General features: G+C 38.5%; 2 protein-coding genes and 2 pseudogenes across 2 annotated transcripts; 1 reads left to right on the top strand and 3 right to left on the bottom strand.

Moving 5' to 3' along the window:
• Positions 1–61,091: 61,091 nt before the first annotated feature.
• LOC143689254 (U6 spliceosomal RNA) lies at positions 61,092–61,185 on the bottom strand (annotated as a pseudogene).
• A 47,773-nt stretch (positions 61,186–108,958) lies between these two features.
• On the bottom strand, positions 108,959–109,771 carry LOC143686757 (ret finger protein-like 4B). Its single transcript, XM_077163304.1, has one exon. The coding sequence runs from the start codon at positions 109,769–109,771 to the stop codon at positions 108,959–108,961; it is 813 nt and encodes a 270-aa protein (XP_077019419.1).
• An 11,329-nt stretch (positions 109,772–121,100) lies between these two features.
• Positions 121,101–121,918, bottom strand: LOC143686755 (ret finger protein-like 4B). The gene has a single exon (XM_077163303.1). It carries the CDS (start codon positions 121,911–121,913, stop codon positions 121,101–121,103), a length of 813 nt encoding a protein of 270 aa, XP_077019418.1. The 5' UTR covers positions 121,914–121,918.
• Positions 121,919–126,508: 4,590 nt separating this feature from the next.
• On the top strand, positions 126,509–245,252 carry LOC143686754 (crk-like protein pseudogene; annotated as a pseudogene).
• The last annotated feature ends 43,106 nt before the right edge of the window (positions 245,253–288,358 follow it).

Genomic DNA, 288,358 nt, shown 5'->3' with positions numbered 1-288,358 from the left:
CTCCTTGTCAGACAATATGCTTGTCACAATTTAATGCATTCAGTTCTCATTTTTTTCCTTTAGAAATATCAAATTTATTTCAATATCTAGTTTCATTTTGAAATTAATTAGTCCCATTGGACTTTTTTTGTAACTTCAAATTCCTATAAAATGTGGGGGAAATTAAAGAGGTATTAAAGACTGACAATGAAAAAATTTATTGGACCATTCATTTATAAAAGCCATATTTAATGCTAAATATTCCAGTTATACTACTTATTGATAAATATCCTTTTGCTTTTTAGTTCTAAATATAACATTCTCATTTTAACATAATTTATCTGTTTTCACCACAATTACTATTATACCCAAGAAAATTTTTCCAACCTTTTCTTACCACTTATGAAGATTGACTTAGCCCCTCATCTGAAGAGTTACTTAAAAGAAACTTAAAATTCTAATTTTCACCTTAAAACTGATCAAAAAGTACAGGACATCACTACCACATGAGTTAAACAAAAAATGGAATAAAAAAACAAGGTAATAGCTATATAATAAGCAAACTACCTGATAAGAATTTTAACTATTTCACAATTCTGCTTAGCACAAGCAAAAATAAACAGCTCCAAGGTACTACAATGCTGAGCATCTGTACTACAAGCTTTAAATTATAATTGCATTCTCTTCAATATGCCATCTCTAAGAAAATGGCTGTGCTCATAAACAAAGCATTATTGTATACAGCAGATGGTATTCTACCAGTCAAAGCAAGATAACTCTATAAAGCTAGGTTTAAAAATGCAAAATGTCTGATAATTATATTATCAGCATAAAGGCTGAATATCAGAAAAACTATACAGTAGATAAAAGTATTAATCAATTAATACTATTTTGCTTTGTGTCATGGTTAGGGACAGGTGTCAACTTGACCAAGTTGTGGTACCTGTTTATCTGATTGGGCAAGCGCTGGCCTGTCTGTTGCAATGAGGACATTTCATAGGATTAGGTCATGATCACGTCAGCTGCATCCACAGCTGATTCCATTTGTAATCGGCCAAAGGGGAGTGTCTTCTGCAATTAGTGATGCTAAATGCAGTCATGGGAAGCCTTTTAAGGAGGACTCAGAGGAGACAGGTTTCATTCCTGCTTTGGCTGGTGAGCCTCTCCTGTGGAGTTCATCCAGGCCATCCATTGGAGTCATTGGCTTCGCAGCTTGCCCTGTGGATTTTGGACTCTGCATTCCTACGGTCACGTGAGACACTTTCATAAATGTTATATTTGCAAGTGTTCCCTGTTGATTCTGTTTCTCTAGAGAACCCTAACTAATACACTTTGACAAAGCCAGAAATGATTATATTCTAAGAAACAAGCAATAAGAACAAAAGATGTGATGAATATATTGTATCTTTTTAAAACCCAAGCACACTTTTCATCCTAGCAAGGATAATTCTGACTTTGTCGAGAATAAGACCCCAATTTAAGCTATTGTTTAAATAGAGTTCACAATCTAAAGTCATTTTTCTCTCCATAGGATATTTGTATTTCAGTAGATAGGCTGCAAAATGGCAAATAACTAAGTCAGTTGTAAAGATTTTGTAGCTTACTAAATGCTTATTTTCCCAGTAACAGTCACAGATACCAACAAACTTCTATATCCAAGCCTGAAAGTTACTCTAGTGCTGAGATCATAACTAACATGATTCTCTCATACCTCAGGCTGCGTTTACTATATAAAATTTGTCATAAAATCCAAAGAAGAAATCTCAAGGATTCCTTCCAAAGCTGCGTGATTTTCCAAACGATTTCCTCTGGTTTCGGAGCCTGTTCTTTTTTTCAACCCTTTTGTAGTTGTTTGGTCTTTGCAATGTTTTGACGTTTTTGTTTCTTCTGCTGCTCTTTTTCTGGGACTCAATTGTCCTGGCCAAGTCCTAGGAAGGATGGCACTTGCTGGAGCCACCAACAAAGGGCCAAATTACCATTTTAAGGAGGCCACGTGGGCGCTCCCAGCTGCTCCACACACACCAGCCGCAGCCTTTATACCCCACATCTGTGTAAGGGGCCCAGGAAAACTTCAGCCTCTGTCGTGGTCTCTTGACTTTGTTCCGGGATTATTAGAGAGCCAATCCCAATTTCGGATGACTCTTGGTTGTCTTCTTCTTTAGTTCGACTATTACACCATCTGAGAGGAGGTTTACATTCTTCCGTGAGCCTCAGTTTCCCTCCCAATGCCAGCGCCTGGTTTTCAGCATCAAATATAACTCTCGACTGTCCACTGGGGTCCACCGCGCCGGCTCTGGGGCCAGACCCGAGTGGTGCCAGAAGCTGCGGCTGGTGGCATTTTATTTCACCTTTCCCTGTCTTCCTAAAGTTTATCCCTACTCACCCTCCCTTCCCCTGACGGGACTGCTGCCCTCTGGGGGCCACGTTCTCCCCAGATCCTCAGCCTTCGTAAGCGTGGGTCTCCGGATAGGCGCGGGGTATTCTCGGAGAGGCTCCCGGGTTAACCTGCTCTGTCTGGCCGTGTGCCCTGGACACCGGGCCCACCTCGCTGGAGAAATCATGCCAGTGGCTCCACCACAGCCTCCCTACGTTGTGCCCGGGCAGAGGCACAGACCTCCCCCCGCATTTCTCTTTGATGAGAGTTACCTACCGTAAATGTTAGAACTTGGCACCTGAGTCTCTGTCAGTCCATTGAGAAAGTATGTAATGGCTGGAGCATGAGAACTCTTTCCAGTTTTGTCAAGAGTGCAGGTGTTGGTGAAGTACTTTTCTTGAGGAGGCCAGGGGTTGGGGATTGGGTTGGGTCCCCCACAAAAGGTCCCAATCCCCGGCCCTATGGTGTGAACCCATTTGCGAACAGGACCTCTGAAGATGTTATTTGTTGAGATGTGCCCAAATTGAATGAGAGTAGGCCTTAATCCCATATGGTTGGGATCCTTTTAAGCAAAGGAAATTGGGTGCTCAGAAAGGAGATGCAGTTGGAAAAGCAATGAAGCTGGAAATCATCAGAACCCAGAAGTGAAAGGAGAGGATGCTGGCAAGTTAGTGCCACGTGACAGAAAAGATATCCCGTGTCACTTATAATCTATATATTGAGTCTTAATCAGAGACATGTTAGTCCTGGTTTCCATTCTTTTAATGGATGGTTGACATTGAGCTGCCTATATGCTGAGTATCTGAGGATACTAAACCTCAGAGTTTGGCATGTAGTAGATACTTTATACTATTACAAACTCTAATAAAACCACAGTATAGATTAGCAACCTTACTGTAGGACTCACAAGTCTTCAGTATATTCTTAACCTCATTGAACAAATTAGACCCTTTATTTTGTGCTGCTCTTCTGTAACAAACAGAAAAGGTTTTCTTACTGTCTGAAACTTTCATGACATTTATTTTTAAGTTAGAATCCACGAACAATTTCAGTTACTTTTAATAGAGGTTTTGCTGTTAGCATAGTTGTGTTTAAGTCTAGGGAAACCAGCCTGGAAATAAATTTGAAATTTTCCTTCAGAATAATAAAATCCTCAAAATCTGAACTTCTCTTGTGAATGTAGACACAGATTTAATTTGGAAAAGTTTAACTATTTAACTATTGCTCTTGGTGTAGATTTTATATGTCTTTCAATTTCAGGGAATAGAGGCAAGCATTTCTGCAGCTCTGCTTAGACCTGTTTTCCAAGGATGAGATGAGCACTGTCACTTCTTTTTTAGAGCAAAGAGGTTTTTTTCTAATAGGAGAAGGCTGCCCAATGTAGAGGCCGCAGCTAGTGAGCTGTGATCTGATCGTGCTTAAGAAATGAGTCCATTTGGACCTGAAACCTTAGAATCGATGCTGGAGTGACGTTTGGAAGAAGTCTCTATCCTGGTTTGTGCTCCTCTCTCTGCTTAGACTACTTCCCTGGTTTTCTCCAGGGCCAATAAAATTGTGCCCTATCCTACTCCTAGCTCTTGTTTCTTTAACTTTTGTATTTATTAATAAAAATTCAAATATTTTATTTGAGCAGGTTTTGTAACCAACACAGGAGAAGATTTATCCTCTCACTGACTTTCCTCATGAAAGGCTTTAATTCTTTTCTTCTTAATAATATTTCTTCTCCAAATTTCAATATGAATCTCACCTGGAACATATTGAAGAGATTTCCATATTCAAGCAGTTTAATGTTTATCTTGCTCTTGTTTTTTTTTATGTATTTCTGGAAGGAAATGTTTGAGGAGGGATCATAATTTACAAAACTAATTGGTATTGAATGTTGTTTTTATGATCATTTAACAAGCTTTGTAGTTTTGTAACATATTGCATGTTGACATAAAAAGATTAAATACAAATCTTCAGATGCTGCTCTTAGGACCTCCCATCATTTTCAGGTTCCAGAGGCTCTCCTAGATAGAGAGGGGATTTGGGGCTGGGTGGGATGTAGAGGAGACCTTATCCAGGGGCTTGGGCTTTTCTTGAGGCAGCCTAAGAGATTATTTTGGCTTTTGATGCTTGGCCCTATCTTGGTTCTGCATAAAAAATAGGTCCAAATTTAGTAGGGACCAAACTTATTAAGAGACTGTTTTGAATCCTGTAGGATGGTGGGGATTTGCAATGCATCCTTAGAAACTACATCAATATAGTTTAACTTCAAAGAAAAACTCTGCACCTATTAAGCAAAAACTCCCTTCTTGGCTCCCCCCCCCCCCCCCACCACCAAAAGTGAGTTCCTGTTACACGGGAAAGAAGTAAAAATATCTCGAGGTATAACATATTCTACATCTATGTAGAGACTCACATACCTGCTGCTATCCTACAGGTGTCTGCAGGGAGACAGAGATTATACAGGTGGTGTTCTGCCTTTGATGACTTTTAATGACCTCTCTTTGATGATTATGCTCAACTTTGTGTTGCATTTTATATGTAGGATATTTTCCATTTTCAATTAACTTCCTCAAGTCACACTAACTTATTAACTCTAATTAAATAGCTATTTTCACTAGAAAAATGATACTTTTCCACATAGGAGGTTGGCCTTTTAAGCTGTTGTTAGTTCAAATGCAGTTACGGTAATTTGGTCTTTACAGAAGGGAAGAAATAAAGAGCTTACTTTTACTATCAGAGAAGTTCAGAGGGCGTGGCTTCCTCTATAATTTTACTGTCTGCTACAATCTTTTATTTGCTTTCTCCTCTAGCTACTTAGAGGAAAATTAAGTGTGCAGCCTGTGAAGCTGGAGAAGATATCTCTGGGCATTGAAAGGGTTGCAAAGACTTCTGCAACTTCCACAACAACTCCTGACACCAGCAGCAAATATTGCAGTAACTCAATTCCATTCAATTCTGACTACCTGGAGTTAGGCGAGATGCCACAGGTTCAGAGCAATCCTCTCTAAGATTGCCTTTCAGGTACCAGGTATAAGTTCAGGGACACAGGCCACCTGCTCTTCTGACCAACTGACAAATTCAAGGGTTCATATCAACTTCTCAGGCTTGATAACTTGTTACATGACCCAGAGCTCACTAAAAGCACTATACTTATGATCATAGTTTTATTATATTAAGAGGATACAAATAAAAAAAGCCTGAAGAGACCCATGGGGGAGGGCTGGGAGGGTCTGCAAGGCAAGCTTCTGTGTCCTTTCCACATGAAGTCAAAACACTCCCAGTTCAGCCATGTTATGAATCATGGAAGCACTCTTGAGCTTCAAGTGTCCTGAGTTTATATGGGGTTCCATTATGAGGCATGATTGGTGAAATCAGCATCCATATCAATATCCAGAGATGGGGGAGGTGGGTGGATATGGACTGATATGACTCAAAGCCCCAACCCCCTGCTCACTTGGTTGGTCCTTTTGGGGTGACAGCCCCCACCATGAGACTGTCAACATTTGAACTATCTGATGTGGTCCTGGGCTCACCGTGTATCACGAAACACTCTTCTCACAGGAAATTCCAAAGAGGTTACTACCCCAGAAACCCCAGGAACTGAGGACAAAGACCAGCCAAGTTTTTCATTATGCTATAGGTATGAACCTTGGTGGATGGTTTCTATTTATCAGAGATTTCTATACATCACAGAATCTAAATCTGTGCCTTCTTCTAAGACTGGGAAAATCAGTCCTGTTTCCGTAGAGCCATTCTCCTCTCATTATTGGCGGAGGAAAATTGTTAGTAGATAACTTTCTGGATAATTCATAATTGGTGTTTTATATTTCTCATAAACCTGTTGATATTCTATCTTCTCTTCTTTTAGCATCTGTTCTCACTGTGGTAGGAAACTCAGGCCACAGTTACCTTACTAGGAAAAAAAGGCACATGAGAAAACTGCCTATTAAAATATCACTACTTTGAGTAGCACACATGGGATTTACTGGTATGCATGATGATGAAAGAATCAGTCACTTCTTGTGATGGAAATACTTGCCATACATTTATTTTATCAATAGAGAGTTTATGAAACACAGGTCATGAGTTCATAAAGAAGTTCTTCAGTATACTTACATATTAATTCCTGCATAAAGTGAGGCAAAAGTCTGGATGTCTGAGATGGCCCATGAGTTGGAGTTGAGTGCAGAGAGTTGAAGAAAACATGAAGAACTCAGCAGCACAGGTGCCTCAATGTTATGAGGACATAACATTGCAGGGGTCTCCTGCAACAGAATGCCTGGCCTCTGCATGTCATCAGATGGCAATGTCAACTCATCCTTGATCTGTAGCTGGGCTCCAAACCACTGTGGGCTGGAGCATTTGGGCACAGCAGCCCAGGGAATGTGATAGTGCATAAACTTCCCTGTTGGGTGATTCCCTGCTGGGAGAGTCTGAAAAGCCATCCTTCCTATTAGGACGGCTAGGGAGATGTGTGTGGCTACCTCAGCTGTGAGCTGCCTGAACATACTGAGTTTTAAAAATTAGTTAAATCTTTATCTTTAGGGTCTAAGAGGAGTCCCTTGCAAGGATGAGAACAGTTACCATATTAGAGATCTAGTCTTGCCTGGCTTTGTATCTGAGGGAATAAGACTGATTTTTGTAATACGTTAATTTTTTTTGAAAATTTGTCCTCTTTTACTTTGGAAATTTCTGCTTCACCTAGGCTTATTTTCTCATCTTAAATTCAGCTAGCGCTAGATAACAATGAGAAGTGATAGTGACTTGGCACCCATTTCATGGTATCACGTCATTACTTGAGTGGGACTCTAGAATTTTGGACATAGGTTTTAATCAAATAAGAAACACATTTTATCATTTCATACTGTCATCACTGTCACCCATGCCAGGAAACTTGAGGCCATCCAAGATTCCTCCTTCTTCCCCACAACTGACCACAATTCAACTGGTCACCAGGTTGTGTGATTTCAACCTTCTTATCCCTCTCTCCAGAGCTCATTGCCAAGGTGTCACTTTGACCTTGCTCTGTTCTGTAACTTGTTTCTGTTTGGTGTTCTTGTGAGTCCTCCAAGCAGCCAACAGGATGCTCTTTCTAAAACACAGTGGGACTGCTATTACCTTGCTTAAAATTCTTAAATGATTCTGAATATCTAAAAATTAAGACCCAAATCCCCTTGCTTGTCTGTAAGGTCTTTAGGCTCTTGCTTTTCTGCAACCTCATAGACATCACTTCTTCTTCTCTTGCCTGAACTTTCTCTGGCAATACTGATGTGCTCTATGCAGTTTTGTACCAAGATTTTTAAAATTAAGAGATGTTTAGAAAAAAAATGTTTATCAATCATTCTGAAGGAAAATAATTCTGTGTGTAGTAAACAGTCCTTATTTCATTAACTAGAAGAATATCAGTGAGATCATTGGAACTCGTAGGTACAGAAATTTTAAAATGGTGCTATTAGAAAAGTAGGAACACATTCACAGCTGTTCTAGTTTGCTAGCTGCCAGAATGCAAAATACCAAAAACGGAATGGCTTTTAAAAAGGGGAATTTAATAAATTGCTAGTTTACAGTTCTAAGGTCAAGAAAATGTCCCCATTAAAACAAGTCTATAGAAATGTCCAATCAAAGGCATCCAGGGACAGATACCGTGGTTCAAGAAGGCTGATGAAGTTCATGGTTTCTCCCTCAAGTGAGAAGGCACATGGCGAACACAGTCAGAGTTTTTCTCTCATCCGGAAAGGCACATGGAGAACACAGCATCATCTGCTAGCTTTCTCTCCTGGCTTCCTGTTCCACGAAGCTCCCTGGGAGACATTTTCCTTCTTTATCTCCAAAGGTCGCTGGCTGGTGGACTCTGCTTCTCGTGGCTATGTCGTTCTTCTCTGCTCTCTCTAAATCTCCCATTCTCCAAAATGTTTCCTTTTTTATAGGACTCCAGTAAACCAATCAAGACTCACCCAAATGGGTGGAGACATATCGTCCCCTAATCCAGTTTAACAATCACTCTTCACTAAATCACATCATCCAGGGAGATGATCTGATTACAGTTTCAAACATACAGTATTGAATAGGGATTATTCTACATTTATGAAATGGGATTTTGATTAAAACATGGCTTTTCTAGGGGACATACATCCTTTCAAACCAGCACAACAGCTTGCTCACTTTTGATTCTGGAAGGCTGAGAACTTCAGTGTGATATTACTTAGGCTGTGTGCAGCAATGTGGGCTGTAGTTTATTACTTTATTATAGCATGCTTTATTCTCCCATTCTCATCAAAAGGCCTTTCCTTTCTCACTGTATTTCCATATTTGTTATCTGATCTATCCTACCTTATAATAATGACTGTTTTTAATATTGTCTATGTTCTTTATTGGAATGTCAGTTCCATGAACTCAGGGGCTTTAATCCCAACTGATTGCACAGAGGTACAGAGACACACTCAGTAAAAATTTGTTGAATCAATCATATGATGATGTTAATTCCATTTGGTAGGTCTATTAGTGGTATTCTAGTTTTAAAATTATTTACATGCTAATACAGAAAACTTGAAAAAGAAAGAAAGCAAACTTCAACTCCACAACCCAGAGATAGTTATAGTTAACATTTGGGTTTATTTTCTTCTATATTTACTTTTAGTTGCACACTATCTGTAATTGAGTTGGAATCATGGCTATAGATACATTTTTTAACATTATACCATGAACATTTTTGCCATGTCTTAATATTTTTTTTCTGAATCTATTTCTCAAAATAGAATCATTAGAACAAGGGGTCTGACACATTCGGATTTGTATAACATTAAGAACAAATTGCTTTAGAGACAGGTTTTTATACAATTTTCACTTTCACTAACAGAGTAGAGGTGTTTGGTTTTAATGCATTCTGCTACCATTGAATATTTAATAATATTATTAGTTAAAATTATGCCATATCATATTACAGCTCATCACAAGATGAGAAATTATTTCTATTTCTTTTGCTATTAATGAAGATGGCCATTTTTTAAAGTTTTGTATTCGTTTATAGTTATTTTTCTGTGAAATGACTGTTTACTGGCCTTCATCCATGCTTCCATTCCAGTTTTGATACTTTTCTTATTTAATGGAAAAGACAAACTATCAAAGCTATTATTAACCATCTCTAGCTTATTATAATCATTTTTAGATTGTCTGTCTTTGAGTTTTTACTTATGATTATTTTGTTGCAATGTATTACATTTCTCAATATTATGCATATTTGTCACTTATTACATTTCTTCATGCTTGTAAAACATTTCACATTCACAGAAAAAAATTTCCTTTTATTTTTTAAATTTGATTTATGCCGAGGGGGATTTAACTTTTTACCCCTCTGGAAATTATTTTGTTATTTTGTATGAAGCAAAATTTTTAATTTAACTTTTTCTATTAATTCTTGGTCAAGTCTCATGCCTGTAAATCACCATTAATTATTAAAAAGCAAACGCATTGTCCCTCTCTATCCTGTCAATGAATGATGTAAATATTGATGATAATACCTGATATTCAAATGGAACTTCTGAAAGCAGTGAGCCTGATGGGAGAAAAGAGCAGAAACTAGCAATTTATTTTTCCCATGGGGGGTGGAAGTAGGGTAAATTCATTGGTTCAGTTGATTTTTCTAACTCTCATTTCAATGTCTGAATTAAAAAGGATGGCAGAAGTTTTCATTCGTTTGTTACCCTAACTATTAGATCATGGTCAATGTGAATCATCTCAGACTGAGGGGGAAAAAAAGCATGGCTGTGGTTCCTTAGTTATCTCTAGGGAGATGGAAGTGCCAAATCATTACTTTGGCTTGTTTTCATATCATTGACTAAATTCTAGAGAATTGTTTAAAAACAACTTTACCCAATACTTGGCTAGAGAGTGGATCTGTTTTCCAGATTGTTTCATGATTCACTCCATACCCCATTGGGAAGAAGAGTTGAGTGCAAAGATTTCATGTCTGCCTTACTAGAAAGGATGGGAGAGTTAACTTAAAGAAAGCTAAATTTTAGGCATGTTGTCTTAGGATTGTGGCAACAGTTTTTGAATTTGCTCTAAGGGAGACCTTCTGAAATATGAATATCTGAATAGAAGCCAAAATATATCTTGCTACATATGCTCTTCAGATAATATTCACTGACTCAGTAAATATTTGTTGTTGCGGGAACTCCTTTTAAAATCTAATGGACGGGGGCAGGCCATGGTGGCTCAGCAGGCAGAATTCTCACCTGCCATGCCAGAGACCCGGGTTCAATTCCCAGTACCTGCCCATGCAAAAAAAAAAAAAAAATCTAATGGACAGGTGGTTCCGTGATAGAATGCTCACCTTCCATGTGGGAGACCCAGGTTCGATTCCCGGATCATGCACCTCCCCCCCCCAAAAAAAAAATTTAATGGAGAGAGGATTGTGGAAGATGGTAGAGTAAGAAGCTCCAGGAATCGTCTCTCCCCCAAAACAACTATTGAGCTGACAGGAATTGTCTGAATCAACTATTTTGAAACTTCAGAGTCTAGCGGAACACCACACTAGAGTGAGAGGAAGAGGCTGGTAAAGTACAATAAATACCAGTTAGTTGCACCTTCCTTGCAGTAGTTAACATCTCCCTTCCCCTAGCCTTGTGGCTGGCAGCAATGGAAGCAAAATTAGGGCTCCTAGTGCATCTGGCTGGTGTCAGGGTAGGACATGAACGAGTCCTCCAAACTTCAGGTGTGTGTGTTCTGATTGTTGACCACCACTTCTGATCAGCTGCTTCAGGTTTCTGGGGCAGGCTCTGAGGTTGGCCATTGTTCCAACTCCCTGGGATAAAGGTGGCAGATGAATCTTAAACACAGTGTGCATCTTTGTCTTGTCTTTCCAGATCTTGGAGAGCTGTCAGCATTTCATGATTGCATATGATGTTAGCAGTGGGGTTTTACTTATATGTCCTTTGAAATAGGAATTTCCTCCTATTCTTACTTCTCTATGTTGTTGTTTTTAATTGAGAAAGGGTGCTGGAATTTGTCAAATGCTTTTTTCTGCATCATTTGAGAAATACAGGGTCTCTTTGTGTTTTCTGAGCCTGCCTGGAGCAGCAGGCCCTGCTACTTTTCCCGGGCTTGTGCTTGCTAGAGGCCTTATGAAGTCTCACAGACTTGAATGATGCCCTAACCCAGCTAACAGACATATATAGAATTCTCTACCCCAACATAGCAGAATATACATTCTTCTCAACTGCCTGTGGATAATTCTTCAGGATAAATAACATGGTAAGTCACAAAACAAGTCTCAATAAATAAAATATTGAAATCATACAATGCATCTTTTCTGACTACAATGGAATGAAGCTATAAATCAATAACAGGGAGAAATGGAAAAGTTGTAGAGGGAGAAATGGAAAGTTTACAAACATGTAGAAATTAAGCAATTTACTCTTAACCTATAGGATAAAGAAGAAATAAAAAGGAAAATTAGGAAATATCTTGAGATAAATGAAAATGAAAACACATTATACTTAAACTTGTGTGATGTAGCAAAGGCAGGGCTGAGAGGGAAATTTATAGCTCTGCATGCTTATAACAAAAAAGAAGAAAGATCTCTGATCAGCGACCTTACCTGAGAACTAGAGAATCTAGAAAAAGAAAAACAAAGTAAACCCAAAGCAAGCAGAAGGAAGGAAATAGCAAAGATTAGAGTGGATATGAGAGAATTAAAAATAAAGCAATAGAGAGTATCAGTAAGAGCTGGTTCTTTTAAAAGATCCACATACTCCACAAACCTTAAGCTATACAGACAAAGGAAAAAAGAGAGAGGACACAAATAATTAAAATCAGAAATGAAAAGGGATAAAATCAACAATGAAAAGGATATTATCAACAACTGTACACCAACAAATCAGATAACCTAGATGAAATGGATAAATTCTTAGAAACACACAAACAGCCTGTATTGACTCGAGAAGGAGTAGAAGATTGCAACAAACAAATAAATAGTAAAGAGGCTGAATCAATATTCAAAACCTCCCAACAAAGAAAAGCCCAAGACCAGATGGCTTCACAGGGGAAATTTACCAAACATTCTAAGAAGAATTAACATGTATCCTGCCCAAAAATTTTCAAAAACTTGAAGAGGATGGAATATTAACTCATTCTATGAGGCCAATATCACCCTTATACTAAAGCCAGGAAAGATGTAATAAGAAAAGAAACTACAGACTAATATGAATATAGATGAAAAAAATCCTCAATTAAATACTAGCAAACAGCACATGAAAAGAATTATATACCATGTTCAAGTGGAGGAGGACTCACACTTCCTGATCTTAGCACTTACAAAGCCTTAGTAATGAAAAGAGCAGGTATGGGCACAGCGACAGATGTGTAGACCAAGGGAACCAAATTGAAAGATCAGAAATGAACCTTCATGTTTATGGCCGAGTGCACTCATTTAGGAAATAATAGTCTCTTCAACAAATGGTATTTGAAAAACTGAATCTCCATTTGCAAATGTATTAGTGAGGGTTCTCTAGATAAACAGAATCATCAGGAGATATCTTTAAATATAAAAAAATTATAAACATGTTTCACACAAGCATGGGAATGTAAGAGTCCAAAATCTGTAGGGCAGGCTGTGAGCTGGCAGCTCCAGTGAAGGTCCTCAATGAATTCTCAGGAGAGGCTGGCTGGCTGAAGCAAGAAGAGTGATTGTCTCTTCTGAATCCTCCTTAAAATCCTTCTGGTGATTAGATTAAGCATCACTTATTGCAGAAGACACTCCCCTTAGCTGAACCTGATCATGATAAAAGAAGGGGTATCCTTACACAAAAATCAACTCAAAAGAGATCAAAAGCTTAAATATAAGAGCCAAAAAATATACATTTCCTAGAAGGAAACATAGGAAAGCATCTTTAAGACCTTGCGTTAGGTAATGATTTTGTAGGCTTTACACCTAAATCACAAGCAACAAAAGAAACTATAAGTAAATGATACGTCATCAAAATTAAGAAAAAAAATTGTTTATCAAAAGCCTTCATCATAGTGAAAAGACAACCTATGCAATGGGAGAATATATTTAGAAACCACATCTCTGATAAGGGTTTGATATCCAGAATAATGAAATCTTACAATTCAAACAACAAAAATGTAGACAACTCAAAATATGGGCAAAAGACCTGAATAGATATTTCTTTAAAGATATGCAAATGGCCAAAAAGCAAATGAAAAGATACTGAACATCATTAGCTATTAGGGAAATGCATATCAAAACCATAAATAATACCATTTCATACCCACTAAGTGGCTCTTTTTAAAAAGATGGAAAATCACAAGTGCTGGGGATGATGTGGAGAGATAGAAACACTTGTTCATTGTTAGTGGGAAGGTAAAATGGTTCAGCCACTTTTAGCAGTTGCTCAGAAAGTTAAGTATAGAATTACTATATGACCTGGAAATCCCACTTATAGGTATATACTCCAAAGAACTGAAGACAGGGACTGGAATATGTATTTGCACACTGATGTTCCTAGAGGCATTATTTACAATTACCAAAAGATAAAGCAATCAAGTGTGGTGGGTTTGAAGCTGCATGTACTCCAGAGAAACATGTTCTTAAATGTACTCCATACCTGTGGGAGTGAAACCATTGTAAGTAGGACCTTTTGATGACATTGCTTCAGTTAAGATGTGGCCCACCTCTATCAGACTTGGGTTTTTTCTTTTTCAGGTGCATGGTCCAAGAATTGATCCCCAGAATTGTTTTTATACTATTTACTGGAGTCCTTTATAAGTAGAGTAATATTTAGATAGACAGAGAGAAAGTCACAAGAGACAAGAAGCTTGTGGTGGTTTGGAGCTACTGAGCACTCCAGAAAAGGCCATGTTCTTTTAATCTGTTCCTGGGGGTACAGATCTTTTGTTAGCAAGATGTTTCGGCTAGGTTATTCCAATAGAAATGTGATCCACCCCATTCAAGGTGTGTCTAAATCCTTTTCACTGGAGTCTTTTATGAGAAGATAAGGGACAGAAAAAGAGGAGAGAGCTTAGATAGAAAAAGCCCTGGAGAATCCAAGAGAGAACCCACAAGACACAGAGAGGAAGCCACTGAAACCAGAAGCTGAAAACCATAAAACCGGGGAATGAAGGACCAGCAGACACTGGGGATGTGCCTTCCCATATGACAAAGGTGTCCCATATGCCAGGAGTCTGGCTTCAGATTCAAGGTTTCATCTGTTTATGCCTTAATTGGGACATTTTCATGGCCTTGGAATTGTGAATCGGAAGTTTCATAAGTCCCCATTGTAAAAGCCAATCGATTTCTGGTGTACTGCATTTCTGCAGTTTTAACGAACTGAAGCAAAGCTGAAATTGAATGGAACCTTGTAGAGAAGGGATAGACCAGGAGACACCACGATGTGCCTTGCCATGTGCTAAACTGAGGACTAAGAATTGCTCCAGTATCTTACTCATCCTATCTTAACAATTGGCTGTGCTTTGAAGTGTTTATTAATCTTTCTGGGTCTTACTGATTGATTATATGCTTTATATAAGCTCTGATCGTGCCTTGTACATTTATTGCATTACTTTCAACTCCAGAAAAGTATACTTTTGTTTTCCACAAGGACTTGTGTCTTAGTTGGCCAGGGCTACTATCACAGATACTGTAAAGCTGGTTGGCTTAATTGACAGAAATCAAATGTCTCATAGTTTAGGAGGCTGAAAGCACAAAATTGAGGGCACAACAAGCCATGCTTTCTCCCGAAGTCTACAGCATTTTGGTGCTGGCTTGCTGCAGTCCTTGGGGTTCCTTGGCCTGCAGCTCTTCCCCTGGCATGTGACGATCACTGTCTCTGGCTTCTACTATGGCTTCTATTGATTGTCTGCATCTGAATTTCCTTTGCTTACAAAGACTTCAGTCACATGGATAAAAACGCTCCTGATTCAATTTGAACTCATCTAAATAGCATCCTTAAAGGTCCTATTCACAAATGATAATACTAATAATAACACCTTCAAGGGTCCTATTCACAAAGGGATTCACGCCCTCCAGGGGACTTTCGTGGGGATGTGATTCAATCCCCAACAACTTGGTTTCATTAAATAATGATACATTTTTTAAAAATCAACAAATCTTACTGTCAATTCTCTTCTTTCTAAAATTTGGGAGAGGGGAATTTACTGAGAAGTCCAAAAATCAGCTGAGCATTTCTGGGTAACTAAGTACTGAACAGCATTTATGAAGTTGGGTGAGCATGCCTAGTGCTGGTGACATGAGACCAGCAGGTTACAGGCTAGCAGAGACTGCCGCCAATGTGGTGGGTACTGGACCTGGATAGAGAGGCCTGCAGGAGGGATTGTCTCTGTCTCAGCATCTCAGAGGGGTCAATATTCCTCTAAAATTTTTGCCAGCTTCTCTGATTTTTTATTGGGGAAGTAGCACACTAAATCCTGCCAATTAGGCTGTTGTTTTCAAGTGTTCATCAATTAATTTATTAGAAGTTGAAGTACAGAGAGTAAGCCACTCTAAAATTATTTGCTCAAGTAAAAAGTCTTTGAGGTTAGAGATTAGAGATTATAGCTTCTGTTTTATGTTTGGTCCTCTTTTTGAGCACTAAAGAAGAGCCACTTGATAGTCTGATAAAATTTCCTTGTTTGTAATCCAGTGGATGCTTGCTGCACTATTCCATTGAAGAATCCAAGATACATTACATATAAACTCAGGAAAATCATTCTTCCTTCCTCTAAAAAGAGGAAGGAAGGAATATTTTATTCAATATACAGTTGATGGAGGCAGGTAAATTTGTAGAATTAGTTTACATAGTTTTAAAATTTAAAGGGAAATGGAAAGTCACGCACATCATGGGAATTTGAGCATTTTCACTATTCTTTTGTCCTTGAATTATACTGCAGATTTTAGCTCGCACCTCTATTTCTGCACCCAACACCAATTGCTGTGAGCACGGCGCCTTTCTATTCAAATGCATTCAGTGCTGGAAATAATCGAGGGCAGTGAAATAACTGGCATATTGACTTCTGGAGAAGATGGTAGCTTAGTAAGGTGCGCGGGTCTTAGTTCCTCCTCCAGAACAACTACTAAAGAACTAGAAACAGTACAGAACAGCTCCCAGAGCCACGACAGAGATCAGACACACTGCATACCCCATTCCAGAACAGCTGGACTGGCTAAGAGACTCTGTTGCGGTGAGGTCCCCGAGAGGTGCACGCTTCCCCAGGCCGAGGCAGCTGGTGGCCAGAGCCCCTCCCTCCCTCCTTCCCGGACCAGCTGGGAGCTTTGGATCGGGTTCCCCAAGCCGTGGCAACTGGAGCCCCTTCCACACACGCGGCTTCCCGGGCCGGCTGGAAACCTTGGATCAACGGTTCCCCAAGCCGTGGCGGCCCTCCCACATGCGGCTTCCCGGGTTGGCTGGGAGATTTGGAGTGGCGGTTCCCCAAGCCGCAGCAGCTGGCGACCCTCCCCCACGCGCGGCTTCCCAGGCCGGCTGGTAGCCTCGGAACAGTGGTCCCCCAAGCCGCGGTTTCTGGTGACTGCAGCCCCTTCCACACACGTGGCTTCCCGGGCTGGCTGGGAGCATCGGAACAGTGGTTCCCCAAGCTGCGGTGGCTGGCGACCCTCACCCACAGGTGACTTCCTGGAGGGAAAGGAAAGAGTCTCCAACAGTAGTAGAGACTGAGCCCAACCTAACACCAATGGTGGCATTAAGGAACAACTTCTGACTACTAAAAATAGGCCCTCAGCTCAGGCAAAACTGATCAAGGGGGAAGTCGCCGATTGGGCTAACTGAAAAAGAGGAAAGGGGGCGAAACAGAGCCTTCTGCGGCTGTTTCTATGGAGGCTTCGTTGCCTCTGGGCTCAGCGCTGGGATTACATAGGTTATAACTGCCCCAAACGCAGAAACAGGCTGCTTTTAGGGCTCTCTACCACCTGAACCTTCCCTGAGGGAGGGGTGAAACGCAACTCAGGTGGAATCCCTCTCTCAAGGAATTCAGATCCCAGGACTTCACAATTTCAAGCCATTAAAACCAACCTACTAACCTTTCCTCTGTCTCCACCACACACCCAGCAGCGAGAGTCTTCCAAAGTTAAAGGAGCCACAACATCTTCTGCTGGTGGGACCCGCAGACAGACAAGCACCACATACCGGGCAGGATAAGACAAACAGAGCCAAGAGACTTCACAGGAAAGTCTTTCAACCTGCTGGGTCCCACACTCAGGGAAATCTGATTGAATGTCCAGATGCCAGCAAAAAATAACAAATCACACCAGGAAAATTGAAGCTATGGCCCAGTCAAAGGAACAAACCAATAGCTCAAATGAGATACAGGAGCTGAGACAACTAATTCTGAATATACGAACAGAAATGGGAAACCTCTTCAAAAACCAAACCAATAAATTGAGGGAGGACATGAAGAAGGCATGGGATGAACAAAAAGAAGAAATGGAAAGTCTGAAAAAACAAATCACAGAACTTATGGGATTGAAAAACGCAGTAGAAGAGATGAAAAAAACAATGGAAACCTACAATGGTAGATTTAAAGAGACAGAGGATAGAATTAGTGAACTGGAGGAAGGAACATCTGAAATCCAAAAAGAAACAGAAACTATAGGGAAAAGAATGGAAAAATTTGAGCAGGGGCTCAGGGAATTGAATGATAATATGAAGTGCACAAATATACGTGTTGTGGGTGTCTCAGAAGGAGAAGAGAAGGGAAAAGGAGGAGAAAAACTAATGGAAGAAATTATCACTGAAAATTTCCCAACTCTTATGAAAGACCTAAAATTACAGATCCAAGAAGTGCAGCGCACCCCAAAGAGAATAGACCCAAATAGGCCTTCTCCAAGACACTTACTAGTTAGAATGTCAGAGGTCAAAGAGAAAGAGAGGATCTTGAAAGCAGCAAGAGAAAAACAATCCATCACATACAAGGGAAACCCAATAAGACTATGTGTAGATTTCTCAACAGAAACCATGGAAGCTAGAAGACAATGGGACGATATATTTAAAATACTAAAAGAGAAAAACTGCCAACCAAGACTTCTATATCCAGCAAAATTGTCCTTCAAAAATGAGGGAGAAATTAAAACATTTTCAGACAAAAAGTCACTGAGAGAATTTGTGACCAAGAGACCAGCTCTGCAAGAAATACTAAAGGGAGCACTAGAGTCAGATACGAAAAGACAGAAGAGAGAGGTATGGAGAAGAGTGTAGAAAGAAGGAAAGTCAGATATGATATATATAATACAAAAGGTAAAATGGTAGAGGAAAGTATTACCCAAACAGTAATAACACTAAATGTTAATGGACTGAATTCCCCAATCAAAAGACATAGACTGGCAGAATGGATTAAAAAAGCAGGATCCTTCTATATGCTGTCTACAGGAAACACATTTTAGACCCAAAGATAAACATAGGTTGAAAGTGAAAGGTTGGGAACAGATATTCCATGCAAATAACAACCAGAAAAGAGCAAGAGTAGCTATACTAATATCCAACAAATTAGACTTCAAATGTAAAACAGTTAAAAGAGACAAAGAAGGACACTATATACTAATAAAAGGAACAATTAAACAAGAAGACATAACAATCATAAATATTTATTCACCGAACCAGAATGCCCCAAAATACGTGAAGAATACACTGCAAACACTGAAAAGGGAAAGAGACACATATACCGTAATAGTTGGAGACTTCAATTCCCCACTCTCATCAATGGACAGAACATCTAGACAGAGGATCAATAAAGAAAGAGAGAATCTGAATATTACTATAAATGAGCTAGACTGAACAGACATTTATAGAACATTACATCCCACAACAGCAGGATACACCTTTTTCTCAAGTGCTCATGGATCATTCTCAAAGATAGACCATATGCTGGGTCACAAAGCAAGTCTTAACGAATTTAAAAAGATTGAAATCATACACAACACTTTCTCGGATCATAAAGGAATGAAGTTGGAAATCAATAATAGGCGGAGTGCCAGAAAATTCACAAATACGTGGAGGCTCAACAACACACTCTTAAACAACGAGTGGGTCAAGGAAGAAATTACAAGAGAAATTAGTAAATATCTGGAGGTGAAAGAAAATGAAAACACAACATATCAAAACCTATGGGATGCATTAAAGGCAGTGCTAAGAGGGAAATTTATTGCCCTAAATGCCTATATCAAAAAAGAAGAAAGGGCAAAAATTCAGGAATTAACTGTCCACTTGGAAGAACTGGAGAAAGAACAGAAAACTAACCCCAAAGCAAGCAAGAGGAAAAAAATAACAAAGATTAGAGCAGAAATAAATGAAATTGAGAACATGAGAACAATAGAGAAAATCAATAAGACCAGATGTTGGTTCTATGAGAAAATCAATAAGATTGATGGGCCTTAGCAAGATTGACATAAAGAAGAAGAGAGAGGACGCAAATAAATAAGATCAGAAATGGAAGAGGAGACATAACCACTGACACCGCAGAAATGAAGGAGGTAATAACAGGATACTATGAACAACTTTACACTAATAAATATAACAATGTAGATGAAATGGAAAAGTTCCTAGAAAAGCATGAACAACTTACTTTGACTCAAAGAAATAGATGACCTCAACAAACCAATCACAGGTAAAGAAATTGAATCAGTCAGTCAAAAGCTTCCCAAAAAGAAAAGTCCAGGACCAGACGGCTTCACATGTGAATTCTACCAAACATTCCAGAAAGAATTAGTACCAACCCTGCTCAAACTTTTCAAAAAAATCAAAGTGGAGGGAAAGCTATCTAATGCATTCTATGAAGCTAACATCACCCTCATACCAAAACCAGGCAAAGATATTACAAAAAAAGAAAACTACAGACCAACTCTCTAATGAATATAGATGCAAAAATCCTCAACAAAATTCTAACAAATCAAATCCAGCAACACATTAAAAGAAGTATACATCATGACCAAGTAGGATTCATCCGAGGTATGCAAGGATGGTTCAACATAAGAAAATCAATTAATGTAATACACCATATCAAAAAATCAAAGCAGAAAAATCACATAATCATCTCAATTGATGCAGAGAAGGCATTTGACAAGACTCAACATCCTCTCCTGTTGAAAACACTTCAAAGGATAGGAATACAAGGGAACTTCCTTAAAATGATAGAGGGAATATATGAAAAACCCACAGCTAATATCATCCTCAATGGGGAAAAATTGAAAACTCACCTCCTAAGATCAGGAACAAGACAAGGATGTCCACTCTCACCACTATTATTCAACATCATGTTGGAGGTTCTAGCCAGAGCAATTAGACCAGAAAAAGAAATACAAGGCATCAAAATTGGAAAGGAAGAAGTAAAACTATCACTGTTTGCAGATGATATGATACTATACGTCGAAAACCCGGAAAAATCCACAACAAAACTACTAGAGCTAATAAATGAGTACAGCAAAGTAGCAGGTTACAAGATCAACATTCAAAAATCTGTAGCATTTCTATACACTAGCAATGAACAAGCGGAGGGGGAAATCAAGAAACGAATCCCATTTACAATTGCAACTAAAAGAATAAAATACCTAGGAATAAATTTAACTAAAGAGACAAAAAACCTATATAAAGAAAACTACAAAAAACTGCTAAAAGAAATCACAGAAGACCTAAACAGATGGAAGGGCATACCGTGTTCATGGATTGGAAGACTAAATATAGTTAAGATGTCAATCCTACCTAAATTGATTTACAGATTCAATGCAATACCAATCAAAATCCCAACAACTTATTTTTCAGAAATAGAAAAACCAATAAGCAAATTTATCTGGAAGGGCAGGGTGCCCCGAATTGCTAAAAACATCTTGAGGAAAAAAAACGAAGCTGGAGGTCTTGCACTGCCTGACTTTAAGGCATATTATGAAGCCACAGTGGTCAAAACAGCATGGTATTGGCATAAAGATAGATATATCGACCAATGGAATCGAATAGAGTGCTCAAATATAGACCCTCTCATCTATGGACATTTGATCTTTGATAAGGCAGTCAAGCCAATTCACCTGGGACAGAACAGTCTCTTCAATAAATGGTGCCTAGAGAACTGGATATCCATATACAAAGGAATGAAAGAGGACCCGTATCTCACACCCTATACAAAAGTTAATTCAAAATGGATCAAAGATCTAAACATTAGGCCTAAGACCATAAAACAGTTAGAGGAAAATGTAGGGAGATATCTTATGAAACTTACAATTGGAAGCGGTTTTATGGACCTTAAACCTAAAGCAAGAGCACTGAAGAAGGAAATAAATAAATGGGAGCTCCTCACAATTAAACACTTTTGTGCATCAAAGAACTTCATCAAGAAAGTAGAAAGACAGCCTACACAATGGGAATCAATATTTGGAAACGACATATCAGATAAAGGTCTAGTATCCAGAATTTATAAAGAGATTGTTCAACTCAACAACAACAAAAAGACAGCCAACCCAATTACAAAATGGGAAAAAGACTTGAACAGACACCTCTCAGAAGAAGAAATACAAATGGACAAAAGGCACATGAAGAGATGCTCATTGTCCCTGGCCATTAGAGAAATGCAAATCAAAACCACAATGAGATATCATCTCACACCCACCAGAATGGCCATTATCAACAAAACAGAAAATGACAAGTGCTGGAGAGGATGAGGAGAAAGAGGCACACTTATCCACTGTTGGTGGGAATGTCAAATGGTGCAACCACTGTGGAAGGCAGTTTGGCGGTTCCTCAAAAAACTGAATATAGGATTGCCAACGACCCAGCAACACCATTGCTAGGTATCTACTCAAAGGACTTAAGGGCAAAGACACAAACGGACATTTGCACACCAATGTTTATAGCAGCATTATTTACAATTGCAAAGAGATGGAAACAGCCAAAATGTCCATCAACAGACGAGTGGCTAAACAAACTGTGGTATATACATACGATGGAATATTATGCAGCTTTAAGACAGAATAAACTTATGAAGCATGTAATAACATGGATGGACCTAGAGAACATTATGCTGAGTGAGACTAGCCAAAAACTAAAGGACAAATACTGTATGGTCCCACTGATATGAAATGACATTAGAGAATAAACTTGGATTATGTCATTGGTAACAGAGACCATCAGGAGTTAGAAACAGGGTAAGATAATGGGTAATTGGAGCTGAAGGGATACAGACTATGCAACAGGACTAGATACAAAAACTTGAAAATTGACAGCACAATGCTACCTAATTGTAATGTAATTATGTTAAAACACTGAATGAAGCTGCATCTGAGCTATAGTTTTTTTTGTTTGTTTGATTGTTTGTTATTTATATATATTTTTTGTATTTTTTATTTTTATTTTTTCTGTATATTATCATTTTATTTCTTTTTCTGTTGTCTTGCTATTTCTTTTTCTAAGTTGATGCAAATGTATTAAGAAATGATGATCATACATCTATGTGATGATATTAAGAATTACTGATTGCATATGTAGAATGGAATGATTTCTAAATGTTGTTAGTTAATTTTTTTTAATTAATAAAAAAAATAACTGGCATATTAGTAAAATTAATGTTGGATCTTGTAATTTACATGAGTGGATTCCTATGTGTATGTGTGTGTATTTCCTGGATAAAAAGATATTGACCTTTAATAATTTTGACTTCGTAGGTTTTGCTATTAAATCATAAGATGTCTTGCTTGTACTTACTATATACACTTTCCTCTTAGATTTTGATAATAGCATAGTTATTGCCATGGTTGATTTTTTAGTTTTAAGAATCAGAAAACCTATAATATTGTGACAGTGGAGGCCATGTTAATCTAGTTATTACCATCCATTTATATGTCTATATTTCTCTTAATGGCGTGATGACAATCTAAATTACATGGCGAAAAGGACTTCTGCAAGATAGTTAAATTCCAGACAGGTGACTCAAAGTTTCTTCCTTTACTGTCTTTGATGAAAGACATTCAATAGTCTCCCTTGTTTTTTCTATGCTCTAGTACCTCTAATGCTGAAATTAAGGCCTTCTTTTATCTAGCTAATATCGTCCCTTCCTTGGCAAAATTTAAGATCACAATTCTCCCATAAAACAAGTTTTTCACTTTCTTAGCAGCATTTTTAAAAGAATGGCATGTTATCTCCAAAATATAACACTCTCAGATGCTGGATTAGCTTAAAAGTTTGTTTTGGGGATCTTTATAAACTTAATTTCATGTTTGTGATTCATATTTTGTCATCCTTGTGGAATTTTTAGAGGGGAACTATAGGATTATAAATTATTCTAATAAATCTGCATTCTGGTTTAGGGGTCAAAAAGGACATTGTTTTGAGAATATGTAAATAGTGTCTTTTAAGCATATGAATATATATGCACATATACATTCATGTGTAAATTACATAGGGATATATATAAATATATATATATATATTTTCCTAGTATTATGCCAAATATGTATATGTATATATATAGTATAACATAATACTATATACATATATGGTATTAAATACCAAGAAAATCCTTTTTATCTCTGTAATAAACCCTCACTTACAAAACTGTAAATGGAAGATTTCTGTACACTACTAGATATGATCTTCATTAACAAACCAGTCATGAAATCCTTGGATAAATTTAAGAAACAGCCAAGCAAGATATACTAACCTACTTTTCTTTTACTGAAGAAAAAAAAATCCTGTTCCACAAACCAAGAGCCTCAATAAGCCACAGCTACGCCGTGTGCAGATGCCACAGAAACATGAGAATGCTACGAAGCCAGGCCCTTCCATGAGATGACTGTCCTGGGGTAATGTACCATCTTGGTGTCAAGTATATATGCACAAATCTATAGACTTTGGTGCTCCATCTTAGCAATCAGAAAGGAAATCATAAAGGCTTTTCGTAAATGAAGATGAAAGTGAACATTTTCAATCATAAATCAAAGTAAACAACAGGAATGGAAGTAGCTTTTGAATTTTGTAGTATATTATTCATATACAAATTGCAGGGAATGATAACTTAAAATTAAAGGGAACAATTCTTTGCAGCTAATGGTGTATGTTACCCAGGAAAAATTTACACATTTATCAACAGGGACAACTTTTGCTCTTTCATGAGTTGTTTTTACTTGGTTAAGTTGTTCTGACAGCTTGAATAACTGGTTCAAGCTTAGCTTTGTGAAGGGAATGCATATTCATGAAATGGGCCCTTGTCAGGACATCATTCTGGGCTACAAAAGGAATTTCTATTACCAGGCTTTGAAGTTTTATCAAAATTCACACAATGCTGAAGTTTCATATATTATTTTTTATCATCTGAAAACATAAGCTAAATATTTGTTTCCATAAGCCTTGATGTGAAGCCAAATTCAAAGTACAAAGTCTAGTCCCTGACTTCTCAAGAATGATCATGTTAAATACATAGGATGGATGCATGTAGAACAAGGAGGGGCAAAGGATAATATAATAATCACTACTATTTATTGAGCATTTATTATGTGTTGGTTATTTTATATCAACTATCTCAACTTGTCTATCCTATGAGTGGAAAGTCTGACTTTCATTTTACAAGTGAGATAAATACATTGTTCAAGGTTGCACAAGACCTTTGACTCCAAAGTGGAGTGTTTCAAGTGCTCTAGACATGTCATAGTATCCCTCTGACTCCTTATTTATAGATGAGGAAACTCTATAAATATGCTCTGTGCATTTACTTAAATTATCTACTGTCCAGCATGAGAAAGTGTGGGACCTGGACTTCCACAGCTCTCTCTGCCTCATGTTTGTGTGCTCCCTCCTCTAAAAGAGCCTGTTCTCCAGGCTCAGAAATAAGGAGGGTACATTGCTTATCCTAAAACAGCTTTCCAGATAAAAGGGGGAAATTAATCAGACCTGCTGTAACTGCAGTATAGGCAGCATGCTGTATTCCTTCCTTTGAATTACCTCGACATTTGTGTCATTGTATATACCTGATTTATTGTGAATATTTGCTTACAGAGTCTCTCTTCTAAATCAGACTCTTTTAAAGCCAGGTTTGTATCTTACAACAATAACAATTGTATAGTAGGTGTGAAACAGTTTGGCAGATTGAGCAGACTTTGGTTTTAGATGGTCAAAACTGCCCCACTAAAGCAAATTCTTATTGCTGAAAATCATTATCAGATTCCATACTCTTAAATTATTAAATTCTGTGTAGTGTCTGCATGGTAGGGCAATACACAAACAAATTGGTTGACTAAATGCATGAATAATCCAATCCCCAACAGTATACAAGGCGTTTGCTATCATTTAAACCTTTCACTGTCTTTCTATTTGTTTGTTGGTTGTTTGTTTTTGAAGAAATAAGTCTGAGGGCTAATTATGTTAAGATATAGGTGGTAAATTGAATCATGTACCCTAATTTAGACATAATCCATGTCCCTGTGGGTGGGAACCCATTGTAAATAAACCTTTTATAGATCTTATTTTTCGTTAAGGTGGTAAACTGAATCAGAACAGGTCTTAACCTGGATTACTGGAAACCTTACAAGGAGAAGGTCACAGGGAGAAGTAGGAAATTAACAGGAACCCAAAAGAGAAAGGAGAAGACATCACCATGTGATGGGAAAGTCAAGGAGCTCAAAGGATTGCTGACAGCCAGCACCAGAGTGAAACAGTCTTCAGGGAGAAAGCAAGCCTTGCTCATACCTAGATTTTGGGTTTCCCCTAACCTCAAAGCCTTGCTTGAACCAATAAATCCTTGTTTCTTAAACTAATCCATTGTATAGTATTTGTGACAGCAACACAGAAAAACTAAGACAATATTCAAAAATATAATTCTGATGAAAATAAAACATTGAATCTGAACAGAAATGAAGACTTTGGAGATGGATTTAGTAGGAGTAACAGAGGGGTGTGACATTCATTTTGGGTTAAGCACTATTCTGTCCTGAAATTAAAATCATGGCTTGGCACCATCCTCAACAGTTTGTAAAGAAAAGAATTACAGTTTACAAATGAGAAAAAGCCATGTGTTCCTGATTAAGCGATGCCTGATGATGACGCATACGGAGAATCTGGAAGAACTAGAGTGAAGAATCCTGGAGGTCAGATTGATGGGGTCAGGGATGGATCTTCAGTATATGGGAACTGCAGTTTAGGCTGAGTGATGATTAGGTTCTCAAAGACCCATCATATGCCTCCTGCTCCTCACTCTACCCAGACAAGAGCCACATGAGGGTATCTACTTAAAGGATAGTGTGCTGTGCCAAAACAGAGGTCCAGGGTTTTCCTTGTACCTAGTGTAAGGATGCTCTATGGTCAGCTTGCCTTTCCCATGCCTCATTTCCTACTTGTGAAACCAAAAGTTTATGAGATATTCTCTATTATCTCTTCTAGCTCTATGATTTAAAACTCTCCATTATTGATAAAACTCTCCAAATCTAATGTTGTCCATTAGCGCATTCTCCAGGAACTCTTCAAGGCCTCTGGAAGAAGAATTCTTGTGCATAGGATTGAAGTTAGCTACAACCTAGTTATCCAAAGTTACCCAGCCATGAAGTACTTGAAGAATTAGGAAATTGTGGATTCCATATTTATTCCGATTGTGGAATGTGAGTAAATTCATCCTTTTTTTTCTGAAAATAGTTATAATTTAGATAAATCTCATTGTATTTTGGCAAAAATTTTACATGAAGAAGTAATATCTTTATAGAAAATGAAAAACTTGGCTGGTCTTTGTCTCCAGTATGGAATCAACTTCTGAATCTTTGGAATTTCCTGTGAAATTCCTGTGACCAAATGTCTTTCATTCCTTGTGGTGGCTTAGGACCACACCTGTAGATGCAGGTGTGTCCAGCCATACCTACAGCCTTGGAGTGGGGGCTGCCCATGCCAGAAAGATCAACCAAGTGATTAGGGGATTGGAGCTTCGAGCCACATGATATCAGCCCATATCAGCTACAGATTGAATTCAATCACGTGGACATTGATTTTATCAATCATGTCTATATAATGAAATCCTATATGAACTTGAGACACTCAAAATCCTGATAAGTTTCCATGGTTGATAATGACATGACTGGGCCTGGAGTTGATCCGTGCTGACTCTATGAGGAGAAGACATGGAAGTTTAGCATTTGAGACTCCCCCAGGCTTTACCCTATGCATCCCTTCTTTGGGCTTCTTCTTATTTGCTTCCTTTCACTATAATAAAGCTATAATTGTAAGTCAATCTAACAAATTTGCAATTGGTGTCAGAAGCTGTTGACAGAAGTCATAGAAATTTTAACAAAAGCATGGATAATATATTTATTCAGAATGAAACCAATTTTAAATATCCCTATTACTTTAAATTTTAGGCTGATATTTTCCAATTAATAGCCATTATTTTTAGGAAATAAATATTGGCCTCCAACTAGTTATTTGGTATGTATTCCTCATTTATATTTCACCCCTTAATATGTAAATCCATTAATATAGAAGTTAGAAGGTCCATTACATACCAAAAATGTCATTCAAAGTCATTCTTTATTAGATTTCAGATAACTCATTGAGTTGAGTCATTTGTCCACTGGAATGAGTCATTTACTGTGTGATCATGAAATTCTCTGGCTTTTAACTAGGTCATCATACTTACCCCTTTCAATTAGTTTGAGAAATTTTCCTTTTTATTTCTCTGAGTAGACTGGACTGAAACATTGCTATCGTGTTAACAACTGAAGAATAACAATTTGGCTGAATTTAAGCAACATATTAATATATTACACAGATGGGATGTTTTTATAAAAGCATAACAAGGAGATCATGTGATAATGAGAAAGAAAGTATGCAGGGAGATATATTGCTCTAATAATGATGGAAAGTCATTCAACTATTTGGCACCAGAAATGCTTACCAAGTATTTTCCTCCAGTGCATCACCCAAAGCAAATGGTAAAAGTAATGAGAAATAAAGCAGAAAGAAAGTAAAAGCTCTGGCAGTGAGCTCTCTTCTAAATTAGAACTTCAATTAAACTATGATATTTGAATTCTCACAGTTGCTGCAACTATAACTGCTTTAGCTTAATGGTTCAGCTGAGAGGATAAGCCTTTACTCTTTGTGGTTACTTTTTCATCTATCTTGTCCTCAACTCAAGGACCTGATTTCCATCTGGAATTCTACTTGGAGCTTGAACTGACTAAAAAAAAAATGACATTATTTGGTGCTTTTCTCCCCTTTTTTTCATTAATCAAGGAATATTTATTACATGGGCACAGGTCATGTGCCACTGAGCTACATACCGTATACAGAAATAAGTCTGCTCTAACAGTTCTAAAAATTAATTTAGATTGAACAGATATATGCATTTAACGAAGAAATTGCATTATCCACACATGATACGGTAATTCTGAACCTGATAGGAAGGAGCCTTGCTGCCTCTGGATTGGGACCTGAGCAACTTCTGAAACAGGAGAAACTTCTGCAGTAGAAAACTGTGACAGGGGGAGCTAACAGTAAAAGATTATTCCATTCCTGGGAGAACCACAGAGAAATAGACATGTGCCAGAGAGAGTAAATGGCCAGGGCAGATGGGGACTCTAGTTGGTTTGGAAGACACAAGCCGGCACACACATAAAAAGTAAAAGCAATATCAATAATAACATCATCAACAACAACTAGAGTGATAAGAAATGCTTACTGAGAACTTACCATTTACAAACATTTAATTAACTGAACCTTGTTTTACAGTGGAACAAAGCTGCGAACTCTTAATAACTTGCATGAAATAATGCAAAAAGGTGATTGGAGAAAATTTACAAGGGAGGCAATGGATCTACATAAGTGGCTTTTTGAAAGTCTTCTGTATGGACTTAAGTGGAGCTACTCTGCATCAGAGAGGTCATAGAAGAGTGTGACAGCATTCCAACAATAATTAAAGTTTTAAAAAAATGAGTTACAAGAGTATGAAGTAAGTGCATTTAGGAAATAGGAGAGAGTTTATCAAATGACTGACCATATAGAATAAAGGGGAATAAATAGCTTTAAGTAATCCTTATGTTCACGTGGGCTCATGAGATGTTATAAACTAGAAAGGGCTTCTTAGGTCATCTAATTCACACTTTCATAGCCAGAAAATTTAAAGCCTAGGAGAAAATGAAATTAGTTCTGAATAAGGAAATGCAGTCGAGCCGGAAAGCACTTTAATGAGCAGATATGGACTGGAAACCTGGATCTGCTATTTATCATTTGTTCAAGTTGGCAGCACTTGGACAAGTTATCTTAGTTATTTTAGCACACCCATCTAAGAAGGTACAGTAGTTGTAAAGTGTAAGGATGTGCTAAACCCATGAGGACACCCATGATTAGTAAGCCTTAGCTCTTATGTAGATCACCATTAATGCAAGCTTGGGAAAGCAAACTAGAATCTGAGCTGATGCCTCATCTAGGAGCAAGCTACCCCAGCAACAGAACTAAATGCAACTTTGAGTTTCAGAAGACCTTTGAACCAGAGTGATATCATGGTAGAATCAGTTATTATGTACTAACTTCCCTTGGAGAACTTATTGTTCAATCACAGTCACTTATGTTAAGTGAAAAAAGAAAACCAACCTGAGACTAAGGTTATCTGAAAAAAAGAAATCAATAAGAAGTTTCTCTTTCCAAAGTCATGGCATCCAGTTATTTGTGGGGTTCTCCTTTATACTCAATTTGTGACAGCCAATTTGCCATTATTTCCTTTAAATTTCAGTTAACAAATGTTGAGGGATTCCAATTTCCGGGGCTATTCACCCTTAGTTGTAGAATCCATCTCCCAACAGTCAGCCCGAGTTTCATGCACCACTAAGCAGATTCATGGAGTTGCAATGCAATCTTTTAGTCTTTTTAGAATATATAATAGAGTACCGTCTCAGAAGCAGTAAGAGGAAATCAGGCAAAGATTTGACTCCTGTTCCTTGTAGGGATAAAACAGAAGAAAGGTGCACATAATTCAGAGGCCCTTACTGTATTTTATAAATTCCAAAGAGATGGGAAAGCATTTCTGAATTTAAATAGTTGAAAACTATTAGAAGTAAGGAAATTCCATACATTGGTTGTAGCATTTAACGCAGCTCCAGAGTTTGGGCCTGCAAGATTGGATTTTTTTTTTCAGTTCCAGTAGGTCTTTACTTATTCATTGTATTATCCCAGGGAAAAGAGGGGAAGGGGAAAGTGTCAGCAAGTGTTACAAAATGACAGTAGAAGGGAAAGTACCCAATATGAAATCAAGCATCAAAAAAAAAAACACACACACACACATATCCCAGTGATAGGGTCACTAAAGCCCAAGGGGGCTCAGTCTCCTGCAGTTTAGGAATGAGAGGAAGGGAATAGGAAAAGAACAGGTACATGCTTTCCTACCCTCCCTTCTTACCCATAAATTCAAGATTCAACACAAAGCTTTGGTTTCTAGCACTAAACATGGAGCTACGTTCTTCTGTTCTCCTATTAAATAATTTTGTGGCCACTTTGAAATAAGTTTCTTGCACCAGCATAAAAAGTTCCTGAGTGACTTGGATATACATTCATTTTTCCTTTCTGGATCTCTCATCTCACTTTCTACATGGAAACACCCCAGCCCTGTTTCTTTCTATCCTAGGATTGATGATTAAGTAGGTTTGGTGAAAACAAATACAAAAGTGTTAATCTTTAGGTATGAATCACATCAAGGGATGTGATTAACTCGGTGGGAGTTGAGAATGAGGGATAGAGTGCTCTTATGTTCTTTAGGTTTTTTGCAAAAGTTCTTAAACAGTTGTGGAGATACCCTCCAAAATAAATTGGTTTGGGGAGGGGGAGCTGGTTTAGGGAGGGGGAGGTGGAGAGGGGTAATAGGGTAAGTTTTTAGGCAGAAGATCTAGTTCAAAATAAGAAACAGGGGAACATAGAAGAAAGGATGATTCAAGATCCCCACTTAAAAGAGGGATCCCCACTTAAAAGAAGCATCCCCTAGCATGTTTCAGATTTTTTTTGGCCTGAAGTAGAATCTTCTGTCAAGGATGCTTTGGCTATTTTTCTTTCAACATAAAAAAAATAAGTTTTTAAACAATAAAAAACCCAAAAGAACATGAAGAAAAACCAACACATTAAATTTACACAAATTAGGCCACCTAGCAATCATCGTATCAGTGACTCATGAGGTTCTACAAAACCCAGACAAATACAATGATTATAGGGAGAGAAGCATTTTGGGGAAACAAGAACCCAGAATCAGGCACACATCACCCAATGTGCTCTATTGTATTTGCCCTATTTCAACACAGTGACGTAGGTTTGCAGTGATTCCACAGCATGTCAACGAAACCCTTTTTCTCCTTTAGCTACTATGACAGTACAATCACTACTGTAGCAGAGTAGGACATTGGCTCCTGTTGCCACAAAGAAGCCTTCACTTATGGTCTTTCTCAAAGCAAGCAGGAAAAGTCCGGAATTTTGAAAGGTTAAGGATTTCAGTCTTTGCTTCATATATACATCCTTGGACGCACCCACACAACCACATCCATTGTGCATGGCAGGCCTAGTCTAAACCAGTGAAGGATGGATCTAACATACCAAACAAGTCCTGTGCCCTAGGATTAAGAGGCTGGAACAGTAATCCCTTATTGTGTATATATAGATACTATTCACCTAACCTTGGCTTCTTCTCTTGACTTTTAAACTGGCCCAGTCTCTCCTTATCTCTTTCTACCATTTTCCCATTTAAACTAATTTCCAGTCTTCCAGTAGATCAAATTATGGGGCAATCCAATTAAAACCTAGTCTCCCATGAAAGGGAGGGATTTTAAGAGCACACTATGGCAGAAAACCAGTCCTAATTGTCAAAAATGAAGTAGTTCAAATAGTTGTTCTTTGTAATGATAAAGCAACAACAATAAAAAAGCATTCCTGCTGTGCAGACCTGGAGCTGCTGCCAGACTTATTCTTGAGATTGCTTGTGTACCTGAGAACATAGTACAGGAATGAGGGCTTAGATTAAAATATACAAAAATATAAAACCAGAATATTTATGTTAAAAAAACAAAGTTAAAATGCACAAGATACATCATTAACACACAGCTAGTTCAGCTGGCATCCTGGAGAAAGTATAACCCAAGGTACAGTTATCCAAGGGAGCAAATAAATAAAATCATATTGACCAAGAATGGGGCAGGAGTGAACTTAGGAGCAGTACGTCTTCAGCTCTCCCATCAATCACCCCTTTTGTCTATCTTCACAATCTGCTTAGGACAGCACCTTGTCCCAAACATGGGTTATAAGGAGACAAGACATGGAAAAACCTTGCCCTACCCCTGTGTGGTTCCCCTCCCACAGAATGTAGTGGCTCATGGGTTGGGTCCATCAATCTGCTCTCATATATAATCTTTTCATTCTGGCATGAGAAATTTGTAGAAATCCTCTTTTCAAGGAAAACAACTTCCCTATCTAAGCCACTGTTAAAAAAAGTAGAAATTCTAGGGGTATTTCCTGCAGGCTCTAGGAGTATTTCTCCTGGAAACTTTCACTTGTATTTGGGTAGAGCATGGTTAGAGTTCCTTTGCCTCACCCCTTTCCTCCACCAAGATGGAAGAGGGGGTGATGCTATGGACCCCAGCCTAAAATACATGACAGTGCCAGCTTCCCCCTACTGACCCTACCCCACTTTCTCCACATTGCAGATTGATGCCTGCTCCTTGGGACTTCCTGATGGCATAAGGATTGCCCCCATGCAATATGGCTCAATTCTGGGCCTCTGGGAGCAGGGCAGGGCTATGGATCTCTTCTTCCTCTGGAAAGTAGGAGGGCTCTCCCTGTGAGCTGGGGCCTGCTACACTTTCAGTGGTCAGGAGGCCACCATCTGGCTGATGCTCTGACAAGTGGTACTTCTTGGGGTGTGATGACAGCTTGCATTCCTTGGCATGATGGCCTATACCTCCTTTTGTAGTACCGGTCTCCTTTTAATCTGCACTTCTGCATGTGCTTCCCCTTTGGTGGCCTCTCACTTCCCACCAGGTCCAGTGACTTGATAGATTCCAAGCCCTTGGCAGACTTCTTAAAGGTGAACTCCACTGCCTCACCCACCTTCAGGCTCTGGAAAGCCTTCCATATGCACTTTACTCTAATGCACAATGACGTCCTCTGGGAGGTCGAGCGCCACTCTGGTGTGGGAGGTCGTGGACTGGAAACTAAACCCCATCTGCGTGATAAACCAATTACAGATGCCAGCACCTGTGCAGCAGCTGCGGGTGTCTGCCCTCCCTGGCCTCCCTGGCCTCCCCTGGCCTCCCCCGGCCTCCTTGGCCTCCCTGGCTCTGGTGCCATCTCTGCCGCCTTGTTCTCAGCCACCTGCAAACTGCTGGTTGAACACGGAGCCCATGGGCGTCACCTGAGCCTACGACCCCGGGCCCCTGGTCCAGGGGCTGTTGGCCTCAGAAAAGTCCGGAGACAAAGGCATGGATGGATTTTTTAACAGCTTCTTATGTTCTTATTTAAGTTTTCGGTGATGTCCTAAAGAGACAGTTATTTCATATCTGTGATCTGTTGGCATTCTTAATTAAATATGGAAAAAGTTATAACCACATCCAGGAATCTATAGAAGACTAAACTTCTTCTCATTTTAGTTGCTGGAGGGTTCATCCTTTCTGTGACTTGTCTCTGTGTTTCACCAAACTCTTTAGAGAGGCTGGCTTTAGGACTCTTGGGTATCTAACCCTGGTATTCATGTGGAAGGGATTATAGACTCTCTGCCTTAAAAGGATTGGGAAAGTTGCACATATCTTACTCTTGATTCTTCTCTATGATCTACCTGTCAGAGTGTCCTGTCAAAATGCCTGCAGTAACAGGGCACCAATTGCTTCCCAAACTTTCATTTCTTTGAACTATGCTAACTCAGAAATACTTATTTTCTTAAGCCAAAATCTGTCTCCTCATAGCTATTGATTTTTATGGGAAGAATCCATAGCACATTTTAAAATTATAACTATTTTTCCAATTTATAAAAGAAGTATTTTTTCATTATAGAAACTTTGGAGAATACAAAAAAGAAAGTGGAAATCACCTGTATTTCTACCCTGCAGTAGAAGGGTACAACAGTGACTAGTCAATGTCAGCATCTAGTATGTTTTCCCATGTGTGCTCATAAACACACTCGAGTGAAAAATTGGAATAGAACTCTGGCTTTATGCACTGCTCTCAGAGCTACAGTCTTGCACTGTGAACATTTTCCGACATCATTAAAGATTTTTTAAAAGTATGGCTTGTATTCCCAGTGCCTGCCCATGCAGAAAAAAAAAGTATGGCTTGTACAGTCTTCATAATGGTCCAAGATTTTAGTAGGCTATACTTTGTTGGTTACTTAGTTCAAATGCATATATAAAATGTGGGATTTCTTCCAAATATCTGAAGAGAATATGTATGTATTGCCTGAATCTTCTCAAAGTTGAACGTATCTCATCCTCCCCCATCCCCTCAATTGTTTCTCCACTAATGTGGTTCCTCTGCTTTGACCATTGCCAAAGGGAAATTTGCACTGGACCATGTAAACAGGCAAAGATGACTTTATTCAAATGCAATAAAGAAGAAACCAGAGGGCTCAGAGGCTGAGAGAGAGAGAGAGAGAGAGAGAGAGCAAGAGAGTCTAGAAGGCTATTACAATAGAGAAGAGGGAGTGGGCTCAACCGCCCTGAAGCAGAGGGCAGTAGAGTTTTTTTTCCAAATGCAATTTTATTGAGATATATTCAGATAGCATATAGTCATACAAAGTTTACAATCAAGGTTTTGCAGTATATCATCATATAGTGGGCATTCAGCACCTCAATCAATTTTTGAACATTTTTATTACTCAAAAAATACATATAAGGATAAAAATAAAAATGAAAAAAACACCCAAAATATCTCATAGTCCTTATCCCCCGCCCCCATTATTTATTTATTTTCTGCCATTTTTTTTTAGTAAATACCCAGTATCAATACATTGGGAGAAGGGAATATCAGCCACAAGAGTTTCTTTTCTTTTTTGGCAGTAGAGTTTTTAGGGACTGGGATGAGCTAATGGAAAAGGACTGCTTTGTGGTAGTTGGGATGTGTCTGGGGGGTGTGGGTGTCAGTCGAGCAATGGGGTGTGTGGATGTGGCGTTATCTCTTGGGCTTAAATTGTCCAGGCAGGGGCAGCAGTTCCTGTCTGGATTCTGCAGGGGCCAAGGTGGGGGAGATGGAGGGCCTGGAGACTAGAAGGAGCCTGTCTAAATTTCAGTCGCACTAAGGAGAATTTCAGGCTGTCTTGGGCAGTAACACAATAGGTGGGTGATTTCTAAAGTACACTGGTTTCTGGGACCATCGGCAAAGTTCTACGTTGCCACTGTCTGATTCTCTTTTCCCTGAATTTAATTGTATTTGTTTGTACCTCTCTTTAAGATTGCCATCCATAGCAGAAGACAATATTTTAGCTTATATCTGAGAATTTCAGAGAAAATCAGGAATGTATTTTCCTATATTTGATGAGTTCCTTCTATAGTCTAATAATAAAATCTAATATGTGATCACTTTTTCATTGACTAATGCTGGCTAATGCTAGTTTTAAAATTAATCAGAACTCCGTTTTAGTTTACATCATCTTGCACAACATCTTGAAAATAGGTCCTTGATAAATGCTAATTAGTAATAAGAATAAAGTCCCCAAACTATTCCTCTTCATCCTACACTTACATAAATTGGAACTTGTACTGGAAAAGACCTTGTTTCCTTTTATATTTAAAGTTTGCGGAGTTTTCCAAGGGTCATTTAGAACACAACTCTGATCGGCAACATATGACCTTTCTCTCAAGCTTCAGGTTGCTTGTAAAGTTGACATTTCCTTCTCTATTGTTCTCTATCCTCTTAATAAAATGTTGAGCAGTACAGAACTGAAGACCTAGGATTCCACACTCTTCTAGAAATCTCTTTAGTAGTTTGAAGTCAATCCATTCATTACGGCTTTTGACCAATTATTAATCTACCCAGTTGTCCCAGCATCCAGCTCACATGTCTCCAACTGGTCCTGGTGAGATGAATTTCATAAAACCTTCTCCATTGTGCTTGCTGCATTTGTGAGACTCTGAAACTCTGTCAAAGGATGAGTTACCAATTTGTTCTTGGTAAAACCATCATGATTTAAAACCTTCATGATTTAAAATATCATGTGCTCAATGACATTCTTGGAATAATCTATTTTAGTTTCTCTTCAGACACTCGAATCAAATTCATTTCAAATTGCCCACTTTCAAACTCTTCAGACCACAGTATTTAAGAGTAAATTTGGGGGTAGAAGTAAATAATCTTTAAGATCTTTTTTGATTCTATTCTATTTTTGCAAATGGTGTTTGGTATCATAGTTGCTAAATAAATGAAAATATGTGTTGTGCTGGTCATGAGGCAGAAATAAAACTGAACTGCACTATGATTTGGAAAACATTAGTGAAATTACACACTTTTCCTTTAAAAATGGATACATGGTTTCTTTAAACCTGTTTATTGATTCATCAAAGCAATTGCTTGAAATGGAAAAAACACATGAATTTCTGCATAACAATTAATAAAGTAAAAATCCTATGTTGGTCATCAAGATAAAAATGAAAGAAAAACCTTTGTATTTTTCAATATTTTGTCTGATGAAAATAACTCATTTTGTATTTAGAAAAGAACAGATTTCATTAGGTTGAGGCTTGAGCAGCAATTTTTTTCACATATAAGACCATAATTTGTGAGCAACATTGTTCAGTAAAAGGATCTTTCATTGGAGAACTCTTCATGCTAATTTGAAGCTGTATGTATCCCAGAAAAACCATGTCTTAATCTTAAAGATGATACTAAACATTTTACCAAATATGTATCTGACCAATTAGAGTCTAAATATAATTAGTATTTTCAGCCTCCTCTCAAGGAAAGAATTTATAAAAATTTAATGTGACCAATCCATTCTGAATATATATCCTTACAAGGGAGAAATTTAAATAAATTTAAATTTAATACTCCATTCTGATTATATATTTCATTTTATTGTACATTTAATTCTCTTTCTCCTTAAGACCTTTAAATAATTTTTTATTTATATCATCAATGTATATTTAGATTTTCTGACATTATTTACTAATTTGGTCGCTGTTTATTTCTTCTTGAAAATAGATTTTAGCTGCATCTGTTGGGGGAACTCTTATATTTTGCTGTCTGCCTAGACTGGCCTTCATGGGAGGACAGCCTTGCCTGGAGAGGTGAAGCATGAAGGACTGTTATCTGCAGGAGAAGAGGGACCCTGCTCAGCATCAGAGATTTTGAGATCTGCCTTGTACTTATTTCTGTGAATGGCTCTCTTCCTCCTTCAGACTAGATCTTCCCCCAGCCCTGTGCCTCCCTGTCCCTGAAAAGTGCGTAGTTATATCTTCTAATGCATCCAATTTTCCTCTTCTCTCTTAGGGAACTGGGTCTTTCCTAGTTCCTGTCCCAATACTTGACCAAAAACAATTTTAGCTAAAACACATATACATTCTTTACAGCTGGAAGGAGAGGAGCCATTTTAAAGTTTTCTTTGTGATATTAACTTGGATTTGTTTATTCATTCTGAGATGTTTATGTAGTGCAGAGTGGGGACAGAGGCAAGGGAAAAACGTGTATATAGAATTCTGGCACTCAGGGCCAGAAAAACTGAGTGTTAGAGCCTCAGTAGAAGGGAAAGAGATACAGGAATGATCAAGGGCTCTGAAGTCATTGCTTAACTGGTTTCAAGTCACTGTTTTAGGAGAATAGTCTAGTGGGGCAAATGAGGGCCAACTTTGTTCAATTTCCAGTTTCCCTTAGGGTATAACATAAGTGGAAAACAAGTAGATGTGATAGAGTTATGTGATTTGAAAAATGACAGTAGCACTAAAATAATTCTCCTGAATTTTTTGAGAAAACTCAGTCCTTTGTTACTAAATAAGACTTGGGAAAATATGAAGAGCTATAGAGGTCTCTTTTGCTGCAATTTCTGGAAGGCTACCAAGGTAGAAAATTTTCCAGATTTGATTGCAATTTAAGCTCTAAAGAAGGACATTTTACAAAATTTGGTTTAGGGCATAGGGACTTAAAGTACTATGCAGAATCTCCAGGTTTTTCTCTTCATGTGAGTATTTGTGTGAGTGTGTACCAATAAAAAGCATGGATTCTTTTTAGTCATCGATTTATATGGCAATTGAATGAAATTCTATCTGGCAGTCTATTCAAAATAAAAACGTGTAGTGAAAATTCACTCTCTTTGAAGTCAACCATCCAAAGGCTGTTTCTTGACTTTGAATATAAATGATCTCAATGCAAATTTTATAGCTTCATTTTGTCTGCAGCCAATACTTTGCTTTAAAAACCTTATTTTTCTTAGTTTTGTTTTACCTTAAAATATTTTAAGATGCCTCATGAGAATATTCAGTAATTGTATTTTTTAATTTGTGACAATAAAAAATAAATCTGTAACAATAATTACTAAGCCACTGCAGACTGATTGTGATTTTATACACTCATTATTAGATTTAGCAGGAATGCCACATAGTATGGAAACAAATAAAGCTCCCCATTTCTCCAGTGAAGACACTTAGATTCATCAAGGTTGAAGAGGTTTTTTGGTGTCATGCAGTTAGTTACCTGTAGACCTTCATCTACAATCCATTGCTTTTTTTTTTCATTCATTTTTTTAATGGTTTTTTTTATTAATTAAAAAAAGAATTAACAAAACAATTAGAAATCATTCCATTCTACATGTACAATCAGTAATTCTTAATAACATCACATAATCGCATATTCATCATTTCTTAGTACATTTGCATCGATTTAGAAAAAGAAATAAAAAGACAACAGAATGAGAATTAAAACAATAATAGAAAGAAAAAAAAACTATACCTCACATGCAGCTTCATTCAGTGTTTTAACATAATTGCATTACAATTGGGTAGTATTGTGCTGTCCATTTCTGAGTTTTTATATCCAGTCCCATTGTACGGTCTGTATCCCTTCAGCTCCAATTACCCCTTCTCTTTTTTTTTTTTTTTTAATTAATGGAAAAAAAGAAATTAACCCAACATTTAGAAATCATACCATTCTACATTTGCAATCAGTAATTCTTAACATCATCACATAGATGCATGATCATTTCTTAGTACATTTGCATCGGTTTAGAAGAACTAGCAACATAACCGAAAAAGATATAGAATGTTGATATAGAGAAAAAAATAAAAGTAATAATAGTAAAATCAAAACAAAACAAAACAAAACAAAACAAAAACCTATAGCTCAGATGCAGCTTCATTCAGTGTTTTAACATGATTACTTTACAATTAGGTATTATTGTGCTGTCCATTTTTGAGTTTTTGTATCTAGTTCTGTTACATCCTCTGTATCCCTTCAACTCCAATTGGCCATTATCTTACCCTGTTTCTACCTCCTGCTGGACTCTGTTACCAATGACATATTCCAAATTTATTCTCGAATGTCTGTTCACATCAGTGGGACAATACAGTATTTGTCCTTTAGTTTTTGACTAGACTCACTCAGCATAATGTTCTCTAGGTCCATCCACGTTATTACATGCTTCATAAGTTTATCCTGTCTTAAAGCTGCATAATATTCCATCGTATGTATATACCACAGTTTGTTTAGCCACTCTTATGTTGATGGAGATTTCGGCTGTTTCCATCTCTTTGCAATTGTAAATAACGCTGCTATAAACATTGGTGTGCAAATGTCCGTTTGTGTCTTTGCCCTTAAGTCCTTTGAGTAGATTCCCAGCAACGGTATTGCTGGGTTGTATGGCAATTCTATATTCAGCTTTTTGAGGAACCGCCAAACTGCCTTCCACAGTGGTTGCACCATTTGACATTCCCACCAACAGTGGATAAGTGTGCCTCTTTCTCCGCATCCTCTCCAGCACTTGTCATTTTCTGTTTTGTTGATAATGGCCATTCTGGTGGGTGTGAGATGATATCTCATTGTGGTTTTGATTTGCATTTCTCTAATGGCCAGGGACATTGAGCATCTCTTCATGTGCCTTTTGGCCATTTGTATTTCTTCTTCTGAGAGGTGTCTGTTCAAGTCTTTTTCCCATTTTGTAATTGGGTTGGCTGTCTTTTTGTTGTTGAGATGAACAATCTCTTTATAAATTCTGGATACTAGACCTTTATCTGATATATCATTTCCAAATATTGTCTCCCATTGTGTAGGCTGTCTTTCTACTTTCTTTTTTTTTTTTTTTCTTAGTACATTTGCATCGGTTTAGAGGAACTAGCAACACAACAGAAAAAGATATAAAATGTTAATATAAAGAAAAGAAATAAAAGTAGTAGTAATAGTAAAAAACAACAACAACAAACAAACCAACAAGCAAACAAAAACAAAAAAAACCCTATAGCTCAGATGCAGCTTCATTCAGTATTTTAACATGATTACTTTACAATTAGGTATTATTGTGCTGTCCATTTTTGAGTTTTTGTATCTAGTCCTGTTGCACAGTCTGTATCCCTTCAGCTTCAATTACCCATTGTCTTACCCTGTTTCTAACTCCTGCTGAACTCTGTTACCAATGACATATTTCAAGTTTATTCTCGAATGTCTGTTCACATCAGTGGGACCATACAGTATTTGTCCTTTAGTTTTTGGCTGGATTCACTCAGCATAATATTCTCTAGGTCCATCCATGTTATTACATGGTTCATAAGTTTATCTTGTCTTAAAGCTGCATAATATTCCATCGTATGTATATACCACAGTTTGTTTAGCCACTCTTCTGTTGATGGAGATTTTGGCTGTTTCCATCTCTTTGCAATTGCAAACAACGCTGCTATAAACATTGGTGTGCAAATGTCCGTTTGTGTCTTTGCCCTTAAGTCCTTTGAGTAGATACCTAGCAATGGTATTGCTGGGTCGTATGGCAATTCTATATTCAGCTTTTTGAGGAACCGCCAAACTGTCTTCCACAGTGGTTGCACCCTTTGACATTCCCACCAACAGTGGATAAGTGTGCCTCTTTCTCCGCATCCTCTCCAGCACTTGTCATTTTCTGTTTTGTTGATAATGGCCATTCTGGTGGGTGTGAGATGATATCTCATTGTGGTTTTGATTTGCATTTCTCTAATGGCCAGGGACATTGAGCATCTCTTCATGTGCCTCTTGGCCATCCGTATTTCTTCTTCTGGTAGGTGTCTGTTTAAGTCTTTTTCCCATTTTGTAATTGGGTTGGCTGTCTTTTTGTTGTTGAGTTGAATAATCTCTTTATAAATTCTGGATACTAGACCTTTATCTGATATGTCGTTTCCAAATATTGTCTCCCATTGTGTAGGCTGTCTTTCTACTTTCTTGATGAAGTTCTCTGATGCACAAAAGTGTTTAATTTTGAGGAGCTCCCATTTATTTATTTCCTTCTTCAGTGTTCTTGCTTTAGGTTTAAGGTCCATAAAACCACCTCCAGTTGTAAGATCCATAAGATATCTCCCAACATTTTCCTCTATCTGTTTTATGGTCTTAGACCTAATGTTTAGATCTTTGATCCATTTTGAGTTAACTTTTGTATAGGGTGTGAGAGATGGGTCTTTTTTCATTCTTTTGCATATGGATATCCAGTTCTCTAGGCACCATTTATTGAAGAGACTGCTCAGTCCCAGGTGAGTTGGCTTGACTGCCTTATCAAAGATCAAATGTCCATAGATGAGAGGGTCTATATCTGAGCACTCTATTCGATTCCATTGGTCGATATATCTATCTTTATGCCAATACCATGCTGTTTTGACCACTGTGGCTTCATAGTATGCCTTAAAGTCAGGCAGCGCGAGACCTCCAGCTTCGTTTTTTTTCCTCAAGATGTTTTTAGCAATTCGGGGCACCCTGCCCTTCCAGATAAATTTGCTTATTGGTTTTTCTATTTCTGAAAAATAAGTTGTTGGGATTTTGATTGGTATTGCATTGAATCTGTAAATCAATTTAGGTAGGATTGACATCTTAACTATATTTAGTCTTCCAATCCATGAACACGGTATGCCCTTCCATCTATTTAGGTCTTCTGTGATTTCTTTTAACAGTTTTTTGTAGTTTTCTTTATATAGGTTTTTTGTCTCTTTGGTTAAATTTATTCCTAGGTATTTTATTCTTTTAGTTGCGATTGTAAATGGGATTCGTTTCTTGATTTCCCCCTCAGCTTGCTCATTACTAGTGTATAGAAAAGCTACAGATTTTTGAATGTTGATCTTGTAGCCTGCTACTTTGCTGTACTCATTTATTAGCTCTAGTAATTTTGTTGTGGATTTTTCTGGGTTTTCTACATATAGTATCATATCGTCTGCAAACAGTGATAGTTTTACTTCTTCCTTTCCTATTTTGATGCCTTGTATTTCTTTTTCTTGCCTAATTGCTCTGGCTAGAACTTCCAACACAGTGTTGAATAATAGTGGTGATAGTGGACATCCTTGTCTTGTTCCTGATCTTAGGGGGAAAGTTTTCAATTTTTCCCCATTGAGGATGATATTAGCTGTGGGTTTTTCATATATTCCCTCTATCATTTTAAGGAAGTTCCCTTATATTCCTATCCTTTGAAGTGTTTTCAACAGGAAAGGATGTTGAATCTTGTCAAATGCCTTCTCTGCATCAATTGAGATGATCATGTGATTTTTCTGCTTTGATTTGTTGATATGGTGTATTACATTAATTGATTTTCTTATGTTGAACCATCCTTGCATACCTGGGACGAATCCTATTTGGTCATGATGTATAATTCTTTTAATGTGTTGTTGGATACGATTTGCTAGAATTTTATTGAGGATTTTTGCATCTATATTCATTAGAGAGATTGGTCTGTAGTTTTCTTTTTTTGTAATATCTTTGCCTGGTTTTGGTATGAGGGTGATGTTGGCTTCATAGAATGAATTAGGTAGTTTTCCCTCCACTTCGATTTTTTTGAAGAGTTTGAGGAGAATTGGTACTAATTCTTTCTGGAACGTTTGGTAGAATTCACATGTGAAGCCATCTGGTCCTGGACTTTTCTTTTTAGGAAGCTTTTGAATGACTAATTCAATTTCTTTACTTGTGATTGGTTTGTTGAGGTCATCTATGTCTTCTTGAGTCAAAGTTGGTTGTTCATGTCTTTCCAGGAACCTGTCCATTTCATCTAAATTGTTGTATTTATTAGCATAAAGTTGTTCATAGTATCCTGTTATTACCTCCTTTATTTCTGTGAGGCCAGTAGTTATGTCTCCTCTTCCATTTCTGATCTTATTTATTTGCATCCTCTCTCTTCTTCTTTTTGTCAATCTTGATAAGGGCCCATCAATCTTATTGATTTTCTCATAGAACCAACTTCTGGTCTTATTGATTTTTTCTATTGTTTTCAATTTCATTTATTTCTGCTCTGATCTTTGTTATTTCTTTCCTTTTGCTTGCTTTGGGATTAGTTTGCTGTTCTTTCTCCAGTTCTTCCAAGTGAACAGTTAATTCCTGCATTTTTACCTTTTCTTCTTTTCTGATATAGGCATTTAGGGCAATAAATTTCCTTCTTAGCACTGCCTTTGCTGCATCCCATAAGTTTTGATATGTTGTGTTTTCATTTTCATTTGCCTCGAGGTATTTACTAATTTCTCTTGCAATTTCTTCTTTGACCCACTCGTTGTTTAAGAGTGTGTTGTTGAGCCTCCACGTATTTGTGAATTTTCTGGCATTCCGCCTATTATTGATTTCCAACTTCATTCCTTTATGATCCGAGAAAGTGTTGTGTATGATTTCAATCTTTTTAAATTTGTTAAGACTTGCTTTGTGACCCAGCATATGGTCTATCTTTGAGAATGATCCATGAGCACTTGAAAAAAAGGTGTATCCTGCTGTTGTGGGATGTAATGTCCTATAAATGTCTGTTAAGTCTAGCTCCTTTATAGTAATATTCAGATTCTCTATTTCTTTATTGATCCTCTGTCTAGATGTTCTGTCCATTGATGAGAGTGGGGAATTAAAGTCTCCAACTATTATGGTATTTGTGTCTATTTCCCTTTTCAGTGTTTGCAGTGTATTCCTCACGTATTTTGGGGCATTCTGGTTCGGTGCGTAAATATTTATGATTGTTATGTCTTCTTGTTTAATTGTTCCTTTTATTAGTATATAGTGTCCTTCTTTGTCTCTTTTAACTGTTTTACATTTGAAGTCTAACTTGTTGGATATTAGTATAGCCACTCCTGCTATTTTCTGGTTGTTATTTGCATGAAATATCTTTTCCCAACCTTTCACTTTCAACCTATGTTTATCTTTGGGTCTAAGATGTGTTTCCTGTAGACAGCATATAGAAGGATCCTGTTTTTTAATCCATTCTGCCAGTCTATGTCTTTTGATTGGGGAATTCAGTCCATTAACATTTAGTGTTATTACTGTTTGGATAATATTTTCCTCTACCATTTTGCCTTTTGTATTATATATATCATATCTGACTTTCCTTCTTTCTACACTCTTCTCCATACCTCTCTCTTCTGTCTTTTTGGTTCTGACTCTAGTGTTCCCTTTAGTATTTCTTGCAGAGCTGGTCTCTTGGTCACAAATTCTCTCAGTGACTTTTTGTCTGAGAATGTTTTAATTTCTCCCTCATTTTTGAAGGACAATTTTGCTGGATATAGGAGTCTTGGTTGGCAGTTTTTCTCTTTTAGTAATTTAAATATATCATCCCACTGTCTTCTAGCTTCCATGGTTTCTGCTGAGAAATCTACACATAGTCTTATTGGGTTTCCCTTGTATGTGATGGATTGTTTTTCTCTTGCTGCTTTCAAGATCCTCTATTTCTCTTTGACCTCTGACATTCTAACTAGTAAGTGTCTTGGAGAATGCCTATTTGGGTCCAATCTCTTTGGGGTGCGCTGCACTTCTTGGATCTGTAATTTTAGGTCTTTCATAAGAGTTGGGAAATTTTCAGTGAAAATTTCTTCCATTAGTTTTTCTCCTCCTTTTCCCTTCTCTTCTCCTTCTGGGACACCCACAACACGTCTATTTGTGTGCTTCATATTGTCCTTGAATTCCCTGATACCCTATTCAAATTTTTCCATTCTTTTCCCGATAGTTTCTGTTTGTTTTTGGAATTCAGATGTTCCATCCTCCAAATCACTAATTCTATCTTCTGTCTCTTTGAATCTATCATTGTAGGTATCCATTGTTTTTTCTATCTTTTCTACTTTGTCCTTCACTTCCATAAATTCTGTGATTTGTTTTTTCAGTTTTTCTATTTCTTCTTTATGTTCAGCCCATGTCTTCTTCATGTCCTCCCTCAATTTATCGATTTCGTTTTTGAAGAGGTTTTCCATTTCTGTTTGTATATTCAGCGTTAGTTGTCTCAGCTCCTGTATCTCATTTGAACTATTGGTTTGTTCCTTTGACTGGGCCATATTTTCAATTATTTGAGCGTGATCCGTTATCTTCTGTTGGCGTCTGTGCATTTAGACAGATTTCCCTGGGTATTGGATCCAAAAGTTTGGAAGATTTTTCTGTCAAATCTCTGGGTTCTGTTTTTTTTATCCTGCCCAGTAGGTGGCGCTCGTGGCACATGTTTGTCTGCGGGTCCCACCAGTAAAAGGTGCTGTGGGACCTTTAACTTTGGAAAACTCTCGCCGTCCAGGAGGTTCGCTAGCCAAAGCGGCTTGAGCCGGCCCGGGGTCCGAACGCGGGGAGGGTTGCTGGCCGTCGCAGCCCGGGAAAGCGCCCGTCCGAAATTCCTAGTCGGCCCGGGGCGACAAGCGTGGCGGGAGGGTGGCAGCGGCAACGGCCCGCCCGGGAGAGTGCACATTCCTGGGGAGTCATGGGTTTGGAAGGGGCCTCCCCCACCCGTCACCGTTCTTCGTGGCCTGGGGATTTCCGATCCAATTCTCTCAGTTGGTCCGGGGGGCTGCGTGTGGTGTGGGCGCCAGCCACCGCGGTTTCAGGGGACCGCCTCTCCATTTCTCCCAGCCGGCCCGGGAAGGGGGAAGGGAGTGACTCCGGCCGCTTGCTGCCCCGCCTGGTGAAGCCCGCGCGCCTCAGCGATCTCACCCGAGCGGCTTCTCTCAGCCAGCCAGCCGTTCCAGGATGGGGTACGCTGTCTTTTTTATCTCTGTTGTGGCTTTGGGAGCTGTTCTGTGTCGTTTCCACTCCCCTAGTAGCTGTCCTGGAGAAGAAACTAAGATCCGCGTGTCTTACTAAGCCGCCATCTTCTCCGGAAGTCAATCCATTACTTTTTCATCCTACTTTATCAGCAGTGAGCAATTTAAAATGATAAATAATAAATTGGAGATTTTGCTTTTCATGTAAACTGTCTCAGTTTACTAAGGCTGCAGTAACAAAGCTCCCCATGCTGAGTGATATAAAACAAAGGAATTCATTGTCTCACAACTCTGGAGTCCAGACGGCCAAAGTCTTCCTTGCTTCTTCCATGTGCTGATGCTTTGCCTGCAACCATTGAACTTTAATTCTCAGTCATCTTATGGCCAGGTCCCTTGTGTCTGTCTTCTGGATCTGCTCTCCCCTTCTATAAAAGACACCAGTCATATTGGAACAGGGCCCACCCTAACCTAGATCATCCTGATCTTAACAAATAACATCTTTAAAGACCTTGTTTGCAAATAACGTCAACTTCACAGGACCAGGGTTTAGGACTGGAACGTGTCTTTTTGGGGGACACAGTTCAATCCATGTAATCTTCTGACAAGAAATCGTCATAACAGTATTTCTTCTTTGTTTAACTAGAGAAGATATAGAAGAATTTAATATATTCTATGTTCTTAGGGTTCTCATGGAGCTGTTAGACTCTTTTTTTTTAAAGAACCCCTTTGTAAATGGTTTGGGCATCCCATTAGGTTAGTGTACCTCTGGTTTGGATTTTGAGAGCCAGGGAAGTTGTGCTAACTTGCTCAATCACTCCTGGCCAGTATTCCCAGCTTGCTCTTGATAGATTTATTTAATCCTGAGTTAATTACATTGGAAATTTAATCTAACCTTATGAGGGTGTGTAGTGTGTAAGCGTGCATGTAAGCATGCAGTAGATTTCTCCAACCTGTAGCCCATCTGAAACCCTGGAGTGGCCCCTGATAAGTCTCCCAATCATCTTCTAATTCATAGACTAACTGGCACTATAAATTATAAATTGGCTAGGAAGCTTGAAAATGTTTCCCAAACTGAAGCAGGAAAATTATAACCATTCTGTCCCCCCCAAAATAATAAAACTGCCAACTGCAAACTACAATGAACTGGACAGTATTCTTTTGCTTCTTGAGAAGCATTCTTGGGCAGGCCGCGGTGGCTCAGCAGGGGCAGAGTTCTTGCCTGCCATGCCGGAGACCCGGATTCGTTTCCCGGTGCCTGCCCATGCAAAAAAAAAGCGTTCGTTTTCTGAAAATAGGTCATAAATTGAGCATTTTCCTTCCCTTGTGGTTACTAATGTGCTAGATGGAAAATCACTTTAATCAAAATCAGAAGTTCTGCAATCTAGTCTCTGCTCTGTTCTAGTTAATTCTGTGGCCTTTGGGAAAGTGAATTACTTTTCTAGCCCACGTATTGTTATTTTTAAAATCTGAATTGAAATACATGATTGACAATATTTCTTCCAGCATAATGTTGAAAGGATTGTGGGGTTTTTTTTGGTGAACCTAAGGGAAAACATAAGTTGGTGTTTTTATATATTCATCCATTATTCATTCATTGATTTGTTTATTGATCGTACTATTTTTGAATGAATTCAGTGTGCAAGCTGCTATATTAGAATCTGAACAAAGTATTTTTTTCCTCTTGGGAGAGTCTCCATTCACCCTTCCATCCTTCTATCCACCTATCCATCTGTCGTTTGTCAATGAATGTTTGTTAATCAATTGTGCAAGCACATTTAGAAGTTTATGGATTTTCTGGTCAGGTAGTATTTCTAGAAGTATCTGAACTGTTTGGTAAAAATAGGTTTAAGTATCTCACATACCACTTAGAGGAAGAATAAAGTTTCAAATATAATATAATATTATTTAAATCATTTGAATTTTAATTAAATGGGTAATTATAATGTTGTCATAGTTGCCTAACTAATGGGATATGGAGAATTTCAATGTGATATCAGTTATAATTCTGTACCCTAAACTGAAACATAGAATCAACAGTCACGTAAATGTGTACAAATAAATTATAGATACCATAGAAAGAAATGGTATCTATACCATTTCTATAAGAAATGGCTGAGCAAAACCCTTTCTATAAGAACTTTTTCTTCCTTCAACCTATCGACAGCTACCATAATCAGACATAATAAATAAGCCTCACATTATGGTAAAAATAAAGGAAGTAGAGGGTAATTTTCACCATGATACTCAGCAGATTCATCTTTTAAATTGCCACACAGCACTAAGTTTCCTCAGCTGTGACTTCCGAGACAAAATGTCTGAGAATCCCCCCACCTTGAGGCTCAGCTATCCTATAGGCAAATCTGATGTGTATCTGATACTTCATGCAGAATGATTTTCAGGCTTGGGATGCAAACAGAAGAGGATTTGTGAAATCTTGTTTCTGACCTTTAAAACAAAAGGTTGTGGCATACATAAAATGTAACCACATGTTATAGTTTACTTCCCAGCATTTCTCTATGTGCAAATGGATTTTGAAAAAGGAATCCCCTCCCCTTTGTGTATTTTAATCAAGAGGAATTAAAATTGGGCTTCCAAACATTTTCACTGTGAATAGCCTTCAGCTACTGTGGTGACTTTTTGATGCTTTGACTTCTCCGTCATGCTTGCTAATTCTAAAATGTAATGAGCTCATTGACATTTATTTCATATCCTGAGCTCTTTGTGAGGAGTTATTTCTTATTTCACTGAGGGGTAAATTAGAGCACAAAATACTGTTGCAGAAAACCAGCTAGGAAAAGAGAAGAACCAGAAAACAGAAAAACAGCATTTTTTTGCGTGTGAGTTATAAACAAATACACTCTGTGCAGTTTTAACTGTGTGTACATTTGGTGGGGCTAACACAGGACAAAAACAACAACCTTATTTTTGAGAAAGTTGCTTTTTTTTTATCGGAACTTCAAAGAACATAGTATCTTCATTCATTCAACCAACACTTGTAATATGAGGGTTATTTTTGGGAAAGGCACATTTCATTGGAGATTAAAGAGTGAATACTTTCATTCATTTGACCAACATTTGAGATGTGAGGGCTATGTCCTAGCCATATGAGAGGCGCCTGGTACAAGTCAGAGGCCCCCCGGGCTGTGCATGGGTCTTCCGGTGTAGGAGCGGGTAGCTGTGCTGACCAGATCTGTGGGGTTCGGGGAAGAGAGCCCATGGGTACAATAGACATGACCAATTTTTCTGGAGGGGTTCGGGATTCTATATAAGAGGCTACTGTTGGGTAGTTTTTGAAGATGAGCATGTATTTCTTAGGGTAGGATGATTAGAAGAAAGTTGCAAGTCCTCTGATGTGGCTAGATTGTAGGGAGCCAAAGGGAGCGGGTGGTGGGGATAACAGAGAAGAGGGTAGGTTGAGGCGGGCCCCTGTCCTAGTTTACCAGGGCTGCATGACAAAGTTCCACAGACTGCATGCCTTAAATAACAAGAACGTATTATCTCACAGTTCTGGAGGTTAAAAAGCCAAAACCATGGCATGGACAGACCGTGCTTTCTCTGAAGCCTGTAGGGTTCTGGTAAAGACTTGCCAACAACCCGTGATGCTCCTTGGCTGCTGCATGATTCTGCCGACAAGGCACTGCCACCTCTCTTTCTCTGTCGTTCCAACAGTTTGCTACCTTTCCGTCCCAATTTCCTCCTCTCATGAGGACACTAAGCATACTGGATTAGGGGCCAACCTAATCCAGCTTGATATCATTTTATCTAATAACATCTTCAAAGATTCTATTTTGAAATGAGTTTCCATGCACAAGATGGGGATGGGGACTTGAACATGTCTTTTCGGGGGACAAAATTCAACCCATAATAGTCTCCCATGCCACATGAGCTGCTCCCATTGGATTCTGCTGGTAGTGGAGAGCCAAGAAGGACTTTAACCAGGAGAGAGAAAATAAATCAAAATCAAAACAAAACGGACTTGCTTTTCTCTAAGATCCTGAGAGCAGTGCCTGAGGTGGGGTGGGGTGGAGGCGGGGTAGGGGGTGAAGGCATGCAAGAGACTGACCATTAGATCAGAGATGATGTGAGATGAATGGAAGCAGAGATGCACAAAAAAGGGTGTAGAGTCATATGGATGTGAGGGAAAGGAGGGGCTCTTAAGTTTCTTACTTTTGTGTCTGGGTGGATAACAGGGAAGCAGGAAGAAGAGAAGAATTCTCTTAGTTTGCCAGGGCTGCTGTAACAAATTCCATAGAATGGTTGGCATACAAGGAGGTGGATGGAGGGAGTGGGAACTTACTATCTCACAGTTTGGGTGGCTAGAAGCCAAAAATCAAAGTATCAGCAGGGCCATGCTTCCTCTGAAATCTGTAGGGCTCTGGTAGGGGTTTGTTGGCAATCCATCTTGATCTCCTCATCTGTCCATGGCTGTTTATTTCCTTGTATCACTGCCTCAATCTTCCTCCTGTATCCAGATTTCCTCTGCTTCTAAGAACTTCAGTCATACTGGACTAAGGCCCACTCTTATTCAGAGTAGGCTCATCTTAATAGGCTCTTCGAAGATATTGTTTACAAATCTTTGGGCAGGACACGATTTAATCATAACAAGGATGTTTTGGAGTTTGGGGAAAATTTGAGGTATCTTTGGTACATGAATTAGATGAATATCAGGCATGGGGGATGTTTTAGTTTCTTAGTCTGCTCAAAGCAGTTAGCATGAAATGCATGAGCTTTTAACAATGGGAATTTATGAGCTGACAAGCTTACAGTGTTGAGGTCATGAAAATGTCCAAATCAAGGCATCACCAAGGTGATGCTTTCTTTCTAAAGACTGGCAGTTGGTGATCCCTGGCTCCTTTGCCACATGGCAAGGCATATGATGGGATCTGCTGGTCTCTCCCTTCTCTTCTGGGTTCCATTGAAACTTCTTGCTTCTGTCTCTCTCTGTATTCATCCCATTTATAAAGGACGCTAGTAAGAGGATTAAGACTCACCCTTGGGCCATGCCTTAACTGCACTAACCTCAGCAAAAAGCCCTACTTGCAACAGGTTTGCATCCACATGAATGGATTAGCCTTAAGAATGGTTTTTCTGGAGTACATACAGTTCTAAACCACTACAGGAAACATGATAGATGTCTAAGTGAAAGGTAGAGATTTCATGTTTTGTGTGTGTGTGAGACACCAGAGTTTCAAAGAGAAAAAGACTTCATTGCCAAGTGCAAAACAAGGAGATCAGAAAGCCTATGGGCCTTAAATCTGTCTTCCCAAACTGGAAAGACCTTTAGTGTTTTATAGTATTCCAACAAAGGCTGGCAAGCTCAGGGTAATGAGCAAGGTGGATTGAGATGACAAAGTTAGACATAGTCTAACTGCTGAGCATATGCAGATTGTACCTGAAGTCTAAGGTTCAGTTTACTGTACACGTCAGGCAGGCCAACTCTGGTCAGAACTGGCTTGGTGTAGCAAGAGAGCTAAGAAAGTGTGGTAGTAAGTGTTGGGCTGGCTCGTGTTACTTATAACATTATGAAGCTACATGAAGGAGTACCAGACTTCAGGGGCTCCTGCAAGAGTAACTGACTTCAGGGTAGCAAAACAAGAGAAGAGGCTACAAGCAGGCCTAGTCAGGAGTTTGCTTGTTATTGTCCAGTTACAAGGTAAAGATTATGCAGTTACAAAATATAGCCTCGGCATCAAAGAAACAAGGCATCTGGTTTACATTTCAGTGAGTTACAATAGTTACAGATAAAGGCTTCTGGCTACTTTAAAAGGTTCACTACACTAAGGCTATAGTTCAGTGAACTGTAATAGTTATTGCTTTTTATTTTGGACTATATTGCAATCTATCAGAAGTTTAAGTGCCTAAAATACAATTCAGTGGGCTAAAACACATTTGTCAATTTTTTGGTTCCATATGTGTGTGATTTGCACTTATGCTTCCTTACTCTTAGATATACTTTCTGCTTCTTAACCCATATCCTTTCATGGGAACCAAAAGAGTGAATGAGATTGCTCAAGGAGATCAAGGGAAGAGAGAACTGGGCTAAAGATAGGACCTTGGGGGACATCCGAATTTAAGAGATAAACAAAAGAAAATCATGTAGAAAAGAAGTCTGATGCAGAGTGTTCAGACAGAGAGACAAGAGTAAGATCTTTAAAAAGGGGGTTAGCATTATCAGACACCACCACAATATCAAGTAAAATGCTGACGCAAGCAAGTTCACTGAATCTGCCATGCAAGAGTTCACAGACAACTGGTGCCAGGAATATTCAATGAAGTGGGACAAGAGGAAGTTTGGCTGCAGGGGTCTGAAGAATGGATGCGAACGAAAGTGCTACATGTAGAGGCTGCTTTCCTTTTGAAAATGCAATTAGATTCTTATTTTTCAGATGCTATCATTAGAATCAAAATCTAATCATAGGAGAAGTAAAAGCAATATGTTAAATTTAACACAATTATAGACAGAGAGAAATACACTTTCCAGAACACCACACACTTGAGAAGTAGAGGCAATTATAAATTCTAATGTCCCTGTGAGCTTTCCCTCATAATTACAGTAATAGAGTAGCTGGTATGTGGAGATTTAATTCTCACTAGTTGGTTGTGATGTGGGGAGAGCACATTTCCCAACACTCAGCAGACCTGGTGTGTGGCACTGGGACACAAACTGCACATGCTGGAGACCAGCTGTTCTGGTTGTACAGAGGAAGGCCAAGTTTGTTCACTGGGGTTTTCTTCTCTTTGTAAAAAAAAAAAGATTTTGAATTAGAATAAAAGAATATTCTGGATTTTCATAAAAGAATATGTTTTCACTAGTGGTTTTTTGTTTATTGATGCTGAATTGAAACATAACTTTACCTTTGTTATATATTTTTAGTTTTATTTTCTTTTTATTTTGCCTTGTATGATTCCTTTTGCTATTACTATTATTATTATTTGGTTCAATATTTATGCTAGAGATATCAGCCTTGTGTAGCAAATACCAAGTTGACTTAGATATACTCCCGCTCTGAAGGCACTCCCGTGTTAGCTGTGCTGTTGGAAGCAGAGACATGGCAATTGTGTAATAACGTAATATGTAAAATGGCTATAAAGGCAGAATTTATGTGAATGATGTCAATGTGAACATTGCTAGCATGCACCCTTCTTTTCTAAGCTTTACTGGGATTATGGCATTTAATGCAATACTCAGGGAACCACCCTCCCTTTAATGAGGACTGGCTGAGGCTCTGAGGGGGCGGGGACCTGTCCAAGGTCTGGACAGGTGTCTGGGTGAGGCCAAGTCCAGGTCTGCGTCCCTGTCTCTGAAGCTTGCCCTCTTCACCACTGTGTAAAGCTTCCCCATTGCAAAGGCTCTGGGGCTCACCCAGGGCTCTAGATAGTGGCATTTGGGCATCTTGAAGGGCAGTTTTGGAGGCTAGCTGTCAGCACTCCCATCTGCCAGCCACAAAAGATGAGGGTGGCAGAGGAACGGCTGCTGGCTCCCGCCTCCTTCCTACTTCCTGTGCGGCTGCTCCAGAGGGGGAGGCCGTGTCTGGGGGCCCTCCCATCATGTGATGTCCAAGGGTATCTAAGAATGTCACAGCTAGAGACGAATGAGAAGGGTGCTCCAGACAAAAGGAACAGAATGCTCACGTTTGGAGTGATAAAAGGTCATGAGCAAGGCTGGTTCCAGGGTGAGTTCCTTAGCCCCACAGCGTGCAGAGGGCAGGCTGCGAGCTGTGGGGCTGGATCTGTGCAAGTCAGCGTCACCAAAGAAATGGCAAAGCACCAGTCTGGGGTCATGTTTCGGCCTCCCATAGAAAAAGGGAGCACCTGGGAGGAAAAAGCAGGAAGGATAAAGAAGATAAAATGCAGTACAAGACCGGAATATCATCAAGTCTGGTCTCAGTGGTTCTGTAACGCTCTGCCTACCTCCTGCTGTGTTTATTAGCTCACCTACAAATGTGCTTCTACCTGTCTAGTGGGAACTGAGCCCCCACTGAGCAGATCTTCACAGGTGCTGCAGCATGGGAGGCAGGGGGTACACTTACCCTAGAGAGAGGAGACAGGAAAGGAGAAAATGTGATTGCAGCATTCAATTGTGATCATAATAGTATGGGATGATTACTTTGAAAAATTAAATCTTACTGTTTTGAAACATATTCGCCAAGACAGCCATGTTGTAATATACCATGGGTTGCACTTGGGTTTCAGTGAAAATGGACTTAGCCAACAGGCACCGCTGTGGATTGGTTCATGGAGGGGACTCAAGGGGCGAGATTCTGCCCACAGCACAGCCCTTTTCAGGCGCCCAGACATTTAGGACCAATTAAGAACCTCAGGTTCCCTGAAGTCTTGTTTTTGACCTGCTCAAGAGGCCTTCCCTGAATGGCATCTGCTGGCGGATTTAGTAAATAAAGGACCAACACCAGAATAGGTGCCCTGCCTGGACTCCAGCGCTTGCCCCTCCACTGAGGTGCTTGGCATTGCTTGGACAGCTAGACACAGGGTCGAGGTGGGTCTAGCCTTGGGCCAGTCATTTGTGGACATTTGGGAGACTTTTTCATTCCACCCCGTGAAAGAGAGGAAATTTGAAACTAAGTATTCACTTTCCTGCCTGAGAAGAGTGGGGCTATTGTTTGGGGAAGTGGGGAGGGAATGATACTCAAAAGGAAATTGAAAGACCTGGTTTCTGAGGCATCCTCAGCTCCATATGGCTCTCCCCTCCTTCATCCGCGCCTCAGTTTCCTCTTGGTGTCTTTAAAGTGAGGCCGAGGGTGCAGCAGGGTCTGCTTTGGGGCAGACTTGCCGGGAGTGAAGGGGTTGGGGGAAGAGAATTTTCCCCATAACCGCTTGCCCACCACATAGACTGAGGGGAATTAACCTCCCAAGGCCCTAAAACCAGCGCATGTATACCTGCGAGGGTGGGTGTGCGGGTGTTGAGGTTTAGCTGGGATGAAGACTTGAATAATTTTCAGTTCTCTTCTCTCCTGTGCCTTTTCCCTTTTCTTTCTCTATAAAGACTAACTGACCTGCAAGATAACTTCTATTTAAAAAGTTAGTTTTTCTAGATTATAAAAGTAGTACTTGCTCTTTGTAAAAAAAAAAAAAAAAAAGAGGGGGCGTATTATAGAGAAGTGCACATTTTTAGCTTTTATCCTTATGTCTGCCTGTGTGTGCATGGACGTCTGCTGTGTGTGTCTGCCTGTGTGTGCATGGATTTCTGCTGTGTGTGTGTACACGTGTCTGCTGTGTGTGTGCATGTGTGTCTTCCCTGTGTGTGCATGTGTGTCTGCTGTGTGTGCACATGTGTGTCTGATGTGTGTACACGCGTCCTCTGTGTGTGCATGTGTGTCTGCTGTGTGTACACATGTGTCTGCTGTGTGTGCACATGTGTGTGTGTGGTGTGCACATGTGTGTCTGCGGTGTGTACATGTGTGTCTGCTGTGTGTGCATGTGTGCTGTGTGTACCTGTATGTCTGCTATGTGTGCATGTGTGTCTGCTGTGTGTGTACATGTGTGTCTGCTGTGTGTGTATGTGTGTCTGCTGTGTGTGCATGTATGTCTGCTGTGTGTGTGTACACGTGTGTCTGCTGTGTGTGTGCATGTGCATCTCTCCCTACTTCCAATATTAACTTTCTATGAACACCTCCAAGCGCTCAAGGCATTAAAATCCATAAAACAACTGATTTCTGATCCTGAGGATTGATGTAAACAAGCCCTTCAGAGGAGAGAGCCTCTGTCCTGAGTGATGTAATCCATGAGCATGAGAGGGGATGCAATCCATTTCCCGAAGATCTGTGAACCTGGCCGGCAGCTGCTCCAAGGTGCCACATGCACAAGCTTGACAGAACAGTTATTAAGTTATCCCACATCTTCCTGAAGAACTTTACTTATGTGGAAACATTTTAACTGTTGTTGGAGATGTGCACATAAGAATCACCACACAAAACAAAATAAAAGGGAAGGAAAAAGCCCATTGCCATCTGGGCAGTGAAGGCCGGTCCCTGCCTGCGCTGTTCTCTGCCCTGGGCGTCTCCTGCATTCTCAGCACAGCCCCAGCATTCTCAGGGGACTGGACTTCCCTCCTAGCTCGGCCCTTCCATAGGTCTTTCCCTACTGAGCAGATCCATTCCTGTGGAGTCCCTGGGGCCCCTTCCCCAGGGACTGCTGAAGAGCCGGACAGGCCTCAGCAGAGCAGGATGAGGCCCCGGGGAGGGATGGGGCTCAGTGAGGGTGAATGAATGAAGGAACATCTTTTTCCCATTAATAGTGAAGGCCCCATGGGTTTCACATCCAGCTGGACAAATAGCAACAGAAGTTGGCCTCAAGCTGTGGCTGCACAGCCTCCGGGAGTCTGGAAAAGCACCCAGTTGGGAGGACGGGATTGGGAATCAACCAAGGTGGACTCAGGTGCCTCCAAGAGGTGCCCTCCAAATAACCCATCTCTGGTCTTGGCAAAGGTAGTTCCAATTCCTGTCCTGAAAGGGCCCCAAAACTGCAAGATGGAAAATACTTGTATTTTAGGGGCATGGGAGTCATTGTGGAGACGTCTCTTAGATTCTTTCTGGAAGACAAGGTCTGTGCAGCTGGATGGTGGGGCATGGACACAGCATGGGAAGGAGGCTACACAGCAGAACGGGCCAGGGAAAGGGTGGCAGGAGAGGTTGGAGGGCTCAAAGACTGAGGCCAGAAGCACAGGCCAGGGGGGCAAGTGGGGTCTCAGAGAGAGTCCCAAGGACTAGGTCCAGAAGGGTATGGGGTGGGGGCTTCTGGAGGTGGGGTGCCGGGAGTGGATCTGGGGGGTGAAGTGGGGTCTAGAAGGACCGGGGTTGGAATCCCCACAGCTGGGGGCCTTGCAGTGAGAGCAACTGTGGTGATTTGAAGCTGTAGGTGCCCTAGGAAAAGCTGTTCTTAAATTTACTCTGTCCCTGTGTGTGTGCCAATTGTAAGCAGGGCCTTTTTTTTTTTTTTGCATGGGCAGGCACTGTGAATCGAACACTGGTCTCCAGCACGGCAGGCAAGAACTCTGCCACTGAGCCGCCATCACACCGCCCAGCAAGGCCTTTGGCTGAAGCTACTTTGGTTGAGTTAGGAAAGTGTGGCCCCACTCAGTAGGATGGGACTTCATCCTATTACTGGAGTCCTTTAGAAGCAGAGTGAAATTCAGACAGACAGACAGAGCCACAGGAAGTAAAAAGCTTAAGTCCACAAAACACAGAAGAGAACATTGATGCCAGAAGATGCCACCATGTGCCTTGCCATGTGACAAGCTAAGGACCCAATATCCTTGGCTGCCAGCCCCAAAACATCCCAGACTTCTGGGAGAAAGCATCACCCTGATGGCACCTTGATTTGGACTCTCTTTTGCCTTCAAAATCATATGTAAATAAATTCCTATCAGTTGGCCAATCCATTCCATGGTATTTTCTTGAGCAGCCTGGGAAGCTAAATCAATGTGGGAGGGTCCCTGAGCTGCAGGAGCCATGTGGAATCTGATTCTCAGGTTGGCTGAGTGATGGAGCACACAGGCATGGGAGCTCCTTAAATAAAAAGATGTCCCAACTTGCCAATCACCCTGTGCTTGCCTTTGCAGAAGCCAGGGCAGACGAAAAAATGCCTAGGTTTCAACCTTCTGTGATGGTGTGTTTTGACCCTGCAGTGGCTTCCTTGGCCTTTGTGCTGGGATGACTCTGTTGTGGACCTCAGAAAAGCCAAGTTCGTTAATCCTCATTCAATATTGCTGGGTGGGAACTTTTTGATTGTTTCCATGGAGATGTGACCCACCCAGTTGTGGGTGGTGACTTTTGATTTGATGATTTCTATGGAGATGTGTCTCCATCTCAACCCATTCAAGGTGGAGTTACTTATTGGAGCCCCTTAAGAGAGAACCACTTTGGAAAAAGCTTCAGAGCCACCAGAACTGACAGAGCCACCAAAACAGAAAGAGCTCAGGGGAAACTGTTGAGGATTCCTGGAGAGAAAGCTAGTAGATGCCGCCATGCACCTCTCCAGTTGAGAAAGAAACCCTGAACAGCATCAGCCTTCTTGAACCAAGGTATCTTTTTCTGGATGCTTTCCTTCTCCTGTTGTGTTTGACTCTTATTCGGGGTGATTATTAAGATTTCAATGGTTTAATTCAAGAGGAAAGTTCTTTCTGTATCAATTTAAAAGTTTCAGGTTTTGAGGAAAACGAATGGTTCCATGGTATTAGGGCATATACAACTATACGTGTTTATGTTTATAGGTAATCTGATATAACTTAAAAATTTTCCTTTATAGAGTCTAGCTACACCAAATAACAATGTCTGATGTTTAAGCAATGTGCCATGTGTCCTATCCAACAATTAGATATAGTCACAATGAGTTTTTAGTGATTTTAATTGAAAATAATAGCTCTATTAAATAGTATATATTCTGCCAAAGTGAACTCAAGAGAAACATAAAATATTATGTAGGATTTTAAGGCAACATTGTAAAGATTCGTGAATCAAGTGTTCAATATGGTCATGAGGAATTCTATTTTGAGATGAAATCAATTGAAAGAAAGTAGAGATGTTATTTTATTTTTGACTGACGATCTAATAACTTATAAAATTGTTCTAATGTGATTCTCTTTGAGTCTTACATTTCTTTTTTTTTTTTTTTTTTTAAAGGAAAGACAGAGAGAAGGAAGGAAGGATAGAAGGAAGGAAGGGAAACATTTTTAAACATTTTCTTGTTTTATTGTATTCTGTTTCTCCGTTTTTGTTACATGGGCTGGGGCCGGGAATCGAACCGAGGTCCTCCGGCATAGCAGGCAAGCACTTTGCCCGCTGAGCCACCGCGGCCCGCCCTGAGTCTTACATTTCTGAACAAATTATTTCATCTTTCTTCTATACTCCCTGCACTACTGATTGAAATTCAGCTCAAATTAGCTTAGTGAAAGTGACAGCTTATTGCTCTAATGTCTTGAAAAAGACAAGGGCAAATTTGGTCTCAAGCACAGTTGAGTCCAGGTCTCTGCCTCTTTTCCTTCTATTTTGGTCCTGTTTGTCTCTATTTGGCTTTATTTTCAGGATGCCTCTTTTAATTTGGGTAAGGTGCACAACAGTAGCCCTAGATGCCCATTTTCTTTAGAGCTCAGCCCCTGGAAAATGAACATAACTCATTCTTATTTAGCAGCCATAGTAATACAAAGGTCCCCAGTTGGCCTTGCTTGGGTCATTTGTTCCCCCTGGAAGAAACAGTGTGTTAAGAGAGACCAAGCCCTCCATCAGGCATTAGTCATCTTTTTGGGTAGAGGGAGAGGCTGATGACTGATGTCTCCATCATACATGTGTTGAGGACGGGGTTCGGTTGTCCCAATATTAGAGGATATTTGGCAGGCCAATAGCTACATCTTCCACAAGCCCATAGCACATTGCTGACTCTTCTGTTGTAGCGCCAATACTATATAAACCCATGCTACAATAATTTGTTTGCTTGGTGTGTGCCAAGTAAACCTGAGTTATGTGCACTTCACTTAGAAGCAGACACCAGATTATGCTCATCTTTGTATCTCCATGACTTATTACATTATGGTGCATGCCAGTGGCACTCAATAATTTATATGCTGAATAAGGCAATAGAGTAATTGATGAAAGGGTATGTTGTGTGTGGGGAAGCATATCCCTCAAGCTAATTGTTTTGTTGACTTGCTTTAATTCCTCCTTGTAAATTTATAATATTCCCAGCTATGGAAGGAAAACTAGCTAATTAAGAACCTGGGGTTAAATTCAAGCAATGGTGCTATGTGCTGATACAATTTTTCAAGCTAAATATACTCAATAGACACTTTTCCCTTTCTAGAATTTATTTTGGTGCTACCCAAATACAATTTAAAGCAGGTGGTGTCATCTTTAACATTTGGAACAGAGTGTCTTTAATGCTAGTTGCACTTGTTTAGATCTTTGGACTAGCATATGGCACTGGATATATGTAATCTGCTGTAAATAAGGAACCTACCTAATGATTAGTGTATTACATGCAGTAGTGCACTGGTGGTTCTGGCTTAATTATATTTGCTCTGTTCCTTTAGTGCTGTATGTTTGGTTATAAAAGCTTCTGGAAATAAGGACAGAATTAGCATCAACACATTAACATCAACATGTACTAATCTTTTTCCCTTTATATGTTTCCAGGGACTTGAGGTTTAACAGACAAAGAGAAATCCAAGGAGTACCTTCAAGAAACTCAAGAATTTGAATACTCAATGAGAATCTATGGCTTATCCACAGTTTCTGGAATTCTGAGTTAGTTGGGTTGCATTTGAACATGAAAAATAACTTTGTGCATATAGAGCAGGCAGCATAAGAAAGACCTTGCTAGAGGTCTTAAAATCAGCAAAATTCTGGTGCTTCTTTCCGCAATCCATATTTTTCACTGTCCTCTGAATTTGGAGGATGTTTCTATTTATCTTGTTGTGATTTATAGTCTATTTGCTTAGAAGGACTTCATGAAATGAATAAACTGAGCAGAGAGTGGTTAAATAAAGTACCTATGTGTCCCATCGCAAAAAAGCAGTAAGAATAGAATTAAAAATTTTAACTTTCTGACTTCTAAGTCCAAGCTCTTCTCAATATGCTGCTGAATCTCTTTAGTTGTGATACCCTGAAAAACCCTTAGAGTCATTTAGGGGGAAAATTACAACTTTATGACTAAGCACTGGTTGCAATTTTCCTTTTTTTTTTTTTAATTAGAGAAGTTGTGAATTTGAAAAATTAAGAATTTGTGTGCCATCCTTATGCAGGGGCCACGCCAATCTTTTTGTGTGTTCTGATTTTAGTGTGTGTGCTGCTGAAGTAAGCACCAGTTATCGACTTTGAAAACATTCATTTTATTCACTCACAGATATTTATTCTCTGATGCTTACCTAGAAATGGCTGGCACTGAGTCCAGACTCAAACACACGTGACCCTGCTCAGATGGAGCAGATAGTCCAACGCTATGGGACAATCAATAAACAAAAACCCAACTTTAATAACTATGTAATACAAATACATGGCAAGTACTATGAAGAAAAACAGTAGAATGAGTGTTTTGAGAGGTAACAGAAGGTCCTCAATATTTAAAACCATTCTATGCTGAGTTAAATTAGTTTGTAGACTATTCAAATATATATTTACATAATGCAAATTTACATAAATTTACATAATGTAAAATTTTAACTCTCTATTCCGAGAAAATTTAAATTCAGTGTAAGTGGCAGGACAGCTTCATGACAGCCGACCTGATAGGGGAAGAAAGGCTTGGGATGTCTGAGGGCACTGCTTGGGTGATGGCAAGCTCAATTGTTTATACTATTGCTCACCATCTTTTTTTCCATTATATTTTTGATAGCACAAATTGCTTCTTAGGGTCATAACATGAAACGGATGCTTTTACATGCAGTTACATTTACATTTTACTAGGGTTACTGATGTATTGTTAGATTGAGTAATTGTTGCCTCTTTGCTTCTCAGAGACACTGACTGGCTTATGAAAGAGGTTCTATTTACATTTTCCTGAATCTGCTGTCTTGAATGTTTGTACACATAACTGAAATCTCCTTTGGAAACTTGCTGTTAAGCACGACTGAGGAGAGTAAGTTTGAAAGCTTGTCTGGAGGTTCTAAACAGAGCAAATATCTACCAAGGAAAGCTTTCCTCCTTTACAGAGACAGTAGGTTTGTGAAGGACTCAAGTAAAAACGTGAAGGAAGAAGAGGTCACTGCAGGTCAGGTGAGCTGAGAATCTCAACACCCTGAGTGTTTAGGTGTGATACTAAAAAACCCTCGTAATTAAATGAGATTTCAGAAAACCGGATGGAGGGAGGGGATGGTTTATTTATGGTAACAGAACTATAGCTATATCCATACATCAGAGAGAATAAAATTTGCTGAAGTTTACTTTTGAGAAGTATATATAGTGAGAGGTAGATAGGTAGATCTACCTAGATAGGCAGAGAGTTCAATAGATAGATAGGTGAGTAGGTAGGTAGATAGAGAATTATCTGATCAGTAACTTGTACATAGTATTATATAAGTGCTAGTTTTGGTTATTATTCTCAATAAAATACTTTTTGTCATTTTCTCCTCATTAATTCAAGTCATTTGAGGATGATAATTAGCACATTTTTAGCATAAAAATGGATGTTAAAATGGTATTTTTTCTTGGATACTCAAAGATATTGCTTCAAGACAGACATTTGGCCATATCTCTGGGATGATGTAACGAAATTCTGATTCGCTCTAAATTTTGGGAAAGTTCAAAGATGACAGGATATTCCAAAAACATCCTTCGTACCTTTGATTTGCTATTAAGTCTGGTAATAAAAGAATAAGAGAATGATTGAATTCCAGATCATAGTTTATTCCCTTATAATATAATATATATATATATCTTGAAAAAATATTTTAAAGAGAGGAACTAATGGCCTTAAGCGTGACAGTCATTCTGATGCTGTTTTTCCTTTTTATTTATTCCTCTTTTTCTATTGCATAACTGCAATTTGCTACTTTGCTTCTTCCAACTTCTTAACTAGATTTCACCTCTAAACCATCCCAGCTGTGGGCTACCACGCTTTTATTAACCTTGTTACTCTCCTTCCTGCCAGACCTCCAGACCACTGCGCGAATTTGGGAACCTAACATTTTGCACAGCCCACAGGAATATACTTTTCTGCTATTAGAGATAAATTATTTATATTTTTATATTTGGTACTTACTTTCGATTTAAATGAATTATAAGAAGTGTATTCAGGTGTTTGTACAATGCCAGAATCAGTGTGATCTGACCTGCCTGAAATTAGCTTGAGGATTAATCTACTGTTATTAATAATCATATTATTTCATTATAAATATTTGACGGCAGTGGCATTTAGGATTCACATGAGTACTATATAATTTGTAAGATAAATATTTTAAAATAATAACCACTTCCCCCCCCGTCGATTAAAGAGACCTGCTTTGTTTTTGTTTTAGCATTCTAAGGATTATTTCAGAATTTCCTGGCAAAGAAGGCATTGTCGTGGGAACATAGAAATGTTGGATAACTCAGGCAAGCATTTTAATCAATATTCTGCCATTTGACTCCAAGTTAATTGCTCTTTCTACTGTGTATCTGCCTTCTCAGGTTCCTTATTTTCTCAGAATACTATGGACCATATTTTATCATATTTATAAACCCAAGTCAAGGAACATATCTTAAACACAGTAGCTAACTTTACATAATAATTATTTAAAATTTTAAATTATTTGTACTTCATCATTGAATTATTAATGCACATTTAAAATTATGGTTATTTAAAAAGTAAGTTTTATTTAAAAATCATATGTGGAGTAATTTCTTACTTAATAAATTAATGGATGGGTAATGATCATTGTCAAATGAAAATGACAAATGACTAATTGATTAGAGATTCATGTTTGAAGTGATACCAGGCTCTGACTTTCAGACTGGGAACCCCCAAGTTCTTGGCTATGTCACATTCCTTGGATAGAATTTGATTTTAATAATGTTGAGTCTGGTGTGAGAAAAGGAGGGTGTGTGTATTAGAAGGATATGATAAGGGTGATAGGATTCTTATCACCATATTTTCATTTGATTTCCTTGGTTCAATGCTGGGAATCACCTTTGCAATAGTTTATGGATCACTTTTTGTTTTAAAAAATCTTATTTCTTTTCAGCAGAGCTGCAACAGACTAAAAAAACAAAAGTAAATATTTCCCATGGTGAAATGATCAGAGCAGGGACATATTAACATCTGTAATGTGAAAACGCCACATTGAAAGGCCTATGGGCAACGAGAACTTGATAGTATATACTTCTCTGTTGTTCAAAGTAGGGAAAAAATGGAACCTAAGGTATATATTCTCACTCCTTTTGTGCCTTAGTTTGTCAGGGCTGCCGTGATACACCGTGAACCGGTTTATTTAAGCAACAGGAATGTACTGTCTCCAGTTATGGAGGCTGGAAACTCAACGCTGAGGACGGGCCGGGCTTGGTTTCCCCTGGAGTCCACGGCCTCGGGAACTCGTCCATCTCTTTCTCCTTGGACTGCTCCTCTAGCTTCAGCTGACTTCCAGCTTCTTTTGACTATCGGTATCAGAATTTCCGGTGCCTTCTAGGGACTCTGCTCACACGGATCAAATTTAGCTTCCTGGAAATCCTTCAAAGATAGGATCTTCGAAGACATTCACTAATGAGTGTGCACCTAACAATCTCATCTTCAGAGCTCCTGTTTACAAGTGGGTTCACACCCGCCAGGATGGTGATGAAGATTAAAAACACCTGTGTGTATGTGGAGGGGCGGGGCACGATTCAGTCCCCAGACCTTTGGGATGGGTTCATTACCTCTTCCCTGCCCCAGGTTCCAGGCATTTGCTTCAGGAGGCGGATCCTGTACCTGGGCATCCCGCCAGGACTGTGGGACCCGGATGCCTCTGTGTGGTCTGCTCGTCTTTGACGTGGAGGTTTGGAGCAGGGCCCATGTGCTGAGTCCCTTTGGCTGCCTTATGCTCTTGAGGCTAATGTGATGCTGGTAAGGAAAAGAGAATGTTCACCTGTGTGAATTAATCTTACTGCTGGATTTTCCCTTGGTTTCAAATATCGTAGGCATCCTTTTCCGCAAAGTGGCAATAAGCGAAAATGACAATTCAGGAGAGGGAAAGAGAACATGATAAAGGACTGAGCTGTGAGCCATGCGTTCTCTCAGAGCATTTGTGAGCTGGTGGGTGTGTGAGGCTCTGTGCCTCGGAGGAGCTGGGGGAGATGTGAGTGAGAAAGAAAACCCCATGAGGCATCTCACCCTCAAAGAGAGGAGATAAGACATTTGCAGCTGCAATGGTTAGAAAATGAGGTAGAGAAGACACGATTTGATGCTAATGTGGATTATGTGCTACACAGGTGTGGGCACACACATTCAGCATGCACACCCGCATATGCGCACACTTGCACACACGTGCATATATATGCATGCACACCCACACATGCACACATGTATGCTTAAAATTGGAGAGCAAAGCAGCCTGGAGTAATAACGAGAATTCAAACTTTACTGAACACTGCCTACAACTCTTCTAAAGACTTTTTGTACACAACTCATTTAATCTCTATAATAATTCTTAGAGTTCTGTTGCCATCCCCATGAGAAAAATGAGGCACCCAAGGCTAGGTTATTACATGGCAGAACATGCTCATGCTTTGGGCCTCTCTGACTTCTGCTGGAAAGTAGAGGATACTCTGCTTGTAAATGGCTCATGGAATTAAATTAAATTAGATTAGACTCACTCCAATAGTCTGGTTTATGATTAACTCAAAGTCAACTAATTTCTAACTACCTTAACTACTTCTGCAAAATTCCCTTTTCTGTGGAAGGTAACACAATCATGGCCATAATAGCTGTTTCCCTAAGAAACAGACCAGGGCATCTTTGGGTAGGAAATTGCCACTAAATTCTGCTTATTACACTCTCCAACTTCTGTATTTCTGCTTCACTGACTCAATTCATCAACTAGCATGTATATGTCTATATTCTCTTGAAATATTTGTTATTTTTTATTGGAAGATATCAGCTTTTTCTCAACAGAATTTCAGATATACCAGCACCCTAACATGCAATTTATGAAATCCTTTTAGGTTTCTCAATAGTTTTAAATTAAATTCTACATAATGCATATTTTTGTGTACTGCTTTAAACAATCAAATACTGCTTTCACACCTACTGATTAATTGCAGTTTTATCATGTATATATATATATATTATACCTCACACAAATGAGTAGAGAAAATTTGAGAGTAATATTTATCAAATCCTTTCGAATTCAGATATACTGATATACACTTTACTAAATTTTAAAGGCATTAGCAAGATATATAATATTTTTTCTTCAGCTCACAATATATTAGGAATAGCATAGAAAGTATCATTCATAAGCCAATGTATTACTAAATATTTAAAGAATGAACTGCACTGATATTTAGCAATTCAATTTTCATTTCTTTAGTTATGTACATAATATATTGACTTCAGTGGGAACACAAATGTAGTTTATTCAGTTGTCAGTAAAAACTATTTTAATAAGTATAAATGGTTGAGTTTTTAAGAAAGCTTCAGCTGGAATTATACAACTGCCTTGGTTACCCAATGAATTAGCCTTTTGTAATATCTTGAATTGCAAGAAAAAAAGTTAGTATCAGGCAAGAAAGTAGGGTAGAATGTTTGCAATATGCTGCCTAGAATTGCTCCAGAAATAAACTATACTGCTATGTGTAGCCAATTGGGGAAATTTTTAATTTTCCATCTCCTGTATTGAGACTTTTTAACCCTTCAAGATGAGAGATGTTTATGAAACCTTCAGATTGTACAAATTCCATCACAACATTTCTTGACAACATGGCTCTTGGCCATTCTATTTCAGCTATTACCTTCAGTTTGTGACAAATTTCCTCCAAACTTTTCTTTTTTGCAACATCTTCATTGTGTTCAAAAACTTTACCTTCAGGAATTCCCTTCAAAATACAAGTATGTTTTCTTACCCACATGTTTTAAATCTTAAAATTTACCTGCTTTATATAATGAGACACATGCTTCATTCTGGAATGGAGAGATATTTCCTGATATAAGCAAGCAATGAGTAGAGCATCACCTGTGTAAAAGAATGCTGGGAACCCAAGAGATTTACCACTCTCAGTACTTGCCACCAACATTTCTTGAGCATTCATTAAAGACCAGCCACCATGCTAAGGAATTTGCCTACATTTTGCCACTTTAACACTCTTTGCAATTGCATAGGGACATTAGTATTTTCTTCCCTACTTTACAGGCTAAGGTGGTAGCTGTCAGTTTTCTGGAGCTGCCATCACAAGTACCACACATTGGATTGGCTTAAACAAGAGGAATCCGTGGCTCATGGTTTTGAAGCTAGAAGACTTGCTTATTCTGGGGATCAGTGGTCTTCTGATGTTGCCTTGCGAGAAACCTGGAGATTCCTTGGCTTGTATCTTTGCTTCTGTCGCTTGGTGATTCCCTCTCTTTTCTCTCTGACTTCTGGTCCCCTTTTATAAGATATCCAGTCATCTAGATTAAGACCCAACCTGATTCAGTTGGACCACAATAGGCCCTACTTGCAAGGGGTTCTCATCCAGGGGAAAGCAGGGGAAGACCTAGAACTTGTTTTTTCTGGGGGGCATAATTTAATCCACCACAGTAGATTAGACCTGGATCTGGGATTCAAACTTGAATCTGCACGAGCATGCAGCCTGAGTTTTTAACCAATGTTAAATCAGTCTGCCTATATCAGTCATCCATTCTGACCATGAGCAGCAATATCTTGATGTCAAATTTTCCTTCTATAGAGACCTGCGGAGTGGCCCCAGGCATCAGTCTTGAATAGGATCAGTCCCTTCCAGGAGTGTATATTCCAGGGACTGTAAGCTGAAGACTCCTTCCATAGTGAGGCAAAAAGGAAAATTAAATATGAACTATTGGCCCCTCGGTGGGGACTACTGTATCTTTCTCCTTAAAAGCAGCTAAAATTTCCAGAGAAATATGTTAGCAATTATAGAATACCCAAGGTATTTTAATTTTGGCTTTTCAGATTGCAGTTCTCACTGGCATCTGCCCCTACTAAATCCCTCAGGGAGGTTTTTATTCAATTCTGCATTTACTCTTTGGCTTATTGAACTCCATGGAAACTGACTTTCCACTAAATGCCAGTGCCTGCTGACTTTCAGGCTGTAAGCCCTTGCTTCTCTGACTTTGCTTTGTTTGCATTTCCTATTTCTGACCCTTTCTCTGCTTTGGTCTTGGCTAGTGTATTTGCCCCTTGGCTTCAGTCGCACAGCTGCAGCATGGAAAGTCCCGGTGACTGGCAGCTTCCATAGAGAGGCAGCGTTTTCATTGTACAATGGCCCAGTGGGGAGCTGCAGTTGGCAACCAAAAAAGAAGCTGTGGATTTCAATATAGTGGAATTTTCTTCAAAAGATCCTTGGGCACCTTTGTGAGATCTCTGTATCTGAATAGGGACTGCCATGGCTCCTTACTCTGCGTGGGTGTGCAGGTGTGTGCTTTACACTTGAGTCGGAATGAAAGTCAAGAGGTCAGTTTTCAAAATCTCGTGGCTTTCTTCTCTTTTACAATGTAAATAGAAGAAGTAGATGTAGTAGCCTTGCTTAAATCCATTTATTTTCTTGTTTAAAATAAGGGTGCTTCATTCACTATGAAATTAGTGCACACTTGTCACAGACATTTTGTAAAATACAGAAAATAAGGACATAAACAAACAATTAGTAGACAAAGTCCCAGCACTCAGAGAATGGTCATGCTAATATTTGGTTCAATTTCCATTCCATATTTGCTGATCTGGAGGTCATTATCTTTCTTAGGTTATATTTCTTCAAGTGTACCTCCACTAGAGGGCACATATGAAAACCAGATGGAAACTCACTGTTCTTTTGGGTATTGCTCTTCCAGTGGCATCAAGAGAAGCACAGAATTTGTACCACTTCGTAGAATGTATCTTTGGTTTTGAAGTTAATTGAAAGGATTGACAAACTATTTGTTTTATTCATACTTCTATTAAGGTTCTCCCCATTAATCCTTTGCAAATTAAAATGCCCCAATATGCAGTACCAAAGTGCTATCTTTTAATGTCATCTGATTTTAAATTTCATGCGCATTTATTTCATTTCAAGAGGCTGGAAAAGATTAGGATGGCTTTTGGCTAAACTGTCCAATTGGTGAATTATGTTTTTGATTCATTCCTCTCAAGCTTCCCCAGCCTTCCTGTCTGCTGAAAATCCAATCTCCGATCTTTCTCAGACACACTTTGTATCTTTTTACATATGTACATACACACATATACACACACATAAATGCATAGGTGTAGATAGAAATATAGATACAAATATAGATAAATATGTATGCATGTGGGTGTGTTTGTGTGTCTCTAGAAAGAATTTATTAATTCTGGTTCTTAGTCCAAAGGAGTGCTGTTTGAAGCTAAAGAGTGGGGATACTCAGGACCAACCCAGAAAGCATGCTAGTGACATCGCCAAATCAGCCCACATGGACAACCGCCTACTCCTTTCTCTGTATAGCTGCTCTGATATGGAAAACTTAGCAAAGTAATGAAACCAGCTGTGCAATCTGGTCAGCGCATGATTCCCTTAGGTTTTGAAAATATGGAACTAAAAATGAGCTCCTGTTGATGCCTGCATGTGCACACACTTTCAAAGGCACAACCTAATGATTTTCCTGAATTGCTCCAGAGTAATCTGGTTCAGGTTAGACTAAGCACCCAGTGAGATGATGCTGTTGTTTGGTCTGTAGTGGCTGTTGGTTTGACAGGGAAGGGCAGTTGCTGGACAAAGATTGGCAAAGAAAGGAGAGCTGTAGAGCAGGTATCAAAATGGGCCCCTGTGTTGATTGAATTATCAGCCCTGTTTGGACATGTTCTTGGTTGCGGTGTGCATTCTGGTGGGTATGGACCCATTGCAGATAGGATCACTTGAAGATGTTACTTCAGTAAAGGTGTGGTCCTACTAAATCAAGATGTACTTTAACCTGGATTACTGGAATCCCTTATAAGCAGAAGTCAGTGGAATCCAGAAGAGAATGGAGAATTTACTGCTCTGTGCATTGCCATGTGACAGAAAAGTCAAGGATCCCCAAAGATTGCCAGCAACTAGCCCTAAATCCACAGTTTTGGGGAAAAAAGCATCTCCTTGCTATCATCTCAGTTCAGATGTCTCTTGGTCTCAAAACCGTGAACCAATAAATTCCCCTTGTTTAAGCCAATCCATTCTATGGTATTTATTCTAGGGGTTGGAAACTAAGATTGGCACTTCTCTAAAAATGCATCATGCTTTAGTGGATGTGCAGATGCCATTATAATTGACCATCATGTGTTACTTTTTGGTTAAACCATTGGGAATCTAGAAATGTGTTCTTATGACTGGCCTGGAAGTTGTTGTCTATTTATCAAATTTTATCTTTTTATTATAGCTTAAAAATATAAAAATGGACCTTATAACTCCAATTTGAACCTTTCTTCCCTTCTTTTCTCAAACATTTTAAGATTTGATTCTCCATTTTCATAGTCCTAAATGAATTAATTTTGCTCCTATTACTTCAGGGAAATATACTTCAGGAAAAACTGTGGTCCAATTTGTCATCATAGAAATAAATGAATTTATATTTATAATACTTATAGTTGTTGCAAAACAGCTACTCAATCATTATTTTTATTTCTTATTTCCTATGATTTATATAAAGAAACTTGTGAAAAGAACAAACAGCTTATTATGTTGCCTGAAGAATAGAAAAACCATATTTTTATAAAAATAGGTAATTCTCATGCTTTTTAAAAAATACTGGGAAGAGGGAAGAAGTTTGTATGCACAATTCATGTTGTTTACATAGAAGAAAGTTGGTATCTGGTATCGTTGACGATATAGAGGTTGACTTGGGCATTCTAAATGGTAAACCACTGAACATGGCCAAATAATGCCAAAAGAAAAGGCATGAAAAACTGATTTTCTACAGATGTGATAGAATGTTGCTGAGTTTTGAAGTTCAGGTATAAGATGAAATATCAATAATTATCTACATTTCTGTTTGTATTCAAAGATGGCTGAAAATAATACAAATTATTGCTTCACCTATTCACATATTTACTTCTGTCATCTTGTATTTTTCTGGTTTCTATCCCCAGATAATTTCTCTTACCAAAATTAAATGATTTCCTCATTGTTTTGCTCTCTGGAGCACCTGATCTCTAGTTGCTTTTGTGGATCCATTAAATTTTTCTTAAATTCTTGTGCTATATCATATCTCTTAAGATACATGCAGATTGTATCCATTTTCATAAAATTTGTTCAGAATAATAAGAGTGAAATATTCTAAAATGGATTCTTTTTATCATTTGAATGAATGCACAGTCTGAGCTCTATAATATAGAAATTTGATACCATAAATTGTGATGCAAAAGAAGAAAAACGATAAAAGAATGGTTGGTTTGTGTTGTCTGCTCTGTTACTTTTAGATTTTATGACTCTGAAAGAAGAGGTCATTTCTGGTGTCCTCTTTACTTTACAGGCTGCTCCAAAAATAGCTCTTCACCCTGTCTATAAGTGCTATACAAAACGAAGGGGAGATGCTAATTCCATTCCATACTTCTCATGTTTCCATCATGCCCAGAAACCTAGAACAGAAATATTGGAGCACTTGACACAATGAAAACGGGATAATTTGGATGACGGTAGGTTGATACGATGTCAAAGGACAATCATGACCTCTTAGTTCAATTATTTGTTCATGTAATCAATGAATATTTGCCTGTTCTGGTCATGTGCCAGCACTTTTATTGGATGATAACCAAGGCAAACAAGATCTGGCCTCATGGAGTTTGCAATCTAGTAGAGGAGACAGATGAATAGAAGGCAAATACGTACTATATATGTATTAGTCAGGGTTCTTCAGAGAGAAAGAACTGACAAACAGACAGATTATATATATACCATGAGGATTATCTGGTCCAAATTCCATGAGGCAGAGTGCAAGCTGGGAATTTGACGGTGAAGTTGAATTCCCCAGAAGAAGCTGGCTGGATGAAAGTGAGTTGGAAATTCTTCCTTCTGATTGCAGAAATCATCCATTCTCTTTTTAAGGCCTTCAACTGATTGTATGAGCCTTTTCTCATCGCTGAAGGCAATCTCCTTGGTTGATTGTAATCAAGCAGTAGATGCAATCAACTGACTAATTATTTAAATCCATGAAATATCTTCACAGTAACAAACAGGCCAGTACTTGCTTGACTAAACAGTCGGATACCATAATCCAGCCAAGTAGACGTGTGAAATTAGCCATCACAATATACATAATAAACCTAGAGTACTATTTATTCTATTAATAAAAATATAGAAAATCAGGGGCAGTCTGACAAGGTGACATTTTATGTACTGAAAGTCAGCCGTCCATGAGGAGTTGCTAAATCATTGTGTACAGTTAAGTTATTTTCTTACTTTACTTCTTTTTAGTAACAGATACTAATGCCCACTCCATCCTTGAACAATCCCTTTGGTTTCCCTAATATCACCTTCTTGTAGCTTTCTCTCAGTCTCCTTTACAAGCTTGCCGTTCTCTTCTTGTTCCTTAAACTCCTGTGTGCCCCATCCCTCTTTTTCTCTCTTGCTAAAATGTTACATGCTTTCACAGCTCATATATAAGCTGCACACTGATGGCTATCATATGCATGTCTTTAGACCTAATATCAGTCCTGAGACCCAAGCCAGTGTATTCACACTTTAATGCTCATAAGCATTTCAAAGATTCTCTCCCAAACTGAGCTTATCACCAACCCTGAATCAGCATCTCTATGTACATCTTCCCATCTTTTCTTTTGTGGTGTAATGGTGGTCCCAACTTCCTTGCAACCCAGATCTGAAACCTGGGAATGATTTTCGACAGTCCTTTATGCCCCCATATTAAATTGCCTATTGATTATGTTTGATTTCACCTCTGATCTTTCAAGTCTTTACCCTCACTATAATTTAGATCAAGTCCTTGTCAAGTCTTCTAGATTTCCACAATAACCTCTTGTCTCAGGCCATATTCTGATAGGAAATAGAAACCACATGCAAACTGGGCATTCTGATGACTGTTTAGTAAAGGGACTGTGTTTTAATTTCCTAGGCTGCTCAAAGTAAATGTCATGGAATGGGTTGAGTTAAATGATGGGAATCTATTCACTCATGGTTTTGAGGCTGGGAAAATGTCCAAATGGAGGCATCAGTGAAGCGATTCTTTCTCTCTGCAAACTGTGGCATTGTGTGGCTGGCTGCTGGGAGATCCTTGGTTCTTAGCTTTTTCATCACATGGTAATGCAGTGTCTTCCGCTTTCTCCTCTGGGTTCCAGTGTGTGCAGCTAAGTTATTTTCTTCACTTCTGTGGGTCCATTGACTTCAAGCTTTTTGCTCTCCCCTGGCTTTCTCTTTCTCTATCTGACTAGGACTCTAGTATTCCAGATTAAAGACCAGCATGACTCAGTTGGGCCACACCTTAACTGAAGTAACGTCTCGAAGAGATCTAGTTTACAATGAGTCAGCACCCACCAGGATGCAGACCAAGATCAAGAACATGTCCAAACCTGGGTATACAATTCAGTCCACCAGAGGGGTCCTTTATCCCAACCCATCTTGAGCCCTCTTGTCTGCAAATCTCTAATGGCCTCTGTGTACATTAAACTATTTCATTCCCATTGCATCTCCAAGTGCCTCTTCTGGCATGCCTCTCTTCTTGTTTCTTTATCAACCCCCCAGTCATCTCTTCTCTGGGAAACTCTCCCTGGTCCTCAAAGCAGGTTTTGGCGCCCAATCTTTCCCTTAGCTCTTTTCACACAAAATTGCAATTTCTTTTTTATCTGGTTCCTTTGTTAGAGTTTTGAAATTGTTGAGGGCAGAAGCTATGTCTTAAATTTCCGTGTCCAAGGTCAGGAACATGAGTAAGTATTTAATAACCATATTTATACTTTATTACAAAATTTAAGGCCTCTTAAAAGATCTAAAATATTATAATGAACACTTATGTACCCACTACTCCAGTAAAGAAATAAACAGAAGCCCTCCATGAGTCCTCCTGGTTGTGCACACTTTCTGCCATCACGGTAACTATAATGAAATTGATATTTTTCAGTTCCATATATTTATTTAAATTTCTAATAAGGATGACATATATACCCAAATAATATATAACCTTGTTTTCATGTTTCAAAATTTTATGAAATGTTATCACACTGTATTTAATAATGGATGATACTTTGATTGTATGTATGAATAAATGCAAAAAGCCTGCCTCAATGACTAGACCAGGAAGAATTCTGCGATGATCCTCAGTGACCCATGCCCTTGCGTAATCTCCTGCCCTTGAGGGTGGCTGAGATGGGCTGTCACTCCAGTGGTATTTATTTAGTAGGGCAAAGGTGAAGAGATTTTTCACGTTTAATTAAGATTACTAACCAGTTGACTCTGAGCTAGTCAAAAAGGTGATCGTCTTGGGTAGGCCTGACCTAACCCAACAAGACCTTTAAAGGTGACAAAAACAGCAGTTGGCCTGGGAGGAGCAAACATCCATGTTGTGAACTCCCTGTGGAGGGTGACAGCTGCCAGGCACTGAGGGACTCCATCCTACAAGTACAAGGTGCTGAATTCTGCCAACAACCAGAGTAAGCTTATAAGAGGACCCTGAACTCCAGACAGGAGCTCAGCCTATTCCTGGTGAGACCCTGAGCAGATGGTCCAGCTAAGCTGTGCCCAAACTCTTGACCCACAAGGTTTGAGCAAATAAGTGGGCAGTGTCTTAAGCCATGAAATTTGAGTTGATCAGTTATTTAGCATCATAAAATTGGATATATACACTTACTTTTTTAGTTACTTTAGGAATACCTAAATTAAGTTTTAGGCTGATACTAAAAGCCTTCTAGGGATATTTTGACCTAAAGAGAAGGGGAGTTATTTCTTTTAAAAATTGATAGCCCTGAAGTCTGAATAATATTAGAATTATAATGGCTAGCATTTATTTTTAATATGCTTTACTAATATATTATTCATAGCATTGTAATTAAAACCTTTGTGGTAGATTGACTCATGTCCCCCACAAACACATGCAAGTATTAAACCCTGGGCCTGTGGGTGTGAGCTCATTTGTAAAGAGGATCTTTGATGATTTAATTTGGATAGGCCAGATTGAATCAGAGTGAGCCTTAATCCATATGACCGGAGCCCTTGTGGACTGAGAAGATACGGACATGGTAGAAGCAGCCAAAGGGAAACAGATGGCCATGCGAGAGGTAGAGATTGAGTTATGGATTGCCAGCCAGCCACCACCAGAATGCTTTGCACTTCAGAGAACACATGGCCCTACCACCCTGATTTTGGACTTCTAGACTCAAACGTTGTGAGACAAGAAATTCCTGTTGTTCAAGCCAACCAGTCTGTGGTGTTTGTCAGAGCAGCTCAGTCAAACTAAGACTGATATTACTGTACTCATTTAATAAAACCATATTCCATATACATCCAGGGCTGTGTCCTATGCCAATGATTGGAAGAAATGTAGAAGCAATTCATCCCAATGTAGAACACAAGCCCAGTGAGTCCTAAATTGAGCAAGTGTCCTGCTTTGAGTATGGGGAGCCAAAACCTGCTGGAGCAGAGTAGGATTCCTTAAAGGAGGCGTCTCTTCTCACATGGAACAAAAGCACAGTGTGTATTTAGAGCAAGCATCTCACCAACATCAACCAGTGGACAAACCTTGACTTCAGTCTTCTTTTACTTTAATTAAATTTAAATTATTACATCCATTCCTGGTGGCTAAAACCGAGTGTTGAAAAAATCGAGAGGTTATTGAAGAAGGCCAAAACATGCGAACTTGTTGCTTTGTCTTCTTAGGCAATTGATGACAAAGGGCAAAAACTAGGACTCAGAGAATGTGGTGTACATGTGTGTGTGTGTGTGTGTGTGTGCTTCTCTGTGGAGTGAAACAGAGAACTCCCAGAGACTCCCCAGGGGCCAGCTGCCACACTGAAGAGCAAAGGAAGGTGATGTCAAAAGTTCCTCTCTGTACATTGAAAATGTTGAGAGCGCTCCCAAACTCATGTGGAACAAGCTGAAATGAAAGACATTCAGAGCTGTGACCAGCAGTCCAAAGAACTTCTTGTTCCTCCTTTCTCTTTGACAATTCTTAGTTTTGCCCATTTCTGCCTACTTGATTCTGGCTCTTGAATTCATCCTGATACCTGTGTGAACTATTTTTGGTTTGTGTCACCTTCGTTTTCCATTTCCTACCCCTCTTCACCTCTGACACCATTTTCACTGTTCTGACTTGATTCATATGAGATACCTGATTTCCACCTCTAGATGTTCTCTGCTTTCCTCTTCTCCTTCTTCCAAAATCTCTAGCTGATTAGTAAGAGATGGGATGTCAGACCATCATAACACTCAAATGAAATCTGTGGTTTGTATGCATCACTCTTATTAGGAAATTACTTAGAATTCCCTCCCTTGCATGCGAAAACTGAGGTTGGGAAACTGGAGACTTTTTGAACTGAACAGCTGGGATTGTTCTCCAGGCCCCAGACCCTAAGACAGGGATTCTCAACTGGGAGTGATTTTGCAAACCTTCCCAAGGGCCATTTTTCACAAGTGGAGAAGGTGGTACATTAGGGCATCTAATGGGTATAGGCCAGAGATGCTGCTCAATATTCTACAGTTCACAGGAAAGCCACCACCACAAACAATTACCCAGCTAAAAAATGTCAGTAGTGTCAAGGCTGTGGACCCTGGTTGAGGGGTACTTTTATTTTCTGACTTCCTGGTGTGTCCTCCCAGGGAATCCCACAATTCTAGGTTGTTACTTAGCATAGGTAACCCTCATACTCTAGAAATAACCATTTTGATAACCTTTCTACATATGATTTTATTTTAATACCAAATCAACTGTGGGGTATCCAGATAGTTATTATTTCTACCTTAAAAATTAAAGTAAAAATATTAAGTAGTCAAGAAGATTTATTCTAGATTAAAGCAAATTATCTGGATTTATCAAACAGTGATTCTTGCAGTGCACCCACTGAGTTTCTTTCTCAAGTTTGTCATTCATACTTAAAGAACGATAGAAGTCTCAAAAATGTCTTCATAAGATGGGGAATGGCTAACAATGAAATGTCTGGGATTTTAGATTGGTAGAACTGGGAGATGCCTGTGGATCTGGCTTAAGTGAGTTGAAAGAGCTCATTGTCCATTTGAGCTATTCAATTTCCCAGAGAAAATGAGGATGAAAGCAGAGTTAGGGAAGCCTTCTGTTAGGGTTCTCTAGAGAAGCAGAATCAACAGAGAACACTCACAAATATAAAATTTATAAAGTGTCTCAAATAACTGTGGGAACGCAGAACGCAAAATCCTCAGGGCAGGCTGTGAAGTCAATGATTCCTATGGAGGGTCTGGATGAACTCCACAGGAGAGGCTCACTGGCCGAAGCAGGAAGAGAGCCTGTCTCTTCTGAATACTCCTTAAAAGGCTTCCAGTGATTAGATTAAGCATCACTCTTGCAGAAGACATTTCCCTTGGCTGATTACAAATGGAATCAGCTGTGGATGCAGCTGATGTGATCATGATTTAATTCTATGAAATGTCCTCATCGTAACAGACAGGCCAGCACTTGCCCAACCAGACAAACAGGTACCACCACTTGGCCAAGTTGACACACAAACCTGACCATGACAGTTCACGCCTTGTCAACTTGGCAGCTATACATATCACCTTAAACCATACCTAATTTCTAAATAAAATACAATAAAAAATGCATTTTTCTTACACTTAACAATGTTCAGCTGTCCTGTATATAACTGGAAACACATTAAATCTCTCCAGAATAGGGTGTAAGTTCTTGAGTAATATTCATTCTTAAACTTTAAATCTTACAACTTAAATAGTATAACATGAACAAAACAGCATTACAGTCCTCGTTTCTGTAACTGATCATGTGGTTGAAGTTCATATTTATCACTACCTTCTTCCACTACCCATTCCATGTTCCCTTTCCCCTCAGCAAGCACTTCAGCTGGCCGTGGTTCTTTGCCTGGTGGGGTGACCCAAACCTTCATTCCTGAAGTTTCAGAGCCATTGTTAGTCCTGCCTGGATTGGGTTGTTGCTGTTTTCCATTGATTTTAATCAAAGGGCATGGTAGTACTAAAAGACACCCTAGGGGATCTCCTATATTCCATGAAAACTCTTGTTTACCTCCATTGTGTGGTTGCAGTCCTAATTCCCCCTGATAGTCAGGGTCAATCATCCCAGCCAATAATGTAATCCTCTTCTTGGCTTGTTAATCCAGGGGCATGAGTAGTCCAAAGTGGCCAGGTGGCAGTCTTAGATTCCAGTTCAATGGAATCATTATTGTTTTTCCTGATGGAAGCACTCCCCCTTTTGGAACTAAAATCTATAAACCAGCAGAGCTAAGGTCACAGGAACAGGAAGCAAAAATTTTCCTAGTGGATCACTATGGGTAATAGTGAGGGGTACCACACCCATTTCCACCCCTTGGTTCTTGTATCCATGGATCCTGGCTATGGGAGAAACAGCACCATACAGTGGATGCTGATTCAGAGCATATACAGCTTCCTGGAGAACATTACTCCAGCCTTTCAAGGTATTGCCACCTAGTTGGCACTGTAATTGAGTTTTCAAAAGGTCATTCATCGTTCTATCAATCCAGCTGCTTCTGGATGATGGGGAACATGGTAAGACCAGAGAATTCCATAAGCACGTGCCCATTCCCACACTTCATTTGCTGTGAAGTGTGTTCCTTGATCAGAAGCAATGCTGTGTGGAATACCACGATGATGGATAAGGAATTCTGTAAGCCTATGGATGGTAGTTTTGGCAGAAGCATTGTGTACAGGGAAAGCAAACCCATACCCAGAGTGTGTCTATTCCAATTAGAACAAATCGCTGCAACTTCTGTGAAGGGAGCAGTCCAATGTAATCAACTTGCCACTATGTAGCCAGCTGGTCACCTTGGGGAACGGTGCCATATTAGGGGCTGAATATGGGTCTTTGCTGCTAGAGGATTGGGCACTCAGCAGTGACTGTAGCCAAGTCAGCTGTGGTGAGTGAAGTCCATGTTGCTGAGCCCAAGCATAACCTCCATCCTTACCACCATGACTACTTTATTCATGAACCCATTGGGCAATGACAGGAGTTGCTGGGGAAAGAGCCTGACTGGTATCCATAGAATGGGTTATCTTACTCACTTGATTATTAAAACCTTCTTCTGCTAAAGTCCCCCTCTGGTGTGCATTCACATGGGACACAAATATGTTCATGTTTTTAGCCTACACATAAAGGTCTATCCACATACTTCTTCCCTAGACCTCTTTGTCACCAATTTTCCAATTATGGTCTTTCCAAGTCCCTGACCATCCAACCAAACCATTAGCAACAGTCCATAGTCAGTATACAAACACACCTTGGCCAGTTTTCCTTCCAAGCAAAATGAACAACCAGGTGCACTGCTCAAAGTTCTGCCCACTGGGAGGATTTCCCCTCACCACTGTCCTTCAAGGACACCCCAGAAAAGGGTTGTAGTGCTGCAGCTGCCCACTTTCAAGTGGTACCTGCATATTGTGCTGAACCATCTGTAAATCAGGTCTGAGTTTTCTCTTGTTCAATCAATTCACTGTAAGGAATTCCCCAAGAGTCCATAGGTCTGGTCTGGGAAAGAGAAGGTAATGTGGCAGGAGCGGAGACCATGGGCATTTGGGCCACTTCCTCATGCAACTTACTTGTGCCTTCAGGACCTGCTATGGCCCTATCTCATATATACCATTTCCATATTACAATAGAATGCTGCTGCACATGCCCAACTTTATGGCTTGGTGGGTCAGATAACACCCAGCTTATGTTAGGCAACTCAGGTCTCATGGTAAATTGGTGGCCCATGGTTAAGCATTCAGTCTCTACTAAGGCCCAGTAGCAGGCCAAAAGCTGTTTCTCAAAAGGAGAGTAGGTATCTGTAGCAGATGCCAAGGCTTTGCTCCAAAATCCTAAGGTCTGCATTGTGATTCTCCTATAGGGGTCTGCCAAAGGCTCCAGACAGCATCTCTATTTGCCACTGACACTTCCAGCACCATTGGATCTGCTGGATCATATGACCCAAGTGGCAGAGCACCTTGTTCAGCAGCCTGGACCTGTCACAGAGCCTCCTCTTGTTCAGGTCCCCACTCAAAATTAGCAGCTTTACTGGTCACTTGATAAATGGACCGGAGTAGCACACCCAAATGAGTAATATGTTGTTGCCAAAATCCAAAGAGACCAACTAGGCATTGTGCCTCTTTTTTGGTTGTAGGAGGGGCCAGATGCAGCAACTTATCCTTCACCTTGAAGGGATATCTTGACATGCCCCCCACCATTGGACACCTAGAAATTTCACTGATGTGGAAAGTCCCTGTATTTTTGTTGATTTATCTCCCATCCTCTGACACGCAAATGCCTTACCAATAAACCTAGAGTAGTTGTTACTTCTTGTTCACTAGGTCCAATCAACATGATATTATCAATATAATGGACCAGTGTGATGTCTTGTGGGAGGGAGAAACAATCAAGATCTCTGTGGACAAGATTATGACATAAGGCTGGAAAGTTGATATACCCCTGAAGTAGGACAGTAAAAGTATATTGCTGACATTGCTCGCTGAAAGCAAACTGTTTCTGGTGGTCCTTACTAACAGCTATTGAGAAAAAAGCATTTGCCAGATCAATAGCTGCATGCCAGGTACCAGGGGCTGTATTGATTTGCTCAAGCAATGATACCACATCTAGAACAGCAGCTGCAATTGGACTTACCACCTGGTTGAACTAAGGATAATCCACTGTCATCCTCCGAGACCCATCTGTCTTCTGCACAAGCCAAATAGAAGACTTGAGTGGGGATGTGGTAGAAATCACCACCCCTGCATCTGTCAAGTTCTTAAAATTAGCAGTAATCTCTGCAATCCCTCTAGGAATCTGGTATTGCTTCTGATTTACTATTTTGCTAGGTAGAGGCAATTTCAATGGCTTCTACTTGGTCTTTCCCACCATAATAGCCCTCACTTCATGAGTTAGAGAGCCAATGTGGGGATTCTGCCAGTTGCTCAATATGTCTATTCCAGTTATACATTCTAGAACTGGGGAAATAACTACAGAATGGGTCCAAGGACCCACTGGACCCACTGTGAGATGGACCTGAGCTAAAACCCCATTGATCACTTGGCCTCCATAAGCCCCCACTCTGACTGGTGGACCGGAGTGACATTTTGGGTCCCCTGGAATTAATGTTACTTCTGAACCAGTGTCTAATAATCCCTGAAATATCTGATCATTTCCTTTTCCCCAGTGCACAGGTACCCTGGTAAAAGGCTGTCAGTCTCCTTGGGGAAGGCTTGGAGTAAGATTAACATATAAATTTGTGGCAGCCCCTTCATTCAAGGGGCTCTGGGTCTGTAAACTCTCTCAAGTCTGGAAATTGATTAAGGGGCCATGACTGTGTGTTTTTTGTAATTCAGGTTAGACTTCTGTTCACTTGACTTAGAACTCTTTTGTTTATACAGCTTGAACAAGGATTTAGTAGACTGCCCAACTATTGTATTTCTAGGTACCCCATGATTTACTAGCCAATGCCACAAATCTCTGTGAGTCAGATTATTTTGACTCCTGCTTTGAGTTTGCTGTCTATTATAATAGCCATGTCTACCCTGTCTTTGGTGATTAAGTGCTGCCACCTGGCTTCTGCCAACTCAGGATCTGGTCATCCCCATTGTGTTTAAGGATTCCAGCTCAGTGACAGCCGTTACTATTGTAATATCTGACCTCCAGAGAAATACAACTACAGAGCTCTTCAGGGATGATGGTGCTAGTCTCACAAATTTATTTCTCACTGTTCTGGTAAAAGATGCATCCTCTGGACATTCCTGGGGTGTAAGAGCAGTTTTTGCATGATAAATCCACTCTAACATGCCAATCTCTCTAAGCCTCTGGTTCCCCTCATGTACATTATACCAGGGCAGTTCTGGCATTTCAACCTCAGGTAATGTCGACCATCTTTTGATCCATGTTTCAACCAACCATCGAAACAAACTGTTAATACCTTTTCTAACCCCTCAGGCTATAACATTGAATGCAGAATCTTTGCTTAGTGGGCCCATATCAATAAATTCAGCCTGATATAGCCTTATATTCCTCCCACCATTATCCCACACCCTTAAAATCCTTTGCCACACATATTACCTTGATTTCTGTCTATATAAATTGGAAAACTCACACAGTTCTTTTGGAGTATAATTTACCTCCTCATGTGTGATACTTTATACCTCACCTTTAGGGGCCTGTTGGGACTTTAGTCTAGTTATAGGTCTGGAAGAAATGAGGGGTGGTGGGGGTGGATCATGAAAAGAATTAGAAATATCTTCCAAGCCATTTGTTTTAGGGCATTCATTTGCAGTTTCATCTGGTGAAACCAGATTAATCACTGAAAGGATTAAGGCTAATCCTTTCAGGAGGAGGTTGGATGGCCAACTCCTCAAGGCAGGCTGGAGGTGGGGCAGCTATGTCCTCAGGGAAGACTATTACGGGGTTATCTAGAGAAGACTCAACATGGTCTAGGGTTTCAACCTCATCCCCAACATCACTATCAATCCATATGCACCATCCCATTTTTCAGGGTCCCACTCCTCTCCAATCAATGCCCTCACTTTAATGGCAGACACCATGCAACATTGAGATTTCAGTTTATGTTGTAGAGTTTCTCCTCTAACAATAAGATTCTAAGTCTGATTTTCAGAGATCTCAAGTGTATGGTGTTCCTTTGGGATACTCATAGAAACTTCTACATCTGTCAAACGGTGCTTAAGCTTCTCGTTAGAAGCCTAAAGTCCATCCCCTTCACTCCTTAATGTATCCAGTGTATCTAACAACAACAAGCCAACATCTCTATACCTCTTGTTTCCACAAAACTCCATTAAGCTTTCAAAAATATTATCCCCCAGAGCTTGGCTTCATACAAGCGAAGCATTAGGAGAATCGAATGGTGATATTTCAACTATCTCTTTTGCCAACTCACTCCATGGATTGGGAGTGTTATTCTGATTATGGGAATCAGAGTCCTCAGCACCTCTGAGTCCAGTCACAGTAGAAAACCTTTCATAAAAAAATACTTTTAAAATTCTGTTTCTTAAGAACCGCTCCTGGCACCAAGTTGTATTAGTTAGGGTTCTCTAGAGAAACAGAATCAACAGGAAACACTCGCAAATATAAAATTCATAAAAGTGTCTCACTTAACCTTGGAAACACAGAGTCCAAAATCTGCAGGGCAGGCTGTGAAGTTGACAATTCCAATGGAGGGTCTGGACAAACTCCACAGGAGAGGCTCACTGGTTGAAGCAGGAAGAAAAGCCTGTCTCTTCTGAATCCTCTAAAAGTCTTCCAGTGACTGCATTAAGCATCGCTCGTTGCAGAAGACAGTCCCCTTGGCTGATTACAAGTAGAATCAGCTGTGGATGCAGCTGATGTGATCATGATTTAATTCTATGAAATGTCCTCATCGCAACAGACAAGCCAGCACTTGCCCAACCAGACAAACAGGTACTACCACTTGGCCAAGTTGACACATGAACCTGACCTTGACATCTTCCCGTTTTCACCATATACCTACTCTTTTTTTTTGTTCTATTAATGCCTTGTGGCATTTTTAAAGAAAGAAAGCCAGATTTTGAAATGAAGAAGGTGTCCTGAGAAGACAAACCACATAATCCAGCAACCTTGAACTCTAGTGACTTGTTCCAGCTTTTGATTGTGCTGGGCAGTGCAGATGGGGAGAAGAGACTCTGCTTCCACTAGGGTAACAGTTTCACAGCAGTTCTTCCAGCCACAGGAGTTCCTGGCAGTCGGTGTGGAAAATTGGTTGAAAGTCATGATAACATCCTTCCCACGAGCCAAAAATAACTGGACCTAAGGCCACCTTTGTTGTGGTCATTGGGGACTTCAGATTCCTAAGGTTGTCTAAGAAAATGAAAATATATTAATTACTCCTATTAGTGCAAATTAATTCTCAATTATAGCCTTGTAGTTTTGGTACTTGGAGTGCCGTAAGATGCATATTGGCAATTCAGTTGCCAGTGTCCTGTGATCTGAGGGGCTCTGGAAAGGTCTTCTGGCTCTGCCCTGCCCCATTCCCAACCTACCACTATACCACAAAACAGAATGGGTTATGGAGTTATGGTACTAGGTATTCAATAAAATATTTATCACTAGAGCACCCAGTTAAATATATGGGTCAGATAAATCATACTCTGCAACACAGCTGAGTTCTTTAGTTTATTGGAAAGAAAATATCCCAGTACATATATGTTTTAGTACATGACAGGGGAAGGTGAAGCAATTTCTTCCCATGCTCAGGGCATGTTTTAGGGAGGAAGGGTTTTGTAGGCTGGGGGTGGCTCGTGAGCACCCTGAATGCTATACCTGCTTACTGTCCAAGTCAGGAGCCACGTACAACAGCTGTGCTTCTTGCACGCAAGATGTATGACTGTCCAAGTTGAGATGTGCTGCCAGTGTAAATGACACTCTGGACTTCCAAGAAGATGTCTGAAAATAAAAACTTAGGTTATCTCATCAACAATTTTTATATTGATTACACATTGAAATGATAAGATTTTAGATATATTGGGTTAGATAACTATATGTAATTAAGTTTAATTTCACTCGATTCTTTTAACTTTCTCTAATGAGGCTATTAGAAAATTAGAAAGGGCATTCACGGCTTACCATAGTATTTCCACTGGGCAGCACCGCCTCCAAATGTTGGAAGCTAGTTTTGTCTCCCTAAAAAACTCTCTTTTCAAAAGTTTGCTTTAAGAAGTTGATATTTAGAGTGTTATTTCTAATTACACTACAAAGGTAAATTTTGTTTTTACCACTGAGCTGTGCCAGAACCCGGATGAGAAGTTTTGTTTATTTATCAATCCTAAGGGAATACAGGTGGTTGCAGAACTAAAGGCTCTGTGTGATGGGCACTAACTCATTTCTTTGAAAATAGACTGTGATAAGAAACAAACTTGCATTTTGTGAATGTCACTATTGTGAAAGTCAAAACAAATAAGCACATTAAAATGTAGATGACTATTAGGGTCTCTTTAAGTTTAAAACACTGTGAAGTACTTTGCTGCAAGACCACTCATATCCTCTGCAAGCTGTTAAGTAACTTAACTAGAGGAGATTTTCCCTGTTTGCTGAATGTGTTACAATTCACTGTCAGATGGTTTGCTGGATTGAGACTCTTGTTTACCCCAGAAAAGCCATGTTCTTTAACATGATTCAGTGTTGCTGGGTGGGATCTTCTGATTAAGTTGTTTCCATAGTGATGTGACCCACCCAATTATGGATGGGATCTTTTGATTAGATGGTTTTCATGGAGATGTGACCCCACCCATTCAAGTGGGGTTTCTTCCCTCTAAGAGTGAGCCATTTTGGAAACAGCAGACAGAGCCCACATAGCCAGAGACCATTGGAGATGCAGAAGGAAAATGTTCCCGGGGAAGCCTTATGAAATGAGAGGCCTGGAGAGAGAGCTAGCAAACATCACTGTGCATCTTCCCAGGTGATAGAGGTTCTCCAGACCCTTCAACCTTTCTTGAACCAAGGTATCTTTATCTGGATGCCTTAGTTTGGATATTTTTATAACCTTAGAACAGTTAGCTTGCAACTTAATAAATTTCCTTTTTAAAAGCTGTTCCATTTCTGGTGTATTGCATTCTGGCAACCTTAGCAAACTAAAACAGATGGCATTTGGCATCTGTAGGTTTTTTTTTTAGGAAGACTATCCAACCTTAATTTTTCTTTTATTCAACAGCTTAATATGTTTTATTATTGACCTCATTAATTTAAGAGCTTCCTTTTTTATTTTGATTTAGAATGTCTTAGCAAATTGATATTATCCTATTCACATGGTAATGCATTTTCTTTATAATAAATGAATAATTCCCTAAGTAGTTTCAATAATGAATGCACATTTATATATATTAATTTCACATTTTTGAACTATATCCTTTTTTTCCCTTTCATCTTTTGTACTACATAAAGCACTATGCTCCTAACCCATTGTTAAGGAATAGTCATGCAGTCAAAGCTGGAAAACAGTACCTGATCTGGCCTATTTTATATTTCAGCAAATCTAAAAATCATTCTATTAATATAACAATCTCAAATCACACAGCCTGATCCATCTAAAAAAGGTTTTGTTTTGTTACCTACATGTGAACAAAAGATGGGAGAAGGTTGTTCTCTCTGCTGAGTCTCTCTCATTGTATGTACTATAATTATATTCCAAGTAGAATGTTTGCATTTAATATGGCAATGCAAAAATATAAGAAAATGCAAAAACACTATTTGACTTAGGACAATTTTCAGACATTGAGCCATTCTACCTAAAGCTTGGGAGATATTTACTAAAATTATGTTGTTATTTCTGAGTAGTGGTGTTTTTTATTTTCTTGGGCATATATGTGTTACTTTTTCTTTCATAACTAACATGGATGCCTATGCAAAACTCAAACAATAGCAGAAACAGATCTATAAAATATGTCATATTATTTAATTAACTTGGAAAAATAAGACAAACTCTAGATGATTCAAAGATTGAAGCATTAAGTTGGAGCTACAACCGCTTAAGGAGAAATAGTGCTTTTAATGCCACTTTAGGCTGAGGAGAGAGCCTAAGCATGACCCAAAATCCAAAAGCTTTAAAGAAAAAGAATAAATTCCATGACATGAAAACGTAAAGTATCTGAATGGTAAACATAATAAAGAAAGCCCAAAGTATCAGCTATATACTTTGAAATAGTATTTCTAACACATTATAACTGAATGTTTAGTTTTTAATGCACCCTGAGTTCTAAACAAATCAGTAAAGCCAAACAGCCAAGTGGCATAGGGTCTATTCATTTAACTTACAGAAAAAGATACACAAATGGCCATTAAAAAATTTTGAACTACCTTGGAGCATTTAAAATTTTAAAGTCTTAGAATTTCAAAAGGTATAGGGGACAGTTAGTCTGTTGGATTTCTAGAAAGAATTTGTCACAGTTCTTCACTGATGAAGGAGAGATTTCATATATAAATCCTCCTTTTCCTTTAAGACATATTCATGAATACAGAAGTTGATATATCCTCTTGATAATGAATGTGTATAATTTTAAATCAGACTGATGTCTTTTCCTCCTTTTATTTTTTTACTTTTTTATTTTTTCATGAGCAGGCACCGGAAATCAAACCCAAGTCTCCGGCATGATAGGCGAGAACTCTGCCTATTGAGTCACTGTAGACCGCCCCTCTCCTTTTATTGTTTAAACTATTTTGAACTACAAACTGTTTCTTACAATGATATAAATATTTTTTGTTGTATTGGTGATGGCAAATTATACAGAGGTTGTCATCACAGGCATTGGCTATGAATCCATTAGTCAGTAACTATGTAAATAACTCAGGAGTTATGGTTTATATTTATTGAAAGCTTTATGCTTTGTTTACTTCAGTAAGCATGGAAATGGATGTACACAGACCTTTCACATTTAGGGTAATAAAAGCCATATTTCTGGAGAATGTCCTAGTGAAAAGTAAACATAATCAGAACAAGCAGAAACAGACCAAAGAGAGAATAACTATCTAATTTGTTTCATTTAAATGTAGATTCAATGATTCATTTTCAGAGCAAATCTTGGCATGATTCCATTAACTCCACTGGAATTGAGAAAGCTCTATTTGGCTTCCTCCTACTTTGATAAAAACATAATTATGCAAAAAGCTTTTATCTCTACTAGTAACCACTTGTCTATTTTTTTTTTAAGTTTCTAAATATTTTATTTTTTTATTTTTTTTTATTAACGGAAAGAAACAAAAAAAGAAAGAAAAAAAAAAGAAAGAAGTTAACACAACATTTAGAAATCATACCGTTCTACATATGCACTCAGTAATTCTTAACATCATCACATAGATGCATGATCATCATTTCTTAGTACATTTGCATCGGTTTAGAGGAACTAGCAACACAACAGAAAAAGATATAAAATGTTAATATAGAGAAAAGAAATAAAAGGACGGACCTAGAGAATATTATGCTGAGTGAGTCCAGCCAAAAACTAAAGGACAAATACTGTATGGTCCCACTGATGTGAACGGACATTCAAGAATAAACTTGAAATATGTCATTGGTAACAGAGTCCAGCAGGAGTTAGAAACAGGGTAAGATAATGGGAAGGGATACAGACTGTGCAACAGGACTAGATACAAAAACTCAAAAATGGACAGCACAATAATACCTAATTGTAAAGTAATCATGTTAAAACACTGAATGAAGCTGCATCTGAGCTATAGGGTTTTTTTGCTGTTGTTTTTTACTTGTCTATTTTTAACAAAACATTTCCAACCACATAGTACACACTCGTACAATATCTAGTAAACATGTATATGAGAATGCACTGTATGTAGAGAACTCTGTAATTTAGTCATTATTTCTTATGTTGCAGAAGTTCCACTATGTGAAATATGACTCACTAGTTTGCATCCACGATACCAAAGGAATGAAGCCTTCACTTCTTTGTTGATGTCTGATTTGCTGCCTCCTGGGTGAAGGAGGAGTGCTCTGTGGCTGTGGAAACCAGGGTTGGATAAGATCCTGGAAAGAAGGACCCAGTGAGGGTTCTCCTAGTTTGTCAGGCTGTTATGGCAAATACCACAAAATGGGTTGGTTGAAAGAACAGAAATTTATTGTCTTACAGGTTTTGGAGGCTGGAAGTCCAAAATCAAGTTTTCTGAAGGCTGTGCTTTCTCCTGGAGTTTGTATTGTTGGGGTCCTGAATTGCAGCAGTGCTTGGGGTTCCTTTGCTTGCATCCTTGCCTCCTAACATAGGGCCATCTCTCTGCTATGTCTGCTCTTCCATTTTCCAGCTTTTTTTCCTGTGTGGCTTTCTCTGACTGTGCCCAAATTTCTTCTGCTTAATAGCAACTCCAAAAATACGGATTATGACCCACCTGGATACATTTAGGTCATACCTTAACTGAAAATAACGTCTTCGAAAGCTCCTATTTATGAACGGGTTCACACCCACAAGAACATAGATGAAGATTAAGAATATGTCTTAGGGCGGGTCATGGTGGCTCAGCAGGTAAGAGTGCTTGCCTGCCATGTCCAAGGACCCGGGTTCAATTCCCGGTGCCTGCCCATGTTAAAAAAAAAAAAAAAGTCTTAGTTGGATTTATATTTTGACTAGTGCATTTCCTAATATAACTTATGTAGACAGCTTAATTGAACACAATAAGTACATGGAACCTTGAGTAGGACATGAGATTTTGTTGGTTTGACCAGAGTGATGCCCTGATAAATCCCAGTGTGATTTGAACAGTGAATAAAAAAGTATTTGCAAAGTCCCCTTTGGGGAATGGTGAGAACGGGGGAAAATTCAACTTCCCCAGGTTGAATTCTTGATATTCTCACAAGCAATGGGGACAATCAAAGCTATAAGCTGAGCCCTAAGTCTTGGGGTTTGTTCATATGAAACTTAACCCTACAAAGGGTAGGTCAAGCCTACTTAAAATTAGGCCTAAGAATCACCCCCAAGAGAAGCTCTTTTATTGCTCAGATGTGGCCTCTCTCTCCAGCCAACACAACAAGCAAATTTACCACCCACCCCCCGCTTACGTGTGACATGACTCCCAGGGGTGTGGACCTTCCTGGCAGCGTGGGACAGAAATCCTAGAATGAGCTGAGACTCAGCATCAAGGGATTGAGAAAACCTTCTCTACCAAAAGGGGGAAGAGTGAAATGAGACAAAGTGTCAATGGCTGAGAGATTCCAAACAGAGTCGAGAGGTTATCCTGGAGGTTATTCTTACACATTAAGTGGAAATCACCTTGTTATTCAAGATGTAATGGAGAGGCTGGAGGGAACTGCCTGAAAATGTAGAGCTGTGTTCCAGTAGCCATGTTTCTTGAAGATGATTATGTAATGATATAGCTTTCACAATGTGACTGTGTGATTGTGAAAACCTTGTGCGTGATGCTCCTTTTATCTACCTTGTCAACAGATGAGTAGAACATATAGAATAAAAATAAATAATAGGGGGAACAAATGTTAAAATAAATTTAGTTTGAAATGCTAATGATCAATGAAAGGGAAGGGTAAGGGGTATGGTATGTATAAATTTTTTTCTGTTTTCTTTTTATTTCTTTTTCTGAATAGATGCAAATGTTCCAAGAAATGATTATGATGATGAATATGAAACTATGTGATGATATTGTGAATTACTGATTATACATGTAGAACGGAATGATCAAAATAAGAATGTTTGCGTTTGGTGTTTTGGGGGAGTTAAAAAATAAAATTAAAAAAATTAAAAAAATAAAATAAAATATCTTTGTTGGTGTGCATGATTCAGCTTAGCACAGGGATTTTGCCTGGAGTCAGCCAGAGGCAACACAGGCCACCAGGGGAGGAAGGGTCTCAGGATGCAAAGAATAGTCCTTCATGGGCAAGAGCAGTAGTTAGGTTCCAGGAGATTTGTGACACCACTGTCTTGAGAAAAGATAAATTCAGGTTGAGGATGACAGTCTTGTCTAGAAACAGAATGCATAGAAATGAAGGAAAGGAACGTCTCTTACTTATTGTGTGTTGACCAAGGGCTGGCTATTGCACCTCCAGTTTCTCTAACTTCAGCTACCTTTCCACATAGTATGTAACATGCTTTGTTGCTTATATTTTATGCTTTGTTATTATGTTATATGCTTTGTTGTATATGTATATGTATGTATATTTGTATATACATTTGTATGTGCATATGTACATTTGTTGAATATGCCTTTTTATTATATGCTTTGTCCTTTATGATTGATTAGTTGCTTTTAATTTTATTTTCATCAGAGTCCATCCTTGTCATTCCCCCAATATGATTTGGCTCTTAAAACTACTGTCAAATGTACTTTTATGTAAATTTTGATATCCTGTGGCTACAAATTAACTTGAAATGGAGTAGTGTATGAACTGATACTCTCACTTCCATCATCACAGTCCATGCATACTTCTGCATTTTCCAGATTTTGTAAAAATTTACAAGTAACTTTTGGGGCAAGTTTATGGAGATTGAGCTTTGTTCCTTATTCGTGTGCCCCTGTGTCAATGATCATTTCTTAGTTCCATGCCATAATAAGCAGAAATGAGAGCACCTACAATCAGACATAATCTACATCAGCCCATGTAATTAATAACTTTGACAATGAATAGTCTTCTTTAGTTATAGAAATACCAAAGTGAGAACAACTTGCCCTGATGAGTATCTCATGTGGCTGGAGATGCTTGGAGTGTGTAACAGGAGGTCCCATAGCAGGATTTATCCGAAGGTCAGTACCATATCCTTTCTGTGTTAGGGAAGATGGCAAACACATCATGATCATAAAACCCAGGCCGTGACGAATGGCTTAAGGACTGGGGAATGTTTCACTCTGGAGAAGGAAAGACTTAGAGGTAAGAAAGGAAGAATATAGATCTATTCTAGTATTTGATTAATCACAGTCTGTTTACCTCCAATTACAGGGAGGTAGTTTTATCTTCTACATTGAATCATTTCTAACACTTAAAATGTTAAAATGCCCAATAATGGAGTCAGCTGCCTGGGGTGGAAGTGTTTCTCATCATGTGTATTCAAGAAGAGGTAGGTTCTAAGGCTGCTGTAAAAGAGGAATCAGACTCTGAGCATCTCCAAGTCTAAAACTCTTGTTTTATAATTTGGTGAAGAGCTGGTGCTCATGGAGACTTTTCCCGATCAAGTGGCCCAGAGAATAATCCCTTGTTAGGTGGTGGCAACTCCAAAAGCAGCCACTGGACTGTGGCTCGTTTTATCCTCACTTGATACGGATTTATCAAAGGAAGTCCTTCTCTGTTATTTCTCATTGTCCCTTGCCAATTGGTGCCAACCTATTACTGATCCAAGTGTGGGCTCTGATATGCAGTAGAAGGTGGCTGGGGGAGATAATTTATGGTGAAAATGTGCTTATATTACTTTAAAAGTTCTAATTGTTAAAATAAATTTCACAGACACACCAATCTTGTGACATGCTCACAGTTCCCCGAAAATTCCTTCATTGATGCTACTTTTAGAAGGCCTGCTGGTCTTAGCTATTCTTCCCAGTCCATGTACCACCCCCCTCTCCATCCCATCTCTGTCCTCAAACTGTGTTAATCATATTGGGTACAGACTTAGGTATTATTATATACCAACTCCGTTTTTCCACATTGGCCCATTGTAGCATTTCCTCATTCCTTTTGCCATGTTCTTCAAAAAAAATTGGGGAAAATGAAAAGACACTGTCAATAAAATGTGCCCATTGATCTATTGCTGGTTCCTCTTTTGCCAAAGTTTTGATCATCAAGCTAAGCAGATCTCTTGCCATTCCAAATCATTCTATTTTATTTCCTCAAAAAATGTTTCCACCTTGGGAGCTTTGCTTGCTTTGTTTTTTCGTCTTGATGTCAAATATTAGAACATAGAATGTAAACATGCATTTCTCCAAACTCATGCTGATTTTTGATAAAAGGTATTGTTTTATGTCATTAGTGTAGTAGAAACACATAAATTTTGAATGTATCTACTTTATGAAATGCAAAGCAAAAAGCAATGTGACAATTTCTGTAATCACTTAACCAAAACATTGCCGAGAAAATATTCCACCCACTAAAATTATAACAAAGACATTTTGATGGAAAACATAATACTTTGAAAGAAACTTGACAAGATTTTGTGATAGAAAAATACATTCAACTGTGAACTTCATTAATGGATTTGTTTCATCTCATCAATGAAAGAAATCCTATGAGTTGTTTTACCTCCTACTTTAGGTTATTTACATTTATATTGAATTAAAATGTTAAAAATTTTAAAAGTCAATGCAGTTTTTAGAAATGTCTTATTTCTTTGTACTAAAATTAAGATAACTATGTATAAGAAAATGCAAAACATAGGCTCCAACCACAATTTCTATATGGAAACAAGATTTATTGACGTATCGTTTCCTTTCTCAATTGGAGTTACAAAGAGAATTAAGCACTAATGTCTGAAGGCATCCTTTGTATAAAATGGATTAATTTCTTGTCGATGTGTCACTCTTTGGAGAATTAAGAAAATAGTCACTCAAATAATTTTCATATATATATATATACATACACTTTATTTACCATGATTGTATTAGTATCTTGTAGTAATGATTGCATTTAGTAGAATATGGGGACAGAATAGTTATTCTTCAAGTAAAAAAAAGTGTTTTTATAGTAGTAGTTTGGAGACCTAAAGCAAGCACTACTTTTTAAAATTGATCTTGAACAGTAGAAGTAAGAGTGTAAGAGAGAGTAATTCAAGAAGTCTCTTTACACGGCTTAGGATAGGTAATGAGTGGGGCTGAAAGTGGTTTTACATATTTGTAATTAAAAGCACAGGTTTTGAAAGCGAACCACAAAATCTCTCTGCCAATTACTGCTTCTATGAGCCTCAATTCTTCATTAGGTGATACTGCCTACCTCACATGCATTTTGTGATGACTAAATGAGAATGTTTGCAGAATGCTTAGGCAGCAGATAGTTTATAAATGGCAGCTATCTGCAGGAAACGAAATCATAAATTATAAAAATCTCCCTATAGATCTTCAAATGCTGACTTTTATTCTTCCATTCTTGTGCTTTTATTTGACTGTCAGATGTAGGGTGATCTCCCAATAAAGCTGTTAGACTTCTGCACATTTTGTCAATTGCATTTCAGAGCAATGATGATATGTGAGAGATCCTTAGCATATTAAGTTGTTGAAGTTTCATAGTTGTAGGATATTTAGCTTAGGAGAATTAAGACACCTTCTGATAAGTAAGTTCCATGTTGAATAATGAAATGCATACGTATTCAATACATTACTAAATATTGGTTGATTCATTTGGAGCACCCAATTGTGATAAACACCACGTGTGTGTGCTTGTGTGTGTTTGGGTGTATGTTTGGGTCTCTGTGGGTCTGTGTATTATGTGTGTGTCTGTATTTGTGAGCATGTGTCTGAGTGTGTGTGTGTGTGTGTGTGGTAGTTTGAAGCTGTTACATATCCCAGAAAAGGCCACATTCTTTTAATCCATTTTGTGGGTGTAGACCTATTGTGGTTGGGGCCTTTTGATTAGGTTATTTCGATTGAGATGTGACCTACCTCATTCAAGGTGGGTCTTAATCCTCTTACTAGGGTCCTTTATGAGAGGATAAAAGACAGAAGCTAAGAGATGAAATAGAAACTCCCGGAGTTTAGAGAAAAAGCCACAGATGGAGAAGCCTGAAACTGAAGCAAAGAAACCCGGGAGAGAAGAACCAGCAGGTGTTTCCATGTGCCTTGCTTGCTGACAGAGGAGCCCAAATTTGGGGTAAACAGTCTTTAAAGATGGTATTATCCTGTTAATGTCTTAATTGGGACATTTTCATGGTCTTAGAAGTGTAAATTTGTAAACTAATAAATCCGGTTCATTTCTGGTACATTGCATTTCATCAGCTTTAACAAACCAAAACTCTGTGATGGATGTCTCTGTGTGTGTTTGTAGGTATGTTAGTCTGTGTGTGTCTGTGTGTGATGTGTGTGTCTTTGCATGTGATATTGAGTGTATGTGTCTGTGTATGTCTCTGTGTGTATGTGTGTATGATGTGTGTGTCTCAGTGTGTGCTTGTATGTGTGTGTTATGGTTGTGGGTCTCAATGTGTGCTTGTGTGTCTATCTATGTGTGTGATGTTTGTGTGTCTGTGTGTCTGTTATGTGGGTGTGTCTGTGTGTGTGAGTGTGTAATGGGTGTATCTGTGTGTTTGTGTGTTTTATATGTGTGTCAGTGTGTGTGATGGATGTGTGTCTCACTGTGTGTTTGTGTGTGTGCATGACTATGTTATGGGTGTGTCTCAGTGTGTTTGTGTGGTGTGTGGTGAGGATTTGATGGGTGTCTCAGTGTGTTTCTCCATGTGTGATATGTGTGTATCTCAGATGTTTGTGTCTTTGTGTGTGTGAAAGTGTGTGCTAGTTGTATGCCTCAGTGTGTGTGTGTGTGTGTGTGTGTGCATGATGGGGGTGGGTCACAGCATGTGTTTGTGTGTCTGTGTGTGAAGTTTTGATGGGTGTGTCTCAGTGTGTGTCTCTGTGTGTGATGGGTGTGTGTCTCAGTGAGCTTGTGTGTGTGGGTGTATGATGGGTGTGTGCCAGTGTGTTTGTGTCTATGTGTGATATGTGTTACCTCAGCATGTTTGTGTGTATGTGTGTGTGCTGGGTGTATGTCTCCATGTGTGTATGAGTGTGTGCTGGGTGTATGTCTCCATGTGTGTATGAGTGTGTGCTGGGTATAGGTCTCCATGTGTGTATGAGTGTGTGCTGGGTGTAGGTCTCCATGTGTGTATGAGTGTGTGCTGGGTGTATGTCTCCATGTGTGTATGAGTGTGTGCTGGGTGTAGGTCTCCATGTGTGTATGAGTGTGTGCTGGGTGTATGTCTCCATGTGTGTATGAGTGTGTGCTGGGTGTATGTTTCCATGTGTGTATGAGTGTGTGCTAGGTGTAGGTCTCCATGTGTGTATGAGTGTGTGCTGAGTGTATGTCTCCATGTGTGTATGAGTGTGTGCTGGGTGTGTGTGTATGAGTGTGTGCTGGGTATAGGTCTCCATGTGTGTATGAGTGTGTGCTGGGTGTAGGTCTCCATGTGTGTATGAGTGTGTGCTGGGTGTATGTCTCCATGTGTGTATGAGTGTGTGCTGGGTGTAGGTCTCCATGTGTGTATGAGTGTGTGCTGGGTGTATGTCTCCATGTGTGTATGAGTGTGTGCTGGGTGTAGGTCTCCATGTGTGTATGAGTGTGTGCTGGGTGTATGTCTCCATGTGTGTATGAGTGTGTGCTGGGTGTATGTTTCCATGTGTGTATGAGTGTGTGCTAGGTGTAGGTCTCCATGTGTGTATGAGTGTGTGCTGAGTGTATGTCTCCATGTGTGTATGAGTGTGTGCTGGGTGTGTGTGTATGAGTGTGTGCTGGGTATAGGTCTCCATGTGTGTATGAGTGTGTGCTGGGTGTAGGTCTCCATGTGTGTATGAGTGTGTGCTGGGTGTATGTCTCCATGTGTGTATGAGTGTGTGCTGGGTGTAGGTCTCCATGTGTGTATGAGTGTGTGCTGGGTGTATGTCTCCATGTGTGTATGAGTGTGTGCTGGGTATAGGTCTCCATGTGTGTATGAGTGTGTGCTGGGTATAGGTCTCCATGTGTGTATGTGTGTGTGCTGGGTGTAGGTCTCAGCATGTGTTTGATTGTTTGTTGGTCTGTATACACACGGCATGGCTTTTGCCTTTCATTGTTCCACATCTTCTAGTAAAACTTGATGTCTAGCCACAAACACCACACTCCATGAGGGCTTGGGATCAGTGCCAGTTAGTGCACATATCACACACATATGCATGCATAAGAGAGATGCCCCTTAAAGCGTTCATGTATGTGCTAGCTGAATGGTAAATTATCTTGGGATAAGGCTTGTGTCTGGTAAGAACTAGGTTTTAATTAGCCATGTTGCTTTTGGCCAGCTTAAAATTCCTTGAATGCATGGTGGACCTACGAAAACTTTTGGCCCATTGATGAAAGCTAAGAATTATCTGTGAAAAATGACATGGTCTCTGTCTGGCATCCACTTTGACGCACACTGTGATGGATTGATGGATGGTCCTTCCCCCTGGAAGGCTATGGCACTAAGCAATGATTAGGGGTTCGGAGGGGCTTTGGAGGTACAGCATAGGGTATCAGCAAGTTCTGGTGCTGTCTGTGCAGTTGTACAGCTGAGTCTTTATGGGGCAGGCATGTGCTGGGAGGGTCAGAAGCAGACAAGCTGGGGGTCTCTAGACTGCCTGTGTAAGTTCACACGATGCCTACAATAATCACCTGCTCTATAGGCCAGTAATACCTATTTTCCTAATCAGACACACAGGGGAAAAAAGCACAAAATGAATTGTTTTGTAATGAATTATTTTGTATAAATGAAGCCTCTAGCATTTTACTATGGTGGTAGATTTGTAGAAGATTTGGGGTTTCTAGATGTTATAGGATATTCAGAAACATGTTTCAAAACAATTAGCAGCCTTTCTCTATACATTTAGGCTGGCCATAATAATTTAACTTTGAGGGTACTTTTAAAAGTATCAGAAAATGACCATACTTTTCATTTGCCAGAAGATTCCTTCCAGAGCCTTCAAAGATTCTGAAAGGTGATTTCTGTAGCTTGTTTTACTATTCAAATTGAATTCATTTCTGCCAACTTTTTTCTTTTCCCTGGATTTTTAAAAAGTCATTTTTGGAATATTCCAAAGTACAATAATAAAAGCCTGAAGTCCCATGGTGTAATTGGTTTTCAGTCCATTATGTGTGAAACACTGACCAAAAGGATATCGTTAACTTTGTGTCTGCTCATTCAAGAATAATTCTGTTGCAAACGTGAGTAGTTGGTGCTTTATCTTTTGGATGATGGACTTCAGGAAAGTAAGACTTTTACCCTTCGGTTCATACTACTCTTTTAGGCATATTTTAGGGTTATTTAAAAATATGAACTGTTTTTTAAAAGTATTTTGTGAGAAATGAATGTTTTAATATAGACTTTCTCAAATAGAAAATTTGAAATTTCTAAATTTAGTGTCCCAGGTTGGTAAATATTTCTCTACTGTGTAAATCACCGTTTAGTAAAACTTTTATAATGGTTGCAGGCGCTTTACACATTCTGGATTTTTTTTGTTTTGTTATGTTTTCATTCTCCTGAACAACCACCGAATCAGGAAGATTTCCAGAAATGCTTTTGAGGGGCTTGAAACTTTGCTGTATCTGTTAAGTGGCAAGAAAAAAATGGCTTATGATGCTGATCAATCATTTTTTGTCTATTTTTTGTGTGACTAAAATAGTTCATCTTTTTGAAATGCACTGTCAACCTTTACAGAAAACTCATATATAAACATTTCTAGAGACTTCCTGGAAGATGGTGGCTTAGTAAGACGCGCGGATCTTAGTTTCTTCTCCAGGACACCTACTAGGGGAGTAGAAACGATACAGAAAGCGCCCAAAGCCACAACAGAGATAAAAAAGACGGCGTACCCCATCCTGGAACGGCTGGCTGGCTGAGAGAAGCAGCTCGGGTGAGATCGCGGAGGCGCGCGGGCCTTACCGGGCGGGGTGGCAAGCGGCCGGAGTTACTCCCTTCCCCCTTCCCGGGCCGGCTGGGAGAATTGGAGAGGTGGTCCCCTGAAACCAAGGTGACTGGCGCCCACACCACGCGCAGCCCCCGGACCAACTGAGAGAATTGGATCGGAAACCCCCAGGCCGCGGAGAACGGTGACCCCGTGACTCCCGGGGAACGTGCACTCTCTCGGGCGGGCCGCTGCCGCTGGCGCCCTCCCACCACGCTTGTTGCCCAGGGCCGACTAGGAAATTCGGACGGGCTCTTTCCCTGGCTGCAGCGACCAGCAACCCTCCCTGCGTTCGGACACCCTCCCTGCGTTCGGACCGCGGGCCGGCTCAAGCCGCTTCGGCTAGCGAACCCCCAGGACGGCGAGAGTTTTCCAAAGTTTAAGGTCCCACAGCACCTTTTACTGGTGGGACCCGCAGACAAACGTGTGCCACGAGCGCCACCTACTGGGCAGGATAAGAAAAACAGAACCCAGAGATTTCACAGAAAAATATTACAACCTTGCTGGGTCCAACACCAAGAGAAATCTGAATAAATGCCCAGACGCCAGCAGCAGAAGATAACTGTCCACGCTCAAAAGATTGAGAATATGGCTCAGTCAAAGGAACAAACCAATAGCTCAAATGAGACACAAGAGCTGAGACAACTAATGCTGAATATACGAACAGAAATGGAAAACCTCTTCAAAAATGAAATCGATAAATTGAGGGAGGACATGAAGAGGACATGGGCTGAACATAAAGAAGAAATAGAAAAACTGAAAAAACAAATCGCAGAACTTATGGAAGTGAAGGATAAAGTAGCAAACATAGAAAAAATAATGGATAGCTACAATGATAGATTTAAAGAGACAGAAGATAGAATTAGTGATTTGGAGGATGGAACATCTGAATTCCAAAAAGAAACAGAAACTATAGGGAAAAGAATGGAAAAATTTGAACAGGGTATCAGGGAACTCAAGGACAATATGAACCGCACAAATATACGTGTTGTGGGTGTCCCAGAAGGAGAAGAGAAGGGAAAAGGAGGAGAAAAACTAATGGAAGAAATTATCACTGAAAATTTCCCAACTCTTATGAAAGACCTAAAATTACAGATCCAAGAAGTGCAGCGCACCCCAAAGAGATTAGACCCAAATAGGCGTTCTCCAAGACACTTACTAGTTAGAATGTCAGAGGTCAAAGAGAAAGAGAAGATCTTGAAAGCAGCAAGAGAAAAACAATCCATTACATACAAGGGAAACCCAATAAGACTTTGTGTAGATTTCTCAGCAGAAACCATGGAAGCTAGAAGACAGTGGGATGATATATTTAAAATACTAAAAGAGAAAAACTGCCAACCAAGACTCCTATATCCAGCAAAATTATCCTTCAAAAATGAGGGAGAAATTAAAACATTCTCAGACAAAAAGTCACTGAAAGAATTTGTGACCAAGAGACCAGCTCTGCAAGAAATACTAAAGGGAGCACTAGAGTGCTCCCTTTAGTATTTAGAGACTAGAGTCAGATATAAAAAGACAGAAGAGAGAGATATGGAAAAGAGTGTAGAAAGAAGGAAAATCAGATATGATATCTATAATACAAAAGGCAAAATGTTAGAGGAAAATATTATCCAAACAGTAATAACACTAAATGTCAATGGACTGAATTCCCCAATCAAAAGACATAGATTGGCAGAATGGATTAAAAAACAGGATCCTTCGATATGCTGTCTACAGGAAACACATCTTAGACCCAAAGATAAACATAGGTTGAAAGTGAAAGGTTGGGAAAAGATATTTCATGCAAATAACAACCAGAAAAGAGCAGGAGTGGCTATACTAATATCCAACAAATTAGACTTCAAATGTAAAACAGTTAAAAGAGACAAAGAAGGACACTATATACTAATAAAAGGAACAATTAAACAAGAAGACATAACAATCATAAATATTTACGCACCGAATCAGAATGCCCCAAAATACGTGAGGAATATACTGCAAACACTGAAAAGGGAAATAGACTCATATACCATAATAGTTGGAGACTTCAACTCACCACTCTCATCAAGGGACAGAACATCTAGACAGAGGATCAACAAAGAAATAGAGAATCTGAATATTACTATAAATGAACTAGACTTAATAGACATTTATAGGACATTACATCCCACAACAGCAGGATACACCTTTTTCTCAAGTGCTCATGGATCATTCTCAAAGATAGACCATATGCTGGGTCACAAAGCAAGTCTCAACAAATTTAAAAAGATTGAAATCTTACACAACACTTTCTCGGACCATAAAGGAATGATGTTAGAAATCAATAATAGGCAGAGTGCCAGAAAATTCACAAATACGTGGAGGCTCAACAACACACTCCTAAACAACGACTGGGTCAAAGAAGAAATTGCAAGAGAAATTAGCAAATACCTCGAGGCGAATGAAAATGAAAACACAACATATCAAAACTTATGGGACGCAGCAAAGGCAGTGCTAAGAGGGAAATTTATTGCTCTAAATGCCTATATCAGAAAAGAAGAAAAGGCAAAAATTCAGGAATTAACTACCCATTTGGAAGAACTGGAGAAAGAACAGCAAGCTAACCCCAAAGCAAGCAAAAGGAAAGAAATAACAAAGATTAGAGCACAAATAAATGAAATTGAAAACATGAAAACAATAGAGAAAATCAATAAGGCCAGAAGTTGGTTCTATGAGAAAATCAATAAGATTGATGGGCCCTTAGCAAGATTGACAAAAAGAAGAAGAGAGAGGATGCAAATAAATAAGATCAGAAATGGAAGAGGAGACATAACTACTGACCTCACAGAAATAAAGGAGGTAATAACAGGATACTATGAACAACTTTACGCTAATAAACATTTCTAAAGAATTATTAAGTATGATAAATTGTTGCTTTCAAGAGATCATTCATTTGAATACACTTTGAATAATTATACACATTGCTATACTTTCAGCCCTGCCACAAAAATTCTATATTGGAGAGAGTAAAAGCAAAATAGCATTTGTCAACATTTCACATTCAAATCTAATTAATCAGCAATTGTTAAAAAATAGATAAAAACGAAGCTTTGTATCAACAACTTGGTTGCATCTGTGTGAGCTCATTAAAATTAAGAAACTTAATGAGCTTGGATAAGAACCAAATTTTGGAAACGTTAGCTCACAATATGATCATTGAAAATCGTGATGCTCTTTCTTTTGTGTATTGGAGGCAAGTGGAGAAAAAAGGAGCTATCTGTTTTGACTCTAAAACCAATGTATATTTGTAATTGAGTGTTGGGAGGAAATGCTACCTTGAAATAGTTCATGTGGAAGGCTGAAGAAAGAAACTGGGAGGACATTTATGTATGCCAGGCATGAGTGCTGCAAGTATTTTTAAAAAGATTAGGAGAGGGCACAAGTGGTTTTTACACAAGCATCTCCATTTGTCAGTTCATTAAGCAATATATTTAAGAAGCCAAAGTTAATTTTTTCAAGGGAAGGTGCAATCCCAACGCATTCTGCTCCAAGAAAATACTTGCGGAAGCAACTTCTCTAGTTGCCTCAAGCCCTCATCTCTTTCCTGCTGCATGGTCTAATATCCACCCCATATAACTCAGTGTGTACTGAAGTCTACCCATAGGACTGAATTTGGGCATGCTCACCTCTGTTTCTTTCCTTGTAACACTGCACATTACTGTGATCACTCAGTTTATGATCCCCTGATTCAGCAACTATGCTCCTGAATATATTATAGAATGAGCATTTCACAGGCCAGACAAGATGCATATTTTTTGTATATGTTTCTGGGTTGGTCAGCAGAAGGCAATTTCAAATGTACCCTTGTTTTGACTTTTTTTGTGGCACAGGGCCAGGTTTTAGTGTTCTTTTCATATACACTGTTTGGGTATCTCAACATCTTACGGAATCATTAAATAAATAGATAATATTAACTAGGTGGCTTAAAACAACAGAAATCCATTTTATCACAGGTCCAGAGGCCAGAAGTCTTAAATCAAGTAGGCAGCAGGGCTGTGCTCTCCTGGGGCTCTACGGAAGGAAACTTCCTGATCTCTGTTGGCTCCTGATGTCTGCCCTCTCCTTGACTGGTGGTTGCATCACTCTAGCAGCAGCTTCTTACAGGGACACTTATTATTGGACTTAGGAATCACCCATACAATCCAGGATTCTCTCCTCACTCCACAATCCTTTATTTTATCTGCAAAGACCTATTTTCCAAAGCAGGTCACATTCACAGGTTCTGTAGTTAGGACACAGATGCATCTGTGGGAAGGGCACTGTTCTAGTTTGCTAGCTGCCAGAATGCAATGCACCAGACACAGATTGGCTTTTAATAAAAGGGAATTTTTTTTGTAAGCTCTTCAGAGGAAAGGCAGCTAACTTTCCACTGAGGTTCTTTCTTACGTGGGAAGGCACAGGATGGTCTCTGCTGGCCTTTTCTCCAGGCCTCTGGGTTCCAAAATCTTTCCCCAGGGTGATTTCTTTCTACATCTCCAAAGGCCTGGGCTGAGCTGCAAGTGCTGAGATGAGGAATGCCAAGCTGCTTGGGCTATGTTACCTTGCGGTCTCTCATTTAAGCACCAGCCAATTAAATCAATCATCATTTATTGCTGCAGGCACGCCTCCTAGCCAACTGCAGATGTAATTAGCAACAGATGAGGTTCCCATGCCATTGGCTCATGCCCACAGCAACAGAACTAGGTGCCTTCACCTGGCCAAGTTGACAACTGCATCTAACTACCACAGGCACCATTCAGCCTACTCCAGGTGTGATGGATACATTAGACTTAAAGTCAGAGGGTGCTGAGTATTAATGAATCACTGACCGAAGCTAAGAATTATCTATTAAAATTGGCATTAACTCTATTTTGATGTCAGGTCTAATGAACGCTGTAGTTTATAGTCTTGTGTCCCTTATGGCCAGAAAAATGACAACAACAAGTAATATAAACAATGAGGAAGATAAAATGCAAAAAGCGTTCACACAGGCAACTTAGTGCTTTGGAGATGCAGGAGAAAGGATGGAGTTTAAATGAGAGGCAGGGGAAGAATCAGACCAAGAAGTCCTTTGCCGAGGAATTGTAGATGGTGTTTTGTTGGTGGTGAGACACAGGGGAAGGGTGTGGACAGATTTGTGTTTGGGGCATGGGGGCTGGTAGATGAGGAAGCAAAGTTTGCACGAGGCAGAGACTCCTGTTAAGATGCTTGCAGGAGGGTGCTCTGGCGGCTTGAACTAAGGTCATGGCAGTGGGTCTGGACAGGACCTCTGATGTGGTCACATACAGTGGCAGAAAATAATGAATGGGGAAAAAGGTCTGCTCTTCTCATACCAGATTTTCGTGCTGGTCTCATTCTGCCCACTTCATGCTCCAATCCCACTGGCCTCATCCACTTCCAGAGTGACACTGTCTTTAAACACTTCCCACTCCACAAAGCTTCAGGCTTTATTTTTATAAGATTTGTTGTATAACTTGCCTTTTATTTATGCCTAGTTTATATTCCCATTTCCTGTGTGTGTGCTTAGGTCTCTGCAGCTGCATGGCAGTCAGAACCTTGTTTGTATTTCTATCTAGTACTGACAAAGTTTAGGGCACAATTCTTCACTCTCCCCAAACAAGCCATCTTCTCTAACATATTCCCATTTCTTTCTCACTTTCTCATTATATAGCACCATTTCCCCTGAGTTGTTTGGCGGTGTGTCTTGGTCTTCGTTTCCTGTTTCCTATTTCAGCACACTTTGTTTATCCCACCTCTAAAACAACCCTGGTCCAAGCCACCAGTATTTATTATCTGGACTACCGTTTCTGTTCTGTTGCTTCTTCTGCTTGCAGCCAACAAACATCTCTCCAATCCACTTGCCGCTTGTCGATCATGGGCTGATTTTTTAAAAACATAAGTGGGATTATGTTACTTCCCTATACTGTATTTCATTTTTACTAGAAGTTGCACTCTCTGTTTTGGCTTGTACATCCCTGTATGGTTTTTTATCCCAGTATACATGCGACTTTATCTTGCATTTATCTTTCATTTGCTTTTTACACTTGATCCATGGTTTTTTATTTCCTTAAATGATAAGCACACTCTCTCTGCTCTCTGGGCCTTCAAGATTCATGCTGCTTGTTGGATTTTCCTTAGCTAATTTATTTCCATTCATCCTGTCTCAGCCTTAATGTAATCTTCTCTAGAAATCGCATCAGGTCAGTTAGCTCCTCTTTTTTTCCTCCTCTATCTTGGTGCCCTGTTCATTTTATCTAATGCATATGCATAATTTTTTAATTAATTGTTTTATTTGTTTGACTTACGACTCCCCACTGGTTACTTGAAAACAAGATGTCAGGTGTTTTTATTCACCAGATATCACAGCTTCTAGACCCAGGATTTACAACATAGTAAGTGCTCATTCAACGTGTGTTGAGTAAATACATGACTAAACATGAGTGAGCAATATTCTTGGTATTTAATGGATTACTCCTCTTAGTTATATTGAATTAAGTATTTCTAAAGAGAGACAGATGAGAACACTATTACATGTCTCTGCTTTTTAAGTGATACGTTTATCAGTCAATAATTTATACTCTGTCTCTTCCCAAGGTTTTCAGGTGGTTATCTCCTATAAATTGTGATACTATGTGCATATTCTTAGGGCATGTTTTCATTAGAATAAAAAGATTCTAAGTACAGTTTTACACTGGTAAACCCAAACTGTTTCTAAAACAAAAGTATTGAACTCATGTGAAATCCTAATGAGTACTGATCTAAAACTTATCATTGATTCCGCAGAGCAAAAACAAATTGAAATGTCTTAGGACAAATTTGTTATCCCACGCAAAAGAAATAGAATAATTACTGGAGCATATACTTGGGAATTGTGGTTCATTTAAGGTTAGCTGAATATCAGAGCTGTGATACATAGAAGACCTGAGAGTGGGATGTTCTTTCCTTAAGTGCGACAGTACAGCCAGTCATTCCATAAAATAAAAAGTTTTTAATGATTTAATTGTAAGTAAATGTAACATTCCATGTAATAAAAGCAAGAAATTCAAAAGTAACCTCGAGAAACATTGTTGCTATTTCCACATTGAACAGATAGTTTGGTCGATATGAAATACAAATCAAAACTCTGAAGCATGAGGTTGAGGTCCTTATGCATCCCAGTGAAAATGTGTAGAAGTTTTTATACTAAAAAGTGCATCTAGGGGGCAGGCAGGGACCCGGTCCTCAGAACAGTTACTTCCCTTTTGACGTAAGGAACTTTAGAAACTTTGGCGCATTTTGCCATTACGTCACAATGCAATGGAAACTGAAAGTGAGCTGAGGTGGGTCTTTAGAGGATCTAGGGGCACAGTCTTGCTCTTTTCTCTGTAGGTTATCCAGAGCTCAGGAATCAAACAATTCCCTGGTCATGTTCTGGACATTTTCAGTTGAGTTCCTGAGGGTCAGAAGTCTTGAACTCTACCTCTCAGGGTCTCTGCTCTTCTCAGTAATGAGCTTGATCAGATGTGGTGACTTTAAAGGCCTGGGAAGGAGACTCTGCCCCCAATGAATGCATAATCTCAGTCCGAAGGAATGTGCCGCATAAACCTAATCAAGTAAACCTCTTCAAACCAATTTGTTGTAGCACCTGATGGTGCCATTAAATCACACTCAAAACTTAATAATGTAGCTTTGTCTTTGAGTTATAGTAGCAAACTTGAATGTGAATGAATTCTCTAATTGTAGAAGCCAACATTAAAAGATGTAAAGTTTTACCATGCAGATACAGAAAGACACTGTTCATCCCTAATGGAACCAGAGCTGATAGAACCATCGTTTGGGAGGGTTGGGTGGTGGATGGTAGAATCTAGGCGGATACAGGGGACTGATATGTAGGCAGGTTGTGGTTAGGCACATGGCACATTGGGGTCTTGGTATGAGGGTGTGGAATAAGTGGGAGAGAGGTCCAGGCACAGGGAGGGCAGGGCACAGGTGTGACCTTGCCCAGGGGGAGAGGCCCAGAGGGCCAGGGGTGCAGATGAACAAATGTGTATGGCCAGGGCACAGTTCTCAGGACTGTGACATGGAGATCAAAGGTGGGTGATAGCTAACGGGTGTGGCCCAGATAAGGGTGGGTGATAGCTAACCGGTGTGGAAGGGGTGGAGGCAGATGGGTGTAGGGTTACATATAAGGGTGGCTGTGTAGCAGAGATACACAGGTGACACATGACAGGTGTGGAAGCAGGGCGCTTGCATCTGGGGTAGGGGCAAGGGAGAGCAAATATATGCAGTAGGGATTGGGTGGATATGTCAAGAACTTGATGCATGGATGTCTGTGTGACAGGTGGGGATGATATAGGTGTACTCGTGCATGGGTCCTAGGGGAGGGGTCCTGTGAGGAGGGTCTAGGAAATCAAGCCCTGGTGTGTGCTGTGCATGGAATATCTTAAATTTTTGTGTCAACTTGGCTAGTTTATGGTGAAAACCTAATAGGCCCAGTCAGGGCAAGGTGCATTTGTGACTTTCCCAGGTGGAGGGGTATAGGGGATCAGGTGAACAAGTGTGTATGGCTGGGAAACAGGTCTCAGGATTGGGCACAAGCCATCATGATGGTCCCTTCCTGTGGTTATACTTGGAGGACAGAGGAACATCTTAATGTCTTGTGTCAACTTGGCTAGTTTATGGTACAAACCTATTTTCACAAGGAAGCGCTGGCCGGAATGATACCATGAGGCATGTGTGAGAAAAAGTTAAGAAAGGGCATTTCAGAGCTGAGTGGTTCAAATGACATACTGCTGTTATCTCTCATGACATCATGTGTTGACAGGCCTGTCCTCAATGGGCCCTGATCAGCTAGATCTTGAAGGTCTGGGATGGCCTCACCCAGACGTCTGGAGTCACATCAGTTTCAGAGGGTTTTATCTAGCTTTGTGGCCCATTTTGTTTAGCCAGTAAGATTAAATGGTTTCACACAGTGATCATAGGGTCCCAGCAGCAGCCAGAGGTGAGTGCTTTGCAAGCCTTCCTTGAGTTCTGTTTGTAAACATGGCCACGTGGTGAGAGCCACGTGTTCAGATCAGAATCTGTCATTGGGGAGGCAGTCCCCTCGTCTCGACGAGCATGGCAGCAAATTCACAATGTGAAATGGAATGTTTCTAGGCACAGGAGAAATTTATGGGCATATTTGCAATCTACCAGTGCACGTAAGAGTTTAGGTAGTCAAGAGTTGAGTTCCAGGTCGCAACCACAGTCAGTCATCTCCTGGGAAATCCATCATGATGGACTCTTCCCATGGTTATAGTTGGAGCACAGAGGAACATCTTAATGTCTTGTGTCAACTTGGCTAGTTTATGGTGCAAACCTTCTTCTCAAGGCAGCCCTGGCCTGACTGTTACCATGAGGCATGTGTGAGAAAAAGTCAAGAAAGGGCTTGGGAAGTTTGAGGAATGACATGTGGCATTTAATAACAGGGTTTTTGGGCCCGAATGCAGCATTCTGTGTGGTAAGGTTGCGGAGATAGAGGATGACCACGTGGACAGAGGGCAGCCCCTATGCCAAGCTCTGTCTCCTTTTCTTTTCATCATATTTACTTCTGCTCACTCCAAATCCATCTCCAGCCTTACCAATCCATGTGAGCGTTCGCTGGCAAAGGCCCTCGTATTTTTAAGCACATTCAGGACCGTCCATTTTCTGCCATGTCTGAGGAGCCACAGGTGTCCTTTGTTGACCACTCATTCTGATTGCGGTTGATTGGATCACAGGCCCCAACAAAACCCTAATCTTCTTCTTAATCCACATTCCTGTGGGTGTGAATTCATCAAAAATAGGAGATTTGGAAGATGTTCTTTTAGTTTGGGCGTGTCAACTGAATCAGGATGAGCTTCAATCCCGATTCCTGGAGATTTAACAAAAAGATGTCAGAGAAAGTCACAGGGAAGATGTGGAAATAGGAAGTCCATGGAAAGTGGGAGAGCAGACACTAGAAGTGAGAGATGGCCGTGGGATGTGAGAACATGCAAGCAACCTCTGGGGTTGCAGCTGGCCGAAACAGTGTGCTATGGGTGATGGGAGAAAGCCTTGTCTCTGGAGACCTGGTTGTTAGGCATTTTGGCTCAGAAGCAATGAGATGATAAATTGCCTTTGAGCTTAGTAGTGTGCGATATTTGTGATAGCAGAAGTGGTAACCTCGGACACTCTTGAAATTATTGTTTGGGAACATGGCACCACATGTCCCCCAGACAAAATCACACTGGAATGTCTTAGTGCAAATTTGCTTTCACAGTCATAAGGAATACCACAACTCCTGGAACATGTCCTTCGGAAGTGTGGTTCGTTTAGGGTGAGCTGAATTTTAGAGCTGTGATACACTGAAGACCTGAGAGTTAGACGTTCGTTCATTTAGTTCAACAGTCCAGCCAGTCATTTCATAATATAAACAAAGTTTTATTGATTCCATTGCAATAAAAGTAACATTCCATCTATCAACAGCAAGAAATTCACAAGCAACCTCGAGAAACATTGTCGCTGTTTGCATACTCAACAGATCATTTGGTCCATAATGTCATAGAAATCAAAACTCCACAACTGATTGGCTGAAGCTTCAGGTTGAGGCCCTTGGGTATCCCAGTTACAATGTGTAGGGGACTTTATACCAAATGTTGCGTCTAGGGGGCAGGCCAGGGGCCCAGTCCGGAGAAGAGTCACTACCCTCTTGATGCAAGGAACTTCAGAATCTTTAGTGCCTGTTGCCAAGACGGAACCTTGACATTCTCTGTCTGTGTCTCCGGGGTCTGAGATTCTCACGGGCAGAGGCTCAAGGGGGCACCGCGGTCACATTCTCCAGGCTGCTCAGGACAGAAGAAAGGTCGCAAAGGCACCCCAGAGGAGAGCTGACTATGTGTACAGATGAGGGCATCATTTGGAACATCAAAAAACTTGATTTCTTCCATCTCCACATCGAGGAAAATTCCCACGCGATCAAGGTCCGAGCTTGCAGCAATTCTGGAGTGTGGGAAGAAGCTAGGGTAGATCGCATTTCCCTTCAGGCTGATGACCCAGAAGCCAAGCTCGCAGGATAAACTGCTCTTCTCCTTCCTGCTGACGGACTCCTTGCAGACACCTAGAGCCCACTCCTTGCCCTTCCCCACTTCGACCTCCCAGTAATGGCGGCCAGAGGAGAAGCGGGGTGTGCCCAGGACACAGGCCACGTGGGTGAATCTGTCAGGATCTTCCATCGGGGGGTGGCAGACCTTCCCACACTGGACGCTCCTTAGGTCATCGGAGAGGACGAGGGCGGAGTTGGCCGTGGCGGCGTCCAGGGTCATGGGCTCTTTGAACTTCAGGATGGTATCACTTACGTGCAGACTTTGCTCCAGGAGGGGGCCGTGTTGCAGGATGAGGAGAGTCAAGGCTCGAATTTGCCACTCTTCCAAGGGAGGTCTCTCATTGACTTCTCGACACAGGGGGCAGACCAAGGCAGAACCCTCCCTTTCTTTCATCCACTTTTCAATGCAAGGGAAACAGAAGGTGTGGGCACAGGAGAGAGAAATGGGATGGGAGAAAAAATCCAGACAAACAGGACACGTGGCCTCCTGTTGTAGACTTGTGGCCATTGTTCGTGGAGGTTGCTCTTGAGCAGCAGACAGAACTGAGCTGGAACTGTCCTTTCTTAGCTTCTGGAAGCAGTCAGAAGTCTTTGGCTCTTCACTAAGCGAAGTGGGCTAGTCTGGACACGAGCAGGCCTGGTCACAACTGCGGAGAGCCCAGATTCTCTCTGTGCAAGGTGAGCTGATGTGGGTCAATCTAGGATCGCAGAGCACAGTCCCGCTCTTTCCTCTGTAGGTTTTCCACCGCTCAGGGATCAAAGAATTCCCTCGTCCAGCTGGAAACTTACAGTTGAGTTCCTGAAGGTCAGAAGTCTGGACCTGTACCTCTCAGTGTCTCTGCTCTTCTCAGCAATGAGCTGGATCTGATGTGGTGGCATTTTTAAAGGCCTGGGAAGCAGACTCCACCCCCAAGGAATGCATAATCTCAGCCCCAGGGTACATGCCATGTAAATCACATCAAGGAAAGCTCATCAACCCACTCCTTTGTTGCACCTGATGGTGCCCTTAAAGCACACTGAGAACTTCATAATAGAGGTTTCTCCTTGAGTTCCAGCAGCAAAGTGGAATGTGAATGATTTCTCTAATTTTAGAAGTCAACGTAAAAAGATGGAAAGTTTTACCATGCAAATAGAGAAAGACGCTGTTGATCCATAATGGATCCTTGGCTGACGAAATCACTGATTGGGAGGGTTGGGTGGCCGTTGTTGGGATCTGGGGGGATATAGGGGGCTGTTGCATAGGCAGGATGTGGGGTTTATGGTATGAGCATAGGGGTCGGTGGCTGAGATGTCCAGGCCCAGTGAGGGCAGGGTATACTTGTGACTTTCCCAGGTGGGGGGGTTATATGGGGTCAAGTGAGTGAACGTGTATGCCTGGGGCACAGGTCTCAGGATTGTGACATGGACTTCCATGGTGGATGATATCACATGAGTGTGGCTGTGGTGTGGGTGTGAGGTTTGTGACAGGGGTACATATAGGGGTGGCTTAGTAGCAGAGATACACATGTGAGCGCCTGCCTGGTGCCTGGTGTGGAAGCAGGGAGGGCGCTTGTTTCTGGGCCTGGGCACAGGTATGCAGCTGGGCTTGGGGTGATGGTTCAAGCGGATGATGGATGGATGCCTGGTGCCAGGCGGGGATGATGTGGCTGTGCCCATGCATGGGTCTGAGGGGTGGGGTCCTGTTGAGGAGGATGTAGGAAGTCAAGCCCTGGCGTGTGCCTGTGCTGAGCTCTGGGGCATTCGGCTGCCTTGGCACTTGCATGGGCAGGGTGAGGTGTGACCCGGGAACAAAGTTGATGGCCCTCATCCTGGATGCATAGGAAAGCACCTACAGGAACTAGAGAGTGGGATTGCTATGTCAGAGGGCTGGGAACAGGACCAAGGGGATTCTGAGGGACTGGTGAGACTGTGCACATGCCTCGTTGTAGTGGATCGGGCTGGGACTGGCAAATGGGTGCACGTGGAGTGGAGCCAAGGTGGGGTGGGGTGTCGGGGATGGGTCGAGGAGCGCGGTTTGGGTGGCGGGTGATGGGGCACATGTACCTAGTGTGTGGGGGCAGTCAAAGGTCTGGAACCCAAGGAGCAAGGGTAGGGCATCCAAGGAAAAGCAACGTGGCTTACTTCCTAGGCGCTATCTCCCTGGGCAGACACTGCAGACGGCTCTGGCTGTCAGATTGGAAAGAGGTAAGTTAGGCTGTGGGCACTAGCTCCATGGTTCTCTGAGTCTCAGTGGTTCAGCTTTTGCCACCACAGCTTCCATATGGGGTGTCAACGTCCCTCCCAGGTCCCTTACATCCTGGACTCATCCTCTCAGTGGCCTTCCTGTCCCTTCTCTAGCTGTTCTTCAGGGCATGGGTGACCTCAACCAATCCTATTCTGCGATCTTCCAGGAACTCTCTCATCGGTATTATTTTTAACCAAATTTGAATTGATTCAGTCTAATGATCAGCTTAAAATGCGTAGATATTTGTCTCAAAATGTTTTGGCACCTATGAAACGCTATGGATCTTGTTGCTTGAGGGCGCTGCACGGAAAACAACTTTTAAAAATTGCATACATGCTTTGCATCAATTGGGCATCATCTGGTAGTCAAGTGAAGATTTATCCCACGTTTAAATCCGTGATTCTCTTTCAGGCCATATTCCCGAACTTCACCTGCCCCTCCAGCTGCGCTCTTGGGGTCTGCATCGTCAAGAACTCATTTTGGTGACTGCCTCTGCTTTTAGAATCTTGGCAGAAACTGTTACTTGCAGTTGCTCTCTTAGCATTGTTCTTCTCAGTGTTTCTCTAGTTTCTGAACTTCTTTGGGAACTGTCCATTCCGTTAAAAGCAAGTGAGTACAGTTGGAGGATCTGCGCTTTGATGGTATGATTCTGAGGGGCACACAGCTTACCTTTTGGGACTAATCTGTCAGTGATTTCGTGATGCCCTGATGACACGAATGAAGTTTCCTGCTCCCTCTATGTAGTCACGTTGCTGTGTAGCTGAGGCAGTGTGCAGTGCGTGAAGCCAGAAGAACCTGTTCTGAAACCTCATCACTTCACGGGAGCGGGAACCCATTGTAAGAAGGATGTTTCGATGAGGGCACTTCAGGGACTTCAGGGAACTTGTGATCACCTCAGCCAGGTTGCATCTTAATCCTATTGCTAGGGTCATTTAGAAGCAGTATGAAATTCAGCGAGATCTACAGAGCATGTCACAGATGGAGGGCCAGAATTTGAAATCGACAGAAGCCATCAGAGAAGGGAGAGCACAATCATTGTCACCAAGAGCCTTGCCATGTGAGAAAGGATCGCTTGCCACCAGCACCAGGATGCCAGTCTTCAGGACAAAACTGTGGCCTTGATGAGGGCTTGACGTGGATTTCTTTCATCTCAAAACCATGAGCTAATACATCCCAACCATCGCAACGTGCAGTCTTCGTCAGCAGCCGAGGAATGTCAACTGTGCGATAGCATTTCAGAGCTGAGTGATTCAAATGACAAACCGCTATTATCTCTCATGACATCATGTGTTGACAGGCCTGTCCTCAATGGGTCTTGCTCAGCTAGAGCTGGAAGGTCTGGGATGGCCTCACCCAGACATCTGGAGTCACGTCAGTTTCGGAGGGTTTTATCTAGCTATGTGGACCATTGTGTTTAGCCAGCAAGATTAAACAGTTTCACACAGTGATCATAGGGTCCTAGCAGCAGCCAAAGGTGAGTGCTTTGCAAACCTTGCTTGTGTTCTGTTTGTGAACATGGCCACATGGTAAGAGCCACGTGTTCAGATCAGAATCTGTCATTGGAGAGGCAGTCCCCTCATCTCGATGAGCATGGCAGCAAAGTCACGATGTGAAATGGAATGTTTCCAGGCACAGGAGAAATTTATGGGCATATTTGCAATCTACCAGTGCACGTAAGAGTTTAGGTAGTCCAAGAATTGAGTTCCAGGTTGCAACCACAGTCAGTCATCTCCTGGGAAATCCATCATGATGGACTCTTCCCGTGGTTATAGTTGGAGCACAGAGGAACATCTTAATGTCTTGTGTCAACTTGGCTAGTTTATGGTGCAAACGTTCTTCTCAAGGGAGCCCTGGCCTGACTGTTACCATGAGGCATGTGTGAGAAAAAGTCAAGAAAGGGCTTGGGAAGTTTGAGGAATGACATGTGGTGTTTAATAACAGGGTTTTTGGGCCCAAATGCAGCATTCTGTGTGGTAAGGTTGTGGAGATAGAGGATGACCACATGGGCAGAGGGCAGCCCCTATGCCAAGCTCTGTCTCCTTTTCTTTTCATCTTATTTACTTCTGCTCAGTCCAAATCCATCTCTAGCCTTACCAATCCATGGGAGCGTTCGCTGGCAAAGGCCCTCATATTTTTAAGCACATTCAGGACCGTCCATTTTCTGCCATGTCTGAGGAACCACAGGTGTCCTTTGTTTACCACTCATTCTGATTGCGGTTGATTGGATCACAGGCCCCAACAAAACCCTAATCTGTTGCTTCCTGTTTGAACGGAGCTCGAAGGATATTAAGGAATGATGAGAAAGAAAGAAAGGAAGAAGGAGAGAAAGAAAGACACAGACGGGCTCAGGGGGTCTGAAGCTTCAGTTTACTTCAGACAGACTTTAGACAATTTTATTCTTAACCAGATCGTGGTTATATACCACAGGATGACAATGGGCATGCATGCATTTCCTGAGGGAACAAAGTTCTTATCTTTCAGTGTTCTTCCTTCGTACTTAAAATAACCATTTGGCCTAAACAAACATTCTCTTCCTCCTAGACTGTCTTACATAAATCAGATAACATAAAGCAGCTTACTGCCTCCACCACCCTAATGCCATCTACTCCCAAGTAGTTCCACAGGTCTTATGTTAATCCTATCTCCTAAATTTCCCCCTTTTTATTTTATAAGTCGAGGTGACCACGCCTGTCTTAGGTTGCCCTTAGGCTCTGAAGGGTCTTACCCATCATTGGCTGCCAGTCAAGCTCTCTGACTTTGATTCAGGAGGGAGCCAAGAGTTTTCACAAGAATCACATTGTTAGGGTGGTTATAAGCAGAGGTGACCGTGCCTGTCTTAGGTTGCCCTTAGGCTCTGAAGGGTCTTAGCCATCATTGGCTGCCAGTCAAGCTCTCTGACTTTGATTATCTGTTGTTAAATACAGCTGAGGAGGAAATGAAGTATAAACAGCCCCAAACCTAAGATTATTTAGCTCTTGGGTAAGTGATTGTGTAATATCACCTCCCTAGGCTACATGTAAATTATTCTGAGATAATTCTAATACCCCTTTTTTGTAATTCTAAGATATCAGGACTTAGATCTGAAAGCTTAAAAGATGCCTTTTCCCTTTTCCCATTCAATTTCAGACAGGCCATATGTTAAAAGAGGGTAATACAAAAACTGCTCTCATTCCTTTTACACTTTAAACTTTGTAAAAAATTTAAATTATACATTTGATCTCCAATATGAACCAATATCATTTCTATATCATTTAGTCTATTATTAATTTGCTCATCGATGAGATTGTCTATGCCACAGTTCACTGGTGTTTTTCTAACAATGCTGCATCTGTATAGTTTGTTGCAATGCAGTTCCAGCGACTGCAGCCACTGTGATGCTTCCAATAATTCCAATGGCAGCTGCAATAATGAGTCCAATTAGTCTCTTAGTCCTTTTTAGATGTTCTTTTGCCAAATGGATCAGGACTTGTGTTTCTGGAGAGGATTGCCAGGATCTTGACATCTGTACCAGCAGCCAAATACCTCTTCTTCTCCTTGCTGCTAATATCATCTCATTTTTCTGCAATATAAATGCTTGGAGACAAGTGAATAGAGAATAATTCTTATAATTAAAAGTTTGATTTCCTGTATGTGTATAGTGGTTATGGTGGCTATTTAGAGAGAAGTTATAGTTACTAGAATATGCTGTAAAGATTGGTCCCAGTCCTAAGAAAAATTTCCCATAAATTTCTCTGACTAATGTATTTATCATCCCAAATTTTGGCACAAATCATCCTGTATGTAATAACTCTGGTTTAACTTGCCTATCCATATAGTCTCAGTTATCTTCAACCCCACAGGGGAATCTTATAATTCCATAGGAATCATTAATTATGATAACTGCTCGATCCATATGACATGACTGCCATCCATTCCAACTTTCTTTCCCATCTATCAGGCTAGTATCCTTTGTATCCGTAGAGTTATGCATACAGGTCTTTCTAAAAATGGAAGAATTAAATTTGACACCAGTTTTCTTCTTACTGGACCTGGGAATCCTAAACTTGTATTCAGATTATTTTGGTAAAGTTGGATTGGCCCATGTTAGGGTTCACAGATAAACCTGATAAGTATAAATATGTCCCTGTCCTTCATCAATTAAAATTATATGTCCTATGATATACATTACCCATTTAGTTATTTTTGTCCGGGTTGACATGTCTGGGTTTTATTCTCTTTGAGGGAATCCAAACCAAGTTTCCATCATCTGCAATGACAAGAGCAAATCCCCTACCCCACACTTTTACCATTCCTGGTTTCCATAAATCATCTTTAACAACTTTCCAATAGATTGGCTACAGCTGCAGTTCTGTTTGGGTTGTATCATTTTTCTTTCCCAAATTACTAAAATAGTGTTCTGCAGGAGTCTGTGATGAATTATCATAAATGTTTAAAAAATTTAAAGTAAACAGTGGTTTTGTTAATTGATCTTTTGGTGTACATATTTTCATAACATCATCCTGATCATCATCTCCCCCTTTTTGTTTCAAGAGCATAGACTTTAGTGTCTGGTTTGCTCACGTAATAATTCCTTTCCTTGAGGGATTATGTGGAATTCCTGTGATATGAGTAATATTAAAAGTAGTACAAAATTTATGAAATTGTTTTCCTGTATAAGCAGGACCATTGTCCATTTAATAGATTGGGGGCACTCTATAACAGGAAAAGCATTAAGTAAATGTGATTTAACATGGCAGAAATGCTCTCTAGATTGTGTGGTAGCCCAGATGAAATGAGAACAAGTGTCTATGATAACATGTACATATTGCATTTTACCAAAATGTGAAATGTGAGTAACATCCATTTGCCATAATTCATTTGCTTTTTGACCTCGAGGATTAACCCCTGATGCAAATGGGAGTGCATTTAAGGGTCCACAGGTTGGACAAGTCCTAACAATGTCCTGAGCTTGCTGTTTAGATAAAGATGGAAATTTCTTTCCCTGCCCTTTGCTATTGATGTCAATTTGTGAAGTGTTGTGGGATCTTGAATTAAACTCACAAGACTATCTGCTTGCTGATTTTGTAATGACAAAGGACCCTGAAGATTGGTATGAGCTCTTATATGCATGATAAAAAGAGGATTAATTTCACTTCTGACTAATGTTTGTAAATATAAAAATATTCAGGAGAGTTCATCTCTTTCAAACAAAGAAGCTGTCTCAATGTGAGTAACTGGCAAACATATTCAGAATCAGAAACAATATTAAGAGATTGTGGAAAATTTTATAAAACTTGAATTACAGCTGCTAATTCAGTACGCTGGGCTGAGGTATAAGGCGTTTTCCAACTTTTTTTCCACTGGGGTGACATATTCCCATTAATATTATTATCAGTAAAGACAGTAATAGCTAGCAGGGAAGCTAGAACTATTTTAGGCAAAATCCATTGCATTCATTTTTAAAAATTGTAAAAGTTTTGATATAGCAAATGATTATTCATTTGTTCTTTTAAATTATTTAATGCTATTTGCCAAGAGGTATTGAAAATATATAGACTCTTCCATTGTGAGATCACACACTATGCGATTAGGATTATGACTTCTTAATTGATAATATTTTGGTGACTTGGCTATTAAAGAAATAATCTTTTGCAAATATGTGTTTAAACATTTTTGTCAATTGTTTGGTAAAAAAAATCCATTTTAAAACACCGTCTTGCTAAAATAGGCCTGTGGGAGATTGCAAGGTAAAGAAAATAATAAAATCAACAGGCTTTTTTAGATCTACTTGAACAAGCTGTCCTTTTTGAATGCATTGTTCAATTAATTGTAACTCTCATTCAGCTGCAGCTGTTAACTGCCTTTTGCTTAATAAATTGGAACTCCTTGTAAAATATCAAACAAGTTTTGTAACATATAATTAGGAATCCCTAAGGTGGCAGGTAGCAAAAATGAAAGCAGAGTGTCAATAGTGACGTGTACCCATAGTAAATGACCAGATTTTTAAAATTGAATTCATTGGATTGATTTAAAAGGAATGCAGGAATGTGGATTCTTTATAATTGGTTGTGCGTTTTTGCTAATTTTAAATTTATTACATGCAGTTTTTATGGTATTTTCTCACAATAGTGGCCAAATTTCGATTTGCTTACATGACCGGGCACAGTTGGGTCCTCTGGGAACTGGCTAGGGACCAAGAGGAGCTTCCTGAGACCTAGATATCTTTATTAAAGTACACCTCCTTCTGGGGGGATAGCCAGTCCTCCCAGCTAGAATGTACATTTTAATTATTCCTTACCAAGGTCATGCGATAGCAACATCAGTTGCATGTAATGGCAACATCAGGTGAAAAAAAGACTCCACAAGTATATTTTTTCCTTGCATTCAGCCCTCAAATCTGATCAGCTCCCAAAATAAGCCATGGTTATTTTAGGATAAATTTAGTTTATACATATGTAGTTTATATAAAGACTGGACAAAGCCTTAAGATATTTTGGCTTAAAGGAATATAGTATTTATATGATTTGAATATGGTTTATCCAGTAATAGATTCATTTATAGTAATAGTATTTAGATTAATAGATTAAGCCACCTGGTTTAGGGCAAGAAAAGAAGCAGTTTTTGCCAGTATAATGATACCCAGGAGAAAATCAGTATTTTTTATACAGATAACAACAGGATAAAAGTTAACATAAGTTATTTTGATAAAACACAGACTCTTTGCTTTTTAACTAATTACTTAGAATTTTTTTTTATATCTTTTCATTAGAACAGGCTAAGAGTCCAAGAAAACATTGTCATTTTAGACTCATTAAATCTTTCTTGATTTTAACCATAATTTCGATTTTTACAAACCCTCAGCACTTATTATATTAGTTTAGGCTTGTCATTTAGTAACAGTTATTCATTTTAGGATACAACTATTCTGTTTTCCTATTAATAAAAATACATCTTTCATATTTTTCATACTTAAATCATTACTTTGAACAAATATTTTACTACATATAATTACCATCAAAATTAAATTTGTTAGAATAATGTTGAATACTTAAAATACTTTAATTAATGTTTCAAATATGCATTAAATATCAATATATAGTTTTTAACAAGAATTTTTCATTTTAAAGTTCTTAAAATATATTTCTTTTTAAAATATGAGTAGGAGCTAAACTCATGGCCAGTTTCCAAGTTGCTGTTTGTAAAAGGAGATGGGGTTACTATTCCCGTTCTTGGCCACAAGGTTTTATCTGTAGCATAGGTATAAATTCAGTAGAATAATTATTTAGATTAAACCAAGGTAACTTAACAGAACACTTTGAGTCAGAACTACAATCCTGAATTGCATACCCCTTAGGGGACCGATCTATTATAATTCTACAGGAACCATTAATTAGTACTGACTTTTGTTTGACATGGCATTGTTCCTATTGAATATTTTCTGACTCAGGTGTATATGAATTTTTATATAAAAGTAGCTCATATTGATGTAAAATTTTTATAATTATGCATCCCAACTTAAGTTATTTATTTGCTTTCCTTTTCCCTTGCCTCAGGTTTACACTTTTGTGTTTCTATTTTGAAGTTTTTTTTTTTTTTTTAAGAACTAGCTTCTTTTTTGAAGAAGCTTTTTTAACCTCTTTTTCCCAACTAGAGTTACCTTGTCCCTGGCTATTATTTCCTGGCTGTGTCATCTTTATGCTATTAACTATTTCCCTTTACTATTTTCTTCCTAACAACAAGAACACAGTTTCTTTATTTTTCCTAAACTCTCTTCTGTTATTGCCCGATGTGGCCTCACTGTGTTGTCATGGAAAACTGTTTTCAATTCAGAATTTTATTCACTCCTTTTCCCTCAATGTCTTCCATCTCACTATGGGGAGTCTGCTTTAGACTCTTCTCTGCTTTATCCACAAAGTCTTTTTCCTTTAAAATACAAAATAACTCAAACTTTATTAGAACCTTATTTTAGTAATGACACCCTGATGATGTTTTCAACACATAAACATACAAACATACATACATACATACTCCATACTTCTCCAGCCACTTATTATGATTACCCGTTACCCTGATGATCCAAGGAAAATGCTTACTTTACCAATATGACTCGAGTCCTCTTCTATCGGCTGGACACACGTGCCTCTAATGAGACTTTTCCTTGGTTCCTTAATATTGATTTGGAATCTTCTTCTTCGAGCCCCACGTTGGGCACCAGATGTTGCTTTCTATTGAAACGGAGCTCGAAGGATATTAATGAATGATGAGGAACAAAAAGAAAGGAAGAAAGAAAGAAAGACACAGATGGGCTCAGAGGGTCTGAAGCTTGAGTTTACTTCAGACAGACTTCAGACAATTTTATTCTTAACCAGATCCTGGTTATACACCACAGGATGACAATGGGCATGCATGCATTTCCTGAGGGAAGAAAGTTCATATCTTTCAGTGTTCTTCCTTCATACTTAAAATAACCATTTGGCCTAAACAAACATTCTCTTCCTCCTAGACTGTCTTACATAAATCAGATAACATAAAGCAGCTTACTGCCTCCACCACCCTAATGCCATCTACTCCCAAGTAGTTCCGCAGGTCTTATGTTAATCCTATCTCCTACACTAATCTTCCTCTTAATCCACATTCCTGTGGGTGTGAATTCATCAAAAATAGGAGATTTGGAAGATGTTCTTTTAGTTTGGGCGTGTCAACTGAATCAGGATGAGCTTCAATCCCGATTCCTGGAGATTTAACAAAAAGATGTCAGAGAAAGTCACAGGGAAGATGTGGAAATAGGAAGTCCATGGAAAGTGGGAGAGCAGACACTAGAAGTGAGAGATGGCCGTGGGAAGTGAGAACATGCAAGCAACCTCTGGGGTTGCAGCTGACTGAAAGAGTGTGCTATGGGTGATGGGAGCAAACCTTGTCTCTGGAGACCTGGTTGTTAGGCATTTTGGCTCAGAAGCAATGAGATGATAAATTGCCTTTGAGCTTAGTAATGTGCGATATTTGTGATAGCAGAAGTGGTAACCTCGGACACTCTTGAAATTATTGTTTGGGAACATGGCACCACATGTCCCCCAGCAAAATCACACTGAAATGTCTTAGTGCAAATTTGCTTTCACAGTCATAAGGAATACCACAATTCCTGGAACATGTCCTTCGGAAGTGTGGTTCGTTTAGAGTGAGCTGAATTTTAGAGCTGGATATACTGAAGACCTGAGAGTTAGACGTTCGTTCATTTAATTCAACAGTCCAGCCAGTCATTTCATAATATAAACAAAGTTTTATTGATTCCATTGCAATGAAAGTAACATTCCATCTATCAACAGCAAGAAATTCACAAGCAACCTCGAGAAACATTGTCGCTGTTTGCATACTCAACAGATCATTTGGTCCATAATGTCATAGAAATCAAAACTCCACAACTGATTGGCTGAAGCTTCAGGTTGAGGCCCTTGGGCATCCCAGTTACAATGTGTAGGGGACTTTATACCAAATGTTGCGTCTAGGGGGCAGGCGAGGGACCCAGTCCGGAGAAGAGTCACTACCCTCTTGATGCAAGGAACTTCAGAATCTTTAGTGCCTGTTGCCAAGACGGAACCTTGACATTCTCTGTCTGTGTCTCCGGGGTCTGAGATTCTCACGGGCAGAGGCTCAAGGGGGCACCGCGGTCACATTCTCCAGGCTGCTCAGGACAGAAGAAAGGTCGCAAAGGCACCCCAGAGGAGAGCTGACTATGTGTACAGATGAGGGCATCATTTGGAACATCAAAAAACTTGATTTCTTCCATCTCCACATCGAGGAAAATTCCCACGCGATCAAGGTCCGAACTTGCAGCAATTCTGGAGTGTGAGAAGAAGCTAGGGTAGATCGCATTTCCCTTCAGGCTGATGACCCAGAAGCCAAGCTCGCAGGATAAACTGCTCTTCTCCTTCCTGCTGACGGACTCCTTGCAGACACCTAGAGCCCACTCCTTGCCCTTCCCCACTTCGACCTCCCAGTAATGGCGGCCAGAGGAGAAGCGGGGTGTGCCCAGGACACAGGCCACGTGGGTGAATCTGTCAGGACCTTCCATCGGGGGGTGGCAGACCTTCCCACACTGGACGCTCCTTAGGTCATCGGAGAGGACGAGGGCGGAGTTGGCCATGGCGGCGTCCAGGGTCATGGGCTCTTTGAACTTCAGGATGGCGTCACTTACGTGCAGACTTTGCTCCAGGAGGGGGCCGTGTTGCAGGATGAGGAGAGTCAAGGCTCGAATTTGCCACTCTTCCAAGGGAGGTCTCTCATTGACTTCTCGACACAGGGGGCAGACCAAGGCAGAACCCTCCCTTTCTTTCATCCACTTTTCAATGCAAGGGAAACAGAAGGTGTGGGCACAGGAGAGAGAAATGGGATGGGAGAAAAAATCCAGACAAACAGGACACGTGGCCTCCTGTTGTAGACTTGTGGCCATTGTTCGTGGAGGTTGCTCTCGAGCAGCAGACAGAACTGAGCTGGAACTGTCCTTTCTTAGCTTCTGGAAGCAGTCAGAAGTCTTTGGCTCTTCACTAAGCGAAGTGGGCTAGTCTGGACACGAGCAGGCCTGGTCACAACTGCGGAGAGCCCAGATTCTCTTTGTGCAAGGTGATCTGATGTGGGTCATTCTAGGATCTCAGAGCACAGTCCCACTCTTTCCTCTGTAGGTTTTCCATCGCTCAGGGATCAAAGAATTCCCTCGTTCAGCTGGAAACTTACAGTTGAGTTCCTGAAGGTCAGAAGTCTGGACCTGTACCTCTCAGGGTCTCTGCTCTTCTCAGCAATGATCTGGATCTGATGTGGTGGCATTTTTAAAGGTCTGGGAAGCAGACTCCACCCCCAAGGAATGCATAATCTCAGCCCCAGGGTACATGCCATGTAAATCACATCAAGGAAAGCTCATCAACCCACTCCTTTGTTGCACCTGATGGTGCCCTTAAAGCACACTGAGAACTTCATAATAGAGGTTTCTCCTTGAGTTCCAGCAGCAAAGAGGAATGTGAATGATTTCTCTAATTTTAGAAGTCAACGTAAAAAGATGGAAAGTTGTACCATGCAAATAGAGAAAGACACTGTTGATCCATAATGGATCCTTGGCTGACGGAATCCCTGATTGGGAGGATTGGGTGGCCGTTGTTGGGATCTGGGGGGATATAGGGGGCTGTTGCATAGGCAGGATGTGGGGGGTTATGGTATGAGCGTAGGGGTCGGTGGCTGAGATGTCCAGGCCCAGTGAGGGCAGGGTATACTTGTGACTTTCCCAGGTGGGGGGTATACGGGATCAAGTGAGTGAGCGTGTATGCCTGTGGCACAGGTCTCAGGATTGTGACATGGACTTCCATGGTGGATGATATCACAAGAGTGTGGCTCTGGTGTGGGTGTGAGGTTTGTGACAGGGGTACATATAGGGGTGGCTTAGTAGCAGAGATACACATGTGAGCACCTGCCTGGTGCCTGGTGTGGAAGCAGGGAGGGTGCTTGTTTCTGGGCCTGGGCACAGGTACGCAGCTGTCCTTGGGGCAGATGGTTCAAGCGGTTGTGGATGGATACTTGGTGCCAGGCGGGGATGATGTGGCTGTGCCCATGCATGGGTCTGAGGGGTGGGGTCCTGTTGAGGAGGGTGTAGGAAGTCGAGCCCTGGTGTGTGCCTGTGCTGAGCTCTGGGGCATTCGGCTGCCGTGGCACTTCCATGGGCAGTGTCAGGTGTGACCCGGGAACGAAGTTGACGGCCCTCATCCTGGATGCACAGGAAAACACCTACAGGAAGTAGAGAGTGGGATTGCTATGTCAAAGGGCTGGGAGCAGGACCAAGGGGATTCTGAGGGACCGGTGAGACTGTGCACATGCCTCGTTGTAGTGGATCAGGCTGGGACTGGCAAATGGGTGCACGTGGGGTGGAGACAAGGTGGGGTGGGGTGTCGGGGATGGGCCGAGAAGCGCGGTGTGGGTGGCGGGTGATGGGGCACGTGTGCCTAGTGTGTGGGGGCAGTCACAGGTCTGGAACCCAAGGAGCAAGGGTAGGGCATCCAAGGAAAAGCAACATGGCTTACTTCCTAGGCGCTATCTCCCTGGGCAGCCACTGCTGACGGCTCTGGCTGTCGGATTGGAAAGAGGTAAGTTAGGCTGTGGGCACTAGCTCCATGGTTCTCTGAGTCTCAGTTGTTCAGCTTTTGCCACCACGGCTTCCATACGGGGTGTCAAAGTCCCTCCCGGATCCCTTACATCCTGGACTCATCCTCTCAGCGCCTACCTGTCCCTTCTCTATATGTTATTGGGGCATGCGTGATCTCAACCCAAGCCGTGCTGCCGTTTTCCTGAAATTCTCCCTCCAGTATTATCTGCTTCTACCTTTACTATTCCCCCTTCTTTTTAAAAACGAGTTTTTCCATAGTTTCTGCAATAAACATGCTTGGTGAATTGAGAATTTCTTTTTCCCCGATATTTGCTTGTTAGATTATACTATTATATTGTGATCATCTTATTAAATATACTTTTTAACGTGTTCATTACTCCTCCCCTTTGTACTTCCTATTAATTTTCTCTTCTACAACAGCCATCACTCTGAAAAAGTATGTTCTTAATCTTTGCCTTTTTAATTCAAAATTCCCAAATGTTTATGTACTTTTTTTTTTCAGAACTGTGATATAAAACAATTTAGTGATTATCCTTTAGTAGCAATGACATACATAACTTTTATCTCTGTGATGTGTTTTTCATCAAATATAGTTTAAGATGTTTTATGGTGTCTTACAATGTGAAAAATTATAATTCCCTATTCACATGGCCTAATTCCCATTAGTAAATATTTTATATTCTCACAGTAATTATTGTTTACAAATACTGAGTGATGCTAATATAGTTGAATCCATGGAAAAGCCCATTTTTGTTTTCTATTTTTAAAGCACAATTTCATGCTTTTGGGTTCCACCTTTAAAAGAGCATTGTTGGCTTCCAAAAATGTAATCTGCAATTTTTGGGCTATTTCATAATTTTAATCATAGCTCTAAAGTTAAATTCTATTTCAATCCATTATACAAAACTACAGTAGAATGTGAGGTACCTGAGATATTTTTTCTTTAAGATCTATTTAAATTGTCTTTATTTTAATGACTTTTACTGTAAGTAATCCACTAAAATTCCTTTTTAAACAGACAGGAATATATCATCATTGTTGGCCAAGCCTCACAAATCGCAAAGCTTAGTAATATTGAATAATCAGGAAAAAATACGTTTCGATTTTCCTGCAGTTTCCACAACACAACTTCTGACCTTAAAAAGGGGAAATAGGAGAGTTAGTGAGGGATACTGAAGAAGGATTTGTTGGACTAATAATAATAATAAAAAACTAATATTTTCAATTGAAAATTTGACGAACTACCATCTATTTCAAATATAAATGTTCTCTTGATGTTCCACAGGATTATTTTCTATTGATGAGCTACATAGATAGAAATTTCGTAATTAAATAGAATGATTATATATTAGGAAGCTGTGTATTAAAATGAACAAACTATGAGTGAATTTTACTGAATTAAAGACCTCTTTTTAAGGTATAATTTTGTCTTTTATACATACATAACCTGGGAGGATGACAGTATTTCTAAAGCAAGTTTTCTACTTAAAATGATAGCTAGGATTTTTTAAAACTTTCAACTTTCAGTAAAAGAGTAATGGGTGTTTTGTGGGAAGCATAGTTTACATTTCTTATATTAGTCAATCATCTTGCTTTCTAGTATTTCTTTTCCTCTAAAATTTTTCCATCTTATTCCACTGATGCAAGTGACATATTTTCATTGATTATGTTTTACTTTGCCAATGAAATAATCTTCTTCCTTGCCTCCTTATTAGGCACTGTGCTGGTTTGAAGATGTTATGTATCCCCAGAAAGCCACACTGTTTCCTGATCCAATCTTGTAGGGGCAGATCTATATTTTAGGGTGGAAACTTTGATTGGACTGTTTCCAGGACATGTGCCACATCTAGCTGTAGGTGTGACATTTTGATTGTATTGGTTCCATGGATATGTCACACACCCAGTTGTGGGTTGGATATTTCGATTAGATGGAGATGTGTCTCCACCCATTTAAGGTGGGTCTTAGTTTACTGGAGTCTTTAAGAGAGGTCACAAGGAGGGAAAGAGCTCAGAGCCAACATACACAAAGACATTTGGAGATGCTTGGAGTGCCAGCAGAGATGCTTGGAGATTAAGACAAAATAGCCTGGGTGCTAAGCAAGGATACACACAAAATAGCTAGAACCTGAAGTGAAGAAATCTCTGGTCCAGCAAGTTGCTAAGCTAAGAGATGAAACCTAGAGTTCTGCCCGGGTAAACTATGTGAGGACCCCAGACCCTTAGAGAGGAAGCTACTGGGATCTGAAGCTGAAAGCAATAGAACAGGGAGTATGGACTAGTAGACACCAGCCATGTGCCTTCCCATGTGACAGACATTGCCCTTTTTTGGAGTTGAGGTATCCTTCTCTGGATGCCTTAGTTTGGACATTTTTATGGCACTAAAACTGTATACTGATAACTTAATAAATCCCCTTCATAAAAGCCAATCTATTCTGTTATATAGCATTCCAACAGCTTTAGCAAACTAAAACAGGCACCAAATATCTGTTTTGGAGAATTGTATCTTCTAATCATATCCTTTCTATGACCCTTGAACCAGAAGTGATATTATGCATTTTAAGTCTCTTGTTTTTTGACCTTCTTCAATGTATGACCTTTTATTTCTTAATCTTTATTGTCTTTAAATGTGTTTACTTTTTTCTAAATGTTGCATTTCATCTATAATATCTTTATTATGTAAGACAAGTTACCATATTTCATTATACTGTTACATACTGCTGCATCTCTTTGTTGTGTGTGTCATAAATTGTTTTAAAATCACCTGAGAAATGATCATGGAAAGTGGATTTGTCATGTTGGGATGATTAATGCAATTTACCTGCCTGCTTAATTGCAAGCTGCCAGCACGACCAGTACACAACGGCTGGGTCAAGGACACATAACACATTTAAAAGTGGAGGATGCCAGATCTAAAGCCCAGCGGCCCAAGGGCTGAAACAAGGCAGGTGGGCAGCTTTAAGGAGAAACTTCGGACCCAGTGTGCCACGGTGTCAGTGAGGGGTCCGAAGCCTGGTGCCAGGTGAGGACAGCAGCAGACAAGGAGACAGCACAGGGAGGAGACAGGGTACCCAGGTCAGCCTGCCTCTCCTGGGTCCACTGGAGAGGTTTTTACCCCTGAGAGGTCTGCTGTTCAATATTTTTATCAAGGAGTGTCCCCCTGGCAGCATCAAATGAACCCATATCGTTTATGCCTGGTTGTCACCTGTTACAAAAGCAGGTTTCCCTCCGTTCTTTTACATTCTGATTGTGGTCAACATGCTCATAACGTTTTTGGGATTCAAGATCACTGATATCATTTCAATACAAAGCACTTTTAGCTATAAATTTCTTATTCTATAGTCTAGTCATGGTGTAGTGGAGAGCAGGAGGTCTTAGAAACCAGTGCGAACAGAATTTAATCAGGCTGAAAAAGGTTGACATTAAGCATTTCACTTTAAAATTCTATGACTAGCATTGTTCATTATTGCTATTGCTTTTAAAATGAAAATAATAATATCAATTTTCTTGGCTCACTGTGCGATCAAGGGATAATATTGGTTAAACATTTGGCAAGAGTAGATCCTGAAATAATTTCTATTATGAGTGTTACAAAGTTTATTATTATTTTAATAAATATTTTCTGTGAAACTTCTTTAAAGGCATAGTTAATTTTAAATGTTGTATTTTTAAAATACAGAATTCAATTTCTCCAGTGATAAAAGCATCATTAAGTTCTTTGAGCTTTTTTTGATCTGCCTAGTTCATTTTGAGACCCATTTAAACTTTTCTCTTAATATAAACCATACCTTGCTGTAAATGTTAAAAATATTTCAAAACATAAATATTCAGAATTATGAAGTAATATTTTAAAGGTTTTATTACAAGCCCCATTTTTTTCCAAAATCCTACTTTTAAATCTTTAAAGTTACAGGGAATGGAATAATTAATGTAATACTTTTGGATTTATAGATATGTTTAAAATCCATAAATTCGGAGTGGAATGAAAGCAAATATACACAAAACTCCCTTTGTTCATTCTTTGCCTAGAAAATCCTGAATTGGGTCCATTTTTCCTTCATCCAGATAATGTCGATTCCACTGATCCAAAGACTGCTGGGCTAGTTTGAAACTCTTGTGTACCCCAGAAAAGTCATTCCTTTTCCTGATCCAATCTTGCAGGGCCAGACTTATTGTTCAGGGTAAGACTATGATTAGATTACTTCCATGGAAATTGACCCATTCAATTGTGAGTGTAGTCTTTTAAGGTTACTTCCCTGGAGGTGTGACACACTCAATTGTGGGATGACCTTTTGATTAGGGGAAGATATGATATTGCCCATTCAAAGTGGGTTTTGATTAATTTACTAGAGTCCATTAAAAGGAGAACCATTTTGAAGAAAAGACAGTTGCTTCCAAGCTGACAGAGATGCAGACATTTGGAGGTGCTTGGAGTGCTGTCAGAGAGAGCAGATGCCTAAACTTGACCATTTGGAGATGCAGAGCCCAGAAGACACTGCCATGTGACTTCCCATGAGCTTTTAAGCAAGCCAGAAGCCAAGTCGTGTCCCGAAGGAGTTAAGTGAAGGCCACAAATGCTTACCGAGGAAACAACTAGCATCAGAAGCTGGAAGCAACAGAACCAGGAACAAGAACCAGTGGATGCCAGCCATGTACCCTCCCATGTCACAGACATTGGCCTCTCTTGAGCCAAGGTATCTTTCTCTGGATGCCTTAGTTTGGGTATTTTTATGATCTTACAACTATAAACTTGTAACTTAATAAATTCCCATTTTGAAAGCCATTCCATCCCTGGTATATTGCATTCTGGCAGTATTTAACAAACTGAAACAACCACCACTTACAAACATGAGGTACACACTTGGAGTTAAACAAGTTGGGTTTATTATTCATTGATACAAAGTAGAGCACACACCATGGACACTCTTGGGGTGTTTCAATCAGAGGTTATTAAAGAGAATGTATTATAGAATTAAAGCTTTGAGAGGGTAATTTGTAGAGTAGGGGGGCCAAAGAAGGGGTTTCTTCAGATTGGATGCTGCCAGAATACATGGAAAATTCTATGATCATATATCTTAAAAGTCTTAATCTCTTTAGGGAGGGAGGATTTGAGGAATGAAGATAAAGCTGCAATTGGTAAAGAAATGGCAATCACTCTGTTTGACCAAGATAGGATGTTTGGTATTTTGTGAGTGTGCTGGTTTGAAAGCATTTATGCACCCTAGAGAAGCCATGCTATTCAGTACTATAGGCCGGAAGCTTGATTAAATTATCTCCACAGAGATGTGGATATTAACCTTGGATTAGAGGGAGATGTGACTCCACCCATTCCAGGTGGGCCTTGATTAGTTTACCGGAATCCTTTAAAACAGGAAACATTTTGGTGGGAGTCCCTTTTTAGAATGATGAGAGAGCAATGAAAACCATGAGCGCTCACACAACCAGAGACCTTTGGAGATGAAGAAGGAAAATGCCCCAGAGGGAGCTTCATGAAACAAGAGGCCTGGAGAGGAAGCTAGCAAATGTTATGTTAAACTTGTGCCTTTCCAGTTGAGAGAGAAACCCTGCTATTTATCAGCCTTTCTTCAGTGAAGGTAACTTTTTGTTAGTACCTTAATTTGGACATTTTTATGACTTTATAATTGTAAACTTGCAACTTAAATAAATTTCCGTTTTAAAAGCTGTCCATTTCTGGCATGTTGCATTCCAGCAGCATTTAACAAACTAATACATATGCTGTGATAAATATTCAACTAAAGGCTTTAAAGGAACCTCTGCAAATCAGCAAGGCTCTCTCTCAATGAAACTTTCTGCTTTCTGAGACCTCATACCACCTATTCTCACCCTGTCGGCATGCTGACCCCTGCCTCCTCAATTTGGCAAGACTGTTGGGCATTGGGTGCATCTCCTGTCCCTGCACTTCAGCTGAAACTGTAGACTTAGTCTCCTTGTTTCCTTTCTCTCAAGGACCACAGTCCTTCACAATCTGTTTCCCAATGCCTAAAAACTGAATTTTCATCCTTCTGTATGAGTTTTAGTTTCTAAAGCAAGAGGAAAATCTGATCTCTTACTCCGTGATGGTCAAACTCAAAATTTGTCTCAGTTTTATAATTCATTGAAAACTCCCAGATGTCATACATTGAAGATACTTTTTTTTTTTTTTTTTTTTTTTTTTTTTTTTTTTTTTTTTAGAGAGAGGGAGGAAGGGAAGGAAAGACAGAGAGAAGGAAGGAAGGGAGGAAGAAAGGGAAACATCTTTAAACATTTTCTTGTTTTATTATATTTTGTTTGTTTGTTTGTTTCTTACATGGGCTGGGGCCGGGAATCGAACCGGGGTCCTCCGGCATAGCAGGCAAGCACTCTTGCCCGCTGAGCCACCGCGGCCCGCCCATTGAAGATACTTTTATACTTAGAATAAGCTACTATTTAAGTTGAAATAAAATCTTTGATGAGGAATTTCTATCTCCATAAAGGAATATGATTTATTCTGAAGGCCGATTTCTTTCTTGACATCATGGGAAGGCACGTGGCTAATGTCCACTGGTCCTTGTTCTCAGTTTTGGGTTCTGTTGATTCTAGCTGTTGACACCAGAGATTTCCTCTCTAAGTGTCTGTGGGCCTTCAATTGGCTCCCCTGGGCTCACATCTCTGGGTCCTGGCTTGCCTAGCATCTCATGGGAAGGCATATGGTGCTGTCTGCTTGGCTCTGCATCTCCAAACATCTGTGTCTAGGTGTTTGCTCCCTCTGTTGGCAATCCAAGCATCTCCAAATGTCTGCATTTTTTTCAGCTACAAAGCAACTGTTCTCCAAATGACTAAATATCCTCCAAAATGTTTCCCTTTTTAAAAAACTCCAATAAATTAATTCAACTCACCTTGAATGCTTGGAGTCACCTCTCCATCTAATCAAAAGGTCCTACCTACAACTGGGTGTGTCACATTTTCATGGAAACAACCCAAATTTCTACCCCACAATATTGAATCAGGATTAAAAGAAACATAGATGCCCCCCACAAGACTGGATCAGGAAAGAGGACATGGCTTTCCTGGGGTACATAACAGATTCAAACCGGCACAGTATATATAAGAGGAAATTATCCAAAACCAGAGAATAAACTTGAGAGAGCACTATGCTAAAAAATTCTCAGAGATCACACAGGACTTGGAATTCTCCGTGTTACTACCAGCCAGCATGGGATGGCCTTGTACTATATGGCATTGGATGCCACCTTAATAGTGATGCTTACTTAGTCATATCATAAAGACTGTTCTAGACTTGCACTAGCAAAGCTTAAAATCAAGCCTGAAAGGTTCAAACTGATCCCCAGAGATGTAATTATGAGTCAAAACAAAGTCCAATATTTTAGCAAAATTCACCACTTAGCAACCTCAAATTCACAATTCCCATCATCCAGTCAAAACTTATCAGGAAAATATCTCATAACAGAGTTATGAAATTCAGTTTCTATGCATATTTGGATATGGATATCCAAATTAAGATAAAACTGAAAGCTGAAAAAAAAACCTTAACAATCCTTTCTCAAAAACTGAAAGTGCAAATAGACAAAAAATCAGTAAGTTCATAAAAGTTCATAACTGTGTCAGTATCAACTTGATGTAACTGACATTAATAGAACACTCCACCCAAAGCCAGAAGAAAGCAAAATCTTTCCAAATGAACAAGGAACATTCATCAAGAGATCATAGTTTGGGCCATGAAATGAATTTTAATGAATTTATAATAATTGAAACCATGCAGAATATGTTTTCTGATCACAATCAAATAAAAATAGAAAACAACAAAAGAAAACCATCACAAAAATCCCCAAATATTTGGATCTTGTAAGTGATACAATGATCAAAGAATAAATCATAAGGAAAATTAGAAAATATTATGAGCAGAAAAAAATGAAAATGCCATATATTGAAATTTTTGGGACATGGCCACAGTAATGGTACATAGAAATTTATAGAATTAAATTTTTATATTAGAAAATAATATCTCGAATCAATAATATCAGCTTTTACTTAAAAATGTTAGGAATAAGAAAATTATATCCAAAATAAGCATAAAAAAGAAATATATAATAAATATTTATTTGAGACCAAATATATAGAAAGAGAACAACATTAGAGAGAAATCAAAACTAAAAGATCAATAGTATTGATAGACCTCTAGCCAGACTATCAGGAAAAGAGAGAGAAATTACCAGAATCAAGAATGGGGGCATATTGCCACAGATAGTTACAGAGATAATAAGGGAATATGATGAAAAGCTTTTTACCAGTAAACTTGACAATGTAGAAGGAATGAAAAAAATCACAAAGGGCACAATTATTAAATCCATTAAATCTAATTTATTAAAGAATTTGTATTTATAGTTCAAACCTTTCAAAAAACCCCAAACCAGCAAAAAACTGCAGGCCCAGCTGATTTTATTGGTGAATTCTAACATATATTTAAGGAGGAAATGGAGCCAAATCTATACAAATTTTCCTGGAAAATAAAAGAGGGAACACTTTCAAACTTATTTTATGATGCTGAGCATTATTTTGGTACCCATATCACTCAAAAGTTTTGCAAGAAAAGAAAACAACAGAGCTATCTTACTCATTAACACAGATGCAAAATCCTTAATCACATTTTAGAAAATTGATTCCAGTAATATATGATAAAGGTTATATATACATCAATTCAAAAACAGCTTCCATTTTAGGAATGCACGTTGTTTTAACATTTGAAAATCAAAATTGTAATTTACCATATTAATAGATTAAGGAGAAAGTCCAAATATCATCTCAATATGTGCAGAAAAAGCATTTGGCAAAGCTTTATATCCATTCATGACACAAACTTCTTCAACATGATAAAAGCATCTAAGAAAGACCTAAGCTAATTTCATAAAGACCAAGTGCTTTACTCTGGGTTTGGGGAATAAAGTAGGAATGTTCACTCATGTGATTTCTACCCAACGTTGTACTGCAGAGTCTAGCTAGTGGAATAAGAAAGGAAAAATAAATTAAAGGCATCCGTATTTGAAAAGGAGAAGTAGAACATCCATGCAGAAATCCTGGGGTATCTACAAAAATGAACTAGGAATGATGTAGAGTTTTGCAAAAAGTCATAAGGTAAAAGGGCAAGCATAGAAAACTATATCATACTTCCCAATATAAAAATGGAAAACTGTAAACTGCCATGAAAACAATATCATTTGTAATAGCATCAAATATAAATCTTAACAAAATATGTGTAATACTTGCAAACTGAAAACTCTAAAACAATGCTGAGAGAAACTGTAGAAATCCTAAATATGAAGAAAGAAATCCCATGTTCATATAATAAAAGCCACAATATTGTTATGTAGCCAATTTTCCTAAATCGATTTATACATTTGATACAAATCTAATCAAAATCTCAGGGGGAGTTTTTTTAGGGGGAGGGAAGGAATTAACAAACTAATTTAAAAATATATATGGGAATGTGAGCAGTTTTAAAAAAGCAAAACAAAGTTTGTGGCATTATAATATCTGATTTCAGGACTTACTATAAACTTAGGAAAATTAAGACATTGTGAGTGTGGTATAAGAGTAAATATACAATTCAATGGAAGAGAATAAAGTATCCAGAAAGAGACCTAAACACATATTTAGGTTTTGACAAAGGCACTAAAATAATTCAATGGGGAATAGACAATCTTCTCAACTAATGGTGCTCTAATATTTGGAATCCATGTGTGTGCCAGTTTGAAAGCATTACTTACTCTAGAAAACCAAGATCCAATCTTGTGGGAGCAACGTGTTCCTTTAATCATAATTAAATAATGTAGGCCAGACACTTTGATTAAATTCTCTCAATTGTGGGTGTGACCTATTGATGAGATGGAGACATAACCCTGCCCGTTATGGAGACATAACCCTGCCCGTTCAGGGTGGGTCTTGTTTACTGGAAACCTTTAAAAGAGGAAGCATTTAGGAGAGAGTCAGGAATGACAGAAGCCTCAGAGCTGACAAAAACTTCGCAACAGAGGTGACACAGATGTGGACACATGGAAAACAGAGACATGGATGTTTGGAGATGCTTGGAGCCTTGCAAACATTGCCATGAGAAGTAAAGCAAGCCAGAACCTGGAGAGAGCTGAGGGAAGTCAAGAAATCAAAGCCTGCCCTGGAGAAATAAAATGGGAATCCCCACAGGAACAGAGGCTGAAAGCAATGGAGCCCAGGAGCAAGGGACAGCAGATGCCAGCCATGTGCTTTCCCAGCTGACAGAGGTGTTCCTGACAAGTGGTCTTTCATGAGTGAAGGTAACCTCTTATTGATGCCTTAATTTGGACACTTTTGCTTCCTTAGAATTGTAAACTTATAACTTATTAAATTCTCCTTTCTAAAAGCCATTGCAATACTGGTATATCACATTCTGGCAGTTTGTAAACTAATACAATATGCAAAAAAGAAAAAAAATAATAGTAACCTTGATCTTTCTTCACACAATTTAACTTAAATTTGATCATAGACTTAAATGTAAAAGTTAAATCTATAAGAAAATGTAGGAAACTATGTTTATGGCCTTGTATTAGGCACAGTTTTTTGAAGGTCACAAAGCAAGAAACTGTAAAAGAAAAAAAAGGATTAATTGCACTTCATCAAAGTGAAAAACTTATTTGAAAGACACTAGTATTGAAAACAAAGCAACATACCTATTGGGTGAAGTATATATTTGTATAACATATATTTGATGAAATACTTAAATCCAGAATATAAAAAGGACTCTTACAATTCAACAATTAGAAAATAAATAATCCAATTTAAAAATGGGCGAACTATTTGACTAGACACTCCACCAAAGAAGAAATATGAATGACAGTAAGCACATGAAAAGATGCTTACCATTATTGGCCATTAGAGAAATGCAAATTAAACCCCAATGAAATGCCACTACACATTTTTAGAATGGCTAAAATTAAAGACTGAAAACACCAAGAGCTAAGAAAATGCGGAGCAACTGGTGAGAATGCAAAATGGTGGTGAGAATGCAAAATAATACAGTCTCTTTGCAAAGTGGTTTGCCAGTTCCTTTTAAAGTTAAGCATTAAGAATGATAGCTAAGTATAGAATTACCATAGGATCTGGCAATTCTGCTACTAACTATACACCCAGAAGACCTGAAAGCAAGGATATGAACAGGCATTTGCACACTGATGTTCATAAGGGCATTATTCACAATTTCCAGAAGATGAAAGCAACCCAAGTGCCCATTAACTGATGAAACTGATGAATGGATAAACAAAATGTGGTCTATATACATAATGGAGTATTAATCAGTCATGAAAAGGAATGAAGTTCTGATACATGTGAAAACATGGATGAAACCTGAAGAACTCAGGTTGAGTGAAATAAACCAGACACAAAAGGGCAAATGTACCATTTCACTCATAAGAATTAATTAGAATAAGCAAACTCATTAAGTCAGAATCTAGAATTCTTTTTTACCAGGGGCTGGGTATGGGGGTAGGAAATGGGCTTTAATGCTTAAATTGTACAGAATTTCTATTGGGGTTGATTGCAAAGTTTTGGTAATGGATGGTGGTGATGGCAGCACAACATTAGGAATATAATTAACAACACAGAACTATATATGTGATTATGGTTAAAGGGGAAATTTTAGTTATATACATGTTCCTCTAACAGAAATTTAAAAAAAAGAGTGATATATAGAATTTCCTCTCAGGCATTTATGCCAATGAAATGAAAACATATTTACATGTAAAGATTAATATTCAAATGATCATAACAACTTTATTCATAGCCACCTTAATCTAGAAGTAACCAAATATCCATCAAGTAATGAATTGTATTGTATCTAAATAATAGAATACTAGCCAGCAATAAACAGGAACAAACTGCCAATACATGTAACTAAATGGGTGAGTTGCAAATGCATCATGTTAAGTGAAAAGAGCCAGATGTGTATAATTCTATACTATATGGTTGCAAAAGGCAAATTTACAATGACAGAAATCATGTGAGCGGTTTCCTGGGGCCAGGGTGGGGGAGGGGTGAGATTGGCTGCAAAGGGTCATAAGATCATTTTTGGGTTGTTAGAGATGTTCTGTGTTGCATTGTGGTACCGCTTAAATGATGGATATATTTATCATTATTTATTTGTAGGCTGAAAATTAGTTAATTTTATTGCATGTAAATTATACCTTAACAAAGCTAATTTAAAATAAGGGAAATATCTCATAATTCATCAAATATTTGCTATGAATTTATCCTTATTCCTATTTTACTTGCTAAATCTATGACTTACTAATAGTAATCAGTCTGTTAGAACTTGTATTACCACACATGCCGTAAATGTATTTAGACCAGCCAGAATGAAATGGATTATCTCTTGATAGAATTATCTCAAAGCAAACATTTTAATTTCCTAAATGTTTTGTGTAAAATGGAAGCATGTCTTTGTGCTAGTAATAGCATCTTGTGCACCTTGGTAAGGCAAATGGCAAACTTTTTCTGGCTCTTGCGTTATAGTCTGTGTGCAGTCATAAGGCTCTATGATTTAATTCTCCTTTCTATGCATCGTTGACACTCAATTTTTTAAGAATGTTTTTAGAAATTACTCTGTGCCTGCATCATTTAATTTTGCATTTGCAATGGTTTTGGTGACAGGTTTTGAGATACTCTGATGCAAAAATAGTGATACAATATTCCATTGTTAACTCATAGGAGTACCCCATTCTGGGAGCGGATTTAGCTGCTCATTAGACCGGAAGTGGAATGATTTTTCCTATGCAGTTCAGCAGTGGCATCTTTATTCCCATTGCTGCTCCCTAGCATTGAGTCTAGATTTATTTGCATGTAAATTATTCCTCTGTAGTCGTTTCCCAGGTGCTAAACCAAATACCATCATGATTTGGCTTAAACTATGGGAATCTATTGGTTCACCCTTCTAAAGCCGGGAGAAATCCAAAATCACAGACTCAGGAAGGCAATGTTTTATCCCCAAAGGCTATGGGGTTTTGGAGCTGGCTGCCAGTGATCCTTGGTCCTTGGTTTTTCATTCATGTGCCATGCACATGGCAGCATCTTCTCCTTTCCCCTCTGAATTCCATTGACGCTCATGGACTTCCAGCTTCTTGCTTCTCCCATGGCTTCTATCTCTACGGCCTTCCCTTATAAGGCCTCCAGTAAGAGGATTTAGACCAATCTTGATTTGTTGGGCCACATCTTAACTGAGGTTATTTTTGTTTTTGATGATCAAAGTTTATTTACTACCCTCATACAAAAATATATTGCACATCAGAAGAACAAAATTAAAGAAAAAGAATTCTATCGAGGACTAACATGTAGCTTATACAGAATAAACATTCCGGAAATTGTACTTTTCAATAGCTCCAGCTATGTCTGAATGGACATGACTAATTCAGCTTAGTGTTTCAAGTGAAGCTATGTTGGGTTGTTAAATAATATACACTTTAATAAATAAGCCAAACAAAGTCTCAATGTGGAACAGTTACTGCCAATATCATCATGCAGTGTCCCTGCAGATGAGTTTAATGAATATATTCCAGTGGTCTGAAGATTTTCCTTTATATATAGCATTTAAAAAACACATTAAAACACACCAGCTTTCAGATTAAACTAATGAAGAAATTAAAATTCAGTGCAAAATATTTTAGACTGCATTTCATTCATGTTTTCCTCAGGTGAAGAAGTGGTTACATATTATTCAAAATGTAAAAAAAAAAACACAGCTGATTCTTTCTTAAAGAATATTAGACTAGGGATCCCACTCCACCCATCTAACCCCATCTGTGTTAATTTGCAAGCTGCAGAATGTGATATACCAAAACTGAAATGGCTTTTAAAAAGGGGAATTTAATAAGTTACAAGTTTGCAGTTCTAAGCAGTAAAAATGCCCAGATTAAGGCCAATAAGAAGTTACCTTAATTCAAGGAAGATCCATGGGTTAGGAACACCTTTGTCAGCTGGGTAGTCACATAGCCGGCGTCTGCCCCTCCAGGTTCTGGCTTGCTTAACAACTCATGGTGACATCTGCTGGGCTCTAAACATCTCCAAACATCCATGTCTCTGTTTTCTACATGTCCGCTTCTGTGTCAGCTCTGCCGTGAAGCTTCTGTTGACTCTGAGGCTTTTGTTGTTTCTGGCATTTCTCCTTATTAAAGACTCTAGTAATCTAATCAAGATCCACCTGGAATGGGTGGAGTCACAGCTCCATAAAATCAAAATATCACACCCACAATTGTGCTTGTCACGTTTTCATGGAGATAATCTAATCAAAACAGTTCAACCTACAGTATTGAATCCGTATTAAAAGAAATGGCTGCTCCCACAAGATTGAATCAAGATTAAAACATGTTTTTTTCTGGGGTACATAATACTTTCAAACTGTCATACCATCTCTGTCATATTTTGAAAACAAAATACCATTTCCTATAGCCAACAGCTTTAAAAAACGTTACATATACTATTCTCAAGGCACATCTGATGATAATATTTTATAACACAGTAGGTGTCAAAGTATGTTTAACATTAGATTTGTTCAGGATCTCTCTCTTTTCTGAATTCCAAATGGGGGAACTGAAAGTGCTTGGTAAAGACTGGTGATCCGTAGTCTACATTTGGGAAGCTTATACAGGCCACTGTAAAATGTAATGTAAACGATTTGTAAACTAGGAGCTTTAGTTTATGAAACACCATTCAGGACTGCTGCTTCCTGAGTATTTTCTTCTTCTAAGGTATTCATCTTTTCTTCTCCTAGAGTATGCTGAAGCTTAGAAATTTCATCATTAGAAGCACTAGTTGGATCATTTATTGCCTTTTCTGAAGGACCATGCTCTTAAATCACATTTTTGCCATCGAAAGATCTCATTTATAATGGGTTCATACTCACAGGAATAGATTAAGATTAAGAGCCTATATCTGGGGTCCATAACTCCAAGCCACCACCATCTGCCCTCTGGCCCCTGAAGAGACATGTTCTTCCCATATGCAAAATACATTTATTCCATCACAACAACCCAAAAGCCTTAAACCATTTTAGAACAATGCTTAATCCAAAGTCTCATCAAAATCAATTATGATTACGGGGCAAAATTCTGATGGGCTGGGAAACCTAGAAAACTAGTTATCTACTTCCACTGTGCAATGGATGGCAGGCATAGGATAAACATTCTCATCCCAGAAAGGAAAATTTAGAAGGAAAACAAAAGTCATGGGTCTCAAGCAATCCTGAAATCCAGCAGAAGAAACGCCATCAGAATTCAAAGTCTGATAGTTATCTATTGATCAGTGGTTGTTCTCTGGGCCTGCTGGAGTGACAGCATCACCCTTTCCACCCTTTCTGAGTGCTTGCGTAACACCCAAGTTCTCGCTGAACTCTGGAGTGAAGGCACCACACTTTCTAAGTATTGAGATGGCAGGTAGGCTCCCCATGAATGATGGGGTATGGTCCCACTACAACACTTGGGTGGCAGCACTATCCCTGAACATTCAGGCCCAAAGACCACTCCCTTCAAGCTCTGAGGCGGGTGGACTGACTCCTCCATACATAGAGGTGGACCTGCCCTTTCCACATACCTGGGGTGGCCCATGGTTTTGGCCTGAAATCTCTTCAATCCAGACCTTGGCTTCCATGATTTGCACTTGAAGTCATTCTTCCTTCACTTTTCCCTTCTATGATCTTCCCAAGTATTTTTCCTGTTCATACAAATTTTGCAAACACCGTGTTGGCTTTGCATGCAGTTCTAGGGAGTCCAAACCAACAGAAACTATATCTTTCTACAGATTCTTCCTGATCAATGGCACCCAAAATGCTGACTTCCACTGAAATAGCTGACTGTATCTACATTCAAACACACTCTTTTTAGCAAAAGGCTGTTCTGGAAAACCCTTACCTGGAACCTGGTTCTCTGGAGACTCACTTTCTAGAGCTCAGAGAGTTACTGTTAAAGCCATTTCTAGCCCTGGTCTCAGAGTGCGCTATTTGGATAGACTCAGATTTTTTATAAACCATCAATTTCTAGTTTCTCTGTGCTTAAGAATTCAGTTCTCAGCTTATCCGTCTCTTCCTGGCATTTTATTGTTAGCTGGAAGGAAAAGCCCACCTGCATGTTCCTCACTCAGCTTGGAAATCTGACCTAGATATCCAAGTTCTCTGCTTTCAAGTTCTGCCTTCCATCCAACATAAAAGCACAATTTAGCCAAGTTCTCTGCCACTTTATAACAAGGATCATCTTTCTTCCAATTTCCAAAAACATCGTGCTAGTTTGAAAGCATGTATGTACCCTAGAAAAGCCATGTTTTAATCAAAATCTCATTTCATGAAGGTAGAATAATCCCTATTCAATACTGTATGTTTGAAACTGTAATCAGATCATCTCCCTGGAGATGTGATTTAGTCAAGAATGGTTGTTAGGCTGGATTAGGTGGCATGTCTCGACCCATTTGGTTGGGTCTTGATTGGTTTACTGGAATCCTATAAAAGAGGAAACATTTTGGAGAATGAGAGATTTAGAGAGACCAGAGCAGAACAACATAGCCAGGAGAAACAGAGTTCACCAGCCAGCAACCTTTGGGGATGAAGAAGGAAGACAGGAGAAGAAACTAGCAGATGATGCTGTGTTTGCCATATGCCCTTCCAGATGAGAGAGAAACCCTGACCATGTTCACCATGTGCCTTTCTAGATGAGACAGAAACTGTGACTGTGTTTGCCATGTGCCTTCTCACTTGAGAGAGAAACCCTGAACTTCATTGGCCTTCTTGAACCAAGGTATCCTTCCCTGGATGCCTTGGATTGGACATTTCTATAGACTTATAATTTTCTTGGCCTTAGAACTGTAAACTAACAACTTATTAAATTCCCCTTTCTAAAAGCCATTCCATTTCTGGTATATTGCATTCCGGCAGCTAGCAAACTAGAACAAGCATTCATCTTTTCTTTCTAGGCCTCATTGGAAGTTTCTTTAATGTCCATATTTCTACTAATAGTCTCTTCATTTCACAGTTCTTCCAGCTTCTATCCATTACCCAATTCAAAAGTCATTGTAATAGCATCCACTTTCCTGTACCAAATGTGTTTTAGTTTCTTCACTGCTAAAACAAATACCATATAATGTGATATATGGTGGCTTAAACAATAGGAATTTATTGGCTTATGATTTTTTTCCATCTTCCCCATTTATTTTATCCCTCATTCCCCACATTTTTTGTCCACAACTTTTTACTTATCTGTCCATACCCTGGATAAAAGGAGCATCAGACACAAGGTTTTCACAATCACACAGTCACATAGTAAAAGCTCTATCTTTATACAGCCATCTTCAAGAAGCAAGGCTATTGGAACACAGCTCAATAGTTACAGGTACTTCCCTCTAGCCTCTCCAATACACCATAAACTAAAAATGGATATCTGTATAATGCATAAGCATAACATCCAGGATAATCTCTCGACTCTGAAATCTCTCAGCCATTGAATCTTTATTTAGTCTCATTTCTCTCTTTCCCCTATTCATCAAGAAGGTTTTCTCAATCCCTTTGCTCATGCTTTTGATGCTAGGGTATGTCCATAATTGAGAATCAGCCACAATACTTTCTCCCCAATACTGTCGTGTTCTGGGACTGGTTACTGGCAGTGTATCCTTGGGACTTGGCTCTTCAATCACATGGCAGCGTCTTCTCCTCTCGCTCCTTGGTTCCATTGACTTCCAGCTTCTGGCAGCATCCTGGCTTCTTTCTCTGTGAGCATTCCTATAATGATAAGATTAAGACCCATCCTGATTCAGATGGGCCACACCTTAGTTGACAAAATGCCATTAAAAGGTCCTATTTACAATGGGTGTGACCCACAGGAATGGATTACGAATAAAGATATGCTCTTTCTGGGGTACATAACTTCAAGCCACCACACCCTCCTTTTATAATGAGAATTAATTTTTACATCTAAATTTAGAATTAATTTTTACATCTAAATTTAGATGCTCTTTTTTGGGCACTGTGTGAAAAGAGTAGGCTTTGCGAACTTTTCCTCTCTTCTGTGAAATTATAGAGAAAATCTGTATGAAATAAAAACTAATCCTGACTTTGAAAATCCTCAGAATCATTCTTCAACAGAAAGTGGAGATTAGAACATAAAAGACTCTCTCTGATACCCTCTGAGGCTCTCCAGGGATGCCTAAGGCAGGGGCCCACTCAGGCTGAGAACTAGGTCAGCAGGAGTGGGGTGGAGAGTCTCTCCCCCTGGTGAGCTTTACCTGCACAAAGTGCTTCGGATGAGCTGTGATCAGATGTAATTGGGAGGCTCCTGTCAGGCTTCAAGACCCACTTCTAGTTAAAATGTCTGCAGAGGACCATAAAATGGGTGAGTCAGAATGAGCTTGGAGGTAGTTTTGTAAACAACACTTGTCGCCAATTAATGTGCCTGGGATTTTATTGCATTTCCTTTCCTAACGTGCTTTAAGAGGATAGGTTGAGGATTAGTGCTCAGAGGTTACTACTTCCATCTGCCTTGTCATGGTCCTTGGTAGTTCCCCATGCCGGTGGATAACAGACCTGGTGGTGTGTCAGAGTCACCCCAGGGGGTTATAAAAATACCGATGCCTGCCTCCCTTTGTAATAAACTGGATTTATAGAGGAGGAGTGTTGGCACTGGCAGTTTGTTTACAGTTTCCTGTATGTTTCTACTGTGCAGTCAAGGTTAAGAACCTTATCTTGACCTTACAAGTATTACACATCCTAGAGAAAGCATCCAAGTCCTACCTGGGATTTTAGTTTTCCTTTTCTTATCTGCAGTCATTTCCCAGAAACCATAACCAACAGTTCATAAGCCATATCATCGACAGTTCACCTTTTCCTGGAATAGAATCTCTGCTGGGTTTTAGCAAAATAAGCATATTAGTTTCGGTGTTTGAAAGGATTATTATAAGCATTGGTATCGAGGTATCTAAAAAATAGAAATAATGAAAATGTCATTTCCTTAATTTATTTTTCTATCCCCAGACCACCCGTGTTGTTGAAATCACTTTCTACTGTGCATGTATTCAACTCCTGATATAATTGCATGAAAACTGTAGGAGGGCCAGGCAGCTTGGGTTCTGCTCAGTGTTGTAGCAAGTATTCAGAGTATTTTCAAACCTTTGGAAATCAGATATTGCAAACTTTGTGATATCTTATCAAGAAAGAAGAACCTGAAAATTGAAAAAATAAATGTATTCTTATTTTAAAAAGGAGACCTAGAATATTGAACAAAAAAATCTATGCATTTATTAGCCAATGTTAGGTCATTCCTTTTGTGCCCTGGATTACATTATATACCCATTCTCTAGACTCTTCCTACCACTGCATTACCTTCCTTTGCGTCTCTTTCCTTCTGGGAGACAAATATGCTCAAGTTTTTTTTCACTAAGAAAATATGCTTAAGCTTTTCTCTCTCTCTCACACTCACACACATACACACACAAACAGCCCATTCTTGAGCCTACATGCTCATGTAGCCACTGTTTTATCTCTCTCATCTTTTTCTGTATATTATTAATTGTGAATTATTGTGTGATTGATGACTCAACTCCAAGCTGGGTTAAGCAAAAAAAGAGAACTCATTTAGATATACATGAGTCAGAAGTCCCTGGACAAAGTTTCTTTCTTTCCATTTCCAGGTTCTGTATATTTGATTTTAGTTTCATTCTCAGGCTCCATAAGGCACAAAAAAAGCTGCTTCATCTCCAGCCTCTTCATGTTTTCCCCATTGGCGTGCATTAAGAAGAAACCTGGTACCCTAATAATTAAGGAAACTCAGTTTCCTGAGTCAGGCACCCATCCCTCACCTATCGAGGGGGCCAGAGGTTTTCAAAGGTCCTGGGTGGCCTTGGATTTAGTCACTTGTTGCATCTCCGAAGCCTAAGACTGTTGCCAGCTTTGCTAAATCACAGGAGATGAAAATGCCACAAGATGGGAGAATAGATGCAGGTGGACAAAAGATCCAATGTCTATTCTGTCTTCTGTGTGAGCTTCTTGAAAGTATAAGTTTGTTTTCATCTTGTTTTAAAGGAAGGGAACAGAGAAAAGAAGAAAAGGAGAGACTCTCCTGGGGAAGAGTCATCTAAATCAATGCTTCTCAGATTTCATGAGCGCAATCTCTTGGTGATGCTTTTAAAATGTAGATTCTGATTTAGAAGGTGGAGGGTGGGGCTTTAAGACCAGTGCCTAGAGACGCGCATGCTGCCCTATTAGGAAATAGCAAGTTGCCTAAACTTTCTCATTCTGATTTTCTTCAGTTGAATCTGGCCTTCTGCATCTGCAACCTGACTTACAATAGGAGAAGTTATAACAAGAACAACAGTAACCACAAAATGCTCCCCCAACTCCGACTGAGACAGGAAAAGTGGTGATAAGCCATACACTCACACAGGCTTCAGAATGCACGCAGTGCTTTCGCATACATTGTGGCATTTCATTTTTTAATAACTGTGAGGCAAATGTTGCTATCGTAAAGTATAAAGTAGGAGAGACAGGCTCAGTCTAAATAGCTTGCCCATTGTTGTGCAGTTGGTAAGCAGGGTCTTTTGATTCCTAGTTTTGGGTCTATATGCATTATCACCATAGAAGACTGAAAAAAAATAGCAGGCTTTGTTGTTTTACCAATCTCTTCTTTTCAAATTCTGACTAATTATCATGGGGAATATGGAATAATAAATAGAATATTTATGAAGTCAGTGCTTCTGTTCTGACTGTGGTTAACAACTTCCCTTAAGAGAGCTGTTTCCATTCATCAATATGTGAAGGCTACATGGCTTGGCCCCGGGTTCAGCAGTGCTGTTTCCCTCCTATGGGCTCGAAACATGCAGAGAAATGACGTCCCCTCCAGGTATGTGTGTGGGAGGGTTGGGGGTGGCAAGATGAGCTTCACACCCCCCTTACTGCTCTGGGGTTTTTCCTGCACTGCAATAGAGAAGCCAGTTCAGGGGAGACTCCGCACTCCGGGAAACCTGGCCTTGAAGAATCATTTTCTCTACTGAGAAGTAAAGGAATGCAAGAGGTGTTGTTTGGAGGAGGAGATGGGGAGTTTCAAACATTGAACTGGAGACTCCTATTAGGTGTTCAAGGAGAGCTGTCAGGTAGGTGGCTGGGTATGTGCACGTGGAGTTCAGGGTGGAGGTCAAGTCTGGGGATGGATATTTGGGAGTCATCATTGAATAGATAAATAAATAAGATTAAAGTTCATACTCCAGTGCCCAGCCCCAGAACCCCTTCCTGATTTCTGTACATGCTTCCTTTCCTGCTTTCTTGTCCCAACTGCCTCTGTCCTCAAAAGCAAGTAGAGGTAGCCTCTCCCTTCCCTCCGGGCCTCTCTGTGCTCCACCGTGCACCATCTCATCATGCGTCCCTGGCTTTCCCCACACTCCTCTGGATGTCTTATCTCTTCCTTCTGGGTTGGAAGCACCTGGGTTTGACTGCTGCTACCTCCATGATTGCCTTCAGGAGCTGCTTCTCAGGATTCACTTTCAGCTTCACACTGAGCTGCTTAGACAACCATCCTGAGCTCTAGGTCCTATTATTGTCCTGGGAGATGATAGTAATCATACAGCCTCACAGGGCTGAGCTGAGTAAATGGGGCATTCATGTGAGCAGGCAGCAAGTGCTGTATAACTATTTTCCATTACTAGTATTGATTGCTCTGCTGACGTGTTGAAGGGGGAGTGAATAGCCACCAGCTAAGGACTGGGATTCGAAGGTGGAAGGGAGGTAAGGAGAGCATACTGAGGCGATGAAAAGACGAGGGAGCTGGAAACAAAGATACTAAAGCATGACAATTTGCCAAGTTAAGAAAAAGTGAACAACTCCCTAATGGCCGGCCGGCAGGAAGCCTGAAGGTGAGAAATAATGCAGGAAGGTTCCAGGTCCGGATGGGTTTTGTTTGGCATTCTGAAGTGTCGTATTGATGAGGAGGACTGAGGAGTGGTTAAATTGGATTTGTATTTTAGAAAGAGGTTCTGGCTGCTGCTAAGAAAGGAGTCCCAGGCAGTCCAAAACAAGAGAGAAAGAAAGAGAGAGAGAAAAAAAAAGAAAGAGAAAGAAAGAAAGAGAGGGAGGGAGGGAAGGAGGAAAGAAAGAAGAAAGGAAAGAAAGAAGAAAAGGAAAAGGAAGACTTGGAATGAAGGTCCTTGCTGGGAAAGGAGAGGAGTTTCTGTAAAGAAAGGGGAGCTCCAGCACTGGTGTCTGACAGGTGAACAGGGGGGACTTTGGTGGGAGGAGAAGGAGGTGTGGTTCAGGGTGAGGCACCCCCAAGGGGCAGGTTGGCAGGACGTCTGTGCCATGTCAAGGTTGAGGTGCCCACGGTGCCCACACATGTCTGGGGGCTGTTGGAAATACAGGGCTGGCCCACGAGAATGCACTGAGCATCATCAGCACAGGGAGGGGGCTGGACTCAAGGGAGTCCTGTAACCATCGCTATTGGCAGCTGCATCTCAAAACAAAGACAACTGCTGTTGACATTCAGTCACGTATTGGGATAGAATGCGTGTCTGGAAATGTAAAGCCTAGTGACAAAATAAATATTAGTGAGACAAATAACAGAGACAGGAGGAGGTTGGATAGAGGGACATTCGAATGATTATCCTTGGTGTTTATCTGGGAAGCTGATAAGCAGGAAATTGCTCTTGGGAATGCTATTTGGACATTTTCCTTACATTCCTTCCAGATGTCTCTATAACCTCACCTACTGGCTATCAGAGTTTATTGCCCAACAAGTTAAATGTCAACATGGAGAATGAGCCCGTAGGCTGTCTCAAAAAATGAAATGTATAAAACAAAACAATAGAGAAGACAACCCTAAGATTCAGCTCCTGGGTCTTAATAGTCAAGGACTCTACTCAAACCAGAGGGTTATTTCTGCTACAGTCTGCTATACCCGTCATTGCCTGCAAGTGGCACTGTTGACTCACACTTTCTGGCAGTCTGCACACCTGGCCAGTGATAAGAATTCACTCAAATCAATTCTTCTAGATCTCCTGGGTTGAAAGGACATGGATGAGAGAATTTCTTCTGAGGACAGACTAGTAAAATGAGGGTGGCGATTTATATTTTGGTGACACTTTTATCTGGGAGGGGAAAAACCTAGATATAAAATAAACCCAGATTGAGAGATATCTGGATTTTTGGTGACAATTGCCCAGGTGCCCCATAATTGTAGGAACTAGTAGGCCATTTTCCATACAGCAAAGCATCCTGGGTTGGGTCTTCCTGTTCCTTCTTTGCAATAACTTTAAATAACCAACTTTGGTGTTTTTGGGGCAAGTCTGTCAGAAGACTCAAAAGCAGGTGTTAGTCTGTATATTTTCCAGTGTACTGTGACTGTCTGCTGACTTTGTTATTTGACCATCATCATTAAATGATAGCTAAATGAGGGCATCTTCTGGTGACTTTAGCAATCAGTTACTGCTCTGCGAAGAAGACCTATAGACTGCCAGAAGTTTCTCTGAGCCAAGCATCACTGGGTTTATGGTTGTGCCTTTAATTGGCTATCATTTTGGGTCTGGTGGATCCTCAGAGCTGGGTCTCAACTTTCCTTTGTAAAAAGGGCTTCATCTTTAGAACTTTGTTTATTGAAATGGTTGCATGAAAAGGGATGTTGCATTAACATGGATACATGTCTCTGAGTTTGTGCAATTATAAATATAAAGAGAAGCAAAAGGATGGTAAACAGAATGCTACAAGTGGTAATTCTGGGAGTTTTTTTTAACAATGCATCCTCTGTGTTGTCTGAAGCTGCAGTCAATATGCAACTTCTAACAGCTTTATTGCGGTATAGTTCATGTACCACAAAATTCACCCATTTAAAGCAATATATCATTTTTTACAAAAACCATAATACCATTACAAATCTTTGGAGGGTCAATCAAAAAGAAAATGGGCTTTACACAGCCTACTTCTCCTGTACTTTTCCTGTTGTGGGAGAAAATGTTAAGTGTGGAGACTTTTAAAAGACTTTTTGGATAAAGATGACATAGACACTCCACTAGCAATTTTTAAAAACCCCAAAGCAATGTTTACTTTAAAATTGTTCTTCTTCCTTCATTTTCACTGCAGGTCTTCAGGGATTGTGTCTTACCGGGAACAGTTCAATGCTTCTTTGTTTCAGTAAGGCAAGGTATGCAACTCAACAGTTTTTGTGATTTCTGAATTGGATTGGAACGTTTGCATTTCTAACCTTCAACTTGTTCAAAGATTTCCGAAGTCTCAAGATTGCATTCTTGAGTTGGAAAATTCCCAAGAGCAATTTCCTGTGAAATTGTGCTGTTTCTATTTCAGGAGAGAAACAGTGACCACATAATAGAATTTGATGATTTCCCACTCTGTGAACAGGCACAGACCAGAAGTCAAAAAAGCATTTTACTTAAACATCTGAACTTTTCAAATGATAGTTTTTGAAAGACACATAAATAATTAATTTAGAAAAATCCTATTTTATATTAATGGTTTTATTTTTTTCAATTAATCTTGGAACCATGATCAAAATTTCACATCACAAAATGAAAATCCGCTGTTCTCGCTTTACATGGTACTTGATTCCACAGTAAGTGGGAACATTTGCTAAGTCTTCAGAGTCGTGGTGACCTTTCATAAAGCCTAGAGAAAGGGATTTAGGGAGTGTTTTAAAAAACTTATACTGTAACAGTTTAAATGCATTGCCCTTTTAGAGAAAAACCAAGCTGCTGATATAATTACCTGTAACATGCCAACCATTTTAAGAAAATTATTTCCAAGTTCTATGACAAGCTTCTCGGCAAGAAGAACTTTAATATTAGTTAATATTTACTATATACCTATCCTGTGCTTTGCGCTTAACATTTTGTAGGTATGATCCTTTTTGATTAAAAGAAAACATAGCTTTTCAGAGGATTAGAACAATTATGTATCATGGAAGGGAAAGTATTTAGGAACATAATATGTTAACATTTAAAACAAGGTCGTAAACCAACTGGTATAATTTCAATTAGAATAACTTGGGAGTCAGGAGAAATCTCAGCAACAAATGCTTGTGAATTCATTGATCACTTTGGATGGGACCACATAAGCATGTGACAGGCCTTCGTCCTGCAGAAAGTTCCCGGGCTTCAGGCTTCACTTAAAGGCTTAATGTGTTTTTGAAAGCTTGGTGGGTCTCAGATCTGAAACCAGCTCTTTTCTCCCTCTGTTCACTTTTAATGTTCTTGGAGATGTGCCTTTTTGAGGAAAATCAGATTTTTTTTTTCAATTTCTTTCAGGGATTAAAAAAAAATATCTAGCCCAGTCTAGTTCACATTCTGTGTGGATTTAAAATTCTTCCCCTAGCCCTGCTCAGGATCCCTGCTGGGACCGAAGGACCCCTCTTTGGGGAGTACAAGGTCCATTTACTCACCTTGAAATAGGAGCGCGGAAGTTTCCTTGCTAATGACTGACACTGCCGGTGACCTGATCTGTTAGTTCTGCAGCTTGTTCCATATTTTCTTTTCTCATTATTACTATAGTAATAAAAATCACAGATTTTAATATATTGCACCTTCATTTATTCTTTTTCTGAAACTCAACCTTTCTTTATGTAGGTCTAAATTTCAGATGCATATAATTCTTCTCTGCCTGAGAACATCCTTTAACATTGTTCTAGTTTGCTAGCTGCTGGAATGCAATATACCAGAAACAGAATGGCTTTTAAAAGGGAGAATTTAATGAGTTGCAAGTTTACAGTTCTAAGGCCGAGAAAATGTCCCAATTACAACAAGTCTATAGAAATGTCCAGTCACAGGTAGAAATCACCCAAACTGAAACTCAAAGGGGAAAAAGAATGAAAATAAAATAACAAAGTATCCATAAACTGTGGGACAATATCAAAAGCTGTAGCATGTGCATAATTAGGATACTAGAAGGCCGATGAAGTTCAGAGTTTCTCTCTCAAGTGAGAAGGCACATGGCGAACACGGTCAGGGCCTCTCTCTCAGCTGGAAGGGCACATGGTGAACATGGCATCGTCATCTGCTAGTTTTCTCTCCTGGCTTTTGGTTTCATGAAGCTCCCTGGGAGGCGTTTTCCTTCTTCATCTCCAAAGGTTGCTGGCTCGTGGACTCTCTGCATCTCATGGCTGCATCGTTCTTCTCTCTCTGAATCTCTCATTCTCCAAAATATTTCCTCTTTTATAGGACTCCAATAAACCAATCAAAACCCACCCAAATGGGTGGAGACTTATCGTCCCTTAATCCAGTTTAACAACCACTCTTAACTAAATCACATCATCCAGGGAGATAATCCGATCACAGTTTCAAGCATACATATAGAACAGAGACCATTTTACCCTCATGAAATGGGATTTTGACCAAAACATGACTTTTCTAGGGGACATACTTCCTTTCAACCCAGCACAAACATTTTGTGCAGGCAGGTCTGCTGGCCACCAGTTGCCTTAGCGTGTCTGTCTGAGAGTCTGTATCTCTCCTTCATGTTTGAAGGGTAATTTCACTGGTTATGGGGTTCTAAGCTGACCCTTTTATTTCTTTCTACACTTTAAATACTTCACCCTACTGTCATCTTGCTTTCATGAAGTCTGCTCTAATTTTTATCTGTTTTCCTCTCCAGATAAGTCACTATTTGTTTTGGTTTGTCTTTCTCTGACTTCCCTGAAGATTTTTTTCTTTGTCTTAGGTTTTCTGCAGTTTGGATATGATATTACCCAGGTGGTGGGTTTTTTGTTTTGTTTTGGTTTGGTTTGGTTTTTTTCTTGGTCTTTGTCCTACTTGATGTTTTCCTCTGCTCCTTGGATCTGTAGTTTGATACTTGCCACTAATTTTGGAAAGTTTTCAGCCATTCTTTCTGCATTTATTTTTCCTATCCAGTTCTCTTCTTCTCCTTCTAGTATCCCAATCATGCACATGCTACAGCTTTTGATATTGTCCCACAGTTTATGGATACTTCGTTATTTTATTTTCATTCTTTTTCCTCCTTGAGTTTCAGTTTGGGTGATTTCTACCAACCGCCTTCAAGTTTGCAGATTCTTCCTTAGCAGTTCGGAGTCTCCTGATGAGCTTCTCAGGGACATTCTTTATTCCTATCATTGCATTTTTTGTTTCTAGCATATCCTTTTGATTTTTCCTTGATAGTTTCCATATCTCTGAGATTATCCATCTAGCTTTGCCTGTTGCCTACTTTATCCATTAGAGACTTTTGGGTATTAGTCATGGCTATTTTAGACTGCCTGTCCAACATCAGGGTCATAAGTGAGTCTGGCTCTGATGATGACTTCACCTCCTTAAACTATATTTTCTCTTGACTTTTGATATGCCTGTTTTGTTATTGTTGTTGAAACCCAGAAATATTGTTTAAGGCAGTAGATCTTGAGTAAACTGGACTCTTAGTCTAAGGATTTATGTTACTATGGCCGGGAGTTGGGTCACATTTGCTGTTTCTTTACTCTCACATGAGAGCCTTCAGCTGCCTGGCATGAACTTTGTGTGTTGTTAACCCTTTGGATTTTGTCTCTTCCCCTTTGTGTTGGTCCTTAGTCTGCTTCACACAGATCCTCTGGCTCTAATCCACTACTGTTTTTGCTCGGAGTTTATTAGCAGGTTGCAGAAAGTTGTGTAACTGAGAAATCAAGATTTAAAGGATGATTTTGATGACTGAATCATTATATAGATATTCCTTTATGCTTTCTGGTATTCGGAGTAGACAGGAAATTCCTGAGATCTCTAAACTGTAATCCAGCTGCCTTGATCTCTGATAATGATTGTATAGCCTTTATCCTCTGCCCGTGATGGCAAAAGCCTTGGGGCTAACCTTCATCTGTACCCAGGTATCCAGTTTTTCAACTTTAGAGTCTTGTAATCACTAAAGATGGCCCCTAACATTTATTAATGAAGGGTCTTGAGTCAGCCCAGAACAAACCTAACTCAAGTCCAAAGTAATCTTGATAACCGAGACTGGATCTAACCAAAGTGGTCCCTCCTGACATGCACAGTAGCTTAGACTTTAACCTACAAGTCACCTATACCTCATTCCACCATTTTCTTAATTACATTCTGTGACTAATCATGCAATCCCTCTGTGCATGCTCAATAATTAGATCACCTCTAATAACATCATCTAGGGACACTCTGCTCATTATTGTAAACCCTGCCCATCTTTTCTCTAATAAAACTATCAGAATTACTGCAGTTTGGGGAGACAGATTTTGGGCTGCTAGGCCATATGTTCTCCTACTATGTGCCTAGTACAAACTCTTCCTCTCTTTGAAACCCGGTGTTTCAGGAATTGGTTACTGAGCATGTAGGGCAAAAGAATCCACGTCCTTTGTCTGGTAACAGTTGGAGGGGTAGGGCTGTTCTCTCATCTATTGATTAAATCTTCGTCCTTGGAGTTCTCAATGGGCCTGTGTGGTTTTCCTAAGTGTTTCTGCCCCTCTGCTTGAGGTAGAGATTTTTTGCACCTAAACCCTAATGCCGTCTTCCCCCTGAAGCCCCCTCTCCTCTAGAAGGAGGCTTTCCCTCAGTAATTTTTCTTAGGTGAGGCAGAAGCTAGAGTGGGGTTGAGGAAGGACAGAGTTTCCTTCCTGTAGCTAGGAGAATTTCAATGTTGCCCTCTGGTGCTTTCCTTCCCAAGATTAAGACTTTTGTTCCTTAAGGGAGAAGGACCAGATGACAACAAAATGCTTCTTTATTCTCCTGCTATTAGGCCCATGGGCGAGCTTTCTGGGATTCTCCTAAATTGTCTTCCTGAGATCCTGGAGGGAAAGCCCCCAATTACTGGAGGCCCTCCAAGTGCTTTTCATCTCATGCTAGCTAGCCCCCACCTGGCTCCAGCATTTGTCGAAATTCCTTGCTTGATGTTTCTGCTCAAGTAAGCAAATATCAGATCCTGTATCTCCCTGAAAGTGCCTTTATTTTTAAATTAGGGGATGTCAGTTTGCCTTGAGACCTAGGATGTCTGGTGGACCCAAGAAATGTTGATTTTCAGTTTTCCTGGCTTTTTTTATAAGAACGGGAATCCTGACTTCCAAGTTATTTACCTTTCAGAGTTGAAACCTGAAGTGTCTCATTATTATTGATTCCTCCAGAAAATTCACCCATTCAGCATTTCCTTAACTGCCATATTTTTTGGTTACTGTTGATCTCTTGATCTGCATTTCTTTCCAAATTTACTTATTCTCCCTGTCACATTTTGTCATTCTAAATTATGCTCCTTCATTATTAACCTCTCTTCCTCCTCCTTCATTTCCTTTCATCCTTCCCCTTATTTCTTCAGGGAATTCTTAATTGCTTGTAGATTTAGATAACACTTTTATATTTGTCTTCATTCTATATGTTTGTTGTGGTCAGGCTCATGTGTCAATATCTGTTTGTCTGGTTGGGCAAGTGCTGGCTGTCTGTTTCGATGAGGACATTTCATAGAATTAAATCATGATCACATCAGCTGCATCCACAGCTAATTTCACTTGTAATCAGCCAAGGGGAGTGTCTTCTGCAATGATGATGCTCAATCTAATCACTGGAAGCCTTCTAAGGAGGATTCAGAAGAATGTTTAAATAGGATCTTTTGTATTTTACTCTAATTGACTTATCCTATGATATCAGAATTAAAATTGCCAATGACACTTTTGCTTGCATTTCTTCTCATCCACTCAAAATAAAATGAGTCAAGGGGAGTGTGACGGCGGCTCAGTGGCAGAATTCTCGCCTGCCATGCTAGAGACCCAGGGTTGATTCCCAGTGCCTGCTCATGCAAAATATATATATATATATTTTTTTTTTTCCATTATATATATGTATATAATGAATCAAATCTTATTCTAATACTTCCATATTCCTAAGGAAGTCAAACTGGGTTTCTATTCCAAAGTTCCCACTTCTGTTTTTAGTAACTTCTTAGACTAAAATCTTGAGGTCATCTTTTATTTTCCACTTGCTTCATCTTTCACATTAGCTTTTAATTCTTTTCTTCCTCCCCATTCCTTTCCCCGTGATATATATATTTCTTCATCATGTCACACCTGCCTTTACCACCTAACAGGTTTTCTAACCACCGTTATTTCTCCCATCTAGCCCAGCCTTGTATCTCTGCCAGACTTTGCTTCAGTCACTTTCAGCATGTGAGTTTCCTTCTCATTTACATGCAAATGCTTCACATTACCCTCAAGAATGAAACCAGATTATCTCCTTTCACAGGCAAGGTGTTGTGTAATCTAAACTCCTCAGCCATTTCCTACTTCTATTAGTGCATATACTCCTCTAGGAAACTTATATTCTTATTTTCTGCTATGATTTATACCACTTTTCCATCTCATGACCTCTTTCCATGTTCCCCTCTATAAGAGCTCCTTAGGTTACCTAAGCCAGAAATCAAGATTATGCAAACATCTTCCCTGATAACTTCAGTGCATGTGATTTCTGTCACTTGTTTTGTTTGGAACAAACAAAACACTCAGCTGCATCCTATGGTTTAGGACATGTTATAGTTGATGCTCATTTCTTTTGCAATTGTGTAATTGCAAATTTTCCTATTTACTAAAATTTGTTTGTAACCCAAAGTCAATACTTAATGGTGCTTTTGCTGTCAGTTACAGACATGTACAGAGGTCAAAAAAGAAGAAGCTCTGCTTTCATGTTTTAGCTCTTTTACTATAAATGTGTACTTTTCATGGTATTTTTAGTACACATTTTCACATTTGTTTGTGTGTTTCAATTTTTTTTTTTTTTTTAACATGGGCAGGCACCGGGAATTGTACCCGGCTCTCTAGCCCAGCAGGCAAGAACTCTATCTGCTGAGCCACTGTGGCCTGCCCTGTGTGTTTCAATTTTGATGTTTAAAATGACATGATGCTTGTGATAGTTTGGAGTTGCTATTTATCCCAGAAAAGGCCATGTTCTTTTTTTTTTTAGGTGCATAGTCTGGAAATAATCGAACCCGGGTCTCCTGCATGGAAGGCAAACATCCTACCACTGAGCCACCCATGAACCCAGGCCATGCTCTTTTGATGCATTCTTGTGGGTGCAAACATTTTGTGGGTGGGAATTTTTGATCAGGCTGTTTTTATGGAGATGTGGCCTACCCAATTCAGGAGGGGTCTTAATCCTTTGCTGGAGTCATCTGTGAGAGTATAAAAAACAGAAACAGAGAGAGTTGAGAGAAAAATGCCTCAGAGATGCTAGGAGAGGGCTCACAGAAGCTCAGAGAGGAGCCCCCAGTAACCAGTAACTGAAAGCAGCAAGACCCAGGAGCAGGAGGGAGGGACCAGCAGATGTCGTCATGTGCCTTCCGAGGTGACAGAGGAGCTGGGGATGCCAGCAGCCTGTCTTCAGAGACAGTGTCTTGCTGTTGATGCCTTATTTTGATAAATTTGTAAATCCCCATTGTAAAAGCCAATCCATTTCTGATGTATTGCATTCTGGTAGCTTTAGTGAACCAAAACAGTGTTGAAGTGTTGTCTTGTGTTCCAAAGGATAAGTAGGCTGTGGGGTGCTTACAGAAAAAATAGGTGTGTTCGATGAGCTTTGTTTAAGCAAGAATTAGTATGTTATTGGCCATGAGTTCAGTGTCAATGAACCTACTATATATATAAAATAAAATGTCTTTAAACAAAAGCACACATAAAGTAAGGTTATATACAGGCATATCTTGGAGATATTGTGCGTTTGGTTATAGGCCATCAAAAAGTGAATATTGCAATAAAGTGAGTTGCATGAAATTTTGGTTTCACAGTGCATATAAAATATATGTTTATACTATACAGTGGTCTATTAAGTATCAATAGCATTATGTCTAAAAAGTAATGTGTATACCCTAATTAAATGTGACAGAGAGACAAGAAGTGAACACCTGCTGTTGTAAAAGTGGTGCCAATAGACTTGCTCCACACAGGGTTTCTACAAACTTTCTTTAAAACACTGTATCTGTAAAACATAATAAAGTGAAGCCCAATGAGTTATGCCTGTATTGCTCAGTTCATGGAAATGTGACCTGAAGCTCACAGGAGTCTAATCCTGTATTTCCCCTAGGGGCAGTGATTCAGGACTCACTAATTCAGTATTCAGGGTGACTTTATAGAATATAATTACCACAAATAACAAGAATTAACTGTGCATGCTGTCTTGTACTGTGGTTTGTTCATGTACATAGTCTTGCATCCTCATAAGTATTGTATGTTCCTTGAGAATATGGACCTGGTAGTTTTTTTTGTATGCTGTATTGTGGGGGTCACATTTGATTCTTTTTCCATGTGAGCATCCCATTATTGCTACATCATTTGTTGAATTTTTTTGTTTGTTTTGGGAAAGTGCATGGTCCAGGAATCAAACCCAAGTCTACCACATGGCAGGTGAGAATTCAACCAATGAACTACCCTTGTGCCCTCCTCTGATAGTTTTTGACTGGAGCATAAGTGATATGTGCAAAGAATGAACTCCAGAAGATTTCATCAATTGAATAATTGAGTACCAGTTCACTAGTTGAATGTTCACTGAGGCCAATTGAAGTTTCAAGTCTGGAGTCCATCTATTGGTTTATAGCTTTCTCATGGAAACATCTATTCGTTCAGTATGAGAGCCGGTCACTTATTTCTAATTTATACTCTAAGGTGATTAACATCTTAAAGAAGCTTACGATGAAAACAAAACAAAACAAGATACAATGATTGTGAAGTTAAGGAATAGCCCTGTTAAGAACCATTTCCTCATCACAAAGAAGTTTATTGGGGATATAGCCTTACTCTAATGAAGATAAATGGAAGAATAACTACACTAAACAGAAGCAATCTGTTAAAGTCAGCATTAATCAAACCTAAATTACATTTCTTTTGATTTTGCACCCAACTAAAATGGGTAGAGTGGAGAACAAAAACAACTCTTTGCCTTTAGCTACTAATTTAGAAGGGCTCAAAAAGTACAGCCATTAATATATCATTGATTAAATGCTGATTTTCACAAATGGGAAATAACAGCTATGATGTGCCAGACTGCAATTAATCTCAGCATTTCCTCTGAAGCTGATGAAAGCTTGTCATCAGTTAGGAAAAAGAACAAGTTCATATAAAACCATCCCTTGATAAAACATACAAGAAGCAATTGCACATATAATTGATTACTCGTCTCTCCCGTATAATACAATGCTAATAACGGTGAATTTTATTTTGCGTTAGCATTTTAAAAATAACAAATCTACTGTTCTGGGAAGAAAACTAGACCAAATCTTAGAAACCACAAGAAAGACAGAGTTAAATTGGTATAAAATGGATGGGAAAGGGTTTTCATTAACTACTTCACCTCTTGAGCATTGCTATTTAGCAAATACCTGGGTTTTTGGGTTTAAATTTATTTGTGTATAATAAAAGCACTTTGCATATTATATAATTGTTATTTTCAGAAAGTACTTTAAGGTGTCCCAGTGCATTGTGTTTATGGTACATGACCCTTTGTTACTGCTAAACACCAGGGGTGGGCCTCTAGAGCTTTCCACGATAATCACCTGGAAGGTTTCTAAAAAGTAACAATGACTGAGCCCACTCAGCCCATTTAAATCAGAATCCCTCAGAATGGGTGCCTGATGTGCAGATTTTAAAAGAGGTCTCCAGGCAGTTTTAATGTTTAGCCAAGATTCAGAATCAGCAATGAAAGGTAACATTAAATTGATACAAGACACTGATATCATTCTGTGTATTTGGTTTATATTTTTTTCTTCAAAGAAAGTGGAGGACAAAATATGCCAAAACAAAATAAAAACTAGATGATCAGAACTTTCTGATAATTGGAATTAGCAATACAGGGGGTTACCAGAACCGAGCTCCATTTGACAGCTTCTGATTCTTTTCTCTGTCAGACTTTGGTATTGAAGTAGGCTCTTAGAGACATTTGAATTCTTTTAGGATATTGAAAAACTATTTAATGCACACATTATACAGTTGTGTCTTGGAACAGTTATTGCAACTCTGGTAGTGTTTCAATGCCGAGGGGGAAACTTACTATACAGCCAATGGCAAGAGCAGGAACTATGATATGACTTAAGGTAAGTTGTAGTGTTTCTTTGTATTTTGTGTCTCTCTCTATGTGTTAGTCATGGTTCTCTAGAGAATCAGAACCAACAGGAGAGATTTGTAAATGCGAGATTTATAAAGGTGTCTCATGCAACCATGGGAATGGAAGGGTCCAAAATCAGTAGGGCAGGCTATGAAGCTGATGGCTCTGATGAAGGGTCTGGATGAACTCCACAGGAGAGGTTTGCTGGCTGCAGCAGCAGTGAAAAAGTCTCTCTTCTCCCTTAAAAAGCCTTCAACTGATTGGATTATCTCATTTGCAGGAGACATGACCATACTCGATCGCAGATGTAATCAGCTATGGCTGCAATCAACTAACTGATGATTTAATAAAGTAGCCTTCCAATTTATCAACCAGCCATGAAATATCCTTGCAACAACAGTCAGGCCAGTGCTTGCCTGACCAGACAACTGGGTACCATCACCTGGTCAAGTTGACACCAGAACCAAACCATCTCACTCTGGAAAATGAGGATAATACTGTAGTCAAGATGATATATATTTATTTATTTATTAATATTGTTATTTTGTATGCTGGGGGTCACATTTCATTCTTTTTCCATGTGGATATCCCATTATTGAAACACCATTTGTTGAATTTTGTTTGTTTCTTTGTTTTTCCTTTCTTTGTTCGCTTTGCTTGTTTGTTTGTTTTGGGGAAGTACATGGACCAGGAATCAAACCCGGGTTTCCCACATGGCAAACAAGAATTCTACCATTGAACTACGCTTGCACCCATTAGATGATATTTTAAAAAGTAACTTTTAAATATTTATAAGTAACTTTATCTAGAAATACACCAGGATGGAATATGTTGTCATTTTAATGTAAAATGAAGAGCAATGAAAAAATATAATTATTTATCATGGTGGATTTTCTGAATATCAATCCTTTTACTTCAAAGCAGACATATAAATGAAAGTATACTCTTGGAGAAAATAAAATTTGTGTCTTTTAAAGCCAAGATTCTCACAAAGGTTCAAGCTTTTGTTCCAGTTCATCTGCTCAATTGCCAAGTGAAAATTAACTTCTTTCTAGACTTGGCTTGAACTTACCTTTCTAATCAAAAGTAGCAGTGCTTCATTTTCACAGTCACAACCCTGCTTTACACTTTGCATTAGTATTAGTTTTGGAAGAGTTTTTATAAACATAGAATTTGCTTTTAAAAATTACATAATTTTGTTTCAAAGAATACATTAATAATGGCCTTTCATAGGCAAACACACAGAGAAAGAGAATCCGTCCGAAGCTGAAACTCCATGCTTTCAATTGCTTTATCATTGAAAAAAGAGTATGTCTTATTACAACTCTGTTTGAATTCTAAACTGAAGCTTTACATCTGAGTGGCCTAAAAAGTTAGTTAGCAAGATTCTAAAGCTATCATTTATCTTTTGATTAATATGAAGCTTTGAGTTGAGTATTTACAGTTTCATAAAATGTGAAATAATGATGTAAACTCAGAGTCTTAAAATGTAGAATAGAGGGGTCCTAGAGATAGACAGGAGCTAAAAAAGGAGGAAAGGTTACCTAATACATACAGACTAGTTCACAGGATTGAACTTAAAAGTAGGGAAATGGATTGAAGTGATGGTAGTTCATTAGTGGGTTTATCAGTAATAGCTCCATATTGAAGGTGAACATGATTGAAAGGGGTTGTTTAGAGTCATGTATCTCACATATTAGCACTACAAACTAAATAAGTTCTTATATGAACTACGCAAGAATATGCCACTTGTACAAAGAGTTAATTAATAATAGAAGGGTGTTTAGTTTGCTAGCTGCCAGAATGTGATATACCAGAAAAGGAATGGCTTTTAAAAAGGGGAATTTAATAAGTTGCTAGTTGATAGTTTTAAGGCTATGGAAATGTCCCAATTAAAGCAAGTCTATAAAAATGTCCAAATTAATACAGCAGCAAGAGATTGCCTTTACTCATGAAAGGCTGATGAAATTCAGGGTTCTCTTTCAACTGGAAAGGCACATGGCGAACATGATGAAGTCTGCTAGCTTTCTCTCCAGGCTTCGTGTTTCATGAAGCTCCCTGGGGATGTTTTTCTTCTTCATCTCCAAAGGGCTCTGGTGGTGTGGCTCTGTGCTTCGTGGCTCTTTCAAAGGTGCTTGTTTCCTTGTGTCCAATGCTCCTTTTATCTACGGTATGGACAGATGAGTAAAAAACTATGGATTAAAAAATACATAAATAATAGGGGGAACAAATGTTAAAATAAATTGGGTAAGGGGAAATAGTAATGGTCAATAAGAGGAAGGGGTAAGGGATATGGTATGTGTGAGTTATTTCTTTTTTCTTTTTATTTCTTTTTCTGGAGTGATGCAAATGTTCTAAGAAATGATCATGGTGATGAATATGTGAGTACGTGATGATATTGTGAGCCACTGATTGCACACCGAGTATGGAATGTTCATATGTTAAGAATGTTTGTGCTTGTATGTTATTTGGTTTTATAAATAAAAATTAAAAAAAAAATGCTTGTTTCTTCTAAAGGATTCCAGTAAACCAATCATTCCACCTGGAATGGGTAAAGTCACATCTCCCTCTACTCAAAAATTAATCCCCACAATTGGGCATATCACATCTCCGTGGCGACAATCTAATCAACTTTCCAGCCTATCTTATTGAATAGGGAGGAAAAAGAAAAGGTTGTTCCTACAAGATTGGATCAGGATTAAAACATGTTTTTTTCTAGGGCACATAATCCTTTCAAACCAGCACAAAGTGGAAAACTACTTATTGCATGCTATGATCTGTATTTAACAGGACTAACTCCCTAGTACCACATCAATACCAGGGATAAATAATTATTTGGGGTGGGGGGACAAGGGTTAAGGGGAGTTTGGGTTTTCTCTTTGGTGTGGGTGTGTTTGTCTGTTATTTTTCTCTTTGGAGCAAAGAAAATTGTCTAACTGAGAGTAATGATAATTGTACAAGTAAGTAAGGATACTGTGAAATATTGATTGTTTATTTTGGATAGAATGTATGCTATGTGAATATATATATAAATGGAATCTGCAGATTCAAAATAAACAGAATGATTCAAGCACTAGAGAAACTGTGGAGAGAGAGGTATACCTATTCAGTCTTGGTAGGGTAGCACAGGGTTTCCATAAGATTAGGCAATCTTATTACTAGGAATATGCTTGAAAGAATTGAAAGCAGGGACTCGAATAGACATTTGCACCCTGATATTTATGGCAACATTACTCATGATATCCAGTGGGTGGAGGTGGCCAAAAGGTACATTGACTGAGAAGGAGAAAGGTGAACAGTCAGGTATACAAATGATGGAATGTTGTGTGGTTACAGAAAGAAATAAAGTTATGGGGCATGTAACTAGGTGAATGAACCTTGAGGATATTATGTTGAACAAAATAAGATAGCAACAAAAGGAAAAATATTGTATGGTCTCTTAGAAAATGCTTACAAGAAAATTGAGGCCTCAATTGTAAGCTCTTACAACAGTCACATTTATTCCTAAGCTTTAAGTTTCTATATTCTGAGATGCTATGCTGTAAGTATATAACCTGGTATTTTCCTCAAAATTTGGGTACTGGTGAGCATGTAAGACTCAGAGCTGGAGTTTTGCAGCTCTGAAAGTCAATATTCTATATACAATAATTGTTAAAGAAGCTGAAAAGGAGATCAGACTTCAAGTAGGGATAAGAAGGAAGCCAATCTGGTTGAAACTAAGGTAAATCAGAATGCAGGGTAAAAGATTATATTATCTGTATTTTAGAAGTTAACCTACTATATGAGACCAAAGGAAGAGAGATTTATTTTGCTCAAAACCTAAATTTTCTGTAGCATACAATCTAACTTAACCTGTCTGACCAGTTCAGTTAAACAACCTAAGCACATGGAGCCTAGAATTGGGAATGAGGTCTTGTAATTCTATATATCTGGATACATCCCAGAGCATGTAGGGCAGATAATTAAAAGATATTGGCAAAGACCCTTGAGGTACTGCAGAAAAAATATGGAACCATTAAACTTTCCCACTTGGGAAATCTCTGATACTCTCTCAAACCTTAGGGGCTTCCAAAGTTAGTAGGTCAAGCCCTTGATCTTGAGGCTTGTTCTTATGAAACTTTTATCTGTAACCAAGAAGCTAAGCCTACTTATAATATTGCCTAAGAGTCATTTCCAGTGAAGCTCTTTTGTTGCTCAGATTTGGACTCTCTCTCACTAAACCCAACTCTGCAGGTAAAATCCTTACCCTCCATCGCTACATGGGTTATGACGTCTAGGTGTGAAAACTTCCTAAGCAACATGGGACATGACTCCCAGGGATGAGCCTGGCCATGGTGCTGTGGAATTGACAATGCCTAAGTGACCAAAAGGGAGAAAAGAAATTTAACAAAATAAAGTGTCAGTGGCTAAGAGATTTGAGAGGCTATTCTGGTAATTGTTCTTATGCAAGCTTCAGCTAGCTATTGCTAATTGCCAATGCTTGCCAAATCCCAACTGACATCACTCCTGTTAACCCTAAAGAACACCCAAGGGCTGTATCTGAGATGCTATAAAGTTTCACTTACTAAGTTTATTTTTCAGAAACCTATAACTTCCAGTTGGTTCCTAGGCCAGATAAGCACTGAAACCCAAAGTTGCAAGTCTCTCCAAGAGCATCAGCCAGTTGCATCCCCTACCCCATAATGTCAACATGCCTTTTCAACATGAAAAAGTTAGAATGAGCATAGCCCAAATATCCCTAAAGACTGGGAGAAGGATCAAAGGAGCAGGAGGAATTGTAACAGAGAATATTGGATTTAACAAATGAGATGCCTATTGAATCATTGCATTGATATTTCTTTTTAGTCTCCAGTGTCTTGGAGCAGCTAGAAGGAAAAACCTGAAACTGTGGAACTGTAACCCATACCAAACTTTGAAATCAGCTCTAAAACTAGTGTTATAGAATTTTATACACTTTATGTAATTATTGTTACAATGTACTTTGAAATTTATTGCCTTTTTGAATGTTACATTTTGCAGTAAAAGAATGTTAAAAAAAAAAAAAAGGAAGCTGAAATCCTTGCAGACACATTTTACCCAGAGAAAGGAGGGCAGAAAGGGCTGTCCTGGGAATGATCCAGGCCAGGCTGGAGACGCTGCCTTTACGTGCTGGTGATGATGAGAGAGACAATGGGACTCGACCTTCCAATGGACTAAAACACAGAAGCAACTAACTTTGGTTGGGGCTGGTTAAAGGGAATCTTGAAGGTGTGCTGAGCACTTTGTTTGGAGGAAAGTCTTCTGGTTGGGAGATACAGGCCTTGGTTTTATTAGTTCCAGCTCTTCCATTAATAGGAAAGATGATTTCTTTTTGTCTTTCATTAAAATTCTTTTTCTTGTTCATTATATTATACATTCAGAAAAGTGAACATATGAGTACCAGCACACAGTTAAAGGATAGGATTGGCACTTCAACTCCCCCTGCCATGTGCCCCTTTCCCAATTACTTCTTCCCTCTCAGAGGTAACCACTATTCTGAGTTATATTAACATAGATTAATTTTTTCCTTTTCTTGAACTTCATATAAATGGAATAATTCCATTTGTGTCTATGAGATCTATCCATGATATATGTGGTAACAGTTCATTCAATCTCATTGCTGGAAGTATCCCATTTGTGAACATACCATAGCTTGTTTATCCACTCTGTTTTTGATGGGCATTTAATTGTTTTCAGGTTTTGGCAATTGTCAATAGAGCTGCCACAATATCCTTGTAAAAAAATTGAAATAAAGAGAGAAGGAAAAATTAATAGAAATAAAATATCAAAATGACCAAAATTAAGTGCTAGGCTGTACAATGTGTTTTATATATTCACCCTCAAAAGTCTCCCAAAACATTATTATTTTCATTTATGAAAAGTGAAGCTACTAAAACTCAGTTCTGGTCACTTACCAAAAGATCACACAGAGCATGAGTGGCGGAAAGAGGGTTTAGACTCTGAGCCACTTGCCTCCAAAGAGCATCATCTTTTCACTGGGGAAGTGAACTCTCATATGTACCATCTCTGTGCTAAGTTTACAGGAAAGGGAAGCAAGGAGGAGAACATAAAGGTGAAGAAAACATCTTCCTTACTCCTCCCAAGGATTTTAGTCATGGCTGGGAAGACAAACATCTAAAGGAGCATCTGTGATGTAACCGAATACGTGTTTAATGGATGTATATATAAGTGCCATGAGAAGATGGATGAGGGTCATTTAATTTCCAGAGACATGGGGTAGCGATAAGCTCACTTATTCACTGGCTCTTTCTTCCCAGCATTCTGGCCTCCCCTCTTGCAATTCTTTGAACACAGTATGAATTGGTAAACAGATGGATTCCCTCCTCTGAAATGCTTTTTTTTTTTAAAAAAATTAAACTATTAATTGTAATAGCACACACACACACACACACACACACACACACACACACACACACACATATAAAACTCAAAAATTTCTGTTTTAACCACTTTCAAGTGTAGAATTTGATGTTATTAATTGCATTCACAATGGTGCTACCATCACCAACATCTATTGTCTTAATTTTCCATCACCTCAAACAGAAATTCTCATCCATTAAGTAGTAGCATACCCTTTCCTTTACCACCTTCACCCCCTGGTAACCTGTGATTTTCATATTCCAGGTATTTCATAATAACAAAAGTCGTACAATATTTATCTTTTTGTAAATATCCTTTTGTGTCTTGCTTATTTCACTCAACATATTGTCTTCAAGATTCACCCATCTTGTTGCATGTATCAGATTTTCATTCCCTTTTATGGCTGAATAGTATGCCATTGTAGGGATAGACTATATTTTGTTTATGGATTCATCTATTACTTGAGTAACTTCCACCCTTTGGCAATTGTGACTTATGCTTTTATGAACAGTGGTGTGGAATGTTATTTTTTTCATGTCTACCTATTTACCAAAAGGTAAATTTCTTCTTGTCTAAAATTCCCCACCCTTCAGCAATTATTTACTCTGTGTGCCTCATCTCTAGTGAATCTCCCTTATTGTATTATAATTATTTATTTACATTCTTCTGTCACCATTAGACTATATGCTCCTGGATGGTGAGCCCTTATCTACATTTTATTACACAAATTTTTCGGAGATGGCAAGAAATCCACAGAAATTACAAGAAATTCTATCTGGGTCTTGAAAGCTGTGCAGGAATTTTCTAGGCTGAGACCTGGGCAAGGTACCCTACACAGAGGCAGTGGCAAGAGAAAAATCATGAGAGAGGTGATTGATTCTTATGATGAGGGAACCATAGGATTTTGAAACGGAGCTAAACGCCATATAATCAAGCTCATTAACTTGCAGATTCTTAAGAATTTGCATGTTGACCAAGTTTAAGAAACTCTGGGCCATATGATGGAGACTATTGTATGTGAACTGTACCTTAGGCCATTAAAGATGTTCACAGGGAGGTGGCATTTTCATTCATAAAGAGAATTGTTATTCCATTGTGAAGGAAGAATCAGAACAGAAGCAGACTAGAGGTGGTAGACAGGGTGGGATGCTACATAGGATGGTTTTGAGGCCAGATGGGACATAGAGGAAGGCAGTGTGTGCAGCAGAGGTTGGGTGATTTTCAGGGGCCATTACCCACACTGCCCAGTGAATCATTCAGCCAGTCCAACAGGTCCTGAGAGAGTTGCCAAGAAACTGGAAGAACACCCAATTATTCATGCATTCAAGCAGCACTGAAGTCTCTGCATGTCAGGCCCTGCAATGAGCTACGCAACACTGCAGTGCTTTTGGGATCCCAGCATTGACTTTGAACAGTATCTTGGTGTGGTAGTTAGATTCAGTTGTCGACTTGGCCAAGTGAAGGCACCTATTTCTGTTGCTGTGGACATGAGCCAATGGTACGTGAACCTCATCTGTAGCTGATTACATCTGCAGTCAGCTAGGGGGCGTGCCTGCTGCAATGAATGACATTTGACTTAACTGGCTGGTACTTAAATGAGAGAGCGCAATGTAGCACAGCCCAAGCAGCTCAGCATTACTCATCTCAGCACTAGAGCTCAGCCCAGGCCTTTGGAGATGCAGAAAGAAGTCACCTCGGGGAAAGTTGTTGGAACCCAGAGGCCTGGAGAGAAGGCCAACAGAGATCATCCTGTGCCTTCCCATGTAAGAAAGAACCTCAGTTGAAAGTTAGTTGCCTTTCCTCTGAAGAACTAACAAAATAAATCCCCTTTTGTTAAAAGCCAATCTGTCTCTGGAGTGTTGCATTCCTGCAGCTAGCAAACTAAAACACCTGGTCTCCTGACTCTGAGATCTTGCTTAGGAGAGACAAATAAGAAGAGATATGGGTTGTACAATGGAGGCCACTGCTGAGGATTGCCCCCCAAGTGAAGCTCTGGCAAAAAAATGCAAGCACTTCAGAGCAGGGGATTAGAACACTTACCTACTTCCTGTCATAAAAGATTTGGGAGTTGTGTCATGTTCTCTTCCTCTCACTGTGTGGGATAGAAGCTGAATCCTCTACCTTTAAATGAAGAGACCACTTTCCAGGGATTGGTCAGCATTTCTTGTGGTTTTTAGGGTGAATGTGCTCATGCTCTGTGCCAGTTTGAAACTGTCATGTACCCTGGAAAAGTCATGTTCTTTAATCGTTGTCAGTATTGTTCGGTGGGATCTTTTCAGTTAAATTGTTTCCGTGGAGAAGTCATCCACCCAGTTGTGGGTGGGAACTTTTGATTAGATTGCTTCCATGGAAATTTGTCTCTACCCATTCAAGGTGGGGTTGTTTACTGGAGTCATTTAAGTGGGGACCATTTTGGAAAAAGCTTTAGAGCCCACGTAGCCAGAGACCTTTGGAGGTGCAGAAGGAAAACACCTCTGGGGAATTTTTATGAAACGAGAAGCCAGGAGAGAAAGATAGCAGATCTCGCCAGTTGCCTTTCCAGTTGCCAGAGATGTTTCAGATGGCATTCTTTCTTTCTTCTTTTTTAACTTTTTTTATTCTATAGTATAACATTTATACAAAGCAAAGAAATAAAATGCAACAGTTTTTCAAAGCACTCTTCAAAAAAGTGGTTACAGGAAGATCCCAGAGTATGTCATGGGCTACCATATGATCTTCTCAGATTTTCCCTCGAGCTGCTCCAGAATATAGGAGGCTAGAGGGCTTAAACATATTTTTTAATCATTACAATCGACTTTTTTTCCTTCTTTTTTTTTGTGAAAAATAACATGTAAACAAAAAAGCAATAAATTGCAAAGCACAGCACCACAATTAGCTGTAAAACATATTTCAGACTTTGACATGGGTTACAATTTCACAATTTTAGGTTTTTACTTCTAGCTGCTCTAAAATACTGGAGACTAAAAGAGATATCAATTTAATGATTCAGCATTCGTATTCATTTCTTAAATCCTATCTTCTCCGTATAACTCCACTGTTACCTTTGATCTTTCCATCCCTGTCTTTAGGGGTGTTTGAGCTATGACAATTCTAAATGTCTCATATTGAAAGGGTCTGTCACTAATATGGGGTAGGGAGATGGCATCATCTGATGTTCTGGAGAGGCTAGGTTAGGTTTCAGGACTCATCTGGACCAGGGACCCATCTGGAGGCTGTAGGTTTCTGGAAAGTTACTCTAGTGCCTGGAACTCTTGTGGAATCCCATATGTTGCCCTAGGTGTTCTTTAGGATTGGCTGAAATGGCCCTGGTTGGGGGTTGGCAGGTTATGATAGGTAGCAAGGTCTACCTGAAGCTTGTGTAAGAGCAACCTCCAGAATAGTCTCTCAACTCTGTTTGAACTCTCTGTGCCACTGATACTATATTAATTACATTTCTTTTCCCCCTTTTGGTCAGGATGTAATTGTTGATTCCATGGTACCAGGTCTGAATTCATCCTTGGGAGTTCTCTCCCACGTTGCCAAGGAGACTTTCACCCCTGGATGTCATATCCAACATAGCGGGGAGGGCAGTGATTTCACTTGCAGAGTTGGGCTTAGAGAGACTGAGACCACATTTGAGCAACAAAAGATGCCCTCCAGAAGTAACTCTTAGGTGTGCCTATAGGTAGTCTAAGCTTCTCCAATACCTACATAAGCTTCATAAGAGCAAGCCTCATGATCGAGGGCATGGCCTATTGATTTGGGTTTCTCTGAAGTTTAACACAGTATCCGGGGATTCCCCGATGGTAAGGTTTAATAGTTTCATATTCTTTCTCCCCTTCCTCAAGGGACTTTGCCAATACATTTTGATTATCTGCTTAATATACTCTAGAATGTATTCAGGCATTACAATAATCTATACAGGATTAAAGGACCTTTTTTTTAATTCTGTGTTTCCTGTGTTTCATTTGTTCAAATGAGCTATACAGATAGGTTGAATTAGATTATGTGTTACAGAAAATTTCAGTTCCAGACCAAATAAACCTTTCTTCCTTTTGTCTCAAAGAGTATGTGTTGTTCTAAAATAGAGACACTGTCTTCCTTACCCCTCTGTTCTGAATTACTTTAACCCCAACCTGTTCGAGTTCATTCTTATCTCTAAATATCAGGTTATATATATAAAACAGCCTCTCAACATCCAGAAATAATAATCACCACTCTGGACTTAATGTGCCAGATGGCATCCTTTCTTAAATGAAGTTAACTTCTTGATGGTGCTTTAATTTGGACATTTTCATGGCCTTAGGACTTTAAAACTTGCAACTTAATAAATTCCCTTTTTAAAAGCCATTCCATTTCTGGGATATTACATGCCAGCAACTTTAATAAACTAAAACATGCCACCATTCAGGTGTTCTAGAGAGAAAACTGACTAGTGTGCTGATGCCAGCACAGAGAAAGGATTGAGGGGTTAGTGTTTTATTAGAAATGAAATGGGAAGTCATTGAAAGATTTTTAAATTTCTATTAACATCTTTAGAGCAGTTGTACATTTACAGAAAAGTCATGTAGAAAATGTAGACTTCCCACATACCTCTCTCTTGCAGTTCACTCTATTATTAACATTTTGCATTAGTGCAGTACCTTTGTTTCAGTTAATAAGCCAATATTACTATAGTTATACTATTAATTAGAGTCCTCAGATTACATTAGGGCACACTCTTTGCGTTGTACTGTTCTATGGGATATAAAAGATTATTGTTGTGATGACAAATACACAAACTGAAATTTCCCATTTAAACCACCCATAGGTGTGTGGTTCAGTGGTGCTGGTCACAACGCTGTGCTAACATCAGCACATCAAGGACTAGAGTTTTACCATCACCCTAAGCAGAAACTGTGCTAATGAACTCTCCATTCATTCCCTTCCCCCACCCCTGCCCTGAGTGCAAATAACATTTAAAGCCATAGCACCGGGGTGGGCCATGGTGGCTCAGTGGCAGAGTTCTCACCTGCCATGGTGGAGACCTGGGTTTGATTCCCAGTGCCTGCCTGTACAAAACAAACAAACAAACAAAAAACAACAATAAAGCCATGACACTGGATGAGAACATTCAGGGAGTGAGTGTAGATGCAGAATAAAAGAGAACCAAAGAAGTGTTCCATGGAGGGACCGAGAAGAGGAGAGTCCACCAAAAACAATGTGACAGAGATGGGCAAGCTGGGTTCTCCCTCAGCTTCTCCCCTTTCACTCTCTTCCCTTTCATTCTGGCTCTGCCCCTCTCCCCTGAATCTCACAGTTCAGCACCCTGAAGAAGCTGTTCTTTTGTTGCACAAAGAAAGGGACAAGGCTTTAAGCGGCCTGGAATGTTATATAGAAATAAAATAAACCAAGAGCACCGAAGTTTCAGGAAGTAGGTTTTATTTTCTATGGCCATAGGGCTCAGCCATGCAGCCTCTGAAAGTCTGAGCCCCGAACAAAAGGCAGCCTTCGCTTTTATAGACTGTATTACATGCTAGAGATGAGGTAAACTTAATATGGCCACCGGCAATATTAAAGGAAAAACAATTGGTCAGTTTAAGGCGCAAAATGGGTTACAGAAGCAGATGAGCTGTTAGGGAAGGGTCCCCATCCCAGGTGTCTTATCTCACTTGCCTGCAGCTTCACCAGGTCCTGAAGGCTAGGAGAGGGGGTTTCTATCCCAGGAATGTGTCTCATCTCTCTCGCCTGCAGTTCCTGAAGGTCAGGAGAGGGGGTTTGGGGATTTTCCACAGTGTGGGCAGCTGAATCAGAAGAAGAAATGGGGAGGGGGGCAGCAGCCTGCCTGCTTAAAGCCTGCTTGTTACACTTTCCCCAGTATTTAATCCTACCAGGGAGATGTCGATCCCTCTTTGAATGAGCTTCCTCTGTTGACCTTCTATATGTGCTCAATATACAAAATTTCAGGCTTTCCCTTAAACACTCTTACCACCTTCCTTTCTCAGCTGGGGCAGTTGTGGCTCAAAAGTGGGTCCTTGCCAGATGCACACAGAATCAGTGAGCAGATACCGGGATTTTGAGAAAAGGTTTATGTAGCAAAGACTGGCCTCCCAAGGACAGGATGACAGATTTCTCAAACCCATCTCGCAAAAATGGAGAAATGTTCAGTGTTTTATAGCATTCAGACATAGGCAGGCAGGTTAGGATAATAAGCAAAGCTGTTTTTAGATGACACGTTTGGAGTCTAATTGTTGAATAGGCGTAGAGTAATTATGTACTTCAAGTACTTGTGTGTCAAGCAAGCTAACTTTGATGAGAACTGCTTAGATTCAGTAAGATAGTTTAGGAATTTAGGGTGTTCAGTTCTGACTTGATTTATATTAATTAGGGATTATGTGCAAGGACACCCGACTTCAGGGGCTACGTGTGAGGGCGCCTGATTTCAGGGACTGCAAGCAAGGATACTGGACCTTGGGGTTGCATAGCAAGGTAAGGGGAAACCAGTGAGCTCAGTCAGGAGTTGATTGGCTACAGGGTACATTTTCAAAGCACAGCATCAGTAAAACAAAGCATCTGGGTCCAGTGAAAAGAGAAATGGAAAGTTTTTCAACTTAGTCATTGAGGAAACTGCTTTGAAAAGCAGCAGGGTTTGGAGAGTATGAGAAACAAGTCAGGGTCTGCTAACAGAACCAAGCTCTACTTCAAAAGCATTGAGCTGAGGTGGGGGAGGTGGGGTGGGTTGGGGGATGGAGGGAGGTGCCGTGCAGTCAGCTGCTGCTCCAGCATCCACTGTGACTTTATGTCAAAAGTTTCCTTTTTTATAATGTGTACTTCTCTGCTTGAATAATGCCATGGCACCTCAGATCAACATTTCTTAAAGTGTAGATTGCACTTCAAATTGTGTGCTAAGAGAGGAATTTTGCAAAAAGCAGCACCGACAATCCAAAAAAAATGTACCCGTTGGCTTATTATCAAATCCATCTTCTCTTACCACCATCAGTGTAAAGAGTTCACTGTGGGGACATGATTTTTTCCGTTTTCCCAGGACTGCATTTGTACAGAGCCCCTGGGTTTCTTATGCAGTTGCTTGAATTCAACTTGGGAAGACAGCGTATGTCAGCATTGAACATAGATAACTTGAGGCCATTTGTTTTGAGTATTGAATCTTTGAAAGTTCAGCAACCCAAACGGATTTACACTTTACCTTCATTCGTTGGTGCTATGCAGTGGAAGAAATCTAAATTGACCTTGAGGACATTGATACCTGGAGGATTGGTGTATTACAAATAATTGCATCATCAAACTTTCAACTACCAAGCCATATGACCTTTCAGAATATAATGTTGAATCTGCCTAACAAAGTCTTAAGACTTTTTGCATTTGAAAAGCTTCATCCAATAGCTTTCCATATATATATATAGTGACCCGATACTGTCTACTAAATACAAAATCAATCACTCAAAAGGACATGGAAAAGGATTATAGTTTGGACATATGTCATGTTTGCTGATTGAAGCAAGTAAGTCTTTCATGCCTTTTTTATTCATTGTCTATTTCACATAACTATCGTGCTCTTCTTTTCATATCATTTTCTGTCCTATGAGCTTTAACTGTTAAAAGCCTCTCTACAGTTAGTTTATTTCTTGGGTTTTCAAGGGGGATAGAAGTAATTTTGTTCTCAATGTAATTCTAATTTGCCCAGGATTTCAAACATCAGCACACTTCCTCAATAAGAAATACAACCCCATGTTCTTCAATTATTGTAAGCTAGTAGTTTTATGGTTGACAGTCCTCTTTTAATCTGTGTATGGTTTAAACCTAGAAATGAAATATAAAACAAAACTATAGTTTTGGGCCCAGAGAAAGAATATTAGCTTCCTGGAAGCTTGGATCAAAGCTTTTTTTCAGGTTCCTCTGAAGTGTAACTCCCCAGGTGGCAATCAAAGATGTCAGAAAATTGGATTTATTGGCTGTGTGGGAGTGTGTTTCAGCCAAGAAAATTTAAAGAATTTGGAACTTTGGAGCTGATAAAAATTTTATGAAGCAAATCTAAATTTAACTTTTGCAGCATATACATTTAGAGAGTGAATTTGAGTTTCCAAGACCAGTGTTAAAAAAAAACGAGGCAGGCATAGATGTATACAGATAACCCAGTCCATGCTGCAACAAATATGTTTTTGGTCAGTGTTTATAGAGTGGACTGGTATTTGTGTTCCTTTCACTACACTTCACTCTAATCTCAATTTTAAAGTTTTAGTACATTTGGTACAGTAACCAAAATGCCATGCTTTTCTGAAGCAATAAAAAGAAGAACATCAGATCTTATTGGCATGGAAACTAATTTCTCCTCATCCCTCTGCCTACATTTCCAGCTACTTATATCTAGGCTTGCCTGCAACCTGTATCCTCAGGTGAGCTCATTTGGGGTCCTGAAGGACTGTCACTTTGGAGAGGTGATCCTGTTGCTTGCAGAGTCAGGCAGACAGCACACCAGGAGAAGCTTTATGAAATGACAAGCCAGGAGAGAATACCATCAGATGTCACCATGTACCTTCCCAGCTAACAGAAGTGTTCTGGATCCATTGGCCTTTCTTGAGTCAAGGTACTCTTTCCATGGATGCCTCAGTTTGGACATTTTTATACCCTTAAAGCTATAAACTTGCAACTAAATAAATTCCCTTTTTAAAATCCATTTCATTTCTGGTATATTGCATTTTGGCAAACTAATACAGATTTTGTACCTGAGAAGTAGGGTGCTGCTATGGTTTGCAAATAACAAACATATTGGAATGGCTTTTTAAATGGATAAGGCGGTGTCTGCATGCAAAAAAAAAATGTGAATAAGAGGGAGACCTTAAAAAGTTGTGAAGAGCTTGATAGAGAAGGCCTAGAATGCTTTAAAAAAACTGCTGGCAGAAATATGAATGCTGTAGATACTTCTGATAAGAACTTAGACAGAAATGATGCATGAATTATTGTAAACTGGAATGAAGGTGATCCTTGTTTTAAAGTGGCAATAAATCTGTAAAATTAACTACTGGTTTTAGATGGAAGCCAGATTTTAAAGGCCACGAGCTGGGATACTAACTGAAGAGTTTTCCAAATTAAATGTGGAAAGTGTGGCCTGGTTTCTTCTTGCAGCTCGTAGTGAAATATGAGTACATATTCTGAACTCTTGAGTACAAAGAAACCTGAAATTGATGTTCTGGAAAATTTGGGGCCTCTATATAAGGAGACCCCAGAGAATATTCCCCATGTGAGGATTTAACTAAACATGGAACCAGTCAGCCAATACAGAACAAAGCAAGGATTTGAGATGGAATTATCCAGAAAGGATTTGTAAAGAGTCGTATTTTCTGTTGGGCATGATCACTGTATATTGCCAGTCTGGATTGAAAGCGACAGAAAAGAGACAAGTTGAAGGAAAAATAACTTCAATGGCAGTACATGGAAGCCTAGATCTGAAGCCAAGAAATCTTGGGCTAAGAGAGTGGACCTACCCATGCACTTGGAAAGGGTGAGTTTGCCCCAAAGGCTGAGGGTGGGCCATCTGCTTCAGTGTTTAGGGAGAGAGTTTTGGTGCCTCAAGACTTAGAGATGGTAGAACACATTCTTTGGGGATTGGAGAGAGCCTTGCTGCTGCCCCATTTTTCTGAGGGGCTTGAGCATGTGCTGTAGAGATGGTAGAGAGCCTGGGTACTGCCCCAATGTTTGATGGAGCCAAGAAAAAGGTGGTCTCCCCAGTGTTCCCCAAAGTTGCAACCAACACTCCAATATTTACAGAGAGGAGGGCCTCTATGTAGGCCCTTGGAAAGGGTGAGAATGCCTCTTTCTATAGCCCTGAGAGTGAGTGATTCTCAGACTTTGAAATCTAATGGAGTTTTCCATGAAGGTTTTCAGAACTGTATGAGTTCAGTGACCTGTGTTCCTTCCAATTTTTCACTATGGAAATGGGAACATTTATCTTATCACTGTCCCGCCTTTGTAGGTTGATAGCAGATAACTTGTTCTAAGTTTTATAGGTCCACAGCCAGAGACTTTTGCCTTAGGACAGACCATGACCATAACCGACCTTGATGAGATTTTGAACTGGTTTTGACTTTGTATTGTATTTGTATTGCTAGTGAAATCATTTAGGGCTTTGTAATATTGTAATGGAATAAAAGAACATGTCTTTTTGGATCCAGATGGTGAATGTGTGAGTTTGAAATTGTCGTGTACCCCAGAAAACCCATGTTCTTTAATCAATATTGCTGGGTGGACTCTTTTAGATTAATTTGTTTTCCTGGAGATGCAACCCACCCAATGTGGGTGGGAACTGTTAATTATGTGATTTTTCATGGAGGTGGTCCTCCACCCATTCAAGGTGGGGTTGCTTACTGAAGTCCTTTAAAAGGAATTCATTTTGGAAAAAGCTTCAGAGTTGACACAGACAAGAGAACTTTGGAGATTCAAAAGGAAAATACCCACCAGGGAAGACTTATGGAATGAGAAACCAAGAGAGAAAGCTACAGATGTTGCTGAGTGCCTTCCCAGCTGACAGACGTGTTCTGGACTCATGGACCTTTCTCATTTTTTCATGGATTTTTTACTTTGAACATTTTTATAGCCATAAAATTGTATGGCTATAAAATTGTATTGTTATAATTGTATTAACTATAAATTTGCAACTAAATAAATTCTCTTTTAGTAAAATAAAATACTCCCCATTCTTACTCCACCCCACCTCTCAGAAACATGTATTCTAGTTTCTGACTCAATGTACTTGCTTATTCTAATTATTTTATGTAAATGAGATCCGACAATATTTGTCCTTTTGTGTCTAGTTTATTTCACTCAACTTGAAGTCTTTGAGGTCCATTCATTTTGTAACACATATCAGAACTTGATTCCTTTTTACAGTTGAATAACATTCCAATGTATGTATATACCACACTATTTATCCATTCACTGGTTGATGGACACTTGGGTTGCTTCCATCTTCGGGCAACTGTGAATAATGTCATTATGGACATTGGTGTGAAAATATCTTTCTGAGTCCCTGCATTCAATTCTTTTGGGTATAAACCTAGTAGTGGGATTGTTGGATCATATGATTATTCTATACTTAGCCTTCTGAGGAACTGTCAAATTGTCTTCCAAAGCAACTGCATCATTTCATATTCTGTCCCAGATTTCTTTGTGCCAGGGACTGGCTGGGAAGCTCACATCTTTGGTTTCCTGAGCTCCTTCCCTCCCCAATACTTGGGCTCGGTCTTCCTCATGGAACAGGACCACTCGGAACACTGAGCAGCATGCAAAGCTCTGTCCCATATTCATCTCCTCCTGGGTCCAGGTGAGCCAGAACCCTGAAGTGTGTGAACACTCAGTTTGAGATGCTTATGAATATTTGATTGATTTGTATTAAATCAGGGAAAGTTGGTTCTTCATACACAGTAGGTATGGCATGGCTGGGGACAGGACACTGTCTCTCTCCAGATCAATCCTATGCCCCCTTTGCATATGCCACTAACCCAACAGACAGACCTACATTCATGGCTCATGCACAGACTAAAGGGTCATTTCCTAATTGTGTCTGACTTTTGTGTATCCATTCACACTTCTAAAAGCCCTATCATACTCCTCATAGGATGTTAGCATTTACCTTTGGCTTCACACACTCAGGTATTTCATTCTTAGCTCCTCTTTAGTACATTTTTTCCCTTTATTGGCTCTGACTTCATGGATTTCTTTTCTTCACAGCATGAGTTCTACAATTTCCACATCATGCTACCTTTATCTGAAATCCTCTGTGCTGTTTTCATTTTCAAAGTTTGAGTAGATATATAAATTGTGTGAAACTTCCTATTTGGAGAGTTTTATGGAAATAATCTCAGGACAGGCCATCTTACCTGCTGAATCTTTTCCGTTTTCACAGTGTCATGAAATTATGGGGCATGAAGGTAATTTGAAGGTCCTTTTGTTCATTTCCTTAGTTTTCAAATTCAGCTAAAGTATTGTAACAGATATTTTCCTATTTATTTCCTGGATGCTAAAACAAATACAACACAATGGGTTGGCTGAAACAATAGGGATTTATTGGCTCATGATTTTGAAGCTAGAAGGAGTCTAATATTGAAGTGTCATCAAGGCAATGCTTTCTTCCTGGAGACTGGCATTCTGGGTCTGGCTGCTGGTTATCCCTGGTCCTTGGTGCTTCTGTCACATGGTGCTGCTCATGGAGGTAGCTTTTCCTCTCTCTTTTGGGTTTCCTTGATTTCTGGCTTTTTCCCATGGCTTCCTCTCTGTCTGAATTTCTTCTGCTTAAAAAGAACTCCAATGGTCTGGATTAAGGCTCACCCTAGCTCAGTTCGGCCACACCTTAACTGAAGTAACATCTTCAAGAGAGCCTATTTACAATGAATATGTCCAATCTACTGTACTTGGTGATAAGGTGGGTACCAGAATTTAGAGCATAGAAGACATATAGCAGATACAGAGTACTGGGAGAAGATGCATATTACTTTTCCCTTTCTCATGTTTCTATATTCTTTCTTCTCACTCTTACTGTATCCCTAAGTAGGAAGTGTTGCCTGCTCCATTCTAGGTGTTCTCTCATGCTTTCCTGGTGCTTCCCTACAGGAAGAGGAAAAGATAGTATTATTGGTTGGGGACAAATCCTCCTGGAATATAGTCACTCTGTGTGACTTGGTGGCCAGGCATTCTCTTTCTTCCCTGCCTATGGCTGGCTAGTGGTCCCACCCATGGAACCTGTAGTTGCAGGGCTTTGGAATTGCTCTACAGTCCTGGCTATAGCTCTGAAAAAGAATTTGAGAGGGGGAATCCTATGATTTAAATTTAGAAGCAGATGTCAGGGAAGCTTTATTTGGCTTCTTCAATAAATCAGTTTTAATAACCTGTTTTTCCCAGAAAGCCCTCATGGAGTTCCTAGAAGGCTGGTGTAGATGAATAACTACTTTCTCTTGGCCATTTATCCTCATGTGTGCTATACTCTCCATTTCACTGTAAGTTGTGGTGGTTAATTACATGTATCATATTGTCTAGATTATGTTGTTAGGTTACACAAGCACTGGCCTTACTCTTATTGTGAGAGTATTTCATAGATGGATTTGCATCTATAGCCATTTGATTGAATCTGTGTCTGATTGCATCTACAATTAACAAAAGCATTGCCCTCAGCAATAAAAGGAGTCCTTTCATCTAATTAGCTGGAGATTTTAAAGCCAGAACTTAGAATGTCAGAAGTCAGAAAGAATAATTTCTATCTCTATTTCAGTCAATAGCTTCTTCAGCAGAATTCAATTTCACTTTTATTGCAGCTTCCAGTTTGTGGCCTGCCCCTTGGAATTATACTGGCCAATCCCCATGGTTATGTGAGCTGATTCCTATAATGAAGTTCTTAATATATATCATGTTGGGTCTCCTTCTCTGAGAACCCTGACTAATAGAGAGGGTAAGCAGTGGGGGCAGCAGTTTTGGGCACAAGCCTTACCAGAATCTCTAACTATAATTTTAAACAATACTGTTTCTCTTGGCCTCCTCTGCCCACCAAATGCTATCCATCAAATGCTGTGGACATTTGCCACATACCGGAAAGATGCTAGGTGATATCTATGCAGAATCAGTAACCACGACATGCCTGAAATAAGGGCATCAACTACCTCACTTACTCAAAATCACAAGGCAAGTGACTTACCCAAAATCACAAGGTGGTGGGGGTCAGATCAGAAAAGGAATCCCTACCCCTATGATCAGAGTCCAGAGCTTGCACTCTTCCCACTACACCATTCTGTCTCCAAAAAAGAGATTAGTTTCTGTGTTTCCTCTTGGAATTGTCCCTGGCTGACATCCCTTCCTCTCAGATTCTTATTTCTCTTTTTCCTAAACCTCTGTGACAGTTCACAGCTGGCTCATTCCCTATTCTCCTCCTTCAGACCACTTTTGGCCAGATTATTCCTGTAAATTTCAGATTCAAGCTTGAATTCCCTGACTTTCAAACCCTATTGTTACTCCCTAAAGAAATGCAAACCAACCCTTATACCTTACCTCCCAGTATTAATGGTCAATTGCAGCCTTATCTAAATCTATCATTCAGATGTATCTCTTCCCTGTACTTTCCTTCCTTTATGCATTTGTTTCTATGTTTCTTCAATCCTGGTTGCTCATATCCCACTCTCTCCCCTTCCAAGCCCACCTTAACCCTAGTTTCTTCACAAATGCCATTATGTGTTCTCCTGCTTCCCTGAATCCTCTCCAAAAAAATTTGGCCCTTCTCATATGGCATTTATCTTATCGTATTTTCCAATGTCTATATGTGTTCCTTAAGCTAATTACCTCTGTCTATATGTCCAATATAGCACCTTCTATAGAGTCATCACTCAATAAAGCTTTGTGGCCTTCCTATGGCATAAGGAAAATGTGTCACAGGAAAACGTGGAGTGTCTTAGTCTGTGATCTCTGCAAAGCCAAGACCTCTTTCACCTTTGGCAACCTAACTCCACTTCACACATGGACCTAGTTATGATCTAGTTGCTCCAACACTTACGTCGCAAATTCACAGGTATCACCCGGTTATCTTCCTGATCTCCTGAGCTTCCCAATTCTGCTCAGACCTACCCCATTGAGCGTTTCACTTTATCCCAGATCTACCCATTTCTTTCTAGATCCAATTCCTTCTGCTTGTAGTCCTCATGGTACTGTTGCTTTTAATGAGCCTAAACTTTCTCATCTTTGCCTTCTACTCCACAAGTGCTGGACAAAATCAGATCACAGAGCTGTCCTCTACTGAATTACCACAAATGCCCTTTAAAGATCAGACAGTTCTCAGTGTTCTGAATACAGTGTCACATAGGAGGAAAACTGGAGGAGTGTGATGTCCTGGAGCAAGGGGGAAGGTCACCAATGGGGCCTATTTTAGGCAATGGGTCACTTAGATGAAAACTAAGAGATGACCATGGCTCTAGCATTGACAAAAGAATGAAGCTCAATTCTTTTTCTTCCTTCCTTTAAAGACCCCATTAGCCAGGGTACTCCGGGGAAGCAGAATTGGCAGGATAGATATATTATGATATCTATTATAGGCGTTGGCTCATGCAACTGTGGGGATGGTTAAGTATGAAATCTATAGGGCAGCCAGGAAGCTAAGAACTCCATTGAAGGTTTCGATGAATTTCCCAGGCAAAGCTGATTGGCTGAAGCACAGATGGAAATTCTTTCTGACTGCTGAAGTCATCAGATCTTCCTTTAACTTCTTCTGCTAGTTGGATTAGAGTCTCTCATTGCTGAAAGTCATCTCCTTTGGTAAACTGTAGATATAATCAGCTATAGATGCAATCAGATGACTAATGATTTACGTCCACAAAATGTCCATGCAGGAATAATCAGGCCAGAGCTCATGTGGCCAAACAACTGGACACCATCACCTGGCTAAGTTGACACGTGAACTTCACCATGATAATGATTGTTCCAAATGGGTCCCCTTTTCCTTATATCTCATATGCCCCTTGCCTTCTACTTTTCTGATACTGTGTACTAAGGATTTTCATGTGTATTATTTGTACTCTTTGCAACAACTTGGCAATATAAATATGATTATTGTTATTTTTCGAATTCATTTAACAAGTTTTACAGGCTGGCTTCTCCACGCCACTACTCTTTAGGAGCTGGGTTGTATCATGGAACAAAACATATAAGACTCCTTGTCTGCTAGCAGGAAACGCATACAATAAACATGATAAATAAGTGTACTGCATAGAGCTATGCAAGTCTATGGAAAAGAATGAAAAATAAACTGAAAATGAGCAGAAACAGAGGTAAGAGGTGTTGGGTGAGGCCAGAAGTGGGAATGTGGTAGTAACTTTAAATAGGGAGGGTCAATGGATGCCTTATTGAGAAGGGGACATCTGAACCAAGTCATGAAACCAGGAGAGAGGCAGCCCTGTGCACACCTTGGGAAGGTTGAGAAGCAGCCTTGTGTACGTCCTGGAAAGAGAGAGAAGAGGCCAAGTGCACACCTTGGGAAGAGAGAGAAACAGAGCAGCTGTGTGCACATCCTGGGAAGACAGAGAAGCTGCCGTGTGCACTCCCTGGGAAGGGAGAGTAGCAGCCAACTGCATGACTTGTGAAAGGAGAGAAGAGGCCAAGTGCACACGTTGGGAAGGGAGAGAAACAGAGCAGCTGTGTACACATGCTGGAAGACAGAGAAGCTGCCGTGTGCACTCCTGGGAAGGGCAAGTAGCAGCCAACTGCATGGCTTATGAAAGGAGAGAAGTAGCCCTGCGCACACCTTGGGAAGCACATTGCAAGCACCTTACAGGACTCTTATGTTAAGAGTGTACTTGGCATCTGAGGAGAAACCTGGGCTCTGATGTGGGGGGTCAGAGGATGGGAGACAATCTTAGGAAAAGCATGGGGCCTTGCAGCTCAGATAAACAGAACAGCTTCATATGCTGTGTGTATGTTTATTCCAAGTGAACACTGGAGAGTTTTGCAGAAAGAGAGGCCGAGACCAATAGGACAGGTTTAAAAGTGCTTCCTCTGACATCTGCATTTTCTGCATTGCTCTCCACTCTGCTAGGAATAGGCTGGGGACAGGCAAGGCAAGAAATAGCAGGGTCCTTAGGAGGCTGCTGATATCCACTAAGCCAGAGATTTTGGTAGCCAGAATCAGGAAAGGGACAGTGTAGGTTTGAATGTGTGTAGATTCTGAAAAGATTTTGAAACTCACCACTTAGACATAAGGTTTTGGAAAAAGAAAGAAGTCAGTGATGATGTCAAGCTTCTTGGCTTGAGGAACTAGAAATAAGTGATGTCATCAGCTGAGAAATGGGAGGCTGTGGGCAGAAGGAGTTATGGAAGAAAAATGGGATCGTAGATTTGGGCAGGATAGGTTTTAGATGCCCACTAGATGTTGGTTTGTTGGGCAGGCAACTGGGGATGTGCATCTGGAGATCAGTCTGGCTGCCTACTTTGGGAGTCATTGGCATGTAGAAAGTATTTACAGCTGCAAGACTTCATGGCATTGATTGAACATAGAAAAGAGACTAAACCCAAGGAATGAGCTCTGGGGTTATATAAGAGAGAAGATGGCAGTGAAAGGACCGTGAGTAGGAGCAAATGTTGAGGTAGGAGAGAAATTAGGAGAGCATGGGTCCCTGAAACCAGAGAAGGAGGTGTATGGAAGGGGACACAGTCACCATCTGGTCAAATGCAGTTGGAAGATCAAGTAGGAACAGGACTAAAAAGCTGACCACCAGCTTTAGCAGTGGCGATAAAAATGAGATGAATTCCTTATCTTATTTGCTATAGCAACTATTCAGAATGTGCTGTTGTGTTCTGATTTCATACATTTCACTTACATTTGGTAGTTTGGTTTTAAGGAGAAAATTGAGGTCAAAAGGTAACAGAAATCTCATTAGCTTTCCTTGACACCAAAATATCATTGTGAATTTGTGGTCATTTTTTTCCCCTCTCATTCCAGTCTGTTTTATCAGGATAGTTTCTAACCTCCTATTTAAAGCACAGCCTTCATTTTTGTTTTGAACATCATTCCATTCCTTCTCACCTCCTCAGGGTCTTGCTCCATTTACTTCTATTAAGTCCCCCCTTTCTTCTTAGACACCCTTTTAATTGTTTTCAATTGTGTTGACTGATGTTTTATGCTCCCTTTTCCTCCATCTCCATCATTTCTCCCCTTTTAGGCTTGGCAATACCTCCTCCACTCTGCAGCACTTCCATCTACACTCCACATAGCAGCTGAGTCTCCACCATGCTTCCCAGTCCAAACCAGTCTCTAGCTCAGGGCTTTTCAACCCCAGCACTGTTGAAATTTGGGGCTGGATAATGGGGGTTGGGGGTGGAAGCTATCCTTTGTACTGTAGGACATTTAGCAGCAACCTGGCCTCCATCCAGATCTCAGATGCACCATCCTCCCCAAGTTGTGACAACCAAATGTGTCTCTACATATTGCCAAAATCATCTGCAGTTGAAACCACTGCTCTAGCTCATTCTCTCTTTTGCTCTTTCTCTCTAGTTTGGCTAACCTGTAATCCTTCATTCACCTTGTGGCCAGAGTCATGATTCTAAAATACAAATTTTATTAACAAATTCCATTTCTTTAAGTCTTCTAATATGCCCTGATTCTTACAACACATAATTCAAATTCCCCTGTTGAGCATAGAGAAAACGTGTAAATTGGTCCCTGCTGAAGTCTTGTCTTTCCTAAGCTCCATAAATACCCATGCTTCCATCTTACTCAGGTACTGACTGTTTTATAAAAGGTTTGTCATGGGTTTTCATGCCTCTGCAATTCACATATACTTGTCTCCCCACTTTGTAAACTGCGTTTTGCTTTTGTGCATGAAAATTAGCTAAAGAATTCCACCCTCTGAACAGCCTTTCTTTATCGTTAAATTGGTTTCATGTCCTTGTACACTTCTAACATTCCTCGTATACCATTATCATAATGTGTATCCTACTAGACTGTGGTCATTGATTTCTTTTCTATTATACCATATCCAACTTTAATTTCTGTGAGGGTCAAGGGTCTTATCTTACACTACATAGACCCTCTATAAATACTTATTAATATGCTAAAGGATCAAAGAGAAGTGAAGTAACTTCTGACATGAGCAGTCATTTAATACTTAGTGAGGAAACTACTACTTGAATTAATTCCAAAGGATGAAAAATCATTTTGAACATTAAAAACTATGAAAAATAGGGGAGGTTCAGAGATAGCAAGCAGAGATTTGGTGAGATGACTGAGGGTGATTGGACTCATGGAAGAAAGGAAGAGAATCGCAGGCTCATGTTCGATCTTGGAAAACCTTGAACTCCAGCTGAAACCAATGGGAAACATTCGTGATCTATTAAGGTTGGTGTATGCAGAACTTATCTCAGGAAGAGTTAACTGGTAATCCAATAGAATAAAGGGTAGAGAAGAGAGAAGAGGCCAATTATTACTGTTATAATATTTGAAGCCAAAAGAAATGGAGACTTGAATTAACAGAGCAGAAAACTTCATAATTCTCAATTGGACTGTACCTGAACTTGCTTTAAAAATATGCCTTTATCCACAATTCATCTAATTTAGGGTTGAAACAACTTTTTGAGGAATTATACTTACTGCAATATGATTTTTAACTATTATATATAAAAATATGTTGCTTATGCTTATATTAAGTGATAACTGGTGGTGTGGCTGAAAATGGAGTGTTAATTATCAAAATACTTTTTGACTATACAAAGAAAAATTTTACATTTCCTCTTTAAAGAATAAATACAGGCCTTTATATAATAGATTTTGTTAGAATTCACTCTTATTGACTTCAGCACAGCAGGCAAGTGTGATACTAGAAAGCTTTTATTGGGAACCTAATGGATTATGGTAATTCAGTCCATTTTCTCTTAAGATGAGATAAACTAATATACTGTGCTCTGAAGTAAGGATCTCCCATTCAGATGCTTACTTAACTCTTAAAGTAATAATTTGTTGGCCTAACAGATCATTCTTAATTTCTATTGTGCAATAAAGCTGGAAAATGCATATTTCAGTCTTGTTTGATTTATATGAAAAATTTGAGTCACAATAATGGACCCAGGATGTGAAAAGCTCTTTGATGGAAATGGGCACAATACACAGTAGATCTCCAAGGCAACCACTGCCTCAGTGCTCCTTCTTTGAGTTTCATCCTGTGTGCTAGAATCATTGAAATCCAGTTTTCAGCATTCCCTCAAGGACATGCTTCAGATTCAGATTCCCTCAGTTTATCTTTTACATAGATGCATACACAATTACACACACACACGGGCACAACTTCCCTTTACCAAAACAACCTTTTATTATTTTTTTCTTTTCTTGATTTGTTGTCTTTTGATTAGAGAAGTTGTAATTTTCTGGAAAAATCATGCAGACAATGCAGGGTTCTCATATGCGCAGGTCTGAAATTGTTGTGTTCTTTAATCCTCATTCAGTATTGCTGAGTGGGCTCTTTTTGATTAACTTGTTTCCATCGACATGTTGACCCACCCAATTGTGGGTGGGACCTTTTGATTAGGTGGTTTCCATGGAGATCTGTCTCTACCCATTCAAAGACTCCATTACTGGAGTCCTTTAAGAGGGAGCCATTTTGGAAAATGCTGCAGAGCCCATACAGTCAGAGACCTTTGGAGATGCTGAAAGAAAATGCCCCTGGGGAAGCCTCATAAAGCAAAAAGCCTGGGGAGAAAGCTAGCAGACATCGCCATGTGACTTCCCAGCTACAGAGTGTCTTGAAGCCAAAGAGCCCAGCAGATACCAGCCATGTGTCTTCCCAAGTGACAGAGGTGTTCCAGATGGTATCAGCCTTTCTTGAATGAAGGGAACCTCTGTTGGTGTCTTAATTTAGACATTCACATGGCCTTAGACCTGTAAATCTGTAACACAATAAATTCCCTAAGAGTGTTCTGTTTCTGGCATGTTGTATTCGGACAGCTTTCACAGACTAAAACATCATATATCTCCTCCCCATTATTGACATCTTGCATTAGTGTGGTACCTGTGTTATAACTGATGAAAGAATATATTACAATTGTACTATTAACTACAGTCCATTGTTTACATTATGCTTCACTGTGCTGTACAGTCTTATTTATTTATTTTATTCTAGTAACATATATGCTAAAGGTTATTATTTTAAAAGGGTTAAACTTTTTTTCCTTTTATCCACATTCAGAAAAATCCAGTGCTGTTTAAAATGTTGTGCTACCATCACCACCATCCATTACTAATACTTTATGAAAGTAGGTGCTCTGTACAATTTAAACATTAACTCCTCATCCCTACCCCCATACCAGCCTCTGGTAACCTAAATTCTCATTTCTGACTTTGTGAATTTGTTTATTCTGACTATTTCATATCAGCGAAATCATACAATATTTGTCCTTTTGTGTCTGGTATTGAAATAACCCCCTTGCTTCTTTGTGGTCCCAAGGCTTTGGAAGAAATAAAAAGTAGCTCCTCTTTGCAAAAAGTTTGGTACTTTGAACCTCCATTCTTTTTTGCTTGCACAGTTAGATATAGATAAATACAGTAGTCTTCTTCCCATCTCTGCTTTTACGTTAGAATGGGGTTGTCAAGGTGATTATATGGCATAGTGAGTTCATGCTGAAAACTAAATCAATACCAGCAGTGTCTCACCCTGAGAATCATTTTCTTTTTATTATTTTTGTTGTCATTCTCTGGCCACATGTTCTTGTTCTGAGTGTTTTAGAGAGCTTGGGAAGAGTTTTGTCCTCATTGTGTTGGCCTAACACCCAAGCATGGTTGGGTAAATATTTACTAAGTAAGAGCTGTCAATCACAATGTTGAAATTCATCTCAAAAATCTTGTGTTCTTCTTCTTTTTTTTTTTAACCAAGCTCTGGCCCATATCAGGGTCTCCACACATGCTCTTCCCACTTCCATTACTCTCCTCTTTGCATCCTTTCAAGTTTCAGCCTGAACATTATGTCCTTAGAGAAAACTTCCCTGACTTCTTATCTCAGGCCCCTTCTATTTTTCTCTATCAATCTGCCCTATTCTTTTCCTTAAAACTTGTGTTCTTAACATCCCTTTGGAATCAGACTGATTCTCTTTCAGAAGGACTCAGGAAGCTAGCCATTCTTTAGATTCATATAGTGCCTAAGGATTCTAAAAGGTTTAGGAGATACAATTAATTTTACATAATTATAGATCTCGTGAAAGTTAGGTCTATGTCAAACTTTGGCATGGTTTGTCCCCATGAAGCATGAGGACTTAATGGGAGGCAGAGCCAGGGTTAGTTCAGAAAGCCTTTCTTAAAGTTCATAACTCTTTTGTTTCATACCATAGAATGTAGAAGGCCTGAAGGTTTTAGTCTGCCTGTGAATAAACCTGGTTATGTACAAACATTGTCAAGCCTTCCATTGTTTCAGAGAATAACTCATATTGAGCACTCTTGTAGGATCTAAGACTACAGTAATGTGCTTAGATCCAATATGGTCTGTGTCTGTGTAGAGCTTAGAGTTGTTGAGGAAGACAGACGTGGAGCCAATCATCACTCAAACAAATCCAAAATTACAACTGCTCAAGTGCTATGAGAGTCTGTAACTGGGGATTTGAGATGGGCAAGTAACTCAGGGGATGTATCATGGAGCAAATAGCACAGTTGAACAAAGACAACTGAGTAGGAATAAAGCAGGGGAATGAGGAGGGAAAGCTTACTAGGCTGAGAAGACAGTCCTGCAAAGACGCCTGTGGGCAGGAGTATGCAGGTACTGAGGGTGGGAGAAGGCAAAAGGGCCTGGGGTTGAAAGACTGAGGGAGGGTAGAGAAAAAGTGAGGTCCCAAGAGGATGCTCTGGCAAGGCCAGGCAGGGACTCGGGCTCTGTTAAAGAACTTTATCTTTATTCCCATAGAAGTTGAAAGTGATTTAATGTTTTTTAGAAGTGTTTCTGCAGGGAGCAGAACAGATGAGTGTGGGGAGACCAGTTGAACAGTTGTTTAAGTACAGAACCTGAGATCACAGTGTGGGAGCAGTGGTTAAAAGGAGAATTGAACATGCTCAGGAAATACTCAAGAGATGAAGCCAAAAGAACTTGGGATTGGTGAGGGCATGGAGAGTGAGAGTAAAGGAGGTTGTCTTAATTTGCCAAGGTTGTTATCACTAATAGCACAAACTACTTGGCATAAATAATAGGAATTTATTCTATTCTATTCAATTACAGTATTGAAGGGTAGAAGTCCAAAATCAACATGTTAGCAGGATCAGGCTTTTTTTTTTTTCCACATGGGCAGGCACCGGGAATTGAACTCGGGTCCTCTGGCATGGCAGGCAAGCATTCTTGCCTGCTGAGCCACCATGGCCCACCCAATGTATCAGGCTTTTTTTGAAGGCTATAGCAGGCAATCCATAACTCAGTCTTTGCCTTTGTCACATGGCCGTCTCCTTTCTGTCTATCTCCTCCTCTGTCTGTCTCCTCTTCCATCTATTTCCTTTGCTTATAAGAACTGCATAGACTTCAGTCATATTGGATTAAGGCTAACCCTGGTTCAGTATTGCCTCCCCTTAACTAATCACACCTTCAACCAAAGGACCAGGGGTTGGGGCTTGAGCATGTCTTTGGGGTGGGGGGTGGATTGGGCATGTGATTTCATCCACAACAAAGGGGTAACTCTAGTTCTCTGACTGGCATAATTAGATATTTGGTGATGCTTGCCTCATTAGTTGAGATAAGTATCTATAGAGGAGAGCAGGCTTGGTGGAGGAAGGTCATGATTTTGGTTTCAGACTGGTTGAGTTTGAAGCATCTAACTTGTTGGCTGTATAAATCTGGATCTTGGATATAAAGTTTGGGTTGGAGGTATGGTTTGGCAGCCTTCTCCTAAGAGATTGGATTTGAAGCCAAGGGTGTAAGGAGAGCATCTTGAGGACAGCCTGTGAATAAACCTGAAATGACAGCACTTACCGTGCTCTGCCTTCTATATGGAAAGCGATAGCTACTGATCCACTTATGTTTATATTCCTTGAAATGATTCAAACAGATTTCAATTCCTTTCAATGGTCATTTACATTTATTTGCTCACAACAGCTGTCTACAAATTTCAGGATTACCAACAGTCGAGTAAAACTAAGCTTATAGAAGAAGACAGATTGGCTATATTTTCAAGACTAAGAAGGGAATGGAAGTCAAGACTAAATCCCCTTTTGTCTGACTGGGCTTAAAAATATCACATGGATCAAACAAACCTAACTTTGCTTTGAATTCCTACTGCTTTGAATGTGTTCACAGTTTAAAATTTTTTTTATTTAAAGAGTTGTTAGGAAATTTGCCAAATCCTATTAGACAAAAAGTTTGAAAAAAAATCTGCACTATAACCAAATAAAACTCACTGGGACATCTTTCCCTGCTAGAGATGAAATCTACTTTTGTGCATTTTCACATTCATTAGTAGAGAATTCAAATACCAGTTGCTTTTCCCACTGCGTAGTAGATTGAAGTCTAGCAAAGCATTTGGCCTGCAGGGCATCCCTGGGTGAGTCTAGGATTGGGGAGATTTATGCTAAGGAGGAATAGATGAGACTCTATGATTAGAAGGTTCTCAGTTGCATTCTGGAAAAGAGATAATGAATTGCTTATAAGTGACTAAAATTGCTAAGTAGAAAAATATTTAAATGTGAAAATCAGTATTTGTCAACTACTTTAATTAAGGTGGATTTGAAATCACAAATTTTATTGACTAAAAATATAACTCTGTGATTGGTCCTTAATATCACACTAGCTATGACACAAAATAAATTTTTGTATGTAATTTTAACCCTTAGATGGTTCTCTCTTGCCCTGACTTTTAGTCGACTCGGTATCTCAGAAGCTTTTCTGACAGAAGGGTTGCTTCCTTCCAGTTCTAGAACCCCAGACACCTGTCCAAAGATGCAGGATGCAACTTTGATTGGCAGGTACCCTGGTGCCAAATAAAAATGTTTATTTTAAACTCCAGGTTGCTATATGGTGAAAATCCTAGTAATAAAGACATTATTCAAAGAAGGATAGAAAGTGGGAAGAAAAACAAAAGATGCTCATTCACAAAGTAGAATATATGCACAGTTAGAATTTGAAAGTTGACATGAAGTTGACTAAACCACAGGCCCTAGCTTGTAACCTGTTATCTTGTGGGCTCTTAGGCAGTTCTATGACTTGGTGTGCAATGTTATCCTTCAACAGAGAAAGACTAATAGACGTGAGGCTGCCAGGCAAACTAAGAAGGAGCTTCCAGCGGTGCTTAGAGCATGGGTTTTGAAGTCAGATCTGGATTTGGGACTTGGATTTAATACAGGTTACCTCCATGGCTGGGGATGTTTCACTGTCCTCTTGGAATACTCATTTCCATACTTGAGAAGTCTCTGCTCCCAGGATTCTTAGACCAGGTTTTAATAGATGATCTCTGTGGGCCCACAAATCCTCTGATCCTGATTTCTTTGCCCTAGAGAGCCAAAAGGAATCTGTCAAGCCTGAATCCTGCCCTCCCTATCCAAGCTGTGTGATCTTGAGGAAATTACTTAACCTTTCTGTGCCTCATTTTTCCCATTTAAATAATTGGGGTATTCATAGAACCAACTTCACACTGCAGTTGTGAGGATTAAAAATGACTAAATGTGTAGAATGCACATAAGGCAATAAATAGCTGTTTTTATTACTATTGCTATTTCTTTCATGCTACATTTGAAGTTCTATTGAGAATGGATTTATATTCATCAACAAGTGTCTAACTGGACTCTAATATTAATGGGCATTTTAATACTCTGATTATGGCTAAGAGAGGGTAGAGGAGGTGGGGCTGGAATCCAACAGCGAATTCCACTTGTGAAGACAAATGCGACAGCCCTTTTTCCAAATCTTTCTTTTCCACTGCAGTCCTTGAAGCTCCTCTCTCCCCTTCTCTTCTCTTCTTCTTCCAGCAAACAGCTTTTCCCTCAAGATCTTTCCCTTCTCTTCTTTCCTTAACTCTCTCAGGCTCTACCACCTCAAGTATACGAAGGGCCAATTATTTAAGGGGATGAGTTGTAGAGGGCTGTGTGTACATCTTTGTGTGCACTCATGTGCGTGGATATGATTACTAAAATAACAAAGACAAAGTTATTTTATGCAAATGCAGAAACAATTGCTGCAGTATTTTATACAGGGTCAGTATTGTAGCTCTAATGATGAACTAGACTCTAAGAGGGAATGCATGTGGCCACCTGCCAAATTTCAGAGGGTGGGGCCAAGAAACACCAAACTCAAGGCCCAAGGGAAGGCAGTGTGAGATTGTTATTCTTTTCCAACCAAATGTATTTCAGGCTATTGTAATTACTCTGGTTTTTCACTGTGTGCCTGAGGTGCGCTTCCTAAAATGATCATTTTATAAGAGAAAAGCCTTGTGCATCACACAGTGTTCCTTTTTTTCATAGTTTTTGTTTTCTTCTTTCATATATTTTCTAATTGTGATGATAAAAAAGCACTGTACATCAACGTATATGGCATAAAGTCTTTAACTTAATTTGTGTACCCTTACCTCAAATCAAATAACTTCCTTTCACAAGCCAAGTGCAGTTTTCCTATATCTTCCCGCATGCAGCAATGCCAGGGTTTGGGCTGGAGACTTGGTCTGTTCTTTAAGATGGTGACTTTTGTGTTTGGGGTACTTTTTGCAGCAATTCATCATGGGTGCTGCATATTACTACCGGTTTCATTTAGATTATTCGAAGAAGCTGTACTCTGAAGTGAGTTGCAGGGTGGATATCTAAACCTTCTGAGAGAGGCATTGTTTAGTTTTCTAGGCTGTGCAAAGTAGATGCCATGAAATGTGTTGGCTTTAAACAACGGGAATTTACAAACTTTCAATTTGAGCCTGTGAGAATCATCAAAGTGATGCTTTCTTCCCGAAGACTGGCTGCCAGGGATCCTTGGCTCCTGTGTCACATGGCAAGGCACATGGTGGCATCTAGTGGTCTCTCCCACTCTTCCAGGTTTCATTGCTTTCAGTTTCTTAAATCCACGGCCCTCTCTCTCTGTTTCTCTCTCTCTCTCTCTATGTATTCATCCCGTTTATAAAGGACTCCAGTAAGAGGATTGAGGCCCACACTGTGGTACTTATAGCTTATAATCACCACAAGCATGAACCCTATGAGTGGATCCTGCTGTTTATTAGTGAAATTCGCTTGGTGAAGATCTGTTCAGCTCTTTGAGTATAAAGCATGTTCTCCATTTCATTGCCGGATTTCTGAGGGACACACAAACCTTTTTGCCCTCAGTCCTGCAGCTTGTTACTTCAAGAGAAGCCTTCCTGAAATGGCAGCTTTTGAAATGCAGGCTAAACTGCACAGAAGGGATACTGGGGGCTGACAAGATGTAATTCCAAAGGCATTAGAACAAGCCACGTTCCTCTTCTCCATCCCCTGACATTCTAATGAATGCATTTCAAATGTTTATTATTGTACATCAAATATGTCATTCTTTGTTTTCTCCAGAGAGAAAAATTCTACCTATTTTGAAATGCAAATAAGTATGTGGCCATTTTTAATGTACTTTATTATGGTTACAGTCTAAGTTTTTATTCTTGCCTCATGTACCTGGAAAGTTTTGATGAACCCACCACTTGGCATCTTTCTATTTAAAAAAGTTGTCCAAGTTAAAGGATGACATCAAACTTCCACTTATAGGTTTCAGATTCCCTTCTAGAAGCAGCAGGTTTTAGGCCCAGGGCTATGAAAGCAGGATAGAAGACTTACCTTAGTGTTTCTGATTTTTATATCTTTTAGGGAGTGGTTCAGCTCAGCTAAATTCACAGTTTCAGCTGAAGCTGGTGCTAATTCCACAAACAATTTATTTACTTACCAGCGTAAGAAATAACCAGTTTGATTTTTGCCTTACAGGTATATCCATTCCAACCAAATAGAAATGCTGCAGCCAGAGACATTCGGAGACCTTCTGAGATTAGAGCAACTGTAAGTTTTGACCTTCTGGGTGTTCTTTTCTTCTGCTTTACATATTCTGTTTCTGCAGCACAGCTCACTGAATGTGAGATCAGGATATTTTATTTTGCTATAGGCTTAAGAAGCAGAGACTATACTGTTGTGCTATAAAATAGAGTTAAAAGGCAATTTATAGTTTTAAATCAATGGGAAAAAGCTAAATAACCAATTGAAAACAGGGCAAAAGAGATGAACAGGTAGTTCACGAAATGAAGTAAAACCACTTTGAAGACTTTTGACAGCACCCGCATCCATTGACCATGCACATCCGATGGCCCAGCGTTTGAACTTCTGGTAATTGGATAATGGAAATGCACACACACGTGCAACAGGGGTGTGTCCTTGAGTGTTGACAGAAGCATCATTCCTCATAGCACCACACTGGAAATGACTCAAACATCCAACAGTGATCAAATAGAGAAATAAGTTGTCATAAATCCACACAATAGAATACTATACAACAACATAGATGAATCTCAGAAGCAGCCCCAAACAATGGAAAGTGCAGCATGTTTGGTTTTATTTTTTAAAAAAATAAAAAGCACCAGGTAATAGGAATGCATGTGGTTTTCAGAAGCCAGGATGGCAGGGATTCCTTTGTCAAGGACGTGGTGACTGGAAAGGCAGGAGGGGAGCTTGCGCAGTCCTTGAAATGTTCCGTCTTTGTTTTGTGTTTTTTTTCTTCATGATAATTACACGGCCGTGTTCCCTTGGGGAAGGTCATTGTGCTTGTATCATGATGTGGGCACTTTGCTAGAAGAATGTTGCATTTCAATCAAACTTCATTCAATAAGAGCAATAAATCAAGGACACCTTGAACAACCTTCCTCTGGTTTGCCTTTCATCAGATGAGACAACACCATTGGCACATGAGCGTATAGGAATTGTAATGCATGAAACTGAACGCAGTTTTTGGTTTTATTTGTTTCTCTCTGAGGGCATGCGATGATGGATAGGGAACTGGGCAAACAAATGATCATAGTTTTCAGGAAATGTGCTAACTTCATTTCTTTTAACATAAATATGAATCCGACTACTTCTAGAATAATCATCCTCACAAAAGAGCAGATTGCTTTTCTTTTTTTATATCGTTTTAATTTCTAAAAATCCTGTCATATTTATTTGCCTCATATTTGAACTGCTATTTTTTGCCTTATCTAGACATTTTCATTGCACGTCTTTTAAACTATATATTATGCCTTTGCAATATCTTCATATTTTCCAGACTAGCAAACTATATAACCCATGCAATCTTTCCTTTTTTTGACTAGAGAGCCTTGTCTTCTAGTTTGCACTTGTTTCTCTCTAGACTTGGTATCACTGCCATCATCCTGAGGGTTTCCCTTCACTAATTGTTTGTGTTCAGCCCACTGTTTCCAGTATTCATTCTCCCTTTTTCTTGGCTTACTCCTTTGTTTTGTTGGAGTGCATACTTAAGTGACTTACTACAAAAAGATTTAAAGGAGATACCTGGAAATCTTGGAATGCCTGGAAATATATTTACTTTTTCCTCACACTGAATTGATAGGTCATCTGGTGAACTAAATTTAAAAACTTTCCCCTGACCTTTGAAGACATTGTTCTATTTCTTCTAGCCTATTGATAATAATGCTTATTTTATAAGCAATTAATTTTATTTTGACAGTGACATTTACATTTTTAACTTTTTCTTCTGAAATTTTATAAATTTTTGTTAAGCGAAAGGGTTGTTCAGTAAATCGGCTGGGACTTCATGTGTTCTCTCAATCTGAAGACTCCATCACCAGGTCTGAAAAATTCTTTATTTTGTAGATTGTTCTTTTTTATTCAGTTTCTCTTAGGGATGCCTTGAGTGAATATTATACTACCTGGATCTTAGTATCTATTATCTTTTATAATATCTATCATTTTACCATTGTGCTTAATATTCAAGTTGCTTTCTTTGGATATAATATATATATTCTGAGTTCTGAATGTATTAACCATAATAATTTTCTGTGTTTTTATTAGTGCTTCAATTTTTTTGTTTCTTCTGGAGTTATTTTTCTTTCCCTTTATATTGGTCTGTCTTTGTTCACATCCTGATTAATGATCTATAATGCGTGATCCTTGGTTGTCTATTTATATTTGAAAATATTGGGTAGATAGTGTGAGCTTCCTTTCTTCTTGGTAAGTAAGTTGGTTATCCTGCAAATTTCCTCATTAATGGGAATTTTATTTTGGAAAACTGGGTGGAGAATGGCAGATTTCTTCTCCCAAAATGCTAGGTTGATGAAGGTTTTATTTTGAGTTCCAGCTCTGCACAAAATCCATTACATTTCATCTGTTGGTTTGTCCAATTTTGTTTAGAGAACGTGTGTGTGTATGTGTGTGTGTGTGTTTGTGTTCGTGTGTGTTTATCTTTTTCCTCTTAGCAGTTGATGGCCTATACAGGCAATGGCAGCTACTGATTAATTGCATTTCTCCATCTAAACCTTTAGTGACTGTTTCTGTTTCAACCCACTTCTCACTCCTCTCTGCCTTCCCTAACTGTTTGGTGACTCTGAGTTTGAAGAGTCAAATTTTCCTGCCCTGTTCCTGCCTCCCTGGGATGTGGCATTTTGCCCCTGTACCATCCCTTTCCCATGCATCTAATGTGTTTTCAACATGTTGAAACCTCTTTTCTGTTTGTGACCTTGCACATTCTGTCCTCTTGACTGTTGGGTTTATTTATTTGTAGTACTCATTCGGCTAATATTTTGTGGGGTTTTGAAAGACATTGAGGCAAATGTGTTCACTATTTTGAACTGGAATTCTTCTCCTTACAATCTTGGAATTTTTTACTGAAACAATATTTTAAATATGCAAAATTAAATTAGCCTATTAAGCTATTTTTCAATCCAAATAAATTTAGCATAACCTTGACTGCAACCGCACATCAGCAAGCAATGTGCATTTATCAGCAGCTTGTTATCTAAAGGAATTCTTCACTGGTATAAAATCTTCATTTTATACTTTAAGTATTGAGCTCCAACATACTTCCATGGAAACATTCTTTCAGTGGAGCATGATGCCAAAATAGGTGAGGGAAGGCTTTTCTCTTTATTTTTTTTATTGAAGGGTTACACTTGAAAATCCCAGCATTTCACCAACATTAGTGCTTTCCTATAGAAAAGTGAAAGAAGCCAGTGATGGAAAGCCACATCTTCTATGCTTCCATTATATGCAATGTCTGCAGTAGGCAAATCCAAGAAAACAGGATTTTGTGCCTAGGGCTGGGGTGTAAGTGGCAAAGGAGGACAGGAAGGCATTTTTACTTGGCTCAGGGTTTTCTTTTACTGAGATGGTTAAAATTATTATGGTGGCAATTACACAACTCTGTGAATATACTAAAAACCAACAAATTGTACACATTAAACATGTGAATTATATTTATATTGTGACATATCTACATAAAGCTGTTTATAAAAGTTAACAAAAAATTTTTAAAAACTTAAAAAAAATACATCAAGAGGAAGAAAACTCTTGGTATTCTGTATCCAGAAAGAAGTTACATAATCCCAGAAAACACATTCGGTTTTGCTGATTTGGGGAGCATATACCTTCCAAATAAGATAGTAGTTTTATAAGTCAGCCTGTGTTGGCATTGAGTAAACCTGCTGGGAAATGCCTTCTGTGTAAGGACCCAAGTTCTCTTAGCCAAGGACATTTCAAGAAGTTTCTCAAGGAGTAGGAATGGAATGTGATGTTTTCTATACTTCTCAGAAGTCTCCTGGATTTGTAGGCAAAACTTCACTTTCTTTCCTTCTCAGAACATTTATGGGGGAACAGTTCATTCGTGTCTTAGTTTTTTTTTTTATTATTAGAGAAGTTGTAGTCATACGTAAAACACAGGATTCCCATACATTGCCCCACCACCAACAGCTTGCATTGGTGTGGAACATTTGATCATTTAGGTTCATTTCCAATTGTTTCCAAGAAATAAATGGTATTAAGGATTCCTCTCTTTTGCCGAAACTATTTATCTGCCCTGTCATGGGTGTCTTTTATTAAATGACTAGATGATACTAGTTAACAAAGCAGGCAAGTCTGGGAATGTTATAAAAATCTTTCCAAATGTTGGAAATGCCCCTTGCTGGCAGTGCTGAGAATTCTTTAGAAGTGATGGGAGGAGGGGTGGCCAGGGCTGGAGGGGGAGGACCGCCCAGAGCATCCTGCCTGGCTGGAGGCCCCCTCCAGGCAGAGGGGTGCAGAGAAATACCTCAGCAGTCTCCTCTCTTCACCTCCGTCACTGTCCCCGCCCCCACTCCCCCACCCCCAGCCGTCCACCTCAAACCTTCAGGGAAACCTGGCGGAATCCAGGGAAGTGTGTTTCTCTAGATACGTCCCAGAGTGGGATTGATGAGATGGATTAAGAACAAGCAGGAAAATGACTGGTTTAGCCAGTGGCTTTAGCAACACCAAAGGGCAGTAATGTAAAGGTACAAAGGTTACCAGTTACAGGATCCAGTAATCCTAACTCACTGGCGCCCCCTGAAGACATATGCTATTTTATCATGACATTCTTTTTGATGAATACTTTGCTTATTTACCATAATTCCCTTTAGGCTTAAAAGAGTTCTTTTTGTGAACTTCTATTTCATATTTATAATCTCTAAATAAATAAAATATAAAATTCAAAAGCCCATAGGTGAGAAAATACCAGTATATATGTAGATATTCAAATGAATGCTTGTATAAATGACACAAATGATATAGAAAATTCAAAACCTCATAGGTGAAAAAATACGAATATATAGTAATCAATATATATGCTGGGCTCTTTAAAACAGATGCTTGTATAGTTGATATAGTGCTTTCTATCCACCCTTTCTCAGTGAAATGTATTTGCTTTTAAAATGTACATAGTTCTTTTAAAAACCTATCTGCTATATTTTAAAATGCACAGTTAGGTGATTTTTTTTTGTTCCCCCCCACCCCAAACCCAATCCTAGGTGGTGATTAAAAGTTATTTGCTATTTTTCAGATATTTGCATAACGACAAATTACTTAAAATCCTGGTTGGAAACTTGTCATCTGAATTTGTTAAAGGGACTCTAAGTGAAAACAAGAAGCCTTACAATTTGCTCCAAAATAAAGCATGTCGCCTCTGCCTCCTTTGGCAATGAAAGGTCACTAAATTTCTAGCACCTTAGGTAGGAAATGGTATTATTAATTGCTGTATGATAGAAAATACAGTCTAGTGTGCTGCCAAGTTCTCTTAGAAGTCACATGCAAAAGGAATAGGACAACAGGGTTTTCCAATCACTTTCAGTAATTTCCTTGCTGATCATATCTAAAGACTCTCAAGCCTCCCTTTTCTTTAACTTTTTATCAGGAAAAATGTGACAAATTCCAAAGAAAGTCTAACCACTTGGGCCAGACTTCTGAAGTTTTCCCTAGTTGCACATTTAGCTATTGTGTATATTTGTGTCCTTCTACATTAAACCAAATCAAACCAAAGCAAACCAAATTCCAATCTTCTGTCACTCTCCAATTCCCCAAGCTCCCCCATTCTGCCCTCTTTGCATTTACCTCCCTCTCTGTCCTTCCCCTGCTCTGTGCATATTCTTATTCATCATTGGTGATTTTATCTTTGGTTAGTTTTTCCCCTCAAACCTGATAGTTTAGCTATCAGGTCAAGGACAGATGTCCTGCCTCCCAGATGTGAGTTGGAGAACATCGTGAAAAATGCATCCGGCAGTTCCTTGGAAGTCTCTTTACTTGCCGCTGTATTTCTGTTTTTTGTGTGTTCAGGTTTAGGTTCAGGAACAAGGGAAAGTTAAGATCAAGTCAAACTCTCAACAGCTCTGAGGACGTATTAATCTCTGTTCGATTGGTGACTGGAAACAACACTTAGAGTCTTTGCATTTAAGGGATTGTGAATAATGAAGGGGACAATTTACCTCCCCTTGTCCATTGTATCAATTTGCTGTTCCCTACTTTCTTGCTTACCTCACAGCAAACAGTTGATGCTGACATTAGTCTTCTCTTTTCATGCCATGTTCTTTGTGCCAAGTGCATAAATGCCTTGGCTGATGGCTCTCTTTTTTATTTTGCCAAAGTGTTCTTACGCATGGGCAGAATTGGTTGTGCTACAGCCAGCTGGAATAATACACACATTAATTCTCATTTCTTAATCATATCTGGGAAATGCAAAATGCCAGGAACTTTTTATTTTGCTATTTTTCTCAAGAACTTTTGCAACAGTGTCATGAGTTTTTTTTTTTTTTTTGGTAGTGGGAAAAGGATTATGCTTTATTTTTTATTTGTTCTCTTTTTCTTTTGTTGGATTTGGTTTTGTCACATCGTTTGTGGAAAGAATCACTGTCTTCACAATTACAATTCCCCTTAAAAATTTCTGCTGTCTGTGGACTTCTATCTGGTTGTCTTTCTTGGCTTCTGAGATTCTTAGTCTTGAACTGCTAAATCCCTTAGTCTTACTATATCTTTCTAATATTCTTTCTTGTTAATCTTGTTGGCAGCTTTTTTGTTCCAACATCTTATTTACATTTATTGGAATAGTGTTCACACCATGAAAGTGTGAAGTTGGAATGGTAAATAGCTTTACTAATCATCTTTATTTTCTCAAAACTCCCACTTTACTCAGGAAAGTACAAAAAATAAACAGAGAGCAACTGAGGTAAAGCTACATACCAAAGATCCCTAGCAATGCTGGTGAAGCAAACTGACACCAGCAAGTCTGCTAATTTTCACCAGATAAACTCCAACCTTGCTTGTGCAAGTTGCTAATTAATGGACTATGACCCAAGGCTCCCTGCTCCATGCCCCCCACAATCTCTTCCTTTTGTTCCAGACAGCCATATAAACTGCCTCCATTGAGCAGTAATCTTCTTTTAGGTCTCTACACGCATGCTACTTTAGCTCGATAAACTTCTGTGCTTCTGTTTCCAGAGTCTGTGCTTTGTTTTCAGCATAACACTAGAAAGCACACACACGCACACACACACACACACACACACACAAATGATAATAAAGAAGGATGCTAAGGGTGCCCCCACCTACAGTGATGTACCAAGATGTTTCACATATGAATGTGGTATATTTATTTAAAATGCTTTAGACCACTTTCCAGATCATTACGTCGAGGAAGCGTCCTTTATTTGGTCAATGGAAACCTGACATGAAGATACTATTAGTAAAGTGCTCTAGGGTCTATGAGACTCTGATTAGGCAGAGATGACTCTGACACAGAGTCATTACAAATCCTCAGACTTTGGTCCCGAGTGGGTTATAGTATCAATGAGAAAAACAGAACAAAGGAAAGTGATGGAGTGCTACAAAATGAGCTACCCCTATTATCAAATAAATTCCATTTTCAAATGTCAAGTCAACTCTTCAACTGGAGGAGTGCACATTTGTAGTAGCTCAGGGAGAGAGAAGCCTGCGTGAATGGTTATCGGCCACAACTCCACCTGGATAGCTGTGTGGCGCTTTTTACCCACCAGACGTGGAGTTTTCCAACTTCATCCCCCATTCCTAAATCTTGACAACTCCAAACCTCATACACCTACTGAAAAAATTAAAGAAATACCTTTTAGAAAGTGCTTTTAGGTCTTTAAGTAAAAGGAATTTTTTAGGTACAAGTAATTACTCTATTTTTAAATATAAAAAGATGAATTTACTGGATACCTTTTTCTTCCCCTTGAAATAGTCTAGGAAAGAATTATTTTAGTGTTGTGATTCTCTTTCCGACCCCCCAGGAGACCACTGCTTAGATATTTCTTGTTATTTTTTTTCATTCACGTGTAAATGACATATGACATGTATTACTTATCAAAATGATGCAGCTGTCTTTTCGAATCACACTAGTTTTTAATATACATAGTTTTTAGTCTCCAAGAATCCTGCAGAACAAATGTTCTCTATTATTTATAATCTTAGAATAGACTTATCCTGAACAGGAGGATTTAACTGCTTGGCTTTTTCCTTTTATCATTTTTTTGCTGTTGTGATTCTCACTGGATCCTATCAACAGGCAGTTGGCTTTTATTTAGCACACTTTCTAAATGGAGGCCAGCAAAGTGGCTCTGATTCTAAGCAGAGTGTATTACTAATATTTAGTATAGTTTAATAAAAATTGCCAAGAACCACCTCTCTACAGACTTACTTTGGAGCTTTTTACCCTTCAAAATTGATGGCTATAAATTATGGGCAACCGTTCAAACAATGTTTTCCCACTACTGAATAAGAAAAGATTCTATTTATAAAGTAACTGCTAAACACTTTATAATGTAACAGTACAGTTTTTTTTGCATAACAGTACAGTTCTAGTATGAAAATTTTCTCATGATTTTAAAAATGTTGGAAATGATTAAGAAAATATTGTGAAACTTGGCAGAAGTGAATAACCTGTGTGCCTAGGTTAGGAAATAGCACTAAGAGGCATAGAAGGCCATAGCTTTCATATTACAGTTTGCAAAGAACAGTCCGAGAGAGGGATTTTTGTAAAATGACATCATTTCTAAGTGATAGCCATCCTTTTCCCATAAAACAAAAATGTCAGGCCTCGCTCCTTCAGGACCTATTGAAAGCACAAGGACCACCTGTCTCTCCGTATTGATGTCAAGATGGTTTACAAGAGAAAAGAGCAAGCCAGCAGGGAAGTTGCTTGAATCATGTACAAACACGTTTATGAGCCTCCTTTGAGCAATAAAACCTGCACTGTTTCTTTTAAGTAATCCCTATGAAGAAGTTAAAATACCACCACCATATTATAAATTCTCTCTTCACAGTTAACCACAATTTCAGCACCTATAATTTTAATTCTTTTGTTTCTTTAAGACAAATAAGTGTTCACATTTTATCTTACATTCATTTATTTATCATCAAAAAAGATAGTGCATGGTACATGGAAATTGCTTTTTGAGCCTTAAAGTGCACTCAGAAAATGTTAATATGGGAATGTCTCCACTCCATTCAGGTGAGCATTGGTTTTGACCTGTTAGTCAGTAACTAGAAATCCTGGAGTCACAATTGTGATCGAGAAGGAAAATTAGATGCTATCAAATACTTTCATTCAAAAGATTCCTAATAGAAACTAATAGTCACTTTTAACAATTGTAATTGTTGGCTGCAAACCGAGACATCTGGATTCCCAAGTGCTGGTTTGTGGTTTGGGGAACTTTGACAAGGCTATGCCCCAGATGCTCAAACCCAGGCTGTGCTATGTGTGAATGTCCCAATAGATTGTGAGTATGTCAGGTTGGTGAAGTCACAGCAGTGGAATTCTATGGTGCTAAGTGATTTTCTCTGTATGTATAAACTGGAAATGTCTTTTCTTTGCCTTCCTTCCTTCTGTAAAGATTTATTATACTGTATTGCATTTGGAAGAGGGTCTTACTAAAAATATGTTTATGAGCTTTGATTAGGAGCATGACCAACTTCATTTGCCTCATCTGCATTTTTATGTAAGGGAGTTTTTATTATCATAAACTCCTTGAAGGAGTCCTTGAGAATCATTTAATCCAACATCTGTAGTTTCGGTGGAGAAGTACTGGGAAAAATGATTTTCAACAATGTCACAAGAAGCTAGGACCAAAATTAAACTCTCCATGGATACTTCAGTATCACTTAGTGCTAATAATCATGAAGCATGACTATAACTCTCTATTTTAATATAATTTAATCCCTCCAATTTTAAAAAATATATAAACTTTAGATTTAATAAGTATAAATTCATATTCTGTCAGCTCTAAGCTATCAGGTTTTAATTAAAAACAACTAATTGTGGCTGTTAAGGATAATATTTGATTCTTATTTAAGCTTTTCATATAAATCCATTAACTATGCACATATAGACATAACACTATATATGTGTACTTATTATATGTGGTGTGTGTGTATAAAATTGGGCTTCTCAGAAATTTGTTCAGATGATTGCTTAAGGAATATATTTGATTTCTAATACTATTGACTCCTTCATTGGCAAGCCAGTTTTCCCTAAATAGGTAATTCGAAAAGTTGCATTAATCTAATGCAATTTCATTCATATTGATACGAGAAATAGCTTGATCTTTATTTCCAAAATAATCTTCAACTTTTCCATACCTCTCTGTCTTTACTACCAACTTCTGGTTCATGATACAATCAAGTTTTGCCTTGACTATGTTATCTTAATTGATTTTTCAGCTTTCATTTTCTTCCCTTTCAAATCTATTTTTTGTTTGGTGTCATGGTCTTGAAAACACATAATTGATTAGCCATTGTTTAGCCCACATTCCTCTGCATTTAAAATATAATACAAAGCCTTAACGTGTTCACTGCTTCCTGAGTGTTCCAGCCACAGGCTACCTCTCTGCCTAGAGTGTTTCTTCCTTGCCCCCATTCCATGATCTTCAGCCACTATTAATTCAATTCCTGGAATTTTCTAAGTTTTTTCCCCCCAACTCAAGGACTCTCCACACGCTGTTTTCTCTGCCTGGAGTATTCTTTCTTCTGCTTTTTCTAATAGAGCTTGCTTAAATATTAATTACTGAGAAAGGCTTTATTTACTCTTCCCCAAAACATTAACAATAAATTGGTTTTTTTCCTATTATCTATTAAAATATCATTTAGTTTTCATCTTAGCATATGCCATAGTTTGCTATATATTTTTGTGGTTTGGTTAATCTCAGTTGCTTCAAGGAAACTCTAAATCCATGGCTCCAGGGATCTTATTACCACTCATAAAGCATGGTGTCTGACATATTGTCGATACTGGTTAAAAAAAATACATAAATGAATAAGACCAGTTTTCTACAAAGAGTAAAGCCAATGTGTTGATCATAATGAAATCTGATGAGGTGGGTAAAATGCCTAAAAATGTATGTAAGTTTCTCCAGATATGTTAGGTGGTATGTCCAATGTTAATGACAGGAAAACTCAAATGATGCACTTATATAAAAAAGAGTTTTGTCACTTAGGAAGGTTTAAAAGTAATTATGTGAAAGCCATTATAGAAAAATTAAATATCTTCTGATATTTTGATCTTTTGATAGCATTGTTCTCTTTAATTTGAATTCAATAAAATTAAATTCACTCCACTTCTTTACTAAAGAAATTTAAATGTTTCTATGATTTACCAGTCAAATTCTTAGTATGGAAGTGGAGTCATTCATTTATAATGATAAGTAATGTTGCTCAACAAGGTTGTGATCTCATAAATTGTAAATTTACAATTGTTCTTGTAAACTGCATAAAATGGGTGGTTAGATGTCTAATTGTCTAGTAACAGTGCCTGAAAAATTGTAAGCTAAATTTAGGTACTTGGTTCGAAAATTGACCCATAAAATCAAATGCCTTCAGTAAATATCATTGTATTTTACTACTAGAAATAGAAGCACAGAGAAATTTACTTAATTAACTTTATTGGAGATTTCTTAATTTAGTGAATATTTTGAACTTTTAAAGTTTTTAAGGCAAATACATATCTAGTCTAAATTGGTACACATATCACTGGAAAACACTTTTGATATGTAAATTGTTTAATGTAGAAAGCAACTAAGATCACCTATAGTTCTTCTTCAATAATATATTCAAATAATACTAAAATATCCTAAGACAGATTATGAATACTTTATATGCTTTTTTTGTGTATAATTTGGACTACTAATCATAGCTAGAAACTCAGATATGCCCATAGGGTGTGTTTTTATGTTGTTGCTTATTTGTTTGTTATTACTAGGGAAGCTGTTGGTTTACAGAAAAGTCATGAAGAAAATACAGAATTCCCATATACAATCTTAGTGTTAACACCTTGCATTAGTGAGATATATTTGTTATAGTCAAGAAAAAATTATAATTATTCTATTAAATATAGTCCACAATTTACATTAAGGTTCACTGTGTTATACGGTTGCATGTTTTTTTATTTTTAACTTTTATTCTCCAATAGTATATGCACAATCTAAAATCTTCCTTTTTAATCACATTCAAGTATATAATTTGGTGCAGTTAATTATGTTCACATATTGTGATACCATCAGCATCATCTATTACCAAAACTTTTCCATTAAATTAAATAAGAACTCTGTATTTAATGTTTAAATTAGCATTAAATCTTCATTTCCTACACCCACCCTGGCCCCGGTAATCTATATTCTATTTTCTGATTCTACAATTTTTCTTATTCTAATGATTTCATATCAGTGAAATTATAATAGTTGTCCTTTTGCAATGGGCTTATTTCAGTAATATGATATTTTCAAGGTTCATCCATGTTGTAGCATGCATCAGAACTTTATTCATTTTTATGACTGAATTATATCACATTGTATGTATATACCACATTTTATTTATTCATTCATCAGTCAGTGGACACTTGAGTTGCTTCCATCTTTTGACAATTGTGAATAATGATGCTATGAACGTTGGGATTCAGACATCTGCTCAAGTCCCTGGTTTCAATTATTTTGGTTGTGTGCCGGTTTGAAAAGATGTATGTCCCCTAGAAAAGCCCATGCTTTAATCTAAATCCCATTTCATAAAGGTAGAATAATCCCTATTCAATACTGTATGTTTAAAACTGTAATCAGATCATTTCCCTGGAGAAGTGATTTATCAAGAGTGGTTGTTAAACTGGATTAGGTGATGACATGTCTCCACCCATTTGGGTGGGTCTTGATAAGTTTCTGGAGTCCTATGAAAGTGTAAACATTTTGGAGAATGAGAGATTCAGAGAGAGCAGAGAATGCTGTAGCACCATGAAGCAGAGTCCATCAGCCAGCGACCTTTGGAGATAAAGAAAGAAAACACCTCCCAGGGAGCTTCATGAAACAGGAAGCCAGGAGAGAAAGTTTCAGATGATGCTGTGTTTGCCATGTGCCCTTCTAGCGAAGAGAGAAGTCCTGACTGTGTTCACGAGAAACCCTGACTGTGTTCACCGTGTGCTTTCTCACTTGAGAGATAAATCCTGAACTTCATCAGCCTTCTTGAAACAAGGTATCTTTCCCTGAATGCCTGTGATTGGACATTTCTATAGCCTTGTTTAATTGGGACATTTTCTCAGCCTTAGAACTGTACACTAGCAACTTACTAAATTCCCATTTTTAAAGGCCATTCTGCTTCTGGTATGTTGCATTCTGGCAGCTAGCAAACTAGAACAGGTTGTATACCTAGAAATGGGATTGCTGGATGCAAAGAGTTAAAACTGTATGAACCACAGAAAAAATTCTTAAAATTAATCCATTCTGTGGGTGTGAGCTCATTGTAAGTAGAATCTTTTGATAAGGTTACTTCAGTCAGGATGGGTCTTAATCCTATTACTGGAGTCTGTAATAAGGGGATGAAATTCAGATTGAAAGAGACAGCCACAGAGGGAGCAGCCAGGTACTAAACATCATTGGAACTTGGAAGAGAAGGGAGAGACCAGGATATGCTACCATATACTTTGTCATGTGACAAACTAAGGACCAAGTGTCATGGGCAGCCAACTCCAGAATGCCACAATCTTCAGGGAGAAAGCATTACCTTGATGAAGGCTTGATTTGAACATTTTCCTAACCTTAAAATGGTTAAGGTTAAATTTCCATTTTTAACTTGACGCATTTCATTGTATTTGCTTGAGAGTCCAGAAAAATAGAACACTGGGTCCTATAATTCTATACTTAATTTTCTGAGGAACTCCCAAGCTGTCTCCCACAGCAGCTGCACTATTTTACATTCCCACCAATGAATGAGCAGTCCTATTTCTCCACATCTTTTCAACACTTTTTTTAAAAAATAGTACTCTTCTAGTGGATATGAAATGGTACCTCTTTGTGGCTTTGTACTTCTCCAATAGCTAATGACGTTGAGTGTTTTTTCATGTGCTTTTTTGGCCATTTACATCTCTTCCTTGGAAAAATGTTTATTCAAGCATTTTGCCCTTTTCAAAATTTAGCTGTGGACGGCTGGCTGGCTGAGAGAACCCGCTCTGGTGAGATCGTCGAGGGGCGCGGGCTTCACCGGGCGGGGCGGCAAGCGGCCGGAGTCACACCCTTCCCCCTTCTCGGGCCGGCTGGGAGAATTGGACAGGCGGTCCCCTCAAACCACGGCGGCTGGCGCCCACACCACGCATGGTTCCCAGGACCAACTGAGAGAATTGGATTGGAAATCCCAAGGCCACGCAGAACGGTGACGGGGGGGGGGGGCCCTTCCAAACCCGTGACTCCCCGGGAATGGTGCACACTCCCGGGCGGGCCGCTGCGGCTGGTGCCCTCCTGCCACGCTTGGCGCCCTGGGCCGACTAGGAAATTCGGACGGGCGCTTTCCCGGGCTGCGGCAGCCAGCGACCCTCCCCGCGTTCGGACCCCGGGCCGGCTGGCACTCTTCCAAGCTGCTTCGGCTAGTGAACCTCCCGGATGGCGAGAGTTTTCCAAAGTTAAAGGACCCATAGCACCTTTTACTGGTGGGACCCGCAGACAAACGTGTGCCACGAGTGCCACCTACTGGGCAGGATAAAAAAAAACAGAACCCAGAGATTTCACAGAAAAATCTTCCAAACTTTTGGATCCAACACCCAGGGAAAGCTGTCTAAATGCGCAGATGCCAGCAGAAGATAAAGGATCATGCTCAAAAAATTGAAAATATGGCCCAGTCAAAGGAACAAACCAATAGTTCAAATGAGATACAGGAGCTGAGACAACTAATGCTGAATATACGAACAGAAATGGAAAACCTCTTCAAAAACGAAATCGATAAATTGAGGGAGGACATGAAGAAGACATGGGCTGAACATAAAGAAGAAATAGAAAAACTGAAAAAGCAAATCACAGAACTTATGGAAGTGAAGGACAAAGTAGAAAAGATAGAAAAAACAATGGATACCTACAATGATAGATTCAAGGAGACAGAAGATAGAATTAGTGATTTGGAGGATGGAACATCTGAATTCCAAAAACAAACAGAAACTATCGGGAAAAGAATGGAAAAATTTGAACAGGGTATCAGGGAACTGAAGGACAATATGAAGCGCACAAATATACATGTTGTGGGTGTCCCAGAAGGAGAAGAGCAGGGAAAAGGAGGAGAAAAACTAATGGAAGAAATTATCACTGAAAATTTCCCAACTCTTAGGAAAGACCTGAAATTACAAATCCAAGAAGTGCAGCGCACCCCAAACAGATTAGACGCAAATAGGTGTTCTCCAAGACACTTACTAGTTAGAATGTCAGAGGTCAAAGAGAAAGAGAGGATCTTGAAAGCAGCAAGAGAAAAACAATCCATCACATACAAGGGAAACCCAATAAGACTATGTGTAGATTTCTCAGCAGAAACCATGGAGGCTAGAAGACAGTGGGATGATATATTTAAATTACTAAAAGAGAAAAACTGCCAACCAAGACTCCTATATCCAGCAAAATTGTCCTTCAAAAATGAGGGAGAAATTAAAACATTCCCAGACAAAAAGTCACTGAGAGAATTTGTGACCAAGAGACCAGCTCTGCAAGAAATACTAAAGGGAGCACTAGAGTCAGAAATGAAAAGACAGAAGAGAGAGGTATGGAGAAGAGTGTAAAAAGAAGGAAAGTCAGATATGATATATATAATACAAAAGGCAAAATGGCAGAGGAAAATATTATACAAACAGTAATAACACTAAATGTTAATGAACTGAATTCCCCAATCAAAAGACATAGATTGGCAGAATGGATTAAAAAACAGGATCCTTCTATATGCTGTCTACAGGAAACACATCTTAGACCCAAAGATAAACATAGGTTGAAAGTGAAAGGTTGGGAAAAGATATTTCATGCAAATAACAACCAGAAAATAGCAGGAGTAGCTATACTAATATCCAACAAGTAAGACTTCAAATGTAAAACAGTTAAAAGAGACGAAGAAGGACACTATCTACTAATAAAAGGAACAATTAAACAAGAGACATAACAATCATAAATATTTACGCACCGAACAAGAATGCCCCAAAATACGTGAGGAATACACTGCAAACACTGAAAAGGGAAATAGACACAAATACCATAATAGTTGGGGACTTCAATTCCCCACTCTCATCAATGGACAGAACATCTAGGCAGAGGATCAATAAAGAAATAGAGAATCTGAATATTACTATAAATGAGCTAGACTTAACAGACATTTATAGGACATTACATCCCACAACAGCAGGATACACCTTTTTCTCAAGTGCTCGTGGATCATTCTCAAAGATAGACCATACGCTGGGTCACAAAGCAAGTCTTAACAAATTTAAAAAGATTGAAATCATACACAACACTTTCTCGGATCATAAAGGAATGAAGTTGGAAATCAATAATAGGCGGAGTGCCAGAAAATTCACAAATAAGTGGAGGCTCAATAACACACTCTTAAACAACGAGTGGGTCAAAGAAGAAATTGCAAGAGAAATTAGTAAATACCTCGAGGTGAATGAAAATGAAAACACAACATATCAAAACTTATGGGATGCAGCAAAGGCAGTGCTAAGAGGGAAATTTATTGCCCTAAATGCCTATATCAGAAAAGAAGAAAAGGCAAAAATGCAGGAATTAACTGCTCACTTGGAAGAACTGGAGAAAGAACAGCAAACTAATCCCAAAACAAGCAAAAGGAAAGAAATAATAAAGATCAGAGCAGAAATAAATGAAATTGAAAACATGAAAACAATAGAGAAAATCAATAAGACCAGAAGTTGGTTCTATGAGAAAATCAATAAGATTGATGGGCCCTTATCAAGATTGACAAAAAGAAGAAGAGAGAGGATGCAAATAAATAAGATCAGAAATGGAAGAGGAGACATAACTACTGACCTCACAGAAATAAAGGAGGTAATAACAGAATACTATGAACAACTTTATGCCAATAAATACAACAATTTAGATGAAATGGACGGGTTCGTGGAAAGACATGAACAACCAACTTTGACTCAAGAAGAAATAGATGACCTCAACAAACCAATCACAAGGAAAGAAATTGAATCAGTCATTCAAAATCTTCCTAAAAAGAAAAGTCCAGGACCAGATGGCCTCACATGTGAATTCTACCAAACATTCCAGAAAGAATTAGTACCGACTCTCCTCAAACTCTTCAAAAAAATCGAAGTGGAGGGAAAGCTACCTAATTCATTCTATGAAGCCAACATCACCCTCATACCAAAACCAGGCAAAGATATTACAAAAAAAGAAAACTACAGACCAATCTCTCTAATGAATATAGATGCAAAAATCATCAATAAAATTCTAGCAAATCGTATCCAACAACGCATTAAAAGAATTATACATCATGACCAAGTAGGATTCATCCCAGGTATGCAAGGATGGTTCAACATAAGAAAATCAATTAATGTAATACACCATATCAACAAATCAAAGCAGAAAAATCACATGATCATCTCAATTGATGCAGAGAAGGCATTTGACAAGATTCAACATCCTTTCCCATTGAAAACACTTCAAAAGATAGGAATACAAGGGAACTTCCTTAAAATGATAGAGGGAATATATGAAAAACCCACAGCTAATATCATCCTCAATGGGGAAAAATTGAAAACTTTCCCCCTAAGATCAGGAACAAGACAATGATGTCCACTATCACCACTGTTATTCAACATTGTGCTGGAGGTTCTAGCCAGAGCAATTAGACAGGAAAAAAGAAATACAAGGCATCAAAACTGGAAAGGAAGAAGTAAACTATCACTGTTTGCAGACGATATGATACTGTACGTCGAAAACCCGGAAAAATCCACAACAAAACTACTAGAGCTAATAAATGAGTACAGCAAAGTAGCAGGTTACAAGACCAACATTCAAAAATCTGTAGCATTTCTATACACTAGCAATGAACAAGCTGAGGGGAAATCAAGGAATGAATCCCATTTACAATTGCAACTAAAAGAATAAAATACCTAGGAATAAATTTAACTAAAGAGAAAAAAAACCTACATAAAGAAAACTACAAAAAACTGTTAAAAGAAATCACAGAAGACCTAAATAGATGGAAGGGCATACCGTGTTCATGGATTGGAAGACTAAATATAGTTAAGATGTCAATCCTACCTAAATTGATTTACAGATTCAATGCAATACCAATCAAAATCCTAACAACTTATTTTTCAGAAATAGAAAAACCACTAAGCAAATTTATCTGGAAGGTCAGGGTGCCCCGAATTGCTAAAAACATCTTGAAGAAAAAAAACGAAGCTGGAGGTCTCGCGCTGCCTGACTTTAAGGCATATTATGAAGCCACAGTGGTCAAAACAGCATGGTATTGGCATAAAGATAAATATATCGACCAATGGAATCAAATGGAGTGCTCAGATATAGACCCTCTCATCTATGGACATTTGATCTTTGATAAGGCAGTTAAGCCAATTCACCTGGGACAGAACAGTCTCTTCAATAAATGGTGCCTAGAGAACTGGATATCCATATGCAAAAGAATGAAAGAAGACCCATGTCTCACACCCTACACAAAAGTTAACGCAAAATGGATCAAAGATCTAAACACTAGGTCTAAGACCATAAAACAGTTAGAGGAAAATGTTGGGAGATATCTTATGAATCTTACAACTGGATGCGGTTTTATGGACCTTAAACCTAAAGCAAGAACACTGAAGAAGAAAATAAATAAATGGGAGCTCCTCAAAATTAAACACTTTTGTGCATCAAAGAACTTCATCAAGAAAGTAGAAAGACAGCCTACACAATGGGAGACAATATTTGGAAATGACATATCAGATAAAGGTCTAGTATCCAGAATTTATAAAGAGATTGTTCAACTCAGCAACAAAAAGACAGCCAACCCAATTACAAAATGGGAAAAAAACTTGAACAGACACCTATCAGAAGAGGAAATACAAATGGCCAAAATGCACATGAAGAGATGCTCAATGTCCCTGGCCATTAGAGAAATGCAAATCAAAACCACAATGAGATATCATCTCACACCCACCAGATGGCCATTATCAACAAAACAGAAAATGACAAGTGCTGGAGAGGATGTGGAGAAAGAGGCACACTTATCCACTGTTGGTGGGAATGTCAAATGGTGCAACCACTGTGGAAGGCAGTTTGGCGGTTCCTCAAAAAGGTGAATATAGAATTGCCATATGACCCAGCAATACCATTGCTGGGAATCTACTCAAAGGACTTACGGGCAAAGACACAAACGGACATTTGCACACCAATGTTTATAGCAGTGTTATTTACAATTGCAAAGAGATGGAAACAGCCAAAATGTCCATCAACAGACGAGTGGCTAAACAAACTGTGGTATATACATACGATGGAATATTATGCAGCTTTAAGACAGAATAACCTTATGAAGCATGTAATAACATGGATGGACCTAGAGAACATTATGCTGAGTGAGTCTAGCCAAAAACTAAAGGACAAATACTGTATGGTCCCACTGATGTGAACGGACATTCGAGAATAAATTTGGAATATGTCATTGGTAACAGAGTCCAGCAGGAGGTAGAAACAGGGTAAGATGATGGGCAATTGGAGCTGAGGGGATACAGACTGTGCAACAGGACTAGATACAAAAACTCAAAAATGGACAGCACAATAATACCTAATTGTAAAGTAGTCATGTTAAACCAGTGAATGAAGCTGCATCTGAGCTATAGGTTTTTGTTTTGTTTTGTTTTTACTATTATTACTTTTATTTTTTTCTCTATATTAACATTCTATACCTTTTTCGGTTGTGTTGCTAGTTCTTCTAAAACGATGCAAATGTACTAAGAAACAATGATCATGCATCTATGTGATGATGTTAAGAATTACTGATTGCATATGTAGAATGGTATGATTTCTAAATGTTGGGTTAATTTCATTTTTTCCATTAATTAAAAAAAAAAGAGAAGGTGTAATTGGAGGTGAAGGGATACAGACTGTGCAACAGGACTGGATATAAAAACTCAGAAATGGACGGCACAATACTACCTAATTGTAATGCAATTATCTTAAAACATTGAATGAAGCTGCATGTGAGGTATAGGTTTTTTTTTCTCTCTATTATCGTTTTAATTCTTATTCTGTTGTCTTTTTATTTCTTTTTCTAAATCGATGCAAATGTACTAAGAAATGATGAATATGCAACTATATGATGATATTAAGAATTACTGATTGTACATGTAGAATGGAATGATTTCTAAATGTTTTGTTAATTTTTTTAATTAATAAAAAATTTAGTTGTGTTTTTATTTGTGATTTTATATTTCTTTATAGATTCTGATTATTAATCATTATTGAATATGTGGTTTCCAAACATTTTCTCTCACTGTGTAAGTTGCCGATTTACTTACATGATAAAGTCTCTTTATACTCAAAAATTTTAAATTTTGATGAGGTCTCATTTATGTATTTTTTTTGTTCTTTTGTTCTTTGTTCTCTCAGTGTAAAGTCTAAGAAACCATTGCCTGACATACCGATCTGAAGATGCTTTCATGTTTTCTCCTTGGAGTTTAATAGTTCTAGTTCTTATATTTATGAATTGATTTTTGTATATGTTATGAGGCAAGGGTACACCTCATTCTTTCACATATGGAGATCCAGTTTTCCTAACACCATTTGTTGAATGGACTAGTCTTTACCCATTGAATATATTTGGCTCCTTTGTCAAAAATCACTTGGCCATAAATGTGAGGGTTTATTTCTGTACTCTCTTTTTTATTCCATTGGTTTATATACCTGTCCTTGTGCTAGTACCATGCTGTTTTGATTACTGTAGCTTTCTAGTTAGTATTAAGAATAGAAAGTGTGAGTCCTCCAACTCTGTTCTTTTTTTTCAAAATGGTTTTGGTTATTTTGGGCGCCACTTGCCCTTCCATATAAGTTTTATGATTGGTTTTTCCATTTTTTTTTTTTTTTTTTTTTTTTTAAAGGAAAGACAGAGAGAAGGAAGGAAGGATAGAAGGAAGGAAGGAAGGAAGAAAGGGAAACATCTTTAAACATTTTCTTGTTTTATTGTATTTTGTTTTTCCGTTTTTTGTTACATGGGCTGGGGCCGGGAATCGAACCGAGGTCCTCCGGCATAGCAGGCAAGCACTTTGCCCGCTGAGCCACCGCGGCCCGCCCGGTTTTTCCATTTTTGCAAAGAAGGCTGTTGAAACTTATTGGGATTGCATTGAATTTGCAAATTGCTTTGGGTGGAATTGGCATCTTAATAATATTTAGTTTTCCAATCTACAAAGAATGTCTTTCCATTTATTTAAATCTTCTTCAATTTATTTTAGCAATATTTTGTAATTTTTGTCTTTAAGTTCTTTCCATCCTTAGTTAGATTTATTCATAGATAATTGTTTCCTTTAATTGCTATAGACAATAGAATTTTTCTTGATTTCTTCTTCAGATTGTTCATTACTGGCATATAGAAATGCTACTGATTTTGCATATTGATCTTGTACACTTTATTGAATTCATTTCTTAGTTCCAGTAGCTTAGTTGTGGATTGTTCAAGATTTTCTGTATATAGAATTATGTCACCTACAAATAGGGAAGCTTTCACTTCTTCTTTTCCAATTTGAATGCCTTTTATTTCTTTCTTTCTTTTTTTTTTTTTTTCGTTTCTCTAGTTAGAACTCCCAGTACAATGTTTAATAACAGTGGTGGCGGTGGACATCCTTGTATTGTTCCTGATCTTAGAGGGAAAAATTTGTCTTTCATCACTGAGTATGATTTTATCTGTGGGCTTTTAAAATATGCCCTTTATTGTGTTGAGGAAGTTTCCTTCTATTCCTAGTTCTCTAAGTGTTTTTATCAGGAATGAGTGCAGTATTTTGTTAAATGCATTTTTGCATCCATTGAGATGTTTATGTGTGTGTGTTTTCCTTCTTTCTGTCAATGTGGTGTCAATTATAACATTAATTGATTTTCCTAGGTTGAATCACCCCTTCATACCGGGAGAAAATCCCACTTGATTAAGATGTATAATTCTTTTAATATGCTGTTGAATTAGGTTTGCTACTGTTTTGGTGAGGACTTTTGCATTTATTTTTTATGGGATATTGATATGTAATTTTCTTTTCTTTTGTTATCTTTACCTGCCTTTCATATGAGAATGACATTACCCTCATTAAATGAATCACAGGGGTTCACTCCTTTGCAATTTTTGAAAGAGTTTGAGTGGGATTGGTGCTAATTCTTCTTGGAACACTTGGTAAAATTCACCAGTGAAGCCATCTGATCCTGGGTTTTTCTTTCTTGGGAGGTTTTTGATTACTGATTCAATCTCTTTGCTAATTATTGGTTTGTTGAAATCTATTTCTCCTTGAGTCAACGTAGATAGTTTGTGTGTTTCTAGGAATTTTTCCCTTTCAGCTAGTTTACCAAATTTGTTGGTATATGGTTGTTCATACTACCCTCTTATAGCCTTTTTTGTTTCTGTGGGGTCAGTAGTAATGTCTATTTTCATTTCTGATTTTAGTTATTTGTGTCCTCTTTTTTAATCTGTAATTCTAGCTAAAGACTTATTGATTTATTGATCTTTTCAAAGAATAAACTATTGGTTTGATTGATTCTCTGTGTTGATATTTTAGTTCTTCATTTCACATGACATTTTTGGTTTCTCAGTGCATATAAAAGTTATGTTTACACTAATGTATTATACTGTGTATGCAAAATCATTATGCCTAAAAAGCAATGGTTATTCCTTAATTTAAAACCACTTTATTGCAAAAAAAAAGCTAATCATCATCTGAGCCTTCAGTGAGGCAAAATCTTTTTGTTGGTGGAGGGGCTTGCCTTGATGTTGATGCCTGCTGACTGATCAAGTTGGTGGTTGCTGAATTTTGGGTGGCTGAGGCAGTTCTTAAAATAAGAGAACAATGACTTTTGCTGCATCAATTGACTCTTTGTTTCATGAAAATTTTCACTGTAGTGCGTGATGCTGTTTGATAGCATTATACCCTCAGTAGAACTTATTTTGGGCTTGGAGTTAATCCTCTCAAACTCTGCCACTTCTTTATCAACTAGGTTTATGTAATATTCTAAATCTTCTGTTGTCATTTCAATAATGTTCATAGTATATTAACCAGGAATAGATTCCATCTCAAGAAGCCACTTTCTTTGCTCATCAAGAAGAAATAACTTCTCATCCATTAAAGTTTTATCATGAGATTACAATAATTCAGCCACATCATCAGGTTTTACATCTAATTCTAGGTCTTTTGCTATTTCTACCACATCTACACTTACCTCCTGCACTGGAGTCTTGAACCCCTTAAAGTCACCCATGAGGGTTGGATTAAACTTCTTCCAAACTCCTGTTACTGTTGATATTTTGACCTCCTACCTTGAATCATGAATATTCTTAATGGCCTCTAAAAAAGTGAAATTTTTCCAGGATTTCAATGAACTTTGCTTATATCAATCAGCAGCTTAATTATGACAGTTAAGCCTTATGAAATGCATTTCTTAAATAATAAGATTTTGGAAATTGAAATTACTCATTGATCTATGAGTTGCAGTACAGATATTATGTAAGTAAGCATGAAACAGCATTCATCTCATTGTACATCTCCATTAGAGGTCTTGGGTAACAAAGTGCATTGTCAATGAGCAGCAATAGTTTGAATGGAATCTTTTTTCTGAACAGCAGATCTCAACAGTGGGCTGAAAATATTTAGTAAACCATACTGTCAGCAGATGTGCTGTCAAACAGGCTTTGTTGTTCCATTAATAGAGCACACACAGAGTAGATTTAGCAACATTTTAAGGACCCTAGGATTTTTGGAAAGGTAAATGAGCATTGGCTTCAATTTTAAGTCACCAGCTGTAGTAACCCCTAGCAAGAAAGTCAGCCTGTCCTTTGAAGCTTGGAATCCAGGCACTGACTTCTCCTTTCTAGTTGTGAAAATCCAAGATGGTACCTTCTTCCAAGAGAAGGCAGTTTCATCTCCACTGAAAATTTGTTGTTTAGTGCAGCTACCTTCATCAGTTATCTTACCTAGATCTTCTCAATAGCTTACTGCAGCTTCTACCTCAACCCTCTGGCTTCACATTATGCATTTATGTTATGGAAAAGGCTTCTTTCCTAAACCTCATAAACCAACCTCTGTTGACATCACACTTTCCTTCTGCGTCCTCACATCTCTCAGCCTTCAGAGAATTGAAGAGAGTTAGGGTCTTCTTCTGGATTGGGCTTTGACTTGTTTGATCATCTATCCAGACCACTAAAACTTTCTCCAAATCAGCAATAAGGCTCTTTTCCTTATCATCCCTGTGAGCACTGGGGTAGTACTTTTAATTTTCTTCAAGAACTTTACCTTTCTATTCACAACTTGGCTAGTTGTTAGGCTCAAGAGGTTTAGCTTTTGGCTTATCTCTGCTTTTGACTTGCCTTGCTCATTAAGCATAATCATTTCTAGCTTTTGACTTAATGTGAGAGATGTTGGACTCTTTCTTTCACTTGAGCACTTAGAGAACACTGCGAAGTTATTAATTGGCCTAATTTCAATATTTCTGTATCTCAGGGAATAGGAAGTCTTGTGAAGAGAGAGAGATGGAGGAATGGTCAGTCGGTAGAGCAGTCAGAACATGCACAATATTTAGCAGTTAAGATGACTTGCCTTATACAGGCATGGTTTGTGATACCCCAAAACAATTAAAATAGTAACTACAAAAATCACAGATCACAGAACACCATAATATACATAATAATAATGCAAACATTTAAAATGTTGTAAGAATTACCAAGATGTGATACAAAGACATGAAGTGAGCACCTGGTGTTGGAAAAATGGTGTTGACAGAGTTACTCCATACAGGTTGACACAAACCTTCAATGTGTAAATAATGCAATTTCTGCTAAGTGCAATAAGGCAAAGTCATAGTTAAATATGGTATGCTTGAATTGTTTTGATGGAGGCACTGATTCCTGGAGCTTTCTATTTACCATTTTCCCACAATCCTCTCCCATAGTGTATGTTTTCAATTTTTGCAAAATCTAATAATGCATTTTTAAAAATAGCTTGGGTAGAATGCAATTATGAATTCTATTAAATCTGGATTGTAGCCCAGTATAAACACTTCAAATAATAGAAAACTTCAGTTTATTTCCATCTTGAGATTATTCAAGGGTACGTGAGTCACAGAAATTGCTTCTTGTTATTATTTTAAAATTGTTTACTCTGTCTTCTTAGCATTTAAATTCAGTCATTATGTGTCCAAGGATTCAAAGTTACTGACTTGTATCTAGAAAGGGACAAAGATATTAGATTTCCAGATGGAAGTAATGACATAATGGTTTTAAATGGTGTCACTAGATGCATTTAAAAGGAAATGCAGAAATTAAGAAAAGAAAGAATAAAATTAAATGTGGAATATAGGTAGAACTGTATGTGAAAATATTAGCCATTTTATAGAAAGAATTAAAGTAAAATTAAGCATTTATGATGACAAATGTGTAACATCATCATGCCCTAACTTAGTATTTGTTTTGGGGTATTTTCTTATGGAAAGATAATCCAGGAACTGGAAGCAAATGAAGCAAAAAATATACTGTATAGCAAAACTATGCAAATGTCTGAAATAAACATTGTTTTAACAGGGAACAGGCTAAGAAAACAACATCACATCTTATGTATAAATCATTTTCCATACCTCATTTTTAGAGATGGTGCCCCGGGGCCAGATACTGGTGATCTTTGGACTTTGGTTTTTCTGTCACATGGCAATGAACCTGGTGACATCTTTCCTTTGTCTTCTAGTTTCCGTGGGCTTCCAGCTTTATGCTCTTCCTATAGTTCTCTTTCTCTCTCTGTTGGAATTTCATTCTGCTTATAAAGGAATCCAGTAAACTGGATTAAAACCCAACCTCTACTATATAGTATGTTGAATTAGGTAACCTTGGGTGGGGAAGAATATTCTTGATCTTAATCCATTTCTGTGGTCAAGAACCCATTGTAAATAGAATCTTGTGAAGATTTTATTTTTAATTATGGTGTGGCCAACTGAATTAGGTTATTCATTCACGTTAAATTCTCCAGGCTTGCACCTGTGGAGTGGCTAGTCAAGACATGATGTCATATTGAATTTTGTAAATCTACAGCAAGTTGGGCTGTCCTTTATTAGAAAAATTAAACCTGATATAAAAAAATCAAACTCATTTTGTGACTTTGAGACTCAATGGTTGTAATTTAGATTCAACCATAGACATACAGAATAAATAAGTTTCTTAAAGATTGAAGTGTTCTTAATCCTCTATAGCAAATTAATTTGTAAATTAATATGAGCCTACCAGGTGGGTGCTGCTATAATCTGGAAGGCTGGCCTATTTCAGGGAGGCAAACACTTACATGTAGCTGACTGATGTCACTTCGGAATGAGGCTCCAGATTTGCCATAACCTTTCATTTTTCAAGCAAAATTTGAGATCTAAAATATTTAGTGGAATTTTCTATTTAAAATTTTTGCAACAAATGCAATTAAGAAGAAAACACCCCGCAGGCCAGAAGAATTCAAAGATATCTAGAACATAGACCTGTAAGCCATGCTATCATATAAGGAAAGATGCATGACATTGTATGGAAATGAGTTGTTTGAAATGAGTGAATTTTTTAGTTAACTAAGTTTGACTTTGGGCCGCTTCCTCTTATATATTAATTTGATTGAAATATTTACAAACTTTAAAGAATATTTTCTCTTTTTTAACAGACTGAGCCTATTTAACATGATTTATAGTCTGTATGGTTTTGTTTTCTATTTTGCTTACAATTCTGTAACTACTGTTCATTTTATTTTTTAGGATGTTTCCCCTGTTCTCTCACCATTACTTCTAGTAGATCTGTTTATTTTCATTAACATCTCTCCCTTGCAATCCCTCTGCTGTTTGGCACCTCTATTATTATTGCTTTGTGCATCCCATTTTCTATTTAAAATGCCACTTTATTATTATTTGTTTTAATTTACCAGAGCATTTGTAACGAATACCATATGATGGGTTGGCTTAGAAAATAGGAAATTATTGTCTGACAGTTTTGGAGGCTAAAAGGTCAACACTGAGATTATGGCAGGGCCATAATTTCTCCCGGGTTCAGTGGAATTCTGGTGATAGCAGTTCTCCATCATATTGCTGTCTCTCTCCTCTGTGGTTTCTTCTGACTGACTGTGTCCTAATTTCCTCTCTTTATGAGGCTGTCAGTCAGGTGGATTAAGGCTCACCCTAATTCAGTTTGGTCTCACCCCAAACTGATAATAACATCTTCCAAGGCCCTATTTACAAATGAGTTCACACTCAGAGGGACACACATTATGACCTGGACATGTGTTTTCTTGGGACATGATTCAATCCCTGACTCTATTTTTCCTGTGATTTTTGTGTGTGCAAGGTGAGGTTACACATCTGGACCTTTTATGTCATAGATACCATTACTTGTACTCAATGGATTTTCCATTTAAGTAGACAAGTGACATTTTGCTAGTGTACCTGTGCTGGTTTGAAAGGAAGTATGCCCCCTAGAAAATCCATGTTTTAACCAAAACCCCATTTCATAAAGGTAGAATAATCTCTATTCAATACTGTATGTTTGAAACTGTAATCAGATCATCTCCCTAGATGATGTGATTTAGTCAAGGGTGGTTGTTAAACTGAATTAGGGGACGACATGTCTCCACCCATTTGGGTGGGTCTTGATTGGTTTACTGGAGTCCTATAAAAGAGGAAACATTTTGGAGAAAGAGATTTCAGAGAGAGCAGCACCACGAAGCAGAGTCCACTAGCCAGCGACCTTTGGAGATGAAGAAGGAAAATGCCTCCTGGGGAGCTTCATGAAACCAGAAGCCAGGAGAGAAAGCTAGCAGATGATGCCGTATTCACCATGTGCCCTTCCAGCTGAAAGAGAAGCCCTGACTGTGTTTGCCATGTGCCTTCTCACTTGAGAGAGAAACCCTGAACTTCATCGACCTTCTTGAACCAAGGTATCATTTCTTGGATGCCTTTGATTGGACATTTCTGTAGACTTCCTGTAATTGGGACATTTTCTTGGTCTTAGAACTGTAAACTAGCAACTCATTAAATTCCCCTTGTTAAAAGCCATTCTGTTTCTGGTATTTTGCATTCTGGCAGATAGCAAAACTAGAACAGTACCTAAAATGGTTCAGGCCAATTAAGAGGGCCTAATATCTACAATGGGGTAAATTGAATATTTTTAATAAATGCTGACATATGGTTAGAGTTGGCTACTCAGTCATTTGGTTTGAACATAATTTTCTTTTTATACATAACTTTCACAAAATAATGAGAGAATACTGAACAATGTACAGAAAAGAGATGAAAAGCTTATATATTACAATCTGATGATGCCTGTCTTTTTAAATAGGAATTCAGAGGTAGAAGCATATGGTGAAAACTCCTTTATACGACAGAGATTTCTTCTGTATTTAAATTCAAGCCACCTGGTGGAATACAGAATGTTTAAACTCCTTTCCTTTATCCACATGCTAACTTTTGGTCAGTATTGAAAATCTCAGAAGTGGGATGGGACAACTAAGATTTGAATTCAAATATTTGAATTTGTCATATAATAAAGTTAACCAATTGGTATACATAAGAAATATTTATAATGTCCAATAGTCCCAGGCTTGTTAAGAGTTTAAGGTATGCTTAGGATTAGACAATACTGATGCAAAACATTTATTTCTAGCCATTCATTGGATTTGGAAGCTAATCCTAGTGTTTAATGATGGGACACTCATGATACAAAACTCCAGGGAGTTGGACTGAGGTGAATATTACTGCGTTGGCCAGAAATTGAGTGCGGGAATGTCATGATGCAGAGTTACATTCTTGGATAATGTAGGTTTCCAGGTCCAACTTTCTTTTTTTATGGTTGAATTTAGCATGAGCCCATCAGTTATTCCTGCTAGAAAATGGTCTCTAATTGCTTCTTTAAGGTATGTTCCATTTAAAAGTGAAACAATTGTCATTGCCAGTGGTTTTTCCAATTTCGTTTTAGAGAAACTTGAATTTAGCTCTAATAGGGTCAATTAGAGCTGCCATTTTTTGTTGGCCATTTTTGATGGGCAGGCACCATGAATCAAAGCTGGGTCTCCAGCATGGCAGCAAGAACTCTGTCTGCTGAGCTACCCTGGCCTGCCCAACACCCCTAATTTTAAAGCCTCATTCCATGGCACCAAGTTGGTCAGATTTGACTCTGCATATTGACGCACTCCTGCTTTTGCCCTCTGTGACACCACTTTCTCTTGGGTCCTTTCTTCACTTCCTTACCCTTCTTTCTCAATCTCTTTCTAAGCCCTTCCTCTTTAGCTGCATTTATGTTGCTATTTTTCATGGTCCTTCCCTCTCCTCTCTTCCTTAACCACATTTTCCTCCTTCTTTGAGCTCTCTTTGAATTCTTAAACGACTCTCCCAAATTCAACCTTACGAACGAATGTAAAATTCATAATTTTTACTGCTGCATCTTTCAGGAGATTTGGATCTATATTGCTGCTGCCTTCTTGCTCATCTTTATATGGAAATTTTCTACATTTCTCAAACATAGTTCTACACAAATATACTTCATGGCTTGTGTTTGGTATTTCTGTTGATAATACTAATATTATCCAGTAACCTCAGGTTCAGTCTCTGCAGGTACATTTTCTTCAACTCTCTAAAATTTAGATCCAAGATGTGTCGCATTATCTTGTTCCCCATTTACATTGCCACCGACTTACTCCAAAACATCACTTATTTCAATGATTATAACAGCTTTTCCTATACTTTAATTTTCCTCTTGCTAGCATGTTTTCCTGTAACAGTTTGCACCTAACTCTAATAAATTCTTTGCAAGAGACAATGTAATTTTACAAACTGTGTTTCATATTCTGTACTCTTAGCTAGAGTGGGGCATTCAGGAAAGGAACACATCTTGTATAACATTTATAACTTTTCAATATCTAATATTTTTTACATAATACATTTAAGGTATTCAATTATTGCTAAAAATTGAATTAAATATCAATTGCTTATTTTATTGAGTCAATTTACAGCCAATCTATAGAGTATGTTCACTTCTCAGGAAAATTTAGACTAAACATGTAGGCATTTTTAACCCATTCCTAAGTGTCTTACTTTACAGATTGCTACGACAAGTGTCATTCAATGTATTAGCTTAAACAACAGGAATTCATTGGCTCATAATTTTAGATGCTAGAAGGCTTACGTCCTTCTGGGGCCCATAAAGTTCTAGCTGGCTGGCAATCTTTGGGTTCCTTGGCTGATCCATCACTTGGTGATATCTTCTCATTTTTCTTCTAATTCAATTGACTTCTAGTTTATGACTTTTCCCTATAGCTAGCTTTGTCTCTATTAACTGTTCAGAAATAAGATTAAGGTCCATCTTAATTTTGTTGCCCACATCTGAACTAAAAATGATACCTCAAAAAGGTCTCATTTAAAATGGGTCCACACCATGAGAATATAGACTAAAAAACTGTATTCTTGGAGATATACATAACTCAATCCACCATACTAAGTATTTTCTATTTAGGATCCCCAGGAAAAATGAAAGTCTATGAATTAAGACATGAACATCTGATTTGGAAGTCTAGATTCTGCGCTTGAAGATTACTTGTTGAATCAATTTATAATATATTTGCCTGAAAGTAACCAAAACCCTCCTAGTCAGGGCTTAAAATTATAGTGTGTGCAAGCTTTTCTAATTGTGTGCCTCAGTAACTTCAGGGACAGTATACAGAATTGTGCTTTAGCTAATTGCTCCAATGACATCTTTCTTTCTTCTCCTCAATCCTTCTGAACATAAGCCTTTTATTTTCCTCATAATTGTCATAGGTGGCTCCCGTAACCCCAAGTCAGGCCTGATTTTAGGCAGGATAGAGGAGAACTTAATGTGTATATATTCATATACATTTAGTATAAGGAAATTTTGAAGATGATGATAATCTTAAAGCACAATGCAGAATATATAAAACTTCCTAACTTGCATGGGCTGTATTTTGTTTCCTGACTGGCCCTTAGCCAAGCCTAGTTTTGTAATCCAGCCTCAGAGCACATAGGTTTTAATTGGCACCTGCACAATGCATAGTGGCCACTATGTATGGCCACCCTCATATTACTTGGACCAGTGACAATGGTGGGGGGTGGGGGGCGGCCCTGGATGGAGCCAGGCTACTTCTGGAGAAATTTTCGTGCAAGATCACGGCCAATTTACTTGTCACACCAAAAATAATTAAGGCTGAATTCCAGCAGGAGCAAACGTAATTGTACAAGATATGTGGGGCAGAAGGTTATGATTGAAAAGCTCATACTGCCATGCTCAGACAGTTGATTTTCAAGTTAGAAAAAAATGTCATGTAAATCAGTGAAGAGATTTCTTATTTGCCATTTATGCTTTGACTAAAACAGAATTTTCAATAATAATCTGCTTCAAGTTAAAACTTGGATTTTTTTTTTCCACTTCAGTCTTGCTCCAAATGCCAGAATCAACCCTGAGTCATAAAAGAGATGACAGTCATTAATTTGACAGCAAACTGTCAAAAGATAGTTGGGCTTCAGAATACTTCACAGAGGTAGGAAAGATCTTCCAGATATGCAAGGAGAGGTTGTGCCATATGTTAACACATTGACTACATTCTCTCCTCAACATAGTCAAGCATATGCTCGTACTTTCCCAGGCAGCCTGGGCTGCTAACAATAGTATACTGTTCTATAGTGAGGAAATAAATGATATCCACTGGCATCCAATCATGCTCGAAAGATCATGCCACCCTTTGTCATTCTTTATGCTGAATCCAGGCTGGCCTTTTACTTGCTGTCACTGTATGGGTGTGCATACCCACTACCCTTCTTGTATATTTAGGAAACAGCCGAATGTGTTACCAGAGTGAGGCCAAAAGTCCTGTTCTATCCAAAACAGTTTTTTTCATCAGCTGACAACACAGGGGTAATTGATGATTATCCATTTTAAGGGCCTCCTGGAGCCATAAACACATTCAGAGAGTAAAGAATTTTTACTATTTTACCTGAAATGTTTGCACGGTATGTTATAAGGGAGCCTGAAAGACAAAGAACAGAAAATGTTCAGAAACATGGGACTGACCAGCTGGCACAGGAGTGGCACTGGGATAGAGTTAGGTCAGAGAGCTTGGGCTGCTCCAAGCAGCAGGGTTGGCCTCCACGAGGCACAGCAATCCATCCATCCTAGGTTTTCAGCATTTAGTCAGTGTTTTCTGAATTGAATTGTTTAGATTCAACTCCTTAGTAGCAATAGATTAACAATCTCTTGTTCCGATTGATGTGCCTGAGGAAAAGAATTTCTTTTCACCCTAGAAATGTTATCTCAAAAAATGTTCTCCATGCCCTAACAAGAAGGTATAGAAATGAAAATATTTTTGAAGTAATTAGTAACTTCTAGGGGACATCATTTTTAAAGACCCCAAATCTTATTTTCAGACTTCCAAAGTGTTGGCTTTCAAAGAAATTGTGCTGTTTTGTTAGCATTATTTCATGTTTAATGTCTTTGCTTTTTACTTTTTTTAACATGTATGCTTTTTGACAACATGTCTGATTAAAAAAAAAATTTATTAGAGAAGTTGGGAGTTCACAAAACAATCATACAAAAAATACAGGATTCCTATTTACTACCCCACCAAAAACATCTTGAATTGGTGTGGAATATTTGTTACTATTGATGATAGTACATTTTTATAATCACAATATATTTTAATCAACATTAGTTACCTTTGTTACAATTGTTGAAAGATTATTAAAATTGTTCTATCATCCATTATTTATATTAGGTGTATTTTCCCCATGTACCTCTCATTTATTACCACCTTATATTAGTGTCATACATTTGTTATAACTCATGAAAGGAGCATTCTTACACTTGTACTATTAACTATAGTCCATCATCTATAATAGGGTTCATTGTATGGTTTATCATTTAATTTTTTTCTAGTATTATGTGCATCCTTAAGCTTCCCTTTTAACCACATTCACCCATATAGTTCAGTGCGGTTGATTAAATCCACAGTAATCCATCACCGCCATCCACTACTTCCAAATGCTTGCCATTGGCCTGAATAGAAATTCTGTACAAGCTAAGCATCAACTCCCCATTTTCTAAACCCACTCTATCTTCTGGTTATTTATATTCTAGATTATAACTCTATGAGCTTGTTTATGATAACTAGTTGATAACAGTGTGATCACACTATATTTTTTCTTTAGTGTCTGGCTTATTTCATTCCACATCATGATCTCAAGGTTCATCCATGTTGTCACATGCATCAGGAATTCATTTCTTCTTACACCTGAATAATATTCCATTGTATGTAAGTACAACATTTTGTTTGTCCATTCATCAGTTGTTGGATACCTAAGTTGCTTCCATCTTTTGGCAATTTTGAATAATGCTATTATGAACATTGGTGAGCAAATATCTGTTCATGTCCCTGTTTTCAGTTCTTCCAGGGACACACCTAGTTCAGGAATTGCTGAATCAGACGGCAAATCTAAATAACCTTCCCAAGGAACCACCAAACTCTCTTCCACAGTGGTTTCACCATTTTACATCCCACCAACAATGAATGAGTGCACTTACTTCTCCACATCCTCTTCAATACTTAGAGTTTTCTGTTTTTTAATGGTGCCCATACTAGTAGGTGTGAAATGATAGCACATTGTGGTTTTGATTTGCACTTCCGTAATAGCTGGTAATGTTGAGCATCTTTTCATGTGCTTTTAAGTCATTTGTATTTCTTCTTTGGAAAACTGTCTATAAAAGTCTTTGCCCATTTTTTAGTTGGGTTGTTTGGCTTTTAATTGTTGAGTTGTAAGATTAGTTTATATATTCTGGATAGTAAACCCTTATTGGATATGTAGTTTCCAAATATTTCCTCCCATTGAGGAAGTGCTTTTTCACTTACTTGACAAAGTCCTTTGAAGCACAAAAGTTTTTAATTTTAAGGAGTGCCCACTTACCTATGCTTTCTTCTGTTTCCTCTGCTTTGAGTGTATTGTCCAAGAAACCATTGCCTACCACAAGTTTTTAAATATGCTTCCGTTTATGTTCATTTAGAAGTTTTATGGTTCTGGTTCTTATACTAAGGTCTTTGATACATTTTGAGTTAATCTTTGTATAGCATGTGAGATAGGGGTTCTCTTTCATTCTTTTGCATATGGATATCCAGTTTTCCCATACTATTTGTTGAAGAGACTATTCCATCTCAGTTGAGTGGACTTGGTAACCTTGTCAAATATCAGGTGGTCAGAGATGTGAGGATCTGTTTCTGAATTCTCAATTTGATTACACTGGTCAATATATTTATCTTTATGCCATACCATGCTGTTTTGACCACTGTAGCTTTGTAATAGGCTTTAAAGTCAAGAAATGTGAGTCCTCTGACTTCATTCTTCTTTTTCAAGATGCATTTGGCTATTCAGGGTCCTGTACCCTCTACATAAATTTGATGAATTGGTTTTTCCATTTCTGAAAGTAGGCTGTTGGAATTTTGATTTGGATTGCATTGAAACTATAGATTAACTGGGGTAGAATTGACTTCTTAATGATATTTATTCTTCCAATTCATGAATATAGAATGGCCTTACATTTACTTAAATCTTCTTTGATTTACTTTAGTAATGTTTTCTTTTTCTTTGTTGGTGCATGGTCCAGAAATCAAACCCGGATCTCCTACATGGAAGGCAAGCATTCTACCACTGAACCACCCATGCACCCACTTTAGTAATCTTTTGTATGTCCCTGTGTAAAAGTCTTTTATATTCTTGGTTAAATTTATTCCTAGATATTTGATTCAAGAATTTTTTTTTCTTGATTTTTGTTCTTGGTTTCCTTTCTGTTTGCTCATCAGGTGTGTAGAAACACTGATTTTTTGTGTGCTGATCTTGTATGTGCCACTTAACTGAACTTATTATCTCTAGTAGCTTTGTTGTAGATTTTGTGGAACTTATTATATATAGGATCATGTCATCTGCAAACAGTGAAAAAAATTTTACTTCTTCCTTTCCAATTTGGTTGCCTTTTATCTCTTTTTTTTTTTTGCTTAACTGCTCTAGCTAAAACTTTAGCAAAATGATGAAAATTGTGTATTAAATCTCTGTATTATTGTACAGAGGTATATTTCCCCTGCCAGCTTTGCCAGTGTTTGCCTCATATAATTTAGTTACCTGATTAGGGTTATAAATATTTATCATTGTTATTTATTGGTGGATTCCCCCTTTTATTAATATATAATATCCTTTGCCTCTAATGAGTTTTGCCTTTAAAGTCCATTTTGTCCAATATTAACATACCTATTCTAACCATATTTGGTTACTACTTACATGGAATATCTTTTTCCAGCTTTTAGCTTTCAAAATATTTGTTTCTTTGGATTTTAAGTGAGTCTTTTTTATACAGAATATAGTTGGATTACATTGTTTTTTGGTCCATTCTGTCAATCTGTGTCTTTTAATGGGGAGTTTGAACCATTAACATTCAACATTATTATTGTAAAGGCAGCACTTACTTCAACCATTTTATGTTTTTTTATATGTTATGCCTTATTTTCATCTTTTTAAACTTTTCTTACTCTTACCAATAATTTTCATTTCTACGCTCTTCTCCAAGCTTTTCTCTCTTTTTTTTTTCCTTTCAGCCTACAGAACTCTCATTAGTGTCTCTTGTAGGGCAGATCTTTTGTTGATGAACACTCTCTGTTTCTGTTTATCTTTGAATATTTTAAACTCTCCCCCATTTTTGAAGAACAGCTTTGCCAAATAAAGAATTCTTGGTTTGCAGTTTTTCTCTTTCAGTAACTTAAATATATCATATCACTGCCTTCTCACCTCGATGGTTTCTGCTGAGAGATCAGAGCTTAGTCTTATTGCTGTCATGTGACAAATCATATTTCTATTTCTGATTTAAGGATTCTCTCTATCTTTAGCACTTGATCTTATGATTAACATGTGCCTCAAAGGGGCTTGATAAGTGCTTTTTTTTTCATTTGGAGTATGTTGAACCTCTTGGACATATATATTTATGTCTTTTATAAGAGTTGGGAAAGTTTAAGCTACTGTTTCCTCAAATATTCTTTCTGCCTCTTTTCTCTTCTCTTTTCCTCCCAGGACACCCACAATGCATGTGTTTGCATGCTCTGTGCCATCAATCAAATCCCTTAGACTGTGCTTATTTTTTCCAATCTCTCCTTCTGTCTTTAAAATTTCTGTTGTTCTGTCTTCTAGTTTGCTGATTCTTTTTTATGTCTGTTCACATCTTCTGCTGTTTGCCTGTAATGAATTTTTAATTCTCTTCTATTGTGACTTTCATTCCTGTAAGTGCTGTTGTGTTTTTTTTAACTTCCAATTTCTTCTTTATTCTCACCCAGTATCTTTTTAATATCTTTTATCTCTTGCCATATTTTTCTTCATCTCCTTGAATTGATTTAGGTGATTTATTTAAACATCTTTGAATAATTGTTCCAAATCTGTTTCTCCTATAAAGCTTTATTTAGTTCCCCTGACTGTATCATATCTTCCTGTTTCTTAGTATGGCTTATCATTTTTTGCTGATTATAGGTATCTAATTATCTTGGTGAGTACTCTGAAGATCTCTCTCTTGCCTAGGGTTTTATTATTGATTGACTTCATGTTAATGCTCTTCCTTGACACTTGGTTTCAACTTATTCTAGACTTTAGAAGAGCCTGAATTTATCTGATCTGATTTTTTCATTTGATTCTTGTCCTGGATCTCCAGTACAATTTTTAACATTGCACTATTTGTGCAAATGTTTTACGCCAGGAGAAAACTTCCTTTCTTCTGTTCCTTCTTCTGGAATCTTGATCTGTTCTTTTCATTTTTGTCTTGCCCTACAGTTTTTTTTCTTTTTTTTTTTTTCACTCGTCTTTCATTGCCTCTAGGGACTTTTGCCTAGAGGGCATATTGTGAAAGGAAGTCTGCCCTAGATCAGATTTACCCAAGTCAGTATTTCCCAGACAAAATAGAGAGCGACCCATGAAAGCAGTGCAGACTTACTCCAGAGAGTCCTGGGGCAAAGGTTGGTAAAGACTCCAGAACACCTTTTTGATGGCTTCCTGAAGCTGTGCCTTCCTGGCTTCTCCAGCAGGTAGCACTCTAGAAAAAAACTGCTCCCCTCAGGCCTAAGGAGGCCCTGTGTCTTTAAACATCCACTGCTTCTGTCGCTTTCAGAGGTGGGTTGAAATATCGGTCATGGTGTTCCCTGTCTGGGGCAGACTGAAGCAGCAGCTCAGAGCTGGGACCCAGTGGTTGTAATCCAGTAATTAAAAGCCATGACCAGTGATTGCCTGTGCCCTTCCCCCTGTTCTTGGGGAAGATGATTTTTAATGTCCTTTTCTGTCTGCAGCAGCCAACCAGGACCAGATCCCAAGAAGACCCCCTTCAAGAATGGGGGATACTTACCGCAGCCGCTGCAGAGTTGATCTACTCACAGTTATTTACTGCAATTTCTTAGTGTCTTCTTCCTGCTGTTCCCTGAATGATGCACAGTCTTCTGGACTCTGGAGCCCCAGAAGAGTTGTTTCAGGTCGTAGCTGCTTTGGAGGTAGGGGAGAGTCCTGGAGCTCTCTATTCAGCCGTTTCCCCCAAAGTGCTCCTCCTATGTTGCATTTTTCTTTTTGGTTTTTAATAAAATATTTGCCCTTCAATGGTCTCCTTGATTTCAGTGTGCTGGCCCTTTTTTCTCTCCATGCCTTGCATTTTGATCCCATTCCTTCTGTTTGTTCCTCTGCATCAATTCATATTTGGGTAAAATCTGATAACACTTTTGGTCCTGTTTTCCACACTATAACATGTTAGTGATTTCCTTCTGCCAGTTGGTTTGCGCTGCAATCACCATCTGCTTGTCTATTTCACTGGGCACTGTGTATGTGTATCACTTGCAGATGGTGGCGTCGAGATTTTTAATCAATCTTGAAATGGTCCGTTCATCACTCGTCATGTTTATAGAAGGCGCTTCATTAGTTTACCTGGGTTACTACAGTAGTAACCCCAGGTTAGTAGTAAACTAACTGTTTTAAGATGTGCCCCTTATGTATTAGTTCATAAGATGTTCTATTGATTTTCTTTAGTGCCTTTAATGTCCATTTAAGCCAATATCACAATTACCCACAGACAATCTTCCTTACCAAGACCATTTGAAACAAGTGATTAGAATAATGGAAAAAATAAAAGAAAATGAAAGGTGGATTCACACGCTGGCTGCTTGTATGATACCCACAGCCATCACTGCGTAAGTCAAAATACTTCAGGGTCATGAGGTTCCCAAGGTTCCTTTCTGGATGAATTTTAATAAAATAACAAAACCCTTTATCTAGGTGCATGCTGTTTTAGCATGACAGCAGGGGTGGGGTGGGGTAGGGGAAGTCTCCCATGGTTATTGTTTTAAATGGGTGCTCCCCAATGTCAGCATCCTCATTCCCCTGAAATTGCTCCGGTTCTACACTGCCTACCTCTGGGTTTTTGTTTTTGGTTTTCCAATTAGATCATAATTTCTTCACTGATCTAACCAGTTGGTCATTTTAGTTTTAAGAAAAAATGTAAAATAACAATTTACTTTAGTTTTTCCTGTTATTTTGGTAGGATGGGGAGTCTATGGAAACTTTTTTTATGAGAGCATATGAAGTAAAAGGGTCTCATGTGAAAACAATGCTTTTCACCAAGACCTCACAAATTGTGAATTTTAATTGATTACTACAATTTGAAATTAAATTTGCCAGTATTGCATCTTGACTAGATGGCTTTTCTAACTACAACCATCTTTTTTTCACTTAACTCTTTGACTGTGTCATGACTCCATTTCTTAATGTAGAAATAGTCTGCTCTTTCATGAAATCATTTGTAATTTTAATGTTTTAGAGAGAACAGTAGTCTGGGATCAACTGCCTAGAATCTCATACTATTTTGGCCACTTACTAGTTCTGGCTGGGCATAATTCAACTTAATCTCCTTCAATCTGCATGTCTTCATCTGTGGCATATGGGCTTGGAATTATCTATGAGTGGTTCTCTTGTTCTAATTTTCTAGGACTTTTACAAATACCTTGAGGCATTCCTGAGGGTTTTCATGAATTTGTGTGGCCTTATAATTTATCTTACAAAAATGTAACAGCAGAAACATGATTTTTCAGGTCATCTCAGAAAGTTGCTTTGAAAATACCATCACAGGTTTTGCTGGGACTGTTATACCTCTCAAATGACCATGTTGACTTATTTTTCATATTTATAACACTCATGAATAGAATCCTGTTCTGTAGCTATATATGGAGCTGTTAGCTACTCATTATTTAAATTAAGCCAAATTCATAATGTCTGAATATTTGGAGCTATGGATTTCTTTTTCATAAGTATAATTTTCTCAAAGGGATGAGTTCATTTGTGGTAGGAACAGTCAAGAAGCGGCTTATGTTTTCTTTCTGAAATGAACACAACTTGTGGCTGTGCATTTCATTCTTCTTGTGAATAAGGTCAGACGTCTGCTGGATGAGACCTTCCCTGGTTCCTCTGGGCTTGGAAACCCTACATATTTATATTAGTTCAAGCATTAGATTAAATTCAAATGCATCTGTCTTTGTGAATTTACTCTGACCAAATCTCTGCTCTAGACTTTATGAGATAGGGAAATCCACTATATTGGATGGGGGGGGGGTGAAATCGGAGCTAGAATGACTGGACACACCTCTCACTCCACTTACTAATTGTGCACCCAGGACAACCAAGTTACCTGCTCTGGGCTGCATCTAAATGCTTGGCGTGATGCTATATCCTGCATCCTAGGGTTGATGGGAGGGCTGACTAATGTAGTGATACCCTTGCACATGGAGAAAAGTATCCAGCACATTTGGGTGTGCACTCATTAAAGGTTAGCTGTTAACAGCTTTAACTTTTTAGAGCAGTTTAGGTTTACAGTAGAGAGGAAATACAAGTACAGAAAGATCCCATATACCCCCACCCCTTACCCTAACCCAGCATCCAGTTTCTCCTACTATTAAGGTCTTGCATTAGTGTGGCACATCTTCTAAAATTGATAAACCTGTATTGATACATTATTAGTGACTAAAACCTGTAGTTTACATCACATTTCACTCTCTGTGTATATACGTTTGTGGGGTATGACAAATGCATATTGTTATATATTCACCATTGCAGTATCATACAGAGTAGTTTCATTACCCTAAAAATGCCCTGTGTTCTACTTATTCACCTATTTTTCCCTTCTCCTAAACCCTGGTGATTTTTGCATATATGAATATATGTGTGCATATACATACATACATACATTGTATACACATATACATATATATATGTACACATACATATATTTAAAAGAGCCATACAGAAGGAACTATACTACTATATATTTATATATATACCAATAGGATTGCTATATATACTGATACTAATATAATCCTAGAATACAAAAGTAATTTTTCAAATAGGGACTGTGCCAGTTTCAAAAACTTATGCACCCTAGAAAAACCATGTTTTAATCCTGGTTCATCTTGTGGAGGTGGCCATTTCTTTTAATCTCTTTTCAGCACTACATGTAGGTTGGAAACTTGATTACATTATCTTCAGAAGATGTGATGCCCCCAATTGTGGGTATTAACCTTTGATTACAGGGAGATGTGACTTCACCCATTCCAGGTGGGTTCTGATTAGTTTACTGGAATCCTTTAAAAGAGTAAACATTTTGGAAAATGCTTCAGAGCCATGAAAACCATAAGAGTCACAAGAGGCATGAGAGCCCATGTAGCCAGAGACCTTTGGAGATGAAGAAGGAAAACATTCCTGGGAGAGCTTCATGAAACAAGAATCCAGGAGACAAAGCTAGCCGACTTCACCACATGCCCTTCCATTTGAGATAGAAACCCTGAACTTCATCAGCCTTTCTTAAGTGAAGGTAATCTCTTGTTGGTGCCTTAACTTGGACATTTTCATGGCCTTGCTTTAAATTGGACATTTTTACAGCCTTTGAACTATAAACTTGCAACCTATTAAATTCCCCTTTTTAAAAGCTGTTTCATTTCTGGTATATCACACTCTGGCAGCTTGCAAACTAGAACAGGGGCCTTCCCCTGTCCTGTGTGAGGTCCCATGATTTGGTGACAGATCAGATGGGTCAATCTGAGCCAAGGAATATGCCTCATCTTATTATGGACAGAATCTATATTTGATGATATAATTGCATATGTGTCAAACTGTAATGCAATGTCCAATGATCAACACCAAGATCAATTCAAAGTATCTGAAGGTAAAGGGAGGAGATCAAATTCTCCCCTGCAATCTAAGTTTCTTCATTTATATAATTAGATTTCTGATATTTGCTCACTTTCTTTACTTCCAAATCTGATTAATTATGAAACTCTACACTAATTCAAACCAATCTTAAGAAGAGGAGCCGGGTCAGACTTGGGAAGATGTGGCAGCCTGGATTCTTCAGGGCTGGTGGAGGCTAAAATATCCAAATATAGGGAAGAATCAGGTGTGTCTTGGCCCAGCTGTTTGTATAGAAAACCCTGAATCTGCAAACACATCTGAGAAAGGGGGGATGGAGGGGACAGTTCTACCAGGTCAGCCAAGTCTAGGCAGGCAGATGCTGATGAGGGGTTTGGGATTTAGAATCCGGAGAGTGAGCGGATATGTAGTTGCTACTTCCTGGATACCCTATGATGTGTCTGGTCCATGGTAAGATGTACATGTGCTGTTGTGGATGGAATTGTGCACCCACAAAGACTGTTTAAGTCCTTATCCTTGGTTCTGCAGATGTGAGCCCACTCATAAAGAGGATCTTTCACAATCTACGCAGAATTGCAGTAGGCCTTAATCCAATGTGACTGGAGTCCTTACAAACGGGAAATTCAGACACAAGAGAGAGAGTGAGGAGGGAACAGAAAAATACGGGTTGCCATGTGACAGAGGCAGAAACTGAGTTTTGGATTGCTGGCAAGCCACCACCAAAATGCTACTGACTTTAGGGAAAGCATGGCATGCCAACACCTTAATTTTAGATTTCTAGCTTCCAAAACTGCCATAAAAATGCATTCCTGTTGTTTAAGGCCACCAGTGGTGGTATTTGTTATTGAATCCCTGGCAAACTGAGACATATTTAAGTATGTGTGTATGTGTTTGTGTGTGCAATCTCATTTAATTCTCAAACAGATTAATTTAATTGGGCAGATGCTATTATTCCATCATTTTTCAGACCTCACAACTAAGGGCTCTAGGACTTAAGTAACTCTTTCAAGGTTACTAGTTGGTAAGAGGACAGGAGGGATTTGCATCTAGGTTGTCTAACTCCAAAGCCCGGTGACTTTAAGGTGCTCCTGAAAGATGGATCCTCCATAGTGTCTGGTCCATGGCAGGGCTTGGAGGCACAAGGCAAAAACCCAGAGATGGAGAGATTGAGATGAATCAACACTATTGCAGATAATGAAGCAGAGATTAGAGGATTAAAGACTGGAGGTATTCAGGTCAAGTCAGATTAGAAGCATGACTGGCTCAAGGTATAGACATGGTAAGTGTCCTAGAACTCCTTCAGTTTTCTGTCTTGAAAGTATTTGATTCTAAATGCATAGAAATAGAGAGTCACGCATACACACAAACACACACACACACACACACATATGAGTGTTTATGTGTGTATGCATGTTCAGTACTTTAAATGGCTATAAATCCATATACTGATCAATTTGACAAATATTATTAATTATCCACAATGCCTATATAGTAGGCACTGTGCCACCTTCTTGCTATAAAATGGTTAAGTAAAACATGATATGATTAATATGGGAGAGAGTGAACCATCAATATTTACACATTAATGTTCTGCGAACTTAGTCTTATAAGGGAAAGGTGCATGGGGAAATTGGAATCCATAACAAGGGGCCAGAGATGTTTATCCTATGCAATGACTCAGAAACCCAGGTTTGAACAGTGTTCAGAGCAAGTAGTTGAGAAGTTGGGGTTTGTGTGGTGAGCCAGTAGGGAGTGAGGAATCAGTGAACATGTTTGTCGAAGGAAATGTCAGAAGGTTCCTGGGTCAAGAATAAGGGAGGACATGGAGGAGGAGATGAGGCTACAGAAGGTGTGGGCTTGACTGTGCAATGCTTCACTTACACACATATGAAAAATTTTAGTTTTTATTTTAAGAGTGATATAAAGCTATTGAAAGCAGAAGAATGTTATAATCAGTCTGGATTTGAAACTTGCCTTCTAAATGCAGTTAGTGAAATTGAGAGGGCAAACATGAAAGTGGGGAGATGCTTTAGAAGGCCATGTAGTTCTCTTGGTGAAAGGGGATAACTCCTTAGTGTTTCCGTTTTCTAGTGGCTAAAACAAATACCATGCAATGGCTTGACTTAGATAATGGGGGTTTATTGGTTCATGGTTTTGAGGCTAGAAGAAGTCACACGGCAAGACAACAATGGTGGACTCTCCCGGCTTCTTCTTTCTCTTAAACATTCCATTGACTTCCAGATTCTGCCCTGTCCCTGTGGCTGTCTTTTTCTCTGTGGCCATCCCTTAGAAGGCCTTTATTAATAAGATTAAAACCCATCCAGATTCAGTTTGGCCACACCTCAACTAAAGTAGTTTAATCAATCAATCATGCCTACGTTCTGGAACATCTATTTCTGGTGTACATAGCTCTAAGCTGCCACACTTGGTATGGGTTGAGGGTGGTGCCTGTACTTCCACAGGTATCGTGTTGGCAAGGGGCTTTCACAGTACAGCCTGACACCAAGAGTTTTCTGAAAGACAGATCTCAACCTCGTCCCAAGAAAATTCATGATGTTCTTGTTTACTGCTCTTTGGTCCTGCAAATATCATCTACTTTCTTTAACTTTGCAGAAGCGTGGCTCCCTCAGGAAAGCCGGCACTGGATTCTCCCCTCCTGCACTTTGAGATTCACCTCCGCAGCACAGCATGAGCAAGGCTAATGGGAATGACAAGCAGTCAGCTCACGGGGGAGGGGGCTAAAGGTGAATGTGCAGCTGGCGGTATAACCAAATGGGAATACCTGTGCATTTGTGTTTTCAAAGCACAAAAAGTGTAGCAGGGACACACCCAGCAGGGAGCTCACTGGTAAGGTATTTTTTTCTTTTATAGGAGTTAATAAATTGCAAATATGATAGCATCTTTTAATCAGTAATTTTCATAAAATTATTATTTAATTTTATTCACCTTTTCTTATGAAATACCATTTCATATTTTCTTGCAAGTTTTTTATAAAGCTCCTGCTTTCTACTAATTGATTATCATTAACAGCATAAAGTATCTCACAGAAAGATGCAGTTTTTCGAACCTGATGGGCTGAATCTTGCTCTTGTATTAATACACTTGTTTTGCTCAAGGGTATTTGGAATATAGTGCAGGCACAACTTCAGACTCACCATGTGAAGCCAGTACTTGGTTTTAAGTAGTACATACTCTAGAGGGAGAGTGTGATAATTCTATGTAATTTTTTGTCAACTGAGATATAAAATAAACACACAAAACTCAAAGCTTTAAATTTTAATGATAATTCCAATATAAGAATGAAAAATGCAAAAATTGTTAAGTACTACTGAAATTTCTACTTAGTTCTAGGTTTAGATTGAAATGATAGAACTTATAATATTTATAACAGCTAAATTTCATTTTCAGCACTGCTTTTTCTTGAAATAAGGATGATTTTAAATTTTATATTAATATGCTATACTTTATTTTGATATAGTTGGACTACATTCAGAGGTAACACGTGTTTAGATAACCCACATGAGAAAGAGAAATAAAGGTCTACCATATGTAGTAATATAAGTGTGAGAATAAATATCACTGTAGTGTTCAGGGTTCTGAGACTCTAACAGGAGACAATTCTGAAGTAATCTATGTATAGTCTATTATGAACTCCTTTATCACTGTATTTTTGACAAATCCAGTGCTTGTCTGTGTTGATAGAAATTGAGGTTCTATGAAGAAACTGAGCTTCTTAGAAAGAGTGTGCAGATAGCAACTCAAGTACATGGTGTTTTAGTTTCCTTGGCTGCTCAAACAAATACCATGCAATGGCTTGTCTTAAGCAATGGGAATGTACTAGCTCATGGTTTTGAGGCAAATAGAATGTCCAAATCAAGGTATCATCAAGGCAATGCTTTCTTCCTGAAGACTTGTGTCCTGGGGCAGGCTACTGGTGATCCTTGGTTCCTATGTCACATAGCAGTGCACATGGTGATCTCTCCTAGCTTCTACCATCTCCTCTGGGCTCCATTGACCTTCATCTCCTTGCTTTCTTTGGCTTTCTCTCTCTCTGTCTGTATTTCATCCCACTTACAAAGGACTCCAATAATAGGATTAAGACCCATCTGGAATGGGTTGGGCCACACCTTAACTGAGTCGAAAACACAGTTGTAGACAGATGAAAGGACATGATACATCCTTGGAGCCCCCTATTTCTTTGGGTTGTTCTAAGAAGACATGACAAAAGCTGGTGTGCAGAATGTTTAAAACTACTTTTGAAATTGAATTTCAACACGTATAAAACAGATTTAAACATTAATCCCTTTCTGAAAAATGGGAAAATATTAAACCACAAATAATCAAGCAAGATATGACTTGAAGGTGATAAAGTCTCTGGTCTTGATTTTATCAGATTGCTGCATCTTTTCAACTGTCTGGTGCCTACTGAATTTTCAATTTAGAAACCACCTCATTTCCCTAAGGAGAACATTGTAAGTAACCCTTACTAGATGTTGCCCTTGTAGCAATTATGGTACCTTTGTTTCAGAGCATCCCACATTAGTATGCAGATCCCTTTAGAACAAAATTTGTGCTCTACTTCTCACTCTACCCAAAGAGTATAACACAATACCTGATCCAGCAAAGGCAACAGATATGTATTTGTGATTTGATTCATTAAATACACAAATAAATAAATGTTTTTTAATGGAGCTATGTAAAATAAATATAGCCCTTTCTATACAAATAACTTTCTATATATTTGGGAATAACTAGCACCTCTTCTCTCAATTTTGCATTCTAACCCACATTTCTCACAAGATTTATTTTTCTGTAATTCATTCATGCAACAAATAATTTTTAAGTGTCTCATATGGATATTTCTTATAATGGGAAGATACAAGATAATTAGTTCATGTTTTCAGTGCTTGTAGAATTAAAATGAAGTGATTTAATTCGAGGTGGAATGTGATTATACTCCACAATGAAAAAATAATCAAAGTGCCACTGGGTTGAGAGGAAATATCAATCATTTATTGTTGGTGAGATAATATAAAGTATAATGAAAATAGTATTAGAATATAGCATTTAATCCAACAGTTGATGGGTGTTGAGGAATTTAATAAATCTGTCAAATATCCACAGGTGAGAAATTTCTATTGGCAATAGACATGAATATGAATATAAGGACACTGGTTAGTCATTGTCTCAAGTCCATCACCTCACCTGTAGGCATCTCTACTGGGTCTTAACTATTTTTGGTATCCTTTCCATCAATTTTTTTTTTCTTTCAGCTATCTAACTAATTTTATTGAATACTGCAGTCCATTTCTGTTTCTTGTTGCCCAAATCCCTTTTGGATGATTTTTGGCAGGAAAAATGGAAACGGCACTATTACCCTACCATTTTCAAAGCACAGGTTCCAACTCTTCCTTTAAGTTTGGATCTCAGAATGCAAGTGCTCAATTCTCTTCCTTTCCTCTCCCAGTGTGGGCTGGAGCTGGGACTCCAGTGGCACAGAGTGTCTGTGTAAATGCAATGAGGGGCAAAGGGAAAAGCTTAGTTTGCTGTTGGTATCCTTTTGTCCTTTCTTCATCTTTGAATTCTTTCTTCCTACTGTGGTACCACCAGAGAGGGTGGGAAGACCTGCCTGGTGATGGGATGGTCAGCGCCCAGGTGGCCATCTCTTTTCACTGCTCAAGAATTTGCTTAGTGTCCAGGGTGCCCTACTTGACTAGATCTTCTTTGGTACTCCTGTGTGTTATTCAGAGGAGACATTGAGGTCTCCCTACCACTCCACTCCCTGACACAGAGGCCCTGCTCCAGTTTTGGGTCTTGTGGACAATCTCATCTCTTCTTATTGCTGGTCTATCCCACAGCTCTGCTGATGGAGTTTACTCCTGAGTCGGCCGGGATCTCAGAGGCAGTACCTGTCATCTTCTATAGCTACCACCCAACCCCTCAGAAAGTGAGTTAACCTCCTCACCATACACGTCTCAATGCCACTGTCTTTTTAATTCCACCACTGTTCGCTAATTCTCTCCAGCACTGTTCAATAGATCAGATCATCATGTCTGCTGGACAAGCAGATGTCTCACTAGGGAACATAATTCCAGTCTCCCCTTCCTGAGGGCATTTTCAAATTTATGGGGGCAGTGCTCCTCTCAATCCAAGAGAATGAAAAGCCTCTCCCCATAAACACTACACTCACCCCTCTCAAGGAGGACATAGACCACTCTTTTCCCTATACTCTGTATATTATATTGACTCATCATTCAAGTGGTGGGGGTACAGGCTCTGGGGCTACTCAGTAAGTCTTGCAGGGGGCACATTTCCTGACAGCTGGGGATTCTCTTCAATTAGAAACTGGGGCACATCTTACCTTTTTTCCCCTGCTGTAGTCATTAGCAGAAATACTGGGACTTTGGGAAATATCCCCTCGATATTCTGCTACCTATTTTTTCAGAACTTCTGTGGTCTCTGGTGTTTCTTTATGACCCTATTCTGAGTCATGAAAATGTATCTCTCTTACTTTACCTGAAGACTATCCTTCTAAGAACCTAACACACATGTGAGGGTTAATTTTTGTGTCAACTTCGCTAAGGTAGGCTGTGCTGTTGGTTGGTCAAACCTGGCCTATTTTTTTGCTGGGAGGTAATTTGTAGATGGGATGAGAATCTACAAATTGCTGATTTGCAGTGAAGGAGATTGCCCTCAGGAGTGTGGCAGGACCTCAGCCAGTCAGCTAGAGTTGAGGGATTCATGAATCAGAAGGAATTTTGCTTCCAGACAAGACCTTCCTATCACCTGTGGTTTTCCTTAAAGACTTGGACTAATACTTAAACATCACCCCTCTGGAATTTTCATCCTCTGACCTATGATAGGAAATATGGACTTGCTAACCCATACAAACACATAGCCAATATCTAAAAATAAGTCTCTCTATACATAACCTGTTGGTTCTGTTTTTCTAGAGAACTCTGCCTGATAGAATACATTTAGTTTTAATTTTAAAATATGTGTCAGGAGATAACATTGAACATATATGCAGGATTAGTAAGAACTTGGGATACCTGGAGGTTTAAGGAAGATTTACTGAAAGTTGTGGACTCATTCACAATATTTTGTTCATATCTCAAGAGGACATTGCCGCATGAATTATTTATTCAGGTTAGCCATATCCTTTACTTGTGCATATCAATTCTATTTAATCTCAATTCAAAACTAAATTTATCTTTTTAAAATTTTAACAGCTTATTTTAAGCCAATTTACCAACCTGCAAAGATACCTTTCCATACATGACTGTGCCCTCCAGAGTAATTATTTGTCCTTCCAAATATATTATATCCAAAAGAATTGATAAAAATTCTTTTTGTTCTTGCTCAGGTCTTTGATAAAAATTTGAAAAGCACAGAGCTCTCTTCCATGCTAACATTGATGCGTTAATCAACATTTTTGATCATAGTTTTTCAATAATTATATATCCTCCCTAAAAGGTGTTTTTTCCCTTTTCCTTTCCTTATTTTTTAAAGCAATTTTTTGAGATATAGTCACATACTATGCAATCTATCCAAAGTGTAGAATCAATGGCTTACAGTATAACCACAGTGTTGTGCATTCATTGCCATAAACAATTTTGGATCATTTTCATTGCTCCAAACAGATAAAATCCATTCCCCTTAGCAATCACCTTTCACTTCCTCCAACCATCCCCAGCCTTATATATCCAATAATCTAACTCTGTCTCTATAGATTTATCTATATTTATACTTATACAAATGGAATCATTCAATGTATAGAACTTTGTCTGGTTTCTTTCACTTAGCAAAATGTTTTTTTAAGTTGTTGTTATTTGTTTTAGTCAGAGAAGTTGTAGGTTTACATAAAAGTCATGTAAAGACTACAACATTCCCATATACCCCCCTACTGTTGACACTTTGCATTAGTGTGGCACCTTTGTTAAAATTGATGAAAGAATATTAAAATATTGCTGTTACTATAGTCCATAGTTTACATTAGATGTATTTTCCCCATATACCACCCTATTATTAATATTTGTAATAGTGACACACATTTGTTCTAGTTCATGAAAGAACATTCTTATATTTGAACTGTTAACCACGGCCATCATCTACAACAGGGTTCACTGTGTTATACAGTCCCATGTTTTATCTTATAACTTTCTTTCTAGTAATGCACAAGGCCTCAAAACTCCCCTTTCATCCATATTCACATAATTCAGCACTGTTAGCTACACTAATAATAATTTCTTATCATCATCATTATTCATTTCCAAACATGTACAATTAACCTAGATAGAAATTATGCACAAATTAAGCATCAACTTCCCATTATCTACCCCTATTTTATCCTGGGTAATCTACGTTCTAGATTCTAACTCTAAGTTTGCTCATTACCATTAGTTCATATCAATAAGACTATACAATACTTGTCCTTTTGTGTCTGGTTTATTTCTTTCAGTATAGTGTCCTCAAGGTTCATCCATGTTTTCACATACATCAGGACATCATCACTTCTTGGAGCCAAAAGATATTCCAGCCAATGTTTATACCACATTTTGCTTTTCCATTCATCAGTTGATGGAAACTTAGGTTGCTTCCACCTTTTGACAATTATGAATAATGTTGCTATGAATATCAGTGTGCAAATGTCAGTTTGAGTTCCTGCTTTCAGTTCTGGATATGTATTCAGCAGCTGGATACCTGGATCATATGGCAATTCTATACTTAGCTACCTATGGAGCCACCAAACTCTATTCTACAGAAGCTGCATCAGCTTATATTCCCACCAACAATGAATGAGTGTTCATAATTCTTCACATCTTTTCCAGCATTTATAATTTTTTGTTTTTTTAATAGTGGTCATTTTATTAGTGTGAAATAATAGCTTATTACGGTTTTGATTCCATAAGAGCTAGTGATATTGAGCATCTTTTCATATGCTTTTTATTAATTTCTATTTCCTCTTTGGAAAAATGTCTATTGAAGTCTTTTGCCCATTTTAAACTTTTTAATTCTCTTCTTATTGAGCTTTAGGATGTATGCATATGTTCTTGATATTAAAACTTATTGGATACGTGGTTTCCAAATATTTTCCCTCATTGAGGAGGTTGTTGCTTCATTTTTTTAACAATTCCTTTGAAGCACAGTAGTTTTTAATTTTAAGAAGGTCCCATTTATCCATCAATTATTTTTGTTTGTTTTGCTTTGGGTATAAAGTCTAAGAAACTATTGTTTGTCACAAAACCTTGAAGAGGCTTCCTTATATTTTCTTCTAGGAGTTTTATAGTCCTGGATCTTAGATAGAGGACTTTGATCCAATTTTGAGTTAATTTTTGGAAAAGGGGTGAGGTAGGATTCCTCTTTCCTTTTTTTTTTTGAATATAGACATCTAGTTCCTCAGCACCATTTTTTGAACAAACAATTCTGTTCAAGTACATTGGTCTTGGCAGTCTTGTAAAATATCTCTTAGCCATAGATGTGAGGGTCTATTTCTGAACTCTCAATGATTCCAGTGGTCAATATATCTATCCTTGGACCAATACCATGCTGTTTTTTTTTATTAATTAAAAAAATTAAGTAACACAACATTTAGAAACCATTACATTCTACATATACAATCAGTAATTCTTAATATCATCACATAGATGCATATTCATCGTTTCTTAGTACATTTGCATCGATTTAGAAAAAGAAATAGAAAGACAACAGAAAAAGAAATAAAATGATAATAGAGATAAAAAATTAAAAAAATGAAAACATAAAAAATAAAAAAAGAAAAAAGAAGAAAAGAAAAGAAGAAAAAAAACTATACCTCAGATGCAGCTTCATTCAGTGTTTTAACATAATTACATTACAATTAGGTAGTATTGTGCTGTCCATTTCTGAGTTTCTGTATCCAGTCTTGTTGCACAGTCTGTATCCCTTCAGCTCCCATTACCCATTATCTTACCCTATTTCTATCTCCTGATGGTCTCTGTTACCAATGACATATTCCAAGTTTATTCTCTAATGTCGGTTCACATCAATGGGACCATACAGTATTTGTCCTTTAGTTTTTGGCTAGTCTCACTCAGCATAATGTTCTCTAGGTCCATCCATGTTATTACATGCTTCATATGTTTATTCTGTCTTAAAGCTGCATAATATTCCATCGTATGTATATACCACAGTTTGTTTAGCCATTCGTCTGTTGATGGACATTTTGGCTGTTTCCATCTCTTTGCAATTGTAAATAATGCTGCTATAAACATTGGTGTGCAAATGTACCATGCTGTTTTGACAACTTTAGCTTTGTAATATCCTTTAAAGTTAGGAAATGTGGGTCCTATGATTTTGTTCTTCTTTTTTAAAGATGTTTTTGGCTATTAAGGGCCATATACCCTTCTAAATAAATTTGATAACTGGCTTTTCCATTTCGGCAAAGCAAGTTGATGGAATTTTTATTGGGATTACACTGAATTTGTAAATCAATTTGGGTAGAATTAACATCTTAACAATAACTAGTCTTCTGATCCATGAATGCAGAATGTCCTTTCATTGACTTAGTTCTTTCTTTAAGCACCATTTTGTAGTTTTCTATATGTCAGACCTTTGCATCCTTATTCCCAGATATTTATTTGATTCTTTTAGTTTCTGTTATAAATGGAATGTCTTTCTTGATTTCCTCCTCATATTGCTCATTACTGTTGTATAGAAATACTACTGATTTTTGCATGTTGATCCAATACTCAACCAGTTTACCGAACTCCTTAATTAACTCTAGTAGCTTTGTTGTAGATTTTTCAGGCCTTTCTATATATAGGATCATGTCATCTGCAAATAGTGAAAGTTTTACTTCTTTCTTTCTAATTCAGATTCCCTTTTGTTTCTTTTTCTTGCTTAACTGCTCTAGCTAGAACTTTTAGCAGAGTGTTGAATAAAAATACTAACAGTGAGCATCTTTGTCTTGTTTCAGATCTTGGAGGGAAAGCATTCGTTCTTTCACCATTGAGTATAATTTCAGCTGTGTGTTTTTCATATATGCCTTTTATAATGGTGAGGAAGTTTCCTTCTATTCCTATTTATCAAAATGTTTTTAGCAAGAAAGATGTTGACTTTTGTCAAATGCCTTTTCTGCATCTATTGAGATGATCAGTTGTTTATTTCCCTTCAATTGGTAATGTGCTGAGTTATATTAATTGATTTTCTTGTGTTGAACCACCCTTGCATACCTTGGATAAAACCCATTTGGTTGTGGTATATAGTTCTTTTAATGTGCTGTTGGAGTCTATTTGTCATATTTTGTTATGGATTTTAGTATCTCCTTTAATTGGAGAAATTGTTCTATAATTTTCTTTTCTTGTAATATCTTTTTCTGGCTTTTGTAATAGGGTGATGTTGGCCTCAGAGAATGAGTTAAATAGTGTTCACTCACATTCTATTTTTTTGGAAGAGTTTGAGCAGGATTAGTAATAATTCTTTTTGGAATGATTGGTAGAATTTTCTTGTGAATCCATTTGTCCTGGGCTTTCCTTATTGGGAGGTTTTTGAATACTGAGACCATTTCTTTGTTTGTAATTGGTCTACTGAGGTCTTCTATTTCTTCCAGATTCGTTGAGTATTTCTAAGAATTTGTGCATTTCATCTAAGTTGTCTAATTTGTAGGCATACAATTGTTCACAGTATCCTATCATGATCCTGTTTCTTTCTGTGGGATCAGTAATAATGACCCCCCCTCATATTTCTAACTTTATGAATTTTCATTTATTTATCACCTAGATAAGGGTTTGCCAATTTTTTGATCTTCTCCAAGAACCAACTTTTGATTTCGTTAATTCTCTCTATTTTTTTATTCTCAATTTCATTTGTTTCTGTTTTGTGTCCAAGAACTTATGTGTGTCCCACAGCATCAACTCGCCACCTATTCACCATTTCATGATGAGGAACCAGGAGTTTGATCACTTGCCAGCCCTGCTGGGGTTTTACAAAATCCACTGCCTGGACCACCACCCTCATTGGCTGGCACTCAGATATCTGAGTCCTTTGATGTGATCTTATCAGCACCTAACCTGCCTAGAGTAGGAGAAAATCTGGCAAATATACAGACTCTATGATTTTCCTGGGAATGATGCCAAAGACCTGCCCTTTAAGAAGGGTGAGATTCTGGTGATAGAGAAGCATGAAGAACAGTGGTAGAGTGTCCCTAACAAGGGTGGTCGGTCGCCAGGATTCCTATCCCTTATGTCAAACAGTGTGTAAGATCCTCGCCATGTGGGAAGCTTGGAAATAGGAATTCCAACAGTTATTTTATCCCAGAACTTGCTCGTGCTTACACTCAACCTCAGACCACAACTTCTCTCCTTGCAGCAATCAACCCTTTGTCATCCACCCAGAATGGGACTATCTTTGTGAATGAAATCCACAAAGAGTGCTCTGTGGTTATGACAAGACTGCTTTGGCATTAGAGGTTGGTGACTTTGTGAAAGTCACAAGGATGAACATAAATGGTCAGTGGGAAAGAGAGGTGAATGTCTAAAAGGGCTTTTCCCCTTTATCCACATCAACATTATTGGCCCATGAAACCTGGATGCAGAGAAGTTATTGTCATTGTCTCATTTCCTTCTGCTTCATTGTTCTGCCTGTTATTGTCTCTTTGAACTGGGAAAGTTTTCTCTCTTATAGTCAAAGTTACCCTGCATGGCCACTGCCAGCCTTCTGCAAAAAATGGTCAATCTTCCATATTTGGATGCATGCAATGGGCTGCTCCAGACATTTATGTCACAATTCTATTGTCACAGAATATCCAGTTTTAGAGTTTTTTTGGGTCGTAAACTGGAGATAGTGGTGGAAACATGCAAGTGGAGAGAAGCTGATCAGGACAGGATCTTCCCTCTCATCATGGCCCTATTTATTCTTCAGAGAAAGTTAGAGGCCATGGCCAGGCATTGTAACTTGGTGATTTTCAAAGCATGACTCAGGTGCCATCCTCATTTTCCTTTAGAGGACAGAAGAAATAAACCTTAAAGAAAAGAGAATTCTGTCCTAAACTCCCCATGTCTGACTTTTGTCTTGCTCTCTTTTGTTTAGGTTTGGATTTGGAAGATTAGTTAATTAGTGTTCTGAACAGGTTCATAAGTACAGGTTATATTTTATGATATGAAAAAGAATGGCATGTGCCTCTGAGCTTCTAAAATGAAGCTGAAACTAAAGGAATATAAAAAGAATGGCCCTGAAACAGGGCCTTTACTGTCTTGCTTTGTTTGCCATATAACAAACAAAACAAAAATGATCAGCAGATTTGCCATGCCAATGTGAGTATACAGCCTCTTAGATGACATTGTCTCCATATGCATGGGCTGCTGGAGGAGAGATTGATTGCAAGAAGCCTTTGCTTGTTTTACAGTGATAGGAGTTGTGGTGGGGTTTGTGGATACTGGTAGGTGTCCAAGATTGCCATGAGTGCCCCTCTTTAAGGTATGGGACATGAGATTTAAGATTCTTTGAGGTTTTCCATATAATCATTTGCACTGAATGGCACTCATGAACTCCAGTCCCTCAGGCCACAGCTGGCCAGGCTGTCAGAGAAAGATGGTGCTGCTAATTGTGGTTCTACCATTTCAGCCCCCATGGTGCTCCCAAGCAAGAACATGCAAGCTCTGGAAACTGGCTAATGCACAGTTAAACCTGGAATGTAAGATATGCAAGAAAAGTTAAGGCATGTGCAAGGTAGAATTATAAGTTCTAAGTCCTAGAGTAGAGGGGATGAAAGAGAAATAATATTAGAGAGCTATGAGTTAATAATTAGCCAAAACTAATAAAATATATTAATTTAAGCTAAGATAAAAATGTATACCAAGGAGGATAAGCACAAATAAATACTGGACATATGTATTAATTAGGGTTCTTTAGAGAAACAGAATCAACAGGGAACACTCACAAATATAAAATTTATAGAAGTGTCTCATGAGACCATGGGAATGCAGATTCCAAAATCCACAGGGCAGGCTGTGAAGCTGACGATTCCGATGGAGGGTCTGGACGAACTCCACAGGAGAGGCTTGCCAGCTGAAGTAGGAAGAGAGCCTGTCTCTTTTGAATCCTCCTTAAAGGCTTCCAGTGATTAGATTAAGCATCACTCATTGCAGAAGACCTTCCCCTTGGCTAATTACAAAAGGACTCAGCTGTGAATACAGCTGACATGATTATGATTTAATTCTATGAAATGTCCTCATTGCAACAGACAGGCCAGCACTTGCCCAATCAGACAAACAGGTAACACCACTTAGCCAAGTTGACATGTGAACCTGACCATGACAACATACTATAGTGAAATTTCAGTACAAAAAAGATAGAGATTATAAAAGCAGTCAGAAAGTAAAGACAAATTCACCTACAGCAATTGAAATAACAACAGATTTCATAAATACAGCTATGGATGCAAGAAGAGACTGGAGGCATGTCTTCAAAGTATTAAAAAAAATAGCTATAAATCTAGTATTCATACACATCAACTCTTCCAAGAATAGTGACAAAATAAATATTTTCATATAAACAAAAAAAAATGCAATGAGGACATTTCATAGAATTAAATCATAATCATGTCAGCTGTATTCACAGCTGAGTCCTTTTGTAATTAGCCAAGGGGAAGGTCTTCTGCAATTTCATATTCCTACCTGATGTCTAAGGGGTATACTTCCTGAAAAAGGAAAAGACCTTAAAAAGATGATTGAGGTTCAAGAAAGAATAGTAAACATGTAGGTAATATCAAAATATTACCTCTATTAAACAATAATAATTTATAATAATAACAATAATATTAACATATGGACTTAAATATAATCACATAATGACATACTAGCCAACAATGGATTATAGGAATGAAAAATGGTTATTGCAATTAAAGTGATATAACATTCTTACATATCTGAGTTGAGGAATTGGTTAGTATATTAATCTTAGGCTTTTTTTAGAGAATGAATGTCAAAGATATCAAGGGTAAATAGCAAAGGATGATAATATAGTTAAAAGTTTCAAATCAGTAAGGTGAAAAATGTAATTAGACAACCAACAAATAAAGGAGTAAATTAAATAAAAGGTAATTAAGGAGTAAAAAAAAACATGGAATGGAACAAATAGAAAGAAAAAATGAAAATTTTACAGATAAGTTTAAATATTTAACTTTTCAGTAATAGTTATAAATATACACACATTAAATCCAGCAGGTAATGTACAAAACAATCTGTAAGTGCTCCAAGATAGATCACTCCTTTCTTCAGATTATTTTAGGGAATAGAGCAGAGAATGTCTGTTAAAGCACATTCTGAGAAAAAACATTCCAGAATGATCTCTATGTAAAATAACATATAACAAAATCCTATGTCATTAATAAATTAATATAGAACAAATTGTCATTTTAATAGAACAGAGAAAGGATTGCCATACATTTGTCATCTAATATTAAAAAGAGACCTGAGAAATATGAAATAAACAACTAAGAAGCTTTATTAAAAGGGGATTTAAAGAAAACTATAGGAAATAGGAAATTATATTTTTAAAGGTGATATATTAGAAAATTCCATTGAAATTAGAAAGGAGACTGAATTTATATAACATTTTAATGTAAGTTTCTAACCTGTGCAAAAAGACAAAAAATATTATAAAAAATTACAAGCTTGAAATGAATATGCAATATTTAAAAATATATGCATAAAATTTTCTTCTTACACAATAAAAACCTTCTATAGATAGACTATAAAAAATAATAATAGAGTATCAATATGGTGGGATATGACATCACAAAGTAAAATTTAGTTTCCTTTTTACATACCAGCAACAGCCAGAATGCCTAATTTTATTTTTAAAAATGCCCTTTAAAAAGACAAGACAAAATATGTTTGCCTAAAATAAATCTCATAAAAGATGAGCAAAAATGTGTATAAAATTATAGAAAATTTTTTAAATAAATTGAGGAACACAAAGACATACATTGTAAAGATGTGTGACTTCTGGTTTCTGATCTGACAGGTAAAGTCTTGAAGTTGTCACTTTCATTCACACACAAGAAACAAATCAGAAAAGCTGAAAACTAACAACTTTTCTTAGATTCCTCAGAGAATTGAGGTCACAGGAAAAACTGCTGCTTGGGAAAATGGAGAGACAGACGAATATGGAGAATCAAAGCTTATCAGAAGCAGAAATCTCCACTGGGGGCAGCAACTGCTATGAGAACTTCAAGATAATGGACTGATTAGCTAGAAGTCTCCACATTTTTTATGAGTTTTACTTCTAGGAGCCCTAGCAGGTTTTCAGGATGAAGGCTGGAGAAAAATTCCCTCCTGCTGCCAGCAGGGAAAGGAGACAAATTGGAATACTCAGAGTATTCTGTTCTCCTTAATGAAAGCCAGCCCTTAAGGGAAACTATTTTACCAGAGCCTAAATGACCTGTGGGAAGAGAAATACCCAGATCCAACCCCTTCTAGGGGAGGAACAAAGCTGAGAAGCACCTGTGAAGTCACAGCCCTGCGCATAGGCTCATTGGAAGACTGGGACCTAACCATGGAATTACAGATGTTTCCCTCCATGACACCTTACCCCACATCCGCAGAGCTTCTGTATAATAAAAGAGGGTTATGGCCGAAGGAAATACAGAGTTGAAAACTATTTAAGAAGGAATCTTTAGGGAAACTAAGAGACAACAGGGGAGACAAAATAAGGACACTGAAGAAAATTTTAGACTTTGACTTGTATTGCTACAAAGAACAGAAAACACAGCTTAACTCCTAGCATATAAACATAAAACCTCATACTAAATACTGATACATCATGTCTGGTTTTCAAGAAAAAATTACAAGGCACATTAATAGGCAAGAAAAAACACAGTCTGAAGTGGCAAGGCAAACATCAGAACTAAACTCAAACATGAACCAGATGTTGGAATTATCAGACCAGGATTTAAAATAATGGTGATTGATGTGTTAAAGACTCTAATGGAAAATATATATAACATGCATGAACATATGGGTTATATGAGAACAGAGATGTAATTTCTAAAAAAATGAATGAAAAATGCCAGTAATTGAAAGTACTGTAATAGAAATGAAGAGTGCCTTAGGCATGTTCATCAGTAGACTGAACATGGCCAAGGAAAGAATCAGTGGACTTGAAGATCAGTCATTAGAAAGTTTCCAAACTGAAGAACCAAAAAGAAAAAAAGAATTAAAAAGCTCAGAACAGAATATCAAAGAACTGTGGTAGAATTACAAAAAGTGTAACATAAGATAATGGGAATACAAGAAAAAGATAGAAGAGAGAAAGAAACAGAAGAAATGTTTGAAATAGCGATGTCTGGGAATTTTCCACAATTCACAGAAACCAAACCACAGATCCAAGAAGCTCAGGATTACCAAGTATGATAAAGACCCCCGAAAATCTACACCAAGGCATATCATGTTCAAACTGCAAAACACTATGCCCAAAAAGAAAATCTTAAAATGTTATGTTCAGAGGAACAAGGATAAGAATTACATAAGACCTCTCATCAGAAGCCATGCAAGTAAGAAAAGAGTAGAGTGAAATATTTAAAGTTTTAAAAAGAAAAAAGAAAAAAAAACATTTTTGTATTCAGTGAAATTTTCTTTCAAATGTGAAGAGGAAATAAAGTCTTTTTCAGGAAAACAAAAATTGAGGGGATTTATCTCCACTGACCTGCCTTGCAAGAAATGTTAAAAGAAGATCTTCAGAGAGAAGGGAAATTACATAGGTCAGAAGCTGCAGATCTACATAAAAAAGTGTTCAAGAATAAATAAATGAAGAAATGAAATACTTTATTTTTCTTGTTTTTAATTGATTTTTACAGATCAAAGTTTATTCAATAGTAACAGCAATAGCTCACTCGGTGATTATAGCTCAAAGAGAAGCAAAATGAATTACAACAATGTATAAAGGAAAGAGGGAAGATTGGGAATACTGTATTATAGGTTGTTTATACTATCTGCAGATCAGTATTATGTTATTTGAACATGGACTTAAATTAGCTATAAATGCATATTGCAAACTCTTGAACAACCATGAAAACTTCAACATAATTGATATACTGAGAGGAGAGAAAACCGAATTATGTAAAATGCTGGTTTTAAACCACAGAAGACAGGAAATGAGTGAAACGTAAAATCTAAACAAAGAACAAGGACAAACATAGAAAACAACTTCAAATCTGGTAGATATTAATCCAGCTATGTCAATAAACATTTTAATTTCAAATTGTCCAAATACTCTAATTAAAATAGAGAGATGGTTAGAGTGGATAAAAATAAGATCCAACTATGTTATCTATGAGAAATGGACTTCAAATATAATGACACAGGTAGATTAAAAGTAAAGGGATGGAGAGAGAGCTAGCAAGCTAATACCAAAGAAAAGAGGATGCAGTAGCTATGCTCATTTCAGACAAAGCAGATTTCATGTCAATGAATAAGCCTTCATCAGGGATAAAGAGGGACATTGTATAATGATGAAGAGGTCGGTTCTTCAAGAGGAGATAACAGTCCTGTATATGCACCTGCTGGAGAAAGCATCAAAATAAGTGATGTAAAATCTGATAAACTGAAAAATAGACAAATCCACTGTTGCAGTTGGAGACTTCCACACACCACTACCACTATTTTACAGATAAAACAGGCAGGAACTCAATATGAACATGTTTGAACTGAATGGCACCATCAATCAACTGGCTGGAATCAATATTTAGCAGAATACACATTCTCAAGCTCACGTGGAATATTCAGCAAGTTGGAAGAAATGTTAAAAGAAGATCTTCAGAGAGAAAGGAAATTACATAGGTCAGAAACTTCAGATCTACATAAAGAAAGTATTCAAGAATGAATAAATGAAGAAATGAAATACTTTATTTTTCTTGTTTTTAATTGATTTTTACAGATAACAGTTTATTCAAAATAGTAACAGCAATAGCTCATTCACAGAATACACATTCTCAGGCTCACATGGAATATTCAGCAAGTTGGACCATATTCAGTGGAATAAAACCCACATTAATGAATTTAGAAGCTTAGGAATGATAAGAGTATGTTCTCAGACCTCAATGAAATTATATTAGAAATAAATAACAAAAAGTAACATACTTTTTCTATTTCGATTAAGATGGGAAATTATCAAACATTAAGAAATTATGAAAACACATTAAAAATGGTCCGTGGGACCCAGGTTCAATTCCCGGTGCCTGCCTATGCAAAGAAAATAAAAAGGGTGCATGGATGGTTCAGTGGTAGAATGCTTGCCTTCCATGTGGGAGACCCTAGTTTGATTCCCAGACCATGCACCTAAGAAAAAAAGTCCATGGGTCAAAGAAGAATTCTCAAGAGAAATAAAAAAATATTTTAACTGCATGAAAATGAAAATAAGATGTCAAAATTTGTGGGATGCAGTGAAAACAGTGTTTAGAGGGAAGTGTATGGCATTTGATACAACCATGAGAAAAGAATAAAGATATAAAGTCCGTTATGTAAGCCTCTACCATAGAAAACTAAAATAAGAAGAGCAAATTAAATAAAAAACAAGCACAGCCAGGATATTGATATTAGCACAGTCAAGATGTAGAGTATTTCCCTCACAAGGATGATCCCTCCTTTTACACTTTAACATCCACTTCCAATTCCCTTCTGTCCCTCAACATCTACACACCACATTCTTCAACCCTGGCAACTGCTAATCTGTTCTCCATTTCTATAAATTTTCATTTCAAGAACGGTATATAAATAAAATTTTTATGCATGTAACCTTTTGGGATTGACTTTTTTTCCATACTCAGCATAATTTTTTGAAACTTCGCCCAGGTTGTTGTGTATATCAATTCTTTTGTATTGCTGTGTAATATTCCATGGTATGGATGCACCACAGTTTTTTTTTAGCTATTCACCCATTGAAAGTCATCTGAGTTGTCTCCAGTTTATGGTTATGAATAAAGCTGGTATAAATATTTGTGTACAGATTTTTGAGTGAACCCAAGTTTTCATTTCTCTGGAACAAATGCTCAGAAATGAACTTGCTGGATTGCATGTTAAATTTTTAAAAGAAATTTCTATACTGTTTTCCAGCATAGCTGTACTATTTTATATCCCCAGATCTGTGATGTATGAGTAATCCAGTTTCTCTGCATACTTGTCAACATTTTCTGCTGCCACTATTTCTTACTTTAGCCATACAGATAAGTGTATAATGATATTGTGGTTTTAGTTTGCATTTCTCTAATTTTTATTAGTCTGTTGGCTAATAAAGTTGAACATTTTTTTCATGTGCTGATTTTTCATCTGTATATCCCCTTCCATGAAGTGTCTATCTGTTCATGCCTTTAGCCCATTTTCTAAATGGATTGTTTGCTGTTACTGTTGAGTTTGTTTTATTTTTAATTCTTAGGAATCTTTATTCTAAGCATCTCAGTTTATATACTTTTAGGAGTTAGAAAATGAGAAAGCCTGGGGCAGACAAGAGGAGAGAAGCTTGTCTCACTTCCTTTGAGGCAATGTTCAGGACTTTTTTTTTTTTTTGCAATGTTGCTCCAAACTGGCAATTATTGCTTATGTTGAATTTCCCTTTGCATGCATGTTCAAAGACTGCTAAATCACATTTGGAGAGCCAGTTTCAAGTTTGTTTTGATGATTTCCCCTTACTCTGAGGAGAGTATAGTCTGTTTCCAGCTAGGGATGAGATAAAAAACTAGAATTCCATAGTCCTAACCAAAGCAGGTTTTCCTTCAAGAGATCCTCTGACATCTTCTGCTTGGGTTTCCTATCTAGACAGCACAAGGCAATGGGGCATGTGAGAAACTTGTAAAAGCCATGGAAGGTAAGGGAGACAGCTTGCAAACAGGCCTCAAACACTAGGGGTCTCCCACTTCATTGGCAGCAGTTGCTTAGAGAGCTTTTGAGTAGGTAGATTTTCAGAACTCCCTACCTGCAATACCCTGGGTAGCTTGAGGTGCCACTGTGACAAGGCTTCTGTATGACCATATCCTGAGGGCAATCACATGAGGCTGGGCAGCCATATGAGGTGAGGGGTGGAAGGAGAACTAATGGATTCCAACTGAGGCAGGATGGCAGGCAGAAGGACAGAACAAAGAAATAGAACTAAAAAAAAACGAGTGTTAGGAAAACATGGCACAGGGCAGAAGTGATCAGATGCATGCACAAAAAAGAAACCATAAAATAAACATGGCTCACGGGGCTGGGGGAGCAACCATGGCCACATGTCCTGTGGCATAAGACCTCAATGGGAAAGCTTCATAAACCCCAGCTCTGCCTGGAGTCTCTGCTTCCAGAACACTATGCTAGTCAAACAGAGTTCTCGAGAAAAATTTCAAAATATTAGACTGGTCAAATTGGCCAACACACAGGAAAAAAAATCCAACATGTAAAGTCCAAGATGCAGAAAGAATTGCTGCAGAGAAAATGTCTAGGTATAGTTCTGCAGCACAATATTTTTGTGGATCCAGCAACTTTGGGAGTCGGGTGGGGTGGTGGGTCTCAAGGTCAGCACACACTGGTTCTGGCATACCCAAACTAGGGGTGATGTCCCTGGGCAGAATTCTTTTGAGTGCTGCAGAGAATTCAGCTTGGAGAGAATGAGTTCAACGCGGCAAGTGTCCGCTCTGGGCTTCACATTTTCCTCCTGGATGTGTAACTTGAGCACCTCTCCCATGGGTGGCTTCAGACACCTCCTCACTTACCCTTTCTGGATCTTCCTGATAAGTGACGACTGATGTGAACTCTCTGCTATCACCCCTGTATTCTAAGCAGAAGGTTCCAGCTTGGGGCCACCACTACTGCTGCTTTCACCAGATTCCTCAGGGTGGGTTGCTTGGGTGGGTAGGGCCATCTTGGCATCACGGCACGTTCATCTGTGGGTCTGGCTTGCAGGGATACCTCCTGGTCTTGTTGTTGGACACGCCCCTGTGGAGAGCTGAGCAGGAGTCAAGGACCTACTGTTGAGCCTTGAGTGTTCTTTGTATAATCTAAATGCTTGTCCTTTGTTGCATATGTAGTTTACAAATACATGCTCTCAGTCTGCAATTTATCTATCCTCTGTGCAGAGTCTTTAGTAAAACAAAAGTTTTAATTTTGCTTAAATCCAATTTATCAATTTGTCCTTTAGGGATTATGCATTTGATGTGAAGGCCAAGAACTCTTTGCCTAGCCCTAGATTCTGAGGATTTTCTCCTGTGATACTTTTTTTTTCTAAAAGTTTTGTGGTTTCACCTATTATATTTAAGGGTATTGTCCATTTTGAGTTAGTTTCTTCATGTGGTGTGAGAATTAGATCAAGATTCAATAATTTTTATTTTTTATTTTTTTGCCTATCAGTGTGCAATTTATCCAGCACCATTTGTTGAAAAATCTATCTTTCCTTTATCAAATTTCTTTTACCCCTTTGTAAAAAATCAGTTGTGTTTATTTATGTGAGTCTACTTTTTGGTTCTCTGTTTCATTGACTTATGCCTCCATCCCTTTGTCAATAGGAGACAGTCTTGATTACTGTGGATATTTAATATGCTTTGAAATCTAATAGACTGGTTCTTCCCACTTAACTCTTCTTGGTCAAAATCGTTTTAGTAATTCCAGTTCCTTTATATTTTCATATAAATATTGCAATAGTTTGTCTCTATCTACAAAATCTTGCTGAAGTTTTTGTAGGAATTGCACTAAATCTGTATATTAACTTGGGAATAATTAACGTCTTTACTATGTTAAAAATTCCAATCCACACACATGTCTTTTCATTTGTTTGGATCTTCTTTGATTTCTTTCATCAGTGGTTTGTGATTTTCTGCATTTAAGTGCTATAGATGTTTTGTTAGATCTATTCATACATATTTCACTTATTCAAGTGATTGTAAATGGTACCGTACTTTTATTTGGTGTCCGCGTTTTCATTTCTTCCATATACAAATACTATTAGTTGTATATATAATAATACTACTAGTCATATGTATGATTAACAAACACTACTAGTCATATATACAATTATATTTGTCTTGTATCCTGCGATTTTGTTGAACTCACTTTGGAGTGTTTCTATAGGAGTATTTGCAATCACATCCTCTGCAAATTGGAACAGTTTTGCTTCTTCCTTTCTGATCTGTATTCCTTTTAGGTCCTTTTTGCTGTATTGCACTGGGTAGGACCTCCAGCACTATGTTAAGAGTGGGGAGAGATGACATTCTTGCTTTGTTCCCAATCTGAGGGGTCAGCATTCAATTTTTCATCAAGTACAATGCTTGCTGTAGGTTTTTGTAGATGTTCACTTACAAATTGAGTCAGTTCTTTATTCTGAGAATTTTTATCATGTTTTGATGTTTGAATTTAATCAGAAGCTTTATTTGCATCAATGGATATGATTATGGGATTTTCGTCTTTAGCTTGTTAATATGGTAGATATTGAACTGGTCTCGCATCCCTGGAATAAACCCCATCTGGTCACGGTGTATAATTCTTTTTATATTACTAAATCCTATATGCTAATATTTTGTTAAGGATTTTTTTCGTATATCCATAAAGGATATTGGTCTGTACATTGTTTTGCTTCTGTTTTCAGCACAGTATCTGTCTGCTTTTGGTATCAGGGTTGGCCTCCTAAAAAGAGTTGGGAAGTGTTTCTCCTCTTCTACTTTTTAGAAAAGATTGCATAGAATTGGTACAAATAATTCTTTAAATGTTGGCAGAATTTTCCAGGAAAAAGCACTTGGACCTAGAGATTTCTTTTCTGGAATTTAAAAATTAATGAATTCAATTTCCTTATTAATATACCCCAATTATCTAGCTCCTGCTGGGTGAGTTGCAATAACTTGTGTTCGTCGTGAAAATAAGATAAAATTCTCACTTTAGAACAGAATCTTTTTATTTCATCAAGCAATACATTTTTGATGTTACATTATTTTTATATTTTAGACCTATAGAAAAATGTCAGGAAAGAAATAGTGATAATAGTGTACTCACTGTTCAGCTAAAGAAATAAACATTACAAATATAACCAAAGAGACTGTACATCTACCGTACTTAACCACTACTGTGGGTTTTATGTTTATAATTCTCCTGTCTGTCCTCAAAATAGAATTTTCAGAACATGTACAGTTCACCAGCATAGCATCCAGACTAAATACAGTTTGACTAGTTTGTCATATATTGCCCAAGTGATGTTGATATGATAGCTCTCCAGTGTTTACTCAGCTACCTCAGAATACAAGTGTGGAAATTGGAAAGAATATAAAGATTTCATGTCATGCTCAAGGAGAAACACAGCCATAATTACTTGGAATAAGGTGAGGTCTCAACTAAAGTACAGTAACATTAAGAACAGTGACAGATGTATTGACTCACTGAAGCAGAACTAATGATTCTCATATTGATTTATTACTGCTGAAATTTTTGCTAGCAAGTAATATGTTTCACACTGAAGCAGGTTTATTTCCTCCTTTTTTAATTTTTAAAATCATTATCTGATTTCAGTTAAGGCCTTTGATAAAGGCTACCCTTTCTCATTTGCCTGGTGATAAATGCTTGATGAGCATAATAAATTCCTCTAAGGAAAAATCACTTTTGTCACATATAAATTAAGAGATTTAAAGGGTAAGCAAGAAAAACAATTTTAAAATAATAACTCGGTTGTAGACTGAAAGTAGATCAGTAGCTGAAACATGAAGAGAATGTAAAGCATGATATTAAAATAAAATGACTCAATAAGTACTTCTATAGGTTCAAAATTAGAATGATGTAAGGAAGTGATATTTGTTTTACTCCCTTTGGTTCATTCATCCATATTCTTTTATATAAATATTTTGTTTTTCATTAAAAAGAAATAATTTGTCTCAGATTCCAATGTTCTTAAAAATCTACAAGTTAATATAGATTTAATGACAGTTATGGAACATTTTGACAAAATAATACAACGAGTTAAATGTTTCAAAACTGTTTTCAAAAGTCACTTGGCTTAATTTTAGTGTTATATAATAATAAGACCTTGTATTTTTATGGAAGTTGACTTTTTTATGCAATTGCAAAGCATCGTATGCTATTCTCTATAAAGAGTGAGCTTGATGGTCTTGTACTTTATCCTTTAAGTGTATGTCTTCTCACATAGTTGACATATTTTTTATACATCCTTTTTTTGCTTTATATTATATATTTTATATTAAAGTAGAAAATTTAAGTAATAAACATTTTGGTCACTATCTAAAGCTTATACATACTCTATTTGACCTTCGATGTATAATCATATCAGGAAAACATCCAAATTCAAACAATATTTTTAAAAGGTTACTTCTAATCACAAACAAATTGACCAAATGCATATTGTGTGCCAGACATTTTATATATCCGTCACATTTAATCTTCATAGCAATCTTCTTGAATTCAAAACTTAAAGAGCAAATAACATAGCTCAAGGTCATCCATCTGAAGCACAAGTTAAAACACTTTTCTCCAAACAATAGAAATTTGCATGATAAATTTGCATATGTAGATTTATTGGAAGGCTACCTGATAACTCAAGACAATCTAAGCAAAATTGTAGAACTGTAAACTCAGTCTGGGAGTTCTTCAGCAACTAAGGAGAAGGATGTGGAAGGGAGCAAATGTGGGAAGGAGCTGGTGGTCCTGTGGGGAGATGGTGGTGTGGATTCAGTAGGAAGGAGCTGAGGGGTAGTCCTGGTGCTCCCTGCCACCTGTGAACCTCCATACACCTTCTACTTACCTGGACTTCTTATACTGTATGTCCCTCTAATTTGCTCCTTACCTTCTGTCCTGAGTTACCAGCTACCCCATCTTTACTGGGCAAAAACAACTGAGAGAATCTGAAGAACTATGAAGTAATTTTTCATCCTAAGCCTCCATGTTTACACCCTGGACTATGGGCCATCACTAGAATATGACTTGTATTAAAAACAAAATCTCTACCATAATCTGTTTCTTATGAATTTTTTGTGGAGGGCTAGGATAAAGACAGTTCTGCCCCTGTCCTACTCCAATTGTAGTCTCAATTGCAATGCCAAATTCTTTTACAATTTTTCATTAATAACGTAATAAAGATACAGAAAAAAACACAATGAGGAGGAATTCTTGGAAGATGGCAGAATATAATAGGTTGAGTTCACCACTGCCCTGAGGAAAAACCATAGAAGGGACAGGAAGGCTACTGAGACAGTGATTCCAGGTGTAAATGGTCTGGGAGGGTCTTCTACACCACATAGGAAGGGCCCGGTTGCAAAAGCTGAAGAACTGAGATGCAGAGAACCAGAGACCATCAAGCAAGTACAAGCAGTATACCATGCTCCTTTTGAAACTGAAGCCCAGAGCCCTCAGGAGTGGACAAAAAGGGAGACAGGGAAAAGGAAGTAAGCTGAGCCACATTCCTTGAATGTGCTACCTTCACGTGCACTCTCCTCACTCTGCACCCCGTGATTCACCCCACACCCCACTAACCTGAACCCTGTCATCTGCCCTCCCCACCACACTCCAAGTGCCACCACTCCAACCCTCCTACTCGACCCTATGCAGCCCAACTGCACAGCCCTGCCACACATACCTGCCTGCCTACTGCAGCCAGACCCACTTCTCACATGCAAATACACAGTCTTAACTGGTGCCTCGGAGTCCAGCTACGGACTCCCAGCCCCTCGACCCATTCCCCCACTCTGTCCTGCAGGTAGTCTCCTGAGCATTTCGGCTGCAGGTACTCACCTCATAACCAGGCTACACCCACAGTCAACCCAATACGTTGTGCAACCCTTCCCTGTACCTCTAAGTTCTGCAAACATGTGCATCAGCATATGGCCCTCCCAGATCAGCACATGCACATTTGTGCACTCCTGCCATGCTCCCCAGCTCTTGGCAAGTGCTGACCTGCACACCCAGGCGACACCACCCCCAGCCCACACAACCCCAATCCCAGCCCACTCTGCATATATGCACAGCAGTGACCCACCCACTAGAATAGCACCCTCCAGAGCCCCGCCTCCCAGAGCCTCACATATGCACAGCCACTTCCTCCCTGCCTGGAGCCCACACATCCCTGCACTGACCTCTTCACCCATGCACCCAAAATCGCTGCTCCACACACATGCACAACCTTGCCCACCCCAGCACAAGTGCCCTGCTTGCACACCTATCAGGCACTTACATGCGCATCTGTGCTACATCACCCTCACCCTGACCCAACCATTCCCCAGCACCTGTACACTGGACCAGGACCCCACCTCCACCTACCTTACATCCCCCACACTTGAAACACATCCCACAGCTCACATAACCTGTGCCCTATGTCTACACACTAGCATATCCTGGGCCCTTGGACCCTTCCCATGTGCCAGAACACACCCATGTCCTGCCTTCTCTTGGCCCCGACCTCTGTGCCACTTACCCCACACTCTGATAGTCACAGCCTTCATGCTCCATGTGCCCACCTGCATCCTTCCTGTGTACCAGCTCCTGTGAATTCATTCAGCTCCCTTCTGCCTCCCACCACACCCTACCTCTGTGTCTCCCATGCCATGCCTGTGTCCAAGGTATCCCACACCCATGACACTGCACCATAACTTCACAACCCTGTGCCCCACATCCCATGCTCATAGGTACCAATATAGCATCCCCAACTTATGCCTATACCTGTGCTGTAACCCATCATTGCACTGTGGGGCCCCAACCCCATGCCCTGCGTTCTACTCCACATCCATCCTGCAAATACCAAGCTTTAGACTACTGAAGGAAATCAACTCTCAAAGTAATCCTATCAAGATATTTACATGCCTCGAAGGCAAGAGAAGATCACTAAGCATATCAGGATACAGACAGGTATAACCCAACCTAATGACCAAATTTAAACACTGGAAGAGACACAGACTTTGGAACAACTAATCAAAGATATTTACATAACACTCTTAAATAAAATCAATGGGATATCCAATGATATAAAGGAGATGAAGAAGACACTAGAAGAGCATAAGGAGGAATTGGAATTAAAAATAGAAAAACAGACACTATTGCAGAGATTAAAGATGCTGTAGACCAAATAAAAATATACTAGAGACACATAACAGCAGAGTTGAAGGGGCAGAAATAAGAATAAATGAACTAGAGCACAGGGCAACTGATTACAAACACACAAAAGAGAAAATGGCAAAAAAGATGGAAAGGTTTGAATTGGAGCTCAGGGAAATAATGGACAAAACAAAGCAAACCACAAGTATAAGAATCACTGGTGTCCCAGAAGGAGAAGAGAAGAGTAATGGCTAGGAAGATTAGTGGAGGATATAATGGGGGGAAAACTTCCCAACCCTTATAAAGGACATAAATATGCAAATCAAAGAAGCACTATGAACCCCAAATAGAATAAATCCAAATAGGCCTTCTGCAAGACATACTAATCAGTCTGTCAAATGTTTTAGAGAAGTAGAAAATCCAGAAAGGGGCAAGAGAAAAACAATCTATTGCATACATAAGAGTGAGTTTGGACTACTCAACTGGCACCATGGAGGTAAGAAGGTGATGGTATAATATATTTGAGATCCTGAAAGAGAAAGATTTCCACCCAAGAGTTTTGTGCCCAGCCTTCACACTGAAGAAAAGATTAAAATTTTTACAGGAAACAAATGCTGAAAGAATTTGTCAACAAGAGACCAGCTCTATAAGAAATATTAAAAGGAGTTGTTCCAGTTAAAAAAAAAGAAAAAAAAAAAGACAGGAGTGGAAGGTATGGAGGAGGGCATAGAATTGAAAGTTATCAGTAAGGATAACTTAAAGGATAAAAAGAGAGAGGGGGAAAAGAATAATATCCAAATGATAAGACTCAATAAATGCCTTTTCATTAGTAACTTCGAATGTTAATGGACCAAATTCACCAATTGAAAGATGCAGATTGGTAGAATGGATTAAGAAGTAAAATCCATCTATATGCTGCTTACAAGAGACTCATCTTAGACACTATGATACAAATAGATTGAATGTGAAAGGATGGAAAAAGATGTTCCACACATGCTGTAACCAAAATAAAGCAGGAGTAGCTATACTATTATCAGACAAAATAGACTTTAAATGTAAAGGTATCATAAAAGACAAAGAAGGATGTCATATATTAATAAAAGGGACAATTTGCCAAGAAGAAATAACAATCATAAATGTCTATGCTCCCAATCAATGAGCTCTGAAGTACATGAGATAAACATTAACAAAACTGAAAGGAGTGATAGATGTTTCAACAATAATAGTAAAGATTCCAATATTCCACTCTACTATATAGATAGAGAACCAGATAGAGGATCAGCAAGGAAATGGAGAACGTAAAAAATTTGATAAATTATTTAGACCTTACAGACATATATAGGTCATTACATCCCCAAACACCAGGATATACATTCTTTCTCGTGCTCTTGGAACATTCTCCAGGATAGATCATATGCTGGGGCACAAAACAGGTCTTTATAAATTTAAAAACATTGAAATTATTCAAAGCACTTTCTCTGATCATGATGGAATGAAGCTGGAAATCAATACCATCAAAGAATGGGAACTTTCACAAATATATGGAGATTAAAAAACACAGTCTTAAATAACTACTGGGTCAAAGAAGAAATTGTTAGAGAAATTGGTAGCTACCAATTTCTGTGAATGAAAATGAGAATACATCATATCAGAACTTATGGGATGTAGGAAAAACTGTGCTAAGAGGGAAATTTATTGTCCTAAATGCCTATGTTTAAAAAGAGGAAAGTGCCAAAATTGAGGAATTAATTGCTTACCTGAGGAAACTTGAAAAAGAACAAAAGCCAATACCAAAGCAAATAGAAAAGGGAAATAACAAATATTAAAGCCCTGTGAAATGAATGGTAGAACAAAATAACAATAGAAGGAATCAATTAAACCAAAAGTTGGTTCTTTGAGAAAATCAGTAAAGTCAGTGGACCACTAGTAAGGCTGACAAAGAAAAAAAAAAAAGAAAGGATGCAAATAAACAAAATCAGAAATGAGAGGGAATTCATTACCACAGACCCTGAAGAAATTAGAAAAATAAAAAACATAAGCAAGTAGTATAAACAACTATGTGCCAACAAAGTAGACAGCTAAGATGAAATGTATAAATTTATGGAAACATGCAAACTACCCTGACTCAAAAAGAAATAGAAGATCTCAGCAAACCAATCACAAATTAAGAGATTCAATCAGTCATCAAAAACCTTCCTACAAAGAAAAACCCAGGGCCAGATGGCTTCATAGAAGAATTTTATCAAACACTGCAAAAAACTAACACCAATCCTGATCAGACTTCTCCAAAAATTGGAGGAAAAGTGACACTACCTTAACTCATTTATGAAGTTAATATCACACTAATGCCAAAATGGGGTAAAGATGCTACAAGAAAGTAAAACTACAGGCCAATCTCCTTAATGAATGTTGATGCAGCAATTCTCAACAAAATACTAGCAAATTGAGTCCAAAACTCATTATACACCATGGTCAAGTGGGGTTTATACCAGGAATGCAAGGATGGTTCAACACAAGAAAATCAATTAATGTAGCACAGTATATTAACAAACAGAAAGAGAAAAATCTCATGATCATCTCAATTGATAGTGAAAAAGCATTTGACAATATTCAACATATTTTTCTGATAAAAACAAATCAAAATGTAGGAATCAAATATAATTTCCTCAATTTGTTAAATGGCATATATGGCAAATCCATCACCATTATCGTACTCAATCGAGAGAGACTGAAAAATTTCCCCCTAAGACAGGGTACGAGACAAGGATGCCCTCTGTCACTATTATTATTGAACATTGTACTAGAAATTATAGCTAGAGCAATCAGGCATGAAAAAAGAAATAAAAGATATCCAAATTGGAAAAGAAGAAATAAAACTTTCATTATTTGCAGGTGACATGATATTATATTTGGAAAATCATGAGAAATCAATAACAAATTTACTTGAGCTAATATACAAATTTGGCAAAGTGGTTGGATATAAAATTAATGTGCCAAAATTAGTAATGTTTCTATACACAAACAATGACCTAACTGAGGAGTCACTTAAGTAAAAAAATCCATTCAAAATACCAACTAAAATATCAAGTATCTAAAAATGAACTTAACTAGGGACATAAATTACTTGTACTAAAAAAACTACATAACATCACTAAAAGAAATCAAAGATCTAAATATATGGAAAGACATTCCATGCTTATGGACTGGAAGGCTAAATATAATTAAGATGTCAGTTCTACTCAAATTGATCTACAGATTTAAAAAAGTACCAATCAATATTCCAGCAACCTACTTTGAAGACTTGGAAAAACTAGTTACCAAATTCATCTGGAAGGGAAAGAGAGCTCAAATAGCTAAAAGCATCCTAAAAAAGAACAAAATGGGAGGATTGACACTTTCTGATTTTCAAACTTGTTATAAAGCCACAGTGCTCAAAACACCATGACTCTGGTGAGTCAAAGACAGAAGTATTGACTAATGGAATCAAACTGAGAGCACAGAAACAGACCACCAAATCTATGTTCAGCTAATCTTTAACAAGGCCCCCAAATCCATTTAACTTGGACAAAATAGTCTTTTAAATAAATTAGCATGGGAGAAGTGGATATCAACAGCCAAAAGAATGAGAAAGAACCCTTAATATACATCTTATACAAAAATTAACTCAGAATTAATCATACACCTAAATATAAGAACCAGTAACATAAAACTCCTAGAAGAAATATAGGAAAGCATCTTCAAGACCTAGGAATAGGAGGTAGCTTCCTAAAATTTACACCCAAAGCACAAGCAACAAAAGAAAAAATAGATAAATGGGAACTCCTAAAAATCAAATGCTTTTGTATCTTAAAAGACTTTGTCAAAAAGGTAAAGCCAACTCAATGGGAGAAAATATTTGGGAATCACATATCAGGTAAAGGTTTGATTTCCTGTATATATAAAGAAATCATACAGCTCAACAACAAAAGAACATTCAACCCAATTATAAAAGAGATATGAATAGGTATTTTTCTGAAGAGCAAAAAAAAAAAGTTGAAAAGCACATAAAGAGATACTCATTTTCATTTGCTATAAGGAAAATGCAGATCAAGACTACAATGAGATACCACCTCAGACATATAAGAATAACTGCTATTAAACAAACAAGAAACTACAAGTGTTGGAGAGAATATGGAGAAATTGGGACACTTATGCACTATTGGTGGAAATGTATAATGTTAAAGCTGCTGTGAAAGACAGTTTAGTGTTTCCTTAGGAAGTTAAATTTCAAGTTGGCCTATGATTTGGCAATACCATTACTTGGTATATACCCAGAAGAGCTGAAAGCAGTGTCATTTCTACATAGATGTTCATAGCACATAGACGAACGTTCATAGATGTTCACAATCACTAAATGATGGAAACAATCTAAGTGCCCGTCAACAGCTGAATGGTTTAACAAAATGTGGTATGTACATATGATGTAATATTATGTAGCAGTATGATTAATTGATGTCCTGAACCACACGAAAAGATGACTGAGCCTGGAGGACATAATGCTGAGTGAAATAAACCAGTCACAAAAGGATAGATAATGTATGACTCCACTTTTATGACCCTGTAAAGGTATAATCAGAGGCTTATAATACAGAATACAGGGGACCTAGAGATACATGGAAGCTATCATGGGTGAATGGTTAGCTAATGAGGTTGAACTCAAATGTAAGAGAACAGATAGAAGTGAAAGCAGTTCACTAGTGGGTCTATAAGCAATATTACCATATTGAATGTGAACATGAATGAAAGGGGTTGTATAGAACCATGTGCTCCACTGATTAATATCACAAATATTACTAATTTCCTTCATGAACTACTTCGAGGGTATGAATCTTGTAAAAAAGAGTGCTTAAGTTCAGGATATGGGGGAAAACTGTTATTGCATGCTATGTGTTATGTTTAACAGGAAAACATTAACAGGACCACAGGAACACCTGTGGGGTAAATAGTGGGACGAGGGACAAGCTTTAAGGGAAGGTTTAGATCTTCTATTTGGTGAGGATGTGTTTATTGGTTATCTTTCTCTTGAGAACAATGAAATTATCTAAAATTGAGACTGTTGATGGACTGTTGACTTTGATCATTTCACATAATGCCTAATGAATGCAGGTGGCTGAAGGATGCACTGAGAAGTAGATTGGTGAATGTTGGTGTATACATATTATTGAATATTGTGCTGCTACAAAAAGGAATGAAGTTATGAGGCATGCAACATTGTGAATGAACCTGTGGGACATTTGGTGAGGCAAAATAAGCCAGAAACAATAGAGCAACTATTGCATGATCTCATTTAGAAAGTACTTATAAGAAATCAGGGGCCTAGATTGTACACTCTTGTAGCAGTCACATTTACTCTGGAGTGGTAATTATTATATCTGGATTTTGAGAGGTTGTTTTATATATGTATTACCTGATATTTAGAGACAAGAACAAAGCTAATCAGGTAGAGATTAAGGTAACTCAGAATACAGGGTTAAGGAAGACATTGTTTATATTTTAGAATTTCATCAACTCTTTGAGACCAATGAAAGAAAGGACTATTTTGTCAAGAATTTAGGATTTCTGAAACACATAATCTAACTCAACCTGCCTGGATAGCTCATTTAAACAATAAAAACACAGGGTGCCCAGAATAAAAATGAGGACATCTTGTGAAGCTTTGTATATAGTAGAGAAGCTTGGTCTACCTAAAAAGTTTCTTCCAGAGGACCTCTTTTGTTGCTAAGATATTGCCTCTCTCTCTCTAAGCCCACTTTGGAAGTGAAATAATTGCCCTTCCCCCATGTGGAAAATGATATCAAAGGATGAAAGTCTCCCTGGCGGTTTGGGAGATAACTTCCAGGGATGAATCTGGTTCTAACACTGGGGGATCAATAATGCCATCCTGACCAAAAAGGGGGAAAGATGTATGTTCTAGTTTGCTAGTTGCCAGAATGCAATATTAAAAAGAATGGCTTTTAAAAAGGGGGGAATTTAATAAGTTGCATGTTTGCCATTCTAAGTCCACAAAAATGTCCCAATTAAAGCAAGGCTATAAAAATGTTCAATCTAAAACATCAGGGAAAGATACCTCATGTCAAGAAGGCCACTGAAATTCAGGATTTCTCTCTCAACTGGAATGGCACATGGCAAACATGGTGACATCTGCTAGCTTTCTCTCCAGACTTCTTGTTTCATGATGATCCCCCAGGAGTGTTTTCCTTTTACATCTCCAAAGGTCTCTGACTGTGTGGGCTCTTATGATTTTCTTGGCTTTCTCAGAAATCAAGTCTTTTCCAAATGCTTTCTCTTTTAAAGGATTCCTGTAAACAAATCAAGACCACCTGGAATAGGTGGGGTCACATCTCCATCTATTCAAGTTAATACCCACAATTGGGCATGTCATATCTTCATGGAAATAGATAATCTAATTAAGTCTCCAACCTAAAGTTTTGAATAGGTCTTAAAGGAAATGGTTGCTCCCACAAGATTAGATCAGGATTAAAACATGGCTTTCTAGGGTACATAACCATTCCAAATCAGCACATTCCACCCTCTCATATCCAGTTGTCTGGTTGGACAAGCACTGACCTGTCTATTGTTGTTTGGGACATTTCATGGACTTAAATCATGACCATATTGGCTGCATCCACAGTTCACTGCATTTGAACTCAGCTAAGGGGAATGTCTTCTGCAATGAGTGATATTTAATCTAATCACCAGAAGGATTTTTAAGGAGGATTCAGAAGAAGCAGGCTCTCTTTCTTCTTCATCCTGGTAGCCTATCCTGAGAGTTCATTGAGGACATTCACTCGAGCTTCTAGCTCATGGCCTGCTCTACAGATTGTTGACTCATACATCCCCATGGTTGTGTGAGACACTTTTATAAATCTTATATTTACAGATATCTCTTGATGCTTCTGTTTCTCTAGAGAGCCCTACCTACTACAAAGTGTAACAAATAAGTGTCAGTGGTTGAGACAGTTAAAATAGATTCAAGAGGCTATTCTGGAAGTCACTCTTACGGAAGTTTCTGTTAGACATTGCTACCGACCATAACTTGCCAGACCTCAATCAAAACCATCCCAGCCTATCTTAAAGACCACCTAGGACATTATATAGGATTCTACAAAGGTTCCATGCCAGGTTCAAACTTCAGGTGTGGTTGCTCTGGTCTGGTAGCGAATTGAAACAAAGTATGAGATGCCATTGGTAGAGTGGTCATCTTAATTGTTCCCTCCACTCTGCTCTGATACTTACAAAACAGTAGTCCCACAAACAGCTGCACCACAAATGTCCAGTGCTGCTCTTTCCATGTGAATGCAAACTGGTTCTGGCTCTCTGGAGCCAGGGCAATAGAGAAAAGTGCATTTGCCATGTCCACCACAAGGAAGGAGTCAGTTGATTCATCATATTAGTCATCGATGATATTGCACCATGCACGAGAGGAGTGACTTTGTTGAGCTCACAGTAATTAACAGTTATTTTCTATGTGCTGTCCAGCTTTCAGACAGGCCAAACTGGGGAGTTGTAAGGACTATGGGCCATCCTCATGATCCTAGCCTTTTCTAACTGTAGGGCCATTTGCTCAATTTCTTCATGTCCTCCAGGCAACTGCTATTGTCTCACCTTAACAATTCTTTGGGGCACAGGCATGTCCACTGGGAAATGGTGAGGAGGATCTCTAAGCATAGGTTTTATTACTCACATCTTTAATCAAAATTCTCCTTGGGTGGTTTTTAAAGTCAGTCCTTGCAAAATATCCATGCTTAATATAATTCAGGTTTAACAGACATATATACTGTATAGGCTCAAGGAGGCAAGTGGCCAATGCCAAGCACTACCACAGCTTGTATCACACAGACTGTGTGACCTCCATATCCATCAATGTGAGTCAGAAGGCCATTAAAATGGTCTGGATGCCCATGCAACAATGTGTATTCTGCTTCTGTGTTCACTAGGGCCAAGACACACTATACATTGTGGGGAGACAAGAATTCTGAAAGTTTTACATTTGGTTTTTGGTCCCTTGACTCCCCCACCTACTGGGCCCCATGGCTGGTGTGTCAGCCAATCAAGTCATACCATCCTAGCTATCTGGGCATAAAAGTCACATAAGTGCAAAGGGTAGGACTCAGCCTTCTTTTTCCCCTTTATCTTAGTGAATTGCTGCTCTTGGGGCAACTTTTATTATAACGTCAGTAAAACTTCAGTGGGCTGTTGATCAATTGCCTTTGAGTTTACCTCTGTGGCTATTTAATCACCCATATTTGCAACCATGATACCTTGGTGGGGTCACCAGCTTTACCAGCCCATTTCTGCCCATGGGGCAGCTTTTATTCAGATGGCAGCTCCACCTCTTGCTTTATCAGGCACGTTCCTTTTCCCGTTTGTGCACTTTTACGTTTCCTAACTGTGTCATTTCACTTTCTGAGAGTTCCAGATTGTCAGCCCCATCATTTCATAGGTGCAACAGCCTGTTTCTGCAGACTTCTGCCCTATCTGTTTGAAGAGAACTCAGAGTCCTTCTGGCATGTATGCAGTATATGTCGTCTATCAGTAGACCTGTGGGGGGGGTCACCAGTCTACCCCCTGGAGCCAAAGGCTGGTGTGCTCGACCTGCTGCTTCACCATGGGATGGACTTGGAGCAAGGGAATGGTACTTGCCTGGGACAGCACCAACTCACTCCCAACTCCCTCCATTTCAGGTGACCCCAGCACTGCCACTTTTTTTTCCAGGGCTTGGATATGGGCTTCCAGTTCATTTTGCTTCTGCTGCAGTCTCCAGACCTGCACTTGAGCTGCTAAACCTTCTTTACACTGCTTGCATACTATGGTTAAAGAAAATCAAGACACTTTCCCCTCCATACAATGCTGGGGAAACTGGATGCCAGCTTTAAAGTCCTGTAAAGCCTTGAAACTCCCCTGTGGGGTGGGATTCACATGATTCCAAGCCTCCGAAGCAGACCACTGCAGCACAACTGCCCCTTTGGGATACCAGAAGCTTGTGGGGGGCCACATCCTGTTTGGTCCAGCTTCCTCTGGGGCAGAGGGACCATTCACTGCAATCTTGCATGGGGAATCGCCAACTATACCAATTGTCAGGTTCTAGCTTAAAATTCAGTTACTTTGGCCTGGTAGTGAATTGAAAGAAAGCACAAGGAGCTGCTGGTAGAATGGTCATCCTTAATCACTCCCTCCACTCTGCTTTAATGCTTATAGAGCGGTAGTCCCTTATATGCTAAATTACACAGAAGTGGCTCTTTACGAACAGATTACATCATTCATGGAATATATGATTGGATACATGTACACCACTGGTTACATAAATTATGCTGTGTCATGCTTCCCTGGAACTTCAGACCCAGATGCACTTACGGTAGCATCTTAGCAGGCTGTTTATAATGAGCAATTTCTCTGGCCTCACATTTCAAGTACTAGGGTAACCTTTCAGAAACCCATTACCTCTGGATGGGTCCCTGGACCAGGAAAGTCCTGAAATGCAGAGGGACCAGCCTCTCCAGAGCATCAACTAGTTCCATCCCTCTATCCCCTATTATTAACAGCCCCTTTCAACATGAAAAAGTTAGAAGGGGCATAGACCAAAACCCTTAAAGAGGGGTAGAAAGATCAAAGGTAATAGTGGGGTTATACAGAGTACGTAGGGTTTAACAAATGAGTATGATTGGTGAATCAATATGTATTAGTTAGGATTCTCTAGAGAAACAGAATCAACAGGAAATATTCATAAATATAAAATTTATAAAAGTGTCTCATGTAACCATGGGAACATACAGTCTAAAATCTGTAGGGCAGGCTGTGAAGCTGATGATTCCTATGGAGGGTCTGAACGAACTCCACAGGAGAGGCTTGCCGGCTGAAGCAGGAAGAGAGCCCGTCTCTTCTGAATCCTCCTTAAAAGGTTTACAGTGATTAGATTAAGCATCACTCATTAAAGAAGATTCTCCCCTTGGCTGATTACAAATGGAATCAGCTGTGGATGCAGCTGACATGATCATGATTCAATTCTATGAAATGTCCTCATTGCAACAGACAGGTCAGCACTTGCCCAAACAGACAAACAGATACCACCACTTGGCCAAGTTGACATATGAACCTGACCATGACAAACTATATTGACATTTCTTTTAGTCTTCAGTAACTTAGAGCAGCTAGAAGTAAAAAACATAAAATTGTGGAATTCTCTTCCATACCAAACTTTGAAATCTGTTCTATAACTAAGTGTTGCTATGTGCTGTTAAATTTATTGCTTTTTTGTATGTATGTCATTTTTCACAAAAAAGAAAAAAAATTCTTCCAGCCTCAAGTGTTTTGGAGAAGCTGGAAGGAGAATCTGAAATAGCGGAATGGTAACCCATAACAAACTCTGAAATCTGTTCTGTAACTACCGGCTACAGTGTGCTTTGAAAATCATTGCTTTTTCTTCCTTTTGTTTGTATATGTGTTATATTAAACCATAAAAACATTTATGAAAGAATGATAATTAAAGATACATAAACTCATACTGATTATAGTAGAATGTATTTTAACATATTTTGCTTAAATATATTTATATTTATCTTTGTAAATATAACTTGAATTGGGAAATATATGAATATGTATAAGAAGTAATAGGAGGAAAATTGGAAATATGAAAATACTTTATTTTAAAGTGGTGGATTTGTGAGCATTTTCCCTCTTTATATTTTGCTTTTTATTGTGTTATAATTTTCTTTTGGAAGTAACCAAAGATATTAATAAACTGTATATTTTCATTCATTGGGATGATGGTTTAAAAATTATCATATTTAAATGTATTCAATACTTTTGGGCTATCAAATTTACTAAAGGGAGAGGAAATCCACACTTCCTGGAAACTACTTTCTCTCACTCTCTTTTTTCTCTCTTTGATTCCTTTCCCTACTAGAGTAAGTGTGTTATACAATGTTTGACACATGGTGAGCATTCAACAAATATTGAGTGAACAAATGAAAATACATTGGACAAAATGTAAATATTTTGTTTAATAATAACTCATGTTTTCTTCCAGTGGCAATTCTTTTTTTGCTCCCTCGGTAGACGTTTGAATTATTGAAAGTGACAAATTCCAGGTCAGTGCTGAAGGCACTCTAATCATCTATGAAGAGGGGCACACTGACCGAGGAAGGTATGGATATGTGGCTTGGAATACCTTGGCCTTTTTGTGGCCAAAACATGTTTTTCACAGTCACTGGTAAATATTTATAGCTCCTTAAACAACACCCAGACACATGGCTTTGAACAGCTTCTATTCCCAGTGTTAACTGATTAACCTTACTACTTGGCTTCCTTTGTATGTTCTTTCTGATCAAAACTGTTTATTTTCAATCAAAGATATTGAAAATTTTTATCTCAAACTCTTAAATGTAAACTATATTGATTAATGAATATCAAAAACAAAAACAATGACAATGGCAAAAAGAAATAAATAGCAATGTTTTCTTGAGAATAGGAAATTAAAGATTTGAGATGTATTTATAGATCAATAAATGCAGTTTGAGAGTTTCAGAATAATATCAGGATATCCTTGTTTCCAGTCAACCAAGATGGTGCCATAAGTTGCTCCATGGAGCCATTCCCCCATAGCATCATTGAACAACTAAGAAAAAATGACAGATTCATTATCCTTAAAACTTTCAGAAAACAGTTAAAGTGCTATAGTAACTGGGTGAGTGCCAAATTAAAAAAAGCAACTTAAAAAATGGTAGGAAAATGTCATGGTGCCCTTGCTAATCCTTCCACCCCCACCTTGCTGGCATGGTGAGGACTCATCCTGTACTCCTAGTGTGGGTTCCTGACCCTCTTCTGGAGGGAGCAGAGTAACTCCTATGCATGCACTGGGGTGTGTCAGTGCCAGTATTTGTGAAAAGAGGCTGAAAGCCAGAAGCAAGGACCAGGTTTAGGATTTGCATTACAGGCAGAAGCAGTTTGCAGACAGCTAAAGGAATTCAAAGAACACTTGAGTAGAAGTGGCATGAGGAAAAGGATTACCTTCTTTAAGCAAATAATAGAGCCCCCTAGAGGGGGAGAAAAACTATTCATTTCATAGGGAGTAGAGGAAGCATTGGAATTCATGTAAATGTGGGAATTCCTGACCTCATGAGTGAGCGCAAACCCACGGCAAGATGTAACATTAGGAGAGATGGAGAGGATTCTGCAGCTTACTTTTGCCTTGGAATCATCTGTTTCACAAGAGGGATAAACTTTGCAGGAGAGCTCCAGCCAATGCAGAGGCAATTTGCAAAGACTGTGAAAGATGGCTGCTTTTTTTTTTAATGTGTTAGTTTATTTGTTTTTGTTAGCTTCTTGCACTCAAGGTATCTCTATAATACCACTAGCTGGATAAAGTTTAAGGAACAGTGAGCTCAGTGTTTAAATCCTAGAATAAATACATTAAAATATTAAAATGTATTGTTGCAACAAAATATTTCAAGACAAAGAAACAGGAACAGTGTAAAAATCCAGAAACCATCAATGAAGAAGAACAAACCTTGGGCATACAAAACTAAGTCTTTAAAGTGATCCTCTATTTATTCAAAGAGATAAAGGAAAACACAGAGAAAAAGCTAAAGGATATCAGACAAAAAATGAACGCCCAATAAGAGAAGCTGTAAAAAAAGAAAAAATTTAAAAGGAAGCAAACAGAAACACTGGAGTTGCAGACCACAATAACTGAAATGAAACATTTCCTACAGGACTTCAACAGCATATTCAAGCTGGCAGAAGGAGGAATCAAGGAACTCAAAGATAACACAATTGAAATGACTCATGCTGAGGAGCAGAAACTAAAAAGTATTTAAAATGGAAAAAGAGCCTAAGTGAATGATGGGACATCATTAAGTGCACAAATAAACATATTATGGGATTCCCAGGAGGAGAACAAAGAGAGAAAAGGGTACACGGAATATTCAAAGAAAAAATGGCAGAAAATCACTTTCCAAATTTAACCAAAGATGTGAATATGCACACTTGAGAATCCCAACAAACTACAAACAATATAAATTTGAAAGGAAACTGGCACAGACATCTAGCGGACAAACTGTCAAATGCCAAGAGAAAAACAATATGTTAGGTATATGGGAATCCCAATAAGATTAAGTGCTGATTTCTCATCAGAAATCATGAAGGCAAGAAAGCAACGGGATGACATAATTAAAGTGCTGAAAGAAAGCAACTGTCAACCGAGAATTTTATTTCAGGTGAGGCTGTCTTTCAAAAAATGAGGAAAGATTAAGACATTCCCAGATAAACAAAAGGTGAAGGGGATTAATCACCATTAGACCTTACAAGAAATTCTAAAGTTAGTTTTTTGGACTGAAAGGAAATTACACTCAATTGTGGATCAATGAGGCATAACGATAGAAATATCTCCAGTAAAAATAACCATATGGGTAATTACAAATTCTCCATTTCTCAATTATATTTATTAAGTCATAATCATAAGTTATATATTCCTTTACTATACATTGTACTGTTTGGAATGTAACTACACTTTTTACTTCCTACAGACTCTAAAATGCAAATGCATAAAAATTATGATAATCTTGGTTTTGGACATAAAATATATGAAGTATAATTTGTAACAACTACAAGAAAGTGGTAGACAGAGGTATTTAGGAACACTGTGTGTGTGTGCAATTGAGCTTAAGCTGATATCTATGCACATGTGATTGTTATAGATTTCGACTGTTAAATTTTAACTCCACAGTAGCCATAATGTAAATATCTGAAAAATATACATAGGAGGAAATGAGAAGCAATTCAAAATGGAACAATAAAAACACAAATAAATATGGAAGTAGGCATCAATGGAAGACTTGAGAGACCAAAAATGTATAAGACTTACAAAGACCAGATAGTAAAATTGCCGAAGAAGGGCCTGTATTATCAGTAGTGACTTTAGATACATATGGATGAAACACTCCTGTCAAAAGGCAGGGATTGGCAGAATGGTTAGACAAGCATGATCAAACTGTTTGTAGTGTCAAAGATAATCACTGTAAATTCAAAGACACAAATAGATTGAAGGTGGAAGGCTGAGAAAATATATCATGCAAATAGTAACCAAAAAAGATCTAGGGGAGCTATTCTAATAACAAATAAAACAGAATTTAAATCAAAAGTTGTCACAAGAGACAAAGAAGGACACTATATACTGATAAAGAGGTCCATTCAACCAGAAGACATGGCAATTATAAATATATATAAACTAATGGCAGAGCCCTACAATATATGAAGCAGATATTGACATATTTTAAGGGAGAAATATACAATTCTTCATTGAGAATAGAAGACTTAAACATACCACTCTCAATAATGGATAGAAAATCTAGACTGAAAATCAATAAGGACATAAAAGATTTGAATGATACTACAATCTAACAGACATATATAGAACACTTCAACTAACTCAAGGGACGATATAATCTTCTCTAGTGCATATGGGTCATTCTCTACCATAGTCCATATGTTTGGTCACAAACCACAACTCTGTAGATTTAAACACGTCAAAATCATACACTTTATCTCCTCTTGCCACAATGGAATTAAGCTAGAAATCAGTAACAGAAGGAGAACAGGAAAATTCACAAATATGTGGGAGTTAAATAACACACTCTTAAACAACCAAAGCCAAAGAAGAAATCACAAGGACAATTGGGAAATCTTTAAGGAAATGAAAAAAAAACCACAACATACTGAAACTTATGAGATACAGCAAAGGCAATGCTGAAAGGAAATTTACAGCTCTAAACACCTGACTTAAAAAAGAAGAAAAATCTCATATCAGAGATTTAAACTCACAACTGGAGAATCTGGAAGAAGAGCAAGCTAAAACCAAAGTGAGCATAAGGAAGGAAATAAGAAAGATTAGAGTGTAGATAAATGAAATAAAGAATAAAAAAATAGAGAAAATCCACAAAATCAAAAGTTGTTTTTAAAATATCACTTAAATTAACAAACCTTTGGCTAGACTGATTCAGAAAAAAAATAGAGAGGATTCAAATAACTAAAATCAGAAATGAAAAGGGGGACATTACTACCTATTCCATGGAAATAAAAAAAAAAGTTTTGTAAGAGGATACTCTCACAAACTGTATGCCAGCAAATTAGATAACCTAGTGAAACTGACAAATTCTTAGAAACATATATACTACTTGCACTGGTTCAAAGGGAAGTAGGAGATCTCAATAGAACTATGACAAGTAAAGAGATTGAATCAGTCATCAAAACCTCCCAGTAAAGAAAAGTCCAGGAGCAAATCGCTTCACTGGTGAATTTTACCAATCATTCCAAGATGAAATAACAAAAATCCTGCTCATATTCTTCTAAAAAATTGAAGAGGATGGAACACTCCCTAACTCATTCTATTAGGCCAGCATCACTCAGATATCAAAGTCAGAAAAATATATTTATAGACCAATATCCCTTATGAATAAAGATTCAAAGATTCTCAACAAAATACTAACAAACAAAATCCAATGGCAAATTAAAACACTACACATCATGAGCAAGTGGAATTTATCCCAGGTATTTAATGGTAAGTAAACCTAAGAATGTCTATTAATATAATATACTACATTAATAGAATGAAGGAAAAATACTCCACAATCATATCATTTACATCTGACAAAATCCTGTACCCATTCTTGATAAAAACATTCAGAAACCTAGGAATAGAGGGGAGATTCCCTCAACATGATAAACAGCATATACAAAAAGAGACAGCTAATATAGTCAATGGTGAAAAACTGAAAAATCTTTCCACCTAAGACATAGGACATGACAAGGATGTCCACTATCAATACTTATTCAACACTGTACTGGAGGTTCTAAACAGAAAAATTAGCAATATTCATGAATTCCTCCAAATTGGAAAAGGAAAAGTAAAACTTTCCCTATATTCAGTTGACATGTCCCTATTTTTAAAATTTTCTGAGAAATCTACAGAGTTACTAGAGTTACTAGAGCTAATAATTGAATTCAACAAACTGGCAGGGTACAAGATCAGTATGCAAAAATCAACCATGTTTTCATACACTAATAATGAACAATCTAAAAAAGGAAATAAAAGATACCTTTATTACAGCAACCATACAAATAAAACATCTAGAAGTATATTTAACCACAGATGTAAAGGTCTTGGACTTGGAAAACTGAAAACAAAACAAAACAAAACAAAACAAAAAACAAAAATCCAACATTGCTGTAAGAAATCAAAGGGGAAGGGCTAAATAAATGGAAGGGCATTCTCTGTTCACGGATTGGAAGATAAATATTAAGATATCAATTCTATCCAAAATGATTTATGGATTCAATTCAATCCCAATAAAAATTCCAATAGCTTTCTTTGCAGAAATGGAAAAGATAATCATCAGCTTCACATGTGAAGGCAAGGACCCCTGAATATCCAAAACGCTCTTGAAAAAAAACCAGCAATATTAGATAACTACATTACAATTTTAAAACTTATTAAAAAGTTACAGTAATTGAAACAGCATGTACTAGCACAAGGACAGTCATATAGACAAATGGAATCTAATAAAGTCTTCAGAAATCAACCCTCACATCTATGGCCAATTGTTTTTTGACAAAGTTGCCAAGTTCACTCGATGGAAAAAGAATAGTCTCTCCCACAAATGGTGTTGGGAAAATTGGGTATCTCTATGCAAAAGAATAAAGATAGACCCATCTCACATTATGTGCAAAAATTAACACAAAATGGATAAAAACTAAATATAAGTTCCAGGACTATAAAATTCTTAGAGGAAAATGTAGGGAATCATCTTCAGGACCTTGTTTTAGGCAATGGTTTCTTAAACTTTAAACCAAAAGCATGACAACAAAAGGAAAAATATGTGTGAGACTACAGTAAATTAAAAACTTTTATGCATCAAAGGACTTTATCATGAAAATAAACATATAACCTACAGAATGGGAGAAAATATTTGGAAATCACATATCTGATAAGTGTTTAGTATCCAGAATGTATATAGAAATCCTACAATTAAGCAACAGAAGGATAAACAACCCAATTAAAATTAGGCTAAAGACTTGAATAGACATTTATCCAAAGAAATTATACAAATGGTGAATAGGCACCTGCAAAAGTGCTCAAAATCATTAGCCATTAGGGAAATACAAATCAAAACCACAGTGAGATATCATTCCATACCTACTAGAATGGCTACTATAAAAAAATGAAAATAATGGACAGGATGTGGAGAAATAGCAACATTTATTCATTATTGGTGGCAATGCTAAATGGTACTGCCAACTGTTGAAAATGGTTTGTTCCTCAGAAAGTAATGTCTAAATTACCATAAGACCTAGCAATCAAACTTCTGAGTATATACCAAAAGGGAATGAAAACAGGGACTTAAACTGATATTTCACATCAATGGTTATGGTGGCATTATTCACAGTTGCAAAAGACTGAAGCAACCTGAGTGTCCATCAATCGATGAATGGATAAATAAAATATGGTATATATATTTAACCAAGAAAATGGAATATTATTTAGCCACAAAAGACATGAATTTCTGATTCATGTTCCATATAGATAAAACTTGAAGACAGTGTGTTAAGTGAAATAAGCCACAAAAGGACAAATACTATGTGCCCTAAAATACAGTGAGCAGATTCATAAATTCAGATACTAGTTTACAGGTTACCAAGTGACTAGGGAGGTGGTAGGGAATGGGGTGTCAGTGCTTAATTGGTACAGGGTTTCTGTTTGGGGTCATCGAAAGTTTTGGTAATGGATATTGGTGATGGCAGCAAAACATTGTGAATGTAATTAGGTCCCCTGAATTATATATTAAAATTAGGTAAAAAGGGCAATTTTGGGCTGTGTATAGGTTACAATATCCAAAAACCATAGAACTCTGGTCATTTCCTGGAACTTTGTGTATCTGTGTGACATCTGAAAAATCAGAGTTAAGCGTTTTGAAGCTCTGAAAGTCAACATTATTCCCTAGAGCAACTGTTGAAGAAGCTGTAAAAGCGATCAGATTTCAATTAGAGATATGAATGAAGATGATCTTGTTAGATCTAAGGAAAAATCAGAATACAGCATAAAGAATGATATCAATTATATTTTATAACTCCAACTTCTGTGTAAGGCCAAAGAAAGAGAGGTTTATTTGGTGCAAAATTAATATTTTCTGTATATCAATTTATCTAATTTAACCTGTATGGTCAGTTTATTCAAACAACATAATTACATGGAAACTTGAATACAGAATGAGAACTTGTTATTCTGTGCAGGCTAAAGTAATACCCTAATACATCTTAGATTAGTTGGGACAGAAAATTAAAAAAGTATTTGAAAAGTCCCCTTGAGGAACTTGGGGAAAATGTGGAAACATTAAATTTCCCCACCTAGGGAATTCCTGATATTTTCACAAGCATTAGAGACTACCAATTTAATAAGCCCTTATTAAACCCCCTTGATCTTGGGGTTGCCTTTATGAAACTTACTCCTTTAAAGGAGAAGCTAAGCCTACTTGTAGTTATGCTTAAGAGTCACCCCTGAAGAACTTCTTTTGTCTGTCGCATAGCTGTGGTCTATCTCTCTATCTCTCTAAGCCAAGTCTGCAAATAAACATACTACCTTCCCCCTTACATAGGAAATGACTCCCAGGGTCATAAATCTCCCTGGCAATGTGGGGTATGAGTCAGAGGGATGAGCCTGGCCCTGGAATTGTGGAATTGAGAAAGTCTTCTTGACCGAAAGGGGGAAAAGAAATGAAGCAAATTAAAGTTTCAGTGGCAATGAGATTTCAAATAGCATTGAGAGGTCATTCTGGAGATTATTCTTATTCATTATGCAGATATTCCTTTCTATTTCTAGTATATTAGAATAACTAGAAGGAAATACCTGAAACTGTTGAGCTGTAATCCAGTAGCCTTGATTCCTGAAGATGACTGAATAACTGTAGAGCTTTTACGGTGTGACTGTGTGAGTGTGAAAACTTTGTGACTGACACTCCCTTTATCCAATGTCCGGGCAGATGAGTAAGACAATAAAGGAAATAAATAGATAAATAATAGGAGGGGATAAGAGTTATAGGATGTTTGAGATGTTCTTTTTTATTTTTATTTTTATTTAAAGTAATGAAAATGTTCTAAAATTCATTATGGTGATGAACTATACGATGATACTATGAGCTACTGATTACATACTTCAGATGTTTATATGGTATGTGAATATATCTGAATAAAGTTGAATGAGAAAACAGAACTGCTTAACACAGTGGGCCCTAATGTAAACTATAGACTATAGTTAATAATATAATTATGGTAATATTTTTCATGAACTATAACAGAAATTTACCACTTAAATGCAAAGTGTTAAGAATTGGGAAAGCTCCATGTGAAAGGGGGTATTATATGGGAACTTCGTATTTTCTCCATGACTTTTCTTTAAGCCTACACGTTTGGAAATTAAAAAAGGAGAATAATGTGAATTTCAACATGTATTAGCTACTCTGGCTCAATCTACCTATCCCTAGATTATCCCCATGAAAATTAACAATCTTTCAAGCTTTCAGCCAGCCAGCCAATCAAGTTTCCAGGTAAGCTGGACCACCATGAGGACAAATATCTTTACAGAAGCACTTAATGTTGATCACAGTAATTGGTATATTAAAAATATCCTGCCATCAATTGTGTTGCATAGCTGTAGTTCTTGAGGAGTTTAATCAATGTTAGTGACTGATTAAAAAATTGCTTGCCACATTTTTATAAGGTGATAAAATCTCTTCGTTTTTTGGTTAATCATTTCATATTGGAAGCAAAAGAGTTCACGGAGGCAGATTTATATAGACTGAATAGAAACTTCACACTGTGGCCATAGAAATTGAGAAAGGCTGTAATGATGGACGGGATCGTTCTCCATGGTGAGGGCAGCAATCAAGAAAACCAAGCAACATTTGTGCATTTGCACTGATGGCAGAGTTGCTCTTTTACAAATGGGTTATAGGAGTTTTGATTTTTTGCCTTATTGACAATCAGCAGTTGACACAAGTTACCTATTAGCAGCTGGAGTGCTGTTTTGGGCTTTGCCAGGCTTTCAGTTGCCATGGAAATGGGAAAATTTCATAAACATGGTTTGGCAGTTTTCTTTTTTCCTTTTGGTTTTACCAGCTTTTAAGGGCCTATAAAATATATTGTGTAAATCTTCTAATTATAAGTACTGGTTTAATTAAAATAGATGCAATTTTTAATCAAATCACATCCTTAAAGATGTCACTATTTTCCTATCACATAGCACAATAATTTCATATTCTTCCACCTGCTCATTCTTCTGAGATACCAAACTTCTGAGCATTCCATTTGTCTCAGTGTTTTACACAAAATACATATTTTCATTAATGATGCATTAGTCTTCATGTATTTTTTATAGTGATGGTGAAAACATATTATTTGCAGAATATTGTCATTAAATTTACAACAACATAGTTTAGTCGCCAACAGATATTTACCTATTAAGGACAGAAATTCTTAACACATAGGATTTCTTAATGTTACAAAATTTTAGCCTTACTTTGTTCTACAATATGTGCTCATGTTTTTCCTGGTATATGATCTATGATAGAAGTGCTTCCTTTTATAAATTTATGGGCTCTCTTTCTACTCTTCATCTATTCATGAGACCTGTGGGAAATATCCTTTAGATGTTTTGGAGAAAAGTCACAGAATTTAAATTAATATTTAAGATTTCAGACAAGGAATGTGGATGTGTCCTTGTGTGCATGTGTGTGTACATTTAAACATCTCAAGATAGTAGAATAGGGGAAAATGTGGCAATAATATATTTAAACACTTAGAACTTAGGCCCTTTCATTCACCAGATTATACTAATTAAAGGGGAAATTCCATGCACCACAGGAGAATTTCCAGTCTTCACCCCCACCCAATTTAGCTCTTATATAATATTGTAACTCTACTCATAACATGATACATAATACAAAAAGGATCATCCCTTCGATTTTCTAATCCCACAGTATGGAATATAACTATAGGGGACATTGCAAAATAATAAAAACTTCACAGCAACAATCTGTACAAAAACTGAGTATTATATATAAACATGCATTTTGTTGATTGATGTTCATAAAGGACATTTATAGTAGCAAAATGAAAAAAGGTTTCCCAAGCATTGTAATTATCAGAAAGTTCACTTTGTTGCCTTTCAAATGTATATATCCTAACAGATTTAAGGAAGCCATAAGACTGAGAGAGTGTTTACTGGAAGCCCATCCTTTTGTTCAGGGTGTCCCCAGTGCATTTTATATTGGCATACATTACTGGCATCGAGCCACTTTTTCTATTTATCTATATAATATTTTGTGTTTGAATGCTGCACATTTTCCTTTAAATTAAAAAAAAAGCATTTTCGTTCAAGGCTATATTCAAGGCTATATATATAGCACTTCTATATATATTTATTAACATGCTATTATGTGCTATGTATATATTTGTTAGCATGTTGTGAAATGGAAGTCCTATTTCTTGCTGATGAAAATTGTTCTGTCTAACTAAGGGCACATGATATATATCTTCAAAGAACATTAGAAATGTGAGACAGTGAAAGAACCCTGGTTTAAGGCACAAAGCCTGTTTATGTTGATCTTGGGCAGTTTGATTAGCTTATTTACCCATATTTGGAATTAGTTGTCCTATTTCCAAAAAATGGTGGAACTTGGCACTCTAAAAAATCTAGACATAGAATGTCTATGCTTCTGTAATAGAAGTCAAATGTACCACAATCATCACTGATGAAACTTTTATGGTATGTCTATGCGATAGACTGCTTACCATTGGAACATTTAAATAAGTTGTACACTAGGTGAAAAAAGAACTTATTAAATGAAAATTTTGCAGCACAAAATCTATGCACATACTGATTTTAATTGTATAAAATATATATCTAAATGATTCTGTCCTTTCTGATATGCTGAGTTGAAAATCTATTTGTCTGTTGGATGTTTTCGTGTATTCTCCCCAAAACATTCATAATTAAAATTGCATTCAAGAGACAATGTTTTCCTGAATACTTGTTCTGAGAACAAAACACATATTTAACATACTTTCAAGAATCTATAGACAAATAACTTTTTTGTTTGTGCATTTATTTCAAAGAATATTTCTGTATTATACTATATTTTGCATTACTATCTCCTCCTTTTCACTCCTACACACAAATCAATGTTCCATTAATGCAAAGAAGTGGAAATCAAGTTGAAGGATATGGCATGATAACACTTTATCAATTCATGAATGTGTGAGGATATAGGTTATCTATCTGTTTTAGATCACAGTAATCATTAAAACCACCTTATATTTACATGGTAACATGTAGTTTTCAAAGAATCTCTTATGCTTCCTTTCATTTGATAATCACATTTGATAGTCACCCATAAGCCATGCGCTATAGGTTAAGGAAGTATCATCTTCACTTACTGGCTTGAGTCAAAAGATGCAGTTGTAAAATTCCTTTTGTTGTCAGTCTTACAAACTAAAATTCCCAAACTATTTTATGAATAAGATTGAAGTAAAATAATCAAACAAATAAAATTCAGATTAGCATACTCAAGGATGTGTTCTTGACATTAAAATGTCACTTCTTAAATTCTTTCTGACACAGTGAATGACTTTTGAGTTTGGGCACCTCAATGCCACTGTGTATTGTGTAATATTCAATCCCATGCACAACTTGTCTTACTTCCAATGCCAAGTGAACCTCTGCAAGCATGTGATGCCCACAGATGCAGTGGACCAGTGACAGCATTTGTCATGAATTAAAGTGTACAGTTAGTGCCATTTTCTACACTCAGGTCCAAAAGTGAAAGAATAAGGGGAAACAGAAGAAAGGGAAACACATTAATTAAATCAATCAAGTCAATCCACATGTCACCATAGATTGATTTGATTGACCCTGGTTGCCTGGTTTCCAAGTAAAAGTTACAAATTTAGGTAGGCTCTTTCTTACTGAATGATGTGGAACATACAACAGCCAAACTTGTGTGGCTATATAAAGAATATTTGAGCTTTTCCATAATCATTGTAATTATCTTTATTGATTGCTTAATTAATTGATTCATTCTTTCCTTTTTATGTCCGTGCCCCACTCCCTTTAAGCTCCCTCTCTATAAACATTATAATGCATTAAAATATTATATATTTTATATAATATTGTATATAATATATATAATATTTTATATATAATATAAAATATTATATATTTTAATTAAAAATCATTTTATCATAATCTCTGCTTTATTTTTAAATACTCTTTTCTGCAGTCATCACATGGCTGTGTGTGTTCCATTAATGATTCCAACTGCTGCATAACATTCCATGCGGTACACCCACAACATTTGTCCTTCCCACAACTCCATTAATGGGCAACTGAGTTTCCCCAATTCTCTCCCACATCAAGTTGCATGAATATTCTCAGACATGTTCTTTATAGTTCTGTACCATCTCTGGATATTGACTTGGGAGAGAAATTGCTGAGTGAGGAGTTGTGCATGTATTTAATATTACTACATTAAAACAAAACAAAGCAAAGAAATCGCTAAAAATCTCCGAAATGGAGACATCAGTTCTCCATTCCTACCAGCCTGCTTGAGGATTTCTTTGTCCATTAACCCTGCCAAAACCTAGCATTAATCAATTTTTCCTTTTTGCCCAATAAGCATAAAATGGTGGTTCGTTTATACTTAAATTTTTATTTCTGAGGTTATAAGTGAGTTTGAAGATCTGTGATACACTTATTTAACTTCTGGGGTTTCCTCTTTTATAACTAGTCTATAGATATTTTTCTTATTGTATTACTAAAGCTGTTTGTATGATATAAGATATTAATTCTGCATCAACTTATTGTAAATATTCTCCTAGAATGGAAATCCTTAATTTTCATATCATCAAACCAATTGACTTTTGCCTTAGTTTTCTTTCAAGTATCTTCAGCCAATGTATGGTCAATCCAATGTGTTGTTTGGATTATGAAAGGCAATGCAGCGCTTCTGCAGATGCAGTATTTTATTCTTCATAAAGACTGAAATTACTGGCAATGTAGCCTCCAACTCATAGTGGTTCCAGTGAACACATCCTGTTTTACCAAGAGGGTCTTGTAGCAGAGTCTTTGATTTTGTTGCTTTTCCTTAAACTATTTCCATACCATCATTAATATTTTTCTTGAAAATTTTTATACATTAGTGGTCTTTTTAGGGCAATGAACCAATGCAGTGTATATCTTATCATAATGTTAAGGAATTCTCCAATAATGCCCAGATGTGGAATGTTATTTGCACCTGTCTATTGTACTATATATAAACCAAAAATAAATATAGATATATATGTGGCAGACATGGCTTGCAGGCATATTCGGCACCATGTGGTTAGTTCTTTCTGATAATATGCAAAGTACACTTCATTCTATTGCTATTTAAATTTTTCATCTCTCAAAACTATATTTTTAAACTCAACTTTTGAAGCTATACTTACCTTTTACTTTCAATATTAAGCAATGGTATAAAATGATTGCTTTATTTGTCTATATCATACATTTTTAGCATAATTTTAATATTCTAAATAAAGAACTAAAGTATATAGAATGCCTGCTCATTTCTATTATATGAATTTTAAATATTTCTTTGTAATTTTTTTTTTTTTTGATTTGTTCTTTTAAGGTTAAACTTCTTAAATCACCATCTGGAGAAGGTTTTAATATGACAGAAATGATTAACTCTATTTTGATCGAATACTTTTCTTTGTGCATACTGTTCAAATTTGCAGAATTCTCACATATTGAAGAGCTACAGTAACAGCGTGAAATTATAGCTCGCTGAAATCTTAGAGTTCAATTCTCACTTTAAGAAATCTCTATAGTGAAGTGATGGCATTTATTTTGTTTTAATGTTTGACATTAAAGCAAGGTGGCTGAAGAAAGAGAGGGATCACCTACATTCCCCAAGATAATAAATTTGCAGCAAACATGGGCTCCATTTGAATCAGTGTTGTCACAAAGGAGGTATTTTGCACACCTGTATTAGATTTTGGAATGCTTTAATTTCTTAAGTAATCATCCTATTGTTAATACAAATGTTGATTCATGACCATCATCGAAGTCTCTGCAGTGGATAGCATCGTGCAGACATTTCAATGGAAATGTCGATTCTTTCATTCCTAACTTCAAGGTTTGTCTGATTTTTTTAAATCATGAAACTGATTTCCAAAGTTGTACAGGGTGGACAAGCTGTGATGACTTTGCTGAATCTTCCACCCTGATGCAGTTAGAGTTGGTAGTACACGCAACTCCACAGGAGGAAATTTATTTTCACAGGAAGAATTCATTTTATTGTTTTATTTTGGCACTTTTGCATGGAGAAAATAGGTATTAGTTTTCAAACGGATCACATATACTGAAAATAAACACTGAAACAGTGAAAATAAACACTGAAAGATATAGAACTGCATATTAAGACACAAAATACTTAAAAACCTGAAATGAAAATGCATCAAAATAGAGTTTAAACAAATCAGTTTACATTAATACACAAAAGTTTAAATTTTAAATAGCTTTTAGTGGCATGGGGTGAATAGAACTGCACTTCCATTTCTTTTGCACACTCTAAGGAACAGAGCTAAACTGTAATCAAAGCATGAGATTAACAGATTAAATCACTTTTCTTCAAAGCTGAAACAAAAGGCTAATAATCCCAGAGGCCATAAACTAGCTTGTACAGTAGCAGTTCAAAGAGTTCAACCTATTCAATTTCCAAGCAAATTTCACTTTTAGTTCACTGAGTTCTTTTAAAATGTTGGGTACTTGTTCTTTCAATTCATGTGTTTTTTAAAACTGTTTTATTAACATCTAACAAAACAAGTCAAGGATAAAAGGCTGTGATCGTTTGTGGGAATTCAGAGCTCTTTAGGGAAATTTTAGTTCAAATTGATGTTTTAAACTTACTTTAAAGTACTATACTTACAGAAATTTAGTTACAATAATGAGGTAAAAAAACATCTCATAGATAGCCAAGAAAAATAAAAAGACAGTTCATACCTTAATAAAAGTGGCTTCTAAAAACTTCAGGATTCTTGAAACATTTTAAATGTCCATTTTTTTGTTGTTGTTATTTTCTTTTTTGCATGGGCAGGCACAGGGAAGCAAACCGTGTCTCCAGCATGGCAGGCTTGAACTCTGCCACTGAGCCACCGTGGCCCACCCTCTTGAAACATTTTAGACGCTCAAAAATCGAATTATTAAATCTTCTATATTAATAACTCTAGGACTTCTGTTCTTTAAATTTATGCCAAAACAATTTCATTTCTGTTCTACTTAGTTTCTATAACCTCAATGAATCACAACAGATCACCAAACTGTGTTTCCTTTCATTCTTGTGTGCTGGCCACTCTCTGGCTGAGCCACCGTTGCCAGTTCACCCAAGCAGGGGGAAATCTGTTCCGCCTGAACCGACAACAGCCCTCTTTGATGTCTCAGGTTCTCTCTGTGCAGGCCAGACGCAGAGAACAGGCAACAGACCCTGCTCCACGTCACGACGTCACGACGTCGCTCCCAGACAGCGGCAGGCCCAGCGCAAACCCCACCCCACCCCCACCCCCGCCGCTTGGTGATGATGCAGAGATGAACCAAGGGGACACACCTGGCCACATCTGGTAGCTCCCAAGAGAAATACTGCCTGGAACGTGCAGCATTTTGGTTGGTTTTATTTTGAATCAGAATGCCTTTGTACTATAAAGCCTTTCCAATTCCGCACACTCTCACCTGTCCTGATGGGATACACCTGGATGGCTTTGTGTCACACCTGAGCCCAGCAAGGGCAAGGCTATCATTGGTTTGTCTTCCCTCCCTACTTTAAAGAAAAGATATACACAGTCTTAGCAGTTGCTGATCAAAAAAGACGACTTAAAATGCCATAATCAAGTATAGCTCAAGTTTTATAATCAAGTATAGCTCAAGTTTACTGCCTATTCTTAAACAGGGTGTCTGGTGATTATGATTTTGCATCTAGTCCAGTCTGTAGTCATACCCTGCTCCCTCACTCCATCACTTTCCAGCTGGGTCATCTCAGGCAAGTAACCTAACTCCTCTGTCCTTAATCTCCTGTAAAGTTGGCATTACCATAGGTGCTATTTGTTATGAGGGTTGGATAAGGTGAAACAGATAAAGTGTTTCAAACACTGCCTGGCACATAGGAAGTGCTTAATCAATATGAGCCATTATTGTTATTCATGATCAAAAGTTATTATAATTTAAGACAGGAATAGACATGCTACAGCTGACCAAAATCTCCAAACTGTTGCACATTCTCAAGCCCCTTCAATATTCTCGTTAAACTTAACTATTTCTATAAATGCTTGTAAACCACTGTTGTGTGTGGTTAATGGCCTTGTCCTTGGGGTTCAAAGAACAAAGGGCATCCTTTCATTCCTGACAGTTCTTTTTTTAATAGAGGAGACAAAATGTAAGCAATTTAAATGCTGTCTTGCTGCATTTGTATCAGATGTATGGAAAGACACACAAGTGGCATAGAGACTGGAGGGATTAGCTGGCCAGAACTA

Source organism: Tamandua tetradactyla, chromosome 6 (genome assembly GCF_023851605.1).
Source record: "Tamandua tetradactyla isolate mTamTet1 chromosome 6, mTamTet1.pri, whole genome shotgun sequence".
NCBI classification, from domain to species: domain Eukaryota; kingdom Metazoa; phylum Chordata; class Mammalia; order Pilosa; family Myrmecophagidae; genus Tamandua; species Tamandua tetradactyla.
This window is presented reverse-complemented; position numbering and strand designations above follow the sequence as displayed.

What these genes read in the sequence shown, in the direction of transcription:
- LOC143686755 (XM_077163303.1), bottom strand. Translation starts at nt 121,913, where the DNA reads ATGGCCACAAGTCTACAACAGGAGGCCACGTGTCCTGTTTGTCTGGAT.
- LOC143686757 (XM_077163304.1), bottom strand. Translation starts at nt 109,771, where the DNA reads ATGGCCACAAGTCTACAACAGGAGGCCACGTGTCCTGTTTGTCTGGAT.